The sequence below is a fragment of the Hylobates moloch genome, unplaced genomic scaffold (genome assembly GCF_009828535.3).
Source record: "Hylobates moloch isolate HMO894 unplaced genomic scaffold, HMol_V3 SCAFFOLD_5, whole genome shotgun sequence".
Classification (NCBI taxonomy): Eukaryota; Metazoa; Chordata; class Mammalia; order Primates; family Hylobatidae; genus Hylobates; species Hylobates moloch.
The window spans coordinates 130,209,816-130,498,173 of NW_026652280.1; the positions used below are offsets into that span (position 1 = coordinate 130,209,816).

At 37.3% G+C, this 288,358-nt stretch overlaps 3 long non-coding RNA genes, 1 other non-coding gene and 2 pseudogenes across 4 annotated transcripts in view; 1 reads left to right on the forward strand and 5 right to left on the reverse strand.

The window, feature by feature from the left end:
* Positions 1-105,029: 105,029 nt before the first annotated feature.
* Positions 105,030-105,404, reverse strand: LOC116810617 (ubiquitin-conjugating enzyme E2 W-like; annotated as a pseudogene).
* A 21,167-nt stretch (positions 105,405-126,571) lies between these two features.
* LOC116467963 (secretory carrier-associated membrane protein 1-like) lies at positions 126,572-145,091 on the reverse strand (annotated as a pseudogene).
* Positions 145,092-149,871: 4,780 nt separating this feature from the next.
* Positions 149,872-170,083, reverse strand: LOC131383643 (uncharacterized). Its single transcript, XR_009213809.1, has 3 exons — positions 169,959-170,083; positions 158,263-158,359; positions 149,872-149,950 (listed from the first exon to the last, which is right to left on the reverse strand). It is a non-coding gene; the product is annotated as an uncharacterized LOC131383643 (long non-coding RNA).
* LOC116468377 (uncharacterized) lies at positions 153,802-241,314 on the forward strand. The gene is made up of 5 exons (XR_004248037.2): positions 153,802-153,845; positions 155,840-155,918; positions 205,068-205,133; positions 205,849-205,926; positions 239,641-241,314. It is a non-coding gene; the product is annotated as an uncharacterized LOC116468377 (long non-coding RNA).
* A 21,529-nt stretch (positions 241,315-262,843) lies between these two features.
* LOC116470094 (U1 spliceosomal RNA) lies at positions 262,844-263,003 on the reverse strand. Its single transcript, XR_004248523.1, has one exon. It is a non-coding gene; the product is annotated as a U1 spliceosomal RNA (small nuclear RNA).
* A 3,588-nt stretch (positions 263,004-266,591) lies between these two features.
* The window catches only part of LOC131383523 (uncharacterized), a 43,702-nt gene continuing 21,935 nt past the window's right edge, over positions 266,592-288,358 (reverse strand). Inside the window, exon 3 of the long non-coding RNA XR_009213636.1 lies at positions 266,592-266,735. This is a non-coding gene — a long non-coding RNA (uncharacterized LOC131383523). The remainder of the gene's footprint in view (positions 266,736-288,358) is intronic.

Sequence of the window (288,358 nt, forward strand, 5' to 3'; positions counted from 1 at the left end):
TCATTTAATCAGAATGAACCCCTCTTGATGTATTACAGTTGCAGCAGGCATCTTCAGAATGGCTCCTGAAAAGAAGTCCTAAATAAAAACTGCAAAATAAGAAGCATTTTCCTCTTGCCTGAAAGGCTTTCCATGACACAATGAGGCTGCTGTCCTCCAGGAGTTTATAATCTCTTCAGATAAATAAAACAGATATAGAAATTATGACTAACAGTATGTGAAAGATATTCCAAACTAATGATACAGAAAGTAAGCTAGAGAAATTCAGAAATAATGATAACATTTCATTTGGTACCTGAAGCCTCACATTCACATTCATAATTATTTAGATACTGTATTCATCTGTTTTCATGCTGCTGAAAAACATGTACCTGAGACTGGGAAATTTACAAAAGGAAGAGGTTTAATTGGACTTACAGTTCCACATGGCTGGGGAGGCCTCACAATCATGGTGAAAGGCAAGGAGGAGCAAATCACATCTTACGTGGATGGCGGTAGGCAAAGAGAGAACTTGTGTAGGAAAACTCCCATTTAAAAAACCCTCATATCTCATGAGACTTATTCACTATCATGAGAACAGCACAGGCAATACCTGCCCCCATCATTCGACTACCTCACACCAGGTCCCTCCCACAACAGTGGGAGTTTGAGATGAGATCTGGGTGGGTTCACAGCCAAACAATGTCATTCCCCCCATTGCCCTTCCCGGATCTCACGTCCTTATATTTCAAAACACAATCATGCTTTCCCAACAGTCCCCCAAAGTCTTAACTAATTTCAGCATTAACTCAAAAGTCCACAGTCCAACGTCTCATCCGAGACAAGGAAATTCCCTTCTGCCTATGAGCCTGTAAAATCAAAAGCAGGTTAGTTACTTCCTAGATACAATGGGGGTACAGGCATTGGGTAAATACAGCCATTCCAAATGGGAGAAATTGGCCAAAACAAAGGGTCTACAGGCCCCATGCAAGTCCAAAATCCAGCAGGGCAGTTAAATCTTAGAGCCTCAAAATGATCTCCTTTGACTCCATGTCTCATATCCAGATAATGCTGATGCAAGAGGTGGGTTCCCATGGTCTTAGGCAGCTCCACCCCTGTGGCTTTGCAGGGTACAGCCTCACTTCTAGCTGGTTTCACAGGCTGGTGTTGAGCATCTGCAACTTTTCCAGGTGCACGGTGCAAGCTCTTGGTGGATATACCATTCTGGGGTCTGGAGGATGATGGTCCTCTTTTCACAGCTCCACAAGGGATCGCCCCAGTGGGGACTTTGTGTGGGAGCTTCAACCCCACATTTCCCTTCTGCACTTCCCTAGCAGAGGTTATCCATGAGTGCCCTACCCCTTCAGCAAACTTCTCCCTGGGCATCCAGGCATTCCCATACATCTTCTGAAATCCAGGTAGAGGTTCCCAAACCCCAATTCTTCAATTCTATGTACTCACAGGCTCAACACCATGTGGAAGCTGCCAAGGTTTGGGGCTTACACCCTCTGAAACCATGACCTGAGCTCTACACTGGCTCCTTTCAGCCAGAGCTGGAGCAGCTGAGATGCAAGGCACAAAGTCCCTAGGCTGCACACAGCATGGGGACCCTGGGCCTGACCCACAAAACCATTTTCTCCTAGGCCTCCAGGCCTTTGATGGGAGGGGCTTCCGTGAAGACCTCTGACATGTCCTGGAGACATTTTCCCCATTGTCTTCAGTATTAACATTTGGCTCCTCTTTATTTATGCAAATTTATGCAGCTGGCTTGAATTTCTCCTCAGAAAATGGGTTTTTATTTTCTATCACATTGTGAGGCTGCAAATGTTCTGAACTGCTATACTCTGCTTCCCTTATACAACTGAATGCCTTTAACAGCACCCAAGTTACCTCTTGAATGGTTTGCTGCTTAGAAATTTCTTCTGCCAGATACCCTAAATCATCTCTGTCAAGTTCAAATTTCCACAAATCTCTAGGGCAGGGGCAAAATGCTGCCAGTCTCTTTGCTTTAGCATAACAAGAGTCACTTTTGCTCCAATTCCCAACAAGTTCCTCATCTCTATCTGAGATCAACTCAGCCTGGATTTCATTGTCCATATCATCATCAGCATTTTGATCATAGCCATTCAACGAGTCTCTAGGGAGTTCCAAACTTTCCCACATTTTGCTATTTTATTTTGAGCCCTCCAAATTGTTCCAACCTCTGCCTGTTACCCAGTTCTAAAGTCGCTTCTGTATTTTCAGATATCTTTTCAGTAGCACCCCACTCCTGGTACCAATTTACTGTTCTAGCCTGTTTTCACACTACTGATAAAAACATACCCAAGACTAGACAATTAACAAAAGAAAGAGGTTTAACTGGACTTACAGTTCCACATGGCTGGGGAGGCCTCACAATCATCGTGAAAGGCAAGGAGGAGCAAGTCACATCTTATGTGGATGGCGTCAGGCAAAGAGCAAGCTTATGTAGGGAAACTCCTGTTTTAAAAACCATTAGATCTCATGAGACATATTCACTATCACGTGAACAGCATGGGAAAGACTCGCCCCCATGATTCAATTACCTTTCACCAGGTCCCTCCCACAACACGTGGAAATTCAAGATGAGATTTGGGTGGGGACACAGCCAAACCATATCAGATACTGAGGAACTTAAGCAACTGTGTAAAGATCCTAGGCCAAGAGAAAATGGATTTCTGTCTCTCTGCTTTAAAGTAAAAGCTTTGGGAAGAAAATGTGGGATTTTTTTTGCCCACTGTTAAATTCTTGGTTGTTGGTACAGTGCCTGGCACATAGTGGCAGTTTCTTAAATATTTATTCAATAAAAGAATAAATGAATACACTGCTATGCCACTCAAATCTTCTACCTAACCTTGAAACCCAAAGGAGGGAATTAATACATTTCAAGTGATAATCCACTCTTGATAGATAGAAAATATCAGGCAATATTCAATGATTGACATCTATAATCCAGGCATAAAGGAGGGAGTGTCTTAGAGTTAGAGTTAAATGGTGGGAGGGCTTGCTTATACAGGAAATATTTTAAACTACATTCAGTACTTATGCTTTTGGAATGCAGATTTTAATGCAGCCTGGTGTAGAAGTAGAGAAAAGATTATGGTGGCTCATAAAACTCTTCTCCACTTAATTCAGTCTTTACAAAACTCTTTGGACTCACAGAAACACAGGAATGAAAATTATGCTTATGAGCGTTTTTACCTAACTCAAGGGTGAGTTTCATTTGTGAGGTGGCCTTAATGAGGAATAAAGAACGGTCAAGAAGACAAGAATAATGAAAGGTGAGTGTGTGAGGGCCTGAGGTGAACACCTGGCTAAGTTTTATGATCTGCTATTATCTAGGGTGAATCTACAAATTTGCATATTGTGTTAATAATTACTGTTTCAGCCACACAGTTTATCAGTTACCAAGCTAACTGCCATTATGAGGAGCTCTTACCATACCAAAATATATTGAAACTGCAATAGTTAGCCTTAGAGATGAATGATTATACAGATGCATTAGTAAACATGAACATATATAATTAGTACACATGTGCATCACATAAGTATTTAAGCATTTCTTCTGCTTCAATAACTAGATCATTTATGCCTTGAGGTCAGTAAATTTTTCATTTATTTATTCAACAAATATTTCCTGAGTGTCTACCATGGGACAGCCAGGCACTGGTGTAAATGATGAATAAGTCAAATGTGGTCCGGCATTCTCGTGGAGATTTTAGCCTGGAGGAAAAGATGAATAAATGAGCTTTTGCATGAAGTGTCTCACTATGTAAAGTGATGTATTATGGGGAGTACAGGTTACTTTAGTGACATGTAGGAGGAACATCTAATCTGTACTTAGAGTTGGGAAGCTACCAAGAGAAAACTAGTCTATGTAAACTGAGGCTGGAGAGATGAGAAGGAGTTGGCCAGGCTGATATGTCCTTTACAAATCTTCACAGCACCCAGCATGGCATTGCACATAGACTGGATGCCAAATGATTTTATTTGATTTAAATTCTTTATTTTTGAGCGCTTGCCACAGATTCAGCTTTGCACTAGGAATTGGAAGAGATTCAAGGGAGTATAAGACTTCATCTCTGTAATTAAGCATTCTACAAATTAGTTAAGGAGAAAAAGTGCATACATTGTTCTCTAATTGTTTTATACACAAGAGGATGTAATTAATAACTACATGCATGGTATAGGCAATAAGTACCATTGTAACCGCCCAGTGGGTTCACCTTGCCCGCTGCCTAGACAGAGCCGATTTATCAAGACAGGGGAATTGCAATGGAGAAAGAGTAAATCACGCAGAGCCAGCTGTGCGGGAGACCAGAGTTTTATTATTACTCAAATCAGTCTCCCTGAGCCATTCAATAAGTGTTTTTAAAGATAATTTGGCGGGTAGGGGCTTGGGAAGTGGGGAGTGCTGATTGGTCAGGTTGGAGATGGAATAATGGGAGCAGTGGGGGTGGAAGTGAGTTTTTTTTTTTTTGTTTGTTTGTTTGTTTTTTGCTGTTTTCTGTTCTTGGGAGGGATGGCAGAACTGGTTGAGCCAGATTACCACTCTAGGTGGTGTCAGCTGATCCGTCTAGTGCAGGGTCTTAAGCACTGATCTTAGGTTTTACAATAGCGATATTATCCCCAGGAGCCATTTCGGGAGGTTCAGACTCTTGGAACCAGAGACTGCATGACCCCTAAACTGTAATTTCTAATGTTGTAGCTAAGTTGTTAGTCCTGCAAAGGCAGACTGGTCTCCAAGCAAGAAACGGGGTTTTTCAGGAAAGGGCTGGTTCCAATTTTGTTTCAGAGTCAAACCATGAACTGGATTCCTTCCCAAAGTTAGTCTGGCCTATGCCCAGGAGAGAACAAGGACAGCTTAAACGTTAGAAGCAAGATGGAATCAGTTAGGTCTGACTTCTTTCATTGTCATAGTTTCCTCAGTTATAATTTTGCAAAGTGGTTTCACTATGAAACATCAGGAAAATGAGAGATTAAAATAAGGGTGAAATTAAAAAGTGGGAAAGGGAGACAACACAGAAAAAAAGAAGCTTGAGATGAATCACGGGACAGGCAGAATTGATGGGGTACGACTTGGTAAGGGGGATGAATGTGGCAATAGGGGAGAATGGCTGCAGAGACTTCAGGTCCAATATAGCAGAGGGTATGTGTTTAGTTGCAGTTTTGACTGAATTTTATAGGTCATGGGATCTAGTTTCCTGAGTAGGAGCATGGCAAAGACATGACAATAAGTTGCCAGCAAGGCAAATCACCCCTCTCCTCAACTTTCTTCCTCCCGACGGGCCTACATTTTGCACAACAGATCTTGAGGGATGGGACAGGATGTTCTGATACAAAAATAAACTGTTAATAGCTTGAAAATAGAAAAAAGATCTTAGAAGATAAAGGCCTGGTTGTCTTTCCAGTGAAGGAAGTAGGAGGAAAGTCCCTTCTAATCCTTCAAGTCTTCTATAGCACAAATCACAAATACAAATCACAAATTAACATCTCAACAGATTATCCTATCTCATTATCGGGGTTGCTAAAAAAGACAGATATACCTTTGAAAGAATAAGGATAAGGCCAGAGAAAAGAGCTCAAAGATGTTGGTGAATAAATACAGGATTGAGAATACAGGATAAGTGGGAGTTGACAGGATTTATACAAATCCCTATTTATAATAAATGTAAAGGCTTTAGCTTTTAAGATAAAGAAGGTATTCATTGAATTCGAATTCCCTCAGTCATCTAAGGAAAACAGGTCATATCTTGGTGCTGTTTCCTTTTTCTAATCTGCCATGGGGTCTTGCATATGCTGTTCCCTCTGCCTAGAATGTTTCCCCACTCACACACCCTGTCTTTTGCCTGACCTTCTTCTAGGCAACCTTCACCTTTCAGCTTAAACATGACTTCCTCAGAGAGGCCTTTCATAACTCTTTTGCGTCCCTTTGTTATTCTCTTTCATATCACTGTACAACCTGTCTTTCATAGCACTTATTGAAATGTGTATTTCACATTGTGACTTTGTCTTCTGCTAGACTATGAGTTCCATGGAGACAGGGAGCATTTTTATTTTGTTCACCACTGTATCTTTGGAGCAGGCACCATTTCTAGAACAGAACATGCCCCCACTAAGTGTTATGAAATGTGTACATACATGCAGCTGCTGCAGGTAAAGACAGGTGGCAGCCTTGCCGGGGAGTCGGTGGAGTGTAATGGTGGGACATTGTCACAGCTGTGAGTCAGTCAATGGACAATGGCCAAAAGATTTTCTGCCATTGTCGGAAAGCATGGATTTGTATTGGGTTGACTTCTTGCATTCTGGGATCAGGGTTCAGGAAAGCCAACTGTGGGGAATGTCTTAGGGTTGTTGGTTTCCTGACACAAACCCTAAGATCCACATCTCCTAGATTTGAATAGTTTTAATGTTTCTAATAGTTCCTGTTCTTTTGCTATAACTGTTAATACTGTAACATATGACAGGATGAAAACTATTTGGAGTTAAACATTCAGATTAGAAAATTCCAAAATTACCCACCAATTAGTAAGTCAAAGAGGATTTTATTACCATTTAGTGAGTCTTTGTTCTTCTTGTCTCTTCCACCAGAAAAGTAAAAGTTATCCTGAGTGGGGTTTCTTCTGTAGATCAAGTCAAGATACCAGGATTATTAACTTGCTTGTTTGGAGCCGTAGAATTTGTGTTCAGAGGGTTCCTCTTCACACTGTTGTCAGAGCTTCCTGTTTTCAGCATGTTACACACCAGTCATCACTCACTCTCTGTGTCAGAACCTTATCAGCATCCTGAGCTGTGGCTGCCTCTAGTGGATGGAGAGTTTTCCAGCTTACCTAAAAGAACATCAATCATTCTTCATTTTCAGTGTTCAAACTTGCTCATCGGTTAGTAACAACACTTCCTGCAGCCTTGAAAATTATTTCTGAATAAACACAGGGCAGAGGACAGCTAAAGTGATTGACAGCTCATAACTTCTCCAGTGCTTGATGTTTCAAAACCAGTGCATATGCAGATGTCTCCTCATTACTAACGTTTGAATGTCACTTAGTATAGCTGCTTCTGAGAGAAAAATGGCATGGGTTAGATTGTCAAGCATCTTAATGGGGGTTTTGTGTCTGTAGCAGACACTCTAGCAAGCTCTGAACCAAAGTTGAGATTTGAGTAGGAGAAGAGCTATTGCTTGCAGATCAGGTAGCTCACAAAATTGTGATGTGGGGAAAAATTGTTTTCAGCATTTCTTTTCCTTTCTTTATGTTTTCTTTCCAGATCCCTACAACCAAAGCAAGCCTCCCCACTGAGACACCTATAAGCCTTCTGAACAAAACAGATGTTCTTCCCCAATAAGGGATTAATCACTGCCATCTCACTCCACTTCCCAGTCTTGGATTTACAGCTACTGGAGCAGAGACAGAGGTGGGAATGGGTGGGGATAAAGGCAGGGGTTAAGAGGAGAGAGGGGAGAGGGTAATGCATTAATTAAATACATTAATTCCCGATAATGAGTAAGATTTGATCACGGATTTTTTTTTTTTAAATTTCCAAGCATCTGATGACTTAATCTGGTGCAAATGGCTTTCTCAGAGGGCCATTAAGAATTTTGTAGTTGGCAGGGCATGGTGGCACTCGCCTTTAGACCCAGTTACGCAGGAGACTCAAGGGGGGATCACTTGACCCCAGGAGTTTGAGACCAGCCTGAGTAACATAGTGAGACTCCATCTCTAGTTTAAAAAATAAAAAAGGGAAAAGGAAAAAGAAAAAGAATTTTGTGGCTGGTTTGAGGGTATTTTCTAGGACAGGATGGGCTTCAGGCTCCTTCAGAGGTGTCAGGCCTTTCTGCCTATGCATGCCAACTGCTGTATTTCCATAATTTGGAAAGACAAGGATGGCTGCTTACTGTTTCTAGCTGGCCCCGTATTGGATTTCATTAGATTCTCCCACTTCCTAAGGAGTATATTTGGTATTCACTTGGGCAGTGGCAGCAAGCCTATTGGCATGGAAGAATGACCATAGAGCTCAACAATGCATAAACTAATAGCTCATAGCTCAAGTTCTGGGAGGTTTCATCCATTATCAGTTACCCTCCACACTAGAAGAGCCCGAGACCTAACAACCACTTACACAGTATGATTTTCGGGGCAGTGAAATCAGTAAGGCTATCAGGTTGATATACAACAGCCCCCAGTAGATTTGAGGTTCTTTGAGAAGAGGGACTATGTCCTGTTTACCATTATTTGGCAAGAACATAGCCCATTACTTGGCTTAGAGTAAGTAAATGATGAATCGTGATTGAATGAACAACAAGGCTTTTCCATCCTCTTTGCTTCCCTTCTTCTCACACTCCTCCTTTCCCTCATTTGCAACTCTTTGCTCCACCCCCACTCCCAATACATGCACTCACACTGCCAGTAAAAGTTCAGTGGCACAGAATTTCAGATTCAGTAGTTATTCATTTGAATGAAAGCCACAGATTCTCTTTACTGACAGCATAGTGATTTGAGTAGGTGTATTCTTATGGTTATTTGGATTAGGAGCAAGGATAATGACAAAATAGGAACAGCAAGAGACAGAGAGCACAGTGCTCATGGAAAATACCAGGGCCATTGCTCATGGTGTCTTATATTCTTAGTAAAAGGGTAAACTCAAAAGGTCAAACTGCTACAGGTTTAAAAATTTTAGCTTTTGCGTTTGAATCAGATGGTTCTGTAGCTCTAACATTGAAAAGGCTATTTGTTTATTCATTCATTTAAAATTATTGAAATCTCTCTACAGGCTAGGCACTGTCGCAGAGTTTGTGAATAAGACAAGATGCCTGTCTATGAGCTGCTCAGTCTAGGTGAGTCATATATGTAAATAGTTGCTGTGTATTAACAAAACAATGGCTCAGGGGGAATATCACAAAGCACAACCTATCATATAATTTATTTTTTTTTTAATCCCACAGTCTCCTGGGGCAAACACTGGGCCAAGACCAAGCCTCCTTACTCAGTCAGACCATCAGTCTGGGTGGTGTGTCCGTGAAATCTTACAGTTGTATGGTCAAGAATGTGTCTTTTTTTTTTTTGGCTTTCTTGAATCTCGCTCTGTTGCAGTAGTGCAATATTGGCTCATTGGCTCACTGCAACCTCTGCCTCCTGAGTTCAAGTGATTCTTGTGCCTCAGCCTCCTGAGTAGCTGGGATTACAGGCATGTACTCCATGCCTGGCTATTTTTTTTTTTTGTATTTTTAGTAGAGATGAGGTTTCACCATGTTGGCCAGGCTGGTCTCGAACTCCTGACCTCAAGTGATCCACCCGCCTCAGCCTCCCAAAGTGCTCGGATTATAGGTCATGAGCCACTGTGCCCAGCTAAGAGCATGAGTTTCAAAGATCTTATGTGAGCTGAGAACAAGAACCCATCCTATTAATGACTGGATAGCAATTGGAGCAACCTCTTTTCCCCAAACTTAGTTAAAACATGTGCAACCCCTAATTTGGGTCAGTTTTGGTGAATTCACGAGATTAGATAAATCACGAATGGAAGGCTCAGCAAGAGGTCCTAGGGACAAACAACAAAAGAACATATACACTAAGGCACACAGAAGAAAGAAGAACACAGCAAGTGAAATGAAACAAGTCTCTAGAAATAAAAAATGGGCCTCACCACGAACACTTGGGGCATCTGACAGAACCAAATCAACAAGCTCTGTTGCACTTTCTATTGGCTGTTCATTTTCTATTTTTCTCTCTAGACATCTTTCTTTAAAAAGAAAATCCAGATTTCCCGGGCTGGGCAAAGTGTTGGGATGAAATGACAGGAGGCAGGCGCTGTCAAGGAAAGACGTTCTCTCTGGAAGGAAGTGAGGGGACAGACGGGATGGCTGGCTCCTCTAGGCAGGTTTCCTTGCTGCCATCCCATGTGTCTTTTCCCTCCCACTCCTGTGGGCACTTTCTTGCTTGCTTGGCACAGTGAGAATTTAGGAAAGTCACGACAAAAATCCTGTCATGTGCTAGAAAGGAGAAAAAGTTTTAGATCTTTGCCTTTTCACGAATGAAGAGTTTCATGGAAATTAATGTGCAATTTTAGATAGAAGCTTTGCCTTGTTGAAGCTACTCTAACATTCTTTCTCCCCAAGTTCCTACAGTCTCTGCTTCTACACTTTAACAAACAAACAAAAAGAACAAACAACTGCTCCCCCTGCTGCACACACACACACACACACACACACACACGTACACACACAAAATCCGACTTGGTTGGCAGCCCACATCATCTACCCCAGGGCTTTCTCTAAGGACTGAAGATTTATCTTGGACTGACTTCAGACATTTCCCCTCTGATCTTCCTCTGGCTACGTTTTTCTCCAATGTTTCCTCACTGCCTCCCTTGGCTCTCATTAATTAACTGCTCCTCACTCTGTGACTAAATGCGAGCCATTGTGTTTGGCTGTAGAGAGGATTATGACATTTTGCAAACACACACACCACTGGGGAGAATATCTTGGGTATCACACAGGCAAAGGAGGTAAACTAAGAAAATCGACTTTTAAAAACCTGTTGAAGCAAGTAACCAAAAAAGAAAAGATAGCGAAACAGGTTGATTATTTGGTGACATTTACTTATTCCTGACATGATATTTTAGAAGGCAAATACAGAAACTGGAACTTGCTATTTAACCGAGGTTCAGGTATTTCAAAGCTTGCTTATCTCTCCAGCCCGTCTGGTGTTTCCATGGTGTTCCTTTTCCGCTTCTATTAGTCTGGAACGTGGGTAGCAAGTTGATGAACATTTTTAATGAGTAAGTCCTTTTCTCCACCAAATTTTATAGATAATTAGATCTGATTTATAGGGCAGGTTTCAGCGACAGTAAAAGAGGAAGGCAAGGAATGCAAAGGGGGAGGGGGGCAATGATTTGACTCTGGGCCTCTGTGAGTGGGCTCTGCTTTGTATAACCTTCCCAGCAGGCGCACTGCAGGGCTTCCAAGGTTTCTGAAGCAGAACAAGATCCAGTGAGGGCTTTGCAATAGTTTTTTTTTTTTTTTTAACTGTTCGGTTTTGGTTTTTAGGCAAGGACGTTCTCTTGTCCAAGAAACAGATCCTGATCTTTATTTTCTCCTCTCCACTTTTACTCAAAGTTATGCTAAAAGCAAAAGTCACACATATAAAACCTCAGAGCACACCACTAAGGAATTTGCCCTTTCAACAAATATTAAACATCTTCTATGTAGTAAACCTCATTCTAGTTGCTGGAGGTACAGCAGTCAACAATACAGGCAGTTGGCCGGGTGCGGTGGCTCACGCCTGTAATCCCAGCACTTTGGGAGGCTGAGGAGGGTGGATCATGAGGTCAGGAGATCGAGACCATCCTGGCTAACTGGTGAAACCCCGTTTCTACTAAAATTACAAAAAAAATTAGCTGGTCGTGATGGCGGGTGCCAAATAATCCCAGCTACTCGGGAGGCTGAAGCAGGAGAATGGTGTGAACCCGGGAGGCGGAGCTTGCAGTGAGCCGAGATCGCACCACTGCACTCCAGCCTGGGCGGCAGAGTGAGACTCCGTCTCAAAAAACAGCAACAACAACAAAAACCAATACAGGCAGTTCACACTTACTACCTGTAGTGTCAAATAGACTCAGTGGAAGAAAATGTAGACAAAAGGCAGTCTAATGAGAAATTGAAACCCAGAGAGTGTAAGTGGGTTGACCAGACTCATTCAGCATGTCTGTCAGAAGCACATTTGAGTCTAAGAGTTCAGGTCGCCTGACTGACTTCCATATTGGACTCTTGTTTTGTTTTTTCATTTTTGGATACAGGGTCTCCAGCCTGTTGCCCAAGCTGGAGTGCAGTGGCATTGATACAGGAGTTAAGAAGAAATTACTTAGGCAGATAGTGAGGGTATGGGAGTCCTGGGTAAGGTTTTCCTTTTAATGAAAAGCAGCCCCCAAATCATTTTCTTTTCTAACAAAGCGCAACCTGTAAAATTGAGCTGCAGACAAAGACAAGCAAGCTAGAAGTTTGCGCAGCGAATGCCGGCAGCTGTGCCAGTAGGAATAAGCTACCTGGGACTAGGCATGTTCAAAATGGCAGCTCCTTCTTCTCTTCTCCTTGACAGCCACGTGTACAGTAAGGAGCAGACAAGACTGCACTGACCAAGAGGAAAGTCTATTTGCATAATAAGATTAGGGTGGGGTGACCAGCCTTCCCCATGCGCTATGTAAACATCACAGCTGGTTGAACCTATCTGTGGGCCCTAGGTAAATCAGACACCACCTCCTCAAGCCTGCCTATAAAATCTATGGTCCACCATAGACGGACTTTCTCCTTTTGGAAGCCTCTCTGTCGCACTAGAGAGAGAGAGAGAGCTGCTCTCCTCTTCTCCTTTCTTCTAAACTTTTTGCTTCTTAACCCACCCATATATTTCTAGTGTCCCTGATCTTGGCATGAGAAAACAAACTCCGGGTGTTGACCCCAAACAATGATGCTGCTTCAATATCACGGCTCACTGCAATCTCAATGTCCCCAGGCTCAGGTGATCCTCCTACCTCAGCCTCCTGAGTAGGTGGGACTACAGGAGCATGCCACCAAGCCCTGCTAATTCTTTAAATATTTTTCTGTAGAGCCAGGGTCTCCCTGTGTTGCCCAGGCTGGTGTTGACTCCTGGGTTCAAGCGATCTGTCTGCCTTGGCCTCTGAAAGTGCTGGGATTATAGGTGTCAGCCACCATGCCTGGCCCAGGTTGGACTCTTCTGAATGCAATCTATTCTTTTCCATTTGTGGAATACATTAAAAACAACAAAAACTTATAACTTAGAGTGCCTAGGATAATGCCTACAATAAGGCAACAGAGATTAATTGACCTTGAAACACTATGTGAAGTGGTTAAGTATAATCTTATTTCACATCATCATAGAAGTTTCTAACAGCTCCTTTACCCCTTTGTTTGTATTCATTAATAAATAAAAAATTGTGTTAGTTGGAGTTATGAGTCATGAAATATTTGGTACTGCTGAAGACTAAACATAAACCAGATTTTATCAAAGTTTCCTATGCTGACTCCTCTTTGATGGAATGCGTTCAACATAAGTTATTAAAAGCCAAGCTCATTCCTCTCACTCATCATCATCATCATCATCATACTACTCTGAGTGATACATGTGTTAGACACCTTATAAAAATTAAAAACATAATTAGTTCTCTGAAATAAGACAAATGGCATCCTGCCAAACTGTGCCCTAATGCTTAACTTAAGACATTGAGCGGCCAGGCGTGGTGGCTCATGCCTGTAATCCCAGCACTTTGGGAGGCCTAGCTGGGTGGATCACTTGAGGTCGGGATGTCCGAGACCAGCCTGGCCAACATGGTGAAACCTAATCTCTCCTAAAAATACAAAAATTAGATGGGTGTGGTGGTGGGCTCCTGTAATCCCAGCTACTTGGGAGGTTGAGGCAGGTGAATTACTTAAACCCGGGAGGCAGAGGTTGCAGTGAACCAAGATTGCACCACTGCACTCTAGCCTGGGCAACAGAGCAAGACTCTGTCTCAAAAAAAAAAAAAAAAAGGCATTGAGAGAGGAGTGTACATGTCTATGGGCAGCTTACTTACATATTGTTTTCCCTTTAAATTTTTTAATGATTCTAATGGTAATATAAAGTTGCAACCAATTTGCATATAATGGAAAATATATAGAAAATGAAAGTCCCATCCCCAGGGAGAACTACTAAGAACAGTATGATGCATGAGCTTCTAGCTTTCTTCTCTATGTATACTGATAAAGGAACGTAGACATAGAACTGTGCTGCAATATGGTTGTCACTTACTGATAGATTTGGATTGTCTTTTTATGTCCATACATGTAAATTCACCTTTAATTTTTTTAACTGTATAGTATTTTGCTGTAAGTCTGAATAATAGTTTAACTAACCTATATTTCATTAATATTTGAGTTGTTAACAGTAACTCTTTTTCTTTTCCAAGATGGAGTCTCGTTCTGTTGCCAAGCTGGAGTGCAGTGGCACAATTTTGGCTCACTGCAACCTCCGCCTCCTGGGTTAAAGTGATTCTCGTGCCTCAGGCCCCTGAGTAGCTGGTACTACAGGTGCGCACCACCACACCCAGTTAATTTTTGTATTTTTAGTAGAGACGGGGTTTCACCATGTTGGCCAGGATGGTCTCCATCTCTTGACCTCGTGATCCGCCCACCTCGGCCTCTCAAAGTGCTGGGATTACAGGCATACAGGCGTGAGCCGCAGCGCCCGGCCTAGAGTAACTCTTTATTAAACTCAATGTTATAGAGTTCATTCTTGTACATATTTATTTATGAATTGTACCCCTGAACCCAGAATTCCCTGTTTCACTCTTAGGTTAAACATCAAAGCATTTAGGCTGATATATATACACACATATGTGAAATATAGTATATATATTATATACATATAAATATGGGGTCATACACAAACACACATATACACATACATATATATTTCTTTGCATAGGTAAAAGCACTATCCCACTTGATATTGAAGGCAGTTAGCATTACACTACTTACTGATCTGAAGAAACCCCGCATTACCTACCCATCTTCCTCACAATCATAAAATAAATAAAACCACTTTTTAAAAATCGCTTGGCTGGGTTATGTTATTTAAAGCTGGGCAAGTGGGGGTGGTAGCCATTAGCAAAACCGATTTAAAATATAGTGCCAATTAAAACAAATTCTTCATGAATCAAGCCGTTATTACTGTGAGTCAATTAAACCAATCTCCCTCAGGGAAAAATACCTAAGAACCCAAATTCCTTTCTTAGAAAGATGTTATTAAAATGTCTCTGTGGTTTATTGATTTCTTTACTTCTGCTTCTTTAAGAATATGGGATTTGCTAACAAAACTGATACCAATACTAAATGCTAGGAAATGCTTGTCAAAATAGTATTTAGAAACAATAAATTTAGTGTGTCACTATGAAGGGGTTGGTTAGAAACTTTTCTTTCAGAAGGCCTCTCATTCTAACCAGGCATACTCCTTCCTTTCACCTGCCAATCTTAGGTTAGCCCCTATTCAGAATTAGTTTTCAGTTTCTTGAGGAAGAAAGCCTGAGATTAAAACTTAATGGATTGTTCCATAGATTTTTTTTTACTGCTGGTGTCTTGTAGTGTTGTGCTATCTTTTGCTTGGATTTGCTTACTCTTTGCTTTGACCCTTTGGCCTGGAACAACGGGACTTTGACATTTTTTCCATGTTCTTTGTTGGAATGCAATCCTGAACTTCAGTATAGTCTTGCTCCCACTCTGTACTCTCTCCTACTTCCACTTTGTTGAACATGGACTTAAAAGTATAAAATGATCTGCAGGAAACCTTGGGGATAGTTAATATAAAATTCTTATTTAAGAGATCAGGAAATGAAACAGTGAGGTTAAGTGATCCATCTAGAATCTTACCACAAGGAAGAGTGAGAACTGGAATTAACAGCTCCTGATTCTCAATCCGGTGTCATTTCAGTACACCTGTCAGTTACACTCTTCTCCAGGCTGGGTTGGTCACTGTACCTGCTCCAACCTGTGTTCCCCACCTTGGACCCCACGTGTGGCCTTCATACCAAGAACTATTGCTGCCTGCATTCGCTGACTAAAACTTGGTGATTATTCCTCCTATGGGATGAAGTGAAGACAAGTGCTAGTTTTCTAAGACATCTTATGTAAATGTCAGCATTAATCTTGTGAGTTAAAAACTTCTGACACTCGGCTTGATGACCTCCTGTCTCTTTGGGGCTCTAAGGCTCTTGTGGCTAGATAAGCCACAGGTTGATTATTATCCTTTAAAATAACTGTGTGAATGCTCTGCATCTGTAATTCAGCTAATCAGGAAGCAGACTGCATATTTTTATAGGAGTTGGTCTACAATATACATTTCTAATGACAGGATTACACGTTTTCTCTCTGTGTTCAGTGTGTGGACACTCAATACTATGGGGGTGTTGATGGATGGATTTTATGGTCAGATGTGTCATGGTTCGAAAACTGGTTCTTATCACCTCCTGGCTGCATGACCCTGGATTACATCAGTAAAACTCAGTTTACTCATGAGTAAAATGGTGATAATGATGCTGGCTGTGAAAGAGTGGTATGGGAATTAAATGAGATAACACACAATTCAGTGCTCAGCGTGGGGCCTGGCACATTGTAAGTTCTCAGTAAATGCTACTTTGCTTTCTGTCTCTCTTTTTCCTGTCCACTTTACCACCCAAAAAACTCCCTCCAAGAGGAGAAGTGGGAGAGAATTGTAAAAGACGAAATACATCAATTTTAGTTTTTCTTCTTTTTTTAAATCAAGGATTTCTTGCTGAAAGTGCTGCATTATAAATGGACTTCTCAAAAGCCACTTGTATCTGTAGTCTGATCGTTTATTCCTTGATGAGAAATATTTTGGTCTATTAGTGAGAAAGAAGAAAGATGAACTGAACATTAATCAAAAACTTCAGGATGAGTAGAAATGTGCATATATCACAGAAACTGCCAGAGAGGAGCCACTGCCACAGACTGGGAATGTGTGTTTGGTGTATTGACTTTGGTCTCACACTGCTGATGGGGAGCCTGACTACTCTGTTAACTGGGCAACCTTAAAATGTTCTTAAAAATCCATATGTGCTATTATTTTTACGAGAAGTTTATCTGATTTTGTTTTACTTACATTTTCCCCCCTTCTCCTAGGCAATTAATTTCTTGCTGGTACTATGCCTGGAAACAGTAGGAGAAAATGAGTTGCTAGAAGTGTATTTCTAAATTAGCAATCATCTCAGTGACGTGTGCACTTAGTCAATGTGTTTATTTCTTGGTTATTGCCTGTTTTAAAAAAATACCTAGACCAAGGCTATGCATATCCTGGTAATTCCCTGGAAGCTGAATTAGAGCATGATAAAGTTGGCCAGAGTTTGCCATTTTGGGGTTCTCACCATTGTTTCTGGGATGAGGCAAGAGCAGGTATTACCAAAATAGGATGAGTCTGTCTCCACCTGGAAATCCTCTGGCTAACATAAGTATCTGGTGGAAAACTTGGTTAAAAAGTCAAGTTCAATTCAGGGTGTCGCTGCAGAAAAAAAAATCCTCTTTGAAAGCTTTGAAGGGAAAGCCCCATTTAAAGCTCAGTCGTCACAAAAATAAAGGAGGCTTCACAGGGTGTAAATTCCCTGTCAGGGGTGGAGAACTGTTATTTAGCTATTTGCTAGCATGCCATTATATCAGCACATAATGGGACAGAGTTGTCCAGGAAACAGTGATCAGTGGTGCAGGGCTGAAGATTGTGTGTGTGTGAGTGTGTGCATGCACATGTGGGTGTGTTTGTGTTTAATAAGGTCCACTAAGCTATCAACCATCCATCGTCAGAATTCTCTTCCCTATTTTTGCTTTTTCCCTGAGGCTCACTGCTATATGGAGTGTGTATAGCGTAGCTTTAGAGATGCAATACTGTATCAGGAAATGGGGAAGTATAAGTTGTGAGTCTCTAAGGAGAGTTGTATTGGGTTTATAACCCATTTGGAAATGTAACCACAATTTCATTTCATCCCAGAGACCCCCATGGAGCAGTAACAGGGGAGAGTAGGATGATTCACCTAATTTCTTTGATGTAAATTTAAAATTTCTCCTGACAGATTCTGCTGGAGAACTGGGGCTTGAATGCATCATCCTGAAGAATTTTTGCAGTTGCCCAGAAATGTGGGGCTAGAGAGAGCAGATGCTTGGAAATGCCGTTGACATTTCCAAGTTTTTATAGCCCTGGTACATAGCCCACTAACTCCAGCATGCTTCACACATGGAGAAGGATCATTTGTCATTTTGATGCCAAAATGATACTCACAACTCTAAATGAAATGGATTACTTCTTTCTACCTCCTGCTTGGACAGTCAAAGTCGAAGCATTTCAGGCATTTATTGGTCACCCTGTGTATGCATGAATGGCAGAGTGGTATCAGTATTTGCTCTGTGGCTGTGAAAATGAGGGCCTCCAAAATTGCTTATGACAGCAAAAAGGATAAATCTCTGCCACGCTCTATTAGGACATGATTTATTTGGCAAAAGCAGTTTCATTGCGAAGCGTACAAACAATAGTCATTAAAAATGCATTTAAATTCTGAAACAACTCACATTCAAATAGACGGTACACACCTATACACACCATTCTTTGTATTTAAACAAAAGTGTTTTTCTGGGTAACTCAGAAACTTGCCAGCATTGAAAATCTGGACAAATTCCCAGACAGTAGATATTTAGTGTTTTGAGTTGTAGACATTATAGTCAGGAAATCTCTAGAGCAGGTATCCCTGCTTTCAGGGAATTATTCCTTTACAGTATCACCCAACTCTTGAATATTACCAAATAATATATTGAGGTGAGGATTAATCATATTTTGGCTACTGGATGAAGGAGAGTGGCCAAGCATATGGTTGGAAGCAAGTTTCTACTTCTCTGGATACCTAAAGATAATGGCAAGATCAATTAATGTACAAGTGTTTATTGTGTGCCCACACTGACCAAAAGGCATTCTGGAAGTCATGTTGCTCTCTCTGCCCTGCACATCTAAAATATCCCATAATCTTAATTTGCGTTTTCTGTCAAATGCATGTGAGATGATCCTCTCAGGGCAAATTTTAGCCACCGGGATACTCTAAGATTTTTAGTTTTAGTTTGCTTCTTTCTAGGGCTTATAAAGAAGTTGTTATGCCTTGGACTTAAGGGTTTGTGAAGCAGGTACACCAGGGACACAGCCTATGGGCAGGCAGGTCTCCATTGCAAGGCCGGAATCTGTGTCAGACAAACCCTTACAAAGGATAAGGAGACAACCCAGTAGTCCCAGAAGTTGCCCAAGCTGCTGATCCTACACCCTTCATCACCTTTTTTTTTTTTTTTTTGAGACAGAGTTTTGCTCTTGTGGCCCAGGGTGGAGTGCAATGGCATGATCTCAGCTCACCGTAACCTCCACCTCCTGGGATCAAGTGATTCTCCTGCCTCAGCTTTCCGAATGGCTGGGACTACAGGCATGCACCACCACGCCTGGCTAATTTTTTGTATTTTTAGTAGAGACAGGGTTTCGCCATGTTGGCCAGGCTGGTCTTGAATTCCTGACCTCAAGTGATCCTCCCACCTCGGCCTCCCAAAGTGCTGGGATTACAGGTATAAGCCACTGAGCCCTGCACGCTTCATTACATTTTGACCACCTCTGGTTCACCTGGCAACCATCTGATGGACTTTTTTGCCTTGAATTATAGAGCTGGGCTGCTTGGCTTTCATTTGGAATTTTTTTCTTTTCTTGTTTTTTTTTTTTAAATTTATTTATTTATTTTATTTTATTTTTTTGAGACATGGTCTCACTCTGTCATCCAGGCTAGAGTGCAGTGATCATGGTTCACTGTAGCCTTGAGTTCTTGGGCTCACGTGATCTTTCCCATCTCAGCCTCCTGAGTAGCTGGGACTACAGATGTGTGCCACTACGCTTGGCTAATTTTTGTATATGTATATATTTTTAATAGAGATGAGGTTTGGCCATGTTGCTCAGGCTGGTCTCGAACTCCTGAGCTCAAGCGATCCTCCCAAAGTGCTGGGATTAGAGGCATGAGACACTGCACCCAGACTGGAAATTTAACTTTATTCTAAATCTACTGGTGGGTAGAATTAGAGTGGAAGGCAATGAGTCAGCAGCTCAGGCTCTGGTAAGTCTTTCTACCTTAGCTATCTTTCTAACTTTCTACCCTAGCTATCACCTTTCACTTTCTACCCTAGCTTTCTACCCTAGAGTTGTGAACAAAACTCTATCTTGAATCCCAATTCCAATAATTAGAAAAAAAATCCATGGTGCTGCTGCCTAGAATCCTATATCCTCCACTACCATGATCCTGTTTTGCCACCTGAGTTATTTTATAGACCTGAACTTTAGTGCCATGGTTGGCTTCCTTTACCTGTTGTCAGATTTCCCTGATATTGACTCTGTCTGCTGCCAACCTGGCTCCTGATGCTGTATTTGTTGTCTTCTCTGCCAGCACACCTGTTGCTCACTGCTGACTCTCCCCTGATGCAGATTTGCCATCTGCCTGGACTTTCTCCTATCTATTTCCGGCTGCTGGGAATGTGTCCTGTCCTCTGTGTCTGTAACTATGATTAGACCATACTTCGTTAACAACAAATAAGCAAACTTTCGAAAACCAGGATATGTTTACTTGCTCTATTCTCCATCAAACCTTGGCTATAAAATGTATTGTTTATGATGCATTGTAACACTAGAACATTTGTATGAAAGTTCAATTTTATGAGATAATTTCTCCATAGACTTGCTCGGGAACAAATGAACAAATGGAGTAGCATCCATATGTAAACAGTGAGTATGGATTAAAAGTTCTGGAAAAGTGAAGTCAATGTTATCAAATAGAAATGATTCTAATATTTCTAAGAATGTTTGCTGATGGACTTTACCAGAGCCAGATGATGGCTGCCTTTAAACATGCCCAGAGATATTTCAGGGATATTTATTAAGTGACAGGAAGCCCTGAAAGAGAGATGTGATCTCTCCTGCTGGGGCGAGAGTAGAGACAATGGAATGCTCTACCTGGTCAGTTGTCAAGAGGTTGCTGAAGCAGTTAGAAAGGGAAGAACATTTTTCAGTAAACCTGTGTGTTTACAGAAGGAAGTGAGAAGGAGTCTTAAAGGAGCCAGGAGGCATCGAGCCTGGGTTAAGGGCCTGAGAAAACAGCAATTTGAAAAGGATTAGGAAAACGAATAGGAGAGACAAAACAGAAAAGAAACCAGATTAGGTGGTGAGAGTGAAGACAACAGGGTGGGGTGTGGGAAAGAGAGAGAGACCTTTCAGGAAGAGTGGATTATATCGGAATTCAGTTTAAGGAGACTGAATAACAGGTGGGGCTTCAGAGTTAAGAAAACTATTTGACCGAGCCAAGGAGGTTTCCAGTCACATACATGAAGCAAACCACTAACATATGATCTCCTAAAGTGAAAAAAGTTAGGAGCCAGACAGGAACAGCTATCTTTCTCCATTGACCTAGGTATCTGGAGAAGAGGTCTTGACTCATGCCTGGCAATGATACCAGGGAAGACTTAGAAGAAAGCCAGGACCAGGTCTTAGGAGGGGCAGATGGATGAGACAGAGAGAACCAATATATGAACACATACCTTGCGCCTGCATAAGTGAGAAATGGAAGTGCATACTTGTTACTGGCTCTTAGTATCTACCGCTTTGTGCCTCAAGGGTTCCTTGAGTGGTAGGACACCTCCATCAACTGGCAGCAGAGCAGAGGAACTAAGAATGTGACCTCTGGCCCAAAGGCTTTAGTTTAAATCCCAGGCTCTACCATTTATAAGCTATGTAACCTTGGACAAGTTATTTAATCTCTACATAGCTCAATTTTTCGCCTATGAAATAGCAGTAATAATAGAATCTACTTCACTGAATTGATGTGAGAATTAAATGAGATAATGTTCTGAAGAGTATTAAAGGTGCCTATTAACACAAGAAAGGAAAGGAGAGTGTGGTCCCCCTCCTTTACTTTCTGGAAGGGTCAACAGACAACTGTCAGAACACCAACAACAGCTCATGGGAAATGTAACAGGGATAAGCCCTTTATTTGCATTCTTGGCAAAGGAGGAGCCTTATATTTGTCCTTACCTTAGGAGTAGTGTGTGTCTATGGCAGCCAGTTTCCTGGCAGCATTCAAGGGAATTACTCCTCTGCCCCAGTTCAGCGAAGGCTTTGAGCCTGGATTATCTTGATTTTTTGAGCACCCAAATAGTAGAATAAGTCAGTTCTCCACATATTCACCATTTGTTCAACTTGTTGAATACAACAAATTATTAGAAAGTTTAAAGTAGACATCACGTTTAATGCTACATCCAGCGAACACATTCCACTTGACAGTAAACTAGAATGTTCATGTGTTGAATTCTGCAAAGGTAATTTCATGCCAATGATAAGTAAAATAATAGATGGTGCTGAAAGAATTGTGAGGCTGTAATATACTTGAGGTGCTAAGGCAATTGACTAATGGGAGCTAGGCCATTTGAGATATTCAGCCTTGGATACATTTTAGAGTTATGGATGTATTTATAAGATTGCCATATATCACTTAGCTTGTTCCCTTCACAATTCTAAAATCTTTTACAGAGGATGAGGCCAGAGAATTGTTGAGCTCCAACAATTCAGCATTTTGGACAGCTGTTACACTGGTCCAAAATGGCTAGGCCAGCTTCTGTCAGGTAAGAAAATTACTTCCTCGGTGTGGATTAGGCATTTTGGGAAGGGATGTTAAATTTTTAAAGTCTTCAATATGTAATCTCTCCCCCCCTTTTTTTTGGCCGATATAGCCAAAAGCATTTATGCTTCCTTCAAAGAGTCTGTTTGTAATTGTCTTAAGAACCTCTTTTGGGATTATGTACTCAATTAGAAATATTTCCTTAGAGCCAAAATAATGTTTAAAGTGAGTGGTTTAAGATGGAACCCATGGTGAATATCTCAGAGTCTCTCTTGACTAATTCCTCTAGTTAGACTGTTCTTGTGGTACAAATGCTTTCAGCTTGTTGTGGCAAAGTCTAGTTCCTTATGAGAGGCTTCTAATGCCCCTTTCAGAGTTGGTGGAAGATTTCTCTCCAAAGGATATATGCAGCACATTCAGCATGTAGCTTCTGTGGATGCCATCTGTGTAATCATTATAATCTTGAGAAGTGCGTGGTGGCCGCCACACAGTGGCAAAAAGCCTCACTGTCGGTATCTTTACTGACTGACAGAGCAGAGCCAGTATTGACTCCCATCTGGCAATCTTAGCCATTTTCTAATTCTGTGCAAAAGGCTGCAGTATCCTCAAATACCTTCCCACGAACCCTCTGAACACAGCCCAGTTCCCAGGCTTGTTTGTCATGATTATAAGGTAAACTCTAATGCCAGGTGGTGATGTGATTTGCCATGCCCTTCTGTGAGATTTATGTTGAAGTTTTCTGAATACGCTGTTAAGATGGTGCCACTTTTCATATCCTAACAAGGTGATGTGTGTGAATGTAAGTGTAGATTTCATGGACATCAATTCTGTTAATAGCAAAATTCTTAGATTGTTGTCAAGAAATTTCAGACTTTTGCAATATAAACAGTTTATATTTGCTTCTCTGTACTCTGAGGCTCTACAGCAACTTGACCACCTGTATTAAACTTTCTTCCCTAGCTGCCCTCACAGTTCCACTTGAGAAGCCTGTTGAAATAATGTTGAAATGACCAAAAAATAAAATGCAATAAAATTTTTTTAAAAAGGACAATCTACATCAATACTGGAAACTAGAGAGTATTTGCCATTTCCCTGTCGGGTACTCTGAGTGAACTAGTGATAACGTAGATGGCACAAAACTGAAACGAGTCATTGTGGGTTGATATACAGCTCTCCTCTATAACAAAGCAGGAGAATGTTCCAGACAGAGTGAAGTACCTGGTAGAACCTAACTAACACCTATCAATGCAGTGGACCATGAAACAGATGGAAGCATTTTCCTTAGAATCTCTTTTTCTTTAAAAAGGCTTATACATTTAGATGTGGCTGCATTGGGAGGTCGTGAGGTTTATGCAAGTGGGCACAGCAAAGATGATACAGTACAGCAGTAAAACAAGGTTTCTAGCTGAATACCAGTGACTATTTTCCCTGATGTGGAAGGCAACACCAGCAAGAAGGCCTGAACATCTACACAAGGTAAATAGCATGGAGAATGGAACAAACAGAAAGCTGGATACAACAAAGCATGGCAGTTCTGCTACCCATCTGCTTAGAGACTGTGGCATGGACTTCCCAGGGCTCAGACAAACACTTTCTCAGAATTCCTCTGGCTGTTGGATCTTAATATGCAGTGCTTCCATCTGCACTGTAGCACAAGGTTTGGACAAAGGTTTCTGATCAGGAAGATATAATGGAGATTGGGAGAGCATCCACACTTCTGCTCTTAGGCAAATAAGAGGTTAGGAGAGTCAAATTGTCACCCAAAGATAAATAGTAAAGGGCAACAAAAAAGTTTTTCTTCCATAGAAGAATAAGTAAAAGATAGTACTTAAGAGCAGAGGAACTTTTTTAAAGACAATTTTTTTTTGAAATGAAGCAGAAGTAAATGTATAAAATCTACTTCATACATTCCATAAAATTCTAGAAACCATGATCTATAAGGAAAGAGGAAATGAAAGATAAGATGACAGACAAGAGATAGAGAGAATAGAAACTGTCTTATGTTCATAAATAACAAGACAAGAAAATAATATAGTAGCACTGTAATAGACAAATGGAAATGTGTACTAGAAGCAGGCAGAGCTAACACTGAAGAAAATCAAGTCAGATGTGGCAGTTAATTAAAGTGATTTTACAAAACTTAGAAAAAAGGAAAAAATAGAGGATTTAGAAAGTAAAGAAATCCAACATATAGATATTTTATTTTTTATTTTTTGAAACAGAGTCTCTTACAGTCTTCCAGGCCGGGGTACAGTGGTGCAATCATGGCTCAGTGCAGCTTCTACATCCCTGGCCCAAGCAATCTTTCCACCTCAACCTCCCAAGTAGCTGAGACCACAGGCACAGGCATTGCACCACCAGGTCCAGCTAATGTTTTTATTTTTGCAGAGACAGGGTCTTGCTATGTTGCTCAGGCTGGCCTTGAACTTCTGGGCTCAAGTGATCCTCTCACCTCAGCCTCCCACAGTGCTGGGATTACAGGTGTAAGCCAGCATGCCCCACCAATATTTCATATTCTTGAAGAAGAAGGAAACAGAAGAAAAAGAAGCAATGATTAGGGCTAAAAAGGAGGTAACTTTTTGAAATTAAAGAAGGAAATCAGTGGAATTAGAGACCTTAACATGTGTTTAGCAAAATTAATTAGAAGAGAAAAACAACAAGGTGTATTATTGGGAAACCTAGGAATTTCAAAATTCAAAATGATTTCCAGAGTCATCCTGTTAGATATTTAGAAATCAATAAAAGTCAAGCAGTTTTCTGAGTTTTCTTTGATAACTCTAAATACCAGAATAATGATGATATTGATGATGATGAATGATAATAAGAAATTAAACACTTCCTGGGCATATTTAATGCATCAGGTACTGTTCAATATGCTTTTTACATAATAGGTAATTAAAACCTCACAAGTTTATGACTTAAGTACATATAGTCTCATTTTATAAAATAATGTTTTAAATAAATCTAAAGAAAAAATAAAATGAAATTTAAAAATACCAGAAAACAAAGAGCAAAGGAATCATAAAAGATATAAAATGTGACTGTGAGATAATTCAGACTAGCCATATTAATTATGACAATAAATATAATTTTAATAACCCTATTTTTAAAAACATATAAAATTTTAAAAGTGTAGAACCAAAAAGTAAAACCAAATCTATGCTATCTATAAGAGTGATCTCCCCTGCACCCTAAGTAACTCAGAAAATTAAAAACAGAATTGGCAAAAATATTTAAAGTAAATGAAAACAAACAGAAACAAGGATAGAAATGCTATTATTAAAGTAGTTTTTAACGCAAAAGAGCCTTAAATGGAATAAAGAGAGTAATTTCATATTGAAAAATGGTAACAATGCCTTAAAGTTGATCATCATTATAGTCAACAGAAATACCTCACTATACTTGAAAAATTAACAGGCTAAAAACAAATAAGGATGTAAAGGATTTAAATGGCTTAAAAACAGATGGTTTAACAAATATAACTAATGTTCTGTTTTCTTAAGCATAGGTAATATCTTTTATTCAGGTGGGCAATGAATATTTTCAAACATTTCAAAGTATATAAGACCAAAAACTCCTTAAACATATGCAAAGTAGCAAAAAGTGCGCAGGGCTCATTGTCTGACCACAGTGCAAGCAGTGAATTATAAATGTATCAAGCTACTCCCTTGCTCCAACACTTTGGGAATTAACGAACCACCACAATTTTTCTAAATAACTGTGGGGTTAAAGCAAGAAATAAAGCTGCCTTTTCAATGATTAGAAAATAGATATTGTGTGAATAGCATATATCAAAATATGTGGGATCTATCTAGTTAGAGCTGCAATCACAGGCATCTCACTTATTTAAATTCATTCATTATTAAATAAGAATGAATGAAAATATTGGATCTAAACCTTTAACTCATGAAGGTGAAAAACAATAAAACGAACATAAGGAAATTAGAAAGAAAGTAATAAAATAAAAGCAGAAACTGATAAACAAAAAAATTGTAGATTTGAAAAATAAACACAAGGGCTAGTTGTTGAAAAGCAAACAATGATTTGTAAAGAAAACTCTCTGCAGCTTTTCAAATCAAGAAAACAGGAAAACAAGTACATAATTCTAGAAGAAGAGAAGGAAAAAATGAACCATCAGAGGCACTGGAAGATTTCACAAAACAAAATCCAGGCTATTATGTGCAATCCAGACTTTAAAATCTGGATTAAGTGCATAATTATTTAGTAAAATAAAGTAACAAATTGATTAAATAAATGGAAAGTCTCAATAGACTACAATTTTGAAAGTTGTCAAATAAATACTTGCAAAAATATGCCAAGTGCAAATGGCTTTATGAACAAAGTTTTTCAAAATTTCAAGATGTAGCTTTTTAATTCATTTTTGATATTTAAAATATTAAGATTAGTATCAAAATTTTAGAAAAATTCTGATTAAAATACATATTGTGAATTGAAATTATTTGTATAATAAAGTATATTAGCCCATGATTAAGTTAGATTTATTCCAGAAATGGAAGTTGTGCTCAATAATAGGAAATTTATTAGAATAGCAATTAGATTAATCAATGAGATGAAAAAGACTGTACCTTGATACATAAATGACAAAAATACATTTGAGATCATTCAAATTCTATTTATTATGCTATTTTTTGGTAAATTAATAATGGAAGATTATTTATTTAATATGGTAGAGAATGTCTATCATACTTAACGGAAAAATTTCTGAAGCATCCCTGGTAAATAAGAAAGAAGACAAGAATGTCTACTATCATTGCTATTATTCACTATTTTTCAGGAAGCTCTAGCCAATGCAACATGTCAAGAAAAAAAATTCAAATGAATAAGCATTATAAAAGAAGAGATTTTCATAAGATATGAATTCTCCATGTGGTAAATCCAATGAAATCAACTGAAAAACTATCAAAAACAGAATTCAATAACAAAGTCAGATACAGAACAAACACTGGAAAAAGTAAAAATGTTTATATACATTATTGATCCTTAGAATGCAATATAAATGAAGCCTTAGTTACTTTAGAAATGTAAAATCTAGGCTGAGCATGGTGGCTCATGTCTGTAATTCCGCACTCAGGGAGGCTGAGGTAGAAGGATGGTTTGAGCTCAAGAGTTTGAGACCAGCTTGGGCAACACAGTGAGACCTCATCTTTACAAAAAAATACAAAATTTAGCCAGCCTTGGTGGCATGCACCTGTAGTCCCAGCTGCTTGGGAGGCTGAGGTGGGAGAATTGCTTGAGCCTGGGAGGCTCAGGTTGCAGTGAGCTGAGTTTACACCACTACACTCCAGCCTGGGCGACAAAGTGACAGATCCTGTCTTGAAAAAAAAAGAAATGTAAAATGTATATAATTTCTTGAATAAACTTAGTAGTAGAAATTCATTAAACTTATTTTAAAATTCATATGGAAAAGTAAATAGAAGGAAAGTCTACTTGAAAAAGAAGCACAAAGAGATGAGACTTTAAAAAAATCAGATAGTATTATGTAATCAAGCTACAGTTATAGAATCGGTTGCAAAGGAAAGTAGACCAATGGAAGTCTGGAGAGTTGAGAAGCAGGGTCATATATATGTGGAACATTCATATACAATAGTAGGAGACCAAGGTATTTGTGGAAAAGGGATAGATTACAGATAGTGTTGGGAAAAATGTCTTACTGTATAAGGAAACATAGAACATGAGGTATGGAGAGGGACTCCAGATGGATTAATTATATAAATGTGAAAATCATAAAGCTAATAGAAAAGAATAGGGTAGACTATCTCAGTACTCTAACTGTGGAAAAGTCCACTACTCCAGAATCATGAGGTGGAAAATTGCTATATTTGATTACATCACATTAAAGATTTGTATTCAATGTTGAACACCATTGAGACTAATATCTAGAATATACATGAGCCTCATATGAATAAAGAAGTGGATATGAACCCCTATAGGAAAATGATCCAGGTATATATGTAATGGCAATTCATAGAAGAGCAAACCCAAAGGACCAATAAACTTATGAAGAGGTATTCAAAATCACTAGTAATTAGATGAATGCAAATTAAAATAACAATAACATATCCCTGAAGACCTGTCACATAGATAAAACAGTAGCTGATACTGCTAAGTGTTGGTGGGAGGAAAAAAATATAGGTATACTCAAACACTGCAGTTTGATACACACTGACTAAATTATTCTGTAATCCACTGCTGGTTGAATTACAGAATAATTTAGCTATATGTATCAAATTGGCAATACCTAACCAAATTAAATAAAGGTATCTCCTATGACCAATGGATTCTACTCTATACAGAACCATAAATGGAAACATCCTCATTTGTTTCCACTTGAAGCATTGTTTGTGATGTTGAGAAGCTGGAAGTAATCTAGTTATCCTTCAGTGGAGGAAAGGATACATAAATGTTGTGACTGCATCCATAGAAATCCATACAGGTTAGAATCAATGAATGATGTGGAGATGTGTATTCACAGTAATACGGACAAATTTTAAAAATCTTTCATGTGGTGAAACAAAAGCAAGAAAGAGAATGAAGTTTACATCTCACAATGTAATTTGTGTAAATTAACAATACATGGCTATAAATAAATACACATTTCATAGAGACACATATAAACGCTTGAAAAAGATACAAAAACAAATGACAATTATTGCCTTTGGGGAAAAGAAGGAAAATGGATATGAAGGGAATAAATTAAAAAATAAAGAAGAGGGAAAACCTGCAAGGTAATGTTAAAGAAAGAAGAAAAGAAGAAAAAAAGAGGGAGGGCGGGAAGGGAAAAAGGTGTCTCATAGTGATGTTCTTCGAGGATTTTCCTAGTCCACCTGGATTCACACAAGCTAACAGTAATCCAATCAGGGCTCTTTAGCATCAATTACCTCCCTTCCCATGAGAATGTTATCTCAGATGGTGAAAAGGAAAACTGTTTCAGTTTACCAAAAAGGCAACCCTCTCCTGTGGTTTGTAAACTTCTGTTTTTAGGAAATTTGGCCATAGGAATTTAGAAATTTGCCGTGCTATCCAGGCCCTGAACCCTCTACCTGTAGGTAACTTGGTTTCTTTGACTTTAGAATCCATCTCAGTTGGTAAAGGGGCATCTGATTTGGTCTCTGAGATCACACAACCCTGCCTCCTTCAAAGATCACTGTGGATTGAATAAACCCTTTATTGTCAGGATGGCTTCTCTACACAGCCCTTTTTGTACCTTCAGGCCTTGAGATGATAGTGGTGTCTGGTGGTAACTGACCCAAGATGATGCACTATTCATTGTTGCATAAGAACAATCATGAAAATTTTGGAAAAGATGAACAAGAAGTGACTTACACCATCATATACATTTTAGTGCATCCTAAAATCATAGTAATTAAAACCACGTGATGGCACAAATATAGACAAAGTATGAGAAAGCCCTGTATGTTTGTGCTTTTATTTGTGCATGTATGAATATAAATAAAGGTAACATTTTAAATCAGTGGTTTGAGAATATTTGTTTAATTTTTTGAAACTATAAAATTACATTCCCATGTCATGGCACACACTGAGATAAGTTCTAGGTGGATGAAATAATGAAATCTAAAATAAATACGTAAATAAATAAATGAAGAAAAGAAGAAATTCAGCAAAAATTAATTTGAAATCTGGTTGGCAAATTTATGCTTAAGCATAAGACAAATATAGAGACCATAAAGGCAAAGAGTGCTCTATTTGATTATATAAAAAGAATCAGCCGGGTGCGGTGGCTCACGCCTATAATCCCAGCACTTTGGGAGGCTGAGGCGGGCAGATCACCTGAGGTTGGGAGTTCGAGACCAGCCTGGCTGCATGGTGAAACCCCTTCTCTACTAAAAATGCAAAAATTAGCTGGGCATGGTGGCAGGTGCCTGTAATCCCAGCTACTCCCGAAGCTGAGGCAGGAGAATCGCTTGAACCCTGGAAGCGGAGGTTGCAGTGAGCCCAGGTCACACCACTGCACTCCAGCCTGGGCGACAGAGTGAGACTCTGCCTCAAAAAAAAAAAAAAAAGTATAAACACAAACTGTCCATACATTAAACGATATAAATAAATTTAAAAGGCAAATGTCAAATAAAAAAATTTGTAATGTATGACTGGTAAAAAATTAATTATTTTAAGATTCCCAGCTTCTTTAAAAATAACTTAAAACATGAACAACTCAATAGAAATGTAGAAATTCACTAAAAAATTGCAAATAACCAATCAATTTATGAAAATGCATTTAACCATGCTAATGCTAAAATGAATGTAAATTAAGATAATATGATACCACTGTCACTTGTTAATTTGATGAAAATATGAAACCTAGTGCTGGCAGGGTTTTGAAAAATGAAGTTAAATTATTAAAACTATTTTGGAGGTAATGCAGATGTGTGTACATACACATACATATATTTGAACTTTAATTCTATATACAGAATTTTAATCTTTGAATAAATAGTCGTAAACATAGGCAAAATATATGTAACAAGAAGTTTATGACTACATTACATGTGATACTGGAAGATTGGAAGTAATCTAAATATCTTAAATTCATGATTAGTTAAATAAAGTAGGGCATATCTATTGGATTACATAGTATAAAGGCATGTAAAATCTTTTCATGTAACATTTAAAGAAATGAGAAAAAAAATTTTTTTTTGGTTAAGGAAAAGAACAGTTTACAGAGCCTTAATATATTAAGTATGAGCTCAATTAAATATAAAGACATTGTATAGTTTCCATAATCATAGAAAATTAAAAATCAAGGTATTAAAAATTGTTATCTCTAGGTTATCATAAATATGATCTTTAATTTCTTCTTTGTATATTTCCTGTATTTTCCTAAAATTCATAATTTATATAAATTAATATATTTTACAATCAGAAAAAATTTTAATTTTAAAATGAGCTGTTCCCATTAATTTTGATTCATATAGTATGACAAAGTCTTGTTGGCTAATCAGTGGGCCATTTTAAATACCAGTTTTGCTTTAGTAAAGAAGCATTGCTGGAGGGCTTTACATGATTTACTTTGTGATTCCCAAATATGTCACCAAATAATTTCCTTAAACTGCAGTGTTGAGCCAAATGGTATATTTTGCTAAATAAGATAATTGTTTCATTAGGCTGATTAGTTTATTGATGATTTTATATATCTGAATGATAACAATATGAAAGGCTCCCTTTTAAAGCTTTCTATATAGATTACGAAGTGCTGTATTTTATAACAACCCAGTAATGCAGGTACTATTATTCCCATTATGCAGGTCAAAAACCAGATTCAATTTATGAATGAGGACCCAGATCACTAATTGATGAAAATACAAGAAATGGGTATTTTAATCCTAACCACTCATTGCTCTTCTGCTCCACAATACTGGCTTGTATAGACACAGAAAGAATAGATCACCTTTGGATATCAAAGTATTGCTATATTATGTATTATTTGCCAGATTAAAGCAAGGCCCTTTACCCTCCCCCTCAAATTCTCCAGTCTTCCTACTTTCCTCCCTTCCTCTTTTCCTTTCTTCCTTTTATTTTAATGCAGTCTACATCAATTTATTTATGTACCATGTATGGATACTTCTGCATAACAGTGGCTGAGTTGAACAGTTGTCAGAGGGATTGGATGGCCAACAAAATCCAAAATACTAAATCAGGCCCTTTACAGAAAAAGTTTGCTGACCCCTAACTGTATAGAAAAAGGGTTTTTAAAAATAGAAACAAGCAGTCTTTCAGAAAGTACCTTGGACCTCCCCGGCATATGTAATAGAGCTGTTCCTTAAAAGAGCTATTTCCCTAAAAAGCGGCAACACAGTTGTTAACTATCCTCTATAGATTTGTGCTGACAGAACAGAAATGAATTGCTCATTTCCCAGAGGACCTTAGAAGCTATTTGAGCAGGTAGTATATGCCTAAACCAAGAAAAACCATTGACAAGTTTAGCACAGACAGAACTGGTGTTTAGGCAGGTACCTGGGAATGAAGTAGCAGTCAATAAACTTTAACTTGGATATGAAGAGTTCCCGGATGAAATGAAGACATTACAACAATAAAGAAAAAAGGAAATAAGGATGGTAAAACCCCAGAGCAGTTTAAGGAGCCACTGGACAGGGCATTAAGCTTAGCAATTTTTATTACCTATAAGTAGGGCATCTCACTCCACCGCAATGTGAGATGTGGTTGTGGGAAAGAGTTGTGTGAGGTCTTATTGTTAGGGTACACCTGAGGAGTATGCAGGCTATTTTGGGTGACTATGGGGGCCAACAATAATACTACTGAAGGAACATGATATTATGTAAGCCCTTAAAACTCTAGATATCTGGATGGTTTCAAACCGCATAGAAAGACTCTGGGCGTAGAATCTGAAAAGGAGGATTCAAAACCATGGATGAGTATACTCCAAAGTGAGATAGTAGAGAACTGGTGGGAGATTAGAGGCCAGGGTGCAGGGAGAGGTGTTTTGGGGATCCATCTAAAGGCAGAGGGTTTCTACAAAGCAGACTATCCATGAGTGTGCCGAGCCAAGGAAGAGAGACAAAAGCATAGTCCACAGGGAAGGGAGAGTAGGAGACCAAGAAGGACTAGCAAGGTGAAAAAAGGATAGAAATGTGGAAGCTAGGGGGTATGGAGACTGGGATGAACAATGAGGAACAGATAAGATGATATCATTTCATGGCGGAGGAAGCTCCCTTCATTTTTGAAAACCTGATCTGCCAGGGTTATAATAGGACACGATGGATTAGAATACACAGTGCTTTCTTTCAAGGAACTTGCAATCTGGGGTTGGGGGCGGCTGGAGAGAAAACATGTACACATAAAAATCCATTAATAGTACAAAGCAGTAAAAGGAAAACAATCTACAGAATCATAGCAGGTGGTTTAAGCCACATAAATGTGAACCGTAAAACATATTTCTTTTTCATTCCTGAATTCCTTTTTGGGAAAATCTCAGATCAGTGATTTAGTTAAAAAATGGTACCTAGCACAGTAGTTTCCACTAAGGTTATCCTGAGGGTCATATTCAAGTGGCATAGATAATAAAAAAGGCCACGCATATTTTGCATTTAAAGTGGTATGATTTACATGTTTTTGCATATTCACATGTACTATGCATACGAGTATGTTGACTGTATGGTCTGCCTTTACACACAATATCAAAGTTTAATAGGCTGGTGGGAGTCTGTTCTTAATTTTTCTTGCCTTGATTTCTTCTAATCATTTGTCATTGAGCTAGCCATCTTGTGGGAAAGGCAAAGAAAATGTGCATAGGGACTGGGCTGGTAGAGTGTTGAGTGTTGACAGGGATTTAAACCAGATCCCAACGTGGAGAGTGCTGGACTCAGTTTATCAGGTTGCTATGTACCACAAAAATAAACTAAAGCTATATGTTCTGTGTTAGTGAGAGGTTCAGTCAATAATTATAAAAAATATGCTAATATTATTAATATCATTACCAATTATTCACATCTGTCCATTTTTTTTCTCTGCTCTGTATGAGTGACATAATCCCAAAGAGACAGGGATTAATGAAAGCAGTCACTGCTCATTGAAATCTTAGTATATACCTTGTACTACCTGTGCCAAACACTTTACATACAGCCTTTCACTCTATTTGTATAAATAATTAATTACCTAATAAAGTTGGTATTATTGTCTCTATGTTTGAAAAATAAGAGACTTAAAGAGGTTATGTGACTTACTCAAAGTCTCACAGCTAGTAAGTGTCAAGGCAGGGATTCAATTCCCTGATTTATTCATTTAATACATATTGAGTGCCTGTGTGCAAGATACTGGTGAGGTACTAGCTGTTGAACTCGAGTCATGCTAAGTAATTAAAAGAATTACATAATTACAATAATTATTTTCTGCCTTAAAACTGCTTATCCTTTTGGTGTCTCTTCATAACAGTCAAACCATTCACCCACTCACTGAAGTCATAAATCCACAAAGCCATCTTAGAGTATACCTACTCCTTCGACTCCATCATATCCAGATAATCATGCAGACCTGTCAATATCTCACTCTTCCAAGGCCTCCTTCAAATCTGCATTGCCACCAAGGCATCTTTTGCTCATATTACCATATAGCTTTCTCCTTGTTCTCCTTTTCTATAGAAAATGAGTAGCCAGAGATGGCAGGGATGACTTATTGGGGATCTTTCTTTCCCAATGCTCAACACAGAGGCCGTAACACAACTAGGACTTAATGTTTGTTGAAGAGATTCTTGAATAGAATTCTTACAAGTGAAATTTTGAAAAGTAGTCTGTCCATGAGACAAAGACTTACTCAAGTATATGCATACTTTTCTATGCCAGTAGAAAAATGTATATGGCCATATCTATACATGGTATTTGTAGATGACATTTTCAAATTAGGTACCATTTGGTCAGCAACAGAACTGTGCTGCAAAGAGCCAATGGGTTTAGGTCAGTCTGCTACATAATATAGTAATTTTATATGGAGGTAGGGGGAAGAATTGTCCTGATTGAAAATGATCCTAAAAAGCAGGTTAAGAGAGGCACCAGACTGAGAAAGAAACCTAGATCTTAGAAACCCCAACAAGCCAACTCCAGATACTTTCTGGCAATGATTTCTTACCATTCACGCCAACTTGCTTTCTCCCCCATTCTCCAATGTAAGATGGACCAGCCATAGTGAATTTAAGTAAATTAATAAACATTTACTATGGACTGATTGTGTGTCAGGAGAATGGAAAATAAATAATACATAAGCACTGGGGACTGAGAATTAGTGATGCATAAGTAGAATCTCTGCCCCTAAGACGGTAACTGAATACATCAGTCCTTTAATGCTTGTGATGTGCTTTCACATGAACTCTCTGTTGTAAACTCATTTTCCTAACTATTGTCCCCATTTTTTACTGGTGAGAAAATAGTCTTGAAACATTAAGTGAATTAGTCAATATCACACTACCAATGAGGGTTAAAATCCAGGACTCTGAGACCAAATCTTTGCTCTTATATTATGCTGTCAGGTTGCTGATGCATTTATTCAGTGACTTTCTAATCAAGCAAATACTTATTGGACATGTAGTGTTTTCTAAGCACTTGGGATATATCAGTGAACAAAAGAGATGGATATCTCTGCTCTCAAGGTGCTTATGTTCTTGGGAAGCCTTAATAAGCTGCAAATCTCCCTTTGTATGGGAAGGCTCTGGCTGCTACACACTGAGGCTTCAAGATTCTTTCTCTTTAAGGACAGTAGCTTACTCTGTGGAACAACTGTCTTCAGGCCCTAACCAGTGAGAATGGCTTTTGGGGACGCAAGCTTTTGGGTTAGCCATTTTTAACCACATTTCACTGATTTGACTGCACATATCAGTTACTACAAAATTACTTAGAGCACAAGGCTGTTTGCATTTAATTAATGTAAATATAAACACACAATCTTAGGAAAATTAAGTAGACAAAAACGTTTTCATGCATCATAGGCATTTTGCAAACATATACAGTGTAACCTGTTAATTACATTTCTCCCACAAACCATTTATCTTCTCAAAGCCTTGCCTAATAACTTGATGCTTCTCTCTTACATTTTTAACTCCTTATGATTTATTTTTCCATGCTGTTTCTAAAGCAATTGCCATGTCCCAAATGAGAGGGAATATTATAATAATGTGGTACAATAAAACAGCATACAGTGCTTAATTTTAGCTCAAAGACTATGAGAAATGATTCAAATAGTTACAATTTACGTGAACAAAATAATACAATGAATTCCTTCCTAACCAATATCCTCTCTTTAATTTGAAGGAAGCTCATCAGAAGACCAATAATAGAAATTTCCAAAATTGGATACATATCAATTGGCATCACCATTTATGCACTCCTAAACTGAATCCTGGAAGTCATCCTCATAGTGTCCTTCTGCCTCACTCCCAATGGACAGACTGTGACTAAAGTTGACTCAGCTCTAGTCACAGCCATCTAGTCCTCCTTGCCATCTCCTCTCCACTCCATTCTGACATTCATCATCTATTTCAACTACTGCAGTAGAACTCAATTTCATCTCCTTGTCTCCAAACAGCCACTACGGGAAATAGATGTGTAGCAAGGAGTACCACCTTAAGCTCCAGCCATACCAAATTATTTGTGTTTTCCTGAATAAACTCTATTCTTTCCAAGCCCTGTGCCTTTGTAAATCCTCCTTTTGTTTCCTTCTAAAAAAATTCTTTCCTTTTAGTCTGCTTAAAATTCTGCTCTCATTTTTCATACCCTGATCAGAGGTCACTTCTCTCCTAAAAGAAGCATTTCTTCTCCCTCTTCACTTGGTCTCAGTAAAAATGGCTCTTCTCCTTTGTTCCAACTCTACCCCCACACTACAATGCTTTACTAGTTACCTTTCTTTGCAAGTTTGTCTTTCTCTGCTACAAATGTTAGCTCCTTTGGTAGATGGCATGAGGCATTTATTTCCCCAGCATCTAACAGAGTGACAATCAATGATTCAGGGAAACCTACTGAATGAATAAACAGACAACTTCAATACGTAGGAATGTGCCCACTCTTCAGGTGCAGTATAACTCTGAAGTAGCACAAGAAGCTACAGAAGGCTGTTCCTAAAAAGTGGTGAGATAGGCTGGGTGTGGTGGCTCACGCCTGTAATCCCAGCACTTTGGGAGGCCCAGGTGGGCAAATCACTTGAGGTCAGGAGCTCGAGACCAGTCTGGCCAACATGGTGAAACCCCATCTTTTACTAAAACTACAAAAATTAGCCAGGTGTGGTGGCGGGCACCTGTAATCACAGCTACTCAGGAGGCTGAGGCATGAAAATCACTTGAACCTGGGAGGCAGAAGCTGCAATGAGCCGAGATCTCCCCACTGAACTCCAGCCTGGGTGACAGAGCGAGATTCCGTCCCCCCCAAAAAAAAAAAAGTAATGAGATAGCAAGATTTGCCAATCATTTTTTTGCTTCTTCTCTCTTTTGATTCTTTACTCTCCCTTCTTGCCAAACAGATATATATAACATTTCTATCCAAATGATATTTGCTATGTCTTAGGAAACTAAGAATTGTAGAGTTTTCAGCACTGGAAGTTTCTCTGCTGCCCCTGGATATTTTCTCAAAATGAGCTACACTGGTACAAGCTGGTGGAAAATGACTTTGTCACAATGTCTAAACCACAAGCCATATGCTATGCCTGCAATTCACATGGGGCTCCTTGACCAATCTCTCCTGCACATACTTGCAAAAATCAATTCCTCAACTTAAATTATTTTATTTTAGTTACTTATACTATTGTATGTCTTGAATTTGCTTGTATTACTGATGTGTAGGACAAGTCCACTTTCGCCATGAATGATTGCCTAAGATACGCACCCGACTTTTAAAACATAAAATATAAAGTTGATCAAAACATGTGACTTTAGTATTTCTTATCAGGCAAAATACACTTTGTGCACATTAAAGTTTGAGGGGCACTGATGAAGACTAGATTGTAGTTTCCTCATCTAAAACAATGAGAATGACCAAAGTACCTACCTCACAGGTTTATTGTGAGAATTAAATGTGTCAATGTCTGTAAGGCATGTTACACGGTGCCTAGCACACATAGCAAATGCCAAAGGCATCTATATACACATTATATACATATAATGTTGGGAAATGTGGAAGTGAGGATATTGTTCTCTTTTAAATTGGTCACAAAAAACATATGCCTGGTATTTTACTCCATTTGAGGTACCATAATTTATGTAGACATCGAAAAACCATAGCATATTCAAAAGACAGTGTGTTGAGGAAAACTAAACTATGTCAGAAGAATGGTTAAAGAAACTAGGAGTATGTATGCTAGAGAAGAATATACTTATGGAAGACGATAACTGCCTGCACATTTTTAAAGGTTCAGACTAATTCTTTATGACCTCAGACAATTAAATGAGGACAAATGAAGGGAAGTTATAGAAAGATAGATTTCATTCAAAATAAGGAACAGTTCTAATTTCCTTGCAGCTAGATCTGTTCAAAGCAGAATGGACTTTCTTGTCAGAATGTGAGTTTCCTGCCCTAAAATGTCTAAGTAGAGCTTGATGTTCACCTCTTGGGGACAGCAACAGGAATTCATTACCTGGATGATTCATTACCTGTCTAAGAGGAGCCTCGCAACTCTGAGATGCAATTCTATGAATGATATAACTGAAGGGTGCTTAACCTTCATCTAGATTCTGGAAACTTCAACTTCATCTTATAGATAAGGGAATTAAGACATAGAGCTGTTAATTGGCATGCCTATGGTTATAATTTGGTGGCTGGTTGGAGCAGGTCTTTGGCCAGAATGCTGATCTTGTGAAATCTGCTCTAGTACTTTAACTATGGGTCTTTTTGTTGGGCCCTTATAATCACTAAATTAGTACCAAGCACCAAATACACTAACAGTGACCTCTAGATTTTGATACTTTAGATTCCTTTTGTTGTTGTTGTTTGAGGTAGAGTCTCACTCTGTTGCCCAGGCTGGAGTGCAATGGCGCGATCTTGGCTCACTGCAACCTCACTTTCTGGGTTCAAGTGATTCTCCAGCCTCAACCTCCTGAGGGGATTACAGGAGCCCACCACCATACCAGGCTAATTTTTGTATTTTTAATAGAGATGGGATTTCACCATGTTGGCCAGGCTGGTCTCGAACTCCTGACCTCAGGTGACCCACCTGCCTCGGCCTCCCAAAGTGCTGGGATTACAGGCGTAAGCCACCGTGCCTGGCCTGGATTGTTTTTGTTTTTTGTTTTTTTGTTTGTTTGTTTTAGAGCTTACCTTGGCTTCTATCTTGGGGAAAACATATCCTGAATCTTATAAAGTGCGGTAATTTAAGCCAGTTTTGTGTAGGAAATCTTTCTCTCGGCCACCATTGATCGTACCTTCACATTATGGCAGAGTCTCTCAAAGCAGAAAGTATTCATTGAATGCTAGTCCTTTGATATGCTCTCTGAAAAACAGTTCTGAGGATAATTACATTTGTAAAACCAGAACACTTAGCTGAGTTCTTGATGTTCCACAACATACAATAGCATATTAAAGAATCTTCGAAGTCCTGTAATACAGCCACTTGTTTAATTTGATATCAGAATTTCTTAGGCATTTCACCATTCAGACACTGAGCACCCCACACATAATTCCCTAATCTCTTATATAATAAACATTAATACTTTATAAAATCCTTTTTTTTTTTTTTGAGACAGTCTCGCTCTGTCGCCCAAGGTGGAGTGCAGTGGCACGATCTTGGCTCACTGCAACCTCCACCTCCTGGGTTCAAGCAATTCTCCTGCCTCATCCTCCTGAATAAATGGGACTACAGGCATGCACCACCATGCCTGACTAATGTTTTTGTGCTTTTAGTAGAGACAGGGTTTCACTACGTTAGTCAGGGTGGTCTCGAACTCCAGACCTCAAATGATCCGCCTGCCTCGGCCTTCCAAAGTGCTGGGATTATAGGCGTGAGCCACCACTCCTGGCCTATAAATGACTTTTCATGAAACTTCAGCTTTTGTGCCTAGGAAAGTCACAGCAAGGAACTTTGACAATTGGTTACCTAATTTCTTATGGGTTCTCTGTCTCTCTTAATGGTTCCTTGTTTCTCTTTTCCACATTTCAAAAGCAAGAAGAAAGCAACAGCAAACTTAGCGCTTTGTACAATTGATATATGAATTGTCCTCTACTGATTTAGTCCTTTCAAACCAAAAGACAATTATCTACTTAACTGTCAAAAGGGAATGGAGCTGTCCCATCTCCTTGTAGCCTTCTAGGTATTTTCTTCTAGAAATTATGTTACATTAAATAGGTCTTCCTTTGCCAAAGGTATAGAATGCTTACATACATGGTTTATATATTTCTTCAGTAAGAATTCTATAGGATTGTTCTACATATATACTGGACCTACTTGGAGCAGTATATATATATATTTTTTTCTCTTTTCTTTTTCCTAAGAATTAGAACCTGCGAATGGAGCAGTATATTTTAAAACCAATGTAAATATATGTTAGAGCTGAAAGTTGCTTAATTAACTAAGTAAGAGGTTAAACATCCATCACGGTTCATTATCACTGAATCATTGCTTCCACTAACAGGAGTATATTCTAGGAGAATTCAGGCACCAAGACAAGGCCAGTAGGGGTAACACAAGTCAGACTAGCAGCATGATAAGATCAAACTCCTTAATCTGACCTACACTAAGGTGAAGAAATATGACAGAATGATTGCCTTGTCTTTCATGGGCAACAATTGGTCTAGTGAACCCGAGACAGCAAAGGGCAAAACTGAAAATGAAATAAAAACTAACTGACAATCCGCTGTTTGTCAGATACTTCCACATATATTTTCTCATTTAAAGCCTCAAAATAAGGCTATGAAGAAGGTTGAGTTCTCATTTTACAGATGAGGTAGCTGAGGCTCAGAGAAGTTGAGTGACTTACTCCTCACACAGTTAATTGATTGCTAAGCTGATATTCAAACTTGGATGTTGTGATTTTCAATGTCGGTTCGTTCCCATTACACTCAAAGTGCTGGAATTTGCAAATCCAGCAAATCTTATCCCTGGGACTAGACAACAAACAGAAAGGTAGAGTCTCTTCTAAACAAGTGCTCACTCTCAATTATTTCAATAACTTAGCAGACAATATTCCAGGTGGATAATGTCAGAAACCAAATTTTTGAATGGAAAAGAGGCAGCGTTTTAGATGCAAATGGATCCTAGAGCCCTGTGTGTGGTCAGACTTAGCACCACAGTTTCCGTCTCTGTAGAGAAGCAACACAGCAAGAGAAGGCAATGTAAGGATTCCAAATTGCTAAGAGAATGAACTAATCAGCATATACGTACTCCTTATTATGTTCGTGTGGCCAAGTGTGTGGGGTGGGGACTGAAGAGCGACTGCAGAGTTGGAAGAACTCAGAGACTACAATTTCATGTCAGCATGGGGGCAAAGAATGGAGGGATTGGCTGTGATCGAAGTGTCAATAGTTAGAGCTGTAATCACAACTTCAGGAGAGATCAACACCTACTGTATAAGAGGATTTAAAAATCCAATAAATGAAGCTAAATGGAGCTGCTATACTGAATGGTGGCATAAAGCCATGGTTTACTGGCAACATAGAACATCATTGCATAATGGCTGAACACAACCAGCATGCTGCGTCAGGCAGCATGAAGCCCAGCCTGCAAAAAGCCAGAGAGAAGTTTTGAAGTGATTGACCAAGTTATATGATTTGCAGGTGCTTTTGTGTACTGTTTCACTGGTTGGTAACTTATTTAGAAGGTAGGGAAGGTTTGAACCCAGGCTGGCAATTATGCGACTGATTTTGAGTTTGGAAAGAAGCCATGAAGGGGTCACAACGTGCTCTGGAATCTACCGGTGACTTCCAATTTCTCTTTAAAAAGGGAATTCAAGGGAAAACTCAGTAAGTATTTTAAATCACATGTGTGTAATCATATTTAATGAACAGGTGGCTTATTGTAGAATTTATTTAGAGTATCACAGCATGTGAGTGTGCATATATATGTGTGTGTGTTTCCTTAAAAACATACAGGAATTATTGAAATTAATAGCATGTAGTCCTGTTCTGGGCTATAGCTGGCATGCCAGAAACAACAGTGCCATAGCTGTTACCACATTCTTTTCCTCAAAAGGGGAACAAATGAGCTTCTGTTGTTAAAGCCACTCCTTCCTGAATCACCATTTCAGTCTCTATCTTTTCTGCTGCCTGTCATATAAAGCCGTTTTAATTTAAAAAGCAAAATAAAATAGACAGCTATTTTAAGGCAAAATATTAAATATGAGAGTGATTTGAGCTCTGAGTTTGTTTTTAAATATTAAAATAGAGAGCCAGCATGTGGGTATTGTAAACAGGCGAAGCTTTAGCTCTCCCTACAGGCTTTTGTTACAGTAGCTGTCTAAGAGGAAGAGAATATTGGAAGCTGAAATCATCCCGAAGTGTTCATCAAAGAGAGTGATTTCCTTTGTCCAAGACAAAGTCACAAGCTGTTACCTGGGTTGACAGTGAGACAGTGCAAGTGACATTTATCACATTACTGAGGCTACAGAGTCTTTTTTTTTTTATTTAGTGATTCTCAGCTTTTTATTGGAAAAAAAGGAGAATAATAATAAAAACAACAACTGCAACGGCAATGACACAATCCCAGAAATGCTGGTGCTGCTTTCCAGTTTGCCCATGGTCTTTCCATAGCTTGGCTTTTGAGACTAAGGGTTATACCGGGGCTTCTGATTTGGGGTTGGACTCAGTATGGATTCTAAGTGGAATTACTGCAGAATGATCATCTATTAGCATAAACCCTTGCTAAAAAACAGACCAACAGCAAAGATTCTCAGTGAGCCTCTTATCTTAATAGTCATACATCAGCAACATGGATACCATCTAAGAAATGTGTTGTTAGGCAGTTTTGTCATTGTGCAAACATCATGGAGTGCAGTAACAGAAACCTACATGGTATAGCCTACACACACCTCGGCTATATGGTACAGCCTATTTCTCCTAGGCTACAAACCTGTACAGTACAGCATGTTACTGTACTGAACACTGCAGGCAGTTGTAACAAAACAGTAAGTATTTGAGTATCCAAACACATAAAAACACAGAAAAAGTACAGTAAGAACAGCTGTAACCCCAGCTACTCTGGAGGCTGAAGCAGGAGAATTGCTTTGAACCCGAGAGGCGGAGGTTGCTCTGAGCTGAGATTGCGCCATTGCACTCCAGCCTGGGTGACAGAGGGAGACTCTGTCTCAAAAAAAAAAAAAAAAAAAAATGGCATGCTTGTATAGGGCATTTACCATGAATGGAGTTAGTAGGACTGGAAGTTACTCTGGATGAGTCAATGAGTGAGTGGTGAGTGAACGTGAAGGTCTAGGACATTTCTGCACACTACTATAGACTTTCTACACACTGTGTAGTTAGGCAGCACTAAATTTGTAAAACAATATTTTTATTTCTTTGATAATGAATTAACTTTAGCTTACTGTAACTTTTTTATTTTATAAACTTTTTACTTTTAAAAAACTTTTTACTCTTTCACAATAATACAGCTTAAAACACAAACACATTGCACAGTTTTTCAAAAATATTTTCTTTCTTTATATCTTTATTCTATAAGCTTTATTCTATTTTAAAAATTATGTATTTACTTTTTAAATTTTTTTGTTAAAAGCTAAGACACAAACACACACATTAGCCTGAGTACACAAAATCAGAATCATCAATATCACTGTCTTCCACCTCCGCATCTTGTCCCACTGGAAGGTTTTCAGGGGCAATAACACACATAGAGCTGTCCTCTCCTATAATAACAATGCCTTCCTTCTTCTAAAATGTCTCCTGAAGGACCTACCTGAGGCTCTTTTACACTTAATTTTTTTTAATCAGTAAAAGGAGTACACTCTAAAATAATGACAAAAGTATAGTACAATAAACACATACACCAGTAACATAGCTGTTTACTTTCATTATTAAGTATTATGTACTCTATGTAATTGTATGTGCTAGACTTTTATATGACTGGCAGCTCAGAAGGTTTGTTTACATCAGCATCACCGCAAACATGTGAGTAATGTGTTGCACTACGACATTACGATGACTATGACATCACCAAGCAATCAGACTTTTTCAGCTCCATTATAATCTTATGGGATCACTGTTTCATATGTGGCCCCTCATTGACTCAAACATAGTTAAGTGGTGCATGACTGACTATATAAAAAATGAAAACCAGTTTCATAAGCACACTTTGGCCCACACCTCAAACCCAAAGGGAAAACTGTCTCCATATACTATTCAGTGTAGCACCAGTGGTGCATTGAATCAATAATAACAATGGATAACAATAATCAGTAATCTATAATAATAACAGCCATCATTTATTAATTATTTGCCCTTGCTCTTGGCTACACATTCAACTGAATAATTTTGCTTAGTACTCAAAATAATGCAAACACGTAGATGTGATTATCCTCTTTCACAGAAGAACAACCCAGTTCAGAAATTAAGCAACTTGCCCAAGGTCAGTCACCCAATGAATTCGGGCTGGAAGCAGAACTCAAACCCTGGACTGTCTGACTGCAGAGACTAGTCCATTAACCAATCTGCTGTACTGTATTATCTTTGTTAACTATTATATTATGCTGCTTTTGTTTTGTTTTGTTAAGAAGGTACCTCTAGGTATCGATTTAACAGACACTGTTGCTTTTTAACAGGTACATTTAGTATTTGTGGAGTGCTAGAAATGAACAAAGTATTTAACAGACACAGAAAAAATTGCTAAGAGAAATCTGGCAGATGAGAAACATACAAAGTAGGACTACGGAATATGGATGAGTCAGATAAAAAAATAAGTCAAAAGAAGGTGAGGGGAAGTAAGCTATTGAATTGAATAGGACATCCTGGATAACACCACCAGTGAGAGGGGTGAGGGGCACAAAAGATGCTATGATGAGAGGAGTCAGTATGGGGATAGACTGAAATAATGAATAATAGTGAAAAGACAAAGAAGAATTGTTTGAATTTTTTAAGGTTAGAAATTAGGGAGAATACTCAATGTTCTAATATTCATTTATTCCACAAACATTCCTTAAGTGCCAATTATAAAAATAGTAATTGTTTCATGCCTTCTGGTGACAAAGATTGAGGAAGAAAAACAGACATATAAACAATAACATGTCATGAGTGCTATGATAGAACTTGTGCAAGGTACAGTGAGGCAAAGAGGAAAGACTCATTAAAATTCTAGAGAGAATGCCAGTTAACGTCTATGTTTCATGGAAAATGCAACAATTTAATAGATTCTTGAAAGATAAGGAAGCTTTTGCCAAATGAACTGGGGAAGTGATATGGGAAAAGAAAGATATTTCGGGGAGGAAACAGGATGTGCAATGGCATGGGGGCATGGGTCGTGCGGGATCTGTGAGTAGTTTTGAACGGCTGAATGAAGCATTAGGATTTAAGAAGACTGTGCAGAGATGTAAGCCTAGAGAAGTAAGCGGGGTCAAAGTCATGGGGACTTTAAATGGGGAGCTGGTGCTGAGAAGTCACTGAAGAGACTATGAAAGACATCCATCATTTAAAAATCACCCTGGTAGCAATGTGGCAAATGAGTAAGGGGGCTAAAACTGAAGACAGGAAGACAAGGTAGGAAGCTGTGCAATACATGGTTGAAATAGGAAGAGAAACAGGTAGATAAATTCAACAGATTGAGCAAGTAGAATTAATGACTGATTGTGTACTGGGAGTGATTCTGTACCATATTTTGTAATTAAGCAATGGATGTTAGAATTGTGAATAAAAGGATGACTCTGCCACTTCCATATGGAAAAAGAACAACTGGCTAATTTTACACAAATGCTATTTTTCAACTTCTGTACTGTTTAGTGGTTAATACAGCTCTTGGTTCAAAATAATCCTACTTCTTCAAATCTATCCACATCTCCTACAATCAGAATTTTTGATACTTAACAGGACCTCAGTAGTTCTCTAGTCCCAAGCTGCTTCTCTATTGTCCCATCACCTAGATAAATAATTTAAAGGTGAAACTACTTATCAAAGGCAACACAGTAAATTAGAGGCAGGATCATGAGTAGAACCAGGTGACCTTACGCCCAGGCCACACTGAGTGCCCCTTAAACATGGACCATATGCTACATTTCCGCTTGGGCTCAATTCCGGGAAAGATTATAGGTAATCAGATGATTTTTGGGTTTCCGTAGTTGTCAGAAAATTTACATTCAAATTTAATATTCAAGTGCTATAATTTGCTCAACATGAGTGACTGAAAGCATCTATCTCTCTTCTTCTGTTCTATTCTTTTTTTTTTTTTTTTGAGATGGAGTCTCACTCTGTCGCCCAGGCTGGAGTGCAGAGGCGCAATCTCCGCTCACTGCAAGCTCTGCCTCCCGGGTTCACGCCGTTCTCCTGCCTCAGCCTCCTGAGTAGCTGGGACTACAGGCGCCCGCCATCACGCCCGGCTAATTTTTTGTATTTTTAGTAGAGATGGGTTTCACCGTGTCAGCCAGGATGGTCTCGATATCCTGACCTCGTGATCCACCCGCCTCGGCCTCCCAAAGTGCTGGGATTACAAGCGTGAGCCACTGCGCCCAGCTATTCTTAAGTACCTTACCTTGCATTGCATTTTACACTGCTGGCCACCCTTATGTCCTTTAGGATGGTTGATGGGAGTAAATTTATTCACTGTAAGTAAATAAATTTCTCAGCAATTAGTTTTCTTCTCAGCAGGAATATAACTCTGTCTTTTATGTTTATGTCCAACAATCTCATCATGATACTTCTGTGAGGTGGGAATGTAAAAATTTCAGGGGAATTTTCAATGAGCAGGAGAAAAGTCTGTTTAGGATGAACAAGGAGAAGCATTCGTGGAGTTGTGGCTCTCTAAAAGCTCTTTCGAAGCTGTGTTTGTCTTTGTTGAAGTATCACCAGGCAAGCCTCTTTATCCTAATGGCACTTGCTGCATATTTTGCTCTCCCAGCTTCTGCAGTCTCCCGCGGAGTCTTTACTAGAAGATTATCTTGATAATTCAGTCGTGCATCCTTCTCCCCACTCCCAGTTCAAATGTTTTTACTTTGATTAAATTAAAACAATCAGAGGAAAGTGTATAAAAGCCTAGAAACCTAGTACTTAACCTATACAATTTTAAAAAGGTCTAATATTATAGCTGCAGGAAAAGCATAGCAGTTCAAGCTAGAATGAAAGCAAAGGAAGGCAGTCTTACCAAGAAGATGTGATACATGATGTGACTTTTCTGCTGGAAGCAAGTGGGAACTTTGCTTGTAATATGTGTTATAAGGCTAAGTCCTAGAATGGAGACTGGAAAGCCTTCTTTTGTGAGTGGGTGGAGACTGAGGGCGGGAAGGAGAGGAGCAACTTCTACTGTAGGTTCAGCAGGGTATGCATTAGCTGGTTCTGGCCATTCCAAGTGAAGGTCATTGAAAAGTTGTGTGGGAGAGACAGGCCTGTGATAGCCAGAGAAAATACAGAATAAACAAGTAGCTTTATAAATGACATCATGTGCTGAGTGTATTTTATAAACTCATAGTCAGGACTTAGGGACTTGGGGTTTAACGAGTCTGCATGTATTTATGATGGCAATAGAAATAAATATTTGAGATTAGAATTAATTCTTGGATATAAAGTCACTGTAACCATGGTAAATATTAGTTGATTTTACAAGTAGTATAAGGAAGAGTTGGATTGTTTTGGAAATTGCATTCGCTGTCTGCTATGGTTGTGGCTTGGTTGGTAGCCTGAACTTCAAATTAAGCAGAAAGCATATCTTCATATCTTTAGTGCTTTAAATTTTTTTTAAATTGTGGCTCAGTACCTTTAATTTCACAACCTATTAAAACTATACACATAACAAACACATAAAAGTAAAACAAAAGTTCAGGAAACAATACTGTTACTAAATGTAATATATTTGGATTTTTTTCTATTCTTTTATGACCTATTACTTTTATTAAAATCTTGGTGCAAACCTCTAAATGGATTTCAAGACTCACCAATGGGCTGCAACCAGCAGTTTGAAAATCACTGCTTAAGGCAACTGTTGTAAAATCAGTCAACTCGACTAAACCAGAGAATCTACTTGATCCGAAAGGTAGAAAACTAAACAGATGTAGAATGGTCCCTCTTGATCATATGAAAGCAGAAGCAAGAAGTGTTTGATGGTGGGAAACTACAGAGAGGAAATTCTTAGTGGGAGATTTATTAGCTTTGTGGTCCAGGAAACATCATTCTCAGAGTCAGTATTCTACTTGATGATAGAAAACCCAGAGAGAGGAGGGAAACAATATTATTTTTCTAATAAAATATTGAATTGCTATTAATATGATTTTCTATTGCAATTATAATCTGTTGTAAGCCTGCTCTGCAGGGACTGAGCCTAATTCTCTCTTGTGCAGAGCCTGGCATCCTGTTGGCAGCCAGCGAATGTTTATTATGGGTAATAACAATAATAATACTAATAATGATAACTTGGTGATTAGAATCATTTGCAGTAACATCCAAAGCTAGGATTATAAGAACTTATTTCCTATAGCTTCTACTTTTATTCTCCACGGTTTATATTTTTTCTAATCATAAAAAATACTTTCCTTATTTCCCTTCTGATTTAGTCTATTTGGCAAACATTAATGTTTTTGAGCATTTTTTTTTCCTTATGGACCTCAAAATTAAATGTCTTCCCATTTGACTCCTTGTTTGTCTTACCAGAATCACTGATGAGGTCAACACAGCTAGAACAGGGAGATTCATCTGTTAACTGTTGCTGCAGAAGCCACAAAGAGAGCACAAAAGCGCACAGAACATCATTTTGGTGTTCGTTCTATAATAACAGCGTAAGTTACTTAATTTTCCCAAATTTTCAGTGATTTACTTATTTTTAAAAATTAAGAAACAGGAAAATTAAAATAAAATAAGACAGTGTGTGCTTTTTTCTCAGACTTTACCAAATTTTAGTTTCAAATTAAGGCTCTAATTCAGCAGGGGTATAAACGGAGAGAGGGGATGACAGAAGTAACTACCTGCCAATGGGAGGATAGGGTTACTTGAGAAATAAATGTGACAGTAGGAAAGGGAAGAGAAAACCTGGTGTTAAGGTGAACAGAGTGGTGGGAGAAAGTATGAAGGAAGTATTAAATATGGCCACAGCAATAGATAGGTGACCTGAGTACAAATCCAGGGAAAAGAGATGGAATAGAAGTGGAAAGGAATGGATTGTTAGTAATGGGATAGGGAATTCCAAATAGGGAGAAAGGAAAGGAGATGTAGCGAGAGATGTGGCTTTCTGGCTGTGCCAGTATGGAGAAGAATTTCAAGTTGACACCATCCTTTATAACAAAGAGATTAAATTAGTAGCTATTTGCTTACCTTCAAAGTTTTTTCCCCCTTACATTAATTATATGTATAAAATAACTTTAGGCCAGGAACCGTGGCTCATATCTGTAATCCCAGCACTTTGGGAGGCTGAGACAAGTGGATCACCTGAGGTCAGGAGTTTGAGACCAACCTCATCAACATGGCGAAACCTCATCTCTACTAAAAATACAAAAATTAGCCAGGTGTGGTGATGTGCACCTGTAGTCCCAGCTACTTGGGAGGCTGAGACAGGAGAATTGCTTGAACCTGAGAGGTGGAGGTTGCAATGAGCCAAGATGGTGCCACTGCACTCCAGCCTGGGTGACAGAGGAAGACTCCATCTCAAAAAAAAAAGAAAAAAAAATTTAAATTAAATTAATTTCCTTGCCCGAGTAAGTATGTTGTGCTTCAAGAATTTTACACATTTTAATACTATGCCCAATGTTGTCAGTCACTCCTAAATAGTACTGTAAAACCAAATTTATTCTTTTTAAAAATCTATATAAATTTAAATTTATTCTTAATTAAGTCTATTAACTATGGCTTTCCCTCTTAGTTGATATCACATTCAATTAAAATTCAGGTTATTTAGTGGAAGAATCACAATCTTTCCTATTTATATTTTTATAGAATGGGAGATCTGATCCAAGCCATGGCATGGATTGAAGGTAGTGTAGGGTATAATGGTTAGGACAACTGGCTCCAATCTTGGCTTTATCCCTGTCTAGTTGTGGCACTTTTAATAGTTTCCTCATTTGTAAAATAGAGGTAATAATATCTAATTCAGAGGGTTATTGTGGAGATTAAAATAACAACGATGAAAGCAACATCTTTAGCATAACTTTGCACATCACAAGAGGCCAGTAAAACAGTACCTGTTATTATATATTCATTAGAAGACTTCGGGGGAGGGTATTTATTAAGATAGAAAAAACAGCTAGGAGATTACAGTTTATTTTACTTTTTAAATTAGGTACATCTGCGACATGTGTGCATTTTGGCACCTGTCTCACAGACCCAATAAGGAGGGTTGAGGGGGTTAAGGTAGAGTGGAGTAAGTAGTCACTATCACAGGCAACATCTACATCACTGCTTTCTCCTACCCATTGGATATGGAAAGCTGATTTAAACATCATGACATCTACTGCTCTTTATGTTAAATAAACCGAAGCCTTCCATAAATTAAAATGATTTTATTATGCAGTGTGACACAGGGTTATCCAATATGCCAGAGAGGTGCAACTGAGTCTGTTGTCAGGGGAAAGTGCAGGTAGGCTGTGTTCAAAGCTGCAAGTACCGTGTCAAAAAAGTAAAAGCCCTCTCTGTTTAGTAAATGCATTTGCTGAGCCCTAATAAACTAAGAATGGAAAAAGGTTAATTGACAAAATGATACTTGTCTAATGCTGTCCCAAGCACTGCACTCAGGCAGATGTGTGCGACAGGGATCCTGCTGTGATGACAAGGATGATTATTGTAACTGACGCTTTTTGCCCTCAAGGGTGTGTGACTTCTAGAAGCTTTTCACCCTGGAATCTCACTGTTGGCGCTAGAGCCAATCCAAGAAGGTTTACAAAACATGCAAATATATGTGGTAAGGCAAGGCCACAGATTGACATGAGTTTCAAATGCCAATGCTGTTGAAATTCCACTTTGCATTCACTACTTTCATTTACTGAATTACCCATGTACCAGACACTGTGTAAGAGCTCTCTCCCTATAGCTTATTTTATTCCCACAAAGATTCAGTGAGTTAGGTGTTAGTCTCCTACAGATACAAATAGTGAAACTGAGGCCATCACAATACTGTGATTACATTGTGCTTTCAGTTTCCCAAAGCAATTGATTATATCAATATATTAATCCAACTTTTTCTTTTTCATGGTTTGTTGACTAATTTACTGATACAGCTAGGGTCCTAGACATGGGTCTGATTCAGCTCAGCAAATAGAAAAGGATTCCCTTAAACCTGTTGCTATGATTTCCACTGGAACTATGAAGGGCAGCCACTTAACTTTCCAACTGAAGAGGATGGGGAAACCCACACCTTTGCTTTTCTAATTCTTGGGAGCAAGACTGAAATTCCCTGGGAAGAGCAACAGATTTATTATGGAGCTTAGAGGAGATGGTGTTGTAGGGGAGAAAAAATAATTTTCTCCTCTACCTTTCATGAGAGCATAGGTGGGACTCCCTGTAACAAGAAACAGATTTAAAAGAGAAAAACAAATAGAAGTTTAATAACATGTATATTTCCTTTATATGTCGAAGATAACTAAGAGAATTGAGTGCATCTCCAGATCTCAAATAATTGTCTTACACATCAGGCTTAAATGCCATGTTCCCTGAAACAAAGATAGAAGAAGGTAGGGAAAAGGTTTGTTAACCATAAAGCAATGGTAAGGTTTATTATGAAGACTGAAGTCCCCGACTTTATTTTCCATTGACTGAGACTCTCTAGTGATTTAGTCTTCCCTTACTTCCTGGTGCAGAGAGGGAGACACACTCACAAATGGAGATTTTCTTGATAGATGTAAATTTCACCTACGAAAGGGCAACTTCTCAAAGCTTCTCCTATGTCTGCAGTTTCTTAAAATAACCAGCTCAAAATAATCCATATGCCAAAAAAGTGTATTTTGTGTGGCATATTCTGGTTTTCTACAGTCGTATTTTGGGGGGAGTGTCCTGAACCTCATCAGTGCTGTGGCTCTGTGACTGTCTAATGGTTGAAATAAGAACAAATCAAATAGCAAACCTACATATGAATGCGTACATTAAAGTGACACATAGTACCTTCCATAAATAGTTACATGCCCATTGGGTCCTACTGGAAAGCAGAGAATAATCATGATTTTTTTCAGAACTACTAAGGTTGTTAGCTGTGATATAAACTAAACAGAATAACAAAAACCCTTTCCAAGTAGAAACTAGTTCTATTTTCATAGTCATCAGAGCAAGGCTCTTAAAACCTAAATGTCTCACAAGTACCTTCTAATGGGTTTATTGCTTTGTTTATTCTGCTTAGAGCAAGTCAGGGGGCAATTTGCAATTTGCATCATTAAAAATCTTTTTTGAAAGTGTGTTGACATTTCAGTTTCTGGTTTTGAAGTGCATTAAACAGCTCTCTTAATGTGTACAGTGGTCATCTGTCCAGACACTATGGACACATAGGCATTGTCACATTCCATGGATACATGGTAGATGTATGGATACATCTACCCACATTAATATGCCTGCCTTTCCAAATGTACATTAGCTGTGGTTATTTTGATCCCTTTTGCCTAACTATTTCTAGATGTTACTTTCAGATACCTCAGACATAATGGTTCACCTTAGGTCTTTCTAATCAGTAGATGGATATTTACTTTATTCTTAAACATTCTTCTTTTAAGTCAGACATCTTTTTTTATTCCCTTTCCTCCAACATACTAAAGACAAAATTCTCCACATTTATCCATACAATTGGACATATCTCCCAGAGTGTTCACTTTCCCCAAGCACTCTTCCAAGAATCATTTTCTGAGTTCCCTTTAGACAAACTAAAGGGCTCCTCCAGGTAATAAAGCGTGACTAGGAACACAGAAAAAAGCAAATGCACATTAAGATGTATAAAGTAGTCATTGGTAAAAAGAAAATTAAAGAAATTGTGTTGGTCATTTTATTGTCTCTTGATTTGAATACATATCCTATGTAGTATATATAGTTCAGATTTTAACATAAACTCCTTGAGTTACACTGTCTTTCTCTGTTTCCACTGAATAGTGAAGAGGCTTCGTTGTCAGGACACTTTGCCTCCAGTCTTGAGAACAGAATGGAGGGGAAAAGTACACATAATTAAAGATCTGTCACCAATGCCCTATGAACTGGAACAATTGGACAAGCCATTTGCCTTCTCTGAGGTTCCATTTCCCCAGAAAATACATACATACATACATACATACATACATACATAAACAAATAATAAATTTTGTGATTTGTGTGTTGTCAAAGCAAAATTGCGTGGAACAAAACAGGCAAGGAAGTTTAGTAAAGGCTATTGCAATAAGGGATAGAGACAAGAATAGTCTTCATGAACTCAACTCTTCCGAAAGAAAGCCTGGGAGAGTTTTTAGGAGCTGGCATGGGGGCATTCCTAGGCCATCTGTGTTTGCTAACTGGCCTTGGCCAAAGGAAAAGTAAACTTCCTCTCATATCTTCATGGCAAGGGGTAGTTTTATAACTGGGAGCAAGTACCCTAGGAAGTTGGGCTCCTATCCTCCCACAGAAACTGGGAGGGCGGGGCAAATATATTTCCCTTGATGTTTACACTTGAAAGAGATGGCTCCTGGGCCCTTGAGAAAGACACTCTTGGGTTGTAAAACTGGTAAGAGGAGTTTTAAAAGATTTACATCTCAAAGGGGTGGAAAAAGAATTTACAAGGTTTCTAAAGTAAATGCTCTAAGAAAGAGGTCGGGGGCCTTGAAGCAGACCGTCTAAAGCTTTGTTAGACACCCATTGACCACTAGGGCTTTAATGATTCCCTTTGATCAAGCTGAGGGGAACCATGAAGGCCCTCTGGGTCAGTGGGTGTGTTTGAGGGTGGGAAGGAACATTGTGGACAAGATCAATGTTCCCCTTTCTGGGCTTTGATTCCATTAAGTCTCCTGCAGGTTAGGGTAAAGTATGACCAAAACCAAGGAAGAAGTGTCCCTTTGTGAAACGTGTGGGCCAAGCCAAGCCCTGCAGGGCATGTTTCCTTCTTACTTTGGCCTTCCAGGTGCCCCCTAGCTATGTCTTTGAGTTGTCTCCACCACCCCACCACAGTACTGGCACGCCCAATCCCACATGTGGCCTAGCGTGGAGGAAGGCTGTAAGGGTGGGAGCAAGATAACCACTTGCTGCTTTAGCATCACCCGAGGAAATTTCTAGAAATGTAAAAACTCAGGCCTCACCCCAGACCCAGTAAATCAGAATCTACATCACAACAAAATCCCTGAGTGATTCGCAGGTACATTAAAACTTTGGAATAGAAGATCCTGTAAACAAAATCTGTCAGGAAGTGGCACACCCATGACACCTACCATTAAGCAAGAAAGACAGGGAATTCACTGAAATGCCCATACTTAAGGTGGCTACCACTATGCCAAGAAATGACTAACTCGAGAGGCAAGCCATCTTCCTCAGGTTAAGAGTTTTGAATCAGTTTGGGGGAACTTACTCTCCTTCTCACAAATAACCGCAATTTTACTTTTCCCTCTGGTTTCCTACCACCCTCATTAGAACCTCCCTCTTTCCACTCTGTTGCCGTTGACACCTAGAATCATCCTTTAGCTATGCCCAGATACCTCTGCAGCCTTTTTTCACCACCATTAGCCTCTGCTCTTTAGGGACAGACCCAGGTCCTGACATTTGGAATCTGGTATATGTTATTTGTTATTCAGATTCACCCGCTTCTTCCAGAGAGCAGCCTGAATTTTTAAAAGAGCATAAACTTGTAACACAATTCAGAAGAACTGGATGAGTTTAGTGCGATACTCTGAATAACGGTAGACAAATCCTGGGACGAGAAATGCTAATTTCAACTGGCGCTGTGAAAGCAGAGGATCGGCTTTAGCCCAGAGATATTTGCAATGAAGAACACACCGCTGAGCAGACAGCGCTCACTCCCTCCGCTCCCAGCACCCTGTGGCTTAGCCCTCCTTTTTATTTCTATTTTCTCCCTCCACTGAAAACACCTTCCCTGGTGCCCAGCTCCCGCTCAAGGCCAACACCCTGACAGACAAGCAATCTCACGGTACCTGGGGGGAAAAAAGCTGTTTTAACTAAAATAGATCAGCCAGGATATTTTCTTTGACAATGGTCTCTTCATGCAGTTATACCTCTCCTACACACTGCCCAAGGGGATGAAAATGGGAGTCAGCGGGGAATTCACATCTGAGTCATCTCTCACCGACTCACTCCCTGGGATCACTGAGGCTATGTCTAAATGCAAACGTGATTTTTCCTGAATTCATTGTGCATCAGAAAGCATTGTAATGGGAGTTAGGAGGTGTGTGGGGTTCTAATCCCAATTTTGCCAGGACCTCACTGCTTAGCCTTGGGCTTTAGCCTATTCTTTCTGGACCTCAGATTTTCCTCGGTTAAAAGAGAATTTGGACTAGACCAGTGGCTCTTAGCCTTGGCTACTCATTAGAATAATCTGAGGATCTTACAAAACAAAACAATATAATGACAACAAACTAATACTGGAACTCCACCTCCCCGTCAATTAAAACAGAGTCTCTGTGCATGGGGATGGACTTTGATAAGTATTTTCAAAGCTTCCAAGATGCTTTCTAATGTGCATGTAGGATTTAGAACCAATAGACTAGGATTCTCATCAAATGTCTGTCAGAGGACAAGAAGCATCAACATCACCAGGAAACTTGATAAGAAATGCAGAATCTAGGGCTCTACCTGACATTCTGGCCAGATCTCCATCACTTCTAGCACTGCCTAATAACATATGAATTGTCATTTCATTTTAGTCATATTTACAGATTTTAGAGGCTCTTTCTTTTATGTAATAAATATCCCTTGCGCATTTACTCTGTGGTAGGAACAGGTGAAAGGCTGGGGATGAAAAGTGAACCAGGAAAACATGGTTTCTACCATTGCAGAGTTTCAGTCACTGGGGGAAGACAGATCCTAATTACATCATCACACAGGATAATGTGCTTGAGGAGAGGGAAAATATGGGGAGTTCTGAAAGCACCTAGTAAGCAGGAAGGAGGTCAACTAGGTTAGGGAAGACTTTCCTGAAAAATAAACTTTAAGCTTTCTAACTAGTGCATCCTGTGAAGACGTAGAGCTAGTTTTATATCTGTATATACTCATGATTTCTGGAAAAACATAGACTGATGTTGAACCTTCTTTGCCTTTGTATATTTGGGTAACTGAGAATTGACTATGAATCCAGTGCAATTTAGCAATTACCCTTTGAAAGTGTTCTCATCAATTCTACCAATGATCTTCTCATTGTAAACTTGGTACAGTTTTCTAAATCACATCTTGTTGATGAGTAGCCTTTAATAATGAGAACTACTCTCATCTTGAGTAGTTCATTTCCTTTGGATTCTGTCTTAGCTTGGATTTCCCTCAAATAGCTTGAAATATGTGCATGCTTGTGGTAAGCTAGTTTTGAAAGTGATCCTAGATGTGGTAGATTGAATAATTGCCCCCCACCCCCAGCAACCCCTTCATCAAGCTATGCACAGAATCTCTTACCTTACATGGCAAAAGGGACTTTCCAGGTATGACTAAGTGGAAAGATTTTCCTGGGTTATCTAGGTGGGCTTTAAATGCAATCACAAGGGCCTTTAAAAGAGAGGGAGGCAAGAAGGACAAAGGAGGAAGTGTGAGATATGATAATTAAAGCAAGAGGTTGGAATTGTTCAGTAAAGATTATAGGTCATTGTTTTGGACTAAGTTCCTACTCTAAGCCCCAACAGACCAGACTAAAAGTCAAAATGAAATCACTCATACTGAGTCCCACCTCGTCAAACTAAATCCGAGTTGTCACCTGGCCTTCCCAGAAATCAGGGGTGAGAAATCTAACACCCTAATTTCCCAAACTGCTGGTTTTAGTCTACAAGATAATTAAGTTCCCTTGGTTTTAAACCTTGAGTTAAAGTAATCTGGTTAACCAATCGGTTAGCTTTCCATTCTCCCATTGTCCCTGCCTTATAAGGAAAGTTAAGTTTGACATGACCAATCCACTTTTTGCCCTTTATTTCTGCTTTCTTCAACCTTTTTTTTTTTTTTGTCTATAAAGCCAATCTCCTACGTTCTACTCATTTAGACACTTATTTTATTTCAAAGAATAAAATGTTGCCGAATTCTAGAATCTCAAAGAAAACTGACTGACATCTTTAAACTAAATTTGTTGTAATTTTGACAGAGTGATTTCAGGAACTGTCGTGTGCCAAGGAATGCAGATGGCCCCCAGAAGCTAGCAAAGGCAAGGAAACGGGTTCTCTCCTAGTGTTTCCTGAAGAAACCAGCCCTGCAGACACCTTGATGTTACATAGTGAAACTGATTGAGGACTTTTAACTTCCAGAATAGTAAGAGAGTCTGTCTGTGTTGTCTTAAGCCACTGAGTTTGTGGTAATTTGTTACAGCAGCAATACGAAACTGACTCACCAAGGAAAAAGGAATAAGGGATTGGGAAGAATAAAGACAGGAAAGAGAGAAAATCAAGGTTGAATTGATTTTTCCCATGGGCAACTGGGGCTTCATTCCACTGGGGACCTTCGGGGGTATCAGGTACAATGTCATGTCTGCCCAAGACATGGAAGAGCGAAGCATTTATCTACCAGCTCCTACTCCTTACTGGTTAAATCTTGAAACCAGTGTTTATTCCCATGACTTTCAAGGGCAAGGAAAAAAATACACCTGTAGCTTCCTTCAGAGGCTTGTAATTCAATGGGAGACGTAGTCAAGAAATGGGTTAAAGTCCAGCATAATATGTGATAGTGGTAAAGGTAAATTTATACTGTATGAAGAATAGAACAAAGTTTCCATAACAGCCTCTGGAAAATATCATGGGGAAATGGTTACTTGAATTCATAAGTGTGACTCCTCGAGATTGAAAAATAAGGGAGTTCATTCCAGGAAAAAAGGACAATATATACACAAGCAGGGAAGTAGAAAGGCCTATTGTCAACAGGTAGACGTTCTATGTAGATGGGGTGTGGCGTTATATGGGCCAGTAAGAAGGAGATGCTGAAAGAGCTGAGACTGAAGGCCAGATCCAGAAAGGCTTTGTGGCTGTGGCTGTTGGCTGTGTACCTGAAGATATGAGTACACAGCAGCAAACCCCTGACAAAACAAGAGTCTTTTGATGAAAACTTATTTGGTTCCACGTGGGGGTACCAGAACAAAACCCCAATTATATGATTCTTTGAACTTCCCTACAGCAAATTTATAGTAATAAAAATATCTTGAGTTATCAGCCTTGACTTACATTTTCTTTCAACGCTGTTTAGAGCAATTCTACAAAATAGAGAAAAAAGTTAATTAGAACATAAAGCAGGAAAAGTTTAATTCTTGTTTTCAATAAGAAGCTGGCTTCAGTTCATAGAGGCTTAACAATAATTCTATTTTGTGACTAACAATAATTACTCATGAATAATTATGGAATAGAAATGTGAAAAATATCTAATTAGAAAATAAACAACTTCCCCAAATTAGGTATTTATTATTGCAATTAGGTATTATTAGAACCAATAATGACACGATGGCAACACAAGATATTAATGAATACATTGTTAGCCATTGTATGTATTTTGTTATGTCAGAAATCAATTTGACATTTTCTGAAGACATTTAGTTGAAACTGTTATTGCCAATGTAAACAATCTAGGGTGATAATTCCACATTTTAGCTACTGTATTAATCATACATCCAATTAAAAGCAGACTTTCTTGCTGTGATGAAGATAGATCTGTCTCGGTTAATTGAAGGGGGAAATACCTTGAGAAATTGTGATGATGTGTAGGGTCACCCTGTTAGTTCAGGTTTTACAAGAAAAGTATCCTAAATATTGTATTAGCTCAGAGAAATAATACAGGTACCAGACTTCTCTAAGGAAAGGCTTAATTAAGAAGAGAGATTTAAAAAGCCTTTAAAGAGGCATTTTGAAACTTCGTGGTTGCCATGATAGTCTGGAATTGTCATATTTAACTTTATTCACTTAAGAGTTAGTGTATTACTTTAGAATAACTTTTTAGTGAGCCAGAAATATAGGAGGGAGGCTTGCACTGCCCATTGCCTTATAGGCTCTGTGAGTATTCCTTAGCTAATTTTTGGATTTCAGAGATATAGCGGCAGTTCAGCACTCACTCTGAAGTACACACGTAATATTTGGCTCTCTTGAGAGACCTGGCTCATGCAGTGAAGGAGGGGCACACAAGGCCTGCCCCAAGAGTCTTTGTAACAGCGAGGAAAGGATAAATTTCTGACCAGGTTTGGGGCCCTATTGGTTTCTAAGACACAACTTAAATGTCCACATTAGCTCATATTCTCTAAGGCTCCTGGACCAGGTCAACCCAGTGCTGGCTTGAGCCATGATGACCTGGGACACATTTTATTGACTGGTCCATGAAAGAACCAACCTCTAAGGCAGCTATGATATCTTGCTAAGGTGATTGGATTTTGCTCAATGTAGGATTTTGTTTATAAATTGGAAGAACTGAAATTCGCCAAAATGGAAAAAAGAGAATTGGTCACTTTATGGAATAGGTACATTGAGAAAGACACCATTGGGATTTATGCCTCCTGGTGAGATAGTTATTGTAAGAATGTTTTACTGTAAACAATACTGTAAGCTTAGGTGATGCCCTCCAGCTGGGCACATGATACCACTCGAGAGTGGAAGTCTACACATTGAACTTGGCTTTCAATCCTGTAGGAATTCTAAGACCACGGTGGAGATACGATTTTGGACTGAAAAATGCATATGAGACCCGCAGCTGTTTGGAGAATTTATAGGCTTGAGTATAGGGAGTGCAGGGTAGGAGAAGACATCCTCTGTGCTTGGACTTAGGTCAGCTTCTAGGTGGGTGATGAAAGAAAACGAATTAACAATTATTGAGTACCACTACGTACCAGGTTCTATGATTACCTCATTCATTTTTTTTTAGCTCTATGAGTTAGGTATTATCCCTGTTTTACAGATTAGGAATTTGGAGAAACTAAGACAGTTGTCCAAAGCCATACATTTAGTTCTCATCAAAGTTGAGATGTAAAGCAATTTTTGTCTGTGTCAGTAAATCCATGCTCTTTCCAATACTAGGCTACCTCCTAATAAAGGACGTAGGTTTTCTTGGGATCCACTTAGGACAGGTGTCCAAGGATACCTTGGTAGGATATCACTTTAACTGGAGAGAGTATTCTAGCTTTATTAATGTTTTCTCCTCCCTCTTCTCCCCTCTCCATACCCTCTTGAGACTAGGGAGACCCCCACATATATTTCATTCATTTTATAATTCTTTACAGAATGATGGAAATAGCCTAGGCTCAGACTAGTCATCAACTGAGTCTAGATGAGAAATTGCCATTTACTTCATCAACATCAGACATGTTTTAGATTTTGAATCTGCTGCTGCTTGATTAGACCTTATTTGTAAGTGCTCTGAAAGAAGAGCTAAGAGCATAGGCTCTGGAATCAAATAAATCTTGACTTGTATCTATTTTTATCTCCTCAACAAAGCTCTGTTACTCTGGGTAAATTATTTAACTTCTCTGAGTTTCAGCTTCCTAATCTGTAAAATGGGGATGAAACAAAATAACGAATGCATGCTCCACTTAGCAGGTGCTCAAGTACATGGAAATGAAAAACAGGAGAAAATGCCTTCACAACACTGTTTATCCAAACAACAAAAGAGAAAACGTGAGTCTTTTAAACCTCACAACTAGAATTTTCTGCCCTGTGTATTAACAGCCGAGAAACAACTCCAGCAGGTTACCTGCAGTGATCTGCGAAGCACAAAAGGTTTGCAGAGAAACTCAGATCATCCATCAGCAAAACAGAACAAATTGTTTCTTAAGGCAATCATATAATCTTGCTATCATTTCCTTAATTCTAACTCTTACTTTCAACTATGATTCACATCTGCAGTTGTACTTTGAGGTGCACAGTTGGAAAATGGCTTTTGTTGATAAAATAAAAATTGTGAATTTTCATTTTCTTTCTTATGCCTTATCAACAAGTCTCAATGCTACTCCTACATTACCACATCATCTAACTCAGCCTATTTACCTATGTACAAATCCTCAGTGGATGGGGAAGAAGAAGGAGAAATACTGGCCTTTTTAACTCATCTGAGCAGCATGGGAACACTTGTTTTCCATTTGGACCTCTGTTTCCTTCAATGACTGTCCATCTGCATAAAGAACCTTTTACTTCCCTGAGTGTTGACTTCTGAGAGAGCCCACCACATGAGATCCTTAAAAGTTAAAAGCAGGAAAAGCACGAAAAAGCACCCATGGGACTTCTTTCTAGTGCCTTTGCACCTAGCCTTGCTGTGGCAAGCTGTCTACCAGAGAACAAGTGACTTTTCATTGAGCCACATAGCCATTGTTTATGAGGCTATTTCTAACTCACTCTCTAGACTTTTGACACAGTGAAAAAGATAATCTTGTGAGTGAATGACTTTGAGGCTTGATGAACACTCACAACAATAGTTGAAGAGCTAATATGTGTGTGTTTGCAAGCACATGCACGAACTCACTGGGGCCTGTGTTGGACTGTGAGGTGGTCGCTTTCAATCTCATATTAAATTATTCTCTTTGAGATGAAAAATAAATCTACTTTTTTCTTCCAGGAAAATCTGTTCATTATTCCTTCTCAGTTTCTTTAGTTTTGAAACAAGTTAACTGTGTAGAGTGAAGGCCTGGAACTAGGGGCTATGTGTGATCCATTCGTCGAGCAGAAAGCACGAAATAGGCCATGAGGGATCTGGAGCTTAAGTGTAGTGAACTCCGGAGAGCAGTAGCAAAGAATCACAGTGCCCACAGCCAGCTACACCGAGAACCGAAAACAGGTCATTGGCTTCTGCCCTGCAATTCACGGTAACTGCCAGCGATATTTCTACATAGGGGAACACACGTTACACAACAGCTCTCTTTGCAGGAAACCTCCATCCTGGGGAGTTGAAATTGCATTAGGATTACTTCTCTGCAAGCACGCTGACACCAATATGCAATATGTGGTATGAGAAACCAAAAAGCCATTAATCTAAAGCAGGAACTTAAACAATTGCATCTAGCTCTGGAAGAATTCCATTGAATTAGAATGTCTTTCTAAACTGAAACTGCTTTGACTGAATTCAACATTGCAAATAAAGATTTAAATTTAGCAAAACAATCAGATTTAAATGTAAATGACCTACTCCCACCTTTATTCCAACTTTTTAATTGGAATCTTTGGAATTGAATAAATGTATTCATTCATTCATCCATCCATTCATTCAATATTTATTGAGTATGTATTCAGGGACGTACTTTGTGCTAGGGATTAGGATTACAAATATGAATAAATTATGATCCCTGACTTCAAGAAGTGTGCAGGACAATGGTGAAGACAGATGAGGAATCAGATAGGTGTAACACAGTTTGACAAGGGTTCATCAAAGACATTGGAAGTACAAAAGACACTACTTCACTTGGGTTCTCAGTTTATTGAATTTTGATGCTGCGCAGCCAGTGTCTTTAAACTAGGGTGCCTACCCCAGTTAATCTGCAATCTACATTCAGAAAGGACAGGAGAGTGCCAACCAGTATTGTGCCACCTTTCCTAGAAGGAAATATTTCAGGAATATTTCAACTGGACTTGACCTAGAAATCCTCATTATATTAATAACCGGCTCTGGAAGAGATGTCACACTTCAGCCCTTGCCCACCTTCCATGAGAAAGCGTCTTGCTCGTGACTTTACATTCATAAATACGCTCACAATGCCAAGGGATGTTTTTTTCTTCCATCAATTCATTAGATCTGCTCACATGAATTATTTATATGCAGTGCTAAAAATGATTCTGAAACATTACAAGAATTCAATATCAGTTTTCACAGTGGGATTTCATCATTTTAGCATTGCAGTATGGTAGCCTAATGCAATACTAATAAGATATGGTGCTAATAGGGTACAACGAGAATTCTCTCTAATATGCAAACATTTCCATGTTGTCTTATTATTTCTTTTAAGTTAATATGCTATGGTGATAATATGATGAAATGAATTAGCTTCATATCATTGTCTGCATGAGTTGTGCATATTAACGGCATCTTTCTTCCCCCACCCCTCCTTTGAATTTACTTGGAATGAGCTTGAAAACTTACCCTGTAGTTATGCTTATGTTAATGAGGCTGTTTAGTAGGAAACATCCCTGCCGTTGCTTAGCCAGCTGGAGAAACAATAGATGCGTATCCCCTCTCTTTGGAATGAAATGTTTCCTGGCCTCCCTTCAAAGGGTCTATCTCCATCAGGCTGCTTTAGTATTCTCCACTTGTTCACAATCTCAATCCACCCATGTGTTAGACATTTTACCAGCAACATTTAACCAGATTGTATATTTCTATTAGATATGAAGCAAATCTTTTCCAAGAGAAACTGAACGCATGGCCAACTGGCCCAAAGCTTCGGAATATTTAAACACATGCACACACACACACACACACACACAGACACACACACACAGACAAACCTACATGCATATATACATGAAATGCATAGAAACATACACATATTTGTGTGTGTGGATTATGTATAGACATGTTTACATATGTATACAGACATATACATATGTGCTGCTTTGTTTTTGTGTGTAAATTACTTAAAAGTTTATGGAATTCATGCCATAACCAACATTTCTTTTCTGGCTGTTAGATCCTGGGTGGATTAGGTCCAGTGAGTATGAATCTTCCAGATTTCAGTGTTTATTCATTTTCAAATACATAACCAAAAGCCAGATGCTTATCCAAATCTTAGCTGACATTTGCAAATCACGTATTTCTCACCCAAACCTGTGTGACCTTTCCTCTGGAGTTGCTATCAGGTTCGACGAATTCAGTTTCAGAAATCCCAGATGTCATTGCTCTCAGGAGACTTCTAAAGCTCCTTCTTAGCCTTTCAATCAAGTTTCTTCAAAAGGTACCTTAATAAGGATCGGGGCCATACGCCAGGCTATATGGTGTCTTAGTGCAAACCAGCAAAAGGTGCCTGTTTGGACCAGCACAGTTCCTCAGGAAGGAGTGTGGTGGGTGAAACTAGGCTGGACTTCTGTTTCTTCTCATCCACTCGGATAGTCTTTCTTGGGTTGCAACTCCAGTGTTTTGTCTCTCCCTTCTAGGAACACCTCTGAGTGGGAATGTTTCTATCTTAATGGTAGTTTGAGGTTGTACAACAAGCAATACAATTCTGATCCAACTACATTTAACCTACCTGTAGCTCATTTCTTCATTTGCAAAATGAATAAAGATATGATCTCTGGTGACCTCCAAATTTGAACACTATCATCTATGATTGAACATGATAAACCTCTTCATCATTTTAATGGGAGAAATAATGAGTTTCTGCATTTGGTGGGAGAAAGAGAATACTATGAAAAAAAAGTAGGTCTAAAAGAAAAGCAATGTGGGCAATTTCAAATATTACAGTTTGGATTCTGGGCTTTCAATAGGATTAAGTATAAGTAATATGCTTTCTTAATAAAGGAAGTTACTAAGAAGAATGCAGGTGTGTTGCACATCTGCAAGATGCAAATACTGGCAAATATCAGTGGGTTGATTATCAAGCTGAAGCCAAATATGTAACATTTGAAAGACATTAGTAAAATGTATATTTTAGGGCCTTGTAATATGACCTTGGTTATTGGAATAAAATATTGTGATTAGACTACGTGGAGGACCACCCCAAATGCCACCCCAAAATATTCCATTTGACCTAAGTATTATTTTGAGCTAGAGGCAAATGAGATCAACAGATTCAGAAAGAAGTGTTCTTGGAGCTTCTCTTCTCTGAAAGCAGAAACTGGCCAGGCACGGTGGCTCATGCCTGTAATCTTAGCACTTTGGGAGGGCAAGGTGAGAGATTGCTTGAGCTCAGGAGTTAGAGACCAGCCTGGACAACTGTCTGTACAAAACAATAGAAAAAGTAGCCAGGCATAGTGGCACAGGCCTGTAGTCCCAGCTGTTGGGGAGGCTGGGGTGAAAGAATCACCTGAGCCCAGGAGGTCGAGGATGCCGTGAGCTGAGATCGTGCCATTGCACTCCAGCCTGGGAGACAGAACGAGAACCTGTCTCAAAAAGCAAAAACAAAAATAAAACAAAACAATAACAACAAAAAGCAACTCCTAAGAAATAAGAACAATCTCCTCTCCTGTGGAAGTTTTACAGCTATGAAGAAGATGGAAAGTTGGCACCAAGATGGACCTGCACAACCTTACCTTACTCCCCCATATATTTACCTTCCTACAATATGCAGTTCCTACAAGCCTAAAACCTTTGTTTTGTTTTGTTTTGTTTATCTCTTCTCTGCAAATTTACTCTTCTTTGTTAAAATCCTATATATACCCCAAGTTTTAACTACCCCTTTGTGTTGCTCATCACTGAGTTTCTCAGCGTTTATGCTTGCTTGTCATGTTAATAAATTCTGCTTGCTTTCTTCTTGTTAATATCTCTTTTGTTTTAATTTTCAGGGGCCCAGCCAGCCATAGAACCCAGGAGGGAAGAGGAAAATAATTTTTCCCCTTTCGTATAACTTATAAGAGGACAAAGATGGATTTTTTAATGAAAGTACTCCCAACGGCTCTGATAATAGGAAAAATGGTGCCAAATCTCCTTTACTCTGCATCAGATGTGAATACATACTTGGATCGTTTTTGTCTACATTCACCTAAGAAAGAATCAGATTTATTCTGAGGTCTATGAATGACTTCCTCTTTGTATATGACATTGGACAATGGAGAATAAATGAATATTGGGAGAGAGTCCATCGATTCACCTTTGAATCAATTCAATTTCTTTAGCAGACCATTATTTCCCTGAAAGTTACAGTTATTTCATTATAATTTTATGCTTCTCTTCCTTTCTTTACTAAGACCTAGTCAGAGCAGATGGCCTTTTTGCAGCTCTGTAGCCAGTGTAGTTGGCTTTTCTGGTATAATTTTGCATCTTTTCCTTTCTTCACAGTTCCCTCTTAAGGTAGCTAGCTTAACTGGGGTTAGAAATGTACTCATCATGTGCAACATTACTTAAATATAAAATTTCACTGTAGCATTGATGAAAACTTTTTAGGCTCAAAAATGTCATCAACAAAGAGTCTGGTGCTTCTTTAATTATCCGATTTCCAAAGCTATAGTACATAATTCCTTGTTTAATCAGAGCTTAAATTCTGAAGAAACTCATATGGATGACATTTCCTCTCAATTTTGAATGGGGATTATTTTAAGAGGATACAGAACTTAGAAATATTTCAATGGAGCTGATATTTAAAGCATATTTAGTGGCATTTATGTTTTAATCTGCTTATTGACTAGGCATTAAAGGGAGCTGTTAGCATTTTAGCAGTGATTAAAAGAACCAGAAATTGTTTGATATAATGAGCAAGGCAGTATTTCCAGAATGTGGTGCTAATAATTTTTTTTTAACTTACAGAATGATGTAGCCTCTTCTCAGTGAGGCACTGCCATATGAAAAACTTTTATTTGGACTTTTTCTTTCTGCTACTGGTATAAGAAATTCCATTTACAGATACATTTTCCCCAATTGCATAAAACATAAAGATTTATTGAATTCCATTGTTAAGCCACTTTCTTATCTTATGTATTATCAGAATCAACTGCCACAAAAGTAATTATGAAAGCAAAAATAACAATTGTTACCCAGGGTCTATATGAGGCTCTGTACAAGATATCAGACATGCTAAGGTAGAAAAAAAACAATTCTTCTCTCAAGGAACTTCCATACCAAAAATTGTCATTCTGTAGTACAATACCTGGCATATCTAGAAAGTCAATAATACTTACTGAATAAATGAATGAGTGAATGATTTGGCCCTAATCACCAAGGCAATTTATTGAATGATTACTAACTTTGCAATCAGCTATTACAATCTACTCCATTTAGGCTTTGTTTGCATAATGGCAAAACACCCATCAGATCAGTAACTTTAGAGAAACAAATAGATTTTTTTTTTTTTTGAGACAGGGTCTCCCTCTGTAGCCTCTGTCATCCAGGCTGCAGGCTGCAGTGCAGGAGCTCCATATCAGCTCACTGCAGCACCGACCTCCCTATCTTAGGTGATCCTCCCACCTCAGCCTTCAGAATAGCTGGGACCACAAATGCATGCCCAGCTAATTTTTTTTTTTTTTTTTTTTTGGTAGAGGTGGGATTTTGCTTTGTTATTCAGGCTGGTCTTGAACTACTGGGCTCAAGCGATCCGCTTGCATCAGTCTCCCAAAGTGCTAGGATTACAGGGGTAAGCCAATGCTCCCAGTCTGTTTTTTGATCACTTATATAAAATAATAGATCATTTAATGCACTTCTTTATTTTTTCAAGTTGTCTTTGTTGCAACAATTGTTTGTTTGCTTGTTTTTTGAGACAGGATCGCGCTCGGTCTCCAGTATGGAGTGCAGTGGCACGACCTCAGCTCACTGCAACCTCTGCTTCCCGGGCTCAGATCCCCCCACCTCAGCCTCCCGAGTAGCTGAATAGACAGGCATGTGCCATCATGCCTGGCTAATTTTTGTATTTTTTTCTTTTTTTTTTTTGTAGAGACAGGGTTTTGCATGTAGCCCAAGGTGGTCTCAAAGCCCAGGTAGACTCGAGCAATCTGTCCAATCTCTTGCCTCCCAAAGTGCTAGGATAATAGGCATGAGCCACTGCAACCAGATGCAACATTTTTTTTTAAAATCCAGAAAAAAAATAAATGGAGGTTACCAAAATAGCAGAGATTTACCATTTAAAAAGCAATAGCTTTCTTGAGCTGTGACGTGTGTATGCTGATCACTGCCAGTAGATATATAATCAAAGCTCTTTTTCGTTGTTTTCTGTTAATATTGGTGACCCCAAACAATAAGGTGAGTTTCTGAAACATATATATTTAAATTGAGCCTTTTTTTCAGCCAAACCATTTAATTCAGTTTTACTTAAAATACTCAGTGGTACCAAAGTAGGTTTTATTTAATTTTCTTCATTACTTTTTTCAAATGTTGCATATTCTTTGAGACAATTTTTTCCTTTGTATAGGAATCAATTTTGTTTAAATACAGAAACCATCCCCTATTTCTTTCTCAAAGAACATCAGAAAAATCTAAAAGGAACATTAATAGGTAACTTGGATATGAATATAAAGTAACAATAGCTGTAATAGTCTTTCTGTAAATATTGCTGTAAAGTAAAATTAAAAGAATTGATCCAAGGAGTCAATGAGAGAACAAAAAGTAAGTTAAAAGAGCCTGGTATGCACCTCAATATCTCTATCTAGGGACTGCCTTTTTCATCTTGCTCAATTTCTACTTTAGACAAAATGAGAAAATACTACCTATGACCATATAAAATTGGCATTTCTTGGGCAATGGACATTATTCTAGGCATCAGGGGACCAGGACAAAAAGTTGAATTACAAGACTGTGAGTGGCTGGGACAGTAATGTCACACAAAGGAGGTTGGGTTAAGCTTAAAAGTAGTTTTCTTTTTTGTTCATTCTTTAATTCGATCTTTATTTGCACCATAAAAATTGTCAATGAATAATTAGGACTCATAAGCTTTCAAAATAGGGGAAGACAATAAAGATGAAAAACAGATATAACTGCATTTAATTTTCATAAAGTATGAAATTATTGAGGAATTCCCTTTCCATTTGGTTTAGGGTTGCTCATAGATGCAGTCCAGCAAACTCTAGTTTGAAGTAATACTTACCTTTTTTCTTCTTTGAATGATTAATTTTTTATCAATTTCTTGTACTTGTAGGACTCTTGAACTTGGTCTTGACTCTTCATATATAACTAATTTGCATATGGATAATCACAGGATATAAATATTTATTGACATTTTAGTTATCTGAGGATAAATTTTAAAAATGTCTCAAGTTCCTTTTACCCAGACCCAGTACATCATGTTTGACTATCAAGGAAAAAATATAAGACACACTAAATGACAAAAACCACGTTTGAGGAGATAGACCAAGCATCAAAGCCAGGATGCTTGGTATACTCAGGATGTTGGAATTGTCAGACTGGAAATTTAAATCAACTATGATTAATACGGCATTTGCTTTAATGGATAAAGTAAATATTATTCAAGAACAAATGGGTAATGTAAGCAGAGAGATGGAAACTCTAAGAAAGACTCAAAAAGAAATGCTAGAGATGAAAAACATTGTAACATAAATGAAGAGTACCTTTGATGTGCTTATGAGATTAGATACAGGTAAAAAAATTCTTTTTGAACTTGAGGATATTTCAGTAGAAACTTCCAAGACTGAAAAAGAGAAAAGAAATGACTGAAAAAAAATAGAACAGAATATCAAAGAACTGTGAAAATGAAAACACAACTTATCAAAATTTGTGATGCAGTAAAAATAGTGCTTAGTAAGAAATTTATAGCATTGAATGTATATATTATAAAACAGAAAGATCTAAAAAATCAATAATCTAAGCTTCCATTTTAGGAAACTAGAAAAAGAAGAGCAAATTAAGTCCAGAATAAGAAGAAGAAAAGAAATAATAAAAATTAGAAAAAATCAATAAAATTGAAATAGGAAATCAATGGAGAAAATCAACAAAACCAAAAACTGGTTCTTTGGAAAAAGTCAGTAAAATTGGTAAGCCTCTGACAAGCCTAATTAAGAAAAACAGGGAGATAACACGAATAACTAATATCAGAAATGAAGAAGAAGCATCATTACAGATCTCATGGACATTGAAAGAATAATAAAATAATACTTTGAAAAACTCTATGCCACAAATATTATAATCTAGATGAAAGTGATCAATTCCTTCAAAGAAACACTCTGCCAAAACTCACCCAAGGAAAAATAGGCACTTTCACAGGACCATATCTATTGAGGAAATGAAGTCAATAATTAAAAGACTTCTAAAACGGAAGACATCAGGTATTAACGGTTCACTGGTGAACCAAATGCCAAACATTTAAGGAAAAAAAAGTACCAATTCTCTATAATCTCTTCTGGAAGATAGAAGCAGAGGAATATACTTACAAACTCGTTCTATGAGGCAAGTATTACCCTAATACCAAAACTAGACAAAGTTATTATAAGAAAAGCAAACAACATACTAATATCCTTCATGAACATAGTTACAAAATTTCTTAATAAAATATTAGCAAATAAAATCCAACAATGTATAAAAAAAGTTATACACTATGACCAAATGAGTCTTATCATAAATCTGCAAATCTGGTTCAAAATTTCAAAATCTATCACATGCACAGGCTAAAGAAAAAGAATCACATAATTATCTCAATAAATGCAAAAACGCTTTTGAAAAAAATCCAACATGGATTCATGTTGGAAACTCTTAGTAAACTAGAAATAGAGGGGGATTTCCTCAATTGGGTAAGAAATATCTACAAAAAATCCACAGCTGAGAACTTATTTAATGCTGAGACATACAAAACTTTCTCACTAAGATCAGGAGCAAGGCAAAGATGTCCCCTCTCACCGCTATTTTTCAACATCATGCTAAAATTCTTAGCTGATGCCAAAAGAAAAGAAAATGATATAAAAGATATACTGATAGGAAAGGAAGAAATAAAACTGCCTTTGTTAGTAGTGACATGATAGTCTATATAGAAAACCCAAAATTAATTAAAAAATTCCTGGAATTAAAAACTAATATAGCAAAAGTTGCAGCATATAAGGTTAACATACAAGAATCAACCACTATAAATCTAATGAAAACATATTCATTATCTATATGAGGACCCCTGAAAACACTGATGAAGCCTGGGTGTGGTGGGTCTTGCCTGTAAACTCAGCACTTTGGGAGTTCAAGGCAGAGGATCACTTAAGGTTAGTAGTTCGAGGCCAGCCTGCCCAACATGGTGAAACCCTGTCTCTTCTAAAAATAGGAAAATTAGTGAGGCATGGTGGTGCACATGTGCCATCCCTGCTACTTGGGAGGCTGAGGCATGAGAATCACTTGAACCCAGCAGGCAGAGGTTGCAGTGAGTTGAGACCATGCCACTGCACACCAGCCTGGGCAACAGAACAAGATTCTATCTCAAAAACAAACAAACAAACAAAAACATGTTGATGCAAGAAATCAAATAACTAAATAGAGAGATATTCTATGTTCATGGAAAGGAAGAATCAATATAGTCAAGATGTCAGTTCTTCCCAAAATGACCTATAAATTTAATGCAATTCCAAACAAATTCCAGCAAATTGTTTTGCAGATACTGACAAATTTCAACTAAAGTTTATATGAAGAGGCAAAAGACTCAGACTAGCCATCACAATATTTAAGGAGAAGAACAAAGTTGGAAGACCGACATTATCCTTTATCAAGACTTAATATAAAGCTACAGTAATCAAGATTGTGTCATATTGGTGAGAGAATAAACGAATAGATCAATAAAACAGAATAGAGAGCCCAGAAATAGATCCACATAAATATAGTCAACTGATCTTTGAAAAAGGAGAAAAGGCAACTAATGGAACAAAGATAGTTGTTTCAACAAATAGTGCTGGAACAATGGAAAATTCACATGAAAAAAAACAAACCAGATACAGACCTGGCACCCTTCACAAAAATTAACTCTAAATGGATCATAGATCTAAATGTAAAATGCAAGATCATAAAACTCCTAAGAGATAACACAAGAGAAAATATACATAATGTTGGGCTTGGCAATGACTTTTTTGATATAAGACTGAAGGCAGAAACCACAAAAGAAATGAATAATGGCCGGGCATGGTGGCTCACACCTGTAATCCCAGCACTTTGGGAGGCCAAGGCAGGCAAATCACGAGGTCAGGAGTTTGAGACCTGCATGGTGAAACCCCATCTCTGCTAAAAATACAAAAAATTAGCTGGGCATGGTGGCAGACACTTGTAATCCCAGCTACTTGGGAGGCTGAGGCTGGAGAATCACTTGAACCCGGGAGGCAGAGGTTGCAGTGAGCCAAGATTGTGCCACTGCACCCCAGCCCAGGCAACAGTGTGAGACTCCATTTCAAGAAAAAAAAAAAAAAGAAAGAACGAAAGAAAGAAAAAGAAATGAATAATAAGCTGGACTTTATTAAATTTAGGACTCATGCTATGCAAAAATAAAAGACCCACTGCCAAAAGAACAAAGAGACAAGCCACTGATTGATAGAAATATTGAAAAAGTATATCTTATAAAAGACTGTTATTTAACATATACAGAGAACTCTTAAAACCCAACAACAAGATAATGAAAAACTCAATTAAAAATGGGCCAAAGGCTTTAACAGACAACTCACCAAAGAAAATATACAGATGCTAAATGAACATATGAAAAGATGCTCCACATCATATATCATTAGGAAAATGCAAATTAAAAAAACAATGAGATACCACTGATATACATTTTGGACAGGCCATAATCCAAAACACTGACCACACCAAATGCTAATGAGGATGTGGAGCAACAGGAACTTTCAATTGCTCGTGGGAATAGAAAATGGTATAGCCACTTTAGAAGACAGCTTGGCAGTTTCTTAAAAAACTAAATATGCTCTTAGCATGCAATCCAATAATTGTCGTCCTTGGTATTTACCTAAATGGTTGAAAACTTATGTCCACACAAAAACATGAACGTGGATATCTATAGCAGCTTTATGCATAATTTCCAAAACTTGGAAGCAACCAAGATATCCTTAAGCAGGTGGCACGTGCAGACAATGGATATTATTTAGTGCTAAATGTCAAGCCATAAATAGACATGAAAGAACTTTAAAAGCTTATTACCAAATGAAAAAAACAATCTGAAAACACTATATACTACATGATTTCCTACTATATGACATTGTAAAAAAGGCAAAACTATGGTAACAATTAAAAAAACCGTAAAAAATATCTGTTCTCAGGGGTTTGTCAGAGACACATAGGCAGAGCATAGAGGAATTTTGGGGCAGTGAAACTATTCTGTATGATACTATAATGGTGGCTACATGTCATTATACATTTGTCCAAAGCCACAGATTATATAACACAAATAGTAAACTCCAATGCAAATTATGGACTTTGTCTGATAATGACGTGCCAATGTAGGTCCATTAATTGTAACAAGTGTACCACTTTGAAGGGGGATGTTGATAGTGGGAGAGGCTATCCATATGTGGAAAATCTATGTACCTTCCCCTCAATTTACCTGTGAACCTAAAGCTTTTCTAAAAAATAGTTAATTTAAAAATACATCTAACAACAATTACAAGTCTTTTGAATAGCTTCCATTTATTTAGTACTTACTATATTACCAACACTCTACTAAAAGCTTTTTATACCTTATATTGTGAATTTCTCCTAAATGTTTAAGGTGGTTATTATTTCCATTTAACATTTGAAAAAAACCCTGAGGCTTTCAGGCATGAAAGAATTTGCCAAGGTCACATAACTAGAAGGCAATAGCTCTGAGAACTCAATTCAGACCTGTGTGACCTAAGAGTACATCCTTTAAAAAATTGTGCTCTTAAATACACTAGCGAATTATTACACAATTATGCATTGTTTATAAGCAACCATCAAACGTCCATTCATGGTAGCATGATTTAATTATGCCTATGTTTAAAGAAGAGGTTCTTTTCAGAATAGAATTAAACCCACTTTTTACCTATTGCAGTGGTTTGGTTTCAAAGTGTGAACTGAGTCCTTTTGAATAACACATACACAAATATATTTGTGTATCTACACAATATACTCAAATCTTAGGATAAAATTTTACTCTACCTCCCTCCACTTTAGAAAGAAATCTGGGTATTGAGAGAATGAAGTAGTTATACAAAGAGAGCACAATGCAAAGTAATTGTTGCCTAACATTTCTAGAACTTTCTCAAGAGGATATTGATGTCAGTAAATGTGTTTTAGCTTCTCAGGACACATGCTGGGCACTCCATATATATTTGTCAAAGAAACAAAGCTTAGGGATAAGCATCAGTGCATAAAGAACTTTGGCGATTTTGGGCTCATCTATAAGATTTTCATGGAACAAACTAACAGAAATGCTGTCATCTTAACTCTATTAGTAATGGGGAGATTTGCTCAGCTGATTATAAAGCTAGTTTATGACTTTACTCTTATGAAATAAGGAAATAGAGCTATAAAATGTTAGCTAAAGTTAACCAAGTTGACTGGCTCGTGTTGAACTGCAGTGCAGCCATACTTTTTATTCCTTCTTGAACACACGTAAAACAAGAATGGAAATGTAAGAGTTATTCCATTTACCAAAATTACAAAACATATTAGATACGTTTTTTATTTTCCTTAGAGACAGGTTCTTGCTCTCTCACCCAGGCTGGTGTGCAGGAGTGCAGTGGCCACTCACAGCTCACTATATCAGTCCAGCTCACTGCATCCTCCAGGCTCAAGGGATTCTTCCACCTCAGCCTCTTGAGCAGCTAGGACTACAGAAGTGCACCACTAAACCTGGCTAGTGTTGAATTTTTTTTTTTTTTTTTTTTTTTTTTGTAGATAGAGTATTTCACAATCTTGCCCAGGCTGGTTTTGAACTCCTGGGTGATTCTTCTGCCTCTGCCTCTCAAAGTGCTGGGGTTACAGGGTGAGCCAACACACCTGGCCTAGATACATTTTAATTAGATTTTTTTGGGACTGCGTCTATTTAAAAGAACAATGAACTATTGGGTTAATTTTATTGGTTAATTTCATTTACAAACTCTACAAAAAACAAAGAGAAGCCCTCTGCCCCAAATCCAAACCCCAAACACACTAAACAGTAACAAGAAACCTCTTTATCATGAACACTGTCACCCACTTTAGACTAGCAATCGGTAGTGTGAAGGTGAGACCATCTCATCCTAAATCTGGAACCCCTCAAAACTGATGCATATCCAGAGAGAGGCAATATCCTCCTCATTATCACAGACTGCCCTTAAAAAAACTCCCTTTTAACTTTTCAGCAATTGGCACTGTTAACTGTCCACTCATTTTTGAAATTCACTCATCTCTTGATTTTATCATAATATTTAAAATTGGCTCTTTTTTGGCTGAGACAATTCTTTATTTACATATTAATTGATTCATTTACCTATTCTGTTTAATAGATAAATTAATTACTCATCTATTCAAAAACATTTGCCCACAGTAAACTGAATAAATCATTGGCTTAGTGAATTGTCACAATATGAACACGTTTATTTAAAACTATCTAGATTATGAAATAATCTATGACCATCACAACAGAAGCACTCCTTACACACTTTCCCAGTCACTGCTCCAAAACCACTATTATACCGACTTTCATCAACATAGATTAGTTTTGCCAGTTTTTTGAACTTTATATAATTAAATAACACAATCCTCTTTTTGTTTTCTGACTTCTTTGCTCAATCTTACGTTTGTAAAACATAATATTATAATTAAAATTAATCATGTTAGTGCATGAGGCAATATTTCTTTTTTTAAAAAATTTATCTGGTTACTCATTTATTCAATAATAATTCATTGAGCACTGGCTAAGTTTGACTCTATAAATACAAAGTCGTATAAGATAAAGCTCTTGACCACAAAAAAAATTGTTTGCAGCTTATCCTAGAATATAGCTAGTGGACCAGTAACATACTAAAGTGTCTATTCTAACAGGTTCTATTATGGTAGCATACACAGGGTGATATACATAGGAGGAGACAAGAATCTAAATCAAATTCAGCCACTCAAGGAAAACTTGAGGCAATATTTCATATATTTTCATTGCTTTTTAGTACGATTGTGTGATTATACCACATTTTTTTTGAGACAGAGTCTAGCTCTGTTGCCCAGGCTGGAGTGCAGTGGCATGATCTCGGCTCACTGCAACCTCCACCTTCCAGATTCAAGTGATTCTCCTACTTCAGCCTCCTGAGTAGCTGGGATTACTTACTGGCATGAGCCACCATGCTCTGCTGATTTTTTGTATTTTTAGTAGAGACAGAGTTTCACAGTGTTGGCTGGGCTGGTCCCGAACTCTTGACCTCAGGTGATCTGCCCGCCTAGGTTACCCAAAGTGCTGAGATTACAAGTGTGAGCCACCATGCCCAGCCAATATCACAATTTATTTATCGATTCTACTGCCAACGAATACCCTAAATTTTTGCAAGTTTTGACTATTATGAATGGTGCTGCTAGGAACACTGTTATATATCTGTTCTGCACATATGCATCTATTTTTCAGAAGTAAATCCCTAAAACTAGAATTACTGAATTGCAAGCTATATATGTGATTGACTTTAGTTGACGGTGCCTGATTCCAAGGTGGTTCTGTCAATTAGCAAACCCACCAGCAGTTTATGGGAGTGCCAGTTCCTCCAAATTGTTGATAAATCAGTCCCTTTTATTTTAGTTATACTGGTGAGAATATAGAGGTACCTCATAGTGGTTTTAATTTTCATTTCCTTGATAACTGTCAAAGTGGAGTATCTTGTCATATACTTACTGCTATTTGCATATCATTTTTTGAAATGTTTTGCTTATTTTTATATTGGTTTGTCTGTATTTGCTTTATTGATAAGTAGCAGTTTTCAAAAAATATATTCCAGGTATGAGTTATTTGTTGGATATATGTTTTGGAAATACCTTCTACCATTCTATGACTTAAATTTTTCTTCTCTTTTAGTGCATTTAATAAATGGATGTTCTAAACTCAAATGTAATGTATCAGTCTTTTCCTTTTTGAGTAGCACTTTTTATGTTCTGTTTAAGAAACCTTTGCCTACCTCAACATCATAAAATATTCTCTTATATTATTTTTCAGAAGTGTTTGTATTTTAGCCTTCCATTTGTGTCTGCAATCATCTGCTACTGACTTTTGTGTTAGTATAAGCATGGGGTTAAGATAAATATTTTTATATGAATACCCAATCTCATATGACCTACCACAATTTATTATAAAGAGTATTTTTTTTTTTTTTTTTTAAGGTGGAGTCTCAATCTGTCGCCCAGGCTGGAGTGCAGTGGCATGACCTCGGCTCACTGCAACCTCTGCCTTCTGGGTTCAAGTGATTCTCCTGCCTCGGCTGGCTGAGTAGCTGGGATTACAGGCAGCGCCACCACGCCCAGCTAATTTTTGTATTTTTAGTAGGGACAGGGTTTCGACATGTTGGCCAGGCTGGTCTCAAACACCTGACTTCAGGTGATCCTCCTGCTTTGGCCTCTCAAAGTGCTGGGATTACAGACATAAGCCACCGTGCCTGGCAAGAGTGTTCCTTATTCACTGGGTTGCAGTATCAGCTTTGCCAGCTTTCAGTGAACTGCAAACATGTGATTCCTTTTGGGACTCAATACTGTTTCACTGGATTAATTGATTATCGTGTTTATACACCACATTATCTTAATTGTTATAACTTTATAATAAATCTTTTTTTGCTTCAAAATTGTCCTGGGGCTGGGCACTGTAGCTCATACCTGGCACTTTGGTAGACCAAGGCAGGCAGATTGCTTGAGCCCAAGAGTTGGAGACCAGCGTGGTCTCCAACATAGTAAAATTCTGTCTCTACAAAAAATACAAAAATTAACCAGGCACAGTAGCATGCCCCTGTAGTCCCAGCCACCTGGGAGACTTAGGTGAGAGGATCACCTGAGCATGGGAGGTCAGGGCTACGGTCAGCCGTGATCACACCACTGCACTCCAGACTTGGTGACAGAGTGAGACCCTGCCTCAAAAAAACAAAAAAAATTGTCTTGATTTTCTTAGTCCTTTGAAGTTTCATATATATTTAAGAATTAATATGTTGAATTTTCCTACAATCAAACACAAAAACATGCTGAAAATTTGATTAGGATTGAACTGAATCAATCTAGGAAGGACTAACATCTCTACAACACTGAAACTTCTAATCAATGACCATGGTATATCCCTTTATTTCGGGCTTTCAAAATTTCTCTCAACAATGCTTTGTAATTTTATGTGTAGAGGTCTTACATAATTTAGTTGAATTTATTTTTATAAATATTGTGTTTCTGATACTATTATTAATAGTACCATTAAAATTTATTTTCTTTTTTAGCTGGCATGCAGAAATACAGTGTTTATATATTTACTCTACTAATTTTACCTAATATGTCCAATAGTTTACTTATGAAGATTATTTTTGAATTTCTATGTTCAATATTATGTAACTTCTGAATGAAAGTTTTTTTACTTATCTTTAGGCTTTTATTTTTTTCGTGTCTCATTGCACTGACATTTAGACAATTGTATCCTTGACTCATTCAGTATCTCAAGGTAATTGCTTTCAGTCTTTTACCATTAAGTAGAATATTTGTTTAACTCTTTTTAGATATAGATTTTTGTCAGAGTAAGAAAGTTCTTTTGAATTTCTTATTTCCTAAAAGTTATTTTTTAAAACATAAATATGTGTTGCATTTCATCAAATGCTTTTCCTGAATCTAATGAAATTATCATGTAATTTTGTTCCTTTTTGTTTTATTATAGAAATTTAAATTAATTGATTTTTGAGTATTAAACAAACTTCATTTTTCAAATGAAACCACTTGGATATGATATATTATCTTTCTAGATCACTGGTTTTGCCTTGATAATTTTAAGATTGTGTATTTTTCTTTATGAGAGGTATTGGCCTGTGTCAGTTTCCTTTTTTGTCATATCTTTGTTCAGTTTTGTTATCAAAGCTATGAGGAACTTATAAAATAAGTTGGAAACTGTACCCTTCTTTTAAAAATATTTCTTGAGGAATTTGTGTAAAGTTAGTGTTATTTCTTCTTTAACTGTCTAGAAATATCCCCAGTAAATCTCTCTTGGCTTGGAGATTTCCCAAGCCAAGGAAGATTTTATACTGGAAGATTTTTCCAGTATAAAATACATTTCTTTAATAGAATTAGACAATTCAGGTGTTCTACTTATTTTTGTATCATTTTTATAAATTATATTTTCAAGTAACTTGTTCATTTCACATAAATTACATAATTTATTAGATACAATTTTTAATAATATTCTTTTTTTGATCTTTTTAATGCGTATAGAAAAATTTTATTTCTGTCCCTATTTTATCTTCTGTCCCCTTTTTCCAATTTCTACTTTCTTTTATTTCCCATTGTTCAGCCTTGTCGATTTTTACTAATTTATCTAGTCCTTCCAAAAAACTTGTTTTTGACTTTAACATGGTCTGGGCCTACATGTCTGTTTAATTAGATTTCTCATTGTTTTTGTGGTCCTAATATGCTCGTTTTTGAAACGAGCATATTAGGACCACAAATAATATATTTTCTTTCTTTCTTTTTTTTTTATTTTTTTAGAAGTGGAGTCTTGCTATGCTGCCCAGGCAGAACTTGAACTTCTGGCCTCAAGTGATCCTCCTGTCTCAGCTTCTTAAAGTGCTGAGATTACAGATTTCTTTTACATTCCAATTGTTTTATTTATTTATTTATTGTATTTATTTATTTTTTGAGACCAAGTTTCACTCTTGTTGCTCAGGCTGGAGTGCAATGGCGCGATCTTGGCTCACCGCAACCTCTGCCTCCCGGGTTCAAGTGATTCTCCTGCCTCAGCCTCCCGAGTAGCATGCTCCACCATGCTCGGCTAAGTTTTTTGTATTTTTAGTAGAGACGGGGTTTCTCTACGCTGGTCAGGCTGGTCTCGAACTCCCGACCTCAGGTGATCTGCCCGCCTTGGCCTCCCAAAGTGCTGGAATTATAGGCATGAGCCACCGCACCTGGCCTGGTTTTATTTTTTTTAATGCCTCCTTATCCTTGACACTGTTATTCTTTCTGTAATTCCTATCCTTTTCTTAATACACCTGATTGGATCCTTCCAGATTAGCCTTTCCCTCTCTGTCAAGCCATTAAGAATACTTTTACTACTCAAAGGAAAATACAATTTTCTCTTTTATACCCTATAACAATCTGTCTTCTCCACTGTGCTAAGGGATGCCTGAAGGTAGGAACCTAGGTACATAGCAAATTGTCCCATACCCTAGAGAGATAAAAAACGTGGTGTATTTAAGAGTTTAGTTATCCTTATTTCTATCCTATTTCTTTTTTCTTTGAACTTTCTTTCTAAGAGACTGTATCTGAAATATCAAGCAGAAGGAATATGGTGAGAATTTACAGAGTACTTAGATTCTTATGTTAATAGCACATAAAGCACAATTAGCAAAATTTACAGGAAAAAAACTCTGTCAGTATTTATAAAATTCCTGTGTTTGTTCAGTAGCATGATCTGGACAATTATATTTGGCTAAGGGTTTCACAAAAGCAGGGCTTCTAAGTCTGCACAGCGACACCCTAGTTCCTTGAATACTGTTGTTTAATTACTCATTGAGAGAATTCCCAAATTCCTTACAACTGAGAATCCTATCATTCCTGTACTCTTCTGGAACTTAAGGGTATGTGCATGGATAGAAGTACATGCTGTTACAAATTCATGCTGTGTCAACCTTACTAACTTGAATTCTAGCAAGGAATAGAGGTCAAATTATAACGAGGAGCGTTTAATAGGGACTATTTACAAAGTTTTGGTAAGGTGTAGTGCAACTACAAGAGTTCATGACATACCTTGGGAAAGTATAATGGCAGTATCTCTTACTAACCTTGGAGATAGGTGATAAGAGGAGACAGTGATTGCCTGAGTGACAGACAGGGGTGGCTATTTGGAGAAGGCTGTTTATAGGAGCTAAGACATTTGGCTTACGGATTGGACACAGCCTACCCATGATAACTCTGCATGGAAGGATCCGAGGAACTAATACTGAGATGTTACTTTTCTTCGTCTTGCCTTTCCATCTGTCACTCCTCTCCCCTTCCCTCCCTGCCTTCCTCCTTCCAGATCTCTTGCTGGCGTTCCCTATTGGGTAAACTCAATGGTAAGTCAAAGGATGTTGCCGTCTTCCAAACAGATCAGCCTCCCAGGGCACATAGCAGAGCCTGGGAGATTGGAGAGTGGATCACAATGAGAAAAGGCATCACTCCATTTTCTAAAAGTGAATGAAGAATTTTCACTTGACGGGATAAAGGAGCCCAGATGTCAGGAGCTGCAGTAGATGAGGTCAGAGGTTAGGGAGACTGTGTTCATCCTGAGGCAAAACAGAGAGTAGAAAGAGGGCCTGTGTCTCGTGCTTTTTGTTTGCTGTCTCAGGTGTGGTTTTGTGTCTCCTGCCTGTCCTGCAGTTTCTCTCCTATGACAATAAAAGGTGGGTGTTACTATTAGCATCGGCCCAATTACACAGAGAAAACATTCTAACACAAGGAAACAATTATAAACATAGCCCATAATTGGCTGCCATAATTAAGGCATAGTTCAATATTACTATCTGTGTAATTTAAAAAAAAATTGTGAATAGATTTAGTAGGTACTTGTCTGGTGAACAAATAATGAGATCAGTGTCGCAGAAAGAATCTGATTAAGAAAACTTATTCACCAATCACTTGTTTTCTGCTGCTTTAGAAACTCCTTCTCACTATGGCACGGATAGAGAAGAATATGAATTTACTCTCCAAAAAGCCTGAAGCCTAAATTACAGGAAACTAGGGGATGTTTAATTCATTAAGCAGGAAGGGCTGAGGAATGGAGGATGATCCCACAGGGACATATGTGTATTCTTTGTGCTTCTGGTGCCTTTTCTGACTGGTTTCTTCCCCAGAGAAGTTTCTAGATTTCACAGCTCCCAAGCAGATGTGAACCATGTGGCAACGTGAAAAGTGGGTATCCAAAACCTGTACTTTCTTTTTGTTCACATACAATAATAGAAGTGTACATAGTAGCCAAATACCTAGTTTTATAGACCCTTTAAATAGTTTGGAGATCTAGGATATAATAGTATAAAACTGGACTTTGGATTTTGGTGTCAGATAAAAGTACAGGCAAGTCCTGGCAAACAAATACTTTTTCTGTATGAGTTCAGGCAAGTAGCTAAATTCACTGGGTCTTTAGTTTCTTTTCTGTAAAACAGGAATTATAGTTGACTTTTGAACAAGGTAGGGGCTTGGGGTGCTGACTTCCTGCACAGTAGAACTTCATGTATAGCCTTTGGCACCCCCGAAAGTTAACTACTGATAGTCTACTGTTGACCAGAGGCCTTACCAATAATACAAACAATCAATTAACACATATTTTGTATGTTATATGTAGTATATATAAGCATATAGTATATTCTTAAAGTAAATTAAGCTAGAGAAAAAATATTATTAAGAAAATCATAAGAAAGAGAAAATGTATTTAATATTCATGAAGTAGAGGTCAATCATCATCAGCCAGGCACAGTGGCTCACGCCTGTAATCCCAGCACTTTGGCAGGGTGAGGCAGGCTGATCATTTGAGCTGAGGAGTTTGAGACCAGCCGGGCCAACATGGTGAAACCCCGTCTCTACCAAAAATACAAAAATTAGCTGGGCATGGTCGTGTGCACCTGTAATCCCAGCTACTCTGGAGGCTGAGGCAGGAGAATCCCTTGAACCTGGGAGGCGGAGGTTGCAGTGAGCTGAGATCACACCAGTGCACTCAAGCCTGGATGACAGAGCAAGATTCTGTCTCAAAAAAAAATAATAATAATCATAAATATCATTGTCTTCATGTTGAATAGACTGAGGAGGAGGAGGAGGAGGGTTTGGTCTTGACGTCTCAGAGGTGGCAGAAGTGGAAGATAATCTGCGTGTAAGTGGGTCCACACAGTTCAAACCTGTGTTGTACGAGTCAGCTGCCTATGTTCCTCATTGTACATGGTACATACATAAATCTTAGGGTTTCTTTTTAATTTGGTTTTCATTTTGAGAATTAAATGAGACAACACATGTGGAGAACGTTCCCATTGTCAGGCATTTGGTAGATGCATAGTCACTCATGCTTTTATACCTCTTTGGTTCTTTCTTCTCTAATAACCCATGTATCTTTTGTCGTCCTAATGTTCGCATTGCCTATGTAGGGTACCTTGTAAACGAGATTTTTTTTTTTTTTTTTTTTTGAGACGGAGTCTCGCTCTGTCGCCCAGGCTGGAGTGCAGTGGCGCAATCTCGGCTCACTGCAAGCTCTGCCTCCCGGGTTCACGCCATTCTCCCAGTAGCTGGGACTACAGGTGCCCGCCACCACGCCCAGCTAATTTTTTTTGTATTTTTAGTAGAGACGGGGTTTCACCATGGTCTTGATCTTCTGACCTCGTGATCCGCCTGCCTCGGCCTCCCAAAGTGCTGGGATTACAAGCATGAGCCACCGCGCCTGGCCGATTTTTTTTTTTTTAAAGACAGGAAAATGTTACTGAGCTGAGATGAGTGTGGAAAGAATGGGAATGCAAATTAAAATGTCCTATACTTAGAGTTTTCTTCATATTGTGTTCTCTTACAAAACATTTTGGTTAATTTTAATTTCCTATTTTTAAGCCGTTAAGCATGTTCTGTAAGTAAACAAATGAGTTGGCAATTATGCAGTAAGTATAGTTTATGCTAAATTTAGATAGTGACTAATTTAGTACTTGAGTTTTAATGTACAGATCCAATCTAGAGGAGATAAAGGGAAATAAAGGATATTTTAAAAATAAATTTAATTTACTCACAAAGGCAAATTAATCCAATTTATATCTTTTCCTATAGGCATTTTTAGCAAGATGCCCATCAAGTATCACCCTAATCAGTTTCTGATTCCTCTCAATTCTATCTGTATTTCTTATACCCAATTTTTGTTTTCTGTCCACTTGGCAGGATTGAAAGACAGCAGAATTTGTATTTTAGAGAGATCACTGTCTTATGGAGAGTGGATTCATGGAGGTGAGTTTGGAAGCACTGACTCTCCATAATAATTAACATTATGGTGCCCTACTCTATGGCCAGGCTGTCTTCAGGCCTCTCTCTACCCAATGTCCTTCACTGCTTATAACAGCCCATTTGGAAAGTACTATTAGTATTTACTATTTACTATTAGTACTATTAGTATTTACCATTACAAGTGGGAAGAAGTGAATTTAGACTAGTTATCCTCTACCAGATCACACAGCTAAGAATTAGTTGCAAGTCTGAGACTTGAATGAAGGTCTACCTAATTTCAAAATTTGTGTGACTAGCCACTGTGTTCTGGAGTGGCCTAAGTGAGAAATGATGAGTCTGAACTAGGACAATGTTATTTAGGGTAGGGATGACAGCATGGATCTATAAATTACTTAGGAGGTAAAGTTTTCCAGACTTGGTAAAGCACTGAATATAGAAAATGAGAAAAGAAGAGGAGTCTGGGATGATTTGCAGTGCTCTTTTCTGATAGAATGATGGTGCCAGTTACTGAGAATAAAGTAGGGAATGAATTGGGGTTACAGGAAGGATGGAAACAAATTACAGGCTAAAAATTAGGCAAGTGATAAATTTTGGAAGTGAACGATATGCTTTAAAGTTGTAATGGGATTGTGTTGGAGGAGCAATGCAGGCAGCAGACTAAGGATGGAGAATGCCAACGTTAAAAGAGAGGTAGAGAAAAAGGATTCAAGATAGAAGGTTGGTGTGGGGTAAGTGGTCAAAGAGGATAGAATCATTACAGGCAGTAGCAAATGTCAAGGAAGACAACAATGTAAAATGCAGCAGAGAGGTATTAATTACCATATTAATTAATACATATATTAATTAAGATAACATACAGTGCTGTAACAAATACCCAAAGTTTTGTAACATAACACCCTAAGTTATTAACCCTAATTATTCAAGTTGAATAATTCTGATTATCAGTCAGCTTTCCTCCTCCTGGTAATTCAAAGATGCAGACTCTATCCATTATATGGCTTGGCCATCTCCTAGCTTTTTGGAATTCTTGCTATCCGTCTAGCAGATGGGTAAAGCGAAGATGCTGCACACTTGCTTCTTAACTGCATTGGCCTGAGGTATCACACATAACTTCCACACAAATTCTACAGGAGAGGACTAACAAACATGTGGGTCCTCTAGATGCAATGGAGGCTGAGTATGTAGTCCTTGGCTGGCAGCCACTTCACAGAAACAATTCTAAATCTGGGAGATGGGACACACATTTTTGATGGATAGCCATCTCTGCTAGGGTAGGATTAAAACTGAAGTGTCTATTCGAATTGGAAATGTGGAAATTGTTGGTGATGTTTGCCAAGTGTTGGGAGTGGGAACCTCTTATGTAGATAGACCCATTCTTGAAATAATCCCTAACTAACCCTACCACTGGCCTGCCCAAATGTGGGTCCAGTTTGGTGGTGTCCAAACTAAGCCAACATGTTGCACATAACTCAGGAGTCCAACTCAGAGTCAGTATCCTAAACTCCAGGGCCTGGTTTCAGTACTAGCTGTTTGGTGTTAGAGAGCCCAAACGTGTTGGCATTATGGGAAGTGTAGTAGAAAACCGTTTTGGGGGAGTTTGTTTAAATAAGTTAGCAGAGGCACTGGTACCACATACACACTTTCATCTTTTTAGGTAGGTCTGTTAACCTATCTAGAAAAATTGAGCGATCTTTTGAACAAAGAGCAAAGAGAATGTTTGGCTTTGTAGGAAGTCTATTGAGGATTAAGATGGCAGATAGGAGGCAGGACTAGGTTGCAGCTCCCCTTGGACAGACAGAGCAGTGTGTGGAGACTCACATTGTGAACTTTTTCTCCAAGAACAACCGCAGGAACATACCAGGAGACTCTAGAGAATCCACAGACCCTTTGAAGGAAATGAATCACCCCTGCAGGCTCCCTGAGATGCTGAAAAACTGACCACAGCTGATGCACTCTTGAAAGCATCACCTCCTGGGTGGAGGCCAACCAACACGAAACCAGCACACTAAACAAAAACACAACCAAGGCCCCTCACAGAGTCCACCTCATTCCCCTGCTACCTCCACCAGAGCAGGTGCTGGTATCCATGGCTGCAAGACCTGAAGACAAATAATATCACAGGACTCTGCAGACACTCCCCAGTACCAGGCTGGAGCCCAGTAGCTCTGCTGGATGGCTAGACCCAGAAGAAAAAAACAATCACTATAGTTTCGCTCTCAGGAAGCCTCATTCCTAGGGGAGAAGAGAGAACACCACATCAATGGAACACCCCATGGGACAAAAGAACCTGAACAGCAGTGCTTGAGTCCCAGATCTTCCCTCTGGCATACTCTACCCAAATGAGAAAGAACCAGAAAAACAATTCTGGTAATATGACAAAACAAGTTTCCTTAACACCTCCAAAAGATCATACCAGCTCACCAGCAATGGATCCAAGCCAAGATGAAATTACTGAATTGCCAGAAAAAGAATTCAGGAGGTCAATTATTAAGCTAATCAAGGAGGCACCAGAGAAAGGTGAAATCCAACTTAAAGAAATCAAAAACATGATACAGGATATGAAAGAATAATTATTCAGTGAAATAGACAGCATAAATAAAAAACAATAACGACTTCTGGAAATTAAGAACACACTTAGAGAAATGCAAAATGCACTGGAAAGTCTCAGTAATAGAATCGAACAAGTAGAAGAAAGAACTTCAGTGTTGGAAAAAGATCCCAGATGGCCAAATAGGAACAGCTCCAGTCTGCAGCTCCCAGTGTGAGCGAGGCAGAAGATGGGTGATTTCTGCATTACCAACTGAGGTACAGGGTTCATCTCACTGGGGCTTATCAGACAGTTGGTGCAACCCACAGAGCAGGGTGGGGCATCGCCTCACCTGGGAAGTGCAAGGGGTCAGGGAATTCCCTTCCCTAGCCAAGCAAAGCTGTGACAGACGGCACCTGGAAAATCGGGACACTCCCACCCTAATACTGCACTTTTCCAACGGACTTAGCAAACGGCACACCAGGAGATTATATCCCGCACCTGGCTCGGAGGGTCCCATGCCCATGAAGCCTTGCTCTCTGCTAGCACAGCAGCCTGAGATCCAACTGCAAGGCGGCAGTGAGGCTCGGGGTTGGGGGATGGGGGAGGGCGTCCGCCATTGCTGAGGCTTGAGTAGGTAAACAAAGCAGCCGGCAAGGAAGCTAAAACTGCATGGAGCCCACCACAGCTCAAGAGAGTGTTGTTTGCAATCCTAGTCTCTGATAAAACAGACTTTAAACCAACAAAGATCAAAAGAGACAAAGAAGGCCATTACATAATGGTAAAGGGATCAATTCAACAAGAAGAGCTAACTATCTTAAATATATATGCACCCAATACAGGAGCACTCAGATTCATAAAGTAAGTCCTTAGAGACCTACAAAGAGACTTAGACTCCCACACAATAATAATGGGAGACTTTAACACCCCACTGTCAACATTAGACAGATCCAAGAGACAGAAAGTTAACAAGGATATCCAGGAATTGAACTCAGCTCTGCACCAAGTGGATCTAATAGACATCTACAGAACTCTCCACCCAAAATCAACAGAATATACATTCTTCTCAGCACAACGTTGCACTTATTCCAAAATTGACCACATAGTTGGAAGTAAAGCACTCCTCAGCAAATGTAAAAGAACAGAAATTATAACAAACTGTCTCTCAGACCACGGTGCAATCAAACTAGAACTCAGGATTAAGAAACTCACTCCAAACTGCTCAACTACATGGAAACTGAGCAACCTGCTCTGGAATGACTACTGGGTACATAATGAAATGAAGGCAGAAATAAAGATGTTCTTTGAAACCAGTGAGAACAAAGACACAACATACCAGAATCTCTGGGACACATTTAAAGCAGTGTGTAGAGGGAAATTTATAGCACTAAATGCCCACAAGAGAAAGCAAGAAAGGTCTAAAATTGACACCCTAACATCACAATTAAAAGAACTAGAGAAGCAAGAGCAAACACATTCAAAAGCTAGCAGAAGGCTAGAAATAAGTAAAATCAGAGTAGAACTGAAGGAGATAGAGACACAAAAAAACCTTCAAAAAAATCAGTGAATCCAGGAGCTGGTTTTTTGAAAAGATCAATAAAATTGATAGACTGCTAGCAAGACTAATAAAGAAGAAAAAAGAGAAGAATCAGACAGACGCAATAAAAAATGATAAAGGGATAGATATCACCACTGATCCCACAGAAATACAAACCACCATCAGAGAATATTATAAACACCTCTACGCAAATAAACTAGGAAATCTAGAAGAAATGGATAAATTCCTGGACACATACACCCTCCCAAGACTAAACCAGGAAGAAGTTGAATCCCTGAATAGACCAAAACAGACTCTGAAATTGAGGCAATAATTCATAGCCTACCGACCAAAAAATGTCCAGGACCAGAAGGATTCACAGCAGAATTCTACCAGAGGTACCAAGAGGAGCTGGTACCATTCCTTCTGAAACTATTCCAATCAATAGAAAAAGAGGGAATCCTCCCTAATTCATTTTATGATGCCAACATCATCCTGATACCAAAGACTGGCAGAGACACAACAAAAAAAGAGAATTTTAGACCAATATCCCTGGTGAACATTGATGCAAAAATCCTCAATAAAACACTGGCAAACTGAATCCAACAGCACATCAAGAGGCTTATCCAACATGATCAAGTTGGCTTCATCCCTGGGATGCAAGGCTGGTTCAACATATGCAAATCAATAAACATAATCCATCATATAAACAAAACCAAAGACAAAAACCACATGATTATCTCAATAGATGCAGAAAAGGCCTTCAACAAAATTCAACAACCTTCATGCTATAAAGCCTCAATAAACTAGGTATTAATGAGACGTATCTCAAAAGAATAAGAGCTATTTATGACAAACCCACAGCCAATATCATACTGAATGGGCAAAAACTGGAAGCATTTCCTTTGAAAACTGGCACAAGACAGGGATGCCCTCTCTCACCACACCTATTCAACATAGTGTTGGAAGTTCTGGCCAGGGGCAATCAGGCAAGAGAAAGAAATAAAGGGTATTCAATCAGGAAAAGAGGAAGTCAAATTTTTTTTGACTTCTGTTTTGACCCTGTTTGCAGATGACATGACTGTATATTTAGAAAACCCCATTGTCTTAGCCCCAAATCTTAAGCTGATAAGCAACTTCAGCAAAGTCTCAGGATACAAAATCAATGTGCAAAAATCACAAGCATTCCTATACACTAATAACGGACAAACAGAGAGCCAAATCATGAGTGAATTCCCATTCACAATTGCTTCAAAGACAATAAAATACCTAGGAATCCAATTTACAAGGGATGTGAAGGACCTCTTCAAGGAGAACTACAAACCACTGCTCAACGAAATAAAAGAGGACACAAACAAATGGAAGAACATTCCATGCTCATGGTTAAGAAGAATCAATACTGTGAAAATGGCCATACTGCCCAAGGTAATTTATAGATTCAATGCCATCCCCACCAAGCTACCAATGACCTTTTCCACAGAATTCGAAAAAACTACTTTAAAGTTCATATGGAACCAAAAAAGAGCCTGCATTGCCAAGACAATCCTAAGCAAAAAGAACAAAGCTGGAGGCATCATGCTACCTTACTTCAAACTATACTACAAAGCTACAGTAAGCAAAACTGGTACCAAAACAGAGCTATAGACCAAGGGAACAGAATAGAGCCCTCAAAAATAATACCACACATCTACAACCATCTGATCTTTGACAAACCTGACAAAAGCAAGAAATGGGGAAAGGATTCCCTATTTAATAAATGGTGCTGGGAAAACTGGCTAGCCATATGTAGAAAGCTGAAACTGGATACCTTCCTTATACCTAATTCAAGATGGATTAAAGACTTAAATGTTAGACCTAAAACCATAAAAACCCTAGAAGAAAACCTAGGCAATACCATTCAGGACATAGGCATGGGCAAGGGCTTCATGAGTAAAACACAAAAAGCAATGGCAATAAAAGTCAAAATTGGCAAAGGGATCTAATTAAATGAAAGAGCTTCTACACAGCAAAAGAAACTATCATCAGAGTGAACAGGCAACCTACAGAATGGGAGAAAATTTTTACAATCTACCCATCTGACAAAGGGCTAATATCCAGAATCTACAAAGAAGTTAAATAAATTTACAAGAAAAAATCAAACAAACCAATCAAAAAGTGGCCAAAGGATATGAACAGACGCTTCTCAAAATAAGACATTTATGCAGCCAACAGACACATGAAAAAATGCTCATCATCACTGGCCATCAGAGAAATGCAAATCAAAACCACAATGAGATACCATCTCACACCAGTTAGAATGGCAATCATTAAAAAGTCAGGAAACAACAGATGCTGGAGAGGATGTGGAGAAATAGGAATGCTTTTATACTGTTGGTGGGACTGTAAACTAGTTCAGCCATTGTGGAAGACAGTGTGGGGATTCCTCAAGGATCTTGAACTAGAAATACCATTTGACCCAGCCATCCCATTACTGGTTATATACCCAAAGGGTTATAAATCATGCTGCCATAAAGACACATGCACACGTATGTTTATTGCAGCACTATTCACAATAGCAAAGACTTGGAACCAACCCAAATGTCCATCAATGATAGACTGGATTAAGAAAATGTGGCACATATACACCATGGAATACTATGCAGCCATAAAAAAGAGTGAGTTCATGTCCTTTGTAGGGACATGGATGAAGCTGGAAACCATCATTCTGAGCAAACCATCGCAAGGGCAGAAAACCAAACACCACACGTTCTCACTCATAGGTGGGAATTGAACAATGAGAACACTTGGACACAGGGTGGGGAACATCACATCTGGGGCCTGTCGTGGGGTGGGGTGAGGGGGGAAGGATAGCAGTAGGAGATATACCTAATGTAAATGACGAGTTAATGGGTGCAGCACACCAACATGGCACATGTATACATATGTAACAAACCTGCACGTTGTGCATATGTACCCTAGAACTTAAAGTATAATAATAAAAAAAAAACTTCAGAGTTTGAAGACAAGGCTTTCAAATTAACCCAATCCATTAAAGACAAAGAAAAAAGAATGAAAAATAATGAACAAAGCCTCCAAGAAGTTTGGGACTATGTTAAACATCCAAACCTAAGAATAATTGGTGTTCCTGAGGAAGAACAGAAATCTAAATGTTTGGAAAACATATTTGAGGGAATAATTGAGGAAAACGTCCCAGCCTTGCTAGAGATCTAAACATCCAAATACAGGAAGCTCAAAGAACACCTGGGAAATTCATTACAAAAAGATCATTGCCTAGGCACATAATCATCAGATTATCTAAAGTCAAGATAAAGGAAAGAATCTTAAGAGCTGTGCGGCAAAAATATCAGGTAACCTATAAAGGAAAAACCTATCAGATTAACAGCAGATTTCTAAGCAGAAACCCTATAAGCTAGAAGGAATTGGGGTCCTATTTTTAGCCTTCTTCGACAAAACATTTATGAGCCAAGAATTTTGTATCCAGCCAAACTAAGCTTTATAAATGAAGGAAAGATACAGTCTTTTCCAGACAAACAAATGCTGAAAGAATTTGCCACTACAAAGCCATCACTACAAGAACTGCTAAAACGAGCTCTAAATCTTGAAGGAATTCCTCAAAATACATCAAAATAGAGCCTCCTTATAGCATAAATCTCACAGGACCTATATAGCAACACAATAAATAAAAAACCCCGCAAGGCATTCAGGCAACAAGTGGCACGATGAGGAGAATAATATCTCACATCACAATATTAACATTGAATGTACATGGCCTAAATGCTCCACTTAAAAGATAAAGAATGGCAGGCAGAATGGATAAGAACTCACCTACCAAGTTTCTGCTGTCTTCAGGAGATTCGCCTAACATTCCTAACACGTAAAGACTCACATAAACTTAACGTAAAGGGAGGGAAAAAGACATTCCATGAAAATGGACACCAAAAGTGCAGGAGTAGCTATTCTTATAAAAGACAAAACAAACTTTAAAGCAATAGCAGTTAAAAAAGACAAAGAGGGACACCATATAATGATAAAAGAACTAGTCCAACAGGAAAATATCACAATTCTAAATATATAAGCCCCTAACTTTGGAGCTCCCAAATTTATAAAACAATTACTACTAGACCTAAGAAATGAGATCGATGGCAACACAATAATAAGTGGGGGACTTTAATACTCCACTAACAGCACTAGACAGGTCATCAAGACAGAGTCAACAAAGAAACAATGGACTTAAACTATACCTTACAACAAATGACTTAACAGATACTTAACAGAACATCCTACTTAACAACTGCAGAATATACATTCTATTCATCAGCACATGGAACTTTCTCCAAGATAGACCATATAATAGGCCACAAAACAAGTCTCAGTAAATTCAAGAAAATCAAAATTATATCAAGTACCCTCTCCGATCATAGTAGAATAAAATTGGAAATCAACTCCAAAAGGAACCCTCAAAACCAGGCAAACACATAGAAATTAAATAACCTGCTCCTGAATGATAATTGCATCAACAATGAAATCAAGATGGAAATGAAAAGATTCTTCGAACTGAGCAATAATAATGACACAACCTATAAAATCTTCTGGGATACAGCAAAAGTCGTGCTAAGAGGAAAGCTCATAGGATTAAATGTCTACATGAAAAAGTCTGAAAGAGCACAAATGGACAATCTATAGTCACACCTCACAAAACTGGAGAAACAAGAACAATCCAAACCCAAACCCAAGAGAAGAAAAGAAATAACAAAGATCAGAGCAGAACCAAATGAAATTGAAACAAAAACAATACAACAGCTAGATGAAACAAAAAGCTGATTCTTTGAAAAGACATATAAAATTGATAGAACATTAGCGAGATTAACCAAGAAAAGAAGAGAGACGATCCAAATAAGCTCAATTAGAAACAAAATGGGGGATATTACAACTGATATCACAGAAATACAAAAGATTATTCAAGGCTACTATGAACATATTTATGCATATAAAATAGAAAACCTAGAGGAGATGGATATATTCCAGGAAATATACAACCCTCCTAGATTAAACCAAGAAGATATTTGAATCTCTGAACAGACCAATAACAAGCAGTGAGATTGAAGGGTAATAAAAAGTTACCAACAAAAAAAAAAGCCCAGGACCAGACAGATTCACAGCTAAATTCTATCAGACATTCAAAGAAAAATTGATACCAATCCTATTAACGCTGTTCCACAGGATAGAGAAAGAAGGAATCCTCCCTAAATCATTCTATGAAGTCAGTATCACCCTAATACCAAAACCAGGGAAGGACAAAACAAGAAAAGAAAACTACAGACCAATATCCCTGATGAACATACATGCAAAGCCCCTCAACAAAATACTAGCAAACTGAATCCAACAACATATCGAAAAAGACGATCAAGTGGGTTTCATACCAGGGACACAGGGATAGTTTAACATATGCAAGTCAATAAATGTGATACACACCATAAACAAAATTTTTTTAAACATCACATGATCATCTCAATAGACACAGAAAAAACATTTGACAAAATCCAGCATCCATTTATTATTAAAACCCTCAGCAAAATAAACATAGAAGGCACATACCTTAAGGTAATAAAAGCCATCTATGACAACCCACAGCCAACTTTATACTGAATGGGGAAAAGTTGAAAGCATCCCCTCCAAGAACTGGAACAAGACAAGGATGTCCACTTTCACCACTTCTATTCAACATAGTTCTGGAAATCCTAGCCAGAGCAATCAGACAAGAGAAAGAAATAAAAGGCATCCAAATCCATAAAGAGGAAGTCAAACTATCACTGTTTGCTGATGATATGATTGTATACCTACAAAACCCTAAAGACGCATCCAAAAAGCTCCTGGAACTGATAAATGAATTCAGCGAAGTTTCAGAATACAAAATTAATGTACACAGATCAGTAGCTCTGCTATACACCAACAGCGACCATGCTGAGAATCAAATCAAGAACTTGACCACTTTCACAATAGCTGCAAAAAAATAAAATACTTAGGAATATACCTAACCAAGGACATGAAAGACCTCTATAAGGAAAACTATAAAACACTGCTGAAGAAAATCATAGATGACACAAACAAATGGAAACACATCTTGTGCTCATGGGTGGGTAGAATCAATACTGTGAAAATGGCCATACTGCCAAAAGCAATCTACAAATTCAATGCAATTCCCATCAAAATACCACCATCGTTTGTCACAGAGCTATAAAAAAAATCCTAAAATTCATATGAAACCAAAAGAGAGCCCTAATAGCCAAAGCAAGACTAAGCAAAAGGAACAAATCTGGAGACATCACATTACCCGACTTTGAACTATACTATAAAGTTGTAGTCACCATAACAGCATGTAACTGATATAAAATATGCACATAGTCCAATGTAACAGAATACAGAATCCTGAAATAAAGCCAAATATTTACAGCCAACTGATCTTTGACAAAGCAAACAAAAACATAAAGTGGGGAAAGGACACCCTATTCAACCAATGGTGCAAGCCACATGTAGAGGAATGAAACTGGGTTCTCATCTCTCTCTCACCTTATACAAAAATCAACTCAATATGGATCAAAGGCTTAAATCTAAGACCTGAAACCATAAAGATTCTAGAAGATAACATAGGAAAAACACTTTCAGACATTGGCTTAGGCAAAGACTTCATGACCAAGAACCCAAAAGCAAATGCAACAAAAACCAAGATAAATAGATGGGACTTAATTAAACTAAAGAGCTTCTGCACAGCAAAATAAATAACTAGCAGAGTTAACAGACAACTCACAGGGTGAAAGAAAATCTTCACGATCTATGCATCTGACAGAGAACTAATATCCAGAATCTACAAAGAACTCAAACAAATCAGCAAGAAAAAACAAACAATCCCATGAAAAAGTGGGCTAAGGACACGAATAGACAATTCTCAAAATAAGATAAACAAATGGCAAACAAGCATATGGAAAAATGCTGAACATCACTAATTATCAGGGAAATGCAAATCAAAACCACAATGCAATACCACTTTACTCCTGCAAGAATGGCCATAATCAAAAAACCAAAACATAAGAGATGTTGGCATGGATGCACTGAAAAGGGAGCACTTTTACACTGTTGGTGGGAATGTAAACTTGTACCACCGCTATGGAAAACAGCGTGGCAATTCCTTAAAGAACTAAAGTAGATCCAGCAATCCCACTACTGGGTATCTACCAAGAGGAAAAGAAGTCATATGAAAAAGATACTTGCACATGCATGTTTATAGCAGCACAAATTGGAAGTGCAAAAATATGGAACCAGCCCAAATGCCCATCAGTCACTGAGTGGATAAAGAAAATGTGATATATATATATATATATACACATACATATATATATACCATAAAAGGCTACTTAGCCATTAAAAGGAATGAAATAATAGCATTTGCAGCAACCTGGATGGAATTGGAGACTATTATTGTAAGTGAGGTGACTCAGGAATGGAAAACTAAACATTGTATGTTCTCACTCATATGTGTGAGCTAAGCTATGAGGACACAAAGCCATAAGAATGATACATTGGAATTTGAGGACTTGGGGGAAAGGGTGGGGGGGTGGCGAGGGATAACAGACTACACATTGGGTACAGTGTTCACTGCTTGGGTGATGGGTGCACCAGAAACTCATTAATCACCACTAAAAAACATATTCATGTAACTAAACACCACGCGTTCCCTGAAAACCTATTGAAATAAAAAAATTAAAAACAAAAAAGTCTACTGAGAAGGCAGTAATTGTGCCACTATTGTTGGCTGCTCCATAGGTCATTAATAGTGCCCTATGCTGTTGATGTAATTGTTTGCAAATATATAGTTGCTGTTTTAATTTAGTGATAGTCAATTGTCTACAATTTATGATTATACAAGGGTATACCATATATTTTTAAACTTAATGTGGGCTATAATTGCAGGCATTAAATAATAGTAAAAACTATCCAGAGGAGGAGAAAAGGATGAGGAACCTTTTTTAGTTCCGTTCCACCAGTATTTATCAGCAAGCTGTACCAGATATTGTTGTGGGGATGAGTGGTGGGCAGGCCACAAAAGGATAATATGGGGCACTTGAATTCAAAGAAATTAGCTTGTTTTCAGGAAGAAAATACATAGTCACCTAAAATAAAGTGCTGCTGCTATCAGGCAGTGCCTGATTGTGTGCCAAAATGCAATGTGCAGAAAAGAAATTCTGCTAAGTACAAAGAAAGGAAAGACCCTTCGAAGTGGAGGAGCTGAAAAGGCTTTTGGAGAAGAGGGAAATAACATACATCAAGTGCCTACTTTGTGTCATAAAGTTAAGCTTTGGCTTGTTAGGTCATTAACAGCCTTTGAAGGTAGATACTGTTATGTCAAGCTTAGGAAAGTAAAGTTAAAAAGATTAAATATTCTATATTCCTTGAATACCAGAGCCAAGATTCGAACCGTCTCCTGGAACCACTCCAGTAAGGTTTTGGCCACATTGGGCTGGATTCTTTGGAAGACCTAGAGCTCATTATATTTTTGAGAGAATTTATGCTACCCATTTTCTACAGCTTCTCAGATCCAACTAGAGCATTTGTTTTTCAAAGTATCATTAGCCCTGCAGAACTTAGTCATCTGATGTCTTTCCTGGAGTGCAGTAGGAATTGGCAATGCTGAGAATCACAGTTTGGATTATACTTCTGGGAATAAGAAGCATTTATTATAAAGAATTTCAAATTGAATTCTCAGGGGCTTCTCCACTTTGCTATATCTTTTCAAAAATTTCTGCATTTTGAGTCCCTTAAGGTGGGAAATCAGGGTGGGCAGGGTACTTTACTAGATTTTCTTACTCTCAATACTCATATCTTCTCCAGACAGACTCACAGCCATAAAGATTAATTACTGAGTTTCTTATATTTGCCTGGATGGTATACAGGTCATACACTACGGTAAATAGCAGTTTGATGAAGAACAAAGACTCATCGGGGCCATTAAAATATGCTCACTAGCTTTCTGACATAGGAAAACAAATTACACAGCAGCAGTTACAAACATCAAGTTTGAAACATCAAGTTCTCACCATTGAGAACTGGTGGCTTTATCATACACATATCACAGTCCACAGGAAAGTTTCCCTGGGAATTAATTAGGCCCATTGGCATAATATAATGGCAATATTTTACAGTCATAAAACACTTGAGTTTGAAATGTTAAAGTGGCAGAAGAGATTTAAAATAAGACAAAAGAGAGATGGAAAGAAATGCATCAACTTCACGTTGAGCTGGGGCCTGCCTTATTGGAGATTTGATTTGAAACTCCAAAACAGTGACCAAAACCAAACCCAAGATATTTGTTGTTTAAATGAGCTATAGCATGTGTTTGCAGGTATTTCTGAAGGTAGTTTTATTGAAATATGGTTTTTAACACCTGCCTGGAAAGTTTTATGGTAAAAACAAACTTAAGACTGGTTAGAAACCTACATAAACACTCACGCACAATTTGGCAAATGCAGCTAAATCATTTGTGTTTGGAATAGTTCTTTTATAGTAAAGGATGATAAATGATTCACTTTTCCACTGTTATTTTGAGGAGTGTAGAAATAGCATTAGACTTAAGGAAAACCTAGTTATGAGTGCTGGAGTCACTTATTCACATTCAAGAAATTATTCTGATAAGCCTTCAAACCAGCCAAGAGAATTTATTCCCCCAATGACCAGGACTATTAAAGCTAGGTAGGAGTGGAACGCTTACACCTGTGAATGGTTAATCTAGCCACTAATTCAAAGAGTCCTGGGTTGCCACAAAACGGCATTAAAATGTTGATTATTTTATGGCTTGTCCAAATGCCCAATTCCCAAAGCAATTGTTATAATTTGCACAAAAAAGAAGAAAGCTCCGGGAAAAGACTATCCATCTTTTAACATTATCCACAAGGGTCTGGTTCTGACTGCAGACATAAAACAAACAGAAGTATCTAGCTCAGGCAATTAAAATGTCCTTGTTTTCCATTAAACAAAAATGTGTTCGTTTGTGAGTGACTCCAAAAGGAAGACTTAGAAGTAATTGTCATAGTTTGCTTTGGTAAGAGCTCTAGATTTAGTAATGATATTCCAATAACTCCAAGAATAAATCTTCTGCAACTGTCATTTTTCCAATCCATTTACTATCAAATATTCACGAAATGTAAGTAGTAAAAACGTATCAGTACCAGCAAGTAAAATTTGCTTTTTATTTGCTAACAGGTGAAATAGGTAAAATAGAACCACAGAAACTAGCAGAAATATTAGAACTGGGATAATCTCAGAGTCTCTCATTTTAAAGATGAGAAAACTGAGGCCCAAAGATGTTAAGTGATGTTGGTTACGTTATACTGCAAATTACAAACAGAACAAAAATTAGCACCCAAGATTTCTGACTTTCCATCTACTGTGCTTGTCCCTATGCTGGGCTGTTTTAGCATTAATAGTTCACGGCCAGAACTTGTTAGTTTTGGCTTTAGGAAGAAATTGGAAGTTCCTACAGGGACAGAAGGAGTACACTGGTGAAACCAAAGTGACTCAATGACTAGATTTGTACCTTGGTTAAGAATTTATATTCTGAATATTCCATGTCTAGTATCTGAACAAATTTGAAGTCTTAAAGCTTAACCCACATTTTTTCCACCTAATGAATAAATCAGTGAGAAAGATCAGTGGGTCCCCGGGCCCCACTGGAAATTCAGCTGCTGTCAGAAAACTGTATTGTGTGCTCACCTCACCTGCTATGTGCCCTCTGTAATCCCCGCTCTTTGCCCTGTCTCTCTGCCTGCCTTGTTTTATCTGCTTTCTAGTTTCAAAGCCTTACGTGCAGCCCAGCATGAGAGTTTTCACAATCCATTCTGCCTCAATCAGATTCTGTCCAGCAAGTCATTTATCTCCTGATGTGGCAACAAATCCTGCCACTGACCTATATTCAGTGTCATGTTCTCATAATGATCAATACCAACATTCACAGCTGGAAGGAACATCTGCCATGGAAGTAGTATTGAAAAGGTCAAGACTTATTCTTGGGAGACCTATTCCTTTTACTTTTTTATTTTTGTTTTTTAAACTAGTTCACTGTGGTTGTTTCTAAACAAGTGTGAGCTTCTTGAAGGCAGCACTCACAATTTTTGGTATTTTTTTTTTTTTTTTTTTAGTAGTTTAATAGCAAGCACTGAATGAGACATCTAATATCTTCTAAGAATTGTTTTCGAATAAATTTTCAAGAGATGTGAGTACTGAAATAATACAACCGCACAGAATCCTGGATGATGAGGAATACTTGGGCTGTTTGAGTGTAAATCTCGATTTTAGTGTCACACCAAATTTTTGGCATCTGTCTTAAGAAATCTCTGTGGTAAGTCTGAACATCTGCAGCACAACCTGGCCAACAACAGGAATTTTCAGAAATTTCTTACTGGGAGAAAAGCCACACTTATTTTAACCTACTGTTTGCTCTTTAAAGAGTTTCCATTTTTTCCCTTTGTTTAAATAGCAATAAGTCTCTACACAGCCATAAATTATTTGACCAAATCTGGTTATGAATTTTATGCTCACTTCTGATTTTGAAATGTATCAATTTAGGAAAGCTTTTTAAAAAACAAGTTACCCAATATATTGTAATAGGATATATGAGGAACAATAAAATCTGAGATCAGCCAGGTGTGCAATTTTTAAACATAAAATTGAAGAGATACTAAAAATAAAAAATAATTGTTATGGTTATTTAAAACTAATCAATCAAGATTTTTATTAGTTTCTTATTTTTTATTTTTATTTATTTAATTTTTTGAAATTTCATATTTCTTGACCTAAAATATTATAGTATTCTGTCTCTATTTGTTTGCATACAATGAAGATGCTTATGAAATACTGTCTAAAGATTTCCATTCACGGTAACAGTGGTCAGCTTCTGGATATGTGCAGAAACCAGTGTTAATGAGAGAAAAAAATAAGAAGGGTTTTTTTTTTTTTATATTAACAACAATACATTTAACCACTTGGTCTTTGGAAGATGTAGGATGGAGGAAGGCCATCTATTAGTATTCAGGGAAAAGGACAGGTATATTGCTTCTAATTTTTCCTTTGAGGTTGTTTGCCAGACTAATTAATGTTAGAGGCAGAAAGGGGTAATAGGCCTAATAGAAAACTCACCATAATGGATGGGGTGGTTTGTAGGCTTATCTGTAAATCATAGAACTCTGGAAGGGAATGTGGCTGGAACCCTCTACTAGCCAAGTCACCCTGTGAATTGAACTGAAAGTGCTTTATTTCTAAAGAATAACAATAACTAGGTTGCTATAAAAAACCTTTCTGAATGTGATTTTGAGAGAGGGCATATATTATCTCATCTCTAGAGAAATGACTAGAGGCCTAGGTCAAATGACTGAAGTCAGTAATGGCAGTAGCAAGAGACAAGAATAGGACCAGCCAAAGAAGGTGGCCAATTCAGTTTCCATTTTTGCACAGTGCAGAGAAATACTGATGATCTACCGCTGGCATGGAGGTAGTACTGCTAAAGACAACAGCCCCTGGCCAGAAGGCTTCAGAGTTACAATTTTTTAACTAAAGAAAATGTGAGCTTATTTTGTAGTGATAGTATAGAACCAAATATGTCCATGCACAATTCTCTAGTCACTCTTCTCCTGCCATAGTGACTGAGGAAACCATGTGTTCTAGAATATGCAACTAAAAGAGAAGGCGCTATCATCTTGAGTCCCCAAGGGACTGTGTAGAACAAAGACCATTGATAACCTGAAACATACATAGAGTATAAGTAAAAAATTAATCATTATGTTAGACCAATGGAATTTCTAGGCTAATTTACTATGCAATATAGCTGAATTTATCCTGATAGTAACAGATAAGTAGGTTCAAAACTGAATATACTCTTTGATTTGCTTCTTTTCATTTTCCAAAGTATTGTGAACATTGTTCAGTCTCTTGAAATATTGATATGAATTATTCTTAGATTCAGACAGCTACAGGACATTTTAGTATGGCATGGTAGAAAAATATAAGCCATTGAGTTAATGTATGTGTTTCTACTTATATTTTTGTTTCATGCTGCATTTCAATCTCCATCAAGCATGAGTTAGATAAATTTATCTCGAACATCAGCTTGGAAAAAGCCAGATTTTATAAGATGTTAAGTTCTATTTTATCTTGGGGAGAAATTTGTCAGTAATACTTAAAGTTTACAAATACATAGCCTATTATTCCACAAATCTTAACAGCACACGAATGGTCAAGGGAAAAAGTTCAAAAATGACCAGTGCAGTTTATGTTTTAGCCAAGAATGTTGGAGACCACCTAAATGCCTTTCAATAGAGAAGTAGCTTACTAAAGTATGTATATCCATTTAGCAGCCAATAAGAAGAACATGATTTATATAAATATATTGAAATGAAAGATTGTTCATGATATATGTTGTATAAATAAAGCAAGTTATAGGACAACATATGTTGTTCATCTCATTTTTTGCTAAGCATTATAAATCGTGTTTAGACATGCATAGAAGTGGTTGAAAGGATACACATCAACCTTAAAAGTGCTTACACTTGGTGAGTGGGTAGGAAGAGTTGATATAGACTGGCTTTTTACTTCACATACTTCTATGTCATTTGATTTCCTCTTTACAATGAGCATATATTCTTTATGTGAAACAACTAAAGCAATTTAAATAAAGACTGAAATTAATTCTTTTTTTGTGACACTGAATTCTTTATTTAAAAAATTTTTTGAATACACAGTACCTCCTCTTCTATTTTTAGGAAGAAGTTATAATGAGTTTTAAATATCTCAATTCTCAAAAACAATAGTCTTTTCAAAAATAAGACTTGATTACCAGAAACAAGTAATATGTAGTTACATAACCATTTTCATATCACTACTCATATCCATTATTTACCAATTCATCTTTGATGTGATTTGGAAATAATTAAGCAGTCACTAGACACCTGTTTTAGAATCTGAAGAAATTATTATCCACCACAGGAGTCTAACGATATATATATTTGCATATATTTAAAATTTCATAAGGGAAAAATTAATAAACTATTCTAGTTACTTTATACCAAATATTGATATTCCTAGTCTAAACAACAAGGATTAAGATCTTTCTCCAGGTGAACTGTTGACTATATAAAAGCTATTTCCAGCACTTTCTTCTGGGGATTAAAAATGCTTTATTTCCCTGCTGGCTAAAATGATAAGTTACATATTACATATTACAAGTAAGTCCTTCAGAAGTGAATATTAATTCCTTAAGAGAACAACCATAAAATGTATTTTCTAAAAATTATCTTAAAAACTGAAAACAATCCTTCTCTTTAAAACCTATAGCATTAATCCCTAGTTGACCAAAAAAAAAAAAAAAAAAAAATCGGAAGGGCACGATTTTCAATGATCTAAGCATGCATAAATAAGGAGGTGAATATATCACCATCTTAATAGAATTTGGCAAACCAGAAGAATGACCTAAAAATAAATAAATAAAAAAGAAGAGTATACATTATCTTCTAAGTATGAAAGTCTAATTCTGTAGGTCTATGTAGCAAACAGTGCCCCACGAGGGAAGGAGGAGGCAAGTAGCATATTCCTATATACATTTTCTTGATATTCTGGCTGACTTTCAACAATACTTTATACATTACAGATAAATATTCTTTTTTTTTTTTTTTTTTGAGACAGAGTTTCGCTCTTGTTGCCCAGGCTGGAGTGCAATAGCGCAATCTCAGCTCACTTCAACCTCTGCCTCCTGGGTTCAAGCGATTCTCCTGCCTCAGCCTCCTGAGTAGCTGGGGATACAGGCATGCACCATCATGCCTGGGTAATTTTGTATTTTTAGTAGAGATGGGGTTTCTCTATGTTGGTCAGGCTGGTCTTGAACTCCCGACCTCAAGTGATCCATCTGCCTCGGTGTGAGCCATGGTGCCCAGCCGAAATATTCTTTTTATTATTACAAGCCATTCATTAATTGCCCTCTGTAGAGCAATGACTCAGATAAATGCCTTATGACTTTTAATAATGTAACTTACATATAAATTAAATCTAAGTGCAAGGAGTTTTTAATAATTCCCAGATTCTAGAGAGTGTTGTTAATCTGATTATGAATTTTGAATGTTTGTGCTTCTGTATTTTAGGATATTTCATCGTATTTTCTTCTCTTTAAGCCATAAGATGTACCAAAATTATTTCATTTTCCCCTACTTTGCTTTGTTTCATTTAGTTTACTTTATGGTATTTGTATGTAGAGAGAGAGGTATGTTAAAATATTGTTATAAAAAACTCAATTACTCTATAGTATAGCATTGTTAATCTTTGACCCAGTATATTAATTCCTTTGGTGAATAAATGTCACCAGTCATTTCTTTATAAAAGCATTTTAGTAAGAGGACCAGCAATACGGAGAGAGATTTCTCTCTAACCCCCAGAAAAATATCAAGTCAAACAGTAGTGTAGAGCAGTTATGTAAAATATGAAAATACATAATTTGCAGCTGCAATTTTTCATATTAAAAGCAGTTTAAAACTATGAGTAATTCAAAGACTTTCTGTCTTGGTTAAACAGGCCAGCTAATAAAACTGACAGAGATCACTGTGAGAACTTATGTATATCTAGTCAAGATAGAGCAAAAATGCTTATAATTTTTTAAAAGTGGCAATTGTTAACTAGCAGTACATAAACAGTGACCACAATTTGGTGGCTGGCCATGGCTTTAGTTTTTTTCAAGTTATTTCTATAGCAGACATATTTTTGAAGTCTACCCATCCCTGAGTTCAGCCATTATACTTTTAGAGTGTAAAATTATATGCCCTTAATTAACAACACGTACAAAGCTACAAAATGTCATCTATACAGATTAAAAACAATTTTAAAGTATTATTTACCAATTATTGATTGAATGGTTTTACTGGGGTACATATTTCAAACGTTTCAGCCAACTGGCTTTTAGTTTTAAGCCCAAATTGATTCATAAATTCACTGCAGGGTATTTCAAAAAGAGTGCAACAATAAGGCATGAGTAAAAATAACATTGTAGTAGGAACAGATTTTGCATATGTGAAAAGGTAATTTACAAAAATACATTAATCTGTTTTTAAAAAGAACTTAGTTGTAGTATCATTAACTCACATGGCACTGAGAATTGGACCTTTCAACAATTTTTTTTCTATAGTAAATTTTATCTAGCTGTAAGCAAAGTCTTTTCAACAACAACAAAACAAAACTCTCCAGGAAAACCTATATGGCTGTGTGAGACAAATAAGCAAACACACCACTTGATAGCGATTTTTGCCAAAATTTTAAAATAAAAATGTCCACACTCTTTCCTTAAAACATTAAGCCTCTGTCAAAAATGTATTTCTTATTTTTGGGTACAGGATTAAAGGACAAGATGATACTTACGAGTAAAGAAAGTTTACAAGACAAAACTTAACAAAAGTTTTTCAATAAAAGTATTTTAACATTCAAACTTGACTTATAACAAAAGAAACAAGATTGCAAACAAAAATGTTTATGTGTTTTCCAAACATAAATAAATGAAATAGTGTTTAGGCAGTAGGGCTCATGCTGATGGCTAGCAGGAAGTTAACAAAGTGTAACCTACTTGGAAAAAAATCTTTAAGGTGCAAATAACAAGCCCAAATTATGGACTGCAGTAATTTAATCATCACTGCCATTTTTCTTACTTCCAAAATAAAGCCTTGATTAAACCATTCATACCCTATATTACTCATACCTTTACTTCAGAGATTGAAGAACTATATACGACAAATGAATTTATTTTCACCATAGGGATGACATACTGTACCTCTCTGCCAACATTACTTGAAAATCTCCCATGTCAAAACAACTTGACAGCAGATATAAACTATTAAATAAATACGCAATGAGCTTTCATTGCAGTCCTTTAAAGACGCATGATAATTCATGCTGTTAACCCTAGGATCACAGTGCATAGAATCCAAATACAAACAGTTGGGGAGACTTTTAAAGTAATGTTGGATCCCTCACTTTATTTATATTCCCACTGTAACTGATAAGTTCATTTCATAGGCCCTATCATGCATTAATCATTGAGTGGCAGGCGTTAATGAAAATTTTTCCTGTTACAACGTTCATTGCCGGCAATGAACATACCAAAACTGCCAAGGAAGTCATTGTTATTGCACAATACGTGAGGACCTGGAGCTTTTCCAAAAGCTTAAAAAAAAAACAAAAATGGAATTATGTTTGACATTCCCTGACACCTGCATTAATACTGTATGACTAATAAAAGCATGTCAGTTGCCCGGACTGAATCAGTGATCAACATGTGCCCAGAATGCACACGAGTAAAAATGCAGTAAAAGGAAGTAGTCTTCATTGCTTATAGGTAACTTCCAGTCAAAGACTGAATGATCAAAGTGCTCATTTTCTCAGTAGGACTATCTTCTGCTAGAAGGATCATAACAGTGGCATCAATAAGTATCATCATGATACCACCATTTTGTTTTCTTTGGATTCTTGTTACGTGTTCGCACATAAAAAGAATTATCTGGTGGTCGTCTCTTTTCTTTGCGGCTGGAAAGCATGCTAATAATGCTAAGAGAAACGGATTGGACTGAGAGCGCTGGGAACCAGTCTTCCGTTAGAATGGATAAACAGGTATGACCATTGCTATAGTCATGAGGATGAACAGGAATATTTTCACCAGTAAACATGACTGCGTAATCGAATTTTGAACACTCTTTTCATTTAAAGTTATCCCAGGAGGTGGGTCATTTTGCAAAGCCAACAGTTCTTTCTATAGTCGTTAAGACTGAAATAATTCTTAACCAACAACAGAAACGCAACACTTTGGCATAACGTACCTCAGTCTAGAAATAAAAGATATTGGTCTGAAAAGAAAATTATACTGCTTTTTTTTTTTTGAGACAGAGTCTCACCCTGTTGCCTAGGCTGCAGTTCAATGGCGTGGCTCACTGCAACCTCTGCCTCCCGGGTTCAAGCAATTCCCCTGCCTCAGCCTCCTGAGTAGCTGGGACTACAGGCACGCACCATCACGCCCAGCTAATTTTTTGTATCTTTAGTAGAGACAAGGTTTCACCATGTTGGCCAGGCTGGTCTCGAACTCCTAACCTCGTGATCCGCCCACCTCGGCCTCCCAAAGTGCTGGGATTACAGTGCCCGGCCTTAGATTTAAAATTTAATGCAGGAATAGAAAACCAAATACTGCATGTTCTCCCTTATAAGTGGGAGATCAACAGTGAATACACACGGTCATAAAGATGGAAACAACGCTGGAGCCTGCTAGAGGGGAAGGCAGAGAGAGGAGCAAGGATTGAAAAACCACCTATTGGGTACTATGCTCACTAGCTGGGTGACAGGATCATTTGTATTACAAACTTCAGGGACATGCAATTTATCCATGTAGAAAACATGTACATGTACCCTCTGAAATGAAAAAGTTGAGAAAAAATATTTATGATTTAAGTCCAAGTGGGGGACTAGTTGAGGGCGACTAGTAAATGTCTGCTAATTATGGCCTCTCTAAGCTTAACCATATATACAAATGACACTGTGCTGGTAAAGTATTGACTTGGAAAATAAAGTGAGTCATAGGTAAAATGAATTTAAAATGATAGCCCCAAATGAAATAATATTATGGAAAACAGTTCCATAAGTCTAGCTTGTTCAATACTTTATAATGTGAAATAGAATACTTAAAATAGCCACAATCTTTGACACAATCAAATAACCAACAAATTCTGCCAATTTGGGCTTCCTAAAATTCTCTTGGGGGCCAAAATCATCCATTTTGTATGGACATGTAGCTATACAGTTAATGCCAAAGATCCGGGGCTTTTTTCCTGCAAATTTTTACTTTTGGTGACTGAATGGAAATGTCATTTACTACTCTTTGAAAAGTAAGATTTTCATGGACATCTTGCTCTTTATGATTTCAAGAAGCAGATAAATATTCTTCATGAACTGTTTTAACGATATAGCAATCCAGAAAAAAGATTTGATATCACAAAGAAGTGATTCTATTCTAAAATTTCATTTTGAATTTTCTGGTCACAGTGTTGTAGGGAGACATGGTTAAGTATTAAAATGAAGCACTTGCTTAAACCAAAGGGGATTTCCCAATCAGAAGTGAAAGCCTCCTGATACTCTGCTGCAGGCGTGTGATACTGCAGCCCTTCTCTAAGTGCATATCTCACATTCAAAGTCATTTCTCCATGCCTGTCAAGTGAACTGAACCCCCTGATTGTCTGTCTAGGACAATGATCCATTTCTAATGTATGAGGCTACAGTTTTTGAACTCATAAACTGTAAACTGTATTAAATAAACTGTCTCCTGATTGATGAGTGCTGCTCTTATAGGCTAATTTCTCATCTAAACAGTGATATGAAAATTCTTGCTAAAGGGTTGGTGACAGGACTAAACGGGGGTAATAGCAGACTTAATCAAGAAAGACAAATGGGATTCATTAACAATTGGCACTCAGCAGACAGTCTTCAGAGAGTTCTCAGCAAATCTCATTGGTCCAATCGAAAATAATTGTGTGCTGCTTTTATCACTGAATGCAGAACAAGGCCAGTGAAAAATTCTATTGGCGATATTAAGTAGAATTCAAATTCAGATTGAATTTTGTGCCAGGCAGCCCATCTCTGGATGAGAGGAATGGAGGGGGAAAAATCGTGGCTTTCATGCTGGGATTTTTTTTCTCTGATTGATCAGTTTTCCCATATTGCTCATTCCACTCCGGTATCTTAATCAACTGGATCTTGCCCTAACTGGCAGGGATGTCTATGCCAGAGGCATCTGGTCTCTGGCTGGCTTAAGAATTGGCACATGGTTTATTTTGTCCAAGCTTGCTGAGCTCCACTTCCAGTAATGCCTGTCTTATTGAGCTGTTTAGATTTGGCTTGTGCGGTAGAGATGGCTAACTCTCTACAGAGCATGCTCCCCTTCCGCAGTATAGAGTTTCCTAGGAAGTTCCTTCTAAATCAGGAGCTATGTTTCCCAGTCCCCCTGCATTTACGTGAGGGAAGTGTGACTAAGTTGTTGCCAGTGGTTTCCAGGCCAAAGAAATGCATGCCATTTCCAGACCTGTCATGTAATACTTTCACACTTAGTCTTTCACCCTCTATTTTTCCGATCTGTCAGCCAGAATTAGAGGATCCAGCAGATCCAAGCCACTTGTAAATGATGAAGCCACAGACAGAAGGAACATGAGTCATGTGTGGGAAGAGTAGTGGATTTTACGTGAAGGAGAAATAGTTCTCACGTTACACCACTGAGAATTAGGGGTTTATTTGTTGTAGCATCTAACTTTACTTTGATTGAGGCAGCTAGTTTTAGGTCTGCCTTTAGACCTATTGGCTTTGGTGACCTTACTTCTTTTTTTTCGGAGTCTTGCTCTTATCACCCAGGCTAGAGTGCAATGGCAAGATCTCGGCTCACTGCAACCTCTGCCTCCCGGGTTCAAGCAACTCTCCTGCCTCAGCCTCCCGAGTAGCTGGGATTACAGGTGCCCACCACTACGCCCAGTTAATTTTTGTATTTTTAGTAGAGACAGGGTTTCACCATGTTGGTCAGGCTGGTCTTGAACTCCTGACCTCGTGACCCACCCACCCTGGCCTCCCAAAGTGCTGGGATTACAGGCGTAAGCCACCGTGCCTGGCCGTGACCTTACTTCTTCTTCTTCTTCTTTTTTTTTTTTTTTTTTTAGATAAGAGTCTCGCTCTGTTGCCCAGGCTGGAGTGCAGTGGTGCGATCTCGGCTCACTACGAGCTCTGCCTCCTGGGTTCAAGCCATTCTCCTGCCTCGGCCTCCAGAGTAGCTGGGACTACAGGCGCCCGCCACCACGCCTGGCTAATTTTTTGTATTTTTAGTAGAGACGGGGTTTCACTGTGTTAGCCAGGATGGTCTCGATCTCCTGACCTCGTGATCCACCCACCTCAGCCTCTCAAAGTGCTGGGATTACAGGCGTGAGCCACTGTGCCCGGCCATTACTTCTTCACTGACCTCCTTAGCTTTTCATTTTGTGTATAGTTGGGCTTTAAGGCATGTATACCCTTCTGGCTTGGGCTTGTGAATCTAAGCTCCATTTTTGGATGAGGATTTCCCATTGGCCTGCTTCTCCCCAGAGCCCATTCTCAGGTACCCAGGTACAATGTGTGCCCCACCCCACCCCAAACTGTCCGTGAGAAAAATGAGATTGGACACACACAGTTGAAGCCAATTAGCATCTTATTTTTAGTTTTTTTTTTTTTTTAAATCTGTAGCATCAATAGGTTATACAGGAATTTTGTGGAAATAGTTCCCTATCTGGTCAGATTAAGGGGAAGCAGCAACTGCGGCCCAGAAGTTTTAAATGCTTCTTAACCCGCTCTCCTCTAGGCTGCACTTCTGGGGTTATTGGGCTGACAACAGCTGGACTATTCTGAGACCCTTACTATGGCAGATGTTGTTGTGGCCTGCCCATATTCTTTCAACTCCCACTGTTCCATTACACATCAATGGTGTCTACTGCAAGATACTGCTATTCTCCTCCTCCGCGTTTTATCTTGACAAGTGTGAAGTGCCCCTGAGGGCAGGCTGTAGCCCATGACAGATGAGGGTTAGGGGATTAAAAACGCAGCCTCCTTGTCCCTCAGTAGGGGATAACTCTGAGGCATGCTCTACGTTGTCTCTCGCAGTGCCTAGTGGGGCTGAGCCTCAACTGCCAGCCAGCTATAATGCACATGTCATGGTCTCCCTTCCCTTCTACGTTTTAGTTCCCTATTTCTCTACTGGGGCTTCCTAAGATTACCACCCAAATGAACTACTTGTGCTCAAATCCTTGTTGCTAGATCTGCTTTTGGGGAATCCAGCCTAAGACACTGACAGGCTTCCTTTTCATTTTAGGGATTATGACGTCAGCTATTTTTGAACATGAGCCAATCAACTGATGGGAAGTAGCTGTTGATCTCTGATGTAGTGAATTATAATCTGCTAAATAGGAGAAGTAAAAATAGCTGATATATAAATTTGATATATAAATTAGTATGCTGCATTAAAGCTAATTAAAGCTGAGAAATATATAGAAATAATTTTTTGGTGTATGTGGACACCGTGAGAGCTGTAATCACAGATACATTTCATCTAGTTGAAGCAGCTTCAGAAAATGTGGTCACTCCATCTGTTTTTTTCTGCTCTCTTTGAGGGTTCAACTGTATTGTTCTAGATATGACATCAAGGGACATTATGGCCACTCTACACTTGAGGATAAAAATTTCCATTTGAAGAACAAGTTACCTGCACCTGGCAGGTGCAGTGACCTGGCAGCTGCCTCAGAAGTGGCAGCTCTTGCCGCCAGCTCTGTTCTGATCTATTTCTATTTGCATGCTTCTGCAAGTCATACTGCCTAGTGGATATGCCAGTGTGGCTGGGTAATGGCTTTTATCCTTCCTACAATCTCTCAGGTGCCTTATACCCCCAAATAAATACCCAATCTTAATAATAATTGTGTGCTTGCTAGGATAATATATCAAGTCATTTAACATACATACAAAAATAAATATAAAAACAAGTGAAAACATTAGGCTTGTTATCCATTGCGGTTTTAGCACTGGATCTCTCCAAGCTTTAGCAAGTCCATCTCTCCATGTACTTTCTGCAGCTAGCTGCCATGGAGCCCTTCCGAATAAGAAATTCTGGAGCTGTTTCAACTCTAGGTACAAATAGAGCCACAGCATGAGTGAGTGGCATGAACAAGTTTCACCCTAACTTCGTACCCTCTCCAAGATCTTTGTGCTTTCAACTGCCTCTTCCCACACATTTGGCGGCCTCCCTCCAAGGCTTTATGCGAGCCATATTTCCCATGCCTCTCCCACCACTAGATGATTGGGAGAGTGAAATATGAGTCTAGCCACAGAAGATAACATAATCTTTAAATTTTCAGCAAAAGCAGGTGATAGCATATCTTTGCCCTTCAGACACCTGAGGTGACTCTAGCCACACCCCCCTCAACCTCTCTAGGACCCATAATAATGAGTAAGTGGAGTGGAGATTGCAACTTTGAGGGTAAACAGCCAAACACCCCTCAGCACCTACTGATGCCTGTGTTATCGCCCTGAAGGATTTCTTCAGGTTTTGAAGAGAGACATAAGAGAGCTTTCTTGCACTGATTCTCGCCCCTGAGTTGTTGGAAGGGACACTTCTCAGTATGGCAAAGTATTTCATTCCCTGAAGCTAAGGCTTAGCAGATGTCTCCTGATGAAAGTCACTAAGCAAAGGCTTGAAAAATCACCTAAAACTATAGGAACACAGGGCAGGTGCTAATTGAAGCAGGAGAGCCTGGGCTTCTAGTGAAATTCTCAGAAATAAAAAACAAGAACTCAGAATGTGATGAGAGAAGTCTCACTGGATGCCATGGGATAAATAGTATGTATATAATATATGAGATGTATATATATTTATATATTTATACACATCATGCATAGTATATGTATCTATATCCTTTTATTTAAATAATGATGGTACACTATACACTGTTATGTACACTGTTTAGCCACTTAATGCTAAATCTGGGGGACTGTGTCATAGCTCTCCTTATAGAAGTCTTGTTATTTTCTACATATATAAATATAATGAATTTATGAATATAGTTATTAATGTTACAAAAAGGTTATATCATTACTAGATTTGATCTCTGACATGTAATCATTGTTCCTGCAGTTAATTATAATGCAACTTCAAGCCAGTTTAGTAACTTTCAAGTATTCATATTTTCTAAAGCACCCCAAAATTTAATTAAATATGAGTTTTAATGGTGAGACTAATGTGGAGACCGCTGATACCTCATGTGTCTTTTACAATAGATGTTTAGAACTCAAAATATTGTGACCATTAATAACGTGAATTAAAAAATATTTAGAATCAATCATTAGTAAGAAATCACATATAGTTAAAGTGAGATAATATGATTAAGTAGAACTCTATAATTTGTTAACAGGCTTTTGTGTTTGCCTAATATGACTAAGGAGTTTACATTAGAAATTTGATGTTATTTACTTGAAAAGGCAAATTCACACTGCAACGTTGAGTTTACTTTTCCTAACTTCTCTTTATACTTATACCTTGCTGTGGTAGAACCCATAATAATTAAAAAAATTTAAAGAAAGAATTAACCAATGTTCTGGAGAGTGTGTAACATGCACATTTTGCCATAGTTTTTTTCATATGTAAATTGATATTTTATCATGAAGCAAGCTACAACAGATGATTTCTGTTCATATGTTTGATGCATATTTTTTCCCATAGGTTCTCAGCTGGTGTGTGTTTTCTTCCTCTGTGGATTCTGCCCACCATCAAGTACCATGTCTTGCACATCATAGACACAAAGAAATAATAGTCGCTGAATTGTACCATGCTAAATCTGATATTAAAACTCATTCTTTATTTGTGAACAGAAATAGCTTCCTATCCTCTAGGTAACAACGACAACAAAAATTCAAAGAAGCTTCTTTCTTTGGGGTTTCAAGTAACAGGAACTGAGTGAAACATGGTACCAAAATAGAAAACTATCTAATAATGATCACTAAGTAGAAGTGACACTTTACATGATTTCTGGGTCTGACTCATTGCTTTTGGGAAACTGGAAACTTTATTGAAAAGTCTGATCTTTACAGCATGACAAAAACTCCTTGGGAAATATGTAACAAAAAGTCCCAGAGATAATTTTGGCACTGAATAGTGAAAAATTTACTGGAGTGGGAAACCAGGAGTGCAAAATTAGAGATGGTCGTTGGGCTGAAAAGGGACAAGCAAAGGTCCATGTGGAAAACATCTCTCTATCTTCTGTAATAGAAAGGATACTTTTAGAGAAGTATAACTGAGGCTGCAAAAGTAGATACAACTTATATGTGAGACCTATTATAATTCCCTTATCATGGGGAAATTATTTAACTGGTTAGTTTCTTTATAAATAAATTGGGGATAAATATCTACTTTTAATTGTGAGGATTAAATGAGAGAATTTGTGCAAACCATCTAGCTGTTCTAGCATACAGTAAGTGCTCATCAATGTTAGATACTGTTATTACCTATTCTATAAATGGGAATGGGGAAATTGTCCATTTGAGTAGGTTCCTGGCCAGACTGTGGAATGGTCTATTTCTAATCAGCATTCCAACTGTCAATAGGGAAGGCAGTTGGCCAAACACTGCCTTAGGACAGCAAATGATGAATGACTGCCTTTCTGAAGGGAAATCAGATCCTCCTCCTGTTGATGCCACTGAAACACAACAAAGCATGCCAAGAGGGCCTCCAATGCTGTCGTGAAAGCAGAGGTATATAGTGATAGGTTCGAGATGAGTGTGTTACAGCACCATGAGAAAGAGTCATTAGGACCTCTAAAATGAATCCTGAGGCTTCCCAGGATACTATGCAGACCTTCGCTAGGCTATCTAGTTCTCAAAAGGAAACACCAACATCTGTTCTACCTCTGTAGCATGGCAGTGAGCAATCATATAGAAGTGATAAAGAGCAGTTAAAGCTACAACTAGTTAATCCATTTCCATCTCTATTTATGCTAATATAGGTTGACAGACTGGAATGCCAACCAGTGTGTGGACAGTAAGGGACATGCTTTAAGGAGGGGGTTGGCTTGAGTCCACTGGGTTGTGCTATGCCCAGAAGGGATGCCCATAAGAATACATGAGAATAGAGGTTCCAAGGCTGCCAAATTAAGGTCATTCATTACTAAGGGTGGAACTTGGGAATTATCAACTGGGAATTAGAGCTGGATGGTGCTAAGCATAAGCAGAAATGGAGGAGGAGGAGGAGGAGAGTACGCCATAGAGACATCTGGTACTGAGAAGAGATAAGAGCTAAGGTCACAAATACTGATATTCCCCACCCAAGGTGAGGAGTTTGAAACCAGCCTGGCCAACTTGGCGAAACCCTATCTCTACTAAAAACACAAAAATTAGCTAGGTGTGGTTGTGTTTGCCTGTAATCCCAGCTATTCAGGAGGCTGAGGCACGAGAATCGCTTGAGCCTGGGAGGCGGAGGTTGCAGTGAGCTGAGATCGCGCCATTGCATATATTCATTACCCAGCCTGGGCGACAGAGCAAGACTCTGCCTCAAAAAAAAAAAAATAATAATAATAATTGATATTCCCACACCTACCTGAGAAAAGGCAGGTTCTAAAAGAAGAATGTCAAATTGGGCAGAGACGGACTGACTGTCAGAGATTTCCAAGCAGTGCCCCTCAAATTCTGGATACTCTACAAGAGGGCTAGAGGATAAGGGGACATTTCTTCTCCCCAGACACTCTGCTAAAATTTGCCCCCGCACTGAGCACTTGCTCATTCAGGCACTTCCCACTTGGTAAATGAATGGGAGGCATCAGACCCTTTCAGCTTCGCCTGGACTGATATCTGGCATGTATCATTTCCTTCTTCCCTCAATTTTCCATTGTCAAATCATCCATTAAATTGGATTGAGTCTGCCTAAGCCAGCCTGTCTTGGAGTGCTCAGGGGAGATTACTTTGAAAGGAACAAGACCTTGGCTGTCAGGCAGGTTAGCACAAGCTCTCACCACTTGGCTTCTCACCTCGCAGAGGTCCTGTGACATCTCAGAGGGCTCCAGCCACCTAGCATGCTTTCTCCTCTCAACGCCCTTTTTTCCCTGGCTCAAAAACTGTGATTACCCTCTATTCTAGCCTCAAGACCTTTTTGTTTTCTTTTTTAAAGGAGAGGTCGATAGGACAGAGGACAAGTAGAGAGCAGAAAATGTGAGGGATACTTTGACGTTTTATGTTCAAGTCTCACTATGTAAACTTCTGAGATAATCTTCCCAACAGGTGTTAGATAATTTGGGAAATAATTTTAACTATGACACTTCAACTAGTGTTTCTGTCAAAAGTCATTTGTTTAAAAATTGGAAAAGGAAAGTGGCATCAGAGCAAGATGAATTAGCTCCCTGCTTTTAGAGACAACTGAAACACATTTTTCTTTTACTGATCACTTTCCAGGGGAAGGTGTCTCCTCACCCAGGGCACGATGGCAACATTGTGGTCAGTAAGCATGAAAGGCATGCCAGCTTCAGTGAAATGGAAAGCTGGCAGCTTTCATGATCTGTCCTTGGTCACACTCCATGTGGGTGACAGAGCTGTTGCACTTCAAACAAGAGCCCATAACCATCAGGAACTGAGAGTTGGAAGGGATTGGTAGGAAGGCTTAGGGCAAACAGACAAAAACTAAATGCATGTATCCCAGTGTCGTAGCCCTGCTTTGGGTCTAGGAAAACTTTATTTGCAAATTCATCTAGAGTCTTTTTTTTTCGTTAAATATTGATATTGTAGTTTCACGAGGTTGAAGAGATGATGGTTTCTCCTGTCTCAAATCCAAACTTAAAATTCACAGGAGTCACAAATTACCCTATACTTTCATACATTTGTTATGCCTTTTAAAACTAGTTTCTGTAACTCCCTCTGCAAACTAAATCTTAATAATATTTTGAATATCTCTAATATGTGTTTGGTCATAGTTGCCCTAATCTGCTCCCCTTTCTCATCCTTACTGTCTTCATTCAGACTGTCATTATCACTCAGTTATTGACATGATCTCTTAATTGGCGTCCCTACCAACAATCTTGCCCCTGCAAACCACCTTCTATAATGCTGAAAAAAATGCAATTTTTCTCCAAAATGAAGTTGATCTGCATCTTTCTCTTAAATATCCTTCAATCCCTTCTCATTGCTTATTGTCTATTGTACTAGAGTTCCTTTGAATGAACACAAGCCAGTGCAAGCCAGCTCAGGGATCCCATGAAAAGTTACCATGAGCTGCTCTACTCCACCTCATGAATCCTTCCTTGGTGTTTCCTTACACCTGCTCTTTGGATTCCCTGCTTTGATTCCCTCCTTGGCCCTCCCTCAATCTTGTTGCTTGGATTGAAAACTCAGTTTTAGATATATTAACCTGGCTTCATAGTTGACCTTCTTCCAGACATAACTTCCCATACTGCAACTAGTTTCATGCACTACAAAGTTGCACATACATTCATTTGTTCATCCATCCACCTATTCATTCACTTAAAAAAATAGTGTCAAGCACTATATTAAACATCAAAAATGTTGAACGATATACCTTGCTCAACTTAAATTACTTACACTGTGGTAGAGGATGAAGACAAGTTTTATGGTATCAAAGGACATTCTCAGAGGAACTGATATCTAAGGTGACAACTCAATGATAAGCGGAAGGTAGGCAAGAGAAGAAAGAGGAAAGAGTGTTTCATAGTGTAGCAAGGTCTTGCAGAAGAACTCTCCGAGGGTAGAAACTGTATCAGAGAGAATAAATGGCAAGAGATGAGGCTGAATAGCTAAGCATCATTCACATCATGAAGGGCCTTACATACTGTGAAAGGATAGGACTTTATTCTGAGGCCAATGAGGAGTCATTGAGGCTTTCAAGAAGGGGAGACATTCATTCATTTGAATTGGAGGAGGATTACTCTAGCTTTGTATATAGATTGATTTGAGGATAACTGGTGAGTGTAAAGCACTGTGGTGAGCACTACCAGTAACCTAGGCTAGTATAGTAGCAATCTTGGTGGAAATGATTGCATGGATGTGACAGATATTTAGAAGACAAAATTAAAAGGATTTGGTGGCTGATAAGAAAAGGAGAATAAATGTGATAATAAAAAATTATAATGACTAGCATTTCTTGAGTACTTACATGCACAAAGAACTATTTACCTGCTTTACATACATGATCTTATTTCATTCTCGCACAATTTTTGGGGTAGATATTATTGTTATCCCCATTTTCAGCTGAATAATCTCAGGCACAGGAGAATTACATGACTTGACCAAGGTCATGCAGTCAAGAGGGAGAACTAGGATGCAAACTAAAGTAGTTTACTATCAGAGCCTGCATTATATTATTTTTATAGATTCAGAGGATACATATGAAGGTATGTTATATGGATATATTGCATAATGGTTTGGATTTCTAGTGTTTTCATTACCTGAATAGTGAATGTTGGACTCAATAGGTAAATTTTTTACCCTTACCTTCCTCTTATCCTCCCTGCTTTTGGAGTCCCCAGTGTCTATTATTTCCCTGTGTATGTCCATGTGTACCCATTGCTTAGCTCCCACTTACACGTGAGAACATGCGGTATTTGATTTTTTTGTTTCTGAGTTATTTCACTTGGGATAATGGCCTCCAGCTCCATTCACGTTGCTGCAAAAGATATTATTTTATTCTTTTTTATGTCTAAGTAGTATTCCATAGTGTATGTGTACCACATTTTCTTTAACCAGTCATCCATTGATGGACACAGGTTGATTCCAAGACCTTGCTATTGTGTATAGTGCTGCCATAAACATACAAGAGCAGTACAATTTCTTTTCCTTTGGGTAGATACTCAATAATGGGATTGCTGGGTCAAATGGTAGTTCTACTTTTAGTTCTTTGAAAAATTTCCATACTGTTTTTCATAGGGATTGTGCTAATTTACATTCTCACAAACAGTGTCTAAGCATTTCCCTTTCCTTTTTTTTTTTTTTTTTTTTTTTTGAGACGGAGTCTAGCTCTGTCGCCCAAGCTGGAGTGCAGTGGCGCGATCTCGGCTCACTGCAAGCTCCGCCTCCCGGGTTCACGCCATTCTCCTGCCTCAGCCTCTCCGAGTAGCTGGGACTACCATGCCCGGCTAATTTTTTGTATTTTTACTAGAGACAGGGTTTCACCGTGGTCTCGATCTCCTGACCTCGTGATCCACCCGCCTCGGCCTCCCAAAGTGCTGGGATTACAAGCGTGAGCCACCGCGCCCGGCCGCATTTCCCTTTCTTTGTATCCTCGCTAACATCTGTTTTTTAACTTTTTACTAATAGTCATACCGACTGGTATGAGATGACAACTCATTTGGCTTTAACTTGCATTTCTCTGATGTTTAGTAATGTTGAGCATTTTTTCCACATGTTTGTTGGCTGCTTGTGTGTCTTCTTTTGTGAAATGTCTGTTCATGTTCTTTGCCCACTTTTTAATAGGGTCACTTGTTTTTCTCTTGTTGAGTTGTTTGTGTTCCTTGTATAAAAATACGTAGAAATACATTTATCCAAGGGGGTGAAAGATCTCTACAAGAAGAACTACAAAACACTGATGAAAGAAGTTGTAGATGACACAAATAGGAAAACATCCCATGCTCATGGATTAGAAGAGTCAGTGTTGTTAAAATGATCATATTACCCAAAGCAATATACAGATTCAATGCAATTTCTATTAAATAACCAACACTATTTTACACAGAATTAGAAAAAATAATCTTAAAATTCATATGGAAAAAAAAAGAGCCCAAGTAGCCAAAGAAATCCTGAGCAAAAAGAACAAAGGTGGAGGCATCACATTACTTGACTTCAAATCTACAATAAGGTTATTGTAAGTAACCAAATCAGTATGGTACTGGTATAAAAATAGACACATAGATCAATGGAACATAATACAGAACCAAGAAATAAAAGCCACATACCTACAACCAACTGACCATTGACAAAAAGTCCACAAAAATACATAATGGAGAAAAAACACCCTATTCAATAAATAGTGCTGGAAAAATTGGACAGCCATATGCAGAAGAATGAATCTAGACCCCTATCACTCATCATGCAGAAAAATTAACTCATGATGGATTAAAGACTTAAATGTAAGAACTGAAATTATAAAAATCCTAGAAGAAAACCTAGGGAAAACTCTTCTGGACATTGGCCTAGGCAAAATATTTATGATTAAGACCTCAAAAGCAATTGTAAACAAACAAACAAAAACCACCATGAACAATAACAAAAAAACCCTGAAATAGAAAAATATAATCCAACTAAACTAAAGAGTTTCTGAGCAGCAAAATAAACTATTGATAAAGTAAACAGACAACCTGCAAAATGGAAGAAAATATTTGCAAACTATACATACACTGAAGCACTAATATCCAGAACCTGCATTCTTGGCCACTATACTAGATTGCCTTAGGAAGATTAGCGATACCCACTCTTAACTCTGGGGCAGGCTGGCCCATCTCTCTTTCATTACATACTAGGTGCCAAAGTACTGGATATTTATAAATTTGGCTGGAACATAGTTTCTCAGGGGGACCATGGTGAGTGCTTCTTGGCAAGGCTCTAGAAATACCAAGTTTTAAATTTTTCTTAGAAGAGGCCATCTGCTTCGCAATCTATCAGGTTGCGCTGGAATTAGTAATGGTTTGGTTTCAAGATACAGACATTAAGGGGATGGATACTCCATTTACCGTGAGGTGATTATTATACATTGCATTACTGTGTCAAAATATATCTCATGTACCATATTAATATATACACCTATGTACCCGCAGAAATAAAAAGTAAAAAATTAAGCAAAGTAAAACAATCAAACAAAAAGAAACAGATATTAATTCACACCACCTCAAGTAATGATGAGCCTAAATTCAAGGGACTCAATTACCAGGAACAGAGCTGAACCTAGACTAGGAACTGGAAAATCAGAAACAACTTTGGCTTCTCTCAGTCTCCATGGACCCTTGTCTCTTCTTGTAACATCAAGTTACTGGTTCTCATGCTTCTTTCCCTAAACCTATTATCTCTGCTTCTCTCAGTATATTCATGGATAAAAATGACTTCCAGCTTTAAATTTATATGACCAAGGATGACAGTCTCTACCTCCCTAACCTCTGTACTTCTTAGAACAAATTCTAAAGAAAAGAAGCCTATTGGTTCACCTTGAATCACGTATACAGCTCTCATCTCAGCTGTGATACAAGCAAGACCACACAGAATCACCATTTCAGAAGGCGATGAGGGTGAAGGTAGATTTGCTTAGAAGGAAGTGTGGGCAAGAAGGGAAAGATGGTGTTTGTTAGTTTAGTCTTAAATATTTCACTCTTTTTGCTTTGTAGGTGGGAGCATGTTGTTGGATGTGGTGATGTGGCCACATCTCTTCTTTATCTGTATTGTTCCTCATGCAAAGCTCCCACTTATGGTTCTAAAGAGTTCCAAGTCTGACTTCTGACACATACTGTAGTATGTCATTTGACATAGCCGCCCTCTCCTATCTCTATAGTCACTGATTTAATTCTATCCCTTGTTTCTAACTGTATTACCATGAGAGCTCCATGACTGATCTCCTTGCCTTCAATTTCCCTTTACTCTAGTTCTTTCTGTTCTTCCTTCATATTGCTACCAAAGTGATATTTCCAGGACACCAATCAAACTATGTCATTTTTTTCACTTTAAAAATAGTTTTTACAGAGGTCTAAGAGAATGTGGCAAAAGAGGCCAAGAGGCAATTACATGTGATTATTAAGCATTGCATGCCTGTATCCAAGTACCTCATGTACCCCATATATATACCTATGTATCCACAAAAATAAAAAGTAAACAATTAAACATAACTATTTATTCTCCTCTGCACTTTCCTAATGAGGCTACTTGCATTCCTTTTTGGGCATATTCTCTTACTACTCTGTACATATAAACAATGTGCACTTTTTCTTTTTTTGACTTGGGGTCTTGCTATGTCATCCAGACTGGAGTACAGTGACATGATCATGGCTCACTGCAGCATTGACCTCCCGGTGTCAAGCAGTCCTCCCACCCCAGCCTCTCACGTAGCTGAGATTACAGGTGCACACCACCATGCCTGGCTATTATTTTTTTGTAGAGACAGGATCTCACTATGTTGATGAGGCTGGTCTTAAACTCCTGGCCTCAAGTGATCCTCCCGCCTCAGCCTCACAGAGCACTGGGATTAAAGGTGTGAGCCACTGCACCCCACCCACGTATGAACTTTTAAACAGCAAAATTTCCCCCTTGTCTTCCTCTTCATCTGGACAACTGCTACTTAATCTCAAAATCTAATTTTTATTTGATTTTCTTAGAAAAAAATCCTTGCTAGTTTCTCCTTAATATTAATACCCCTCACCTTTGCCCCACCCTATCCTAAGTTCAGTCTAGAAAATTTTGATAAAGATGCTCCCACCCACACTGAATGGGATTTTCCATCTTGCTATGCCAGTGACAGCTTTGAACAATTAAAAAAAAATCTTCCTCTACTGGATGACCTAATGAATGTGTCACTGTTAATAGATACATTTGAAATGACCTTGGCATTATCTAGTTCAACTCTCTCAGTTTATAAGTTAGAAGGCCCAGAAAAGTTATACATTATTATGGCTACATGGAGAGCAATACCAGAACCAGAACTACTTTTTTTTTTCTTCCTAGCTCATCGTCATTTTCTTTCTCTCCTTCTTTCTTTCTTTCTTTCTTTCTTTCTTTCTTTCTTTCTTTCTTTCTTTCTTTCTTTCTTTCTTTCTTTCTCTCTCTTTCCTTCTTTTTTTTTGCTACAGAGTCTTGCTCTGTCACCCAGGCTGGAGTGCAGCAGCTCCCTGTCGGCTCACTGCAACTTCCACCTCCTGGGTTCAGGTGATTCTCATGCCTCAGCCTCCTGAGTAGCTGGGATTACAGGCGTCTGCCACCATGCTCAGCTAATTTTTTGTATTTTTTTGTATTTTTAAAAATTTTTAGTAGCGATGGGGTTCCACCAAGTTGTCCAGGCTGGTCTTGAACTCCTGACCTCAAGTGATTGGCCTGCCTCAGCCTCCTAAAGTGTTGGGATTACAGGCGTGAGACACTGCACCTGGCCCTCATCATCATTTTCACTACAACAATGCTGGCTCAAATGCCTCTTTTCATGTAAACTCTTCACTAGTCTCCACTCCACCAACCTCTGTCAGTGTTACTGTAGCTCTTCCTCTTATTACTGGCACTGGCATTGGACTTCAGAATGGCGAGGCTAGTGCTCTGGTTGAAACTTCTCTATGAGATTTCAAGCTTTAATGACAGACATCCTGTACTCAGTATCTTCTTATTTCCTTCAATGTCTAGCACAGTGACAAGTATATGGCAGGTCACCAAAAAACTCGGCTGAAAAGTCAAAGATCATTGACAATTGGGAGTATGTGTTGGTGTTAAACACATCTGTAGACATGTAATAAATCAGTGTGTATGCATGTGCGTGATCAGTGCAATTTCAATGACCTCCCTTGATTTGGAATTCAAGTGCCATGTGTTCTTTAGGCAGGCACTACTATCAATCCCTAAAACTCTGATTTTTGGAATCTTTGGAAAGCTAGCACTGCTTATTATTGTTAGTAACATTCTAATATATTTTTACTATTATGGTCTTTTGACATTTATAGGGTACTTTTTATAACATACCTGTATTATCTTGCTTATCTTTGATTCAGTCAACCACAGACTTAGTTTGGGAAAACCCCATTTCTAATATAAATCCTAGCACTAAATTATTGTATAGAGTACCATTAAGAATTAATTTGTCCGTATTTTCATTGTTTTCACAATGAAAGAAATGCTGGGAATGCTAAGCAAATATTTAGTTTTTATTTTACTGGTGAGTGGTTTAAAATGATTTGGTTTTGTTAATGTCAGAATTCAATAGCACATCTGTTAAGGGTGAATTTGGAGCTTCAGAAGTCGAGGAAAAAAAAGCACCACAAATTATGCAAAAAAACTTGAAAAAATTATTTTCTTAGTCATTTATAGATATTTCTTCATGCATTCCTTCCTTCTTTTAAAAGACGAAATTCAGTAAGAGAACACATCCAACAGCTAAATAATCCAGTGTGTGCACCTTCAGGGCCTTGTGCATGTAATAGGACATCTTGCCACGGTAAAGTGGCTCCTTCAGAACATACTGCAAAAACATTAAGCCTTTTTATTGCATTACGTAGATCCAGATTGTGTAGAAAGCTCAGCTTTAAAGTAGTTCTCTCCTTAAATCCCATTTTCCTCTCTTGGTAGTAGAAATTGTGTTCATAACCCTGGTTAAAATATCTGATATTCAGTGGGAAATCCTCCCCTCGTTTATGGTTTCTTGTCATCAAGATTGGCTCTGGTGAGGCCTGCATGTGTCTCTTTCAGCCTTAGGGCATTGGAAAGTTCTTAACCATACCTGAGCAAAACAGGCCAGAAATGTTCCAGGTCTGAACAATGACCCTTGTCCTGCCCTCAGTCACCAAGCCATACCCCACTCAGCCGGCCTTAGGGGGATGGGATTTCAAAGCTGCCATGGCCATGATAGAAAACAGGACCCCACATACCACGATTTGTGATCATTTTCTTCTCTACAAATGCCGGTTGACTCATCCATTTTTTTCCCAGTGACTTTAGAGTCACACAAAGCTTCCCAAATTCAGTCACTCTAGAATATTAATAGCTAATATTTATTGAGTGCTGACTATGTACTAGGCACTGTGTCCAACATTTTACATAGATTATCACCTTTGATCTTCACAACAAACCTTTTTTTAAGTAAGAACTTTAATGAGGTATAATTACATATCACAAGATTCACCATTTTAAAATGTAGAATTCAATGGCTTTTATTTACAGAATTCTGCAACCATCATCACCATGTAATTTTTTTTTTTAGTTTAATGATTATCTTGTTTTATTACTTAAATTGCAATATGCAAGTTGTAGCTTTTCCTTTTTAAAATTAATTAATTAATTAGTTTTCTATTGCTATTTAATAGCTGTACATATTTTGTGGTACATGTGATAATTTGATACAGTCATATAATCAAATTAGGGTAACTGGGATATCCATCACATTAAATATTTAGCTTTACTTTGTGCTAGAAACATTTAAATTTTTCTCTTCTAGCTATTTTGAAATGTATAATAGATTAGTGTTAACTACAGTCACCTTACTGATCTGTTGAACACCAAGTCTTATTTCTTCTATCTAACTGTGTATTTCTACCCAATTAATCAATCTCTCCTCTTCCACCCTTCCTGGCTTCTGGTAGCCACCAATCTACTTTCTATCTTCATGAGAATCTAAGATCCACCTTTTCAGTTCCCGCATGAGTGATTATATGCAATATTTGATTAAACGTGAAATTTTTTTTTCTGTGCTTGGCTTATTTCACTTAATATAATGGTCTCAAGTTTTGTTGTGAGTTATTTGAGAAATCTCCAAACTGCTTTCCACAGAGGCTGAACTAATTTACATTCCCACCAACAGTGTATAAGCCTTTCCTTTTCTCTACAGCCTTGCCAGCATCTGTTGCATTTTGACTTTTTGATAGTAGCCATTCAGATGGTTGTTAGATGATATCTCATTGCGGTTTTGATTTGCATTTCTCTGATGATTAACAGCATGATATTTGTACACAAACAGACACATAGACCAATGAAACCCATTAGAAAGCTCAGAAATAAAGCTACACACCTACAATCATCTGATCTTCAACAAGGCTGAAAAACATAAGCAACAAAGGACTCCCTATTCAACAAATGGTGCTTGGATAACTGGAAAGCCATGTGCAGAAGAATGAAACTAGACCCTTAGCTTTCACCACATACAAAAATTAACTCAAGATGAATTAAAGATTTAAATGTAAGACTCAAACTATAAAAATTTTAAAGGAAAACCTAGGAAATACCCTTCCCAACATCAGCCTTGGCAAAGAATTTATGACTAAGTCCCAAAAAGCAATTGCAACAAAGTGAAAAATTAATAAGTGGGACCTAATTAAACTAAAGAGCTTATGCACAGCAAAATAAACCATCAATAGAGTAAATAGACAACCTACAGAATGGGAGAAAATATTCACGAACTATCCATCTGAGAAGAACCTAATATCCAAAATATATAAGGAACTTAAATGAGCAAGCAAAAAACAAATAACCCCAGTAAGAAGTGGGCAAAGGCATAGAGACTTCCAAAAGAAGACATATAAGCAGCCAACAAAAATGTGAAAAAAATGCTCATCTATGTCTTTTAATTGGAGAATGTAGTTCATTTACATTCAGTGTCGTTATTGATAAGCAAGGACTTAGTACTGCCATTTTTTTTTTCTGGTTTTCTGGTTGTTTTATAACTCCTTTCTTCTTTTCTTTCTTTCTTATTGTCATCCCTGTGGCTATGTAATTTTCTTAGTTGTAGTATGTCTTAATTTGTTGCTTTTTATTTTTAGTGTGTCCATTACAGGTTTTTGCATTGTAGTTACCATAGGGTTACATAAAACGTCTTATAAATATAATAAATTATTTAAAGAGATAACAACTTAGATTACAAAAAATGAGTAAAGACAAACAAACAAAAAAGTAAAAAACCAAACCAAACAAAACAAAACAATCATACACTTTAACTCCATCTCCCCCACATTTTGACTTGTGGTTGTCTCAATTTGCAAAATTTTAGATTGCCTATCTCTAAACAGGTTGCAGTCTGGTGATAATCTCAGTGTTGTATATATACATATTTTGGTTTTCTGTGTTAGGGAATGAATCCAGCTGTGTCTACATTGCCATTTTGGAACCATAAATCTCCTAATTTAGAATGCTTTCATCACCCCTAAAAGAAACCCCAAGCCCATTACTTGTCACTCCCATTCTCCTTTTCCCCCAGCTGTGACAACCATTAACCTTTCTGTTCCTATACATTTTTTCATTCTGGCCATTTTATATAAAAAGAATCATATAATATATGACTTTTTGTGACTGGCTTCTCTCACTTAACATAGTGTTTTCAAGGTTTTTTTTTTTAATGTTGTAACATGAATCATACTTATTTTTCATCTGGCACCTCAGTAGTTTCTCAGAAAGCGCAATCCCATAGTCTAACGTACAGTATTACATCCAAGTTTAAGAGCAGAGAGCAATTCAATGAAGGCAGGTAGTCAACTAAGAGAGAGATACAAGGCAGTCAATAAAATCTGAGAAACCACACGAAGTTTGTGTCTAAACCATAGAGAGATTAAAGCTGCTTAATTAAAAGCTTATTTTTTTTAACTGAAGATGTATTACATGTTCAGTATGAAAAATATAGAATATATAAGGAAGCAAAAAGAAGAACATTTAAAAGACCTGTAATCTTTTCTCTTGTAACTCATTTCACCTTTTTGTTTACAGTTTACGGTAGTCCTCCATTATCCACAATTTTGCTTTCTAAGGTTTCAGTTACCTCTGGTCAACTGTGGCTTGAAAATAGGTGAGTACAGTGAGAGAGAGAGAGAGGGAGAGAGAGAGGGAGAGAGAGAACCTTCACATAACTCTTATTACAGTATATTTTATTGTGCCTAATTTATAAATTAAACTTTATAATGTGTAGGTATGTATAGAAAAAAACATTGTGTATATATATATAGGATTTGCTACTATTTAAGGTTTTGGACATTCATTGGGGGTCTTGGAGCATATTCCTAGTGGATAAGGGGGGACAACTGTATTTTCTTCTACATGTGTACATGTATCTTTTTACAGTATATACACATTTATTATTTATAATGGCATTATGCTATACCCAATTTTAATTGTTTCCCTTTTTTTTTACTAATTATATCATAAAGTTCTTAATTTTATTCAGTATTATTTTGCCACCTAATTTTTACTAGTAAGATGGTACTATAAGAATGTGCCATATTTTTTGATAAATCTGCCATTTTATGGTACATATATAGTAGTGTGGTGAACATTCTCATTCCTTTATTTATAAAGACTTCAGTAATCTAGGTTTTCAGCTGAATTTCCTGGAAGTGGGTTCGTGCTATATAGTATGACAACTTTTAATTCTTTTAATCCATGTTGCCAGATTATATTCTAGAAAAACGTTGCTAATTAATGCTCCAAATAACAATTAATAAGAGGGCCTATTTTTATGCACCAATCCTAAATGTTATTATTAGAAAGTCTTTTCTAAGTTGGTTGATGAAAAACAGTATTTTACTGTAATTTTAAAGTTGCACTTATTCATTACTAGTGAGGATGAGTATTTTATATACATTTCTAGACAATTTGTTATTCTTGTGTGAATTGCCTGTTTGTGTTCCTCATAATAATTTTAATGTATGAAGATTATCGGAGCTTTGAGGGCGGAAAGACATCTCATTTTTGCTGGAGCCCGTTTTCATCAGTGTTGCACCCTGGATCTAGCCCATGCTGGGACCTAGAAGTATTTGTAGAGTGAATGAATGAATGATAATCCACTATTATATTTTTACTGGTTATTAATAGAAGGGAATCAAATTAATTTTACATACATTTATTTAGTGAGCAATGAATGCCATTTTCTCCACAAAAAAAGTTTTTCTCTGAAGAAAATTTAACTTCTTTTCCACAATAATACCATTTATAGCTTGAATGGATAAATACAAGATTGGACAGATTTGGCTATTTTCATGTTTTTTTTCTTTTTCCTCAGCAACTGTCAGATTTTTCTATTCTTGCTAGCTATTTTGGAATACTAAGATGCAAATAGGGATTTGTTATCTCATTTCATTATAGAAAATGAAAGCACCAAAATAAAACATTTCAAATACTCATCATTTCTGGAATATTCTACAAATTTGTGCTTTCTCTGGATTGCATTCCACAACTGAGACAATACTCAAACTTTTTTGAGCTTAATTGTACTTAAACTAACCTGCTTTTTTTTTTCCAGAATAATTTTGTTTTCAGCAGAACTTGTATTTTCACTGAATTTAGGGATACAAAAGTGACATATTATAGATGTAGAGTCTTTCCCACCATTGCACTTGCATATATATGAGTAGGTGTATGTATACACACAAACATACACATATTTCTTTAGGGCAAATTATTTTTCTTGTTAACTTTTCTCAAAAATCCTGTTACGAGAGAAAGTAGAGGCCACAATTTTTTGAGGCAGCTCCTGGTGTCATGCATACAAACATACTCTCTGATCTGCATTGTATGAAAAACCCTTGTTTAGCCTGCATCCCACTTTAGTTTCTGCTCCAACTCCGCTCCTTTTAAAAGAAAACTGATCTCCATTTATCACCCTTACTTCCCATTTTCTCCCCAAACTATTCCAAGTGGGCTTTGGTTTTGGCATTGCTACAGAAGCAGTTTTTCTAGATCTCCTACTTCTTCCTTTCCAGAGCAAGCGTAGAGCTAGTAACACTTTTCCAGTGTTCCACAACCTCTCCTGGGACTCTCTAGGGCTGGGAGCAGGCAGAATTAGCAGGCCACGTCACACTGGTCAGGCACATTTGAACCCACTCACCAAAAATTCATCACCAGCTTGGCCAACATGGTGAAACCCCGTCTCTACTAAAAATACAAAAATTATCTGGGCATGGTGGCACGTGCCTGTTATCCCAGCTACTCAGGAGGTGGAGGCAGGAGAATCGCTTGAAACCATCCGGGAGGCGGAGGTTGCAGTGAGCCGAGATCGCGCCACTGCAGTCCAGCCTGGGCAACAGAGCAAGACTCTGTTTCAAAAAAAAAACCCCAACAACCACAACAACAACAATAAAATCATGATGTAGACATAGCTGTGGACTCTTGATTTCCATAGTGGAATTTGAGAAAGTGCACCTGGTATTTAGTGAGCAGGGGCCAGGGATGCTAAACCATTTGCAATATACAGGACAGCTCCACCAAAATAATAGATGAAAAGGAGTTATCCTGCACTGTTATCAGTTACACCCTCCTTGAAAAACAATTATCTATAGAAAGAAACTAATTCCCTAAGAACAAAAGTTGAGATTGCAGAAATCAGAAGACTGGACAGAGCTAAAGGGGAAAAGCAGATATTACGACCAGGAAAGACAACTGGGAAAATAATATATACCCAAATCGAACTCTGCTTAACAAAGGAATTAGAAAAGGAGAAGATGCTTTGTTGTTATTAGATCAGAAACTGTGGCAGAGGTCCAAAGAAATCTTGGGTAGAAAGAGAGGGGAAGATATGAGAGAGCAGACTGAATTGTCTGTAGACTCTGCTGAGAAGCAGGATCCAAAAAAACTGTTGAGAGGTAGCTCTTAAAGCCGAATGTGAAAAATTCATAATATAGACAATTGGGAACCCGCTATCTTAAGGACTGAGACTGCTATTTTGAGTAGTTACAAAGATTCTGGACAGATTATAGAGAAGAGTAGGAAGATCAGTAGAAAATACTGGAAGAATTACAAGGGAAGTATCAATATGACAGTTTTGGGTGAACTTCAAGCTGGATAAATAAATGGAATAGACTTCTAAGGGAAGACATAGCAATAATGAGGCATATTATGGGGAACCAGGCAGGAATAGAAGAGAATGAGTCCAGTTTGATGGGGGACAATCACTTGAGTGGGGTTGTTCTACTCAGAGAGGAGAATGTGAACAAACTATTTGAACCCTGCACTCAGATTGGCTCTCTGAAATCTAAAGCTATAGCCATGACCAGAGTCTATGCAAAATAACAAATCCAGAATTAACCTGAAGCCATGTGTTGGGAGTAATTCTTATGAGATTATGGATATCTGCTTCATGAGTCCAAGAGCCTATTCCCTCCACAGCACCAACCTTGGCCTTGAATGATGAACAAAATAAATAGAATTTTAGGCAGCTTATCCACATTGTCTCCTATGCCTGGCACACATATTTAAAGCTATAAGCTCGCATACACTAAAGCTCCCAAAGAACTTAGCATCAGTTTATAATCCTGGACTGCAAGCCTGACTTCAAAACACAGAAGAACTAAAAAATAAGTTTAAAGCCCTAACATCTAGAAGGCCTGTATAAAACGAGGCTATTGTGGCCAACTTCTGTACTTTGAATTTGCCCCTCTCCCCACCTTCCTCTCCCCGGCACATAGGCTGGTGCCTGGAGTCCCTGTCTGTGTAACAGCTTCTTACCTCTGCATAGTGCTAGCATAAGCAGACGTGAAATGAACAAGGTCAAAATCCCAAATGACCTACAGTTTAAGGTCATTCACTCAGACCACAGCAGGTAAAAACCAAACTCACATGGCATAAAACAGATCACTGCCAGTCTCTAAGTTTAAAACCAAAACCAAATTATACCACAAAATCTTAAATTCTTCACATGGCCTAAGCTTTTTCATGGGCAATTTACTCCCCAAATTTTATTTATCTTTGCAATGCTCCTAACCGATGCACCAGACATCTAGTATATACACGTGGTCCCAGGTATATATTTCCCTGCTTTAGTTTCCTTGGGTATCTGGTTTTCATCTATTCTTTTAAACATGGCTCTTCTGATCTCCATCTCAGGAATTATTTTTGATTCTTGAAAAAAAGAGTTGAAACATTGGGCTATTTTGACAACTTACATAGGATCCTCAAATTCTGGAACCACCATTGTTACAGTACTTTTCTAAATAAAGCCATGAATAATTAAAGCCAAATATTAAGTATATAATTTGAAAGAAAATCATATAGAAAGAATACCTGTAATTCTATCATATGGAGATAATAGTCAATAACCATTTATTTTCTTTAGAGATGTATAGACACATTGTGTATATGTCTGTATGTATATACATATATTTTATAAAACTATAATAGTTGACAATAGCATGTATTGACATTTTCTAGTTTTAAAATAAGAATATATTATTATGGTGTAAAGTTTGTTAACAACTAGATGTTATTTATATGATATTTTCCCTTATTTGATATTTAGGTTGTTTCCCTTTTTAAAACAATTATTATAAACAACTCTTTAACATTATTTTCAATTCAAGGGGACAGTTAGTTCCACCTGTAGATATTTATTTTTCTACCCCTAAATTGTTAATTGTATTGTATTGAATAACCAATCCATCATCTATGCACTGATTTGAAATATCTTTATCATGTACTAAATTCATATTTGTGTCTCGAATTTTTATCAGATTAGTGTTGCAATAAATCCATAGTCACTGACTTCAGCCAAGTCCTTATTACTTATTTGTATATCTTCATGCTTGGCTTCCACTTTTATTCTCCTCAGGTATTAGTTTGGAACTTCACTACAGTCAATGCTTGCTTTTAATCTTTGTGCTAGTCCCTTAACTTCATCATCAATAAGATAAAAGCCACAAGTGTGATCTCTGCAACACCTTTGTGTTCATTTCCTAAGGCTGCTATAACCAAGTACCACAACCTTGGTGGCTATGACAACAGAAATTTATGCTATCACAGTTCTAGGGGTTAGAAGCTTGAAATCAAGATATGAGCAGGGCCATGCTCCTTCTAAAACTTGTAGAGGAGAATTCTGTCTTGCCTCTTCCTAGCTTCTGGAAGCTCTTGGCAATCCATGGTCATTCTTTAGCTTGCAAATGCAGTATTCCAATCTCTGCCTCAGTTGTAATGGCCATCATCCCTCATGTGTCTTCACATTGTCTTCCTTCTGTGTGTGTGTGTGTGTGTGTCCAAATTTCCCTCTTTTATAAAGATTGCAGTTGTATGGGATTAGGGCCCCACCATACTCCAGCATATCATCTTCACTAATTACATCTGAAACAGCCTCGTTTCTGAATAGGTCACATTCTGAGGGAGTGGGGTTAGGACTTGAATATATATTTTGGGGGAACACAATTCAACCCATAGAAATCTCTCTTCCAACCACACACTACCCACATCCGCTCTCATTTCACTCTCCTTCTCTTGTGTTGAAGGATGATGGCTTCTTTCTGTTCAGGTTAATTTCATGTTTTTGTTCTTTATTCCAACACCTTCTATGTGTTCGGAGACTTTGCTCTATCAACCAACCACTCTTTTTGGTATTTTAATCTTCTGCCTTTCCATTAAAAACTCCCCTGCATTCTGACAACACGTCGCTCTCATGTCCCTTTCTTACTCCTCTCCTATTCAAGATACCAAAGTTATCCCTTCCTTGAACTTGAACCCCTGTTTAGTCATAATTACATCTTTCTCTTATTCTTTATATACTAGGTCTCTTCACTTCTATCAAGGGCATTAACTGCTTAGGGTTTTCATAAAGAATTGCCATTGTTGTCCTTTGACATGAATCATTGCGTGTAGAGGACAATTAAAGAAAATCAAGACTGAGTTAAGATGTAAATATTGATTCATTTTGATTTGATTTTTCTATATGGTGAGACATAGAGTCTAGTTTTATTCTTCTGCGTATGGTTATCCAGTTTTCTCAGCATCATTTATAGAAGAGGCTACTCTCTCCTTATTGTATTTTCTTGGTATTTTCATCCAAAATGGGTTGGCTGTAAGTGTGTGGATTGATATTTGAGCTCTCTATTCTGTTCCATTGTTTTTATGCAGTACCGGCTGATTTGTTGTCAGGTAGTGTGATGCTTCCAGTTTTGTTCTTTTCGTTCAAGATTTCTTTGCCTATTTGGGGTCTTTTGTGGTTTCATATTAATTTTAGTACTTTTTTTTCTATTTCTGTGAGGAATGTTATTGGCATTTTCATAGGGATTGCACTGAATCTGTAAATCACTTTGGGTAGTATGGTCATTTTAACAATATTGATTCTTCCAACTCATGGGCATAGAATATATTTTTATTTAAAAATAGAGCTACTACTAGACAAAAAAAGCTATGAAGCTACTAGAACAAAACACTGGAGAAATGCTCCAGAACATTGATCTGGGCAAAGATATTTTGAGTAAGCCTCAAAAGCACACAAAATAAAATCAAAACTAGATAAATGGGATTACATAAAGCTCAAAAGCTTCTGCACAACAAAGAAAACAATCAAAAATTGAAGAGATAACCTACATAATGAGAGAAAATATTTGCAAACTATCCATTTGACAAGAAATTAATAACCAGAATATATAAGAAGCTCAAACAACTCAATAGTAAAAACCCAAATAATTGAATAAAAAATGCGCAAAAGATCTGAACAGACATTTCTCAAAAGAAGACATACAAATGGCTAACAGATATATGAAAAAATGGTCACCACCACTAATTATCAGAGAATTGCAAATCAAAACCACAATGAGATATCATCTCACTCCAGTTAGAATGGCTTTTATAAAAAAGACAGGGAATAGCAGATGCTGGTGAGAATGTAGACAAAGGGGAACCCTTGTACACCATTAGTGGGAATGTTAATTAGTACCTTCTTTTTTCAAAAAGACACCTGCACTTGTATGTTTCTTGCAGCACTATTCACAATAGCAAAGTCATGGAATCAACCCAAATGTCCATCAGTGGTAGACTGGATAAAGAAAATGTGGTATGTATACACCATGGAATATTACACAGCCCCCAAAATGAAATTATGTTCTTTGTAGCCACACAGATGCAGCTGGAGGCCATCATCTTTTAAAAACATAACTAGTGAGATGGCTGCTGATGCTGCGAAAGTGCTGCTGTGATTATCATCCTGATTACAACAGGAATATTTTGGTTGAGAACAGTAAGGGTTGAAACTCAACCACAATTGCCCCAATTATGAAATCCTACAGTCTGGAATGCATGTACAGGAAACTAATGAATATAGATGAAGAAGAATACAAAGAATCTGAATGAACTGTCCCTCCTGAAAGCTCCATAAAGCAGTCTGCACCAACAGACAATTGAACAAGGAGTAAAAAGCAAGAACCTCAGGATACTCAAACCAAAATCAACCACTCTTGCAAAATCAACACAAAACCAAGACAAGCATCTGAAGATATTTAGAAACAGTTTTACAGCATGGAACATCCACAAGTAGTGTATAAGCTTTACTGTCTTTTGGAATTCTATAGGAATGTCAACAGAAAAATCCTGATAGAAACAAGGTTCTATAGGAAAACTGCTAAGAAGAAGTGGCCAATTATTTTTTCTACCATGTTGAGTGAGGTTTTGCATTTCTCATTCCCAATGATCTAATTCTGCATCTTTTCTTTCTACTTCTTCCTGGTGTTTAAGAAGTTCAGCTTGGGCCAACGCATGTTTTTTTTGCAATCGGTGTATAAACTGGATGTTTCTCTGTTGGTTTCATTATTGCCGGTTGTGTATTGGGTACGTTAGGCATCCTCACACTGCCTGGTGGAGGCTTGAAGGGATTGTTGAGATCCAGTCCAAAAGAAAGGAAATCAATATATCAAAGAGATGTCTGCACCCCCATGTTTACTACAGCACTATTCACAATACCCAAAATATAGAATCAACCTAAGTGCCAATCAATGGATAAACGAATAAGTAAAATGTGGTATATAAACAATATTATCCAGCCATAAAAAGAATAAAATCCTGTTATTTGCAGCAACATGAATGGAAGTGGAGGGCATTATGTTAAGTGAAATACACCAAGCACAGAAAGACAAATATAGCATGTTCTCACTCATATGTGTGAGCTAGAAAGGTGGAGCTTATGAAGATAGATAGATTTCCAGAGGCCAGGAAGGGTGGCAAAGGAGGGAATAAAGAGAGATTATTAATGAGTACAATTATACAATTACTAATAGATAGAAGAAATAAGACCTGGTGTTTGATAGATCAGAAGGGTGACTATAGTTAACATTAGTCTATTAAACATTTCAAAATAGCTAGAAGAGAATAATTTGAATGCTGCTAGCATAAAGAAAAGCTAAACATTTAATGTGATGGATATCCTAATTACCCTGATTTGACTACATGAATGTATCAGATTATCACATGTACCCTGAAAATACGTATATCAATTATGTCCCAACAAAAAATAATTTTTAAAAATATGTAAATGTTGGATAGCTGGCTCAAATCCTTCCTGAGTATCCAGTTTTTTCCCCATGAACCTGACAGTGTTAGGTTAATATTCATGAATCAGGAGAATCATGAGGGTGTGCCTTGTATGCTTGGAATGTCCTTAAATTGTGGTAACAGAGAATTTTAGATACATTACGTTATAAATAATTGCTTTGTTACACTAACCTTAAGCTAACAGATTTGAGAACTGGATTAAGTTATCTTTCTATCCCCAGGACCTAGCAAAGTTTGGAACCTATTAGGTGACCAGTAAATATTTTTTGATGAACGGGATCATGAATAAGCAAATGATGTCTATTCTGAGATAGCTGGTGTTACAAGATGATTTGTCCATATAAAGATCTGTTTTACACACTGATTTCATTAATGCAGTACTTTAACCAGGAAACAGGCCATTCAAGGTAAAAGTTATATAAAACAAAAGAAAATGGAATTTTCCAAACAGATATTCTGTGAAGCATTGTTCATATACTATAGGAGGTAAAAATAAATTACTTTTAAAAAAAGTGCTTGTGTGTAAATAAGTTTGGGAAGGACTGAGCTTTTTTGCCCCTTATTTATTTAGGTCTTTCACATCTTTACTATTTTATTAATATTATTTTTAAATTGATAGATAAAATTGTGTATATTTATGGTGTACAATATACATATGTTATGGGATGACTAAATCTAGCTAGGAAGGTTTTTCTTTCAGTGCAGAAATTCTTAGAACTCACAAATTATTTAGATTTGCATTTGGCTGCATGTGACAGAAATCTGATTGCAAAGATATAAACAAGTAGGAGTTTATTTTTCTTATGTAGAAAAATAAATGCAGACACAGGCATCCAGAGTGGAATGTCAGTTCCAGGATGCCTCCAGTGTGCAGTCTCCTTTCTGAATTCTCCTGCAGCCTCCCTGGCATAGTGTGGGGCTTTCTTTCTCATGCTCATACGGTGGCTGCTGCACTTCTAGGCAGGAAATACTGGAAAGAGTCCAGGGTAGAAGGTGGAAAACAGGAAATATGTCCCTTTATTTCTGGAAAGAAATATATTTTTCTTAGTTGTCCACTTAGTTAACTTGTGCTTATGTCTCACTGCCAGGAAATAATAGGTCATGCAGCTATCACTAGCTGTAAGTGAGTCTGGAATAAGGAGTATTTTTAATTGACGCATTGCTGTCCTAAAGCAAATCAAGGATCTGTTGGTTAAGAAAGGAAGAGGGAATGGGTATTGGTCTGGCAACCAACAGTGTATAAAACTAAGGTGAATTGTGACTTCCCAAAAGCGGGAATATAGTCACATGTGTTATTTCTTCACCCTGTTTTTCAAGATTTCCTTTGAGAAGGCTTTACAGGCATTCTGGCAAGAATATAATTGACATCATGACCGGAAGGTGGCCTGTCACTGAATTTAACATTCCCAGCATATAATTCTGTCCTCTCTTAGGTAAATAATCAGAGACATTAGCTTTTTTCAGACTGCATTTCTGAAGAATATGGGCCTTACATTTCTTAGGTTACAATACTCTAGGAAGGTGTAGGTCAACTGATAAGGATGCTGCCATATCAGGGAATGATCTCAAGCAGGAACACATAAGGATCTATTTAAAGCAAACAAACAAACAAACAAACCCTAAGTAGAGCTAATCCCTGCTCTGTCTGGCTTCTTAATTCTCACAGTGAACGAAGTAAACTGGAAAAAGTATCCACCAAGATAGTTTTTGTCTAACTGAGGTGGGATTAATGGTAGCAATGGTCTTGATTTGTTTACTTCTTCCATTAAAGACACTGAGTCTATACTAGCCTTGGCATAAATCATGTGTGGAACCAACAGTGTGCCAATTCTGAGCCCAGGTCTTTAGAGGCCCTGTGTGTTTCTTCTTGTTGCCTCTTGCTGCTCTCTCTTTGCCATGAGAATAAGGCTGGATGAGCCTGCTGGTGAGCAGTCATGTGGAATAGAGCAAGATGGCACAGGCTTGTGAGCAAGTTCATCCAGGGTTGACTGTTTAATTGCCCTACAGCTGGCAACAGACACATAACGAAGTCTTGATGAGCTCAGCTTCGATCAACAAAATGCTTAGTCAACCTAAAGACTTGTGAGTAAGAAGAGTTTATTGCCATATGCCGGGGAGTTTTGTGTTTTCTGTCATGGTTGTTACATGGCATTACTGTGGTAACAGATAACTGATACACTAACCCAGTTGAGAAGGGGTGTTGAACAAGTTGTGAATAAATTGGAGTGTCTGGAATACCATTACTTTCCTAAAAGCCCCTGCTATTGTGTCTCTTCTCTGCGTTTCTTGCCTCAACTTGTTTTGAAAATTGCATCCTGACTTGTATATGAATCTCCTGAATACTCTTTGCTCTTTATTTAGTATTATCTTTACCACATCTCTTGAATGTTGTAGGTAACATTAGTCTTTTAAAAATAATTTTTATTTTCAAAAATAAATATTTTAAAATCATATAATAGGCACTTCTGTCCTACTACACAGAATGAGTAGTTCTTAACATTTTGTTATATTTGCTTCAAGTCTCCTGTTTTATGATAGCATACTCCTACATGTAAAGTTGTGACCCTCTGATATCCCAATTCCCTAATCTCATAACCCTTCTCATTCCTGGAGTCAGCCATTTGACAGATGTAGTGTAAATCCTGCCAATGCTTTATAAAAATATGTTAACATACTATGTTTATAAATAATTATTTTAAAATGTAGGTTTTATTATTATTTGGGTATGGTGAGGCCAACAGATCAGGACCCAATTGCCATTGAAAAGATAGTTTATTACAGTTCCCAAGGGGACGGCTATACGTCACCATGCAGGGGCCACAAGGGGAAGCACCAAGTCAGTCAGAAGTCAGAGAGAGCTAGGGGAAAACCCGGGCAAAGTCTTTATTGTGGGTTCTGCAGAAAGAAACAGGTGAGGCAGGGTGAATAGGTTTAACATTGACTAATTTGAATAATTTCAGCTGGCTCAAGGGTATAGGGGTTGTCTGGAGGCCCTGGGGTGATTAGGGCAGGGGAATAGTGGCTCTGAGTGAAAGAGCCCTACGGGGGCCATATAAAGGAGGTGATGGTGGGGCGTCTGGGCTCCGGATTGGTTGGTTTGCATATGAAAAGTACACTCACAGGAAAGTCTTTTACTGTCTCTAGCAACTAGCTAGCCTTGGGAGGGCCAGTTTCTTCAGGGTCAGCAAAGCCCCCACCGTGTCACAGCATCAGAAATACCTTATTTATAGATATGCAATGTTGTAGTAATCCTGTTTTTTCATTTTCTATATTTCTGATGCCAAAGTGCTGATCTATTAAATCAGAATCTTTAGGTAGGGGGCTCATGAATCTTCACATTTAGTAAGTTTACTGAGTGATTCTTATGGACATAAAAGTTGAAGAATTGCTTATGCAACAGTGCTGGAAAAAAAAACCCTTTCTTGTGTATTTTTCACATTTGTTACACAGATGAGTAAAACAGTAAAACGGATGTACTTAGGTGGAAATAAAGAAAATACTTTATCTGTTCATTTATTTACTCACTTTTTTGTTCAAATGTTTATTTACTATTTATAGATGACAAAGGATAAAGTATAAAATGTAAAATGTAAAAATGCATGCCGGGCGTGGTGGCTCACACCTGTAATCCCAGCACTTTGGGAGGCCGAGGCGGGTCGATCACGAGGTCAGGAGATTGAGACCATCCTGGCTAACACGGTGAAACCTCGTCTCCACTAAAAATACAAAAAATTAGCCGGGCGTGGTGGCGGGCGCCTGTAGTCCCAGCTACTCAGGAGGCTGAGGCAGGAGAATGGCGTGAACCCTGGAGGCAGAGTTTGCAGTGAGCCAAGATGGCGCCACTGCACTCCAGCCCGGGTGACAGAGCAAGACTCCTTCTCAAAAAAGAAAAAAATGCCAAAAACACAACTTGAAGAATTCATGGAATCTATTTTCAAAGACAGGATATGTTTCTCAAGTATTATTTATGCCTGTCAGATGATGACTCAATGCTCCCTGCAATCAGGAAACAGAGGAACATTGCGCTGGAAGAACTGCCCACAGGCATCCCCACCCCCACGCTTTTTGCAGATTTCTTTTAAACAATCCCACACTAAAACAAAACTAACTTATCCTTAAACCGGTTTAGGATGGGAAATTCTGTAGCCTCCTTCAAACATTAGTTCTAGTGCGAATAATACCACTTCCTTCAATACAAGTTCCTGAGTTAAAACAGATACAGATTCTTTATCATGGAAAATGCAAGGAAGTGGGAGGTGGGGGTCCTGTACAGCCCATCCTGCCCTGAGAAATATGAGAACTATTAAGAGGCTGATCAAGCTGGTTCACCTTGTTTTTTCTTTGGTCTCCTTCAGTGGTATGTCCACATCAGTATCATGATGTTTTATTTGGTTCCCCATAACTCCCAATCTCTGCTAAGGAAATGTTCTCGAAAACTCATTCACATCAATGGCAAATGATAGATAAATGCACAATATCTCACACTGTAGAACTGAAGTGTGGTACTTCAGATACTGTTAGTGGCAGTGAATCTGCACAGGTCTGCAATCACCTCAATTCTTGCCTCCTCAGAAGAAAGAATTTGACCGAGGGCCATCAGACAGAATGAGAGATGGAGGCAAGTTTTAGAGCAGAAGTGAAGGTTTATTAAAAAGCTTTAGAACAGGAATGTGTGAAAGGAAAATAAATCTTGGGGCCCCCCAAATCACTAAGCTAAAGGGAAAAGTCAAGCTGGGAACTGCTTAGGGCCAACCTGCCTCCCATTCTATTCAAAGTCACCCCTCTACTCACTGAGATAAATGCATATCTGATTGCCTCCTTTGGAAAGGCTAATCAGAAACTCAAAAGAATGCAACAATTTTATCTACCTATGACCTGGAAGCCCCCTCCCGCTTCAAGTAGTCCCGCCTTTGCGTTGAGTTGTCCCGCCTTTTCTGGATAGAACCAATATTCATCTTATGTATGTGGATTGATGTCTCATGTCTCCCTAAAATGTATAAAAACCAAACAGTGCTCTGACCCCATTGGGCACATGTCATTAGGACCTCCTGAGGCTGTGTAATGGGTGCACACCCTCAACCTTGGCAAAATAAACTTTCTAAATTGACTGAGACCTGTCTCAGATACTTGGGGGTTCATAAATGAAAGGAAGTAAAGTGCACTTGGAAGAGGGCCAAGCAGGCAACTTGAAAGCTCAAGTGTACAGGTTGACTTTCCCTTAGGGTTTGGCATGCTTCCGGGGTCTTGTGTTACTTCTCCCGATTCTTCCCTTGGGATGGGCTGTCCTCATGCACAGTGGCCTGCTAGTGCTTGTTGCGGGGGCATATGCACAGGCATTTACTGGAGTTGTATGCATGTTCTCTTGAGGTTTTTTTTTTCCTCTTACCAGTCAAGTGTTCCTGTAAGGTTACATATGTCAGTTAAACTCTACCATTTTGCCTTAGTGCACATGCTTGAGCCCACTCACCCAGCTCCTGAGATCTTATTGGAAAGCTGATCAATGTTTCAGGTTTTTCTTTTTTCTTTTTCTTTTCTTCTCTTTTTTTTTTTTTTTTTTGAGATGGAGTTTCGCTCTTGTTGCACAGGCTACAGAGCAACGGCACAATCTTGGCTCACTGGAACCTCCACCTCCTGGGTTCAAGCGATTCTCCTGCCTCAGCCTCCCAAGTAGCTGGGATTACAGGCGTGCACCACCACCACCGGCTAATTTTGTATTTTTAGTAGAGATGGTGTTTCACCATGTTGGCCGGGCTGGTCTCAAACTCCTGACCTCAGGTGATCCACCTGCCTCAGTCTCCCAAAGTGCTGGGATTACAGGCGTAAGCCACCATGCCTGGCCTCAGGTTTTTCTATTGAGGGACTGCTTTTCCCTGGCACTGGCTGAGACTAATTCTTATTTTAGAGAGACAGTTTAACAACTGCCTGACCATCACCTGATGGTGATTGACATTCCTGGTGCAGGGCAGGTGGGCCCTCTCCTGCCCTGCTCATGTTTGATTAGCAAACTACTGTGACAATATCAGAGCCACGTAAGATAGGTACTTTGGTGGATCCTCTCCTATGTTTCTGAAATTAGTTGCAAAAAAGCATTTTGTTATTCTGCTTTCTCATTAGACAGCCTTGGAGACTGTATGATATAAACTCTCAAAAGGGCCGATAGTTAAGAGCAGTCACAAAAAATGACTCTGTATTAGAGAATAGACATCACATCTGTTAGGTTTGCAAGATAGAGGACTTAGAGATCAAGAGAAATTTTACTCTCAGAGAATAACTGAGCATGCTAAAAGTTGGGAGGGGCCTTAATATACAATCATGCAAAGAAATTATCTGAGAAATGCATTGTTAGACAATTTCATCATGAACATCATAGAGCGTACTAACACAAACCTAGATTGTATAGACTGCTTCTTACTGAGGCTGTATAACATATAGCCTATTGCTATTATGCTACAAGCCTGTATAGCACGTTACTGTACTGAATACTGTAGGCAATTGTAACACAATGGTAGGTATTTGTGTGCCTAAACACATATAAACACAGAAAAGGTCCAGTTAAAAGATGCTATATTGGCCAAGCATGGTGGCCCACACCTGCTATCCCAGAACTTTGGGAAGCCAAGGTGGGAAGATAGCTTGAGGCCAGGAGTTTGAAGCCAGCCTGGACAACATTGTGGGACTGTGTCTCTACAAAACATAATTAAAAAAAAAAAAAACACTTAGCTGGGCATGGTGGCATATACCTGTAGTCTTAGCTACTTGGAAGGATAATTGTGTCACTGCACTCCAGCTTGGGCAACAGAGATAGACTCTGTCTAAACAAAAACAAATGAAACAAACAACTAAAAGGCAATATGAAAAACAAAATATGATACATCTATATGGGGCATTTACCATGAATGGAGTTTGTGGGACTGGAAGTTGCTCTGGGTGAATCAGTGAGTGAGTGGTGAGTGAATGTGAAAGCCTAGGGCATTGCTAAACACTACTGTGGGCTTTATAAACACTGTACACTTAGGCGACACTAAATTTACAAAATTCTTTTTTAATAATACATGAACCTTTGCTTACTGTAACTTTTAAACTTTATCAACTTTTACTTTTTTAAAAACATTTTGACTCTGGTAATAACACTTAGTTTAAAACACAAACACATTATACAGCTGTACAAAAATATTTTCTGGCTTGGCAAGGTACCTCATGCCTGTAATCCCAGCACTTTGGGAGGCTGAGGTGAGCGGATCACTGGAGGCCAGGAGTTCCATACCAGCCTGGCAAACATAATGAAAGCCTGTCTTTATTAAAAATACAAAAAATTAGCTGGGCATGGTGGCACACGCCTGTAATCCCAGCTACTCGGGAGGCTGAGGCATGAGAATCACTTGAACCCGGGAGGTGGAGGTTGCAGTGAGCTGAGATTGCACCACTGCACTCTAGCCTGGGCAACAGAACCAGACTCTGTCTCACAAAAAAGGAAAAATTTCTTTATATCCTTATTTTTTAAGCTTTTTTTCTATTTTCAAAGGTTTTTTTGTTTACTTTTTTTGTTGTTGTTAAAAACTAAAACACAAGTACACACATCAACCTAGGAGTACACAGGGTCAGGATCATGACTATCACTATCTTTCGCCTCCATGTCTTATTCCACTGGAAGATCTTCAGGGGCAATAACATGCATGGAGCTGTCATCCCTTATTAAAAAAAGCCCTCTTCTGGAACAACTACTGAAGGACCTGCCTGAGGCTCTTTTACCGTTATCTTTTTAAAAAATAAGTAGTAGGAGTACACGCTAAAATAACGATGAAAAGTATAGTACAGTAAACACATAAACCAGTAACACAGTTGCTTATCATCATTATCAAGTATTATGTACTAACCTATATTTTTGGCTGGCAGCACAGTACATTTCTTTACACCAGCATCACCATGATGATAGAAATTTTTCAGCTCCATTATAATCTTACGGGATTACTATCATAAAAGTGGTCTGTTGTTGACCGAAATGTCATTATGGGGTGCATGACTGAACTGGCCTCATTATATAGATGAGAAAGCTGGGTTCCAGGGAGGTAAAGTGATGCGTGCTAAGTCACATAGATGACTAGGGACTATCTGTAATGTAGAAATCAGATACGGCAGCCTCTACATTACTTTGGTAACATAATTATCATGGGCTTACTAATAACCCAGAGCAAGTAAAGAGCATGCTAAATACCTTCTTGTTTCATAATCATGGCAAGAGCTCTGCAGTACAAATGCAAGATAATGTCCTCTGAGTCCAGTCCTTTGTGGGAAGAGGCAGAGTATAAATAAATAAGCAAGTAAGCAAGTAACCTCCAACTTACACTCCCAACAATGAAGAGTTTTAATTTTTTTTTTAATGAGTGCATCCGTAGGGGTATGTATGTATATTAACTTATATTGTGTACTGACTAGAAAATGATCCACGATCTCTCAGAAGACCCATTCCCTTGATTAGTGGTAAGTTAGGTTAGTTAATTAAGGTTACTTTAATACTAATTAGTCAGGGCTTTAATTATGCTTTCAGAACAGGAACACAGGACTCATATGGTTCTTAGTGACCCAGTTAACTAAAGTGATAGGATTTTTGTCTTTCATCTAATAATGATTCGTGATAAGGAACAGACGGAGAAAAGCTGATTCTAATGGGATTATAGAAGAATTCTTTAACCAGAGTCAACCAGAGAGCAACAGAAGGTCTGAGATAAAAAAGCATCCTCTGTAGCTTCTGGAATAGCTCTGCAGGGAGAACAGCCAAGGGGCTGAAGCATGGCTGACTTTGTCATGAAGAGCTCCCCAAAATTGGCCCCAGACTAGGAAGTCAATGGATTGTAGAGTATAAGCAATAAACGACGGCCTTAATTGCGGAAGGGGTGTCACGACAAACAAAAAACTAAGTGGAAAAAGCCTTTTTCCAATCATGGTAGTGGGCTTCACTTACTGAGTGCCCTTTGTATGCCAGACCATAAGACTTGCTGGAATTATGGAAATGAGTGTGTCAGGATTCCACTTCTCAAGGCAGAGATAGTCTGTGGGATGGACAGATTTGCAGACAGATAAACTATGCTGCAACATGCTAAATGTGCTATTGGCAAATCTGTCCCTCCCACCTAAACTGTAAACAGACTGGAATGCATCCAATTTTCCATCAAATTCAGCATGAAAATGTGGTTAACTTCTTGCCAGTCCCAGTGCTGTCTTTTGGTAGCTGTAGCCTCTTGTATTCTGGGATAACGTAGTGAGAACAATGTCCTCTAACTTGTTTAAGAAGACTTTTTGAATTCGCTGTCCTTTAGAAATGGGAATAAGCAATGTGACAACTCAAGACTGACTCGAAGAACTAAATTTGCAGCAAGTCATTGGATCTGTATGTGTTTGTGGTTTTAATGGATTATATCTATCTTCCATATTTGCAGAATACTTTGCAATCCCCATCCAGTAAAGCCATTTCCCTCTACCATAGAAATGGTAGCAGGATGATCTATAAAAATATTAATTTGTACTGTAACCTTCTTTCTTTTGCATGTAATTTCCTTCCTATATACCAAGTCTTTGTGATTCCCTGTCTGGGGGTCTTTTGCACTGTGGGCCAAAAAAAAACCAAACTAGTTTTGTTTCTAAAAGCCCAACCCCAATATTGTACTGGATCTTCGCTGGAAGGAGCCATAATGCAGGCGAAGTTAAGGCCAAAGCTTGGAGGTTGAAACATCATTATGAAGAGGGGTGGGGGCAAAGGGGAGGCCAGCCCTGGGCTTTACAGTTTCTAAAAGAATTGCACATTTTATCTGCTTGGGGTGGCTGTGGAATCTCTGATGAGACCTGTGATGCAAGTGGAAATTTTGGATACTTTGATCTTGACAAAGACATATTGGAGTCCCCATTCTTAAAGAGCACCTGCTGGCTTGAACAGTGAGCATACAGGCAATGAACTTCATGAACAGGAAGCCAGAAGGCCCTTCCCAGGCACTGGGCTTGGCTCTGCGGATCTCAGAGTCTGTGTAGCAGATCTTAGAGTCTGTGTAGCAAACTCAGTGATAACAAAGATTGAATTTCTTGCCAGCTTTTTGGAATAGGAACTCAAAACACATAGAATTTGTTTTAGGAAATTATAAGTAAAGTTGACATTAATCCTGTGTTGTGGCTTGCAAATTCTTACACATTACCCCACTCATATTCCATAATAAGCAAATGCATTCTTTGCTCCTGAATCAGGGACATATGTTCTCAGCAGTCTCATTTCTGTGTTCTTAGGACCCTTGATACCTAGTGCACAAAGCTCCACTCCATTACCACTGGAAGACCCCCCTTTAGAATCTACTTATCTGGCTAGAAAGAAGCTTAGACTAGTATTAGTTATAATGTGAACTCATTTCATACGTACTCAGAACATTCATGAATTCAATTCTACCTGCTAGTATTCTTTGGTACAACCACAGCTTTTATCTGGTACTCGACCACAGAAGTAGTTTGTATTAATGCTGGAGCAAAATCAGTCTTCTTTGGACTTCTTGAGAAATTTGTATCTGTATAGGGTTGATATACAAAGGATTCTGCTTTAGATGGACAATTTGGAAGATTTTCAAGGATAATTTTTGATTACTAAAACTTTGCCTTACCTTTTTTTTATTCTAGAAACTAGGTTGGTATAAAAGTAATTGCAGTTTTTGCCATTACTTTTAATTGCTTATTGTCCAATTCCACATTGAAAGTAATGGCAAAAACTGCAATTAGTTTTGCAGCAACCTAATAGCTCACTAATACGATACTTCGTCATTTTACATATATCTTTCTCAAATCACACAAATATTACTCATTAAATAAATAAATTCTAGTTTTTTCAACTCTATCCTGATGATATTACCGTAATCAAAAAAGGAGATGCCACAGAAGTCTGAAAGCGAAAGGGAATGCAGATGACAGCAGCATCTTCAAGGAAAGGCATGGAGGATATTCAGGAGCTATAAAATCACAGGTTAGAGAAGTTATAGGAAGAAAAAAGATAAGTGCAGATTTGACAAGTTTTTTTCTGGCTTTAGATCTCTGTTATTTAAGCTCGGTGCCTCATACAGTTCACGCCATTCTTGATAAGCATCCCCTTAAGTCTCTCTAAAAATCATTAATATTATCTTGCAAATAACACTCCGTGAGGTTGTGAAACCTTAGTTTGCTTCTCCAGGTCTCCCTCACTTATTTCTGGGACTGTTTCCATTACTGATATTCTGATGGCTTCTGAACTTAACTCTTCAGCCATGACTTCTCTCCCGACCTCCAGACTGTTTTTTAATCCAATTGCCTACCTGACATCTCCTCTGAATTTCTAAAAGGTCACAAAATAAATAGCCCTCTCCCTGAACCTATTCCCAGTTCTCTCCCCTTTTCAATAATTAGCCATTTCTCTAAGAGTTGCTTCAGCTAGAGACCATGCAGTGTTTTGTTTGTTCATTTGTTTTTTGTTTGTTTCTGTTTTGTTTTATTTTTTCTTTTGAGATGGAGTCTGTCATCCAAGCTGGAGTGCAATGGCACGATCTCGGCTCACTGCAACCTCCGCCTCCCAGGTTCAAGTGATTCTCCTGCCTCAACCTCCCGAGTAGCTGGGATTACAGGTGCCAGCCACCATACCTGGCTAATTTTTGTATTTTTGGTAGAGATGGGGTTTCACTATGTTAGCCAGGCTGATCTTAAACTCCTGATCTCAAGTGATCTGCCCACTTCAGCCTCCCAAAGTGCTGGGATTACAGGCGTGAGCCATTGTGCCCAGCCCCATGCAGTGTTTTAAATTCTGTTCTTTTCTCCAACCCAACATCCAACATGTCAGCAAATCCTGTCTACTGTTATTTGCAAAGTATGTCCCAAGTCAACTAAGTATTTTTCTGTTTCCATTGCTGCTATTTTCGTCTCAGCACCCACCATCATTTTCCTGAAATGCTGCCATAGTCTCTAGACTGACCTCTCCACTTCCCCTCCTGCTGCCACTTCCCTCCACATTCCAGGCTCCACAGAGCAAGTATGGTGAAGCTACAAAAACAAAATTCAGATCATGGCAATTCCTAGCTAAAGCCTTCTAGTAGTTTCCTATTGCACACAGAATAAAGTCCAAATGCCTGATGTGGTTTGACAGTTTCTCCATGACTCAATGCCTACTCATCTTCATGAATCACCTTCTACCACTCTTTCACTTGCTCACACACTATGGTTTCCCCTATGACCTTCTCTTGGGTTTTTGAAATGCCAAGCTTATTATGATCTTCAGCCTGTTCCCTTGCTGTTAATGCTACCTGGAATGTTCTTCCCTCAGGATCTTCACAAGGCTGATTCTTTTTTGCTTTTCCAATCTCAGCTCTAGTGGCGTCTTCTCAGTGAGACCTACACTGACTCCAGCTCTCAATCGCATCAACATCTTTAATTTTTTATTAAACTCATGGATACCCAAAACGCCCTTTTATTTGTGGGCTGGTTTGTGATCTACCTTCACCTTCCTAAGTCTGTCTTATTCTCTGCCATGTCCTTGGCACCTGGTAGGATGTAGTCACAGAGTAGAACCTCATGAACAGGTGGTAAATGAATGGATGAAAGTCTCTAAGGTGTATTTCATTTGGGTTCATTAATATTTTTTTTTTTTAACTAAAATGTGGCAATCTCCACATTTTTTATCTTGCTTTATTTCCCTTTTGGGATACCTGCTGCTAAAACCTCTTCTTGTCCCATAGCCACAGGGATGAGTTTCTGTAGCCTAACCCTTCTTCCCTCCTCACTTCCCCCACAGAGGGGCAGACAATGAACATTTCTAGCATGACCATTTCTAAAGCTGCATCAAGCTTTCTAGAGCTAGTTCAATGAATCCAAACAGTAATGGAACTACTTCTATATGAACCTAAGGAAAGTGCCTTTTGCTTTTCACGGCTGTGCCCAAACAATCTGTGCTCCTGTTTTTGGTGGCCCACTGAGCTCCCAATGAGATAGTTTTTTAGTATATATATTTTTTGCAGTCCTCATTCCCAAGGATTCAGATAGGAGTTTAGGGCTATTGTGGACCAGGGGAAATATTTGAGAAACAGACCCCATTTGTGCATAAATCTTCTCACAAAACTGGTTCTGGTCAGTGTCTGGGTCTGATACTTTCAAGGCCCCTGGTTCCTAGTGCAAATAGCTTCTACAGATCTTTCCACTCCAGGCTGTCAGCCTTGCCTGGATATAGCTGGATCCCACCATGAACACAGCTTAAGCTCCAGCTGCTATCCCCAGTCCAATGCCAAAGTGATATTATAATCCTGACACAGGACTGATTAACCATGCCTAAGTGGTTAGGAAAGGATTCATGGAGGAGAGAATATTTAAGCTCATTTCAAGGGGTAAGTTGAAGAATGTAAGGCAGAGAGGGAAGTGAAAGCAAAAAAAAAATGATGTATATATGCGAAGACATAGAAACTATACAATCAGGTCCTTAAGAGGAATTTAGTAGTGTTAGAGTAGAAGAGGAGGGAGAAAGGGCTGGTAAGGGAAGTTGGAATCAGGTCATTTAGGCCTTGTGAGCACTGACAAGGAACTGAGTTTTAATGAATAGGGGAATGTCACTGAATACATTTTTAAGCAAGAGACAGATATCATCAAAACTTCCTTTTATAAATATAACTCTGGTAGGAGCATATATAACAAATTAGTGTGGGAGAGATTACTGGTAGAGAGATCAGAGAGGGGTCTATTACCAGGGTCAGGCAGGAGAAAAATAGAAACATGGACTAAGGGGATAGCAATAATGGTAGACGGGAAAGAATAAGAAGGATCTGATTTCAGGTGCATTTCAGAGACAGCATAGACTTGATACTGGCTGATTGGCTCTGAGGGATTATGGAAAATAAGTTTCAAGGGTGATTAACCAAATTTTACTCTTGGAAAATTGTGAGACTTAATATGGCATCAGTTGAGATAATTAATCCAAGAAGAGAAAGAATAGAGAAGAAGAGAGAAAGATGTTTGCCATACTTCAATAACACAGCCCAGAAGAAAAGTCTTACGTCATAGATACAGTATTTAAGGATGGGGTTGTAGTGCTACCAGGACAGGAAGCTAGGCCACCCCATTGATATTGTTGATGGAATGGAGGGGTAATCTGACACATGTGGCATATTAGTAGTTTGTACTAAGGATTTTGATCTGTATTGAAAAGGTAAGTGATCCTCAAAGAGTCACTGATCCTTGTCTGACATTTACCCATTCTCTAACTTCCATTAGCAGTCTGTTGGCATTCTCGCACTGATATATACAGAGCTCTTTGCCTTTTCAGTCTCATTGCACGAACACTGAATCACTGTCTGTGCTGTAGGAAGGAGAAACCAATGTTTTGGTTTTTGCTTTTTAAAATTTGTGGTGCTTAAAGCAGAGAGGCATTAGAGTACAGAACTAGGAGTCAAAAGATTTTGGTTCTTTTCCTAGTTGCTCAAGTTAGGTAGCCTTTCCTTTTTTTTCTTTCTACTTCCTTCCTTCCTTTTTTCCTTTCCTTATTTTTTAAAACTTTGGTTTCATCATCTGTAAAATGGTGATGAATGGTGGTGGTGGTTGTAACATTTTGGCTACTTGGCAGGAATCAAATGTAAGGATCAAGTGGGATAATGTTTACAACGATTCAATGTGTTGCTATTTACTTCAACTATAGTAGCAGCAAATATTATCCAATGAAATTACCTGGTATGTTGTACAGAATGCTCCATGATGCCTGGAGAAGATGGCCACATTTCCATACCAGTCAGTTTTGTGTAATAATAGAATAGTGATTGAGAACAGAGGCTCCGGAGCACACTGCGGCTAGTGGAAGTGCCAGTCAGCCACTTTTCAGTGGAATGATCATACACAAGTTATTTGGACTCTTTAAACCTTTCTTTCACTATCAATAAAATAGAGACAGTAATTCTTATTTCACAAATTTTATATGATAAAGCAGATGATACAAGTATTGAGGATATTGATTTTATCCTATCACACTTGTGTGTAAGAAATGTCATATGATTCTTCTAAATAAAAACTAAATCTCACTATGAGCAGCCATTCACCAGGATAGTGAGACAGCTATTATCATTCATATTTGTTCTTTGCCTCTAGCCACAGAGAGTTGTTTCCAAAGAATCTGGGAGTCTTATATTGTGTCTTGAAGGAAAACCATTCTCAACTCTTCAACCCATGGTAGTTGCTATTAGATGCTTATAGTTCAACTCTAATAGAAGAGGCTCTGCTAGTTCTGTGTCAAGCTTGGGTGTAGGGGCCTTTGCTAAGACTGGGAGGTTCAGCTTTTAGTGCCCCTAGTACAGCACACAGCCATTCACTCCAAGGCCTTGTATCTTCTGAGAGAGCAGAAACTGAATTAGGTGTGGATCTCCACTACCTGCAAAACCAGTCAAAACCCCCACCCCTTCCCAGGTTTGGAGTATCTCCCGTCTTTCAGGTTCAGAGTATTTGGCCTCTCTGCTTACATACTTTCTCCACTCAGCCTTGGCATTTCCTACGCAATTTCTCCTCAAAGGATCTTTAAAAACAATGCTGCTATTTCTTTCCTGGGGGCATGGTGAATAGCATATTTACCCAGTTGAAGTGGTCATGTGAAATCCGTGTTTTATGCATATAGATCATTTATCATGCTTCCTAGCACAAGGTAAGTGCTCTATGAATGGCAACTGTGATGGAGAGCTGCTGTCTCTCCTGAACTATCTTCCAGCTTCCTCAAGCTTTACAATCCTGCTCTGCACCCAGGAGGCTGACAGACAGGATGCATCATTGAGTTTCCATGTTCTCTGGCTTCTGGTTAGGCTCTGTCTATAGGGGGGACGAGAGAAGGGGAGTACAGTTAGGTTGAGGAATTCATTCTCCTGGCTGCTCCCTGTGGAGTCACATGTGGCTGCCTCACTCTGTGGCAGGCTACAGCTTTTGCTGGATGGCCCATGCTTCATGGTCTTTTCTTTTCCTGCCTCTTCATGCCTTAGATGTGGTGACACCTCCTGTGGTTACCAGCTCTAGAGTATTACCCCATCCTTTGTTGCTTTTCCTCCTTTGGTAATAGCTCCCATTCTCATTATTCTTAATATATATATATTTTTTTTCCTGAGATGGAGTGTCACTCTGTCGCCCAGGCTGGAGTGCAGATCTTGGCTCATTGCAACTTCCGTCTCCCGAGTTCAAGCAATTCTCCTGCCTCAGCCTCTTGAGTAGAGGGGATTACAGGCACGTACCACCACGTCCAGCAAATTTTTGTATTTTTAGTAGAGACAGGGTCTCACCATATTGGCCAGGCTGGTCTCGAACTCCTGACTTGAGGTGATCTACCCACTTCGGCCTCGCAAAGTGCTGGGATTACAGACATGAGCCACCACGCCTGGCCTCTTAATAAAATCTTTATTTTATTCAAGTATTGGGTTCTTAAGTGCTTCCTGGATCACTTCTCAAAACTAGAGGGATAAATGTTGAGGCCAATCATAATCATTTTATTCCTGTGTCAGCAAAAGATGGTCATGTGCTGCACTGTGGTCAGTTAAATAAAAGAAAGAGGGTTCCTGGGAGTACCTCAGAAGATTTTCTTTACCCTTAAAAAGAGACACCTAATAAAAGCTTGTGCTTTTTATCTTTACATGTTGTTGTGTATGGAAGTGATAGTTGGAGCCATTGGAGCCATCTTGTGACCATGAGTGAAAGCCAAGAGAAAATCATAGAGAAATCTGACATTGTTAAGTTGCTGAATTAAGTCCAGAATTTCCTGCTGTCAAGCTTTTGTTATGGGATATGATTAATTTTCTGTCATTTAAATGACTTTAGTTGGAGTTTTATGTTACCTGTAGCTAAAAATAGCCTGGGGGATTAATCCCAATCTCTCTTTACACTTGTTTGTTTTTAGTGCAAAAACAATTCCTGATAGAAAAATAATTATTTTCAATGTTCGGTAGCTGCTATTTTTTTCTATTGCATTGTATTTTCAAGTTAAGACCATAAAATAATAAAGAACATTTGAATCTCTTTAAAGTGAAGACTTCTAGCAGTATAACATTTTTGTATCATCTGAGAATTGGCACACTTCTGAGATGAGTGGGATAGGAAGTGGGAAATCAACAATTTCAACATATGTCTAATAGGGGTTAAATTTTTCTTGAGAGAACAAACAAAAAAATAACATCTATAAGATTACAGAAAAAATGTTACCTTGCTTTTCTTAGAATTTCAGTTTTACTGTGGAAATTGTCGAGTCTGAAAAGGAAAAGCTATTTGCTTACAGGGTTAAAGGATAGATTATCTTGGAGACTGCGAAACTTTAGTATCAGCCATTCTACCAGTTACTGATTTACAATTTGCCAAATGCTTGGAACAGTTCCTGGCCTATTGTTACCATGATGTAATTATTTGTTTAACATATCTTCTAGCAAGAAAAGAGAGGTAGAAGCCAGAAGTGATGTTTTCAATTTCAGATACAGGTCAGAGGTAAAGGAGTCATATAGCTGGATTTTCCAGGAAAGACCCCATTTCTAATATGGATCAATTCATTCAATTCTACTTCAGTGACTCAAGTATCACAGAACGTAAAGACCATAAGTCATATGACTCATCTCTTTCATTTTTTTTTTTTTTTTTTACCAGAAACTCTATCAGTTGCCCAGAAATAATTACAATTTCATAAATCCCCTACCTTCCTTAGGGAAGGTACATTTCCTTCCTTCTAATGCCTTTGTCATACAGAGACAGAAAATAAGGAAAAGATATCTGGGGATGGGAAAATGCTACTGTCAACATTTATTCTGTTTCCTTCCTCTTTAATCCTTATTTTCAATTTTGTGTGCCAACTCAGGTAACCATCTTCCCACAAACCTAGACTGTGGTGGGGAACAAGGAGGGGGTGGATGTTGGCTCTGATAAATAGCTGCCCCTCTTTCTATGCCTCTGCTACAAGGTACTTATTGATACAAAAATAAAAAAGTACTAAACAGAGTATCCAGTTTTTCTGTGTAAATCCAAAAAAGACATTATTATTGACTGGGTTCTATATCAAGTCCGGGCAAGTTATCCACAAACAGGATAAAGATAATAAACTCTTTGGGGCATCAGTATACCATACAGCAATCTCACTGTTCCCTAGAGCTGTGGAAGAATTCATTTACCTCACATAGGTGAACTTTTCTCTTCCCCAGAGAGCATTTTGTTCATCTTAGCTCAATACAAGATCAGATCCATTGTCAGCAGTAACAATTTGTACCTTGTTTTTTTTTTTTTTTCCACTGGGTTGAAACTTAAAGCATCTCTGAGAGGAAAATAAATGGCAATAGCTGTATCTCAATTTTTACAAAGGGGTCGAGAAGGAGAGAGGGAGAACCTTAGATTAAGATGTTCTTCTGAAATCACAGGTCCATCCAATCAGTGATAAAGCAAGAAACCAAAGCCAGACATCAGAAAAACCAGTCCATTTATTCCCTAAAATCTTGTTTTCTTATTTGTTTCAGGTACATGGTAATTCTTGCCTCACTAGCACTCTTTCAAAGACAGTAAAGGGTCCCTTAGCATTTGGAAATAATTTCATTTTGCAGAATTTTGGAGCTGGCCTTGGCTGACTCTCTATTAATGTTAAAGAAAAAGCCAAATAACATGATTTTTCTATTAAAGCAAAGGTTTCTACATTAACTCTGAACTTCAGGACACCACACACAGCTGAAGATAGCAGTTGGAGTGACAGTGACACAGAAATGAAATGAATTAAAATTGCCACTGACAATAAAGCAGGAAGAGGTGGGAGGCAGTAAAGGCTTGTCCCTGAAAATTTTACAGCATGGCTGATGCTGGAAGGAACAGTAATTTAAGACAGTTATGGACCTTAAAAAAAAAAGCAATAATGTTGAAGTCAGACCCAGTCTGTATGGAATGGTTATTATTTGGTTTAAAACTGTGAAGAATGCATTTACTACTTTGGTAAAAAAGAGATCTGACCTTGATGCAGTGCAAATTTGATATGGGATTAGAGGTCCTTGTTCTTAGATTGCTGCTAAAGACAGGGGAGCGGCAGTAAAACAGCATCCTGGCACTGAATAGGCACATGTGGTCATGTGTGACTGAAGCCACACTTCAGTCAGGGCTTAGAATCAGCAGACACTTGCATTTTAGGGATATAGTCTCAAAGTTCTGAGAGGACTGAAGCGGTACTTTAGGAACACATATGCATATGCTCCCTCCGAGGGAGGTGCCTTGTTCTATTTGAGATCACTGTGCATTATGCAGGAAGTTGGTCACAGAATAAGGAATTGGGATTTCCAGACATCACATCTGCATACCGGTCAGATCATAGCTCTCCTTTTACTGCCTGTGTTATCCTGGGCAAGTTATATTCCTTCTCTGATTTTCAATTTTGCCATCATATGGGATTATAATTATATTTTGTTTATAATGTTAAGTAAATGAAGACACTTTTTCAATGTTTGAGCACTATATAAAAGCTGAAAATTGTTCCCACTAGATTGGACTGACAAGGGAATGTCGGTTTCCCTTTTATTAAATATATGTGCATATTTTTATTTACGCATTTAATATCAGTTGCTATCTGAGACTTGGACAAAATTCCAAAGAAGGCAGAATTTGAATATTTCTAATCTTCCTATGAGCAACTTATCTACCCATTTCTTTTTTTCCCCTTTCTCTCCGGAAAACTAAGTCAGAGCAGAAGGAGAATTGAAATGGTGGTGAGGTGAGTGGGCAAAGGTAATGGCATGTAGGCAAAGTGTCAAGGGCGTACAAGATTTCAAGAGCTACAATGAGGTGTGAGACTTCAAAAAATAATTTTGGCTTCACTGAAGCTTAGCCCAACTTATACAAAGTTACTATACTATGTATTTATTGTATGATGTGGGCAAATTTTAATATGTTTTATATTATGCCAATTATGTGCCTAGAATTTTAGAAGATCTTAAAAGAACTTAGTGGGGATGATAAGGAAAGACCTGTTTGCATGGTAAGACCAGCATCTTACCATGGGAGAAAATGTTCAGCTGGACCAATAATCGGTGTACGTGTGTGTATGTGTGTGTGTGTGTGTGTGTGTGTGTGTGTGGTGGGGGATGAGGTGAGCACGCATCACTCAGCAGTAGCTAGGGGGACATTTTAAAAATTCACACATTTCTGCCTCTCCATGCAAGACATAAGGTAAGATGTGGGAAGTGACATTCGAGGCTATGACAGTTTTTTCTCCTCAGTGTATTTCTAGCTCTGGCAAAGGTCTTAGCACACATTAGGCTCTCAATAAACACTGAGTGGATAAATGAATGGGTGGTCTAAGTCAGGGGGTACCTGGTGATGCCAGAGCAGGTAGGAGTAGAGGGAGGATGGTGTTAGGGTGTCATGAGTCAAGCACTATGAAGTGACTAGCCTGAGAGTTACCCTGAATGAGATGAGGCAGCATGGGAAATCGGGTTTTTGGAAGAGATACTAAATAATAATAATAATAATACATTAACAATGACATTTTGAGTTTACCATCTGCCAGGTGTTATAATAAAAAACTTACATTCAGCATCACATTTTCTTATCATATCAGCTCTATAATATAGGCAGTATTACCATAGCCATTTATGGATAAAGACCTACAGAAGTCAGGTTAGTTACCCAAGGTCACAGAACTAGTATGTGACAGAACTGGGAGTTAAACCCATGTTGGTCATACTTCAAATCTGAGCGCTCTTAATGACTACAATGTAGGAATCTGTAAAGCATACAACAAGCATACAAATAGAGCTCCAATCATAGAGGGTGCTGGAATAGTTATTATAACACAGGTTATTGAAGCAGAAAACTGTTTTGAAGGGAAGGTATCAGAAACTCATTTTATTAAATAGAAGATAAGGAAGAGGCTTAGTTATAGGAGTAAGAAAGGAACCTGATTTGGAACTGGGTTGGTTCCAAAGCTTAGACTGGAGGTCCTAGTTAGGAGATCAGAGTCACCAGTTGTAGAGAGTGCTGGATCTCACATTCAGGGCACTCATGCTGATGCTGAGTTGTAAAGTTCTGTGTCTTATTTGAACCTATCCTTTCTAAGTCTAATCACTCCTCTTTCCTTACAGAGGAGTCTCTCTAATGGTTCTAGACTATTTCTGGTTCTTAGCCAGAAATGCTTACAGAAGTACCTGAGTAGCTCATGAAAATACCTGTATTTGAGCTTCACCTCAGACTAGTAAAATAAGACCTCCTGTGGGTGAAATCCTGGCAATACGGTTTCTTAATAGTTCCTATAGTCAATTTGAATGTGCAGCCAAGGTTAAGAACCGTGGTTGTAGGTTAACATTTCTGATCAAATTAACCACTATTCATGTAAATTTGGTTCATAGTTCTTGGGTGGCATATATGTATGTATTTGTATAGTTATTTATGCTTTTAAATATTTTTTCTAATTATAAAATTAAGACAAATTTACAGAATACTAAATCTTTTCAAAAGAAGAGATATTTATTGTTTCCTGACAATGTGATAGAAATCCAAAAGACTCACATACAAGAGCTGAAATTGCTATCAAAAAGCCCTTTTGAATAAATGCAAGGAGGAATTTCTGAGAAATCAGCAGAAATTGTGAGAAATCAAACTGAAAAGAGAGCTGAAAGACACATTTCTAGGCTTATGTTAATGCTACGGATGCACTGGGGCGAGGGTTGGGTGATAATGGCCCAACGCCTAATGGAGAAAACGTCCTAGGACTGTGGAAGATGAAGGCTTGGAACTGAGACCCCCTGGAAAAGACAGGCACTTGAAAGTCTGTTCGCTCAATGAAAAGGTGAGCTAGGGGCCAGGGGGCTGGGTTGGGGAAGGTGAGTTGTCTATATTAGCCTGGGCTCCAGATAGAAGAAAATTTCCCTCTTGCAATTCATACCTTTGACACAATGCACTGGGCACAATTTATGTACGATCTCATATTTGGTTGATCTTTCTCACCTCTGGAGCCCGGTGGCTGCTTCCTCATGGAAGTCCTGGCTGCTGCCTCTGTACCAGACACAGCTGCCACCACCTTATCTGCCAGCCTCTGTTATGATTGCTACACTTTCCATGGGAGCTGTAGCAGCTCTGGAGACCAGGCCCAACCAATTGCACCCAGGGAGACTTGGCTCCCTTAACCACTTCTGGATTCAAATAAAACACTATGACAAATTGTTTGGGAAATTCAAGTTAAAATAATTAACATAATTTTGTTCATAACACTCTGGCAAGCCTGATGAAAGCAAAGAACAAATCTCTTTTAAGTGTACCCAGATAAACTCAAAACCCAAATCTTGCAAGAGTCTCATAAATAAATTATGCAAAACATAAATTCACAATTAAACAACAACAAAAGAAATACACACATACACACACACACACACACACACACACACACACACACACACACACACAGTACTAAGCCAACAAAAGCATGAATCAAGAGGGAAAAAAAACACAGCAAATGTACCATTCAGGAGCATCATGTAATGGGAATATCAAATGGTGAATGTAAAATAAAATTTTGGTTTCCCTCCAGAAGCTAACTGCAAGGGAAGGATTCAAATGCAAGTAGTTTATGTAGTAGATGGTCCCAGAATATATCAGTAAAGGATTGGGAAGATTAGATAGAAAAGAGAAAGAAGTCAGTAGATGATATATTATCAAATGAGTTTCCACTGTGGACAATTGAATCTCAGTATCACTGGGAATGTTGCTAGCAGAAGTGGAATATGCTTCAGAGTTATCCCAACTAAGATACAAGGAAGCTGGGGATGCTTATTTATCAACTTCTTATTCATCATTAAATAAAGGATGCTTCTGGAAACATTAGGTCATTCACCCTTTGAATTTTCTTTGTGCCGGGGCTGAGTGTGCCCTTAGGATCAAACAAAAAGTAATCAAGCAGAGAATAGCAAGATCCAGCTAACAGATTTTGGCATGTAGAGGTGAATGTCAAAGGGTTAGAAGCAAGAATATGAGGATTTGATAACTAAGAATGTTTAAAGAAATAAAGACTGCTATATATAATTAAAAGATATAAAATTATTAAAAGATAGAAAACTTCAGTGTCAAGAATCCTTCCCAAAATTCAAACAGGAATAACAAGAAATCTCCTTTTGAATACACAATCAGGCCTATCCCAGAGACTATAGAACATCAGAGACAAACAAGAGGTATTACAAGTGGTCAGAAAGAAAAGACAAATTACAGCAGATTTCTCACAGACAAAAGAAGGACAGAAGCATAGTGTCTTCAAAATACTTAAAGAACATGCTGACAACCTAAAATTGAATTCCTTAGCTAAACTTTATTCAAAGAAAGAATAAAATAGAAAAATTTTCAGACAAACAAAAATAGAGTTTACCACCAACAGAATGTGCCATATCTCACAAAGATATTTCCAAAATGCTTCAAAAAGATGAAAACCGACCTCAAAATGGAGATCTCTTAGATCAGAAGTCAAGAAACTATGGCTCAGAGGTTGAATCCAACCTACAGATGGATTTTGTAATTCCTGTGGGCTAAGAATATTGAAAAAAATAACTTTAATATTTTATAACAATATTAGATTTAGAGAAAAATTAAAGAGATAGTACAGTGGGTTCCTATATATACACTTCCCCACCTCTGCTTTAGTTTCTTCTATTATTAGTTCTTATATTCGTGTGGTACATTGGTTAAAACTGATGAAACAATATTGACAGACACATATATACACCTATACATACACATACTCATACACATTACTGTGTGTACATACAGACATACACACACATGTAGATACATACTTCTACCAATACACACACACACACATTATGGATTTTAATGTCTTCTTGGAGAATGACCCCTTTACCACTGTGTAATGTTCCTTTTTATTCCTGTTACAATAGTTTCCCTTGAGGCCAGGGCTTTGTTAAGAAAAATGAAATGCTCTGGGCATATTTCAAAATGTTTACTTTTTCTCTCCTCCTGCCAAAAAATGGGAGAGGATTTTCCTCCAGTCTGGGCTCCTGAAAATAAAACTCACAAAGGTATAGGGATCTCCCTAAGACTGGACCCCCAGGAATTTTTAACTCTCAAGCTAGTCCACACTCAGCCTCCAACAATTCGTCAATTACCATTTAAGTGTTCCTACCAGTTACCTGCTGCAGCTCCTGGTAAGTTGTGATTCTTATATTGTCCTCTCTCTCTAGTTTTCCAGGTGGTGGTATGTTCTGTGTCCTCAATTCTCTGATGGATCTAAAAGGAGTTGTTGATATTCAGTTTTTTAACTTGTTATGAGGATGGGAGTGATGACTTTAAAACTCTTGATATGTCTCATCCGAAATAAGAAGTCCTCTAAGAATGTTTTTTATGTTTTAAAATGGTTGAAATAAAACAAAAGATGAATAACATTTTGTGGTACATGAATAGTACATGAAATGTAAATTTCAGCATCCACAAATGCAGGTTTATTTGAGTTATGCTCATTCTCTTTTCTTTTTTTTGAGATGGAGTCTTGCTCTGTTGCCCAGGCTGGATCTCGGCTCACTGCATCCTCCGCCTCCTGGATTCAAGCAATTCTCTTGTCTCAGCTTCCATAATAGCTGGGACTACAGTCACATGTCACCATGCCTGGCTAATTTTTGTATTTTTAGTAGAGATGGGGTTTCACCATATTGGTGAGGCTGGTCTGGAACACCTGACCTCAGGTGATCCACTCATCTTGGCCTCCCAAAGTGCTGGTCTCATATCTATTGACTCTGGTGGCTTTTGTGTTACAAAGGCAGAGTACAGTAGATTGTGACAGAGACCATATGGTCTGCAAAGCTTGAATATTTACTCTCTGATCCTATACAGAAAAGTTTTGCCATGGGAAATCTCTGTGTAGTTAAACAAGGAACAGTGACATGTGGATAAATATAAACGACCATTGACAGCATAAAGCAGAGTCATGAGCGGCCTCCGGAGCCAGGTTGACTGGCTTTGAATCCTGGCTTCACCACTCAATTAAGTGGTCACAATTGGGTGACATAAGGCAAGTTCACTAACTGCTTTCTACTTCAACATTCTCATATCCAAAATATAAGGAGAACATAGTTCCTATTACATAAGTGCTAAAACTTCAGGGGGTGGCTATGAGGCTTAAATGACCTAATATTGATAAAATGCTATAAACAGGGTCTATTTGTATAAAACCAAATACACAATAATAATGAATGATTTGATAAAATTTAAAAAACTAAAATACTGAAAAAAGTGATAATTTGTAAAAATGGAGGCAATGACCAAAGTTAAAACATTCTGAAAACCTTATAATGTTTAGGTAGAGGTAGAGATTTGAAAACTTCAGATTTGGTTAAATATGCTGTTGTAGACATGGCTAGCTATCCACCAAGAATTTGTTCTCAGACATAGTATAGAGTTGATGCTGGGAGGGATGGCTGTCCACCAAAGACTATTATTCTATCCAGTAAAATATAAAAGGTAATGATGTTGGTCACCCAGTGGCCATGGCTCTTAAGAAGGGACTCAGTCTTCTTACTCTGTTAAATGAAAAGATTACCTACATCCTGGGGATGATGAAGGCACAAGAGCTAAAGGACCTGGATTCCTAATTTATCCAATAAAGGAAAGCCATTTGCTGATTAGCAACACTTGCATTGGGCTGATAGGTGTCTAAGGAACACATTTACATTGTATTAAGCAACTGAAACATGAAGACTAGTTACCAAAGCTAGTTTTATACTACCCAAATGCATGTATTATATAACTACCTGGCCATTGGTGGAGAGAAAATAGAATGTAAAATGCCTGATAAATTCAAAAGCAAGCAGGAGAGGAGAAAAGAAAAAGAAGCAGAGAAATAGCCAGATAAACATAAAGCACCAAGTAAGCGGTAGAAATAACTCAAAATATACTATTAAACACAATAAATGTTAATGGAGTAAACATGCAGGTCAAAATATAAATATTCTCAGTTTAGATAATTAGCAAAATCTAAGTATATGCTATTTTTAAAACATACCTGTGCATTAGACACATAAAAGTTCCAACTTAAAGTTTAAGTATGTTAGGCAAATACTAAACAAAATAACCTGGTATAGCTATGTACATATATAGATCTCTATTAGAGAAAATTATCTTCAAAGTAAAAACTTTCTTTTGGGAGGTAAAGAGTGCCAATATTTAATGATGAAAGGTACAATTCTCACAGAAAAATACAAAAAAAATCTAAAATTATAAGCTCCTAAAAACACAGCCTTTATATCTATAGATACAGTTCTCCTTCAGTATCCACAGGAAATTGGTTTGGTTCCAGGACCTTTGCAGATACCAAAATCTTTGCATACTCAAGTCCTGAAGTTGGCCCTGTACTACCTGCATAAAGGAAAAGTTGGGCCTTCCTATCCATGGGTTTCATAACCCACAAATATTGTATTTTTGATCACCATTTGGTTGCTGATTCAGAACCCACAGTTAAGGAAGTTCAACTGCATTTACTGAAAAAATATCTGTATATAAGTGGATCCATATAGTTTAAACCTGTTTTGTTGTAGGTGTAATATATTTTCTCTCTATATATATATAGAAAAAAGGGATGAAATTATGAGGAGAAATTAATGGATTAACATTCATAAGAAATCTTTAACTTATTCTTAATACATAATAGAGAAAGCAGACAAAAACATTAGTAAGGATATGGAGGATTTGAACAACACAATTAACAAGTCAGATCTAATGGGCACCTACAACTCTATGCCCAACAATTAGAGAATGTATATTCTTCACAATACACATGGACCATTTGTAAGAACTGAGTATATTCTAGAACATAAGTCAGGTATCAAAAAATATCAATTTTTTGTTAAGTATATTATCTTTTCTTTAAAAATGTATTTAGGCCAGGTGCAGTGGCTCATGCCTGTAATCCCAGCACTTTGAGAAGCTGAGGCTGGAGGATCGCTTGAGGCCAGGAGTTTGACACTGGCCTGTGCAACAAAGCGAGATCTTATCTTTGTGAAAAAGGTATTTAATTTAGAAATGTAAAATGACAAAATCTATTTAGAAATTCTTATAAAAATACACTTCCAAATCATTCCTGGTCCTAAGAAAAAACCATAATGGACATTAGAAAATATTTTAAACTGAAAATGCACAAAAACATTACATTCTAAACAGTAGGGGATATAAGTAAACCATTACTTAAAATAGTTTTAACACCCTGATTATTTGTATTATAAATAAAGTTTGAAATTTGGTAATCTAAGTACCAAAGTTAGAGGAGTTAGAAAAACAACAGAATAAACTCTAAGTAGAAAGAATGATATCATAATATAACAATAAGAAAATAAATTAATTAAATAGGAAAAAACAAGAAATAAAGAGAGTCCACAAAGCCAAACACTCACTTTTTGAAGAGTTTAATAAAATAGACGCCCTCTGGCAAGTCTGAGTAAGAACAACAAAGAAAAGGAGAATCCATTATAGAATACTAACAGTGAAAAGAGTAGTGTCATAACCCCAGAAACAGAAGAGCAGTTTTTTTTTTAAAGAAGCTATAACAATTTTAAGCCATTAAAATTGAAAACAAGCAAAATTTTCAATTTTTTGGAGACATATAGCTAGGTGACTCAAGAAGAAATTACAAACCTAATTCTTAGTGATGAAAAAAAAACAAAATGATGGTGAAAAATCTCACTCCCCGAACCCCCATTCAAAATTGGGTATCTAAGCCAGTAAAATAAGACAAAATAGGGCAAAATTTCAATCAGAATTCCAACTTTTTTTCCCTCCTTGTAACATGACAAGATGATTTTAAAATATATGAAAGTGCAAATGGTTAAGATAGTCAAGATAATTTTTAAAAACAAATACAATATAAGGAGGCTCCTCTAACTTATACGACTACTTATTATAAACTGTAAATGATATAAACCCATAAACAATAAAGACATTGTGCATTGTTCTAGGAAAGATAAGCTTATGGAACTGAACAGGGAGATGAAATACGGCAATGCACAGGTGGAAACTTGATATATGGCAAAGGAGACATTGCCCACCAGTGGAGAAGGATAGGCCATTGATCAAACAGTGTTTAGACCTTTGATTATCCATACGAAAGAAAAAATTGTGAATCCCTGTCCCCAACCAAGCACCATAATTAATTCTATGTAGATTAAATATTGAAATGTGATAGCAACAGTTTAAAATATTTTGAAGGAATTACAGGAAACTATGACATCAGAATAGAGAAAGTTAGATATTTTAGTCAATCATCTGTTTACTTTGTGATATGAATACAAATATTAGGATTGCCTAGTAATTTTTACCAGTGAAATAATTTTATACTATCATTATTATTTTCCTGCCCTGGTTGGTTCCATATTATATATACAGAGCATTGGTGGATCACATTTATTCTTCCCTTGAGTGGTTATTGTTTAGAAGAATCAGTAACATTTCATAGTTCAAGCCAAGTAACTTGACAGCAAAGTTTAAATAGTTATAATTCTTTAAACTTCACATATTCAAGTTTTCCTCTAAAGCAGGGTAAATATGAGTCAGAAATATACCTGAAACTAATAGGAGGAAATATTGTAGCATTTAATTTTGACTTTAGAAGAGTAACAAAATTTGTGCTTTTAATAAACCTATTTTTAAAAATACAATTTATTGACTAAATTATATGAATGATGAACCAGAATATATTTATAAAGTTTGCATGGCAGTGGTATAGTTATTTGGAGCAGAGTGTTACAGAATATTTATCGTGATGTACATTACTGTTAATCCTTTTTTTGATCTAGTATAGCACTTATAAATACAAATTTGAAATTTGGCATAGAGTGCTTTTTATATCATACTTTTGCCAATGAAACATGATGATTGTATATTTTTATAAAATTGTTAATGACAAATTTGACTATAACATGATTTAAAAGTAAGATCTATTTTTATATAGTCTGGTTTTACAGTTTTCTGTTCATCTGACTGCACAAAGGAAGCAAGTGTGAATGCCTTGTGCGTTTAAAGAGACAAAGCCAAGATAAGAGTGCAATTTGTAATAGTGCTCCTTTCACCCTTTTAAGAAACAAAGCAATTTCATTAATGCACTTATTTGGGAGTATTAGTAGTTTTAAATATTCTACTAGTTAAAAAATGTAAAAACTATATTTTTCATAGATGAGTGTGATAAATCAACATATTTTCACTAATATTTTTCTGTATCTGTTTTAGGAACGCTAATCCTTTAACACACCTGCAGGGTTTTGGCTGCAATAAAGAAGTCAAGTAACTTTAAATGCTGTTTAGTCATCCAGGAAAAGGGGCCATCTATAGCATGCTACACCATAGTTTTTTCTTTTTGATTAGCATGGGTGCTTCTGAGTGACCCTTGCTAAATATGCAAGGAATTTGAATGAAAGATGGGAATAGACAATATATTCAGTGCACTGACTTTGCATGCTAATTTTCATTACCACAATTTCAAGCCTTTACTTCATTGTGCAGTATAGGGAAATAAAAATATTCTATTGTTATTTTTTGTTAATTCAAAGATGAAAATAATATAAGGTAATCAATAAGACTTCTCATCTCTAGAGAGCAATTTTCATATCATATTATAGGATGGTGCCTGTAAATCATTTTGAAGGTTATTTTTTGTTGCCTTTCTGGCATGTATTCTCTCTTCCCCTTACTATTTTTTTTTAAGCCAAGAATATCTTTTATTATTATTATTATTATTATTTTATTTTATTTTACTTTAAGTTCCAGGATGCATGGGCAGAATGTGCAGGTTTATTACATAGGTATACATGTGCCATGGTGGTTTGCTGCACCTATCAAACTGTCATCTAGGATTTAAACACCTCATGCATTAGGTGTTTGTCCTAATACACTCCCTCCCCTTGCTCCCCCAACAACAGGCCTTGGTGTGTGTTGTTCCCCTTCCTGTATCCATGGGTTCTCATTGTTCAACTCTCACTTATGAGTGAGAACATGTGGTGTTTGGTTTTCTGTTCCTGTGTTAGTTTGCTGAGGCTGATGGCTTCCAGCTTCATCCATGTCCCTGCAAAGGACATGATCTCATTCTTTTTTATGGCTGCATAGTATTCCATGACACATAAGTACCACACTTTCTTTATCCAGTCTATCATTGATGGGCATTTGGGTTGGTTCCGTGTCTTTGCTATTGTAAATAATGTTTCAATTAACATATGTGTATATGTGTCTTTATAGTAGAAGGATGTATATTCCTTTGGGTATACACCTACTAATGGGATTGCTGGGACAAATGGTATTTCTGGTTCTAAGTCCTTGAGGAATTGCCACACTGTCTTCCACAATGGTTGAAAGAGCCTGTATAGACAAGGCAATCCTAAGCAAAAAGAACAAAGCTAGATGCATCATGCTACCTGACTGTAAACTATGCTATAAGGCTACAGTAACCAAAACGGCATGGTACTGGTACCAAAACAGACATATAGACCAACAGAACAGAACAGAGACCTCAGAAATAACACCACACATCTACAACCATCTGATCTTCAACAAACCTGACAAAAACAAGCAGTGGGGAAAGGATTCCCTATTTAATAAATGGTGCTGGGAAAACTGGCTAGCCATATGCAGAAAACTGAAACTAGATTCCTCCTTCCTTACCCCATATACAAAAATTAACTCAAGATGGATTAAAGACTTAAATGTAAAACCAAAAACCATAAAAACCCTAGAAGAAAACCTAGGCAATACCATTCAGGACATAGGCATGGGCAAAGACTTCATGATGGAAACACCAAAAGCAATTGCAACAAAAGCCAAAATTGACAAATGGGAACTAATTAAACTAAAGAGCTTCTGCACAGCAAAAGAAACTATCATAATAATGAACAGGCAACCTACAGTATGGGAGAAAATTTTTGCAATCTATCCATCTGACAAAGGTCTAATATCCAGAATCTACAAGGAACTTAAACAAATTTACAAGAAGAAAAGTAACCCCATCAAAAAGTGGGCAAAGGATATGAACAGACACTTCTCAAAAGAAGACATTTATGCAGCCAACAAACATATGAAAAAAAGCTCAACATCACTGATCATTAGAGAAATGCAAATCAAAACCACAGTGCAATAACATCTCACACCAGTCAGAATGGCGATTATTAAAAAAATCAAGAAACAATAGATGCTGGTGAGGCTGTGGAGAAATAGGAATGCTTTTATACTGTTGGTGGGAATGGAAATTAGCCAATAATATCTTTATATTTGAGGGAGAAATTTGCTCACTCCACTTTTGTAATCAAGCAATTTGGGAAAGAGTGAATATATTACTTGCTTTAGGGGTGGACATTTGTTGTCTAAAAGACAGTCCAGAGTATTGTAACTTTGTTGCCATAGTTACTGTTTCAAGCAAAGGCATGTGGTCCAATTCAGGCCAACGAGAGGAAGTGATTCCCAGGAGATATACAGCAGCCACTACTGTTAAGAGACTCTTCCCTCCCTGAGAGTTTTTCTGTGAGGGTCTGACATCTGGAGTTGCTACAAACATTTGCAAAAATTCAGGAATACTCTGGAACTCTCAGGGGACTACGAGGGCAGTATGGTAATACAGCTAACGGAGAAGCAGAGTAGAATGACCATGAGATAGAAGGTCCTGGGAAATCTTATTTGAGGTGGGAAATCAAGCCTCATTTTGACTTTTCAGTAACATAGGTTAATATTCCCTTTATTTTTTAAAAGTCATTTTGACTTTAGAATTTTTAACTTAATTTCATTTTTTGTCACTTGTTACTGAAACATTCCTATTACAAATGCTATATGAATATTTTGACTTTGAGGTACTAATGAGGGAAAGACATCTTGATTGTTATTCCGGGATTCTTTGGTTGCAAGTAATGGAAAGGTACAAACTGGAGAATAAGAATTATTGGAAAGATTTGTAGACATATGGAACCAAACTGCAAAAACCAACCAACCAACCGAACAAAAAACCTACCTTTTTGCCATATTTAATGGGATCTCAAGCTTCTCTCTCTCTCTCTCTCTCTCTCTATCACTATCCCTTTCTTTCTTCTTCTTCATGTGCACACACTCATCTCCTTTCTCTGGGCGTGTCTACTCCAACTTTGGTGCTCAAATTAAATAGGCCTACCTGAATATCCATGATCTTCTTTCTCTAAATCTTCCACCACAAACTACATCTCCAGTGTTCTCTTATCTGATGTTGGAGCAACCATACATCATTACACTAAACAGAAGATTTTCAGTTATTTTTATTTTACCTTTCTCTTAGCTTTAAGCACATTCAATACATTACCAAGCCCTGTGCTTTTTTACATCCAAAGTAATTTTCAAATTAATCTATTTCTATGCCACAACTGCTAATACCCCAGGATAATACTAATCATCTTGAGCCTTGTCTATTACAATAGCCTCTTTTGTATTCTAATTTCTACTCTTCGGTCCATTTTCCACATTGTAGCCAGGGCCAATTCAACCACCTTTAAATAAGCATCTATTATATTTAGAATATTGTTGAAACTTCTTGCCATGGCCTGACAGATTCTGAATTGTTTGGTCATTCTGAAACTATGCCAGATTCTTTCCCATCTTGGGACATTTACACATGCTGCTTCCATAACTTATTTATTATTTATTTTATTGAATTTTCCCTGAAATCTGCAAATTCCTAGAGAATCATTGCATTCCCTGAAATTTTGTCCAATATGTAAGAGCTTTGTTGAGATAAGATTCAAATGCAGTGACACTCTTTTCGTCTGTTTGTTACATGGCATAAAGAGCTCCAAAAGTTCAGAAGGTGATCTTAGCTTTAATTCAAAAAGGCTCTAACTCTGTTTTCTGGTGGAAGAATTCTTCTAGCTGGCTCTAATACCACCAGAACTACCGAATCTAAGTTTGAAGAAAGTGAGGAAAAGCTTTCTCTAATAGTTTATTTGGAGTAATAATGAGAGGAATCATTCTCAGCTCTGTAACTTGATTCCCAGACCTGCTAATTCTGGCTATAAGGTAATGGCACTAACTATCAACTGCTGATTTAGGAACATACTTTATCCCTTTAGTTAGATCCCTGGTTTCCCATGATGTTGTTTTCTACTCAGTGCCCAAATTGTGGCTTCAGCAGTACATCTCACCATTCTGTTTAGCCATCTGTTTTCAGGGTGATGATGGCATATGGCAAGGGCCAGTCAATTATGTGAACAGAAGTCTATTGTTACACATCCTTTTCTGTAATATATGTAGCCCATTATAAGGTTATTTCTGTGGTATACCATGGCTGAAGATGATAAGGTATTTGGAAGGGTGGTATTGGCAAAAGTGCTGTCAACAGTTAAGGTACTTATGCATCCAAACTGTGTGTCTATCTGTGAGAACAAATCACTGTCTCTTCCATGATAGAAAAGTTTGTTGTAATCAACCGTCACCAGGTAGCAGGCCAGTCTCTGCTGGAGAATGGTGTCATATCAGATTTCTTGTGGCAGGTTGGCCATTTGGCATGGTGGCAGCAAAATCAGTCTTTATGAGGGGAAATAGAAGGTGTTGAACATGTGAATAGCCTTCAACTTTACTCCCCACAAGTACTCTGTATGTAGGTCATTTTAGCAACCACTGGGGAAGCAGGAGAACGAAGCTAACTGAGATAGCCACAGGAAAGAACACCTCGACAACCTGATTATTGAAAGCATTCTTTATAGTGGATTTGTTCTGGTGGGCATTTATGTGGAAAAAATATTTTCACACTTTGTACTCTTTCCAGGAAGTTCTGTTGAAACTGTCTCAGAAGACACCACTCTTAAAATTTTATTTTTTCCATGTTCCCAATCATTTGGACAACCTGGTGGCCACTATTCATAAATCAGTATGGTCCTGAACCTGAGACTATCTTTCTTTCTGTGTAAAACAGGCAATCAGATGTGCTACCTCAATTTCTGACCACAGGAACTATTTCCTCATGCTATTTTATTTAAAGGCTTTCCATGAGTGGGACTACATTGCAGTGACTATCAACTTCAGATTTAAATGAGCATATTAAGCAGGTCTATCTATAAACCATAGTGCTGCTTTTCTTTCCCCATTTATTGGTCATAGGGAATTCCCATGAGGTCACATGTGTGGGTTGTGGGAGTGTCACAGTCTGTTTTCTGCTGCTTAAGACAGAATACCTGAAACTGGGTAATTTGTAAGAAACAAAATCTATTTCTTACAGTTCTGGAAAATGAGAAGTCCAAGGTCAAGGGGGCACATCTGGTGAGAGCCTTGTTGCAGTTGGGAACTTTCTGCAGCATCCTGAGGTGGCACAGGGAATCATGTGAGGGGTGAGGGGGATAAGCATGGTCACTCAGGTCTTTCTTCTTCTTCTAAAGTTCCCATGAACTACTTAATTCTTGAATTAATGGGTTATCATGAAAGTGGGACTGGGGACTTTATAAGAATGGGTTAGTGGATTAATAGACCTAATAGCCTTTTAAAGGCTCCACCTCTCAATACTGCCACATTAGAGATTCAATTTCAACATGAGCTTTGGAGGGGACTTATGTTCAGTCATAGCAGGAAGGGGTGGTGAATTTGTAAGCTTGCCCACAAAAAATCTAGAAATCTGTACAGGTTCACATATATGGTTTATGTTGTTTCCCAAACACAGAGAAACTTACCAAGAGTTGCACTTTTGTGTGTGTGTGTGTGTGTGTGCGTGTGTGTGTGCTCTCAGTACAATATATAGCAACTTGTCTTTTACTAAGAAGAGGATATACTGACAGTCCTTGGACTATTAGATCCTCAGAATATGACATTCTCCTGAATTTTTATAGGCCTTATTTTCTACTTTCTGGCACGCACATGTCTTACCAGGTCATCGAAAATGCTTGCCCTTCCTGTTCATTAGATCCAGTTAGCAAAATGTCACAAGTGTAATGGACCAGGGATATGTTCTGTAGGATATCAGGACGATCAAGGGGGCCTCAAGACTATATTATGACACCATGGGAGAGGTGCCATAGCTTTGAGGCAAGACCATAAATGTATGCTGTGGTATCTGTGAAGGCAAATTCTTGATTATCTTTGCTTAAAGGTATAGAAAAAGAATTCCAGGTTAATTAGGTCAATAGCTGCATGCTAGCTGCCCGGGATTGGGCTGATTTGCTTCATTAAAGACATCACATGCAGAAATTCACTTCTTATTGGTATCTCCCCCTAATTAAGTCTATAATAATCTACTTTCATTTTTCCATGACCCATTTGGTTTGTGAACCAGACATACAACTATGAGAAATTGGAATATTATAGATCTTATGTGAATGTTTAAAATATTTAAAGATTTTACAAAACTCTATAATTACTCCAGGAATGCAAAATTGCATTTGGCTTACTTTTCTTGACAGATGTAGATAGAGGAATGTGGAGAGTTTTATGGGTTTTCATGTAACATTTTCTACCTGCTATGTTCCCAAACCTTCCTTATCTGAATGTTCCCAAAAACTGTATGTTGAAACCTAACCCTCAAGGTGATAGAATTAAGAGATGGAACCTTTGGGAAGTAATTAGGTAATGAGAGCAGAGCCCTCGTGAATGGGATTATTGCCCTTATAAAAGAGGCCCGAGTAAGGGAGCACTTTTACCTTTTCACCATGCGAGGGCTAGCTAGAAAGTACCATCTTAGAAACAGAGTGAGCCCTCACCAAGTACTGAACCTGCTGGAGCCTGGATCTAGCACTTCTCAGCCTCCAGAACTTGGGTAATAGTTTTTAAATTACCCAGTATATTTTGTTATGGCCACCAGAATGGACTGAGACACTATCAAAATAGATTTCACTCAACGGTTCTCCTTCTTCCCACTACTAACCTGATTTTAGCACAGGGCATTTAAGCATCTAATCTGTATTGCCATCATATAACCCTTTAACAATCAAGTTTTGGGCTTGGTTGGCAGCCGTTATCTCCCCTGTGATGACAATAGATGAGAGGTCTCTCAGAGCTGCCATTAAGGCTTATGATTTTTAGCTCAGATCTTGAGTTAGAAATTCACAGCCTTCAATTTTTTCTTAGGTAATCTCTGTAGAATCATCTGAAACACTCAGCTGATGTCATAATCACTGTAATCATTATTGCTGTCACAGTGATCAATTAACATAGCCATTTGTTCTCCCAACATCGTGTTCTCCTGTGGTACTTCCTCTTATACTATCATTAAAGTCCCTCTGGACTAGTAAGTGTGGGGAGGCTGTTACTACTCCTCGGCCTAAAAGGGTAATAAGAGGGAATTTTTACTAGAATTAGAAAAAACAACTGTACAGGGAAAGGCAACTGACAGGAGTTATAGCCTTTAGTAGAAAGACACAAACCCATGCCTTAATAAAACAGAAAATAAATACCTAATTTATTTTTCTCCCATCCTATAACATCCTTTTTCCATTGGCCAAATTCAACCTGAAGTCAGAGGTAAAGCCAACCCATTAACAAAGTCCATGTGAGTCAGCTTTCTACTGCACAGAGCAGAGAGAAGGGTGAATTTGGTAAGACAAAGAGAAAATATCTACAACCCAAATCTTCAGTTGGCTAAGTCAACTCACCTTTTATTTCTTAGCTCACATGTTATTTCCTCATAGTTTTCCTAAAGCCCTAAATACAAAATTGTGCATCAGCTGTCTTTACTCTTAGGACATCATTGTTTATCTTTCTAGGTCATTATCTAACTATATATGATTTAGTTGAGTCTATAGGTTAATTTACATAATGACTCACTTCTTTCTCTCCTCTTTCAACTTTTATTTTAGGTTCAGGGGTACCTGTACAGGTTTGTTATATAGGTAAACTTGTGTCACAGCGGTTTGTTGTACAGATTATTTCATCATTCAGGTACTAAGCCTAGTACCCAACAGTTATTTTTTCAACTCCTCTCCCTCCTCTCACCCTCCATCCTCAAGTAGACCCTCTGTCTGTTGTTTCCTTCTTTATGTTGATGAGTTCTCATCATTTAGCTCCAACGTATAAGTGAGAACATGTTGTATTTGGTTTTCTGTTCCTGTGTTAGTTTACTATGGACAATGGCCTCAAGCTCCATCCATGTTCCCACAAAAGACATTATCTCATTTTTTATGGCTGCATAGTATTCTGTCTTGTATATGTACCACATTTTCTTCATCCGATCTGTCATTGATGGGCATTTAGATTGACTCCATGGGATATAATTTGGCTCTGTGTCCCCACCCAAATCTCATCTCAAATTGTAATTCCAACATGTTGAGGGAGGGACCTGGTGGGAGGTGATTGGATCATGAGGGCAGTTTCCCTGACACTGTTCTTATGATAGTGAGGGAGTTCTCATGAGATCTGATGATTTTAAAAGTGGCAGTTTTCCCTTCACCTTCTTTCTCTTCTGCCACCATGTAAGTAAGACATGCCTTGCTTCCCCTTCGCCTTCTGCCATAATTGTAAGTTTCCTGAGGCCTCCCCAGCCATGCAGAACTGTGAATCAATTAAACCTCTTTTGTTCATAAATTACCCAGTCTCAGATTGTATCTTTATAGCAGTGTAAAAACGGACTAATACACCATACCTTTGCTATTGTGAATAGTGCTGCAATGAACATTCACATACATGTGTCTTTATGGTAGAATGATTTATATTCCTCTGGGTATATAACCAGTAATGGAATTGGTGGGTCGAATGTTAGCTCTGTTTTTAGCTTTTTGGGGAATTGCCACATTGCTTTCCACAATGCTTGAACTAATTAACACTACCTCCAACAGTGTATACAAAGTGTTCCCTTTTCTCTGCAACCTTGCCAGCACCTGTTATTTTTTGTCGTTTTAATAATAACCACTGTGACTGGTGTAAGAGGGTATCACATTGTGGTTTCGATTCGCATTTCTGTAATGATCAGTGATATTGAGCTTTTATTCATATGCTTGTTTGCTGCATGTATATCTTCTTCTGAAAAGTGAATGACTCACTTTTTTATTTCACGTTTTTCTCAGTTGTATTGCAGGGACTACTTTGGTGTCTTACACACAGTAGATGCGTGTTAAATGTTTGTTGAAAAAAAGAATAAAATAATTAGACCCATGTGGATTGGTTTGTGGCCTCAACCTTCATAAGTAATATTATCTCTTCCAGAAAATAACTTCTCAAATGTAAATCATTGGGGATTTACATGAAATCCATAAAATTCATGTAAATTACAAATCCATGAAATTTTTTTAAATCCATGAAATTTGTAAAGTTTGAATCTTTCTAAATTATATCTAATCTGTGTGTATAGTTTATACCCAACCTCATACGGTTGATAAAAAATTTTGTAGCAATTTCTGTGTCCTCATTTACTTTTAAGTTCTTCCCAGAATTGTCATATATCTGACTTTCCATAGAGTCTAGACAAGTATTGATAAAGTGATTTTATTTTTGGCAAATTAATTAACACATCTAGAAATAAGTAAATGTTTCTGAAATGCTGAAAGACAACAATTTGACCCATCGTGCAAACCCAGAAAGAAATGTGGACTAAATGAAAAACTAACAATTAAACATTACAGTATTTGCCAGACAGGATGTGGAATACTTTGCATGGCTAAATTTAGGACCACAGCTAGCAAATAGATGATTTTATTCCCATTTTACAGATTGGAAAATAAAGGCTTAGAGGGGTAAATGGTGGAAGTCCTTCAGTGTATTGAAAAAAGGAATTTTCTTTAGGAACACATATCTTCCCCTCTTTTCTGGGTGGTCTCCCTGAAGCATATGCCAATTATCACTATACATTTGTATGCCAAGAGTAGATATATTTTTCTCAATATTTTTTAAAAAAAATTTTGTTGATTATTTAGCAACATGTGTAGAAAATTGAATCCCTCTCAGATGATGTCCTCTGTTTTATCAAATAGTAAAATACATTCTTTAAGAGGGAAACATGATTCACAAGAATCAGCTTAGGATCAAACCAAGAGCCAAATAATTTATCAGATGTAAAATATAAAGGTTTCCTGATTACATTCATTCAGATCTTAAAAATTGTTATTATTGTAACATTTCAATGTTATTTGATACCAACACCAAAAGCAGCTTCTCTAATGGCAGTTTTCTGGTCTGTGAGGCTCTATTATGCAATGATGTCAGTATCTTCTATGGTTTTAATTTCATGAGGACCTAACTTGAAGTAGTTTTCTTTTGTGGTTCTGACAGATTTCAAAACGATTAACATTATGTTATTCTCCATGCCACAGAGCCATGGTCAGCCTTTGGCAATGTTGAAACATTTTACTTGCATAATTTAATGGTGGCACAGTTCCACATATGTGATTAGTACCTGCAGACAATGTCCAGTATAGTATAATTCAATAAGAGAATAAGATGTAGCAATAAAAGGGCTTTGTGCAAAATACTCCAACTAAACATATTTTAAAGGTTCAAAACATTGACAAGTTGAGCTTTAGCTAAATGCATGTAAATTCTGTAGCACTAAAGCATTGTTCTAAACAAAGGTCAGAAAACTTTTTCTGTAAAGAGCTTTGTGGGTCATATGTTCTCTGTCACAACTAATCAACTATGCCATTGTAGCATGAAGATAGTCCTAGACAATATGTAAATGAGTGAGTGTGGCTGTATCTCTACAAAACTTTATTTGTAACCCCTGAAATTTGAACTTCATATAGTTTTAATGTGCCACAAAATCTTCTTCTTTTTCCCACCATTTATAAATGTAAAAAACATTTTTAGCTCATGGCATATGAAAAACAAACAACAGGCTGTATTTGGCTCATGCATAGTTTACTGATCCTCCAATCTGATTGGGACAGATTTTGCCTTCTTTTATGGTCAATTAACTTTTAGTTCTGATAAAAATAGCTAACTGTCCACCAATAATTTGTGCTGTTTCTTCTATATCATAGCTGGGCTTGGAAAGCAGCTGCCCGGCCAAGGTCTCACCATCCCCTCCCACTGGACCCACACCCCTGCTTCTATTTGGAGCAATGTGGTTGGTTCTCACCAAAGGGATGTAAGTGAAAGTGATGTGTGTCACTTCTAGACCAAAGCACTTAGTTGGTCATTGTGCCCTCTGTCTTCAATTTTCCTTCTGCACGGATCAGAGGACTATAAGATCTTAGGGAATGGCACAGTCACAGAAAAAAATGAATGGCACAGTCACTGAAGTCTTGAATCATAGTATGGGGGAAAGATGCCTGTAGCTCAGGACAGCTACACTGAAATGTTATGTGAGGGAAAAATAAACCTATTTTAGTCAAAACAATGAAAGAGGCTGGCTGTGGTGGTTTACACCTGTAATCTCAGCATTTTGGGAGGCTGAGTTGGGAGGATCTCTTGAGCCCAAGAGTTCCAGACCAGCCCGGGCAACATAGGAGAGAACCTATCTCTACAAACAAGCAAGCAAGCAAACAAACAAACCAACCAACTAAAAAAGTTAGCTGGGCATGGTGGCACGTGCCTGTAGTCCTAGCTACTCTAGAGGCTGAGGTGGGAGGATCTCTTGAGCTCAGGGAGGTTGAGGCTACAGTGAGCTGAGATCATGCCATTACACTCTAGCTGGGGTAACAGGGTGAGGCCCAGTCCAAAAAAAATATAAATAAATAAAACAATGAAATATTGAAGTTCAACAACAATAATTGTATTTAACACCTGCAGGGTACAAATATGTCCTAGAAGTGAAAGTTGATTTTTTTCTGTCTTTTATTACACAGTCACAGGTGGTAGGATGAATGCTGTGCTGGGAAAAGGCCAAGAGGACATACAAACATTTGGTTGTACTATGATCTTCTGTCCACTTTGACTATTTTATGTCAAACAAATATTTTCTGTGGGCTCATTTCTTAATATAGGCCGTCAGTTATGGCCCATCAATAGTTTTCCTCCAGAATTTCTCCAAAATTCAGCTAGAATGAACTTCAAAGAAAAAATTCGATCATGCCACTGGCCATCCTCCTTAAAATATCTAAGTGTCTATTTATTGATCTTTTAGATTAAATCCCAAACTGTTTTGGTTTTGCAGGTCTGGTTTTCATCCTATTCTCCAGGCTCATTTCTACATCGATACTCCTCATTTTCAATACTTCAGACTTACTTTTCTCTCATTAGTCACTGGATTTATATATCCTGTTTCATTGTTGAGGAAGTTCTACTCTTTCTTCAATTGACTTCTAATCCTCCTTTAGATCTTATTTCCATCAGCACCTCTCCAGAGAACATTTTGCATCTCCCTAAGTCAGATTCTACTATTGTTTATCATATCACCTTATACTGTTTCTTTGTAGCATTTATTAAAGATGAGACATTAAGCTTAACATGTAAATCTTTAAATATATGTTTTAAGTTTCATGAAGGTATGGCAATGCCTTTTTTTTGTTAAGTCTATAATCCAAGCACACAGTCTATCAGAGAAGAGGTGACAAAAAATTTGATGATTATTGATTATCAGGGAAATGCAAATTAAAACCATGATAATATATTACCTCACACCTGTTAGAATAGCTACTATCAAAAGATGAAGAATAACAAGTGTTGACAAGGATGTGGAGAAAAGGGAATCCTTGTTCCACATTGATGGGAATGTAAATTATTACTGGCATTATGAAAACAGTATGGAAATTCCTAAGAAAATTCAAAATAGACTACCAAATTTTTCTGAAATCCCACTTTTGGCTATATAGCTAAAGGAAATGAAATCAGCACATCAAAGAGATACCTGCATTTCCACATTCACTAAAGATTATTCACAATAGCCAAGATATAGAATCCACTTAGGTGTCCATCAATGGATGAACAGATTTTAAAAATGTGATATGTATATACAATACTATTCACCCTTAAAAAAGAAGTAAGTCCTGCCATTTGCAACAACATGGATGAACCTGGAGGACATCATGTTATGTGAAATAAACAAAGCACAGAAAGGCCAAAACCACATGATCTTACTCATATGTGGTAGCTAATAAAGTTGAACTCATAGAAATAGTAAAATTATGATTAGCAGAGGCTGGGAGGTAGAGGATTGAGGAGATGTTGGGCAAATGGTACAAAATTTCAGTTAGAAAGGAGGAATAAGTTCAAGAGATCCATTGTATATTGTGTTGACTATAGTTAATAACTATATATTGTATACTTAAAAATTGCTAAAAGTTGATTGAAAGTGTTCTCAACACAAAAAATAGGTATGAGGTAATGCATATGTTAAATAGCTTGATTTAGCCATTCCATAATGTATACATGTATCAAAACATTATGTTTTACACCATAAATATATACTATTTTTCTTTGTTGATTAAAAATAAGGAAAAGTTGTTGAATAAATGAAAGAATGAATACTAAGTTCCAGGTATTTTGTATTACAGGAGTCTTCCACTTGCAGATAAATTTGTGTTTTGTACAATGCTTGATATCTATTTTCTTACTTTACTTCACAATAGCCTTACAAATTAGGTGGAACTTATTTTTTACAACTGTGGAAGCTGATGCTCAAAGAAATTGAATGCTTTGCCCAAGGTCACTAGCTACCTAAGTTCAGAGCAGGACTCTTGGCTTCTGATTATTTTTCCCTTTAATTATTTCAAGTTTCATGCAGAGCCAGGTGTGTACGAGCCATAAAAACAAAATGAGCATGATCTGTGTTAATATAAAAAGTAAACCAAATGTCTTATGAAATTAATCTGACATGCTTAAAGATATGCATAAATGTTATTGTGTTGCATAGTGATTAGGTACAGATTCTAAGACATTTGGATAAATTACAATAATTAGTATTACTTTTCCTTAGACACAGCCACCAATTGGGACACTTGGGTACCCCAACAAATGCATAATCATATTCAAGTGACAAGACCTGCTGTCTAAGACTCCTCAGGAGACAAAGACTACAGATAGTTTCCCTTTGATAAGACAAGTGACGAGAGAAAAATACTTGTAGGAAGGGCTTTTAACCCAGAATCTCCTGGAACAGATACAAAAAGAGGAAAGAAAGGGATGAGCTGTGAGGGGAGGTGCAATAGAAGAGGGATAAAGGGGGCAGTGTTGCGTAGGGAAGTTTGAGTCTCCAATTAACTCTGTGTATGCTTAGGAATGATTAGCTTTCTCATTTTGAACATGTCATATCCATCATGTCTTTGGAGTCAAGACCGATTTTGAAATTCAATTGCAAGGACAGGCTATTCCCCATCAAATGAACCGAATTACATGACCTACAAATTTTTGTAGCTCTGAGGGTTAGTGAGAACTATGCTCATGGTTGCTTGCTCTTCATTGCTTTTTAACATCCATTATTCTGCCATTTGATTCACTTAATAAACAATTATAATATATCTTATTTCCCTTTGTATTTCCTTCTCCTTCTTTTTCTTTTTACTACCATAAAAATGGAACCCGATTACTACCTGTCATGTAGGTTCTATACTGTGACCTCCAGGAGTTCAAAGTGTAAAATAGGAACTATTGATGCAGTAAAAATAGATTAGGAGCATATGTTCATTCATTAACAACTAGCCCAAGAACGACAGAAAATGGAACCAAGGTACACATACTATATAGCTATACACATTGCGTAGAAACCTCTCTCTACTTTATTAGGAAATATATAACTTTTCTTTATAAAACACCAGCACCTGAATAATAAGGCACATTTTTTGTGAGAATATTTGTATAATAGATGGAATCTGTGGTATATATGTAGGAAATTAGACTCCTTTCATTTTTCTACTTACCTCTCAGTGATAATGCATGTATATGGCAATGTCCTCTTGCATTTTTAGCAGGTGCTTGGATGAACACAAATTCAGATGAATAAGTTTATAAGTTATTTTTAGATATTATTATTTTAACTATATTTACACATATTATTTTAACTATATTTACACATATTTACTATATTTACACATATATATTACACTATATTATTACACTATATTATTTTAACTATATTTACACATATTTATATACGTATATGTTTGTGTATGTATACACATATTTGTATATTGTACGTATTTGTAGATATGTGTAAATATACACATGTGTATATTCACACATATTTATATACGTATATGTTTGTGTATGTATATATGGATACATATGTCTTAGCTAACTCATAAGCTTTAAAAATTTGGTTATTAAATTTGTTACAAACTATTGCAAAATGTCAACAATAGCAAATAAAATAATAGTGAAATGAGTATAGACATTATCAAAATGAAATGAAATTCAGATGTGACTAAATCTTATTTCCAAAGTCTACTTTTATTTTATCCCAAGATTCAGCTGTACAGTTTTAATAGTTGTACATTTTATGAGCTCTAAGTGGTAGTGGTTAGACATGATGAAATAAAAATCGCATTCATATATAGTCCGGATAATTCTTTTACCTATCAGAGAATAATTCAGGTCTAATATATGCATGGCACCATATTAGATATTTACTCAAAGAGATAAAAGTTAAATTTACAGGTGACATAAGAAACATCTTATTCTTTGAAAAATTATGACAAATTCAACATTGATTAAATATCACGGACAATTAAATGCAAGGTAATCTGGGAAGTAATATACCATAGCCACACACACACACAAACAAGCCTGCTAACAAAAATAAGCATTGCATTGAGCCTTATTATGTCCTAGAAACTTTGCTAAATGTTTTACTGCATCATCTCATTTAATCCTCAGAGAGACTCTGTGAGGTTTTAGCTCCACTTTAGTGGTAGGGAAACGAAGGCACAAATAGGCGAAGTAACTAACCCAATGTTACACAGGTTTGTCGACCCAGGATTCAATCCCAAATCTTCCAGACTTCAAAGTCCACATAGGACTCAGTGGGTCATGCTGCCTTCTCAGTGCACTGCAGCTTACACAAGCGAAAACGACACATACAAGACTTGAGGAGAATGGATCACCTTCCAGGTAACAACCTAAGATTAGTTTGTTCCTTGTTTCTAAGAGAATGGAGCCTCTTATGGAAGTGGATTTGAACTGCGCTTTGAGAAAAGTCATAGATGTGGAATAGAATCAATGGTGAAGAAAAATTTCTAGGAAGATGGCCATGATGTGAGATAATGCATCAAGAAGTATGAGAAATGAGAAGTTACAGCCAGGACCTGGAGCTAGTGTCAGTAGCCAGATAGGTCAGAATTAGAGAAAATCATGGGGCAAGTGAGGGTAATGTGGTGGAAGAACTTCTGAAATGAGGTGTCCTGGAAATGAGGGACCGGGGAGAAGGGGGTCAGAGTGGATCATGTCTGCACAGGGAGTCTGTGAGGGTCAGGACCAGGAGCTGGAAATCAATAATATTGGAGGAATGTGCTGAGCCAGAGTCAGAGAAGAAAACCATTAATGCAAGTTACAGGGTTATCACAGCAAAGCAAGTGTTAAGTATAAAAAAACACACACACACACACAAAGGGAAAAAAAGAGAAAGAACTAATGTTTATTCAGTGCCATCAATCTTAGATTTTACACTAAAAGCTGCTAAGGCATTTTATCACAATTGTTATATTATTTACTCCTTACATCAAATTTTCAACATATATATTGTTATTTGGAAATGAAGGAAATCAACATCAGAATGCTGAAGTAACGTGGCAAACTCTTATATGTCTAGGGTTTAGTGATATCAGCATAGGCCCTCAAGCCTGTGTGCTTACAAAGCCCACATTTTCTCAAATAACAAACGTGTATTAGAATATTAGCAAGGGGCTTCCTAAACACTTTGGGGAATATAAGGATGAGAATGAGTCACTTCCCGCCCTCAGAAGATAAATGAACTAACTGCACAACTCAAGAAAAAATGTCAGAAGTTCAAATCTTTCTTCTTCCATGTACTGAGTCCTAGCATGGGAGGCCATTAACAAATATTTGCTCACATCATTCAGATATTTCTACATAAAATGTTTTCTTTTAAACATATGTTCCATGAAAGGTGGTAACATCCATTTTGGTAGATGGCTTCCTTTTTTAAATTTGCAATTTCTCCAGTGTATCTCATTTTGGATGGCAATCACCTTCTATTTTGTGAAGTTGTTCCAGAGGCTTCCCCACCCACTGTCTCCTGGCAACTTAGTAATAGGGTTGATATCTGCATCATTTTCAATGATTACCACAATCAAATGTATTAACATATCCATCACTTCACATAGTTATCATTTTTTTTTGTGCTTGGTGAGAACATTTAAGATTTAATTTCTTAGCATTTTCAAGTATACAATACATTATTGTTAACTATAACCACCCTACTGAGCAATAAAATACCAGAACTTATTCCTTCTATCTAACTGTCACTTGGTACCCATTGACTTATCTCTCTCAATCTTCCCATTCCCCCTCCCCTCCCCAGCCTCTGGTAACCACCATTTTACTCACTACTTCTATGAGATCAACATTTGTTAAAGATCCCATGTGTAAGTGAGACCATGTGGTATCTATCTGTCTTTTTGTGTCTGGCTTATTTTTGTGTCTGGCTTATTTCACTTAACATAATGTCTGCCAGGTTCATTCATGTCACACATGACAGGAGCTCCTCCTTTTTTATGGCTGAATAGTATTCCATTGTATATACATATTACATTTTCTTCATCTACCACTTAAGTATTTTAAAGAGATGAAATATTCCATCTCAGCATTGACTTATAGCCTCATTTTTTCACTCAAGGAGGTAAGTTTTATAAGCCCATTAAGCAAAGCCCTCAATATATTTACATCTCTGACTTCTTTGTGTGTCACAAACACATACACAGTTATACACAGGTACTGCATACTCATTTGGAAATAGTTCACTTCGAAAGAGCTAGTCAGAGAAAACTGAGGTCATTTAGCTAAAAGTCTATTATCTTTCTGCTCTTCCATCTGCAAGTGCATATATATTCGTATTATTTTTTTTCCTTCTTTTCTCCACTCAGTGAAAGATAAATTCTTTCTTCTTTACTCTGTGAATCACCCTCCTATTCCTACTTTGAAAAGATCTTACTTCATTAATTATTTCTTCCCTTTTCCCTCATCTCTCCTTCTCTCTACTGACATTTTCCGTCAGCATGTGACCTTCTGAAACCCCTTTCCCTCTAAATCTTTATGATAGTACTTTCTCAGAGTTTACTATTGCCTCTGGGTTCTTAGTCTTCTTTTAATTTTGACACTGATGACTTGTCCTATAAAATGTTGGAGCTCTGAAATGCTAGGTCCTCAGCCCTCAGCTATCCTCTACACATGATTCCTTAATCAGCACACTCACACGCAAGGATTCCATCACAATTTGTCAAAGACTGCAAATGAATATTCCTGTGACTGACCACCCTGCGGAGACCCAGAGCTACACGATGCAATTGATTACTAGGCATCTCTACTCAGTTGTTTCACAACCATTTCAAATCCACCATGACCTAACTCCCTCAGCATTTTTTATATAATATGTTCTCCATTATTGCTAATGTAGCAAATCTTAGCTTTGGTGGCAAACTAGATGAACTTGGGAAAGTTATTTCTCATCTTTAAACATCAGTTTTTTCATATGTCAAATGAAAATAATAGTAATCACAATCAGTTTTCCATAAGGATTTAAAATTGGCTATTATATAGTCCACGATCATGAATGCTAACTACGTAGAAGGCACAAGTGGATGAAGCAGGCACTAATACTGTCCTCATTTTATAGCTGAGGAACTGGAGACACAATGTGCTTAAGTAAATTGCTCCAGGTTACTTAGCTAATGTGTGATGAAGCAGCTTTTAAATGAAGTCTGGATTCAGAGCCTGGGCTGTTAATTGCTGCACTATCCTGCTTGTTACAGCAGTACAATATCATACACAAAGCACATGGCATGATCTTTAGTACTTATTAGATACATCAAAATCACAGCGATGGGGAGGGGCACTTTAAATGCTCTGGAAATATGTATTTTAAAAAGCTCCCTGGCACATCTAATATTCAACTTGGGTTAAGAACCAACATAGTAGACTCTCAAAAGTATTTGTTCCTTTTATCCAAATGAAAATAATTGAATCAATTTGACCCTGTGAACACTTTCACAAATGCTATAACCATTAAGCCAAAAGTATCCTTTAGAAGGGCTCTGTTAGAAATTCTTTTCTAAAATGACAATAGAAGAGCAATAATAAATACATATATAAAAGCCCTCAGTGTTAATACAACCAGAGGCATTTAATACATGCATTGTGTTTTCATTTGCATTGCATGATTTTATCCTTAGGAAAAAGAGCTCTAAAAATATTAGGCTTGTGTATAACCCAGAAAAATCACTTTCTCTTTTTTTTTCTTTTTTTAAATTAATGGAGTGTCTCACTTTGTTACCCAGCCTGGAATGCAGTGGTACAGTCTCAGCTCACTGCAGCCTCGACTTCCTGGACTCAAGTGATCCTCCTGCCTCAGCATCCCAAGTAACTGGGACTACAGGCAGGCACCACAACACCAGACTAATTTTATTTTTATTTTTATTATTTATTTATTTATTTATTTATTTTAGAGATGGGATTCTGCCATGTTGCCTAGGCTGGTCTTGAACTCCTGAGCTCAAGTGATCCACCTGCCTTGGCCTCCCAAAGTGCTAGGGTTGCAGGTGTGAGCCACTGTGCCTGGCTAAAAAATCACTTTACTAAGATCATTACGCTCCTGGGTAAAATATTCTATCTGGGCTGGGTTTGGCGGCTAACACTTGTATTCCTAACACTTTAGGTGGCGGAGGCAAGAAGATCGCTTCTCTTCTAGCTATCAACACTTCTTCCAGTTGTTTCTTATACAATTAAAGTAGGAATCTCATCTTCAGTGTATATATCCAGAAAAAACAGAAACCAAAAGGACATGAAAGAGAAAAAGCAATAAATTCTGTTCTCTTTTTCATAAGTTCTATCTGTGTGTGTGCATATATAGATATATTTGTGTGCATGTGTACATATATAATATACTCACCTCTAGTACAGAATTTCTTATTGGCATATAGCTACTTTTTTGTTTGTAAGTAACAGGATATAATGTTTTTTAACAGAAGCAGAAAGAGAATTAGCACTAAGTTGATTTGGGGTGGCTCACTTGAATAAAGAAATGAGTATATAGATGTAAAATCCAAATAGAAGGGGAACAAAGAAGCTATGGAGTCTACAGCTCACTAGCGGGCTATAGGAATAAACCACTCCAACCTTTCCTTTCAACTTGGTATCATTTGATTTGATTTCAAATTCTAGAGAGAATCTCATTTATTTAACCCAGTTCCCATGCCCAGCAATTAGGTAGAGCACCTATTGGTATTTCCACGAAGGCTACACACAGTGGAGTAGAAGTGAGTCTTCCAAAGGAAACTGAAGATGCTTCTAACCAGAAAAAGGAGAATGGATGGGGGATTCTCCAAAGCTACAGATGTCTCCTCTAGTTAAATATATCACAAATAGTGTTGGTGTAAAAAACATGTAAAAATATATTGATTTTATTTCACCACTGTCTTCTAATTAAGGTTTTTATGTTGTTACTGAATGTTTCCAAATAGCTTTGTTTTGTTTTTAACAAAAAGATTCTCTTCATATGTTTCTGACAAATAAAAATTGTGTATATTTATGGTATATAGCATGATATTTTGATATATTGTGAAATAATCACCACAATCAGGCTAAATAACATGTTTCTCACTTCACATTGTTATTTTTATGTGTGTGGGGAGAACATTTAAGCTCTGATCTCAGCATTTTCAAGTATACAATACATTATTGTTAACTATGATCACCAGGCTGTATAATAGATCTCTAGAATTTATTAATCCTAATTGAAACTTTGTACCTTTGACCAAAATCTTCCCATTTCTCCCCACACCAGCCACTGGCAATCACCATTCTAATCTCTGCTTCTGCGAGTTCAACTTTTTTAGAGTCTACAGATAAGTGAGATCCTGCAGTATCTCTTTCTGTACCTAGCTTATTTCACTTAATATTCTCCAGGTTTCTGCATGTTATCACAGATGACAGGATTTCCTTCATTCTTAAGTCTGGATAATATTTTATCATGTGTCTATACCACATTTTCTTTATCCATTATCTATTGATTGACACTTAGATTGATTCCATATCTTGGGTATTGTGAGGGATGCTGCAGTGAATATGAGAGTACAGATAGGCCACAGCTGATTTTATTTCCTTTGGATGTATACCTAGAAGTGAGATTCAGGATCATGTGGTAGTTCTATTTCTAATTTTAGGGGGAAGTTTTATACTATTTTCCATAATGGGTGTAATAATGTATATCTCTACCAACATTAAACAAGAGTTCTCTTTTCTTCATATTCTCACCAATACTTATCTCTTTTTTGATAATAGCTTTTCTAACAGGTGTGAGATGTTACCTTACTGTGGTTTTAATTTGCATGTCCCTGATGGTTAGTGGTGTTGAACATTTTTTCATATACTTGTTGGCCATTTGTATGTCTTCCTCTGAGAAATGTCTACTCAGATTCTTTACCTATTTTAAAATCAGATTATTTGTTTTCTCACTACTGAGTCATTTGCATTCCTTCTATATTTTGGATTCTTAACCCCATAACTTAGGTGCATGATTTAAAAATATTTTTTTCTCAAACCATGGGTAGTCTCTTCACTGTTGACTGTTTCCTTTGCTGTGCAGAAGCTTTCTAGAATTTTTTTTTTTTTTTTTTTTTTTTTTTGGTTACTGTGTTTTTGGGGTCATATCCAAGGAATCATTGCCTGGACCAATGTCATGGAACTTTCACCCTATGGTTTTTTTCTAGTATTTTTATAGCTTCAGGTCTTATGTTTAAATCTTTAATTCATTTTGAGTTGATTTTTGTATATGGTGTGAAATAAGGGTTCAATTTCATTCTTCTGCATGTGGATATACAGTTTTCCCACCATCATTTATGGAAGAGACCATCCTTTTCTCATTTTGTGTTCTTGGCACCTTTGTTGAAGATCAATTGACCATAAATGCATGGATTTATATCTGGGCTGTCAATCCTGTTCCATTGGTTGATGTGTCTGTTTTTATGCCCATACCATGCTATTTTTATTACTATCGTTTTGTAATATATTTTGAAATTTGGTAGTGCGATGCCTCCAACTTACTTTTGTTTTGATTTTTTGGTGTTTTTTTCTTTTTTTCCCTAAGATTCTTTTGGCTACTCAAAGTCGTTTGTGGTTCCATAAAAATTTTATGATTATTTTTCTATTTCTTTAAAAAATACCATTGGAACTTTAGGGATAGCATTGAATCTGTAGATCATTTTGGGTACTATGGATATACAAACAATATTAATTATTCCAGTCCATTAACACAGGACATTTTTTCATTTATTTGTGTTTCTTCAATTTCTTTCACTAATGTTTTAGAGTTTTCATTGTATAGGTCTTTTCTCCCCTTGGTTAAATTTATTCCTAAGTATTTTGTTTTTAAAATGCTATTTGCCTGATGGTTAGCAATACTGAACATTTTTTTCATATACTTGGCCATTTGTATGTCTTCCTCTGAGAAATGTCTACTCAGGTTCTTTGCCTATTTTTATTTTTTGAGACAGGGTCTCACTCTGTCATCCAGGCTGCAGTGCAATGGTGTGATCATGGCTCACTGCAGCCTCAACCTCCCAAGCTCAAGTGATCCTCCCACCTCAGTCTCTTGGGGAGCTGGGACTACAGGTGCATGCCACTATGCCTGCATAATTTTTATATTTTTTATAGAGATGGGGTTTCGCCATGTTGCTCAGGCTGGTCTTGAACTACTGAGCTCAAGAATCTGTCCACCTCAGCTTCCCAAAATTACAGGCATGAGCCACCATGCCCAGCCTCTCTGCCTATTTAAAAATCAGATTATTTGTTTGCATTCCTTATATATTTTGGATATTAATCCTTCATCAGGTTAAACGATGGGATTATTTTCTTGCTTTCTTTATCAGATAGGTTGTTGTTAGTGTATGGAAACATTGCTGATTCTATGTTGATTTTGCCACTTTACTAAATTTATTATTTCTAACAATTTTTGGTAGAGGCTTTATGATCATGTTGTCAAAAAGCAGATCCAATTTCATTTCTTTCTTTATTATTTGGATACATTTTATTTTATTTTCTTGTTTAATTGCTCTGGCTCAGACTTCCAGTACTATATTGAAAAGAAGTGGTAAGAGTGGGCACTTCTTGTTGTTTTCTTCCTGTTCACATGAGGATAGCTTTCAGCTTTTCACTGTTGAATATAATATTAGCGGTGGTTTGTCATATATCAGCTTTGGGCTTTATCATATTGAAGTACATTCCTTCTATACCTAATTCGTTGAGTTTTTTTTTAATCATGAAATCATGCTGGATTTTGTCAAATTCCTTTTCTGCATCTATTGTAATGATTGTATAATTTTATCCTTCCTTCTATTAGTATCATGTGTCACATTTATTGATTTGTGTATGTTGAACTATCCTTGCATCCCAAGGATAAATCCTACTTGATCAGGGTGTATGATACTTTGAGTGTGCTATTGAATTCCATTTGCTAGTATTTTCTTGAGAATTTTTGCATGTATGTTTATCAGCAATATTAACTTGTATTTTCTTAACTTGTAGAGTCCTTGTCTGGCTTTGATATCAGAGCAATTCTGGCCTCATAAAATAAACTTCTTCATTTTTTTTTTGGAAGAGTTTGAGAAGTAATCGTGTAATTATTTAAATATTTGGTAGAATTCACTTGTGAAGCCATCAGGTCCTGGGTTTTTCCTTGTTGGAAGGTTTGTAACTACTGATTCACTCTCCTTACTCCTCATTGGTCTGTTTATGTTTTCTATTTCTTCATGATTCTGTTTTGGTAGGTTGCATGTTTCCAGGAAGTTATCCATTTCTTCTTGGTTATCTAACTCACTGGCATGTAATTATTCATAGGAGTTTCTTATGATTCTTCATGATCTTTTGTATTTCCATGGTATCACTTGTAATGTCTTTACTTTTACTTACAATTTTGAGTCTTCCCTTTTTTCCTACTCTTGCTAAAGTTTGTCAATTTTGTTCATTTTTTCAAAAGAAATGATTAGTTTTGTTGGTCTTTTCTATTTGCTTTTTTATTCTCTATTTCATGTATTTCTTTTCTGACCTTTATTATTTTCTTCCTTCTAATAACTTTAGGCTTAATTTGTTCTTGTTCTAGTTTCTTGAGGTGTAAAGTTAAGTTGTTTATTTGAAATTTTTTTTTCTTACGGTAGGCATTCATTGCCATAAACTTCCCTTTTGAAACTATTTTTGCTGGATCCCATAATTTTTGGTATGTTGTATTTCCTTCTTTATTTGTATCAGATTTTTAAAATTTTTCTTTTGATTTCTTTTTTAGCTCATTGGTTCTTCATTGGTGTGTTGCTTAACCTCCACATATTTGTGAATTTCCCCTCTGTTACTGATTTCTAGTTTTACAGCACTGTGGTCTGAAAAGACACTTGATATGATTGCACTCATCTTAAATGCATAAAAACTTGTTTGGGGCTTAACATATCACATATCTTGGATAATATTTATGTGCACTTGAAAACAGTTATTCTGCTGCTGTTGGATAGGATCTATGCAATATGTCTGTTATGTTCATTTGGTCTATCATGTTGTTTAAACTGCTGTTTCCTTATTAACTGACTGACTGGATGATCTATGCATTATGGGTATTGAGGTATTAAAATTTCCTACTCTTATTATATTGTTCTCTATTTCTCTTTTCAGCTTTGTTACTATCTGTTTTATATTTTTAAGTGCTCTGAAACACATATTTCCAATTGTTATATCTTTTTGATAAATTGACCCTTTTATCATCATATGTTGACTTTCTTTGTCTCTCATGGCCATTTTTGGCATAAAATCTATTTCATCTGATAGAATTACAGCTACTCTTACTCTTTTTGTTTACATTTTTATGGAATATCTTTTTCCATCCCTTCACATTTAGCTTCTGTGTTCTTCAAGCTAAAGTGAACTTCTTATGTGCAGCATATAGTTGGATTCTTAAAATCCATTCTGCCACTATATGCTTTTTGATTGGGTGATTTAATCTATTTATATTCAAAGCCATTTTTCATAGATAAGGACTTACTACTGTCATGTTGTTAATTATTTTCTCTTTTTCATTTCCTTTACTCCATTCTTCTTCTCTTGCTCTCTTCCCTCATGATTTGACTATTTTTATAGTTATATGCTTTTATTTTTTTCTTTATCTTTATCCTTGTGGCCTTGTGTTACCTACTACAGGCCTTTTTTTAGGTTCATTTACCATGAGGCTTACCTAAAACGTTTTATTAATACAATTAATAGTCGATGTTAAGCTGATAACTACTTACTTTTGAATATAAAAACTCTATGCTTTAACTTCTCTTCCCTCCATATTTCATATTATTGATGTAGCAATTCATATCTTTTATATATCATGTATCCATTAAGAAATTACTGTAGCTATATTTATTTTAATACTTTTGTTCTTTAACTTTTATACTAGAGTTAAAAGCTATTTATGCACCACCATTACAGTATTAGAGTATTCTGAATTTGACTATATTTTTATCTTTACAATGAGTTTTATGTTTTATACTTTATTTTTTCATGTTTTTAATTAGTATCCTTTTATTTCAATGTAAAGAACTCTGTTTAGTATTTTTTTTTTGTAAAAAGGAGAAACAGTGGTGATAAACTCCCACAACTTTTGTTTGTCTGGAAAATCATTATCTTTCATTCATTTCTGAAGAACAGACTTGCCAGGTATAGTAATCTTTGTTGTCAGGTTTTTTTTCTTTCATCACTTTGAATGTATTATTTCACTCTCTCCTGGTCTGCAAGTTTTCCACTGTGACATCTGCTGATAGTCTTATGGGGGTTCTCTTACAGTTAATGAGTTGCTTTTCTCTTGCTGCTTTCAGAATTCTCTTTTATGTTTGATAATTTAATTATAATATGTTTCAGCAATAATTTTCTTATATTTAATCTATTTGGAGTTCTTTGGATTTCATAGATCTGGATCTTCATTTTTTTCTTCATATTTGACAAGTTTTCTGTCATTATTTCTTTAAAGAAGATTTCTCACCCTTTCTCTTTCTCTGCTCCTTCTGGAATTTTTTAATATATTGGTTTTCTTGATGCTGTCCCATAAGTCCCATAGGCTTTCTTTACTCTATTTCATTCAATTCACTTTTCTTTTTGTTCCTCAGACAGGATAATTTTAAAGAACCTATGGTCTTTTTTTTTTTTTTTTTTTTTTTTGAGCTGCTATAACAGAATACCTGAGCCTGGATAATTTAGAAAGAATAAAAATTTTTTCTTATAGTTCTGGAGGCTGGAAGGTCCAAAATCAAGATGGCAGCAGGTTTAGTGTCTGATAAAGATCTGATCTCTGTTTCCAAGATGGTACCTTAAACACTGAAATTTCCAGAGGGGAGAAACACTGTTCCTTACATGGCAAAAGATCAGAAGGACAAAGAGAGGGAACCCACCCCTAAAAACTCTTTTTTAAAAAAAGTATCCAGCCCACCCATAAGGGTGGATCTCTCATGATCTAATCACCTCTTAATGGACTTACCTCTTGATAATGTTTGCAATAGCAATTAAATTTCAACATGAGTTTTGGAGGAGACATTTAAACTATAGCAGCTGTCTTTTAGCTCGCAGGTTCTTTCTTCTGCTTGATTGAGTATGCTGTTGGAGCCCTCTGTGGAATTTTTCTGTTCAGTTCAGTTTATTGTGTTTCTTAGCTTCAGAATTTCTGTTTGTTTTTTTTAATTCTCTGATATCATTTTTGAACTTCTCATTTTGTTCATACATTGTTTCCTGACATCATTTTGTTGTCTGTTTGTGTTGTTTTGTAGATCACTGTTTTAAAAACAATTATTTTGAATTTTTTTTAGATTTGTAGATATTCTTTCCTTTGTGGTTGCTTACTGGTGCTTTATTTGTTCCTTTGGTTGTGTCATGTTTCCCTGATTATTCCTGATCCTTGTGGCCTTGTGTTAGTGTCTGTGAATTTTAAGATGTAGACACCTCTTTTAGTTTTATGAACTGGCTTCATTAGGAAAATCCCCTCAACAGTCAGCCAGCCCAGAGATTCTCAGCAGCCTGTCTGAAAGGGTTTGTTGATGGGATTGCTGCTGGAATCCTCAGGCAGGCTGATCTAGTGTCTAGGTCAGTGAGTGTGCCAGATTGGGGCCAGGGTCCATAGGGCCAAGCCTGGATCCTGAGTCCGTAAGTAAGGGTTCTGGCCTGCAGCCTGGAGATATAAGGGCTAACCTGGAGCCTGAGGCTGTGGGGACTAGCCTAGTGCTGAATTTTGCTGGTGTTCCACAGTGAAGTTAGATACTTACCTCATTCTTACTTCATTCTCTTTTTTCCAGGTGAAGAGTATCTTCCTTGTGCTACCTGGGTTCAGGGACTTGGTGATGTGATAATGTGAAACTGTTCTTACTTCCATCAATGCCACTTTTTTTTTTTTTATTTCTGTGCTCCACTGAAGCAATCTAACCTCTCACCTGGATTCTTTAGCTGCTATGAAAGCATTTTCATGCATGGATAGTTGTTTGAATTTATGTTTCTGCAAGGGGATGAGTGCTAGAAAGTCTTTCCTCTCCATCTTGCTGATGTCGCTCCATCCTAATAGCCTTTAATAAGATGTTTATTTATTCCATTTATTGTGTCAGAAGTACCTCTATGGTTTGCTCCTTTGTAGATAATTTATCTAGTTTTAAATGCCCCTAAATGGTCTTACAACGTTCTGGTCACTATAGGGAAAGATAATGTCATATTTCTTGATATCTATGTTTTCTTCAGTTGAACATATGATTTTCATGCCTATCAGGAAACTATATTTCTCAGTCTACCCCGTAGTTAGTTGTGATCTTGAGACTAAGTTCTGGCCAAGGGAATGTGGAAGACAACAATAGGTGCGGTTTCTGAACTTTCTTCTTAGTGAAAGTCACATGGTTCTCCTTCCACCATTTAACTTTTATGAGCTGGAGCCACATCTTGGACCATGAGGCTGAGGGGCCTATCCTAGAGATAGAAGAGCAGAAGCACAAATGTTGCCTGAGTCCAAGATGACTGTTGAGCTGCCATACCAATGGTGAAATATTTACATCAAGACTTTTAAGTGAGAAAGAAATAGATGTTTATCTTATTTAACCCATTTTATTTTGGGTATCTATTACATATGACTATGTATTATAACACAGTCACTTAGCATTATTAATTCCACTATAATGTAGTATATGTATATATACACATATTAGATACAACCCTGAACAAATGGTATTGATTCCAAAAACCATAAATAAAATTGAATCCAATTTATTCTTTCTCACAACATGTGTGGGACTCACTGTATGTGAGTATGTTACTGTATTTATATTTTCTAAGGCTGTACTCAAGACTGTTTTGAAATCATGGATAACAGAATACAGAAATTAGCATTAACATTTTTAAACTGCAGTGTTTTATTCCTTAAGAATTATATTTTAAAGCACATTACTCCTTTGATATGAAAGATCACCTTAACAGACTATTTCTGCAGAGAAAATTGCAATCCTAGGTTTTGTTACAGAGGTTTAACTCCATGGTGAAAAAACTGCTTTGCATGATAATACTGAAGTGGTCTTCAGTTTGAGTGAAATTGCATCCATGGAGATTATGTTTCACTAGAGAAATGGTTTCTAAACATAAATACATGTGTACCCGTGTTTAATCACTTACCATCTACAAACCTAGGCAGAAACCTGATGATGAAAAAAAACCCATGAATTTTAATATTTCTCTCATGGTGGCAGAGATTCTAAAGCGGATAAGAGTGACAGTGTTAGAGCTCAATTTGTACTATTCTGATAAACACATTCTTCAAGACCAGGAATCGGCAAACTATGTCTTGCTGGCCAAATCCAACCCAACACCTGTTTTTGTATTGCTCATGAGCTGTGAATAATTTTTAAATCTCTAAAGGATTGAGAAGAAGAAGAAACCCAGAGAGTACAAAAAATATTTGCAAACCATACATCTGTTAAGGAGCTAATATCCAAAATATATAAGGAATTTTAATAACTTAAGAACAAGAAAGCAACTTGATTAAAAAATGAGCAAAGGACCTGAACAGACATTTCTTAAAAGAAGACATACAGATGACCAATAGATTAATTAAAAAATGCTCAGTATTCCTAATTATTAGGAAAATGCAAATTAAAACCACAACAAATATCATCTGCACCTGTTAGAATGGATTTTATTTAAAAAAATAAAATATAACAAGTGTTGGCAAGGATGTAGAGAAAAGGGGATCCTTATACACTACTAGTGGAAATGTAAAGTAGTACAGCCATTATGGAAAACGATATGGGGGTAGAATTACCATATGATCCAGCAATCTCACTTCTGGGAATATATCCAAAGAATTGAAATAGATATGTTGAAGGGATGTGTAAATTTTCATGTACATTGCAACATTATTTACAACAGCCAAGATATGGAATTAACCTAAATGTCCATCTAACTGATGAATAAAGAAAATATTTTTAAAAAAAGTACACTATAGAATACTATTTAGCCTTTAAAAAAAGAACAAAATCATGTCATTTGGAACAAACTAGACACAGAAAGACAAATACGTACTTTCCACTTATCTCCAGTTTTGCTTTTCAAAATTTCAGTTATCTAGGCTCAACCATGGTCTAAAAATATTAATGAAAAATTTCAGAAATAAACAGTTGATAATTTGTAAATTGCATGCCATTCTGGGTAACATGATGAAATCTCTTGTCTTCCTGCTTCGTTCCACCTGGGATATCAACCATCCTTTTGTCCAGCAAATTCACTTTGTATACACTACTTGCCCATTAGTCACTTAGTAGCCATTTTGGTTACTAGACCTAAATAACTTAGTACACATAAGGTTCAGCACTATCTGCAGTTTCAGGCATCAACTGGGGGCCTTGAAACATATCTTTTATGCATAAGGGCGGACTGCTGTACTGGATGATCTCACTTACATGTAGACTATTAAAAAAGTTGAATTCACCGAAGTAGAGAGTAGAATGATGGTTACCAGAAGCCTGGTGTGGGGGTGGGGAGGTGGGTGGGAAGGCAAGGTGGTTTGAGGGCTGCTGGTCAAAGGGGACAACGTTTCAGCTAGACAAGAGGAATGTTTTAAGTTTTGGTCACACAGGGTGACCATAGTTAATAGTAATGTATTATATATTTCAAAATACATGAGTAAATATCAAATGTATCATCACAAAAAATGTTAAATAAGTAGGTGATGAATATATTAATTAGCTTGATTTACTCATTCCACATTACATATACATACCAAAATACCACATTGTACTCCATAAATGTAATATATTATGGTTTGGCAGTTAAAAATAATACAAATTTTAAAAAGCAGCAGCAAGAGAGACACATGTGGCCCCTAATGTCTAAAATATTTACTGCCTAGTCCTTTACAAATAAATCTGCTAATCCCTCAGACTCAATAACCCAACAATACGGAATACGCTGAAGTTAGTGTATATTATATAGATCGTCCTTGCATATAGTAGAATCGTAATAAATGAATTAATTAGTGGAGGGACACTATTTTTCAATGATGGTAAAGGCTATGGAATACATATCATTTATTCACCAGTGTACACCATGATTTGGTGTGTGTGTAGCAGGTAAAAGCAATGGAGGTTTAAGACATACTTGAAAATGGAGGCAGTTGTTTTGTTTACATTTAAAGCTATAGGATAGGGTTTATATAATTTCATCAAATAGCATTGTTTTATGGTTTATATTCTGATTGGTGGTTGACATTGTGTCTATAGCAAATTTGAGCCAAGTTTGTAAATTCACTTGGCATTTTGCAGTGTCTGTTATATAGCATATTTTAATGTTTGTTCAATAGGTAAGTGAATATTTAATACTGTTATCATACACATCATTCATTCAAAGATTACTGGTGTTTTTTCCAGTGAAATATTAACCTTGGAAGTCAGTCATTTTATGCCAGATAGTTGCTTTTTCTTGTCTTCATCTAACAAATATTTTTCTCATATATTTTCTTAATTTCAAAATTCCTTTAAAAAGATGACAACAACAATCAATTATAATTGACTTAATAATTTCTCTGTTGTGTGAGCCATAAGGCCTATGTGACTTAAGGGAGAAATGTCTAAAAATGATCAAGACCATAGGTGTTGGCATTTCTTAGGGTGATAATGAGACATGCCTTTTCTTTCCCTATGTTGGTGCAATTGTCTAGTGCATACTCTTTTTTCAGAGGGATTTCAAGAGATGATGTAACACAAAACTCAGCCTCATAGGCAAGCTTTGTTCACAGACTTCTCATTTATGATAAACTTTAAATATTCATGATCCTTTTCCCTTTCCCAGTGATATTTCCCACTTTAACCTATAAAGTAAAGGGAGGCTGCACCTGGAATGGAATTTAAATAAGTTTTTAAAAAAATTTGTTATGACCAAAGCATTCCCTAAGAGATACTTCAGTCAATTTCAGGAGTTTGAGCCTAAAGGAGTACTTTCTTCAGAGTAAGGTCAAGGCAGAGAAAAAAGAAACATCACAGCTGTGCACTGCTCTGCTGTCCAGATAGAGTCTTTGAACATTTTCTTCTCTTCATCAAAGAACAACTGGGAAGGCAACACATAGAAAATAAAATCCATTAGACCTTGGCAAATGTTACGAAAAATGAAGATTAGGATCAAAAGTTTAAAAGGACAATCCAGGCTTAAAAGAAAAATATAAAAAAACTTTCACTGCCTTCTGTAGCACATGAGAAGGTGTTTAAATTGTTTGGTCTATTGGTCTACAGACACCTGGATGATACTTGTATTATGAGTTCAGCATAGCAGAAACACACCTGACCGATACAGATCATTTATAATCTGCTTCTAAAATAAACTCAATGGCAAACACAGCTTACTGAAAAAGAGAAATACAAGTGGCTCTTAAAAAATTAGTGGATTTTTAAAAAATTTTTGAAGATTTGGTAAGTTGAAATCTGAATAAAGAAGTACTTGTGAAAAGACAACTATAGATAATCAATAGTAATAAAGAAGGTAAAAATGAATTATTTCTTTAGTCATTTAGCAAACATCGATTGTCTCTTATTAATCAAAAACTGAGCTAGGTGCTGACATACAGAGATGAACAAAACAAAAAATAACTGGTTTCAAAGGAGTTAAAAACATATTAACATGGATATGGAAAATCTACAGATTCAGGTCTCATTTGCAATAGCTAAACTTCTTCCCCCTGCCATGGGTCTTTAGAAATAAATTTTCATTTCATCTCATTGAATTAACAATTTTGGATGTATGCAATTAATTTTGCATTTATCCACCAATGCAATAGATACCCCGTGTGGGAATAGCTCAAGGCTGGGGACTAAAGATGAGGAAGACATTTCCGTCTATCAGGGAATCTAGTCAGGTACTTATGTGCTTAAATAACAAAGTTTTTAATAAAAAATGCCATCATATTACTAAAACTATTACCAAAAATATCTAACCCTTATGGAGTGCTTATGTGATTTATATCCATTATCTCATTTAATCCTTATATCAATACTGTGACATAAGTACAAATATTATCTCAATCTTATAAGAAAACTGAGGCAAAAGGAAGTTAGGTAACTTGTCTAAAGTCATGGTGAAGGTTGATTCTAAAAACGCCATATTCTGTGCTCTTAATCACTACATTCAGAAGAATTTAGTTGAGATAGTGATTTTTCCTGATGAAATAATAAGAAAAAAAGCTTTATGGAGGAGTTATTATTAACATAGGAATATAAAAAATATCTTGAACTTTATATTCCCAGCTAAAAAGAAATAGATCGTAGCAGACCACCTTCTCAATGATAGCAAAAATAAAAGCTAGATAAAAACTTAAACCTGTTTGAACCCACCAGAAAGTAATCAAGGCAACCAAACTTGGAGACCCAGGATTCCAGAGAGAAGGAAAATTTGCTAAGAGTATTTTTCTTGGCAGCTTTTCCCTTTGAGTCATTAGTTAGTGCATATACAATGTGGGTAGAAAGGCTCAGAAGCTAAAAGAAGGCAAATGCTAAGAGGCAGAGAATTTCAGTGCTGTTTGGAGATTTTTAAATGAAGTTCAAAACCCAGCAAGGGGGAAAATCACAATAAACTTTCTAGGTATTTCTCTAACTCTCCTGAAATAGCATATACTAGGAATAATAGCAAATTAGAAGACCAGGCCTAAAACCAGTTATAAATAGCTTAATATCTAATTGCATTAAAGTGACTGACTTTTATACTAACTGGCTATCAGAGAGTTGCAAGACAGAGGATTAGTGATTTTGAAAGATAAGTTAGTAAAAAAAATACAAAATAGGATGGCAAACACAAAAAGGATAATATGACTTGTATAATACATAGAAAATACGTATATATGTGACAGACTCTCAGGACTGCAAAACAGACTGAATAAGGGGCAAAAATTACCCAGAACTGATGAAAGACATTAAGCCACATATTCAAGAAACACTATAAAGCCCAATCAGAATGAGAACAAAGAAATCATTTTCAGGCACATTATGGTAAAGTTAATGAAAACTAATGACAAAGAGCAAAATCTTAGAAACATCTAATAAAAAGATAAATTACTTTCAAAGAAACAATTTTATAATTATTAACTTGCTTCTCAATGAAGACAATAGCAGTTAGAAAAGACTGACATGGCATCTTTAAAATGCTGAAAAAAAATAGTTGTTATAGTAGAATTCTCCTCAGAGTAAATATTCTCCAAAAATGAGAGTAGAGAGATTTCCTTATAAACAAAAACAAAATATATATGAAACAACAATAATAATAATGTATTGTGACATTTAATCAAAACACATGACAAAATAACAAATGGAAAAGGGGTAACTGAAGTGTTCTAACATCCTTGCCTTACCTAGGAATGCTAATTTATATGACATTTAGAAGTGAGAGATCTACAGAAGAGCCACCAAAAGGACAAACAAAATAGAATTTTAAAAGTGAATTAATATAACTTAAAAGTTAATAGAGGAGAAAATATGATAACAAAAAAATACTTGATAGGCCCAAAAAAAGAAAAGGAGAGAAAAGAAGTCTAGACCAAGTGGGAGAAATAAAATAAAGCATTAAGATGGTAGATTTAAATCCAAATGTATCAGTAATTACTTAAATTAATAATAGTTATTAAATGTCTATTAAATTATCCAATTAATAGTCAAGATTGTCAGAATAAAAACCACTGCCAATTATATACAGTGGTTTTTAAAAGAGATAAAAAATAACTACACAAAAATTGTAAAGTCAAATAAAAGAAAAAAGGTATAACATTCAAAGGATAATCAAAATAAACATGTAATTATGCTAAGATAAGAAATAGCAGACTTTAAGACAGGAAGTATATTGGAGGTAAAGAGGGGACATTTTGTAATGATAAAAAGATCAATTTAAAATTTAAAATTTGTATGCACCTAACTACATACCTTAGAAAGCAAAACTGAAAAAAATTAATGAATAAATAAGTACACAAATACGGTGAAAGATTTTTAACACAAAATTCACAAAAAGTCATAGGATAAGGCACATAAAAAAATCAGTAAAAATATAGAATACTCAAAAAGTAAGATTAATAAGCATTGGCCTAATCGATCATATAGAGCACTGCATTCAACTGCATAATATATAGGAGTACACATGCAATATTTCTCAAAATGTTTATATCCTGGACTATATGTACATGAGGCAAATCTCAACATATATCAAATAATTGAAATAATACAAAGTGTGTTTTTTTACTACTATGGAATTAAATTTGAAATTAGTGACTGTTAACCCCCTAAAGTTTGAAAATTAAATAATCCATAATTTTTTAAAGAATCAACAAAATAATAAAAATATTTTGAATCAAAATATAACCAAAAAAGAATATATAAAATTTGTGGTATGGAGTTACAGTCATTTTTAGAAAAAATTTTATAGCCTGCAAATTATATATTTAAAGATAAAAACCTGAAAATTGATTATCTGTATGTATCCATTTGAAGATGTTAGCAAAAGAGCATAAGTTTAAACCTAAATAAGGCAGAATGAAGAAAATAATAAGGAATCAAATTTAATAAAATAGAAAACAAGCACACAATAGATAAAATCAGCAAAATCAGAAGTTGTTCATTTCAAAAGCCAAAATTTGATAAATACATATGAAGACTAACCAAGAAAATGGAGCAAAAAGTTACAAATTACCAATACTAAGTAATAAAAGGAGGGGCATAACGATAGAGCCTACAAACATTAAAAGATATTCAATGACTATCATGAACACCTTTTTTCCTCAAAATTAAAAATTTAAATAAAATAAATGAGAATCATATCTGTAATTTGTTTTCAAAATGTGCAAAAGGAAAAACAATTTTCAACTAATCTTTAAGGCCAGCATAACCTGATACAAAACTTGATAAAAACATAAGTTACTGGTCAATCTTTGTTATGAACATTGATTAAATATCTTAAAGTGATATTAGCATTCCAAACTCAACAATGTATATAAAGGATAATATATTACCACCATGTTGAACATTTTGTAGAAATGCAAATTTCATTTAATATAAAAAAATCAAGAAATTGTAAGTCTACAGTGGAAAAGCTTGGGAGACCCCAGTTTAACCAAGTGATCAGAGTTAATGTTGCTATTATTGGGAAAGGATATACCATGTTCAGAGATTGAAAGATCCAATATTTTAAGATGTCAATTCTCTGTATATTGATATATAGACTAAAATTCCCCATTTGTGTAAAGTAAAATTATTATTCTAGAAATTATATGGAAAATTAAAGGACTCAAACTAGCCTCTCTAAGATGTAAAGTCGCAAAACATATTACCACATATGAACATTATAAGCTCATTGAGATTACACAAGTGTTATTGAAATTAAGGACTGAAAAACAGATTAGTGGATCAGAACAATTTAGAAACGAAACTACATAGTCACTTGATTTATTACACATAACCCTGCAGAACAGAATCTTTTCAATACATGGTGCTGGATAAATTTAGTGTCCATATTAAAAAAATAAAACTGCCAGCCACTTCACAATTATAAATAAATTCCTCATATAGATTTAAATTCAAAAGATAAAAAAATTAAAGTATCTATATAAAGCTGCACTAGTCAATAAGGTAGCCATTAGTCACATGGGTATTTAAATTTACATTTCAATTAATTAAAATTAAAAACAATTAAAAATTCAGTTCCTTAGTTGTATTAGTCACATTTCAAGTGTGCAATAGCTAGCTTTTGCCACAATCCTGTGGCTAGCAGCCACTGCATTGAGCAACAAAGATATGGAACATGTCCATCACTGTAGAAAGTTCTGTTGGGCAGTATCAGCAGAGGTTTACATAAGATACCATCTTTATGACTAGGGCTAGGAGAAAAGAAACTAACCATAAAGGAAGAACTGACAATATATATAGAACTCTTAAAAACTGACAACAACAACAACAAAAAAGAAAAATGGACAAAATCATGAAATGTTTATAATAAATGATAGACAAATGGCTTTTTAATATATAAAAGAAATGCTTAATGTTACTCATAATAAGAGAAAAAATGATAAAAGTACACTGATGTATTATTTTTAACTGTCAAATTACTGGCCAAAAGATTGGCCACAGGCTGTTCAACAGAGGTAGGGGAATGGGCACTCTCCTAGTGGGGGTGCAAAATGGTACAGCCACAGTAAAGGTAAACTTGGTAATATATATGGAAATTATATATTCATTGCCACATGACTCAGCAATCCCACTTCTAGGATTTTAGTCTGAAGATACAAAAAAAAAAAAAAAAAACCATAGGTACAAGATTACTCGCAAGTAAAAATTGGAAGCAACCTAAATACCATACAGAAAGTCAAATACGCTCTGGCACATTCACACATTGGAGTACTATGTAGCTGCCAAATATTAATTAGTAAAATAACTAATCAGTACAAGCAATGATAAAAAAATCTCTTTAATGTGACATTAAAGAGATTTTTAATGTCACATTAAAAATCTCTTTAATGTGAGTGATTTCTAGGATGCATTGTTATATGAAAAAAGCAAGATGCAAATGAAAAACCTATAATATGCTACCTTTCTTCTAAGAAGCGAGAGGAAATTAGAATATGTATGTCTATACTTGTTTAATTTCACTGAAACAAACACAGGAATAATGAACTAGAAAGTAATAAAATTGATTACCTACAGGGTTGTGAGTTAGGTGGAAGGGGTATAGATGTGAGTGTGATTTTTTTTTGCATATATATTTTATATAGTTTTCATTGTGAACTATGCTTTTTTTTAAACAAATTTTAGAAAATTAAATCAACAAAGATGAAGAAAAGAAACTTCAAACTGGAGATACGCAGAAACAAACTTAACTTTGTAGCTCACTAAAAAAAACTACAAAAAAGAAAAAAAAGAATTAATCCAGGTAATTTTGGAATGCTGTATTCTGATTATACAGCCTCAGAGGGATATATTCTAAGGACTAAAAAAATGCAAAGAAATTCCTTACTGTTATTAAAAGGTTTGTTTTGCTAGTAGTATGGATGTAGCAATTCTGAAATTATGTTTTACATATTATAGGATAGAGCAAATATGTTAATGTTGTGGGCGAGACAGGATGTACAAATGGTACAAGTCAGAAACACAGGGATGAAGTACAAAGTCATGAAGCAGATGAGATTGCCCAGGGTATAGTGAGAGGGAAAGACTGTTTTTAAGAGGTAGGAGAAATTCCTACATTTCAGCAGTGGACCGCTTTTGAGGAACTCATGGTGTGTTTTTTCTCTTCCCCTTTTTCTTGTCAGGTTGAATAAATGTGTTATAGACAACAAGATGACTCTTTAAAATGCAAAAAAGTCCAGGTGCAGTGGCTCACGCCTGTAATCCCAGCACTTTGGGAGGCTGAGGCAGGCGGATCACCTGAGGTCAGGAGTTTAAGACCAGCCTGGCCAACATGGCGAAACCCTGTCTCTACTAAAAATACAAAGAAATTAGCTGGCTGTAGTAGCGGGCGCCTGTAATCCCAGCTACTTAGGAGGCTGAGGCAGGAGAATTGCTTGAACCTGGGAGGCGGAGGCTGCAGTGAGCCGAGATCGTGCCACTGCACTCCAACCTGCGCAACAGTGTGAGACACCATCTCAAAAAAAAAAGAAATTGCAAAAAAAAAAAAAAAAAAGAAACCTCTCAATGATGGTCAGGCAACGTCTTTTAATATAATGTGTAAGATACAAAAAAAATCTCAGTTCAGGGTTTTATTATGAATATTTTTGGAGATACTGAGCAGTTTCCTGAGGCAAGATTTTTTTTTTAATTAGAGACTTCTGACAACTCACGTTTTAAAAATAAGCTGTACATTAAAAGATATGAATGAAGAATATTATTGATTTGAGTAAAAAAGTTCACTCAGGTTCATAAAATGGAACAAGATCATGTCCTTTGCAGGGACATGGATGGAGCTGGAAGCCATTATCCTCAGCAAACTAACAGAGGCACACAAAACCAAATACTACATGTTCTCACTTAAAAGTGGGAGCTGAACAATGAGAACACATGGACACAGGGAGGTGAACAACACACACTGGGGCCTGTCATGGGAGTTTGGGGGAGGGAGAGCATCAGGATAAAGAGCGAATACATGCATTAGCTATTGATAGGTGCAGCAAAACACCACGGCACATGTTTACCTCTGTAACAAACCTGCATATCCTGCACATGCAGCCCGGAACTTATAAAATAATAAAATAAAATAAAATATTTTAAAAAGTTCACTCAGGATCAAAACGTGCATACACATTGGCTTGATTGCAAATACAGAAAGCACATTTGCCTTTTCTGAAGTGCCCTGGGATCAGTGCATCATTCATTTTGTGGGGTTGTCAGGCTGCTTGGTGGGAAGTCAGTCACCACATCAACAGACACAAACATTTTGAAAAGAATTCTTGGGGTTTTAGAGAGTCAATGAATAACCATCTTCTCTCCTGTATTCTAGTTTTGAAAACAATGAGAAATAACTGACCAAAAATGAGATAAAATTTACACCATTATCACCGGTAAACATTTGATTGGCAGTAATGGCCCTGCGGTAGGTCAATGGTCCTGCAGCACTCTCAGTCCTTGGTGGTCTAGACACTCACCTAAAGGAACGTGTGGAATGGAAGAGGTGACACACTCATTGCTGAGTTACTTCGGTCAGGGTTGGAGATGGAAGAAAATATATAAATAAATCCTTGGTCATTTTTTAATAGATTTCCCAATCATTAAATGTGGACACAACAGTCAGTAATTTCACTTTAATTTCATAAGAAACAATGAGTAAGAAAATGAGACAAGATATGAGGAATGTTAATCTAGAAGCAGTCCCTCTCCTTGGAAACAGGAACTAGAATCATATTTTAAATTCTTGTGGTTGCCTTTGGACTGCAAATACCAAGAATTAACAAGTATCTGTTTAATGAATGTGACCTAGTTTCAAGTAAAACTGATTTGGTTAAAAACCAAAACTATTCATTAAAAAGCGATGATATTTGATAAATACAAATATATTTCTTAGAATTACTGCAAAGTTTTTGGCCTTAGAATTATTGTAAAGTTACTGTAAGCAACTTTTACATCTCATGGGCTTTTGAAAAATACATTTTTTTAACTATAAAACTGGTAAATTTGGCAGTATTAATGATGTAAAGAAGAGTCAGAATTGTGATATTCCAGGGCTAAATGTATCTTGCAAATTTTAAGAATGTTTGAGTAGTCATGTAGAATGACACCCTGCAATAATAAGCCTTGCCATAATATCAATTTGGAGATACAATAGCACAATTGGAGCTTGACTCCTATTCTTCACAGTAGGCTCACCTAGGCCATTTCATTAGCCTTGTAATTTCATGATCCCGAATTTTTTGTAATCAAAAATGGTTCTGGTAGAATTTTATTATATATATTTATCAAAATTATATAGTGACTAGCATAAGGCCTACAATTCTGCATCATTTATGGCTAAAATATATTTACTATTGTTTATTTGTTTTGTTTTTTGAGACAGAGTCTTGCTTTGTTGCCCAGGCTGGAGTGCAGTGGCATGATCTCAGCTCACTGCAACCTCCACCTCCTGGGTTCAAGAGATTCTCCTGCCTCAGCCTCCCGAGTAGCTGGGATTACAGGCACCTGACACCAAGCCCGGCTGATTTTTGTATTTTTAGTAGAGATAGGGCTTCACCATGTTGACCAGGCTGGTCTTGAACTCCCAACCTCAGGTGATCTACCTGCCTCGGCCTCCCAAAGTGCTGGGATTATAAGCATGAGCTACTGTGCCGGGGCATTATTAGATAGATTAACTAAGCTATATTTCTCTGTGATAGGTTTACATATTATACATTGTTTTCTGATAAAATAAATGATTAGTGAAAATATTTCAATGTCCCTAATCAAAATGGCAGTTGTTGATGATGACGTAGATTGAGCATTGTATCAGGATGTGTCTAATTATGCCTCATGTTAACAGAATAATAAGCCTACTTAAGGAAAAATATCTTAGTTTGGGATTTCTAGAAACAGTGCCTGAGATGGGGGTTCTTATGAAAGTGATTTACTAAGGAATACTGCCAGGGATTTATTGAAGGGAGTGAAGATAAAGAGGAAGAAACTAAGTAAAGATACGGTTTTAGGAGAAGTATAGACTCAATCAGATCACACTGCAAGTGCTGAAGAGTATATCACATTACAGAGTTTGGTCCACCCAGAGGCCAGGAACTGGGCTTTTAAAGACCCTGCCAAGCAGTGATCACGCGCCAGGGTAAATCCCAGGCTTCTTCCAGCAAGGCAGCGCCTATCAACTAAGGGCAATTTTCGGCAGAAGGTGCAAATGTGATGATCCTTCCCAGCCAATGCCTGCAGAAGTAGGGGTACAGACTTCACAGGCTGCTAAAGGGAATCTGGGTGAGTACCCAGGTAATTTTTAATTATTAATAATTATTAATTATCTTGACTGTATTATGTTATATAGCTAGAACTCAGCTCATCTCCCTTAGCCCCCAGTTGAATTTCTGAGCTTTGCTCTTGCTTAAGACTTATTTAGAAACACCTAGGCTTCCTTTTCTGTATCACATTCATTGGGCACAAAGTGCGATCTATTTTATCCACTAGTAAGGAGTTGCACAGCAACTATATTTTAAAGGTGCATGTCTCCTTTTGGATAATGTAAAGATAATACTTGAATATAAAAAGTTAAAGAGTTTTGAATCCACTTGGATAGTTTCTCCACTGATGGGAAACCTGCACCTCTTTTTACGGTTACTTTGGAAATCTGGAAGGTATGTGTTTAACAAAATGGATTTTTCACATAAGTGGAAATTTCATTATTTATTCAGGCTCACCACCTTCTCATTGGTTCATGGAATGTTAAAATTGTTCTCACACGTTTTTAGATGTTATCCATTCTGGATAGGAAATATAAGCTGAAATCTGGCGACGATGTATGCAGAATATGGCTGGTTATTTTCCAATTATCTACTCTTCCCTTTTTCTATTTTAATAGAGCTCCTGAATTTTAGCTGGATACATGACCACCCAGAATAAAGATTATATATTTCAAGTCTCTATTGCAGTTATGTGTGGCCACATGACTAAATTGTGGTGAAAAGGATTTGATTGGAAATGATAATTTCAACTTCTGGGTCCTGACCTTCAAAGGATGAATGTCTCTCCCCCACCCCTTCCCTTATCCTTTCTCCCTCCTGCCAACTGGAACACAGATACAGTGGTGATTCGTCTTGGATCAATGAATATAAAGCAAGTTTCTAAGTATGGCATGGTAACAAGATAGAAGAAATCTGGTCCTAGACACAGCAGAGCCTGCATACCAGCCTGAGATACTTCAAACTAGTTTGTTACATGTGACAGAAGTGAACTTGTATGACATTAAGTCACTTCATTTTGGGTTTCTGTTTCAGAAGAATGTATCCTCTATCCAGCAAGCCTTTTTCAATAAAATCATTATGTACTCCACCTACAACAAGGTAGGAATGAATCCCTCTGATATTTTAAAAGAATAACTACAAGCAACATTTTGACCTATTGCTTTTATTTAAATGCTTTTTTATTACTAGAAAATTGGAGATAAAGCAATGACCCACAAAAATATTTTATTAACAGATACTTAATCCACAGTTTGAATGAGAATCAACTATTGTTATACTGTGTTACAAAGGGATATATATTAGTTCAGGTTTATGAAAAGCTCTGAAAATGGTACACACATAAAAGCACAAGGTATGTATCTTAAAAAATGAATTATGCAGAGAAAGTTTATCTAGAAAGAAAGAAGAAAAACATATATATATATATATAAAGAAAATAGAAGTGAATGTTAAATGCTATTTCTACAAATTATCTCTACACACCTCAAAGTCACAAACTATTGTTAGGAAGCATTATGGTCTCATGCTTTATAAAATGAGTTGTTTGAATTTAGGATGTCTATTAGACATCAATTCTCAATAGCAACAAGATCTTTGAAAAAGTAGTATTTATTTATGTTTATTGTCCTAAAGCTAGGACATACACCAACACAGAGAAAGAAATTAACTTTCTCAGTAGAAACCTCAAGTTCGTTAAATTACAACATTTTAAAAGATGCTGTCAAGACTACAGGTTGCATTTTAAATAGGTTGAATTTAAAATATTTTTTGTTATACAACAACATAACCTCCTCTTTAATATACTTGGTTTCAGGAAAGAAAACAAAGTTCTGTGAATAACTAAATCATCATAATGAAACAAAATAAGTAGAAAGCAAGAGTGTTTTGAAAGGTGAGCTGAATTATTAACTTCAGACTATTTTTTTTTAACAGCATATAACATGAACTAGGTATTTGTTGTGTCAATAATTCACCCTAGAGCAATCCAACAGCAGAAAGAACGCAATAGTTTTAGTTATTTCCCTGTATTAGAATGTGAGCTAAAACAAAATGATTAAGTGTAAAAAAGAAACTGCTCATACTATGTTCTCATTTTATGAAAATTGTTACTTAGGTATCAGATCATTCAAATATTTAGAAATTACTTTTTTTTTGCATTTCTGTGGACTGAGTTTCTGCTAAAGTTTATGAATGTTTTGAGCCATGACTATGTTCCAGGAGCTGAGTAAATCGTAAGAGATAGAAAGATGAGTGGGACAAGATGCTTCCTTCAAATCTATTGGAGGGGTGAAGACACACAGTGGGGGTGTGTAGACTGGTACAGGTATTTGAGAGGGCACTATGTCAGTAGTCAGCCTAATTAAAAATGCAAGCATTATACAAACTAGGAATGTCTCTCCTCCTTACATGTTTCAGGGAAAATTTTATGTGCCCATTAGAAAACATGTAGTAGAGTATTCACTACAATATTTGTAGTAAAAGAAAGTTGGGGGCAATTTAAGTAACTGTCACTAATAGTGAGTGTTCACTATAAATGTTGTAAAGCAGTTGAAGGCAAAGGAACAGATGCGTATAGATATATAGACCAAAATGATAGACCACAGAAACATAACTTGGGTGAGAGAGTAAAAATCAAAAGTCTAAAGTATAGTAACATTAATGTCAGGTAGAACATATACATGCAAAATAATATTTCATGTTTTACAAGGAAACCTAAAAATGAAAGAAGAGACCTTAAACACTTTCAAATAAATGACCATTAGAAAAGAAGAAAAGTGAAGTGCAGAACGAGAATAAGAGGAGAGAAATAAATTAAACAAACAAAATAATTAATAAATGAAAAAGAATAAATAAGAAACTCAAAATGAGGGCCATTCATTGGAAAATGATGGTATTTGATCATGAGCTAGTTGAAGTGAATAAACTCTCCACCACTAATGTAAATATAACCCTGAAATTTAAACAACTATGAGCTGGGTTTCTGAAAATAAGTAGTCTAGATATTCGGAAAAAAATTTATTACCAAACAGTTGAAATTGCCAAACTTGAAAATCAAAACTCTAGATGAATTTGCAAGAAAAAGAAAAGTAGGAAAATACTTTTTATTTTATTTTATTACCAAACAGTTGAAATTGCCAAACTTGAAAATCAAAACCCTAGATGAATTTGCAAGAAAAAGTAGGAAAATATCAATGTGATAAACAGAAACTGATGTTGAACTTACTTTGAGAAGCAGAAACCTGTTTGTTTTTGTTTTTAACATAATAGCTATATGGGGAAGGAGGCAAGGCCTTGGACCCACCTGAGGTAGTGTTGGAACTGAGAATATAATTAAAAAGTCCATATCTTCTTTTTCTTTTTTAAATTTATTATTTTTTTAAATTATACTTTAAGTTCTGGGGTACATGTGCAGAATGTGCAGGTTTGTTACATAGGTATACATGTGCCATGGTGGTTTGCTGCACCAATCAACCCATCATCTACATTAGGTATTTCTCCTAATGCTATCACTCCCCTAGCACCCCCAGCCCCTGACAGGCCCCGGTGTGTGATGTTCCCCTTCCTGTGTCCATGTGTTCTCATTGTTCAGCTCCCACTTATGAGTGAGAACATGCAGTGTTTGGTTTTCTGTTCTTGTGTTAGTTTGCTGAGAAAGATGGTTTCTAGCTTCATCCATGTCCCTGCAAAGGACACAAACTCATCCTTTTTTATGGCTGCATGGCATTCCATGGTGTATATATGCCACATTTTCTTTATCCAGTCTATTATTGATGGGTATTTGCATTGGTTCTAAGTCTTTGCTATTGTGAACAATGCTGCAATAAACATAAGTGTGCATGTGTCTTTATAGTAGAATGATTTATAATCCTTTGGGTATATACATAGTAATGGGATTGCTGGATCAAATGGTATTTCTAGTTCTAGATCCTTGAAGAATCGCCATACTGTCTTCCACAATGGTTGAACTAATTTACACTCCCACCAACAGTGTAAAAGAGTTCCTATTTCTCCACATCCGTTCCAGCATCTGTTGTTTCCTGACTTTTTAGTGATCACCATTCTAACTGGTGTGAGATGGTATCGCATTGTGGTTTTGATTTGCATTTCTCTAATGACCAGTGATGATAAACATTTTTTCATATGTTTGTTGGCTGCATAAATGTCTTCTTTTGAGAAGTGTCTGTTCATATCCTTCGTCCACTTTTTGATGGTTTTTTTTTTCTTGTAAATTTATTTAAGTTATTTGTAGATTGAGGATATTAACCCTTTGTCAGAAGAATAGATTGCAAAAATTTTCTCCCATTCTGTAGGTTGCCTGTTCAACCCGATGATGATAGTTTCTTTTGCTGTGCAGAAGCTCTTTAGTTTAATTAGATCCCATTTGTCAATTCTGGCTTTTGTTTCCACTGGCCTTGGTGTTTTAGTCATGAAGTCTTCGCCCATGCCTATGTCCTGAATGGTATTGCCCAGGTTTTCTTCCAGGGTTTTTATGGTTTTAGGTCTTACGTTTAAGTCTTTAATCCATCTTGAGTTAATTTTTTAATAAGGTGTAAGGAAAGGATCCCGTTTTTGTTGTTGTTGTTGTTGTTTTGAGACAGCATCTCGTTCTGTCACCAGGCTGGAGTGTAGCGGCACAATCTCGGCTCACTGAAACCTCTGCCTCCCAGGTTCAAGCGATTCTCCTGCCTCAGCCTCTCAAGTAGCTGGGATTACAAGCGGGTGCCACCATGCCCAGATAATTTTTGTATTTTTAGTAGAAACGGGGCTTCACCATGTTGGCCAGGATGCTCTTGATCTCCTGACTTCGTGATCTGCCCACCTTGGCCTCCCAAAGTGCTGGGATTACAGGCGTGAGCCACTGCACCTGGCTGAAAGCCCATATCTTTAGGTAATAGAGAATTTGTAGCTATAGTGCTATCCTTATGTGGGTGTGCCTGAGTGACACAAAAATCTCAAGTGAAAACATTATTTTAAAGTAGAATTAGGTTTTTCATGCCCAGAGTGCCTGGCAGTAACAAGCACACACCCTCTCTAGAGCACTATACCTCAATTCACACCCCAAATATTTCACAGATTCAGTCACTTATACAAACCAAGATTAAAATCACATGAGGAAATAAGGTATGAGAAAGAATTGAAGAAAAAAATTATATAAAGAATAAACTCCTCCAAAAGTTTTATATTTTATAGAATAATTAAGCAAAGAATATAAAATGACTATATTAAAAATGATTAAAGAGACAAAACGTGGGTTCAAAGGATGAGTAATGAAAAAAGTCCATAAAAATGATCAGATAATACCTTCAGAAAAAGTACTCCATGTAGCTCCTAGAAATGGAAATATATATAGAATGATTGGAATGAATCTGAAACCAACGTTGTAGACGAAAGAATACACGTGATTGAAGAGTAAATTTGTTAAGTGGTAGATTAATCAAAAGAAATTGTCAAATGAAGTACAGAAATAAAGGAAATGGAAAATTAGAAAGATGTTAACAGGCATGAAGATAAGAATAGTTATTCAAAGATAAACCTAATTAAAATTTTAAAGGGAAAAAATAGGGAGAATGGAGGCAAGACAACAATGAGAATGAAGATTCCAGACTGATTAAGTGTAAGAATTATCAGATTCAAAAGGCAGAAATGAAACCCTAGTAGATGACTGAAAGAGACCAACCAGAAAATCTTAAATTTAGCCATAAACAATCAACTATACTAGAAGCTGACTTTCTCATAGTAATGATAAAAACCGCAAGAAAGAAAAATAATAGCTGATGGACAATGACTATCAACATAAAATTCTGTACCCTGTAAGATTATCAATCCGGGATATGGTTAAAATAAAGACATTTTCAGATGAGAATTTGTCAAGTATAGACTTAAGGAAATTCTCAAGGTGGTAGTTAAGGAAAAAAGGAAAATAATCAGGTTATAATGATGTGAGATATAAGAAAGCATGGTGAGTGAATAACTTTAAAAATCACATGTATCATTCTAAACAAATATTGGCTGTGTAAACAGTAATATTAATCTCTACGTAAAATGATAAAGATTAAAGATGATATTGACTACCCATGACAGACAATATGAAGTTGGAATTACTGGAGTTAAAAGAGTTCTGAAATATGTGTATTATACTGAAGTGTAGAAATGTTAACTGTAGATTTTAAGTATACTGTATTAAAGGTTTAGTAGTAAGAGAATATGAATACAGTATATCATTTTTAAAAATAAAGAATAAAAATAAAATGAAACATCAATTTAAAGAATGCAGGAAAATTAGATAAAAGAAGCATAGAAACACAAGGGAAATATAAAGCTGAAAAAAGATGGCAAACTTAATTCTAAAGATATTATTAATCACATAAATGTAAAATGACTAAATTCATAGGTAATTTACCTCAGATCTCAGATTTCAAATATTTGATGATTTGTTTTATGAAATCAAGTTAACCTTATTCTTTAGCCTGTCAGGGCATGTTCTGACTCCAAGACTGGCGGAGAAAAGATGAATTAACAGAGAAAAAGATTTTGGTTTGATTTACAACAAACAACAAACAATAATATTTTCACAATTGTAAGCATTCAAGAATGGAGTGGTCTTCCTTTTGAGACAGTGAATGCCTCCTCCCTGAAAGTCACTTGTCAAGTATGTTAGAGAAACTGAGGTTTGTTTGTTTGGGAAGAATAAAATACAAATGGCCTCTGCGGCCTCTATAATCGTAAAAGCACATATAAAATTCTAACTATGCATTTATTCCAGGGAGATTTATGTACTGTGTGGGTTTTCTCACATAAAAGACAAATCCCAGAGTATCTCTCTTCTTGCAGAGTTCTAATCTGTACTTTCTTTTCATAACTCAGCCCCTCGGTCATTTACCATTCATTATGTTGCTATTTGGGATCTCTGAGAATTCCAACAGTTCCCTGGCCTCAAGTAGCTCACACTTTTGATGAAAAACTGACATATGTAGACAGTTTTTCTATAGTGCTGTGAGTTCCAAGACAGAAGTAGGAAAAAAATTCTGAAAGAATACAGTGGAGAGCTCATTAGTATCTCCCAGTAAGTAGGCTACAAGGAGGACAAATATTCACAGAGGAGAGTTTGAATTTATTATGGAAGGGGAGTAAAAATTTGCCAAGTGGAAAAAGAGAAATAAGGAATATCAGCCACACTTTAGCTTCTGGATTTGAAAACTGCATAGATTTAACAAACCGCAAATGTTTTAGTATGACTGGAGGACAAAGACCTATGGAAACAGAGAGGTCACAGATCATAAGGGGCACATTAAGAATTATTGGACTTTATCCTATAGTTGATGGGAATAGTTGAAGAGTTTTTAAGGAGAGAAATTACTCAAAATTATGAAAGTACATACTCTGGAGACAAATCATAGAAGATATTTCTAAAGTCAAAAAATTATTATTTTATTACCATTCTCTCAATTTGGATTGTTTGCCCCATTGCTGTTCTCTGTTAGTGCATATAATTGAGAATCAACTTGAGTACATTTCTAGCTTCATGATCATCATTATTCTGAGGAACATCCATCATATGAGAAGTTTCAGAAAATTTCTTGTGACCCTACTTAATTTTGTTGCTAGTTATAGATGCTTATTGACAGCAAAGAAAGGAAAAAGGCAAAGTGTGTTTAACCAGGTTAAAATGTTAAACTTTGTAAATGTTATTATAGAAGCATGACTTCTTCAGAGGGGAAAAACCTTACAGACAACCTTTAGAGGTTTCAGTGTACATCATTTCCATAATAAGTCTCCATTGTCCTTGTTTGAAGTACTCATTCTGCCCACACTATAGCCTGCACACCAGGCAACCCAATAGGGCTTTGTTTTATCTGTGTTCTTGGCTCCCAGTTCCTAGGAGGCTCCTCAACCCATTGATCAGAGTGCTACCTATTTGTTTGCACTGCAGCACCACTAGGGAGTTTCCCAGTGACTTGCTGAGGATTGCACTGCAGTAAGCAGGGAAACTTTATGAGGCTGACCCTTCATGTAAACCTCTAACATAACATTAACCTGCCCACTGGCCCATATCACAGTGGTAAAAAAGAATAATATTCTTTTAGGCTTCTCAGAAGAAATTACTACTCATAATTTTCACAAAATGCACTCTGTCATCTAATCGTGCTCTTCTCCATGCTCCTGCCTTCCATGAGAAGTATCAGAAAAGGAGAGAGAGCAACATGGCCACTACATGCAGACAAATGGAACAGCTCCCACACAGGATTGAGACAACTGGTGTACTCTGAACAGATGTTCAGAGGGAAGGTTCCAAGAGTGGACAGAGGGAAGACACAGAAAGTGGGCTGAAGCAGGAGAAAGCTGGGAACTCTGCATGGACTACCACACACCGGGACCCATTTTTGAACCACAACAGCTCCAGGGTAATGGGTGAGTTGAACGGGCAAGGAGCAACCTGCTCTTGCTATAGGCCTCTGGAAACCCAGCAAGAGGGGAGCTCTTGACCACCATGGACAGTTTAGGTGGCAGGGAGAGCTGTTTAAAGAAATGGTAGCAACAGCAAGCCAGCTGATGTAGAGTCCAGAAGATTTGGTGCTGGAGCATCTACAGTAGAGACCAGCCAGGGAAGGCCATCCCCCTGGGCTCAACTTGCTCCTATAAGAGACTTCAGCCCTACGGGAATTGTTGGACCTGATTGCTGCAGAGCAGTCTTGCACATCAGATGGGGCTGGTCCAACCCATGTATCCTTTGGTCTGTTGACCTCTCCTGGGGCTCCAGCCTGGCCATGCCTGCTCACAGGGCAGTCTCAAGGGCCCTGGGGGCCCACATCATAGCTTCTGTGCTGGTGGACTGTGCCTGACCTGTGGGAGAGCTCCAGCAAGGTGGCTTCTATGGCCATGCACCAGATCTCACGCTCCCTTCACATACTACAGCTTCCCCTGGGCCCCTGGTAACTCCCCACATCACTCTGTGGGCACATGTCTGCATGAGTAGGTTTTTCTTTACCTACCAACATGAGGGAGTACAGTTTACCACCCATCACCCCCCCGCTGACTGCCATTGCAGAGAGAGCTTTGGTAGCCACAGACCCAGCAAGCCATGCCTCTACCAGTGCCCCACTCTGCACTAACAGTAGGCAGAGAACAGTGGATCCTCCCACACCCTAAGCAATCACTTCTGCTTGCAGGGCACAGAGAAGGCACCCAGACCTGCACCTACCAGTAATCTGTTCCCAAGCCAACACCACCTCCAGTGCAACTGCTCATGCAGTCTCCAACAGGGGCCCCCTACCGCCCCACTCTCACAGTTCTGTTGCCTCCACCGCTGTGGTGAAAGTCCACAGGGAGGCAGGCACCCCTGCATCCACTAGCACTCTGCTGCAGCTGCTGCACCTCAGCCCACCACAGCGCAGCAGACTCCAAACCTTGAGGAGCCAGAGAACAAAGTCAGGGCTCAATGCAAGTCCCCCCATGCCAGAGTTAGAGTATGCAGTACAGGAACTGGAAGCTGAGTATTGAACCCCTAAAAATCTTCCAGAAACAAAGCCAGTTGACTGAATACACATTGCACCACAATCAAACCCTCAAGGTCATCAAATAGGATAAAAGAAAAAAAAAATTATCCAAAGGTCAGCAATCTCAAAGATTGAAGGTAGGTAAGCCCACAAAGATGACAAAGAATCAGTGCAAGAATGCCAAAAGCTCAAAAAGCTGGAGTGTCTTCTATCATGCAAACCAGCAAATCACCTCTCCAGCAAGGGTTTGGAAACTGGGATGAACTGGATGAAATGAGAGCAATAGAATTCAGAATATGGATAGAAAGGAAGATCATTGAGCTACAAAGATATATTGAAACCCAATGCAAGGAAGCTAAAAATCATGATAAAACAGTGCAGAAACTGACAGACAAAATAACCGATATAGAAAAGAATATAAACAACCTGATAGAGCTGAAAAATACACTATAAGAATTTCATAATGCAGTTGCAAGTATTAATAGCAGGATAGACCACGTGGAGGAAACAATCTCAGAGTTTGAAGATTTCCTTCTGAAATAAGACAAATAAGAATAGAGAAAACAAAGGAACGAAAATCAACTAACATACCTCCGAGAAATATGGGATTATGTAAAGAGACCAAATCTATGACTGATTGGTATCTCTGAAAGAGAAGGGGAGAAGGGGATCAATTTGGAAAACGTATGTTAGGATATTATCCATGAGAACGTTCCCAACCTAGCTAGAGAGGCCAACATTCAAATGCAGGAAATGCAGAGAACTTCAGTAAGATAATTCACAAGCAAATCAGCCCCAAGACACATAATCATCAGAAATCCCGAGGTCAAAATGAAAGACAAAATGTTAAAGGTAGCAAGAGAGAAAGGTCAGGTGACCTACAAAGGGAAGCTCATCTGACTAACAATGGGCCACTCAGCAGAAATCCTATAAGTTAGAAGAGACTGGGGGCAAATATTCAACATTCTTAAAGAAAAGAAATTCCAACCAAGAATTTAATATCTGGCCAAACTAAGCTTTGTAAGCAAAAGCAAAATAAGATCCTTTCCAGACAAGCAAATGCTGAGGGAATTTGTTACCAACAGAGCTGTCTTACAAGAGTTCTTAAAGGAAGCACTAAATATGGAAAGGAAAGATGATTGCCAGCCACTACAAAAATACACTGAAGCAGAGAGACCAATAACACTATAAAGCAACCACACAAACGAGTCTGCGTAATAATCAGCTAACATCATGATGACAGGATCAAATCTACACATATCAATACTAACTTTAAATGTAAATGGGCTAAATGCCTCAATTAAAAGAGACGGGTGGCAATCTGGATAAAGAATCAAGACCCAATGTTAATGCTGTCTACAAGAGATCCATCTCTCATGCAATGACACCCATAGGCTCAAAATAAAAGAATGGGGAAAAAAAATCTACCAAGCAAATGGAAAACAGAAAAAAGCAGGGGTTGCAATCCTAATTTCAGACAAAACAGACTTCAAAGCAACAAAGATCAATGAAGACAAAGAAGGACTTTAAATAATGGCATAGGGTTCAATTCAACAAGAAGATCTAACTATCCTAAGTATATATGCACCCAACACAGAAGCACCCAGATTCATAAAGCAAGTTCTTAGAGATCTTCAAAGAGACTTAGACTCCCACACAATTACAGTGGGTGACCTTAACACCCCACTGACAATATTAGACAGATCATTGAGACAGAAAATTAACAAATATATTCAGGGCCTGATCTCAGCACTGGATCAAATGTACCCAATAGATATCTAAAGAACTCTGTACCCCAAAAATACAGAATATACATTCTCATTGCCACATGGCACTTACTCTAAAATCAACCATATGTTTGTACACACAACATTCCACAGCAAATGCAAAAGAACTAAAATTATAACAAACAATCTCTTGGCCCACAGATAAATTAAATTAGAAATCAAGACTAAGAAATTCGCTCAAAACCATACAATTACATGAAAATCAAATAACCTGCTCCTGAATGACTTTTGGGTAAAAAAAGAAATTAAGGCAGAAATTAAGAAGTTCTTTTAAACTAATGAGAACAAAGATACAACATACCAGAATCTCTAGGACACAGTTAAAGCAATTAAGAGGGAAATTTCCCATTAAGATGGAAATTTATAGCACTAAATGCTCGCATCAAAAAGCTAGAAAGATCTCAAGTTAACAACTTAACATTACAACTAAAAAAACTAGAGAACCAAGAGCAAATCAACCCCAAAGCTAGCAGAAGACAAGAAATAACCAAAATTGAAGCTGAGCTAAAGGAGACAGAGACAAAAAAACATTCAAAAGATCAACAAATCCAAGAGCTGGTTTTTTTGAAAAAATTAGTAAAATAGATAGACTGCTAGGTAGACTAATGAAGAAAAGAGAGAAGATCCAAACAAACACAATTAGAAATGACAAAGGAGATATATCACTGACCCCACAGAAATACAAAAAACCATCATAGAATATTATGACATGTCTATGCACATAAACTCAAAAATCTAGAAGAAATGGACAAATTTTTAGACTCATACACCCTCCCAAGACTGAACCAGTAAGACAGTCAATCCTTGAACAGACCAAAAATGGGCTCTGAAACTGAGGCAGCAATAAATGGCCTACCAACCAAAAAAATGCCCAGTACCAGATGGATTCACAGCTGAATTCTACCAGATGTACAAAGAAGAGCTGACACTATTCCTATGAAAATATTCCAAAAAATTGAGGAGGAGGGACTCCTCTCCAACTAATTCTGTGAGGCCAGCACCATCCTGATATCAAAACCTGGCAGAGACAAACACAAAAAGAAAATTTTAGGTTAATATCATTGATGAATATCGATGCAAAAATCCTCAACAAAATACTGGCAAACCAAATCCAGCAGTGCATCAAAAAGCTTATCCACCACAATCAAGTAGGCTTTATCCCTGGGATACAAAATTGGTTCAACCTATACAAATCAATAAATGTGATTTATCACATAAACAGAACTAAGAACAAAAATCACATGATCATCTCCATAGATACAGAAAAAAAGTTTTATATAAAATTTATGTTATAAACTCTCAATAAACTAGGTATTGAAGAAACATACCTCAAAACAATAAGAACTATATATGACAAACCCACAGCCAACATTATATTGAATGGGCAAAAGCTGGAAGCATTCTCCTTGAAGACTGGCACAAGACAAGGATGCCCTCTTCTGCCACTCCTATTCAACATAGTTTTGGAAGCCCTGGCCAGGGGAATCAGGCAAGAGAAAGAAATAAAGGGAATCCAAATAAGACAGAAAGTCAAATTATCCCTGTTTGCAGACAATATGCGCTTCTATCTAGAAAACCTCATAGTCTCAGCCCAAAAGCTCCTTAAGCTGATACACAACTTCAGCAAAGTCTTAGGATACAAACTCAATGTGCAGAAATCGGTAGCATTTCTATATACCAACAACCATCAAGCTGAGAGCTAAATCAGGAATGTAATTCCATTCACAATTGCCATAAAAAATACTTAGGAATACAGCTAGCTAGGGAGGTAAACAATCTCTACAATGAGAGCTACAAAACACTCAAAGAAATCAGAAACCAGAGATGACACAAACAAATGCAAAAACTTCCATGCTTATGGATAGGAAGAATCAATATTGTTAATATGGCCATAACACCCAAGTCAATGTATAAATTCATGCTATTCCCATTAAACTACCATTGAAATTCTTCACGGAACTAAAACCAACCAAGCAAACAAAAAGCAAAAAAAATCCCCTATTTTAAAATAGTTAAAATAGTTAAAAAAAAACTATTTTAAAATTCATATGAAACGAAAAAAGAGCCTGAATACCCAAGGCAATACTAAGCAAAAAGAACAAAGACTGGAAGCATCACACTAACCGACTTCAAATTATATTACAGGGCTACGGTAACGAAAACAGCATGGTACTGGCATAAAAACAGACACGTAATAGAGAATTGAACAGAATAGAGAACCCAGAAATAAGGCCACATGCTTAGAACTATCTGATCTTTGACATATCTGACAAAAAACAAGCAATGGGGAAAGAATCCCTATTCAATAAATGGAGCTGGGATAAAAGACTAGCCATAGGCAAATGATTGAAACTGGACCCCTTTCTTACACCATATACGAAAATTAACTCAAGATGGATCAAAGACTTGAATGTAAAACCCAAAACTAAAAAACAAACAAACAAACAAACAAAAACCCTGGAAGACAGCCTAAGCAATACTATTTAGGATATAGGCACAGGCAAGCATTTCATGATGAAGACACCAAAAGCAATTGCAACAAAAGCAAAAATTGATGAATGAGTCTAATTGAACTAAACAGCTTCTGCACAGCAAAAGAAACTATAAACAATAAAAAACAGCCTACAGAATGGGAAAAAATTTTTGCAAACTATGCATCTGACAAAAGTGTACTATCAAGCATCTATAAGGAATTGAAATCTACAAGAGAAAAACAAGTGAACCCATTAAAAAATGGGCAAAAGACATGAACAGACACTTTTCAAAAGAAGACATACATGTGGCCAAGAATCATGAAAAAAGCTCAATATCACTGATAACTAGAGAAATGCAAATCAAAACCACAATGAGATACCATCTCACACCAGTCGGAATGGCTACTATTAAAAAGTCAAAAAACAGCAGAGGCTGGAGAGGTTGTGGAGAAAAAGGAATGCTTATATACTTTTGGTGGGAGTGTAAATTAGTTCAACCATTGGAAGACAGTGTGATGATTCTTCAAAGACCTAGATAGAAATATATTTGACCCAACAATCCCATTACTGGGTATATACCTAAAGGAATGTAAATCATTCTATTATAAAGACACATGCATGCATATGTTCACTGCAGCACTATTCAGAATATCAAAGACATAGAATCAACCTAAATGCCCTTCAGTGATAGATTGGATAATGAAAATGTGACATATATACACCATGCATACTATGCAGCCATAAAAACAAATGAGACCATGTTCTTTGAGGAGACATGGATGGAGCCGGAGGCTGTTATTCTTAGCAAGCTAATGTAGGAACAGAAAACCAAATACCACACGTTCTCACTTATAAGTGGGAGCTAAATGATAAGAACACATGAACACATAGAGGGAAACAACACACTGGGGCCTAACAGAGGATGGAGGGTAAGAGGAGGGAGAGGACAGGAAAAATAACTAATGGGTGATAGGCTTAGTACCTAGGTGATGAAATAATCTGTACAACAAACCCACGAGTTTACCTATGTAGCAAACCTGCACACATACCCCTCAACTTAAAATAAAAGTTAAAAAAATCAGAAAAAAAAATCCATCCCTTTTGTTTTTTATTCCTAATTGACTTCCATATCATATAGTTCCAGCCCGCTTAGACTGGCTCCTATATTTACAACAAAAAATTCTGCCATCAATACTGCCCTTGCTCTCTTGATTAAAATCTTTCCATTGATGCTTGAAAACAACTCGGTCACAATGTAGATTTGATCCATATAACATTTCAACACCAGTGTTTCTGAATATAGAGTAGTTCTTTTGTTTGGATGCTTACCTGCCAAACCCACATTTACATGCTCGAGTTTGCTTTAAAATTTCCTACCATTTGTTTTACTTTTCTGCAAACTTCAGAACTATTCCTTAGCGACCACCAAACAACTATAATTAAAGAAAGGCTTTCAAATAAATACTTTTCCAGTTCATTATTGGAAATGTGTGTGACAAGTCTCTAGCATCAGCAATAGTGAAACCAACCTTAGAGATGAACTTGTCAGGCCACCAGTGGGGTGGGAAAAGGAAGACACCTTGGTTAGTGATATTTGTACTCAACATGGAAAACATTCAAGAACACTAACCAACATCATCTCTAATTACTGTTGTGATTAGTATCAAAGAACTGGGTCCCAGGAGGCTTGCTTTTCTGAAGAAAATACAGTGCCATATGTTGTGACTCTTTTTTTTTTTGTACAGTTCTCTTATGTTAGTAAGTATTTCTCTGTCCTGCAATTGTCCTTTCAAATTTTTCTTTATTTGAAACATATTCTAAAGAAGCAAATTTTTCCGGTTGCTTAGAGTTGATCTTTTTAAAAAATAAATTGTCATTTCATTTTTTAAAAAAAATCTCAATTTTATCCTGGAGGTGTATAAGCAAAATGTAGCTCATTTAAAGACCAAATAGAAGAAAAAAGAGAGTTTGATAGAAGCCTCAAGGCCTTTTCTCAACATGGAGTCTGCTTGTCAAACAGTGTTTCAGTAATTAATAAAGTTTAGTCCTGCTGACCAAAATATTTTCTGCTGAAAAAAATATTTGTTGTAAGTCTTTCTATTTAAATATGAGATAAAAGTTTCTGAAACATGAGGCAGCATGACTTAGTAAAAAGCATACAGTATTGGATACTAGGTCTTCTGACAACTATCTTATAGATATGCTTTATCTTTTAAGTAAGATACCGTATATTAATAGTACAGTGTCCAGTATATATTAAGTGTAAGGATTTATCATGTTATTTCTTCTAGAATGTTGCTTTTACAAATATTACCCTGTATAGACTCCTGAAATCAGATCCAGCATGAAAAAAAAGCTTGGAAAACATCACTACCATCCTTAAAATAAGAAGTTGATTATTCAATCCTCTATAATTTAAAGGAAAAAAAGTTGATCAAACTGAAAATTAATTACTTTCCTTAGACCCATCAGAGATGAAAGGTCACAGGGCACACTACTACCCTGAAATCTGGAGAGACATGTGAAATTAAGGTCACAAATGAAATTTGTTTACTGAGCAGAGAAACCATTGGAATCATATTTTGGTGAATTATTGGAGGCTGAGTGTGTTTAAGTATGACAGTGAGAAAGTGCTACAGGCCACAGTCTCAGGGGAGGCCTACATTTTTATAGGTTTACTCTGAAAACCCTGTCAGGTCCTCATATTGAAGTTCTGAAAAAGATCTCATGACTGGCAAAAGGAGAGTTAGAGAAACCATTGTGAAATATCCCCAGCATGTTCTCCATTACAAAGACATACTTTTTAGAGAAAAAGACTTTACAGGAGCCTTATCTTACTTGAGGAAAATGCATTTCTCTTGTTACAGCCGCCACACCCCCCCTCTTAACCTTCTTGTCTCATCTCATCAGTGAAAAGGGGTGTGGGGGGACAAAAAACCTAAGAAGCACTTGGAATAGTCGCAGACCAGGGACACAGGCTGAGATTTAATCATAAGATTATTGAATGCTTCTCCTCCCCCACACTTTACCATTACACCAATGTAACAATGGATTATAGACGGAAGAACTGCAAGACACAGATTATCCTGGAGAAGTACTTAGTGAAGACTGAGGTCAAGAGGGGAGACAAAAACAAAGGCATTAGATTAATTTAAAGCCTCTAGAACCTACAGCTGTAGCCAGATTAAGATAAAATCTCACACTAAAGACATATTTACCTTAATTCCTATTACTCTTATTTTTGCAATCATTTTTATTATTCATTTATCATGCTCAACTTTCAAGAAAAATTATAAGGCATGCTAAAAGGAAGACAATACAAGGTATGAAGAGAAAAAGCACACATTTGGTTCAGGCTCAAATATGACACACATGTTGGAATTATTAAATACGGAATTTAAAGTAATTATAATTAATACATTAAAGGCTTTAATAACAAATATACAATGTACAAAAACAAATGGGAATGAAAGCAGATAGATGAGAACTCTAAGAATGTTAAGAAAATGCTAGAACTAGAAAAATGCCTTTGCTGGACTAGTCAGTTAACCGAACATGGCTGAGAAATGAATTAGTGAGTTTGAATATCAGTAGAACTTTTCCAAACTAAAATACAAAGAAAAACAGAATAGTAATAATTGAACAGAAGAGAAAAATCCAAGAACTATAGGACAATTTCTAAAAGTATAACCTGTATATCATTGGATTATCAGAGAGAGAAGAGAGAAAGAATGAAGCAGAAAAATCTTTGAAGTATAATAGCACAGAACTTTCCAAAATTAGTGACAGACACCAAACTATAGCACTAGGAATCTCAGATAATGTGAAGCTTATAAATACCAAAAAAATGACACCTGGCCACATCATATTCAAATTGCAAAAACAAACAAAAAACAAAAAAACAAGAAACCATACCTATAGAAAAACAAATAACGATTAGACCAGAATTTCATTTAGAAATCATGCATCCAAGAAGAAAGTAGAATAAAGCAAAGTGTTGAAAGAAGAAAAACATCAACCTAGTATTTTATATTCAGCAAAATCATCATTCAAAAGTGAAGGAAAAATATCTTTCACAGACAAAAAAACCTGAGGGAATTTATCACCAGTAGACTATCTGGCAAGAAATTCTTCAGGTACAGAAAAAAGGATAGGTCAGAAACTCAGATCCACATAAAGAAAGGGGGTGTTGGAGGACTAAATGAGGGTAAAATATATATATTTTTTATTTTTTCTATTCTTAATTGATCTAAAAGATAACTGTTTATAATGATAATAGTAACAATGGATTGGGTGATGATAGCATATAAGTATATGAAACAAATGACGATATTATCGGAGATAAGAAGAATTGGGAATACTCTGTTATAAAGTACTTGCATTAGAATGAAATAGTATACTTTAAAAGTAGACTTAGGTTAGTTAAAAACATGTATTCCACAGAGTGAAATCAAGAAGATAGTAGAATAGAACTTTCCAGCTCTCTTTCCCTTGCAGGAGCATCAGTTTGAACAAATATCCATGCACAAAAATATTTCACAAGGGCTAAGGAATCCAGGTGAAAGATTACAGCACCTGGGTATAGCAAAGAAATAGAAAAAGTCACATGGAAGAGGATAGGGAGGAGAGTTTCACAAGACCCACATCCCCCCTCTTCTAAGCCCAGTCAGCACAGCACGGGGAGAGATAACCTTTAGGTTGTGGGGAGAAGACTAAAATGAGCACCTGATTTCACTGTGGACCTCAGGACTAGGCCCACTCCAGTTTATACCAGTGTGAAGTTGTCCCCTCTAGCACCCAGCCAGTCCTATAGTTGCAAGCTGTAGGCCCACTCCTGATGTCCCAGACTCCAAGCCTGCTCCATTACCAGGCCAACTCCTATGTTCTCAGGCTCAAGCCTGACTCTGTGGTTCTAGGCTTTAGACCTGCCTTAGCATCAGGCCAGACCAGCCCAGGTTCCAGACCAGCCCCCGAGTCCCCAGTTTCCAGCTTGACCCTCACAGCCCTGGACTCAGGTCTGCCCCTGGAGACTCAGACTCCAGTCCTGCCCTAGTCCCAGGTTAGCCCTCATAGTCCCAGGTTTCAGGATAGCCTTATAAGTCAAGAATCTATAAAACTCTGTGTTCTCAAGCTCCAGCCTGCCGTTTGCAGCTTCAGGCTCGACGAACATCCTAGTGCCAGGTTAACTCTTGCAGACACAGACTTCAGGATGGTCCTTGCATACATAGTGTCAGGCCTCTTCCTACTACCCTGCGGATCCAGACTTCAGGCCTGTCTGTGGGGATTAAGGTGACTGGCTCGCCAAGTGAACCTGGTACCAAGCAAGCTACCATGGCCTCAGGATTCAGGCCTACTTGGCTACCATGGCCTCAAGATCCAGACCCTGGTCCTAGGGCCACCCTTGTGGAACTAGGTACAGGCCCACCTTCCAACTGACCCAAGCACCAAGTCAGCTCATCCAAAGATTCCAGCAGCAAGCCAGCTCAAGGAACCTGCCAGGCAGCCTGCCCAGAATCTATAGATTGTCTGACTGGTTGAAGGGCTTTTCCTGCCAAAAGTAGTGTGTAAAGACTGGCAAAGTTGTTCATTTCTTCAAATGCGCAGACATCAATGCAAGGACACAAACATCATTAATAACCAGGGACACATAACACTACCAAAGGAACAAAGTACATACTGATAACTGGTTGTAAAGAAATAAAGATCTACAAAATGCTTGATATAGAATTCAAAATAATTATTTTAAAGAAGTTTAGTGAGCTACAAATGAATACAGATAGACATCAAATGACATCAGGAAAATAATATGTGAACAAAATGAGAAATTCAACGAAGAGATAAACTTACTAAGTACCAGACAGAAATTATGGAGGCAAAGAACACAATGATTGAACTGAATTCAACAGATAGCTTCCACAGCAGACTCAATCAAGCAGTGGAAAGAATCAGTGAGCCTGAGGACAGGTCATTTGAAAATACTCAGAGAAACAACAACAACAAAATGAATGAAAGAGTGAAGAAAGCCTATGGAACTTGTGGGACACCAGCAAATGAACTAATATATGCATTATAGGAGTTTCAGAAGAAGCAGAGGAAGAGAAATATGGAAAAGCAAATTTAAATAAATAAGAACAGAAAACTAAAGACTCCATTGAAAAACTATCAGAATTCATAAATGAATTCAGTAAAGCTGTAGGATAGAAAATCAACACACAGAATTTAGTAGCATTTCTATACACTAATATATTAGTCTGTTTCCATGCTGCTGATAAAGACATACCCAAGAATGGTCAATTTATTAAAGAAAGAGGTTTAATGGACTCACAGTTCCACATGGCTGGGGAGGTCTCACAATCATGGTGGAAGGTGAAAAGCAAGTCTCACATGGCAGCAGACAAGAGAAGAGAATGAGAGCCAAACAAAAGGGGTTTCCTCTTATAAGTCATCAGATCTCATGAGACTTATTGACTACCACAAAAACAATAGTGGGGAAAACAGAACCATAGGACTGATTCTCCCATTGGGTCCCTCCCAACATGAGGGAATTATGGGAACTACAATTCAAGATGAGATTTGGATGGGGACAGAGCCAAACCATATTATTCTGCTCCTGGCCATGCCCAAATCTTATATCCTCACATTTCAAAACCAATTATGCCTTACCAACAGTCCCTCAAAGTCTTAACTCATTTCAGCATTAACTCAAAAGTCCACAGTCCAAAATATCACACAAGAAAAGGCAAATCCTTTCTACCTATGAGCCTGTAAAATCAAAAGCAAGTTAGTCACTTCCTAGATACAATGGGGATACAGGCATTGGGTAAATACAGCTGTTCCCAATGGAAGAAACTGGCCAACACAAAGGGGCTACATGTCCCATGCAAGTCCAAAATCTAGCAGGGCAGTCAAATCTTAAAGCTCCAAAATGATCTAATTTGACTCCATGTCTCACATCTGGGTCATGCTGATGCAAGAGGTGGGTTCCCATGGTGTTGGGCAGCTCTGTTCCTGTGGCTTTGTGGGATACAGACTTCCTCCCAGCTGCTTTCATGGGCTGGCATTGAGTGTCTGCAGCTTTTCCAGGCACACAGTGCAAGTTGTCTGTGGACCTACCATTCTGGGGTCTGAAGGACAGTGGCCCTCTTCTCAGAGTGCCACTGGGTAGCACCCCAGTGGGGACTTCGTGTGTGGGCACCCATCCCACATCTCCCTTCAGCACTGCCCTGGCAGAGGTTCTCCATGAGAGCCACACCCCTGCAGCAAACTTCTGCCTGGACATCCAGGCATTTCCATACATCCTCTGAAATCTAGATGGAGTTTCCCAAACTTCAATTCTTGACTTCTGTGCCTCCGCAGGCTCAACACCACATGGAAGCTGCCAAGACTTGGGGCTTGCACCCTCTGAAGCCATGGCCCAAGCTTCACCTTGCCCATTTTAGTCACACCTGGAGCAGCTGGGATGCAGGGGACCAAGTTCCTAGACTGTACACAGCAGAGGGACCCTGGTTCTGGCCAGTTCCTCCTAGGCCTCCAGACCTGTGATGGGAGGGGCTGCTGCAAAGGTCCTGACATGCCCTGGAGACATTTTCCCCATCGTCTTGGTGATTAACATTCTGTTCCTCATTACTTATGCAAATTTCTACAGCTGGCTTGAATTTCTCCTCAGAAAATGGGATTTTCTTTTCTATCACATTGTCAGGCTGCAAATTTTCCAAACTTTTATGCTTTGTTTCCCTCTTAAAACTGAAACCATTTAACAGCACCTGAGTCATACCTTGAATGCTTTGCTGCTCAGAAATTTCTTCTGCCAGATACCCTAAAGCATCTCTCTGAAGTTCAAAGTTCCACAAATCTCTAGGGCAGGGGCAAAATGCTGCCAGTCTCTTTGCTAAAACATAACAAGAATCACCTTTACTCTAGTTCCCAAAAAGTTCCTCATTTCCATCTGAGACAACCTCAGCCTGGATTTAACTGTCTATATCATTATCAGCATTTTGGTCAAAGCCAATCAACAAGTCTCTAGGGAGTTCCAAACTTTCCCACATTTTCCTGTCTTCTTCTGAACCCTCTGAACTATTCCAGTCTTTGCCTGTTACAAAGTTCCAAAGCTGCTTCCACATTTTCGGGTATATTTTCAGCAGCACCCCATTCTACTGGCACCAATTTACTGTATTGGTTGTATTAGTCTGTTTTCATCCTGCTGATAAAGCCATACCTGAGACTGGGCAATTTACAAAAGAAAGAGGTTTAATGGACTCACAGTTCCATGTAGCTGGGGAGGCCTCACAATCATGGCAAAAGGTTAAAGGCACATCTCACATGGCAGCAGACAAAAGAATAGAATGAGAGCCAAGTGAAAGGGGCTTCCCCTTATAAAACCATCAGGTCTCATGAGACTTATTCACCGCCACAGGAAGAGTATGGGGGAAATTGGCCACATGATTCAATTATCTTAAAATAATTGGGACCCACTGGGTTCCTCCCACAACATGAGGGAATTATGGGAGCTATAATTCAAGATGAGATTTGGTTGGGGACACAGACAAACCATATCAACTAACAATAAACTATGTGAAAATAAAATCAAGAAAACAATTCCACCTACAATAGCAAGAAATAATATTTGAGAATAAGTTTAACCAAGAAGGTAAAAGATGTGTATATTGAAAACTATAAAACATATATGAGAGAAATTGAAGAAGACACAAATAAATGGAAAGATAGCTTGTGTTCATGGATTGGAAGTATTAATATTGTTCAAATGTTCATATTACCCAGATCAATGTATAGAGATTCAGTGCAATCCATATCAAAATTCCAATGTCATTTTTTCACAAAAATAGAAAAAGCAATGGTAAAATTAATATAGAACCACAAAAGACACTGAGTAGCCAAAGCAATCTTGAGCAAAAGGAACAAAGCTAGATGTATCATAATACTTACGGTATTTGTATTGTACTGTAGTATAGTATAACATTGTATTGCAATTTCAAATTATACTACAAAACTAAAGTAATCAAAACAGCATGGTACTGGCATAAAAATGGGCATATAGACAATGAAACAGAATAGAGCAGCTCAGAAATGAATTCACGCATTTAAGGCCAATTGATCTTTGACAGAGATGTCAAGAATATACAATGGAGAAAAGATGGTCTCTTTAATAAACAATGGGAAAATTTGTTTTCTACATGCAGAAGAATGAATTTGGACCCTTATCTCACACCATAAAAAAAATCCACTCAAAATGAATTAAAATCTTAAACATAAAAACTGAAACTCTATAACTACTAGGAAAAAAATTGAGAGGAAAACTACATAACATTGGTCTGGGCAATGATGTTTTGAATATGATCCTAAAAGCACAAATAGATAAATCTGATCATTTCAAACTAAAACCCTCTGTGCAGCAAAGGAAATAATCAACAGAATGAAGAGAAAATCTACAGAATAGGAGAAAATATTTGTAAGCCATACATCTTATAAGGGGATAATATTTAAAATACATAAGAAGCTAAACAACTCAATAGTGAAAAAACAAATAACCTGATTAAAAAGTGGATGAAGGATCTGAGTAGACGTTTCTCAAAAGAATACATACCAATGGCCAATAGGTGTATGATATGATTTGGATTCGTGTCTGCACCCAAAACTCATCTCATGTTCAATTGCAATCCCCAGTGTTGGAGGTGGGGCCTGGTGGGAGGATTGGATTGTGTGGGTGGTTTTTCATGAATGTTTTAGCACCATTCTCTCGGTGCTGTTCTCGTGATAGTGAGTGAGTGAGTTACTGTGAGATCTGGTTGCTTAAAAGTGTGTAGCACCTCCCTGCTGTGTGCTTTTTCTGAGGCCTCCCCAGAAGCTGATGCCAGCTTGCTTCCTGCAGAGCCTGCAGAACTGCAAGCCAATCAAACCACTTTTCTTTATAAATTACCCAGTCTCAGGTATTTCTTTATAGCAGTGCAAGAACAGACTAATACAGTATATGAAAACATGCTCAATATAACTATTCATTAGGGAAATGCAAATTAAAACCATAATAAGATACCACCTCACACAGGTTAGAATGGCTATTAATCAAAAGACAAAAGATGACAAATGTTGGTGAAGATGTGCAGAAAAGAAAACCCTTGCACACTATTAGTGGGAAGGTAAATTAGTACAGCCATTATGAAAACAGTGTGGAGGTGCCTCAAAAAATTATAAACAACAAAACTATCATATGATTCAGCAATCCCACTTCTGAGTATATATCCAAAGGAAATAAAATCAGTATGTTGAAGAGACGTCTCCACTACTGTGTTCACTGCATCATTATTCACAATAGCAAAGATATGGAATCAACTTAAGTGTCCATAGATAGATGAATGAATGAAGAAAATGGCATATATGTATATAAACATATACACATATACATATACATGTATATACACATATATATGTGTATATATATGTACACACATATATATGTGTATATATATGTACACACACACATATATATTCTACCACATGAAAAAATACTCACGTAAGAAGTATATCTTGTAACTGCAACAACCTGGATGAGCCCGGAGGATATTATGGTAAGTTAAATAAGCCAGGTATATAAAGGCAAATACTGCATGATCTCACTTAAATCTGAAACCTAAAACAGTTGAACTGAAAGAAGCAGAGTATAGAACGATAGTTGCCAGGGGCTGGGGAGTAGGGAAAATGGAGGATGCTGGTGAAAGGGTACAAAGTTTCAGATAGATAGGATGAATAAGTTCTTGAGAATGATTGTACATCATGGTGACTATAATGATACTGTACTCTACACTTAAAATTTGCTAAGAAAGTAGAAATATTCTCACCACAAAATAAAAAAGATAATTATGTGAACTGACGGATATGTTAATTAGCTTGATTGTGGTAATCATCTCACAATGTTATACATATATCTGAATATTTTGTTGTATGTCATTAGTACATAAAATTTTTATTTGTCAATATACATCAATACAGCTGGAAAAAATGCACATTGTAAACTCTAGGGCAATTACTATGTTTTTTAAGTGATAATTGATGTGCTAAGAGAGAAGATAAAATAGAATTATATAAAATTGTTAATTAAAACCAGTAAAGGCATTAAAAGATGATAAACAGAAACAAAGAATAAATGCAACCATTAGAAAACAATTACAAATAAGTTAAACATTAATCCAGCTCTACCAGTCATCACTTTAAATGTAAGTGGTCAAAATGCATTAATTAAAGATGCAGATTGTCTGAGTGGACGAAAAAATAATCCAACTATATTTTATCTGTAACTATATGTTGTCTACAAGAAATCCACTTTAATTATCAAGACACAGGTTCAATGTAAAGGGATGGAGAAAGATAAACCATGGTAACAATAATCAAATAAAAATTGGAGTATCTATATTAATTTCAGACAAGCAGACTTCAAAACAAAGGTAATTATTAGGAATAAAGAGTGGTATTACATAATGATAAAGTGATCAATTCTCTGAGAGACAAAGCAATCCTAAATAGGTAGACACCTAACAACAGAATGTTAAAATATGTGAGACAAAAATTAATCACCCTGATAGGAGAAATAGCCAAATTAATTGTTATTGCTGGAGACCTCAACACTACTCTATAAGTAATTGATAGGTCAAACATGCAGAAAGTCAGTAAGGGTGGATTTGACCAGAAGAGTACTATTGATCAATTTGATCTGATTGGTATTTATAGACAACTTTTTCCAACAACAATAGATTACACATTTTTCTCAAGCTCACATGACATTCACTAAGATAGACAACATTCTGTATCCTAAAACACACTTTCCCAAATTTAAAAGAATCGAAATCATACAACATATTTTCTCAGACCGCAATGGAATTAAACTAGAAATGAAAATAACAATACTAGTTAATGGTAAGAATGAAGCGCAACAGTAACTCTCATTCATTGTTGGTAGGAATGGAAAATGATACAGCCACTTCAAAGACAATTTGGCTGTTTTTTAAAAAACAACATACTCTAACCACATAACCCAGCAATCACACTCCAAGGTATTTACTTAATTAGTTAAAAAAATTATGTCTACATAAAAGTTTATAAAAACTTTATTTACAATCTCCCCAAACTGAAAACAACCAAGATATCTTTCAATAAGTGAATGGATAAACAAACTGTGATTCATGAATAAAATAAAATATTACTTACAAATAGAAAGAAGTGAGCTGTCAAGTCACAAATGACATATATAAATTTTTTAACTTTTATTTTAAGTTTATGTACATGTGCAGGTTTGTTACATAGGTAAATTTACGTGACAGGGGTTTGTCATATAGATTATTTCATTACCAAGGTACTAAACCTCATATCCATTAGTTATTTTTCCTGATCTTCTCCTTCCCAACCTCTACCCTCCCATAGGCCCCAGTGTGTGTTGTTCCCCTCTATGTGTTCATGTGTTCTCATCATGTATCTCTCACTTATAAGTGAGAACATGTGGTATCTGGTTTTTTGTTCCTGTGTTAGCTTGCTAAGGATAATAGCCTCCAGCTCCAACCACGTCCCTGCAAAGGACATGATCTTGTTCTTTTTTGACATATGTGAATCTTAAATGCATATTGTAAGTGAAAGAAGCCAGTATGAAAAGGCAACTTATTGTATGACTCCAATTAAGTCACATTCTGAAAAGAGCAAAACTATAGAGACAGTAAAAAATTAGTGGTTGCAAGTGATTATTTGGTGGGAGAGAAGGGAAGGATGAATAATTAAAGCACACAGGATTTTACAGCGGTGCAAATGCTTAGTGTGATGTATCCACCATTACAGTGTAGTATTCTATACTGTATTATCCAGTATTCTATACAGTATTATACTATACTGTAATTATACTGTACAATATTATACTATGCAGTATTATATCTGGTCAGAATATTATACAATACAGAAATTATATAATATTATACTATACAGTATTATATCTGGTATAGAATACTACACTGTAATGGTGGATACCATCACACAATGCATTTGTCAAAATCCAAAGTAGTTTACAGCACAAAGAGTGAACCCTGATGTATGCAAAGGTGAAAATGAATTTTGGAGGTTTGGGGAACCCAGGATAGAATGCAGAATGTGATAACCACCTAATTGTATTCTAAACATATGAAACAACCTTACTGAAGGGAGTGGGGGAAAGGGTGCCTACCTAAGTAGCTTTGGAAATGAGAAAAGTCAGTAGGGCTGAAGGCACAAGAAACTAAGGTACAGGTTAATAATTCTGATGCCACTGTTCACATATACTGAAAGTAAGCAACTAACCAAGTGGATGGTGTATGATGTGAGCCAGGTTACTCCACACCGTAATGGGAGTCTAAAGCTAAGCAAGGGTAGGAGGCTGCAGTGATGTGTGTTGCCAGAGTGGAGAACATCAGAATGAACTCATGTGTAGCTTAATATGGATACAGATAGTTACATACACAATATTTATAAATCTATATATGTTCATATACATGCCTTAGCTTATACACATGTAGTTCCTTGATCTGGTCAGTTGACAGGGCCTAAAATCAATGACACTCCAGTATCAACAAGCACATCAAGCTCTTGATCTTGGTTTCTAACATTCTCCAATAAAAGGGGAAAATGTCATTATGAAGAAATGATTTCAGACTACAACAAAAAATATATAAGATAATCCTGGAGCATCTTACAGTGCTAGAAAATAAGGAATTTTTTTTAAAGCCCCACAAACCCATAATTATGGGAGTATGTTAAAGTGAGACAGGACCAACTGAAAGAGCTCTCAATGACCAACGCTGGAACAATTTGAGCAACAAAATAAAGTTGTATTGGTTTATAACCTGGACTATAAAATAAATATTAATGGACTCACACAGACACGAATAAATAAATAAATTAGTGGATAGAAGAAGCAAATCTCTTACTTTGAAGAATTCCAAATTATTTATGTAGTTACTGTCCCTCAAGGAGGTGGAGCATAACGCCCCACTCATTAGGTGCACAGTGACTGAATTTTCTTCATTCCATTATGAAAAGGAGGAAAAAAGATTAAACTTTAAAACGGAAAAAGCTGTCAAGCTTACCTCAGCCAGGCGGTGAACATCAAGAGTGGTAAACCGGCCGGGCGCGGGTGGCTCACGCCTGTGATCCCAGCACTTCGGGAGGCTGAGACGGGCGGATGACGAGGTCAGGAGATCAAGAGTATCCTGGCTAACACGGTGAAACCCCGTTTCTACTAAAAAAATACAAAAAAATTGGCCAGGCGCGGTGGCGGGCGCCTGTACTCCCAGCTACTCGGCAGGCTGAGGCAGGAGAATGGCGGGAACCCGGGAGGCGGAGCTTGCAGTGAGCCGAGATCGCGCCACTGCACTCCAGCCTGGGCGACAGAGCGAGACTCCGTCTCAAAAAAAAAAAAAAAACAAACAAAAACAAAAAGAGTGGTAAATTATGTTGATAGCACATAACCACAATACGATGTGATGAGGATGGCATTCTATCTCTGGGTCATCCTCCAAAGAATCTGTAACTCCAGTGTAATTAGAAAAACATCAAAGAAGTCCAATGGAGTAACATGTGTAAAATGCCAAAAAACAAGGTAAATCCAAGAAACTGTCACAGCTAACACAAGCCTAAAGAGGTAGATGGTTGAATGCAAAGTAGCATCCTGGATGGGATCCTGAAACAGAACCAGGACATTTGGTAAAATCTAAGGCTATATAAAGTATGGACTTCGGTTAATAGTAATGTATCAGTATTGGTTCATTAATTGTAACAAAGGTACCATCTGTTCACTAATGTAAGGTGCTAATTTAACAATAGGGGAAACTTGCTTTGTGGGTATATGGGCACTCTATCTGCCAATTTTTCTATAAATATAAAACAAAACTAAATTAACTAAAATAAACAGTAAACCAAATAAAAATACACTAAAAATCTCATAAGGATAAATTTTAAAATAAACTCAAAAACCCTAGTGACTAAAATGGAGTTTAATTTGAAGTATTTTACCCTATGGAGAGCTCAATGTTTAATCCAAGGAAAAAATTTTTATTGTGCAGTTTCAAGCAGCAGTAGGCAATTTCATGTTTGTATGGTGATGATCATGTCATGTCATAGTCCTCAGCATTTGTCATTAACAAGCAATTCAGCAAGATACTCTGGGTAATGCCTTTTGCAATGTCAGAGCATATCAGTTGAAGTGTATCTCTTTGCCAATTAGCATTCTAGGGTTGCAATAACAGGATGAAAAAAAAATGTGCTAAAATTGATACCCACAATAACAGGATTAAATATCAACATTTATTTTTTCAATACATTTCACATATATTAGAAAAATTGTAAATATTTTATATTAAAAATACTTTTGTATTATATACTAGAAGGAAAACCAAAAAATATAAAATTGATATAAAATTTTGGATTCATTTTCTTCTGTGGGGTTAGAAATTGTAGTTTGTGTGTTGCCCATATTGAGCTGGCTCCAATGTCTAAGAACTACACTATCGCTAATTGTTGTAAATCATGTTTGCACAATTTAAGTAAAACATCTTTTAAAGGTAGAAAAATCAATTTATTGCCCTGCAAAGGGCAATAAATGACTTCTGCATTGAGGATAAAGTACTGAAATTGCTCATGCTACTCTGGTGACTCAAATTAAGCTGTTGGTCTTTGCTACACTGGCAGGTGTTACCCTGAGCTACTGCCATGAATGTATTTAAAAATCTACTAAAATAAAGCAACAGCTACTCTTATGTCCTAAACATGTTCTTTTGAAAAATAAGGGTGGGGGGAGGGGGAGGGATAGCATTAGGAGATATACCTAATGTTAAATGATGAGTTAATAGGTGCAGCACACCAACATGGCACATGTATACATATGTAACTAACCTGCACTTTGTGCACATGTACCCTAAAACTTCAAGTAAAATAAAAATAATAATAATAATAAAAAGAAAAAAATAAAAATACTTTCAGTCAAAAAAAAAGAAAAATAAAGACTTCTCTCTTTTTTCTTGCATTGTTTTTGATGAGACATATGCGATTATTCTGATCTTTATTCCTCTGTATATAAGGATTTTTTTCTCCAGTTGCTATTAAGATTTTTTTATCATAAGTTTTAAAAAATAATTTGATTATAAAGTACTTTGGTATGGTTTTCTTCAAATGTCTTGTGCTTGGAGTGCATTGAACTTCTTGAATCTAAGTGCTTATAGTTTTCTTAAAAAAATTTTTTTGAACATCTTTAAGCCATTAGTTCTTCAAATATTTTTACTGTGTTTTAGGGAACCTTAACATTGGGCTGCTTGAAATTGTACAAATCATTAATGTTCTTTTATATTTTTATTAGTTTCAGTTTGGATAGTTTCTATTACTATGCCTTCAAATTCATTAGTTTTCTCTGATATCTAATCTACCACTAATTCCGTCCAGAGCACTGTTTATTTCAGATTTTGTAGTTTTCACCCTTAGATGTCCAATTTGTGCCTTTTTAAAATCACCATCAATAATACTGTTATAATTACTGTTTTAATGTCATTGTTAGCTAGTTCTAATATTTGTGTCAGTTCTGGATTAGTTTTAATTGGCTTTTCTCCTCATTATGGATTATCTTTTCCTGCATCTTTGTATGCCTCTTACTCTTTGATTGGATGCAAGATATTGTGAATATTACTTTGTTCAATGCAAGATATTTTTGTATTCTTATAAACAATTGGTTACTAAGAAATAGTTTGGTACATCCAGGTCTTTCTTTTAAGAATTTTAAAAAGAAGATTTAGAGTCTACTAAATGTAGGAGCAGGTCAGCATTCAGCATAGGGATAATCATTTCCCATTACTGAAGCACCCGATGTGCCACGAATTATGTTTTTCCAGACTGGGTGACGGAAACAGGAACTGTTCTTGGTCTATGTGAACACTGAACATTGCTCTCTGCAATCCTCTGGGATGATTCTACCCATCCATGAGGAGTCTCCTCATACATGTGCACTGACTGGTACTCTGCTGAATATTTGAGGAGGACCCTTCAAGGTCTCTGGAGTTTTTTCTCTGTGTAGCTCTCTTTTTGCCAATATTCTCTCTGACAAAATCTAGCCACTTTGTTTTCCTCACATTTTTATCTCTGTCTTCTCAGAGAGTTGACAGGTTTTACCCAAGGTTACTCTCCATGCACCATGGTTTCCCCAAACAATTAAGGCACTACACTGGGGAAATCAGAGCACATCTCACTTGCTTCTCATCTCTCCGGGTTTATTGCCCTTAGTTACCAGATATCTAGTGTCTTAAAAATGGTTTTATCATATATTTTGTCTGTTTTAGTTGTTTCAGGCATGAATAGGTTCCATTTGTTCCCTCCTACTCTATCTCATTTGATAGCAAAACACTTATCCCCTTTTCAGGATACAAATTGATAACCTTATACCACTTTATACATCAATATGTCAACTTACAATGAGTCAATCCTAGGTTTTACGATATGTATACTTTGTGTGCACACCACGTAGACTGTGGATCTCCCCATTCGCTTTTCTGCTACCGGCTGGGTGTTTCCATCAAACAAATGAAAGGTAGCCCTTACTTGCAAAACTCTAAGAACTCTTATTTTAATAAGTATCAAGTGTTAACATATGGGAATTTAATGAAAGCTTAAAGGTTATATTGGATTGCAGTATGTTTTCCAATTTTATGATAGGAAAATTGACGTTTCTTCCATTAATTTTTGTGAAACAAATTCTATCAGGTAAATCAAACCTCAAAATTTAAAGAAAAAAATGGGGAATAAGAAATTAGGTCATGCCACGGTAGCTGTAAATTGTGGGAGAAAAATATCCTGATTGCTCAGCTCAAGTTTGAGCTTTAAATCTTTTACTAGCTTCTTAGCTTTGCCTGTGAAGTGCTGAGTCCTGGCAGGTGGCTCACCACAGGGACTAATCTGGGAACATTCAATTGCACAGAGAGCTACTAATCCCTGGAGGTTAATGGTGCAGACTGAACTGATTGTCTGGCATTACCCACAGCCCTAGGAAGCATTGTTGGGGACCCAGGACCAACTCAACAGGATGGAGATGGGATTGGAGGTATTGTCACCAGCCTGAAGCCCCAGAGGCATGCATAAAGTTAGAATGGGTTGCTAAACTTGTCTTTAAAAACTGGAAAACAACCTTACATGATCGATTATCTTTCAACTATTTCAATAATAAGATTAACTAAAAAGCAGGCTACATAAGTATGGAAGAAATAAATAATCTACTAGAGCAATTATACTGTAAAAATTTCTCCCAAAGTGAGGAGAGTAAACTAGCTTGAAACTGTTAAGTAGCCTTCTTTGTTTCTCTTGCTATGTGGGAAATTCCTTGCAACCAACAATGATGGAAATTTATTTGATGCCTCATATTTTTTCTCATGAAATTTCAGGAGCATTTTGTATTCTGCAGTATAATTTTTCTGTATGTGCTTTAATATAAAAAGTATGTCTTCAATTACTTACTATTAAATTACTTAACTTGCCCTACTTCCAAATCATTAGATAAAATTGTAACTCCAGGAAGATGTGGTGCATTTATCTCATGGCATCCTGCACCAGCACACAACCACATCCCCTTAGGTGCATGCATAATCTAATCTGAGAAGATCTTTATGAGAATAAAGTGCATCAGGTCTAGGAAATACTCTTCTTTGTGCTTTGTGAGGGCAGTCTTAAGCCTAATCTTTAATAAAGGTGCACAAAAAATATTTTTCAACTCTCTGACTGATTAAATTTTGTTCATTGATTTTTGAACTTTAAAGTTCTACTCACAAATCTCAATCTTATGTTTCAAAATAACAAGTAAAATACCAGCAGTATAATCTTTATTTATACTCTACTTAGACGTGTGTGTGTTTGTGCATAGTCAAAGAAACATATTCAATGTATGTGTATTTCCTTAAAGAAAATTGCCACAGATAAACTACAGGGGTATTTGCTTTGTTTCATTTTTATTTTTTGTTAAGTGTCTCTCTCTTTATCTTAGAAACTGTGAATATACATACAAGTTTCTGTAATATTTGTTGAAAGTCATTAAGGTTGCTTTAGTTAAGCAGATATCTATTTATTTTTCTGTGTAAGACAGAACCAAATGAGAACCCTAGTGTCTCTGCAGCTGGTTCACTAGTTGAAAAGCTTTTTTTCATCCTTATTGGAGAAGTCGGATGAGTTTTTTTTTTCTCTTGATAACTCTCCTGTCTAGACACACTGCTCTATTCTTTTTTTCCTCCCCTCAAGCAGGATGGGAATGATTTTGTTTTTGTCTCTGATCATATTCCCCATCCCACAGTCATGCACCTGTAATGCCCTGCTCTGAGTTCCCGCTTCCCTGATCCCTGCAAACTATTCCAAGCTCAGCCTTGCACCTCCTCTGGACTCTCCCGTCCACACATGTCAATGGCTGTTTCCCTTGTGTGAATCTCTATAGGAATTTTTGTTTGCAATTTTCATTTGACATTTTTACACTTATCAGATTGTATGTTGTATATTTAATAATTCTTTTGTGAATGTATATTCAATCTCTCCAACTAAGCTAATGAGTTCCTTGGGAGAAGTTGTCTATGTCTTGAATGGATTCCTTCGCTATCAGTTTTTAGTGACAATGCACAAAATAGGTATTGATAAATATTTGAATAATAAATTTTATAGTTTTACTATACATTTTCACTTTGACAGGGGCTATGATGGCTGAGATTCAGCATCTGCTTCTACGTGTTCATGCTAAATGGGAACTATTGACTAGAAAATATGTCATAAATTGCAGACACGAAATGAGTTCTTTAAAAAAATACTAGTTTTCAATTTTTTGTAGAGACAAGGTCTTGTCATGTTGCACAGGCTGGTCTCAAACTCCTAGACTCAAACAATCCTCCTGCCTTGGCCTCCCAAAGTGCTGGGATTATAGGCCTGAGCCACTGCTCCAGCCTATAATTTTTTTTTTAAATCAGTCGAAGCAATTTTATATGATTTAGGCAGCTGTTTTTAAAAGCCACACAAAACTTTTATTTTTTTCTGACCTTGAAAGAGCATGAATATATACAAAAATATAAGTAGGACATTTTATTGTTGAATTAAATTAATCTGTATACAGCCAAAAGTAAATTTAACTTTTAAATCTTTAATAATTCCTCAGTGAGTAGCCTGGGGAAAAGTCATTTAAAAGAAGTTATTTGATCCCATGTTATATTTTCTTACATTGATTTAGTATAAGAAGTTTAGCCAGACAAGGATTCCAATGTAAAGAAAGTTTGCAGGAGTACGGTTCTCCTGGATGTTTATATTATTTAAATGTTAATTTCTCTCCCAGTGCATGACTTGGCTGCTGACATCATTCAACTATGTCAACATGTGTAGATTTTTTTAGGAGGTTTTTGGAGGGGTTTTCTATAGGTCTTTATGCTTTCTCAGTACGAAACTCTAAGCATGCCATAAATTCAGGTTGCTGTGTCTTAGCACAGAGGGAGAACACCAGCATGAGTACTTAGAAGCATTTAAAAATATATCCCTTTCCCCTCTGTCTTTGTCACATATCTTCTCTTTAGCACTATCCCTTAGAAATCAAGTTTTTAAAATAAAACTATCCAGACAGTGTGGAAAAAAAGAGAAAGCAGGTTAAAAAAATACAAGGCCAAAGTATGATGAGAAAAAGAAGCAGGTTATTTGAGAAAATTATTGAGAGGAGTGATGGGAAAGGAAGAGGCAGAAACACAAAGAATTTTGTGGGAGTTAGGAGTCAAGGTCTGAATACTGAAATTACTTTGGAGAAAATGGATAGAAGACTGGGTCAAATAAATATAGAAATTAAATTTTTTTTGAAGAGAGGTTTACTACCAATTTTTTTTTTGAAGAGAAGATCACTTGGTATCTTTCAGACTTGATGAAATTTCCAAGCTAACATCTTTATGAGAACCACAAGACAGGAATAAGAGAGAGGCTATGTGGCAATTTGTTTGTTTTTGTTTCAACTGCTTCTATGAAACGTGGGATGAGAAAAACTCTCCTGTTTGGATGCCAGGATACGAGTAATATGTATTATCTTAACTTTTATAGCAGTAATTTCAAAGAAGATGAAGCCAAGGGATTAAGAAAAAAAAAATGAGACATACAATAGATACTTGGGAGAACGATTTTAAACTTGCAAAAACAGTAATGTCATCTTATTTTTCTGTTGCTGGTTAATTTTGTCTGTGAAGCTTATGAAAGACAAACTGTCCACAGAAAATTCAATCCCTGTTGGACAGTTCTGGTTTTGCAGGGAAACAGTAAAAAATTGAAGCAAAAGCAGAACAAAAAGAATAACCAAATCTAAAATGTCATTAACCTTCCTTCTTGGGTCTCATGAAGGAATTTTTCCTCCTTTTCTCAGCTTCTTATTAAAGGTCTGGGAGGTTGCAAAAGTTCCACCTTATGGTGGTTCTTGCAGTTTGTAATTTCTTTGTTGACAGTGAAATTTTATCTTATTTCTTATTTACAGAATAAAAGAAGTATTTGTCATGAGTTGGACTTGTCTTTATTTGCAGAGATTTTCTCCTAACCATATATTAGTCAAGACTCTGGCTGTAAATAAGAGAAACCAGTCTGAGCTATCTTAGGCAAAAAAGGAGAATTTATTGTATATAAATGCAGAGGTAACTCACATAACTCAAGAACAGAAATGCAAGTGGATCTCAATAGATGATTATAACTAGGAGCAGGAAAGGGATCAGGAATCTCTGTTTATTGCCTCTAGTTTCCTCTATATATCCTTTTATCTTCTTTCCATTTAAACATTCACCTTCTATCTGTATGCCCATGTTCATTGCAGCATTGATCACAATAGCCAAGAAATGAAGCAATCCAGTATCCATCGACAAATGGATGGATAAAGAAAATGTGGTACATACATACAATGGAATATTAAATGGTCTTAACAATGAAAGACACCCTGACACATGCTACAACATGAAGGGACTTTGAAGACATTATGTTAAAAGCAATAAGCAAATCACAATAGACAAATACTATGTGACATATAATTCCACTTATATCAGGTACTTAGAGTAGTCACATTCATAAAGACAGAAAGTAGAATGGTGGTTTCTCAGAGGAGGGGAAAGAGAGACTAGGGACCTATTGTTTAATTTGCAAAATCAAAAGAGTTTTGAAGATTGGTTGCATAACATTGTGAATATATGAACACTACTGAACTATATGCTTTAAAATGGTTAAATTAGTAATAAACTATATGCTTAAAAATGGTTAAGATAGTAAATTCTGTTATTTTACCGATGTTTTTTTCTCATTCAAGTTTTATTTTAGAATCAAGGGGAACATACACAGGTTTGTTATGAAAGTATATTGTTTGATGCTGAGGTTTGAGGTATGATTGAACCTGTCACCCCATTAGTCAGCATAATACTGAATAGGTAGTTCTTCAGCCTTCACCGCAGTTTTTTTAAAAGTACACAAACAATTGTAGGTATTTAATTTGTTACTGTGCACATGAATATACTAAACAGGAAAAGGTCACTAAGCTGTGGATATACACATTGTTTACAGTTCAATGAGAATTGGCCTCTGTTGGCTAGCAATAAATGTCAAACTGTTCAACATTGATTAATCATGAAGGAATATTGCTTAACAAAGAATAAAATATCTTTCTGAGGTTACAAGCAACAACTAGCTTTCTCTGACTTACTGGTTGACATGACGCAAAATGCTTTCCCATCCTCAGCATCTGACTTATATGATAGTCTAGTCACTTACAAAGATGACAACTGTAATAGTCCGCTTTCATGCTGCTGATGAAGACATACCTGAGACTGGCCTATTTACAAAAGAAAGAGGTTTATTGGACTTACAGTTCCATGTGGCTGGAGAAGCCTCACAATGGCAGAAGGACAAGATTTCAGGCACATCTCACATGGTGGAAGACAAGAGAAGAGAGCTTGTGTAGGGAAACTCCCGTTTTTAAAACCATCAGATCTCTTGAGACTTATTCACTATCATGAGAGCAGCATGGAAAAGACCTGCTCCCATGATTCAGTTACCTCCCACTGGGTCCCTCTCACAACACGTGGAAATTCAAGATGATATTTGAGTGGGGACGCAGCCAAACCATATCAACAACAGTCTTCCAAATACTAGGTAAAGAAAATCTGACCCAGTTTGTTAAGGTGTGTTTACTCCTTTATCTTACCTTATTGGAGGTAAGACAAAAGATAGGTAAGATCTTACCTTAAGATCAGGAAGGGTGGTTCATATAATACCAGTATAGCTTCCAGTTGGTTTACCCTTGTGGATCTGAGGGAAGAAATAAGAATGTCTGCCCCATAAGAAGCTAGGAGACAGATTTTGGAGTCCCTGAGTCCCTGACTTGATTACAAGACCCAGAGAGAACTGTGGGAATCCCTGAGATGGCAGCCTCATCATAAACGGTGACTGCTAGAGATAACAAGGGGGAGAAGCCTTGGTGAGCATCCTGGACCATTTTGGTTCCAAAGAAAGAAAAAGGACCTAATGAACAAAACGAATGATGAGAGCAGAAAGCTGAAAACCTGGTCTAGTTCTCACTAGATAGATGTAAATGAAAGCGGAGGCCAGCGATGAGAATTCCAACATCAGACACATGTCGGGGAGAATTCCAACATCAGACACATGTGGGGAGGTCAGAACTGAAAAGAAATTCTAGAACTAAAGAGCAAGAAGTTGAAGAGTTTGAGATAAATTGTGTCAATAAACCCAGATCAAATTCTGTCTGTTTAAAATAGCACCATGAATCACCCTAGCACATTTAAAGGGTATTGGCTCAAATCACTGCTTCTATTTGTTAGCTGCCAATTTGGTCAAAAACAATTTGCCTAAAACCAAACTAGTAAAAAATAATAAAACATGACTATTCTTCTGTAATTGGTTATTCTTGTATTATTAATGTGGAAATAATGTGGAAGGTGTTTAGAATTGTAATGGTTTGTTTTTACCTTTTTCACGATTTAGAAGATTTTTCTCCAGTTTTTTAAACTTCTGTTTTCAATTTATGATGCATTTTCATCCCATTATGTTTGCTTTTCTGATTTAGCAATACTTTTATGATTTTGTACCAAATTGCTCAAATCAACCTAGTCTAAATCTGTTTTAATTAGTCATTTGCTCTTTTGTAACAATTGTATGTTCCAAGGAATCTGCAGAATTAAAGACGTGATGTGGCAAAAGATGATTCTGAAGAATAAAGTTACTGGATATGGTTGAAGTTGTGTTCATCACCACATTGACTTAGAACATTCTGCATTTATCATTTCAATCATGAAGGCTTTCAACTATCAAGTTAATGTAGTGATTAACTGGATCAGAAAAGCTAGCATATATTTCTTTTCCCAGCTTTCTTCAGTGAAGGTACCAGGGGCCCAGAGCCAACTGCTATCAAGAGTTTTACCCACGAAACATTTATTCATTGTTAGGTCAACAAATTTTAGCCTAAGCTTATAGCTGTCTGAGAAGCTACACTGAGACTTTACATGTTTTTCATTACAGCTTCAATCTGACAGCAACCTTGAGTAGTAAAAATGCTGCTCTGTAAAATTTGCTGAAATACATAAGAAATGTGCAACCAAAATGGAACACAAAATAGGATTAAGTAAATGAAGTTAACATCACTGGCTGAAAATGAATCTAAACATTTTAAAAAGTGAAATTACATAGTAAGAAGTATAACTTATAAAAATATGGATAAAATTCTAAGAATTATAACAAATTTCAAAATTATAAGATAATGTTAACTGGCAGTTGGAAACATTGATTTTTAGAATAATTAACTTTAAGACAAATGAGCAGAACAGACATAATTGACTATATGAATTAGAAACGAGAAAGAAAAGGAACCTTTGTTCCCCTGAAAATTGTGGGGAATAAAATGATAAAAAAGCTTAATTACTCATGAAAGCTAACAAAACTTCTTCAAGTGCATCAAAATTACTAAAACGAAAAATCTGTATTAGATGATTTTTTTGACCAATTTATTCTTTGCAACAGTTAGACTTTGAGAAAATTGTTTTAGGTCAACTTGTTTTTGACAATTCACTTTAAGTTCTTGGTTATTCTCAGCAGCCCAGTTCCATCTGGCATTCTTTTTTGTTAAAAGCAAATTTTTGTCAACGCGGTAAGAAGACTCACCCTTTCCCATTAGCTGTTGGAATAAAATTGGGGAGAATATTCTTCTCGGGATTCATCAGTGGTTAGCAGTTAGGAGACACTTAAGATCATGAAGTCCAAACCTTGCTTTACAGTGAGGAAGCAGAAGCCTGCGCATATCAGGTATCTTGCCAGAAGTCATAGTAATGCACTGATACAAATAAAACTAGAGGTTAGAACTCTTGCCTCTCCTACAGTTTTAAATACTGGAAAGCAATGACGTGTTGTAACAATGGGTGCACTCTTTGGCTCAAATTTTAAGATATGACTTAAAAAATCATGATAATAACATTGTTCCCCACGCTAAGAAGGTGACAAATTGTTGTCCTGTCTGGGTCTATTAAGATATCAGGATAATAAAAACAAACAAACACTTACATAACACTGCACATCTGTCAGAAACTATGCTAAGGGGTTTGCATACATTAATATGTTTAATCTTCAAAATAACACTAGGTAGTAGGTACTATTATTATCTCCATTGTGATAAATTGAATGCAAAATACCCTTTCGCCCAGATAGTCCTATAACTGCCCATTTAGTATAACATTGTAGGTTCTTCTGTCAAGCAGTAAAGTCTGTTTTCCTAAACTCTGAATTTGAGTTGATCTTCTGATTTGCATTGGCCAATAGAATGCAGTGGAAGTGATGTTGTACCAGTTCTGAGCTCAGGCCACAACTTGCATATTTCTGCTGTCTCTCTCTCAGATGGCTCCTGCCATAAGCCTGAGCTAACCTCCTGGTAGTTGAGAGACCACATAAAGGAGATCTGTCGCAGTCAAACTATCCTAGATTAGCTTCCATCCAGTTAACCTCAAAATATGTAACAGAACCAAGCCAAGAGCAGCAGGTGATATAATTTATGCTTGTGAAGCCATATGGCATAGTGGTTTAAGAGCATGGATGCTGGACTCAGACTGTAGACCCATGGATAAGCCCAACTGAGACCAGAAGTATCCCTGAGTTGAGACCATAAAAAATATCTAAAGAAACCAGGTAACTGTGAACAAGAATAAATGCTCTTTGTTTTAGGGCAACAAGTTTTGGGTTGATTATATTACATAGCAATAGATAGCAGGTTGTCAGCTATTCTTCTTTTAGAAATTTACAAAGTATAAAATAACTAAACCATGGTTCCAAAGCTAACAAGTAGCAGATCTGGGATTTGAACCTAGGCAGTCTGACTGCAGTCTCCATGCTTTACAACCTGCTATCATCCATCCCATTAGTCTTGAATTGTTAACAGTAACAAACTGGAATAAGGAATTCCCGTGTCTTTCCACTTGCAAATTTAAGTCTGATATCTATCTTTTCCTTACAACGTTACATCACTCCCATTTCACTTCACTGTATGCCTTTTTCAATTATGATTCAAATTCTGCTTCTATTTATGCTGCTATTGGCTACAATGGTAAACATCTTACCCATTCTAACTCATTCTGAACCCAGGGGAGATTCCAGTGAACATAGATGACGAATCTGCTATTGACCAGTTCATAATCACATTTTCTAATGGCTCTGCCTGCTTAGAAAATCTGCCACTACATGACAAGTGTAGCATAAAAGGATGGTTACTCCATGTTTGGACCCTAACTTCCTAAACCATGTACCTCTTCAGTATCTCATCATTTGTTTCTGTTTCTCTAAACCTCTCAGCCTTTTTGTTTATCTTAACATTGCTTCCTCACTTTGCCACTAAGATCCACATACTTCCTCTTGGGTGAAATTCGTTTCACTGCAAGTGACTAAAATCCACTAGGTTGGCTTAAGCAGAAAAGGGTAATTCCCCTCAGAGTATTTCACAGAGCCCAGGGCAGAGATGCAGGTGGGCCTCCAAAAGGGACAGAGTCTGCTTCTTTCCAGGCTATATTTTTTTCTCTACAGACCAGATTTGATTGGATTGAATGATTGGAGCATATTGCAGAACACATGGAGCTGACATTTCCCAGTTTCCTAATAAAAACCCACCACTTCATCTGAGACTGAATTTCTTTCCCTTACTCTGTTTGGTTTAGGGACCAATCATCCCTGAAAAAAAACAATTAGGGTCAAAGAATGAAATAGGGAGAAAGGTCATCAATTTTCTCAACCATGTCATATACCACTTCTGGCCCAATCAACCTTGGTCATAAGGAAAGGATCACAGAATGGCTCTCAGGGGCACACCAATGTTACTATGTGGATTTGGAGGCTCTTCTGGCTATTCTTAGAGAATGTGAGGATGGTCAGGTGAGGCGGCTTGCTAGACATCTACTATCCTGTCTTCCCTAGACACGATCTTAGCTATTCCTGGTTATGGCAGGGAAACCAGAATAATGTGGAGAAAAACAGAACAAAAGAAAAATGGTTTTGGGATTCTGATGGTCTGTGTTTGAATTTCAGTTTGTTCATCTGTGCAACAAGTGACAGATTGCTTTATATCCTTGGGTCTCAGTTTTATCTATAAAATAAGATTTATCAACCTCTTTAGATAAGGCATACCATACTTATCTTACTCATCTGCTAGGATTCTCTTTTGGTATTCACTCTTATATTTACGCTCTCTCTCAGGTCTTCTTTGTGAAACAGGAGGAGGCTCTGGACGTTGACACAGAGTCAGTATTCCATACTTTAATATGGATGATTTGTAGTTAAATTTTTTTTTAACGAATTGAAGTTTCTCTACCTATATTGACAATACTTTGTTTACAGTTTTGTATTTGGTCTTTTAGCCCTTCCTTTGTTAATTATGCCAACATTACTGTGAACCACATTACTCTGCTTTCTCCTGAGATTCCATGTATATATCCTACAATATTTTACTGTCTCAAATGTGTTCCATGCTCTTAGAAGGGAGGGGCACTTTTTCTGAGGTCATTTTTGTTCTCTCTCGCACTTGACCCTGGGCTAGCACATAGTAGGAATTCATTAAGCCCCTGTTGAACCACGATTACATTGAAAATCAACTGTCGTATGTAAATGGATTGCTGATGGTCCACAAAGAAATCAATTGTGGTGTGTCACTGAAATAGGATTATCTTTTCATCAGAGCATAATGTTGGTTCTTTGATCCGGAGGAGTCTTTTTTCCTCTGACAAAGATTTAAGCACACTGGGTGCTTTCTTTCAATTAATGCTAATGGCAGGGTTTCCAATGAATACAGCAAATAAGAAGGATAAGAGACAAAGACAACTTCCAAAGCTACTTTTATTAAAAAGTAATCTGCAGCTTATCTTAGCTCTTTCAACATCTAATATCCAATGATGCTATTTGAATATTTTCCCCACCAGCATCCCTAAGGTTCTGAAGCCAGGACATCACTGAGCTTCACTCTCATTTCTGGCTCAGCAAAATGTGCTGCACGCACAACAGACTCACCTCCTCCTCCTCTTCTACTCCCTCTTCTGTTGCTCTTTGCCACTTCTCCATATTTATGAGAAGGGAAGGATGAGGGGTGGCTGTCACGGCCTTATTATCTGTTTCTACCAAGTATGCCTCTTTCTGCCTTTTACACTCTGTCATTGTTTCTTTTTCTGCCAGCCCAAACCCCAGTTTTGTGTGTACCAAGGTAACTCTGCCACACTTTGGGGTTGACGACCTTAAATTGGAAAAGAGAAATACAAGCACATGCCAATACCACACATATAACTGTGAAAATCTATCTTTCTGCACCTGAGACCAGTATCTAGGCTTGCATTTTCAAAAATATGGTAGTTGCTTACCAGCTGTGTGAATTTGACCAAGTTTCTTAACCTCTCTCAGCATCAGTTTTCTTGCCTATAAAATGGAGATAACAGTAACTACCACATAGGTATAATATTAAGAATAAAAGAAATAATTATATACATCTGTTATAGTTTCTGGCACATTACTAAGTGCTTAAAATTTTTAGTTATGTCATTGTTATTATTATTAATTATATTATTAGTCGTTAGCATAATGCTATTCCAAGAATGATCATTGAGTTTAATATAAATTAAAAATCCTGTACAAAACCCTGTAGAAGATATTAAGATCCAATGAGATGGTTCCAAGTTTAAAGGAGATTGTAACCTGGTAGGGATGAGATACATATATAAACTAATCATACTATTAGGCAGAAGATAGTAAATGCTAGAAATAAGTTAAAATTCAAAATTAATGGGACTGAGCAATTAATCACAAGCAGTTAAATCTGGTAAGGCTTTATTAAGGAGGTATTATTTTAGGTAAACTATGAAGAATAACATGGGATGAAGTAGATGAAGAGGGAGAAAAATCATTGCAGTTTGAGCAAACAGAAGGGAGTATAAAATGCGCAGCCTATGCAAGAAACGTTAGATAATAATTTCCCATTCATAAAATATTTTATTGCACTTTTATTTACTGATTTATTTTGGTAATAATTCACCTGCAAAGAGAAAGGAAAGTGCTGCAGGGAACATTCTGGAACAATGTTTTCAAAAGTATGTTGACTAACAGAGATTCCCGGAAAAATGATTTTGTGGTCATGTAAATTTTTATGTTTTAAAACATTTTGCTATTCTTTCGGGTTCTGTTAACAGTTTCTCAATATTTGCAACCTAATAATGTGTATTAGTCAGGGTTCTCTAAAGGGATAGAACTAATAGGATAGATGAATATATGAAAGGGAATTTATTAGGAGAATTGACTCACACGATATAAAGGTGAAGTCCCACAATAGGCCATGTGCAAGTGGAGGAGTCAGGAAGCCAGTCTGAGTCCCAAAACCTTAAAAGTAGGGAAGCCGATAGTACATCCTTCAGTCTGTGGCCAAAGGCCCAAGAGCCCCTGGCAAATCATTGGTGTAAGTTCAAGAGTCCAAAAGCTGAAGAACTTGAAGTCTGATGTTTGAGGGCAGGAAGCATCCAGTATGGGAGAAAGATGGAGGCCAGAAGACTTAGCCAGTCTAGTCCTTCCACGTTCCTCTGCCTGCTTTTATCCCAGCTACTCTGGCAGCTGATTAGATGGTGCCCACCAAGATTGAAGGTGGACCTGCCTCTCCCAGTCCACTGACTCAAATGTTAATCTCCTTTGGCAGCACCCTCACAGGCACACCCAGGAACAATACTTTGCATTCTTCGATCCAATCAAGTTGACACTCAATATTAACCAACATACCATGGAACTCGTGTTATGTATTTTAGGGTATTGTTATACCAGCACCTCACTTTTTTCTTTTCAAAATCCTGTGTGACACAAAATAAGCTAAGTTATGCTGTAGTAACAAACAGCCTCAAAATCTGGCATACAATAACACAATATTGATTTCCCAGTCATGAGTACCATATCAAAACAGATCAGTAGAGAGGAAACACTGCTCACTATTGTCAGTCAGCAACCCAGACTGATTGAAGATCCATCTAACTTATGCTTCTGCAATGTCCAAGACAGGAAAAGGGAAGTGGTTCTAGTGGTTCCACCAGGAAATGTCACATGTCACTTTATTCACCTTTTTTTCCCTAAAGCAAGTCATATGACCATATCTAATTTGAAAGAGTGCGGAGGTAAAACTTACCACCTCACGGAGGAAAGGAAAATTGAATATTTGTAAATAGGCCAAATGACTACCATAATTAGATTATTCAAAAGTAAATTAACCTGCAGAATTTCTGAGTCTTTAATATATTAAAGTAAAATGTGACTCTCCCAGAGGGTGTTACACTAGGCACATTGCCACTCTTATTTCAATCTGAGACCTTTTTTGTCTTCAATAATTTCATGGCACTAGTGTTTCATGAAATTCATATTACGAAATTGTATATACACTAAAGGCTATTTTTAATGACTATGTCTAGAAACAGAAAGTGAGATAATATTGAATTCACAGACCTGAATAGCTGGTAAAATAATATGAACGTTCTTCAGTACAATACATAGATAATCCACATTCTTTGCTACTTGTTGATCAGCTACTATATGCCAACTTTTGTACCGTATACTTTCGTGTGCATTTTCCTATTTAATTATCATAAAGAAAAATACCAGGAAGATAAGTAATATTACTCCCATTTTATAGTTGAGAAAATTGGGACTTAAAGAGATTAAATAACTTAAACAGGACCTCACTAATAAGCAGCAGTGCCTGGGTTTGAATCTTGGGCCACGTGGTACCTGAAGCCATCATGCCCTTTTAGTACAAGGCCGAGTGTAATCAGAACCTGTCTGGGATGACTGGTGTGTCATTCAAGATTCTCCAGAGAAACAGAAGCAATTATATGTATATACATATTGAATATTGTATGTGTATGTCTGTGTGTGTACAGAGAAAGAGATTTATTCTAAGGAATTTGCCCACTCAATTCTGGGACTGACAAACATGAAATTTGTAGAGTGGGCCCGTGGGCTGGAAATTCAGATAAGAGTTGATGCTTCAATCTTAAATGCAAAATCAGTAGGGCAGGCCAGCAGGATATAAACTCAGGCAAGACTTCTATATTATAGTATGAGGGAGAATTTCTTCTGGAAACCTCAGTTTTTTGCTCTTAAGGCTTTCAACAACTTGGATGAAGCCCACCTACATTATGGAGGGTAATATGCTTCACTTAATGTCAACCAGTAGTGAATGTTAATCCCATCTACAAAAATACCTTCAGAACAGCGTTAGACTAGTATTTGACCAAACAGCTGGGCATCATAGCCTAGCTACCTTGCCACATAAAATTAACCATAACCAATGGAATAAAGTAATTTCTCTACCAAAGAAAAAAATAATACATAAAATATATAATCCACATTTTAATCTTGCTATATCTAAGATTAAAAGTTCCATCAGGAGAGAGATTTTTGTCTTTGTTTCTCTACTCCTGTTCCTCATCATCTAAATTAATTTCATCCTACGGTGCAGCAAAGCTGCCAGGATGCGGCTTTCACACCCCTACCCTCACCTGTTCTCGAACAAGATGCCCAAAGGAGTCAGCATTAATCAACCCTCTAGTTTTAACTTGGTGTCATTCTTCCTTCATCTCCCTTTCTCCAGTTTCCCAACACTAACCCTTTCTATCAGAGCAATTTTTTTTTTAAAAAGTTGCTTTTTAAAAAAGTAGTGAGGCCCTTTCTTTAAATAGTCTTTCTCAGTAGCCCCATGTGTAAAACAGATGATCAGATCTGCTTTTAAAGTTGGAGTAGAGATCCTGGGACTCTCCCACTCCAATTTTACAATCCCATCAACTTCTCCAAGCTGCTATTCCACCCAGGGAAGGTAAGTGAGTATTATATTAATAATGCCTGGCTGTTCCCTAGGCTGATATGAGGGTCCCAGAATGCCTATGGGAGGTTGCCCCGCACAGCATCATATTAATCCCAAGTTGTCCCTGTGAATGGGGCTCTGACTTCTGCTGGGCCCTATACGAATGTTCCTGCTTTTGCCCTGTATATGTTTTCCAGTTACTACCAGCGACCGCTTCAGAGCTTGTTATAAACTACCCAACATGACTCTGTTACGGAAGAATTGACAAGAGCTGCCCTGAAAATGCTGTGCTTTGGATCAATGACTTTTCAAGTGGCTTAGTGCTACAATGGCTCCATAGCCATGTGTCAAACATGCGCAGGAAAAACTAATAGTTATTGTTTGTTTACAATAGTCATGATTTTCTTGTACTAATAACACATTTACTTCAAAAGCGCCTCACGAAAAGATGATGTCAAAAGGGCTTGTGGCCTGTTGTACAAAACCTGACAGCTGAAAATTTTTATTTCAGAAAACAAAGGCCTCCTTTTCCCTTGAATGAGTAGAAAATTAACAGTTCCAAAACAACAAAACTGACTTAATTGCTATATCATCGAAACACATTATTCATGCTTTAAGTTCTAAGTTAATTCCCTCCCCTATAAAAAGTTCTATCAATATTTTAGAAGTCCTCATTTTTCATAATCAATGTGCATTTTGTCAGCGACTGCATTCTGAGAATAAATCAGTAAAACGGAAGTTTTGTGTTGAGTGGCCTATGACATGGCATGAATACCCTTTATTCACCTTCTGAAAAGTGTGCCAAGGTCTCTGAAGAAGATGTAAACTGTAAGAGCAAAACTTTCACATTCTTCACTTCTCCTGTGTTAGTATTTGTTTCATTTAGACTGAAAGAGTCCTGGTCAGACACCTTACCTATATTACATACTCGCTCCGATAAAGCTGTTGCCACTGCTCCTAATATCACAGTTACAGTAAATAGCGATGCTCTTTTGATAAAGAGGTTCCTTGAGACCCTGTGGTTTGTCAGAGCCTGGTACTGTTAACTGGTTCCTTGCCTGTCGTCCTTTATGCACTCCTAATGACAGTCAGGGATACCTGGTAGCCATCTACCAGTGAGTACAGTAGCCACTGTAAATTGATGTCTGGGTGAGATGACATGAGGCCCTGCAGAAAGGCGATCACCCAGGAAGTCATGTGGTAGTACTGGGTCCCAGAAATGGTGTCTGAAAAAGCACTAAATAAAGCAAAAGACCTACTTTAAATGTGTAGCTGAGTCCCAATACCAGTTGTAGTAAGCCTTGGGCTAGGTAGGGACAGGGTGGAAGGGAAGGTTACAATGGGGGTTGGCTGGGGAATTACAATTGTAAAAAGGTCTTACCCTTTACACCTTCTCTATTTTTTTTTTTTTATGGTCTTGATTTCACACCACTCTGACTCATAATTTTTTATTGTACTTTTCACCATCAGGTCAGCATATTTATTTATAAAGTTGTTTAGTCTGCATTGTATCTCCCTGCTACCATATCTATAGGTACATTTCTCACACACCTGTAGAATAAACTAGACATAGCAAGGCTACAATGACAAGGCCACAAGGGATGTGCTGGTGATGATGATGACGATGATGAAGACGATGAAGATTTTTAGAGGGTTCACCTTCTTTGTGCCAGGCATTATTTTAAGTACTCTACATGCAGACCCTAGACATACAATTGCACAGAGTGACCCCTGCAACAGGATGGCCAGGAAAGGGGACAGGTGAGCTGAGATCTAGCAGAAGCTTTGCTTGCCATGTTCTGTCTCCTAGAGAAGGGATATGTGCACCCTGAGAGGCACCTTTGTCTAATTTCCACAATGTGCTTCTGGCCAGTAGCAGCTATGTTGATATGAATTCACTCATTTTATCACCACAACAGTAGTTTGAAGTATTGTTATCAAATATGTTAAGAGGCAGCTGGTGTTCAAAAAAATCCCTAAAAATATAAATGGATGTGTTGGGATTTGAAAACACCAATAAGAGGAGAGTTCATGCTTTGGCGAGCAGCAGCCCAGGATACAGGGCCACTGCATCCTGACACTGCCCTTTTTCTCTGTGATGGCACTTGAAATGTTTACCATAGCACCTGCATCTTTGTTCATGTACCCACCTTATAGCTAAAGTAAACTGCACCTCACAGAATTTCTGCAACATGCTCTAAAATATATTCTAAATGCTTTCTGTTCTTAATCTTTAGCAAATGGACATCAAATCTGGGGAGAACATAGGTTCTCACAGGTAGCTATGAGAAAACAAAATGTACTTTTCGCTTTTTATATTTGGCAGTGTCACCTTACTTAATCACACACTATCCATACCCAGATAGCTGTCTGAATGCACTGAAATGGTTTGTAAATCTTGGTGATAAGTGGTTTTTATTTAAATGTAGAAATGACACCTTTGTCCTCAGATAGTTGAATTAGAAGGTTTCTATGAGGAAACAGAGTAGTAAGAAGGACATCAATGTGATTTCGCCACCTTGTGGCAGCTGATTAATTTTCAGCTTCTTTAGATCTCTGTTGAATTTCAAGGACTTTCTTGCTGTTGATTATCTCCAGTTCATTTCTGAGGCAAAAATTCCTATGTGAATTTATCCCTAAGATTCAGCCTCTTTTCATTCTCAGGGACGTTCTCTATTCACAAGTTGTGCACGACACATTAAGCACATCATTGCTGATGGCCAGTACCCTCCCATTTCCTTGGTGGCTAAAAGCACAATGTAATGTATTAAAGCCAGAAGGAGTGCTATGCAAATATCAGCTAAAAGCAACCTACAACCTGTCTTAGGACACTGCATAGTTGTCACATACTCAAATATTGCTTATCACTAGAAAGTGGGTCATGGTCAAATCTCAATTAAGCATTTCTATTAAGACCTCCCACCTGCTACCTAGGCAGCATGCTGGATTCGGTGCCTTGCAGGTGCTCCAGTCGTGTCAAAGCATAGGGGTGACTCTCAGAATCAGAAAACAATAGTAGTAACATCTTCTGTGATTAAAAATTCATAACAACCTCAGAAGGAATGAGTCTGTGGGAGGAAAATGCTTCTAAAGAAAGGCAAACTTCTTCCATACAGGTCTTTGGCAAACACAATCATCTCAAGGAAAGAAAGGGGATTAGAGTTTAAATATATAATAAAAAAGAACCGAAAAGTAATAAAACTTCAAAAGCTGTAATACACTGTGTTAATGCCACAAATGTTTCTATGGTATTTCAAAGTAACTAGAATCAGTACTTTTAGTAATTTATTCGAGTCAAGGAGATAAGAGCCTTAAACATACTCATTCTTAGCAAAAACATGCTGTGGAAGGTATTGATCTTTCCGATCAGAAAGGAGTATATTTAAATGAAGAGAGTACATTCTTGAAGCCTCGCAGATTTACAATTTTGAAGCTTTTAATATAATGTGAGGATATAACTTCAACTTTACTGAAAGGAGATGACTCCAAGCAAAGAGATATCAAGGAAAAAGTCTGAAAAGAAAGCAGGTTATCTCAGGTGATTGTTCTGTGTCATCGAGAAAAAGAAGAAAATAAATCTGACCAACATCTGAAGACAAACTCAAACCACTTCAAGCCACGGGGCAAAGGAACAGGGAGGACCCTGGATACTTGAACAGACCCTCTGGACTGGGGCATCTGTGAGTAACTTATCAGAAGAAAAAAGGGTTTGCTATGACTTAGTGGTAAGTGTGTCACAATGAGGGGCTTTTGGAACACAACTTTCCTAAGGCCCACTTGCACAATTTGCGGGCCTGGGAGGGGTTTCCACAGGAGGCAAACTATTTCTTAAGGATGAGAGAAAACTAGAGAGGAAAAGAATAGAGGCTATCACATGAGATGAATTGAAATTTGGACTCACAGCCAGACACTGAAGACCATAGAAAAAAAGCCCCAAGGACGTGAAAACCTATTACTGTATAATAAAAGGCTTCTGGCCAGCGAGTCTTAGAATAGATAAAAATGAAGCAATAATTAGCAGGATTTTAAATATCTCTCTAAAATATAGTACAAAGATTTTCCTCCCTTAGGAGGTCTATAACTAAAGACGGACATAAAACTGGAGGAAAATTCTGTTTCCAAGTGTCTGAGTGGCAGTCTGAGTAATTTACCAGGTTTCTGGGAAGAAAAAGAGGAACTATCCAAAATTTCAGTCAATATTTATCTCTTAGGTTAATAAATCTTGCTCTTGACCTCAAAAGAAGTCAATATCTCCTGATTATTATATGCAAGTGCCTCCTGGGCCTTTCTATTTGTCCAGACTCATTATGGAATGAGTCACCAGTTTCCCAAGAGCCCCTTTCTGAGGCACGGGTGTAGACTGAAGAATTGCTCGCATTTCAAAGGTGTGGGGGGGCTGCCAACAATTGGTGCCATCACTCAACATTTACGTGAATCTCTAATTCTGACCTGTTTGCTTTTTCATTTTAGGCTTTGGGGCTGGTGCTCAGAGATGAAGTGGGGCTGAGATATATTTGTGAAGCATTCAAAGGCTGTAAAAGAGACAGTAGCATGAGAGGCAAATGCAGAGGAGAAGAAAGTATGTCGAATTTAGAGAAAGAGGACCTAACTTTGAATCTGGCTTATGCCACTGAGTGGCTATGAATTAATCACTCAGTTTCTTTGCACTTTAGCTGTTGCCTCCATTAAAGAGGGCCGATAACAAACTTAAAAGGTTTTGTGAGAATTAAACAGATCACAAATATGGAAATGATTTGTCAACTAAAGCATATCAGACATTGCCAATTGAATCCTAAGAAGAATATAAGTTTGAATTCGTCCCAGTGGTGAAAGCTTTAAATGGGAAAAATAAAGCAGATCTTTTTTCTGTCTCTTTAAAAAAAAAATGAATTAAAAAATTTCATTAAAGAAATTCTGAGACATCTTGGCTCAGAAATGATCAAGGTCAATGATTCTTTTCTTTCACCTTCCTCAAAACAGAATTTTCATTTAAAAGGTGCAGAGATGCTTATGTCTTTAAAGTTCTGTTTGGTGCATCAAGTTGACTTAAGGAATCTAATTTTGCCAGGGCAAAAAGAATATAGAAACATGAGATACCTAAACCCTGTCATGTGGTTTTCTAGGGAGTTCTGCAGTTTGCCAGTGGAAGTTCAGCAAAACTCTCGCTCATTAGCTCATTGTTAAAATGATGCTCACAAGATCTTTTGCACTTTGTCCCACCACAATTCAAAAAAAAAAAAAAAATACTGATATAAAGGGACTAGACAATGAAATTTGGTATGTATTTGTTCGTTTTATCTCAGATATGTATACAATATACAGACATTTCTTTCAGTTCTACCAGTCTGCATTTCAGAAATAAGATGTCAGCTGACCAGATCAGAACTGGAGAGCTGAGCCCTCTTCCCAGTTTAACCAGGAACTCGCTGGATAATTGCCTGAGTCTTTTTTACCTTTCTGTGACTGAAGTTCTCAGGGATAGCATTTGCCCATCTTTCCCATCAAGCCCTGCCCAAATATAAAGAATGCTTTAAATATTTATTATTTCGTAGACTAAAGATGCTCTGCACTCTGACGGAAAGCATGTGTTTGAGTTTCACATTTGAAACAGCCCTCTGAACAAACTTCATGATCAGATTGGTGAGTAAAGTCCTGTTGAGAACAATGGTTCCTTATCTATATCCTAAAGGTTCATTTATGGTTTACTTTCCATTTTCAAAAGTTAATTAAACATTTTTTAAACTGAAGTATCTAATTTATTTATGGCCATTGCAAAATTTAAAGAGATGTGGAAAGAACAAAATTAAAATTTTATTATCAAAATGTAATGTTTATCCTCCCCGCCACCTTTTTTTTTGAGACGGAGTCTGGCTCTGTCCCCCAGGCTGGAGTGCAGTGGCACGATCTTGGCTCACTGCAAGCTCCGCCTCCTGGGTTCACGCCATTCTCCTGCCTCAGCCTCCTGAGTAGCTGGGACTACAGGCGCCCACCACCACGCCCAGCTAATTTTTTGTATTTTTAGTAGAGATGGGGTTTCACCATGTTAGCCAGGATGGTCTCGATCTCCTGACCTCATGATCCACCTGCCTCGGCCTCCCAAAGTGCTGGGATTACAGGCGTGAGTCACTGCGTCTGGCCCCCACTTTTCTTTAGTTTACTATATTTTCTAAAATTGTAGAAGTAGCACATCTTCTTTATATGATGCAAATAGTACTAAGGTATTAGTTTTCTATTACTAGTACTAGGTACTGGTTGATGAGGAAAAGTTTACAATCTTTCCCACACTCCCGAGGTAACCAAAGTGACAGTCTGGTATGAATCATTTGGCACCTTCCTCCATACTCAAACATGTACAAACAAATGATAATTTTAGATTTTTTTAAACAAAAATTGAGTCATACTATATGCATTATTCTGAAATCTCACATATTTTATACTGTTAAACAGTTAAATTTACATATCCATTATAAATTTATATGAATATGTTTAAATAATTCTTTTTCCATAGCAGTGTATGCTTGATTGTATCAGTGTTGGGGCTTAAAATGACAAATATTTATATCTTATAGTTTCTGAGTATCAAGAATCTGGAAGAAGCTTAGCTGGGTGGTTCTAGCTTAGAGTCTCTCATCAGGCTGCAGTCAAGGTGTTGGCTGAGGATGCTGTCATGTGAAGGCTTGAATAAGGCTGGAGAATTTGCTCTCAAGATGGCTCTCTCACATGGCTGTTGGCTGGACCTCTTAGTTCTGCTGTTCAAGAAAAGAGGCCTTCATTTCTTGACACATTGGCCTCTGCATAGGACTGCTTAAATGTCCTTACCACATGGCAGTTGGCTTACCCTAGGGTGAGTAATTCCATGAGAACAAGGTAGAAGATTATCTTTTGTGACCTAGCTTTGGAAGGCTCACAGCATCATTTCTATAGTATAACTAAGGAACACCTAAGTTGTTTCTCCTTTTTACCAAGACAAAAAGAGCTGATAATTTTAGGGATGGATATTATCATTCTTTTCATATTTCCTTTTATAATAGTACAATTGGGCAGGGTCTAAAACTAAATAGGTCACACAATTTCGGGGTGCAATTGTGAAACTATAATTCCTCTAGGAATGAATATATAAAAGTTTCTATCAGAAGACAAGAGGAGCTTGTTGTTGATAAACAATACCTTTTATTACTCTTGATTATTGTGGTTTCTATATACCGGAAAACAAAGCTGTTTTATGCTCTCTATCCACTACCAGGTGCAAAACTTTTATTCACTAAATTTGTAATTATCATGTTTTGTTTCTAAGGGCATCTGTTTGAAAACCAGGATAAGAGTTGTTCCTGTAGAAGACTTCTCCTCTTAATAGTACTAATTCACATTTATTTAGCCTTTACTTTGCTGCCAGGTTATCTGCTAAATACTTTGTAGGCATTATTTCATTCAAACCTCTTAACAATTTATGTGTATAAACCATTTTTCAAACAAACAAAAAGAAAATGAATCTTAAAAAGTTGAGCACTTACCCAGAATCTCACAGCTAGTACGTGAAGCAGCTGGGGTACTGACCACGTAAATCTGACTCCAGGGCCCAAATTGGCAATTACTACCTGATACGGTTTGGCTGTGTCCTCACCCAATCCTCACCCTGAACTGTAATAGTCTCCACGTGTCAAGGGTGAGGCCAGGTGGAGATAATTGAATCACTGGGGCAGTTTCCCCGTACTGTTCTTGTTGTAGTGAATAAGTCTCACCAGATCTGATGGTTTTAAAAGTGGGAGTTCCCCTGCACAAGCTCTCCGGCCTCACGCCATGTAAGACGCAACTTTGCTTCTCCTTTGCCTTCCGCCATGATTGTGAGGCCTTCTCAGCCATGTGGAATTGTGAGTCCGTTAAATCTCTTTTCTTTTATAAATTACCCAGTGTCGGATATTTCTTCATGGCTTTATGAAAATGGATGAATATACTACCCCAATCTGCGCCTCAGTATTAGTACCATGAAACATGCCTAAAGTTGAGAGTATTTGAAGACATTTGTAATATGTAATAATTGTAGGAGGGGAGGTCTTTACTTTCACAATAATTTAAAGCTTCTTTATCATCTGTTTTGCTTTGGCAATGAAGTTTTTCAATGTCAATAATTTCAAGGATAGATTTCTGCATGCAGGAAAGATTATTCAGAGTTTTAGTTTAGCTAAAAATATGTTTGAATTATTAGACCTAAAATTTGAAAGCTTAGCTCTTCCATAATGTTGTATTTATACGTCTAGGAAATGTAGCAATCACTTTTATGAGGCCTTTGATTAATGTTTAGTTCCATTTACAAACTAGTTAATTAAACTCCTTTAAACATTTTACACCAAATTTATAAATTAAATGTATTTGATTTCTTATTTAGATACTTCAAATGTGTGATTTAAAAGTAAAAATTTCCAGAACATTTAAAATACCTCTAATGCTTCTAATAAATTAAACCTGGGAATATTATGAACCTTAAGTTCTCTTAAATGTTTTAATACTATATAAGCTACTGCAATGACTATATAAACTAAATAAAATTTCAACTTCAATTCACAGGCCTAAATCAATTACCTATTTACGCATTTTAAATTGAATCACACGTTTTACCTGTTCTCTAATAGACTAAAATATCTTAAACATTATAAATACCCCGAAGTCAAGCATGCTTCCTTAATATATACTCATATTAATACTGTGTTTGATTTTCTTAACTAGTTCTATAATTAAAACTTCCAAGCTAAGAAAATAATTATCTACTAGGGAAACAATTATAATATCCTAAGCAGTGTTGGGGCATGTTTTCCTAAGTAGTCAAGAGTGAATATCAAGAGATAGGGGCTAGGGTGGCGAATGAATTATTTCTAGTGACCCAGTGAGATGCGTAGAGCCCTATTCATAGTCACTATATCTCATGGTCACCTAAATTAAAAAAAAAAAAAGTTTGGTCTCATAATCTAAGTACCCTTAACCTTGAGCTGCTCAAGAAATTCTGTTGCTCCCACCTAAGTTGCAACTTCATTTGAGTGGCTTTGTATTTCTTTTGATCTTAAGTTATTAGGACATCTTTTCACCTAGCTCTGTAGACTTTTCAACTTGACAGAATTCTGAATTGCTTAGTGTTTTTTCTACTTGTTAACCATACAGATCAAAATAAGAGCTGATTCAATCCCTCATGCCTTTTCTTGACAATGGGCCACAGCCATCAAAACCATCCAGCCAACATGCTCCATTTAGGATAGTGGTTGTTAAGTTAAATAACTCACACAAAACTCATATCACAGTGTCTAGAATATAGTATGTGCTCAGTAAATACTAGTAACTATTACTAGTTCTGCTAGTACAACAGCTATTGTTACTGGGAGCTATTACAAAATGCTTAAAAATATTTAATTTTGGTTACAGGCCTATAGAAAAATTTCCTCCTAAGGTGTACTCATGTTTTATTTATGGAAACAAAACTGTGAGGAGGTGTGGCATGCACGTGTGTAGCTACACTCCCAAAACAGAAGTATCACTTTAACTGGTCATTGTTGATAGTGGTCAAGAAGTAGTAGCACAGGATGCCGGAAGGGAGAAGAAAAGTAGCTATCAGCTGCGAGTTGGAGACTTCCCAGAAAGGAAAAGCATAAAGCTAGAGATTTTATAATAGCCCAAGGAGCTCCTTTCACTAGGGAGGAGTCTGATAGCACTGTCCTTTTAGAACAGTTCTTGACCCAGTAGTCAGAATCCAGGATTCCAGTTATAAGAGGCCAGTATAGAGGGAAATGAGAAAATCAGGCATAGAAGACCTACCACTGCAAACTGGGACCAGAGTGAGGTGAGTGAGGTGTCGAAGTCACAAAATGTTATTCCACTCTTCCAATTAGGAAGAGTGATAAGAATAAGAAGAAAATTCAGCATGACTGATAAAACTTACAGGATCATGGGCTGACTCTTTACTAAGTCAGATGGCTCTCATGGCAATAACTTAATTTTTCACAATAGAGATATTTGTTATTATGTCCTATATAACAAATAAGTAGCTTGGATGCAAGAAGTTCCAACATTGGTTAATTCAGAGACATGACGTTATCTATAGCTCAAGTGTTTTCCAGCTTTTTCTTACTTGTTGTTGGCCTTTATGTTCAGACTTGTCCCTCATTGTCTCAAGAGTCACGGAATCATTAAGGGTCCCAGGCAAAATAGCTGACCTTTAAATTAGGAAAGCTCAAGATTATTTATTAAAAAGCATGGGCAGAGTGTAGGAAACCACAAGGGATAATGCTGTTCCCCAGGAGTCCAGTAACAACATCAGGACTGCCACCATTCCCAAGCGTGCTAAGGCAAGAGGAGGGAGCAGCTACAGCTACCAGAACCAGGAAAGAGGAGGCATGTAAAGCAACTGACTGAGAAGAACTGTGACCCTCAGTACAAGGTAATAGCCATCATCTGTGAAGACTGCAGGGAGACGGGTAGAGGAATCGCTGCTTCTCTCACTTTCTATTCTTCCAGTTACCTGCCAGAACTCCTCATGGGTTAAACTCAGTGGGAATTCAGAGAGGAAGGGAATCCTTTAACTTGTCCATGTAGGTCAGCCTTCTGTGAGAGCAGAATGCAGAAGGGAGGGGAGTGCATCTGGAGAGTGAAACAGAGGGTATCCAGCTTCACTGTCATGCTCTAGGCATCATATCCTCCCACAGCCACTTCTAGGGACAGGAAGGAGAGTCTCTCTCGGTGTGTCTTTATTAGTATTATTTTAGAGAGACTGAAACTTTCTCAGAAGCTTCACAGAAAATTCTCTCACAGATCTCATTTTCTGGTCTTGAATTATGTGTCAATTTTCTAGCTGCAAGGGAACCTAGGAAAATTATAATAATCAGTCACTGTAATGGGCGTAGGGGAACAGGAAATCATGGTTGTGTGGGCAATCAGTAGTTGTGCATGTTATAAGAAAAATGCATTTCTTTTCAAAACTTGGAAAATATCTAATAAATGACTATTATTAAAAAGACTGGCCGCACCAAGTGTTGCAAGTGTGTAGAGCAGCTAGAACTCTCACAATCTGGTAGGAATGTAAAATGATACAAGCACTCTAGAAAAAATATGAAAGTTTCTTAAAAAGCCAAATATACGCCTACCATACAATCTAGTCATTCTAGTTGTAGATATTTACCCAATAGAAGTTGAAGCATATGTTAGTAAAAAGACTTACCAACAAATGTTTATAGTATTCTTATTTCTAATAGCCCCCAAATGAAAACAACCCAAATGTTACTAAACAAGGGACAGGATAAACCAATTATGGTATATCCACACAATGAAGTATAATTCCACAATAAATAGAATGAACTATTGGTACCTGCACTAACATGGATGAATCTCAAAATAACTGTGCTGAATGAAAGAAGTCAGCAAGAGAATATATACTATCTGAATCTATTTAATAAAAAATACTATAGAAAGTAAATACAAAGTCATCTGTAGTGATGGAAAGCAGTGGTTTCTTGGATGGCAGGAATGAGGAGGGGATGAGTGAGGGAGTACAAAGGGGCACAGGGAAACTTGGATGGGTGAGGAATATGCTGATTATCTTGTGAAGGTTTCACAGTTCTATTCATATGTCAAAATGGATCAAATTGTACACTTTAAATATATAAAGTGTATACATTAAAATATATGCAGTTGATATGTCAATTATAATACAACAATGCTGTTTTTGAAAAAATTAATTTTAAAAACTAGTCAAATACTTATAGAAATTTTAAGATGAAAGTATGGTGTAAGTCAAGATATTTTGTGGCAGTCATGAATCTCAATTCGCACAGGTGTCTGAGCAGAGAAGGTCAGTTTCCCTGCTGAAGAATTCTCAGTAAAAGTCTATGAGGCCTGGCCAGCCAGAGCTCTGAGGACTAACCCCTTACACAGTCACAGGGACCGGCCAAGGTCTAGTATATGAAGGAAAAATTATATAAATTTTCTTTATTTTTTTCCTTGTAGATGATGTATACAAGTAGTTTCTGTACCACTTTTTATTTGAGCATTGAGCATCCTGGACTGGTGAATGATATTTATCTTTTTCTTTTATTCCCTCTCTTGTTTTCCTTTTTTCTATCTTCAGGAGATTTTCTCACCTTTCTTTCAACTCTTCTGTTGAATTTAAACATTTTTTCTATTATAATTTTACTTTCCAAGGCTCATGTTTCCTCTGTGTTCCTTAAAAACAAGTCTTCTGTTCTTGTTTCGTAGTAATAGTAGTTTCCTTAATTGCTAATGATTATGAATCATAGTAATGTCTTTTTCTTTTCAACTTCTCTCTTTTCATTATCTGTTCTCCAAGTAGTCTTCACTTTTGATTGTTCTGGACTTCATTTTGTAATTTTCCACTGTCTGATCCTTGATGGTTCATATTTAAGAACGATTTTTTTTTAAAGGCTGGTTGGAAGTTCATGGTGTGAGATTAGCTGACTGAAGTATTTACTGCAGGGGATCTGGCAAGGCCATTTATTTAAAGAACCTCAAATGTTGTATTCTTTGTCTCTTTGGGGGCAATCCGTTCCCCAGTCCTCTACTTAGGATGAAAGCCTGATTGCCTGTGTTCTGGGAATCACCAAAGTAATTGGATCCCCGATTTCAAGGATCATATGAAGACATTCACATAGGCTTCCTTTTTTCTTTTTTTTTTTAACCAGGGGAGAAGCAAACGCAGTCTCCCACTACCACAAATTATGCAGACAAATTTCCCAAATGTGGGTAAATCACAGGGCCAACATATCTTAAATGCAGCATTTAAGCCTCACCCTGGGAAAACCACCTTTGTGATAAGGGTGTCTCCCCTGCCAGGTAAATATGCACACATGCTTTCTAAGTTCAGTGTATAGAACCCCTGACCTTAACACTCACTCCATGTACAGAGACCCTCTGCTTTATTAACTCCAGGGAATATAACTTTATTCTTTCATTGTACTGAGAGAGGAGCAGATGCCCAGCTGTGTGAGGTTGGGAAGGGGCTCTGACTACTAGACTTTTTAAAATCAATCCTTTTCCTCAGAGTCTCCTTTGCCTCTTCCCTGTTTCTACAGAGATTGAGGCTTTTGGAGGATTCTGCAACACAAAACATGCTGGATTTTAGCTTTCTCTGTTGCTAGTTTATGATTCCATTCTTTTTTAGGTCTGCAAACTCCTTTACCAATTGTTCATTTGTTTTCCAACTTCGAAAATGTTGTTGCTGTTGTCCCCTCTGCAAGTCACCCCTTACTTGGGTGTATACCTTACGAAATGCCTTTTCTGATGAGTAGGTGTAGTTTCAGAATGGAGCAATGTTAGCTGTGGAGTGACGTTAGGTTTTTTTACATCTGTGGACATGGTCCTGGTCTGCCTCCTGTGGTTCTTAACCATGGTGGAAGTCCCATCAGTAGGCATCTGTGACAGACTGTGACCAGCTGAACTACGGAACAAGTAAGAAGGTTCGAGTGCAACCCTCCTATTACAAGAAGACAAAGGGTTTAGATTATATTCTTTACTTAAAGAATATGCATGAAATAAAAAGCAAGATTATATATCTTAGCAATAATTAAAAGTAGTAAAAAGTCAAAGTAAAATTTTTCAGTTTTTGTAGAAAATTTATCTAATCTATAAATAGATAAGATAGTTATATTTAATTTGTATAATGGGGTTGATAAGATTAAAAACATAATTTTTTTTCAGAGTGGTATCCCAGAGCTGCCCTCTAGCTGAATTCTTGCCTCATGTACTTTCCTGTGTTTATGATGAAAACACAGATGTTTTGGTGTATAAACCTGGATGCATATCTATAATAGTATCAATATTCTGTTGCATGATTAGATGGCTCTTCTGTACTGTTTGGGTGTGTTCCCATTATAGAACTATTTCCTTCTCACTAAAAACCACAGATTCTAAAACTTAATTGAACTGATCAGTGCCTCTGGCTAACCAACATTTGCCACATTTCCAGTGGCTTTGGAATTATTGCAAATTAATTACCGATTTGTCTTGAGCTATGATTCATTGTAAAGTACTTAAAACCAGTAAAGACAGAAAGACCTGCCATTTAGTACAGAGGTGTCTCTGGAGCTTCTTAGCACTATGAATTGTTGTGTGAATTTATATGGATGAACCAAATGAGGTTGTTTATGAGAAACTTATTCTCAAAGTTCATAAAGGCTGTGAGGCTGGAACTTGGCTGCTGATGGCAAATGCACAAGTAGATGTAAATGTAATTCAACCATTAAAATCTAAAGCCATAAAAAGCAAGGAAATTCACAGTTAAAGGAGGAAATGGGTTGTGCAGCACTTTCTCCAGCCGTGATGCACAATGGGGTGTATTAAGGAATTGGAGACACCCGATAGTGTGAGACGTTCAAGGCATCTCTCATGTTTCATCCCTAACAGATTTCTGAGCATTTATGGACTTGAATATTGCTTCTAAAGTACCCTCTTCTGGGAGGAGCCTAGAAAGGAAAGAAACTTCTGTGTTTTTCCTTCATTATTACCATGTAGCCAGGGATGGAGGTAGGAGGGTGGATTCATATGGCGTGAAAGAATTTTGGGCTGGTAATCTGAAACATCGATGCTCTGGCTGACTCTTTCTCTAGGATTTCATGTATTCATCATGCTGTGTGCAGACCTCAGTTAAGGCAAAACTACAGAACAGAGACTTAGTATAGCCCTGCATGCTCTGTTCAGCTTGGATGTACAGAATTTAATTTTTTATCAACATGAGAGCTATTTGGAACAAAGGGAAATTGTTTTCCATTTCTACTTCTCTCAACTACAGAAAAATAAAATGTCAATTTGGCTTTCTGTGAATGGCTGGTTAGTGATGAATAGAAAGTCTTATAAATGACCTAGCTTGCATTTATTTTGTGGTTTCAAAAAAACCCTCATTTAAAATATACATTTTTAAGAAGTCTTCATATTTATTTATTTATTTATTTTTGAGACAGAGTCTTGCTCTGTTGCCCAGGCTGGAGTGCAGTGGCACAATCTCGGCTCACTGCCAGCTCCACTTCCCAGGTTCATGCCATTCTCCTGCCTCAGTCTCCCGAGTAGCTGGGATTACAGGCGCCTGCCACCACTCCCGGCTAATTTTTTGTATTTTTAGTAGAGACGAGGTTTCACCGTATTAGCCAGGATGGTCTCGATCTCCTGACTTCGTGATCCCCCCACCTTGGCCTCCCAAAGTGCTGAGATTACAGGCCTGAGCCACCGTGCCCAGCCAAGTCTTAATCTTTAAAAGTTACATGCGTTTTAGATGACCTAGTAAATATAATAGCTCATCTGAAGGGAAAAGTCATCTTGCAATGTGCAGCCTAGGAGGAAGTCTTTCCATTGCCTGAAAATGTAAGGCTGTCGGGAAGATGTCAACTGCTTTCTAGAGAAACAAATGATGTGTGTTTTCTATTTTTTTAAACAAAATTTCATCATACAAGCTTGTGTATTCCACATTTGAATTTGAAATTAATCAGGATAAGAGGGCCTAAAGTGCAGGGAGAAAGATGGTTGAAACGGTGAATGATGAACCGGGTATGTGACTGATGTCATGTGAATAGCCACTGTTTTAATAAGCCAAGGAGCCTGTATTGGCCACCACCATGATATAAAAAACATATGGCCATGTGCATTTAAGGTCTTAAAAATGACGCCACCCCTATCATCTACACCAAAAGAAAAATGTTTATAATAATACATATATTGACTTCTGCTTTCTAGTCAATAACAAGATTTATTGTCCCACTCTTCAGTCAATTTTAACCTCTTTGGGTCAACAAATCTTGATATTGATCTCAACAGAAGTCAATACCTGCTTATTACTTACCTCCACATTTAGACGCCTACCAACAATTCTTATGGGCATTCCTTTGACACAGAAGAGTGAATACTGGCTGTCTACATTCTATACAAGGTGTATGTCTGTGGGCTTCATATATAATGTCACTTTTATAAGCCTTAATTCAGATCTAGTTATAAAACTAAATGAGGAAAAAAGATAGATGGTTTCCAATATCTGTAATTATGAACTAGACAGACGTTTAGTATTCCCTTATCATTTCCTAAATAATAAAATCATGATCTTTTATATTAATTATGCTCTAGTCATTTCCTACATCAAAGATAATTAGGCAACATGATATTTTTCATTCACCAAAGAGAGAACACAATATTTTTAACAACGAAACCTTAATGTGGTATAAGGTTAAAATTCTATAGTATCTCAAATGTTTTTAAAAACAAGAAAAGCAGACTAGTTATCCATTCCAGCAATTACCCAAATGTCTGCCAACCTCTAACCTCTAAATGTTGACTTTAGTCAAAGACATTCTAGGTTAGATAACTAAGTAACTATCAGGAAGGGAGTTTTGTTTGTTTGCTTGGCAACTGAAAAGAAATGAAGATCAAGGAAGCAGGCTTGCCTGGAGTTTTTAATGAATGTGAGACAAGCCCTACCAAAGGCAATTATTAAACCATCCCCCAAAGTTGTTTGTTCCGTGTACAAATGCAGTCCTGGTTCCATAAGACCTCTAGGTGTAAAACAGCATCATCAGCCTTCTTGCCAGCCTCACCTGTTGAAATATTAAAAAGGAAGAATAAAACACCAATATGTACAAACCCAGGGGCAGACAAAGCAAAATACACTCAAGGCTGTAAGAAATTAATTTTTCAAATTCAATAAATAAACCTTCATTGCATACCTATGTTAAACTGCTTAAAATTAAAATTCAAGAATACTTATATTTTGTACTGCTCTTGAAATACTTTACCCTCTCTAGACTGACTCACACACACCATAAAGTCCACATTTAAAACTTATGTTTTGCTGCAGGCCAAATGCCAATAAATAATAACAAAAAGGGAAGAAAAGAAAAGACTAATAGAGCCAGGTGACACAGATCACTTTATCACCAGCCCAGGTTTGCTTCTGCACAATCCTATTTTCCAGATAATATAATTGTGAACAAATTTGCAGAAACGGAAAATGGAACATTAGGAGAAAAAAAGAACACTTAAGTACATAAATGTGTGTTAATTCCAAATACGTATATACTTTCATAATAATTGAAAGTTGCTTTCTAAAAGATGTGAAAGCATGTCCTGTCAATAGCCACTACTAGCTTGTTAATCACTTTTTACAAGCTTTGTCTGAGAGTTAATTTTTCAAAACTGTGTCACTAATTTCACATTGTGCTTCCTGAATAAACTCATTAGCTTCCCCTGTAAGTCTTAGTTTCTATTCACCAAAATTACCTGCTCAAAAGTGAAAAATACAGTAGGGAGAAAAAATAAAGCCTGTTGTTTTACTGACTCTGAATTCCTTTTGAAAACTTAATCACTTAGTTTGTGAGTTTAGACCCCACTCTAAGGTCATCTTGCAGATTCAGTTCTCATTTTTTCCTCCCCTCTCCCCACAGAAATCAGGAGAACTAGGGTCATGTGCCCTCCATTCAACTTTGCAAGGATGGACATGTGAGAGGACTAAGTGAGCAGGACAGTGATGAAATGGCTATATTGTATGATGTTTTTAAGGCTAATTTGTTATGGGCTTGAGAAAGGTGAGGAAGGAAAATTGTTTTTCAAACTCAACGCTATTGATATCTTGAGCAGAGAATTCTTTGTTAGAAGAGCGAGGAATTGTCCTGTGCATTGAAGAATGTTTAACAGCATTCCAGATCTCTGACCACAAAATGCCAGTAATACCACCCCAGTAGATGTGACAACAAAAAGTGTCTCCCAACATTGCCCAGTGTTCCATTGGTGACAAAACTTCCATACCAAGATACATTCTTATACGTAGGTAAAGCATCAAAAATATTGCAAAATCATCAATTACTATAACCACGAGGGACTGGTTAAATTGAGGTAGCCATTGTGAATTACTGTAGACAAAACAAAACAAAACAAAAAACACAATTACTGAATCATCTCATCAAATGTGTTTATTCTTGTGAATTGAGTTCTAGTTCCATAAGACCTCTGGATGTCAGACAGAATCACTAGCCTTGTATTAAGTGAAAACACAGAACAGCATATTTGAAAGTCAAGTCTGCAAGTCCATACAGAGAGTAGAATCTGAGAATTTCAGAGCTGGAAGGAATCTTGGAGACCATCTGTACAAACATTGTCTTTTTACTGATGGACACTGAGTCTAGCCAACGTATCTGACTTATCCAACATTGCATAGCTAGTTAGTGGCAGTGGTGAGATAAGAATCCAAATCTTTGAAATCCAAATCCAGATTCTTTCTTCTATATCAAAGTATAGGTCTATTTAGTATGTTAGGTTACTGAAGTTTTTCATTGAATGTTTTTCTGCCCCATTCATATATGTAAATTTAAAGCATGGCAGTAGTCTAGTTAAAATTTGCTACAAATTTTTTAAGAATCAGATCTTATGGCTTTGATTATCATCTCAGATAATAATTTTCCAGACGTCAGCTTTTTAGTAGTAGGCAAGTTCATCTTGAGATCCATTTTAAGGCATCTCGGCACTTTCTTTTGGAAAATGTTATGTCATAATGATAAAATATTATTAGGTATTTCCACTTAAATATTTCTAAATCTCCTAAAACTCACTCTTCCTTCAAATCTCCCTCTAGTTTTCCCTATCTCTATTATTCTTCTAGTTTAAAAATTCACATTGCCTTTTACTAATTTTTTTTCTGAACACACAATAGCCAAACAATTTCTAAATCCCATTATTCCTTTTATTCATTGTCTTTTTGAAAAACAATTATTTCTTTTCAGCTCCATCACCATCAGACTGTAGAGATCCTTATCAGTATGTCTACAGACTAGTAAGCTGAGACAAATGTATTTTGCCGTATTTAGTCTTTTCTCCATCTACTACCCAACTCACTTTGCATATCACCATCTGAGGATTCTTACTAAAATATTTGTCATAAATCTACCAATAAGTAAATATTCATTGAACAATTCCTGGGTCCAGTTAATGTTTTAGACACAAAAGATGGGTAGAAGTGGTGGGGAGAGGAGGATTTGTAGCCAAAAAAATTTTAAACGAGCTTGCTGCTTCTGTGAGTTTATATTTCAGTTGAAATGCATATTGCAGTAAACTAAAAGGCTTAATGCAAGAGCACACATACATGCAAACAGGTAAATACAGAAACTTGCCATTTGCCATTTCACATTTCTGAGATGTTTATCCTGATTTCCAGTTCAAAGATGAATCTTAGTGATAGCTTGAAAAGTAATAACTATACACATGTATTAACCTTTATAATCCCATTTGTGATAATCTCAACACTTTGTTCTTTCCCCATGTGTGCTTGTTACAGCAACCAATTTTTCCAGTGGTAGCAACCAATGTGCAGTAGCAGCTGATGTCCCCATCTGTTTCTGCTTGCTTTCAATTAAGTAAATCATTGTATCACATGCTCAAGCTGACCAATGAACCCTTGGCTAAGGCAGTTTTGAGAGGAACCTTCCAGCAATGTAGAAACTATTGACCCAGACCAATATTTATTCAGGGATATTTACTCACAAGTCACCTCTCCATCAGGGTTCTATCTTCTAGGTTGCCATTTTCTGTCTTCCTGTTAAAGATGGAACCCAGACACTTACTTGTAAGATAGTAGAGCAGAAATATAGGAAACAATGAGGCTCTGAGACCCTATCCAAAAGCCTCAGTTTGGCCTAAGCTTTGGATGGTGATTTAGCATTCATGTGTAATAAGTGCCCTTCTAGTTAAAATTATATATTCCCTTATTAAAAGATGGTTGAGATGGTCACTTCTGTGTGCAAGACACATTTCTTCTCTGGTGGTCCATCCTCAACTTTTCTAGAAATATCTCCCCTTGGCATTCACATTTTAAACATAGGAGCAATGATTTTATACAATATGACTGCCCCACAGAGGGTCACAGTTGATTTCTAAGAAGTTAGAACCTGAATCAATCTGGGCCACTGAACCCCTTCTCTGAGATTGTGAATTTTAGAGTGAGAGCTCTGGCATTGTCTGCTGAAACTAAAGATGTTAATTGTAAATTAATCTGAGAGTTCCTCACATTAATTTTGTGCCATAGAATGTAAATCAACTGATTTACACAAGGAGAAAGAAAAATGGAGCAGATGAATAAAAAGGTACATTGACTAGAGATAAAGAGAATCCTGACATTCTTCTATTCCCGGATAGTTCCTGGGCCCAATTGTATCATTGACATTTCCATAGCTTAGATTGCCCCTGAATTCTATGGGATATCTCATTATTCTCCCAATAAATTTTCCTATTTTGGTAAAGCTTTTCAAGCTGGATTCCTGCCACCTGTAACTAAAATATGTATCATGAATACATTTTGCCTCCTGCAAGTCCATTAGAGGAAAATGTAGTTTTGAGTAGAAACCAGTCTAAAGGCCATGAATAAACAGTCACAAATACAAACACAGATGTACACACACACACATGCTAAAAGCTAGGCCTATATAAGTTTAGATTCTGTCTTACAAAAAATGAAGGCTACAGTAGCAGCATTATTAAGAAGAAGCAAATTAGAGTTCGCCATGTCATCTGGTTCAAAACATTTACTTGTATCCCGTTATCATTAGAGTGCAAACTCTTGAGTCTGGGGTTCAAAGTCTCTTAACAGAAGCCCCTAAGCCACCTGTGGCAGTACTTGCCATCATTTCTACACAATTCCTCCCTACCCATTCTCAGCTAAGTTCTTTTGCCATGCTACATGCCCGAGAGGCCTGCCCATGCCCAATAAAACTCTTACTTGTCATTCTTCTGGGCCACATTTAGTTTCTGCCTCTTGAGTTCTTGAGTCCACAGAAGGATCTCCATTCTCTGAAATCTTAGAACTCTTGTTATTTTAACCACTTCTTTAACATTTACTACTTGTACCATACATAGTCAACTATTTTAGTGGTCTTGGTTTTAATTCCTGCTGGGAGATTATACCTAAGCTCTTTGAGGGCAGAGACCATGCCTTTCTTTTTACAACACTTCCTCCCTTCCCCGAATCCACTGAAAGTGAGCATTTGGTAGAGTGTATTTTATTTGAATTAACACATACAAGAGTAAAATATAGCATATTCCCTAAGGGAACCAATTATAAATTTTGTTTAAAGGAGCATTAAAAAGTTAAATTAAAAAGCTCACATTGGCAGAAGATAAAAAAGTTTTAACCACCAGCTGCTGCTGATATAGGGACATTTGATAATGAAAAACAGAAATATATCTTAAAGGAAAAGAGCTTGTGAGTAAATTGGATGGGATGATGGTTAAAGAGAAGGAGAAAACCTACAAATCCTGTAATATACTTATTTTTCTAAAATCAAGTAAAGTCTGTGCAACCCCTCCCCTTGTAGACTGTCAACTCCATGAGGCCAATTATCCCATCTGCCTTGTTCATCATAGTAAAGCCAATACCCGACTTTCAGTTGAGAGGGATCCAGTAAGCACTTCTGGAATGATAAACCACTGTTGTACAACCAGAATGCATTTTAAAGTAAGTATGTCTATAAAGATGACAGGCACTTGATGGTGCAGTGCAGAATTTGCACCCAATTCCTGCAGTGGCAACTAGGGACTGACTGATACAAGCAAAGTATTAAAAACACTACTGATGAAATTTGTATAGTCAGGGAGAAAACCTCTGTACCATGGAGGCTAAAGACACGTTAGTTGCAGGCAGGAAGACTGAGAGCTGTCATTAACAGAGGGGCTCTGATAATAAAAGGAATGATCAAAGCAACATTGAACAACATAGAACTAGACCAATGCAGATGAGCAGAGGACATAGAAACTGATGTGAAGAGTGGACGTAGAAGAGACTCAAACTAGTACCAAAGAGGAGTATTCCCTAACTTCTCCAACTTATGGGCTTTAATAGAATCTTAATGACGAAAAATGATAGTTTTATCAGTAAGCTTTTTCTAGATTTTACTTCAGAAACAAAAGACCCTCAACTCTAAGTGGCTCGATCACATTTTAGGTTGGCTGTAGGTCTGCTGAAGCCCTGTTTACTTTCTCTTTATTCTAGAACACTGGCCAATATAGCAGCTATCATCTGGGATCCTGCCAAACTTGAATTGCCAAATTTAGCAAATGAAAATACAAAACATCCAATTAAATTTGGATTTGAGATAAATAGCGAATGATTTTTAGGTACAGAAATATGTCCCTTGCAATATTTGGGATAGACTTATGCCAAAAAATATTTGTTGTTTATCTGATTCTGATTTAATCATGTGCCCTGTATTTTTTTTTTCCTGGCAACCCTTTGCCAGATTCATGAAAGACGAAAAATGTGACCTCATGAAGGCTTTTACACCTTTTACTCAGAAGTGGCATTTGGTGGGTGCAGTGGCTCTTGCCTGTAATCCAAGCACTTTAGGAGGCCAAGGTGGGCAGGTCACTTGAGGTCAGAGTTTGAGACCAGCCTGGCCAACATGGTGAAATCCCATCTCTACAAAAAATTACAAAAATTAGCCGGGCATGGTGGCACGCCTGTAATCCCAGTTACTCGGGAGGCTGAGGCACAAGAATCGCTTAAACCTGGGAGGTGGAGGCTGCAGTGAGTCGAGATAGTGCCACTGCACTCCAGCCTGGGTGACAGAGTAAGATCCTATCTCAAAAAAAAAGTGGCATTTGACACTTCCACTCTTCTCACTCATTGGCCAAACAAGGCACATGATTAAACTAGTATTATTGGGGTAAGAGGCATCATCCTCCCTTGGAGGTAGGCCTGGAAAAGAGGAGCCATATCAAAGGATATCACTCATTTATACTATGTGTGTATAAGTGCGTGTGTGCGTGCACACATTGGGGTGGGGGTGCTTTCATCTCTATAAAGGAGCTACAATAACTCCTTCCACTAGCGTTAAGAAGTAGCGGGAGCAGGAAGGGCCGCTTGACATCTATACCCTCTCATTCTCTGAGCTGTCAAGGGAACAGCAGTTCCTGAAACTCTGTTCTAGTTGAGGGAACCACTTTAGTTTGACAGTGAGGGGTCATTTCTGTTAGAGTGATTGCCTTAGGTCTCATTATTTTAGGGCAAGGCCTTGATACTGGTGAGTGAGCAGTGACCGAGAAAGCAAATCTGAGTGGGAGAAGAAAATAGTTTGCTAGCAGAGGCTAACCCATCTCTGAAGGGTTCACGTTTGCCTGTGGCCCATGGCATCTTCCACACCTCCTCCTTGGGGGCCACCTTCCTTCTTCACACACCCATTAGCTGGCTCTTCTTTGTAACTATTTTTCCAATTAAAGGCACTCTTTGTTCATGTTTCACTGCACGTCAAAGGATATTTTTCTAGAGGAAAGGGCGATGGTAGATAGAGAGATGAGCTGGTGACACACAGGATTTTCCTGGTTCCCACAGCCTTCTTCGTTTGGCCCAAAGTCTTACATATATTCAAATTCTTTCATAAAAAACTAATTGCTAACTTTATTCTTTTGTGTCTGCAAGAATTCATTGTTTACTTAGTACAATGGGTGAAAATTGTTCGCATTTCCAAGGTCAGTCATAATAGAGTTAGATTCCTGAAATAGCCTGGAGTATGATAAATACATAGATCTACATGGACTTCTGTTCTGCTGGGTTTTTCTTTTCTGTTCAAGGCTGTTTCTAAATATTATTTTACTGCTTCATTATAATATGCTTCATATTCAGAGTTTGCCTAAACAGGACATTTGGCTAATGAAGTGAGATAATGGGGAATTAAATGGTTTTCAGTGTGAAGAGAACAACCTTATTTACAGGGTATATTGCTGATTAAGATTTCTTTTTCTTTTAAAAAGTGACAAATTGATAATTAAGCTCCTCAAATGCAAAGTCATTCCCAACTTGTGATACGGTGTGATCACATGGGATTTCCTAATTTAATACCAATCACACATTTGAATGGGCTGGTATAAAATGAACTTACACACTGGTTGTCAGAATTGCTGACGATAGGTGTGAATATATAGGCGAAAAGTATAAACATGAGTTTATCCAAAACTTCATAAATATCTTTATTTGAGTGGAATTACTTCATCGAAGTGCTATCAGCACATAGAAATAGAAATGAACTATGTGGCTTTTGATTTCCAGCACTAGGAATTGGCAAAATGTTTGTTTTAGATGATGGGGCAAAACTTGCAGATATTTAAAAAAACATAAAAATAAACTAGGTGCTACAGGCCACAGTAAACCTCACCTGATCCCATTATTATCTCATTTTACTTTGAATATATAAATAAATCTTGATAATGTTCAGCTTTCCTTAAAATATAAAGTATTGATAATTTTCAGTTTTGTGTGTGTGTTTATAATACATGCAAATTATTCTGTGGCTGAGAATTAAGATTCCAGAACTCAAAGGAGCATTTTAACATCATCTCATTCTAGGGTGGCAGAATCTGGTCCAGGTCCTGTTGGTCCAGGTCCTTGCCTCTGGCAGATGTTGCTGAATAATGGAACTTCTTTTCTGCAGAGCACAGGCTGAGAATCACAATCCATTTTAAAACAGCAGTGCAAACCTGGGCGACATAGTGAGACCCTGTCTCTACAAAAAAATTAAAAATTAGCTGGGTGTGGGGGATGTGCCTGTAGCTACTCAGGAAGGTGAGGTGGGAGGATGGCTAGAGCCCAGGAGTTCAAGGCTGCAGTGAGCATGATCACACCACTGAACTCCAGGCTGGGGGACAGAGCAAGATCCCATCACAAAAACAAAAACAAAGCAACCCAAAAAGACACAGGAGTTCAGATAGCACTAGCAATTGGTCTGAGTTGACCTGCAAGAGGGAATCAGTTTGTTGTTGCTGAGAGCTCAACCCGTTTATCTTACAGGAGAGGATGCTGCACTGGGTTGGATTTGATTTACAAGTCCATTGTACATCCACTTCACCAGGCTGTTTAGGCAATTTAATTTCACACGGATACTTTTGAATGACATTTTCTTTTTGCGTGGCATTATTGATACAGAATACTATACAATCATTATCTCTTCCAAAATATTAGAAAAGAAATAAAGGAGAAAATTGTCCTTTTATTTAGCATACGTAATTAGTGAAAAAAGGGAGTTGCATAAAAACAGAAAAACAACATAGAGACATTTTGTGGGTAATTGAAGTGAATTTCAGCATTGTTCCGAGTATTTTATATTGTCAGTTGTTTAAAATGATTTGGGGGTGGGGAGAGAAAGACATAGACTTTGAAATGGCAGATTCTGCATGTCGAGGGCCTGGTGTGGATATTCCTGAGTCTAAGACTGATCTAATCAGTAATCTGCCATCTGATGATGCATTGCTCTTCTGAAGAAAACAGGAGGTAAATAAGAACTAGCAGACAGAGGGAACCCAGCATTCCTGTTAAGCACCACAAGATGGGAAATCTGTATTTTCACTGTGTGACTCAATACCTTCTGTGCATATTGTCCCACGCTGGGAAAATAGCTCCTAGTGCTTTTTTTCGGTTTTGAATTTAGTGGAGTGTATACAAAGAAAGATTTATTTTACAAGTACCTGTGTTGTAGTCTCAACTTCTGGGGAGGCAGTGGCAAAAGCAGGGTAGCTCAGGGCGTAATTGGTAAGCAAAGAAGCAAATTTTCAGTTTATTCAGCTTCCTGTTATTATAACTCCCCTGCCTGGGCTTCCTACCCACCCTCCCCGATTAGTTGACACACTCTTCATTCTTCTGAGGTACCCTGTGTCATTGGGCTCTTAAACGTGGATTAAAATCTGTCTGGTGAGAATCTGATAATATCATTATTATTGAAGTGTAAATGACTAATAAACTGTTATCTTCCATAGAGACATTTGCATTTTAACAGGGACAAAGCCTTAAGCCAAAATAATCAGGGTCTTGTTTATTTTGTTCCCATTGTACTTTTATCACACTAATCTTCCTATGCTGAGAAAGATAGTTAAGTGTAATCTTCAAAGGTTGTCATTATGTAAGTCAAGCAGCTTTGATGGGTTTGGGGATCAACTACCCACAATAATGCATCTAGTTTTAAATGCAGAAATAAATTTTGTCCCGTGAAAAATACTTTTTTTTTTTCTGTTTGCCTACAGTATAAGGAACTCTCTATTTTTGTGATCTGCTTGAAATGGTTACAATTTTCCTCACTGGCCCCCAACCCAGAGGGGAAGTCTCTTTTTCGAGATCTCTTCCTTCTCATAATGTGATTCTCAACCCTTCACAAAGACCTCTCATCCTCCCTCTCCAAGCTGGGGCCCAGAGCATGGTCCCATTGGAAGTATCATGCATAAATGCTATTTGATAATCACTGCTTTTTCTCTCCTTCATCCCCAACCAAGACTCTTTCTCATATTCCCAAATGCATTTGGTAAACTATAAAGTGCTAAACAAAAGTGAATATACATTATCTCTGTGCTTATATTATCATTTCAAATTTTTATGGAGTCAGGAGAAACTGACATTGGGTAACCAGATATTCATAGATTGGATTATTAAAAGTGAGTCAAATAAAAGAGTTTGTTAGTATTTGCAGGGACATATTGTTAAACATATACTTTGATAGCTGTCATTAAATGTTTAGACTTCTAACTAACAAATTAAAATGACCCTAGAATAGGACAGGGATAAAACTTGAATATGCAGCTTAAGTTTTGATTATTATATGACTAAAACTTCAGCTGGGATAAACTCCAGCAATATTGCAAACTGTAGGCAGGCTAATGAAGAAAAAAGTACGCACTGACTCATGTACTCTGCATTTGGCTAAAAAGACTGTTGAAGTTAAAAAGAAAATAATGGAGTAGAATAAGACCTCTAGAAGAAATACTGGACTGAAATCTTATGTATTTCCTCAATTTGAAAGGGAAGGCAATTATTTCCTGTTTTAAGTGGACGCTACTGCTCTTGAGGCTGTCCATGGTCATTTCTTGCAACAAACGCGTTTACGAAGTGACCACTGGGTGTGTGTCAATGATCTAAGAACTGAGGGATATGGAAAATTGTGGATTGATCTTTACTCATGCTGAGCTTCCTATCCTTTCTCTGAAAATGTGTGTCCAGTGTTAGTAATGCAGATCAAATGACCTTCCACCAACAGCGAAGTTGGTCAAGGGCTTAAACAGGTTAAATAAATTTCGGTGTGTGTAGTTATTCCCCCTTTAAAAGCAACATTTGAAGGAAAGATGCAGAGCAAAATATCTAGAAAAACAAATTTAAAAATCAAAATAGGAAATGAATCACTACAATTACAAGAAAAGACATCGACAAATGAGATGCTGCAATGTATTGCCCCTCTGGACCAGCAGTCTGAGGAAAAAAAAAATATATCTAAGCTTAAGCCTTCATGGAACCAAATTGTTCGGGTGCCGGAAGCGTTATGCCTTGAGATATTTTGCCAAGTAAATGGTGTTTCACTGTGCACTAAAGAAAACCACATTCTTTCTCACACTCACCAAAAAATGAAAAAAATAAATCACACCTCTATTCAGAGCCCAAGTTGTCATCAGAAAGGAAAAGGTTGGAGTTCATTTATCATGTGCATTTCTACGGCTACAAAGATAATTGGGTTGATTCCATCTAGCCTTTGCTTCTCTCACATTTTAATTGAAAAGCCTCCAGAGTGTTGGAAGCACAGAGCTGGCCTGAGACTTGAGGAGACTTCAGTTAGGCAGAGATGGACTAAAATGACAACCAGAAGACAGACTAAGCGGTCTGTTGGACCAGGAGCCTGTTGTGTTAATGCTTGAAACTTACTGGGAAAGGGACTGACAGGGGAAGCCATACATTCTGTATGTTTTCTGCAAGGAAATCCAGGTTTCATTTCTGGCTACATTTAATTTAACATTTTTATCAAAGCATTTGTGTCAGAGTAAATACCTAACTTTGGGACAGTTTTTAGCCTGCAGAATTTAAGGAAAGCTTGGTTGATTAAAAGTAAAGGGCTAGAGAGCAAATGGCATTGGAGTCAGCAGAAAGTGAAACCAGTCTGAAACTTTTGGGCAGTGTTAAAATAAGCATACATTTAACATCATTTTCATTTTTCATCATCAAACTCGCCCCTATTAAAACTTTGCAGGTTCAGTTGGTCAAGTTTTTATGACTGAACATACACTCTAAGAATGCTCAAGTTGTGCTTAGGAGATTAATTTATAAGCTCCTCTGACTCTGAATCTCCAAGGTTTATTCTGTCTATGTGTTGTTTGCATAATGCACTTTTGTACAGCTAAAGCACTACCTATAAAGGGATTATTTTCATATTCAGCACATTAAAAATCCAGCTCAATTCACAGATCCCATTCTGTGTTTATGCCTGAGATAACAGGTGAAAAGTATCTCATTACAAATGTCCATGAAGCAAACATAAGAACGTGAATGTTTGGGGAGAGAATGTGCCCCTACTGAAATTAATTCCCCAATGGTTTTATTAAAGTCTGCAAATTGCATTATTTTCCCATCATATTTGAAATATTGCCCTCCTTTAATGCCTGCTCTAACCCATGCCATACCATCTTCCCTGGAGTGTCTAGACATGGTGTCTTAGATTTATGTGTATGATCTCAGTGTGTTACAACATCACTCCTGACTAATGCATTATTACAATACTTACAGATATTCCCAAGTGCCACTGTATTGATTAGAAAATCACCAATCTGCATATGCACACCATCTGTGCTGCAGAGAAGCAAAACATGCAGGATGACATTTGCCTTATTCGAAGGCAGATTCAGAAACCACTAATAGAACGAAGAGGGAATTCTCTTTCGCAGGGAAGGGATTTGGCTTTTTAGAATAGAAAAAAAAAAGTGGACAATATGAATTTTTATAGAACTGTACAGTATAAAGTATTTAAAACTAGTCACCTTTCTCTCTTTTCAGGTATATGGAAAGCCCAGGTCTTAGCATACAAACAGCATGCTTAACCATTTAGATCCTGAAAATGATACCATGTCAGGACCACTGGTGCCATGAAATTGATAAATCTCAGCTCAACTGCAGCAGCCCTTTGGTAGAAAAGCTGCCTGTAGTGAGCAGTCGGTTGTGTCTCAGTGGAAAGGCCGAAAGCATGCCTGCAAAAGATGAATGAGACACTCACCTACTGGGCTGAAATGCTTTTAAAGGACAGGAATCTGTTTATCTTTGATTGATTGTTCAGTCTGATACTTTCCTTTATAAAGTTTATTGACTACAAGCACATAAATCAAAGAAAAACAAATCACAGGTTCAATTTTGGGGGCATTGACATCCTGCCATCTCTGCAGCAACTGCTCATACAAGTCAAGGGGGCAGGAAGAAGGATGCAAGTAACTAGGGGAAAAAAAAATCACATGATGGAAATGGCCAACAAAGTCCTACCCTTATTATGCTCCTAATGGCTCTTTAGATGGCAAATGTCTTGATACATCCTGCAATGCCAGTAGTTTAGGCAGCTGTTGGAATGTGGATGATGACAAAAAAATGAAACAAAAACAACAAACTAATTTGAAAAGCAATTACAAGCAAATGACACTCAGATCTGCCATTTTTGCATGTCCCCTATTATGGATCACCCAATTTGTCCCCAGTCTTATTTATTAAAGTACATTTATTCAACTCCCTCAATGCTTAAGAAAAAATATAAAAATATTAAGGCAAAAATTATGACTTTTGAGTGCACAGAGAGAATAGCAGCAGGAGGCTGTAATCATATTCCTCCATTCCTGCCCCAAATGTAAGAAAATGTTGCCATGCCAGCCTGGCCTAATGAGGAGCTCTTTCCACCAGGACTGTGGGGGTTAATTCTAACAGTGGTATAACCCAGATGGATTTGTGTTAGGAGGCCTAATGATGCATCACATTGTGTCTCCTTTTAAACTAAGTGTACACAGACTAGAATATCTACAAAAAGTGCACTGTTAGTGTGGGTATGTGCCTTTCTCGCAATTTAGTTAGAACAACAACCAGTTTCTCACTGTGAAGAGTCAACAGCAGCCTTCTCAATTTGTTTTTTTGAAGTATCCTTGAAACATGTTTTAAAAATTAAAAATAACTGCATTCTTTATTTCTTGTGCATTTCTCAAGTTTATTACTTTCAATTTGTTGCCTTTTAGATGAAAATTACTGTGGGACACTGCAGAATTCAGGGTGATACTAACTTTCGGTGTCACAGGCCTGTCTCTGAAAACATTTTCTGTATTTCAAGTAAAATTAGAGAAAGGGGAGCGATGGGGCCAAAGTGGGAGACAGAAACGAGTCCTCTACATGTCGCTATCTGTAGGAATGTCCAAACGACCACCCCAGGTAGCAGGAGTCATGGTATAATAACTGAGCCATGGAAGGTAAAGCCAGCCCCAACTGACAGCAGCTGTAGAAAATTGAGAGAAGGAGCTGGCTGCTGGGCAGAGTGTAAAATGCAGCCTTATTTCTCCCCTGCAGGAGCTCAGAATACCTCACAAAGCCTTCCAAAGAGCAAATATCACTTTGCAGTGGTCACCACTGTCAGAGTCACTAATGAGGCCTAATTGGAGGACAGAGTCTGCCTGTGCACATTAGCATCTCTAAGTTGTCCCAATTAAGGAACAAGATACAACAGGGTGGGCATTGTTTGGATACTGGTGCCCCGCTTGGGTGTGCTGCGAGGAAGAAGGCCAAAGGCTGAGTGCCTGCAACCACCCAATGTGTGACCTAATTGCTAATTGATGCACAACCTTAGGTGGCCTGCTGCTTCTTAATGATGTTTGAGACAGTTTGGGGTCCTAGAACAACAAGCTTGTTTTGGAACAAAGCCAACAATTTATCTTCGTTTATCACTGCTTTACCTGTGTTATCAGGAAACACACACACACACACACATTGCAGGATGGGAATAAGAAATACAACTCAGTACTATACTGTAAGTAAGAGGCCCGTCATCATTAACAGGCAGAAAATCTAGTCTACTTTGGTGTGTAAAGCCACGTTAAAGAATATGCTTCTGGAGCATCAAGGAAAAATAGAGAAATGAGTAGCACATTATGGATTAAAGATGAGATCATAGCAAGAATCTTTTAAAATTTAAGGAATTGATCTCAGAACCCAATGCTTATGAGAATGTCTTCATTATCACATTTGTCTCAGTCCATTTCTGGTCTTCACATTTTCAAGCAACTGTGGAATGAGTAGAAAAGTTTTAGTTGACTTACATGGACTGAGGAAGGAAAGTTATTTTTGACAAGATAAAAACAAGAATAGACTGAAACTTTTTACTCATTACTTTATTCATTTAATAATGAATGTTCCAGGCACTCATAGGTGCTAGGGCTTACAGGATGGACAAAACTGACACATCTCTGACTTCACAGAATTTAGACATTTCCAAACGTCATTCAGTGTAACAAAAGTAGCAATAGTTGAATTTTATTATGTTTTTAAGAACATACTAGGCGAGGAGAGAATGTTAACTCAATCTAGGGGTCAGGGAATTTCCTGAAGAAACTCTAAGACATTGAGGAGACCATTCCTCTGCCATTGGAATACAACTGATTTGTACTTTCCCTTAGAGTCATTGCATTAGTCCGTTATCACACTGTTATAAGTACCTTCCAAGACTGGGTGATTTATAACAAAAAGAGGTTTAATTGACCCACGGTTCCATATGGCTGGGGAGGCCTCAGGAAACTTACAATGATGGTGGAAGGCGAAGTGGAGACAGGCACCCTCTTCACAAGGTGGGAGGAGAGAGAATGGCTGAAGGAGGAACTTGCCAAGAACTTATAAGCCAGTAGATCTCGTGAGAACTCACTATCGTGAGAACAGCATGGGGGAAACTACCCTCATAATTCAATTACCTCCACCTGGTCTCTCCGTTGACGCGTAAGGATTATCGGAATTACAATTCAGGATGAGATTTGGGTGAAGACACAAAGCCTAACCACATCAGTCATATGAAGTGATATTTGGACTGGTTTTAAAATTAACATTTTATTTGACAAACATAGCATAATGGTTTTTAAGTACACCTGATTTCAAATGACTGATTTAAATAGGAAAAGGTGTGGATATGGAAAAATGATGAAGTAGAAAAATAGTAAAGGAAAAGAGCCGGGGAAGGGGAAGAAATAGTGAAAGAAGAAATGTCCCTACAGCAATGAGGACACTCAATGAGAGATATAAAATGAAGGAGAAAGTAACTGGCAGTATAGATAGGAAAGGAGCAGAAATAGAAAGAAAGAGATATGGACATGGAAAAGGAAATGGGACACTGAAAAATATAAAGTAGCTCCAGGGGACAATTTCTAGTTTTATATGAACTGATCTGGTTAGAGCTTCTGTGTTCTGTACATTGTATTTCCAGAAGTAGTTAACTTTTCTCATTAACTGTCTTCTAAATACTAAATTGCTAGTCAAACCCTATTTACAGTTCTTCAATCGGGACAGAAAAATAATCTTTTTGAATGATGTCGAATCAAGGAACATAAACAACAGCCTGAGAATTATTACAGATATTTGTTGGCAACAAATATTAATTACTAACATGTGCATGGCTCAGTTCATTTATTCAACAAATATTCATTGTTCAACAAATATTTAATATAGTCAAAAATATTGTCCAAGGCATCACTGAAGAACAATCATTAAACTCCACGAATATTTTTAATGTGATTGTCCAGAGCATGATATTAAACACACACTAATTTTTGCTCACACTCCTCTCCTCCTCCTCCTATTTTTACCTGTATCCTACAATACTGTCCCTTCTGTCCTGGCCCAATCCAACATTCCCCAGTCACACAACTCAAGATTCATGTTCTGTGTGGAACTTTTTCCAACTGTCCTTTTTTTCCTCTCAAAACTCCTGTGATCAAAACACCTCAATAAGATCATGTTACTACTATCTCTGCCGATCTTTGATGCTTTCAATTCTCACAAAATCACTATAGTGCCAAAGTCAGTTTTAAAGAGGGGGAGGGGAGTGCTTTCTCTCTCTGTATAATGCTCAGAGGGAAGTCCCATAGTGTGATGTACCTGGAGCCCCCAAAATAGAGTATAGAGTAGATTGCAGTAGCTTTTTCTAGTCCCATTATTAACTATTTTTCTGACTTCAGTGGGGTGATTGGGCTGAATTGTGGCCCCTTCCACAATTCAAACGTGAAAGCCCTAACCCCTAACTACTTCAGAATGTGACGATATTTGGAGATAGGACCTTTGAAGAGGAGATTAAGCCATTATGGTGGGCCCTGATCCAATCTGACTGGTGCCCTTGTAAAACAAAGGAAATTTGGACACACACCTGTGGTACACACACACAGAGAAAACACCATGTGAGGACTCAGGAGGATGCCATCAGCAAGCCAAAGAGAGAGACCTCTGACGAAACCAAACCCGTTGACAATTTGATATTGGACCTCCGGCCCACAGAATTGTGAGAAATACATTTCTGTTGTTTAAGCCACCCAGTCTGTGACATTTTGTAATGGTAGCCAGAGCAGACTAATACAAGGGATATATCACAGCCAGGGAGTTAATATAGAACAGGTTTCTTTGAACCTACTATACTGGGCTTTACTCACTGCTTACAATCAGGACTGGATCTGCTCTGACTTTTCTTACTGAATTCCTTCTTTCTGGTACATTTTATGTTTGGGGCTCTGCTATTAAGTTTTTAAAAATTTGCTTAAAATTTTTATTTTCTATTTATTAGAGTTTGAAAATAAAAAAATTCATTTTTAACCTTTTTTCCTCTAGTTTCCTCAAGTACATGGTATTTTCGTAATAATATTTAAGTGTTACATACCTATAGAAAAGTATACAGATCATGAATATACCAGCTCAATGAAGTTGAATAGTCTACACGTCTAAATAACAAGTACCTGGATTCAGAAACAGAATAGCCTCAGGAACTCAGGAGCCTTCCTTGTGACCTCTTTTCCCCAAATAATCATTATCTGATTTCTAATACCGTAGGTTAGATTTGTCTACTTTTGAACTTTATACGAGTGGGACCACAGAGTGTGTACTCCTATGTTTAGATTTTTTGGTCAGCATTATATTGGTGAGATATGCATAATGTTGCATATGGCTCCATTTCATTTATTCTCATTGGAGTACAGTATTTCATTTTATTAATACTTCATAATCTATTCATTCTACAGTTGATAGGCTTTGGGATTACTTTCAATTTATAGAGATAGTCTGAATAGCACTGCCACAAAAATTACTGAGTCATTAGCTATGTATATTCAGTTTTAGTTATTCTAAACAGTTTTCCAAAGTGTTTTTACCAGTTTACAATTATACTAGCATTGTACGAAAGTTCTAGGTGATACCAACTCTCCAATACTTGGTACTGACAGTCGTTTTTATTTTAACCATTCTTAGTTTGTACAGCTGTATTAACTGTGGTTTGAATTTGCATTTGTCTGATGACTGTCACCAAAACACGTTTCAGTTTGTCACTTTATTTTGGGACATGAATGTTCAAGTTTTTCTACATTTAACAAAATGATTATTTCTATTGATTTGTAGAAGATCTTTATATGTTCTGAATAGGACTCCCTTGTTGGGTATATGTATTGAAAATAACTATTACCATTTTGTGGGTTGTTGTTTTATCTTCCTTAGGAGTATTTTTTGATCATTTAAAGTTCTCAGTTCTAATGTTGTCCACTTTGACTTCCTATTTTCGTATCCTGTATAAGAAAATTTTGCTAACCCAACTCATTATGATGTTCTCCTATATTTTCTTCTCAAAGCTTGTTTATTTTAAATTTATTTTTACCTGTCCTACTTATATCTATAATCATACTGGATTTGATTTTATGTATGGTGTGAGGAAGGGGCTGCAAATGATTATCCAATTGGCCCATCATTTATAAAAATATCAATATCTATCCCCACTGCAATGTAACATCATTTTTATTTCACTTTTATTACAATTCAGTGTAAATCTCTTTTTGGAATTTGTATCCTGTTATTTTTGTCTGCTTTTTTGTTTGTTTTTATGCCAAAACTTCATGGTTTTGATATCTTTATTTTTATTATTATTATTATTTTTGAGATGGAGTCTCACTCTGTCACCCAGGCTGGAGTGCAGTGGTGCGATCTTGGCTCACTACAAGCTCTGCCTCCCAGGTTCACGCCATTCTCCTGCCTCAGCCTCCTGAGTAGCTGGGACTACAGGCACCTGCCACCACGCCCGGCTAATTTTTTGTAGTTTTAGTAGAGACAGGGTTTCATCATGTTAGCCAGGATGGGCTCGATCTCCTGACCTCGTGACCCGCCCGCCTTGGCCTCCCAAAGTGCTGGGATTACAGGCATGAGCCACCGCGCCCAGCCAGTTTTGATATCTTACAGTGTAACACCTCCACCTTCATTTCTCTTCTTCAAGATGTCTTGGTTATTCTTAGACCTTTGTATGTCCATATAAATATTAGAATCATCTTGTCAACTTTCACCAACCAAACTTTTGAAATTTTAGTTGGGTTTGTGATGAATCTACTGACTAGATAGAGAACTCTTGTCTCTAAAATAGTTATCCAATTCATGAATATGCTTTATCTTTTATATGTTTAGGTCTTCTTTACTCTTCCTCAGTAATATTTTATGGTGCTATATGCAGAGGTCTGGTACATCAATTACTAGACTGATTTCTACATTTCTGACTTTCAATGCTTTTGAAAATTATATTATTTAATTTTTTTAATTTTATGATGGTTTGTTGCTAGTGGCTAGCATATAGATATACAAATTTTGTCTATTGGCCTTGTGCCCAGTGATATTGTTGAATTCATTTCTTACAGTTTGTAGACTCTTTTGGATCTTCTTAATACACAAGCATATCCTCCAATAGCAACAAAATTTTATTTTTTATTTTCTAAATTAAATGCCTTTTATTTAATTTTCTTGTCTTATTTCACTGGGACTAGGGTCTCCAGTGCGATATCGAAAAGGAATGATGATATTCAGCCTCCTTTCCTTATGACTGTTCTTAAGAGAAAAGTTTCCAATAATTCATTATTAAATATAATGGTTTATGTAGGATGTTTTTGTAGATACTATTTATTAGATTAAAAGAGGACCATTCCATTTTTTTATTTTAATATTATTGTACTATAAGTTTTAGGGTACATGTGCACAATGTGCAGGTTTGTTACCTATGTATCCATGTGCCATGTTGGTTTGCTGCACCCATTAACTCGTCATTTAGCATTAGGTATATCTCCTAATGCTGTCCCTCCCCATTCCCCCCACCCCACAACAGTCCCCAGAGTGTGATGTTCCCCTTTCTGTGTCCATGTGTTCTCATTGTTCAATTCCCACCTATGAGTGAGAACATGCAGTGTTTGATTTTTTTGTCCTTGCGATAGTTTACTGAGAATGATGATTTCCAGTTTCATCCATGTTCCTACAAAGGACATGAACTCATCATTTTTTATGGCTGCATAGTATTCCATGGTGTATATGTGCCACATTTTCTTAATCCAGTCTATCGTTGTTGGACATTTGGGTTGGTTCCAAGTCTTTGCTATTGTGAATAGTGCCGCAATAAACATACGTGTGCATGTGTCTTTATAGCAGCATGATTTATAGTCCTTTGGGTATATACCCAGTAATGGGATGGCTGGGTCAAATGGTATTTCTAGTTCTAGATCCCTGAGGAATCACCACACTGACTTCCACAATGGTTGAACTAGTTTACAGTCCCACCAACAGTGTAAAAGTGTTCCTATTTCTCCACATCCTCTCCAGCACCTGTTGTTTCCTGACGTTTTAATGATGGCCATTCTAACTGGTGTGAGATGGTATCTTATTGTGGTTTTGATTTGCATTTCTCTGATGGCCAGTGATGATGAGCATTTTTTCGTGTGTTTTTTGGCTGTGTAAATGTCTTCTTTTGAGAAGTGTCTGTTCATGTCCTTTGCCCACTTTTTGATGGGGTTGTTTTTTTCTTGTAAATTTGTTGGAGTTCATTGTAGATTCTTGATATTAGCCCTTTGTCAGATGAGTAGGATGTGAAAATTTTCTCCCATTCTGTAGGTTGCCTGTTCACTCTGATGGTAGTTTCTTTTGCTGTGCAGAAGCTCTTTAGTTTAATGAGATCCCATTTGTCAATTTTGGCTTTTGTTGCCATTGCTTTTGGTGTTTTAGACATGAAGTCCTTGCCCATGCCTATGTCCTGGATGGTAATGCCTAGGCTTTCTTCTAGGGTTTTTATGGTTTTAGGTCTAACATGTAAGTCTTTAATCTATCTTGAATTAATTTTTGTATAAGGTGTAAGGAAGCGATCCAGTTTCAGCTTTCTACATATGGCTAGCCAGTTTTCCCAGCACCATTGATTAAATAGGGAATCCTTTCCCCATTGCTTGTTTTTGTCAGGTTTGTCAAAGATCAGATAGTTGTAGATATGTGGCATCATTTCTGAGGGCTCTGTTCTGAGTTTGTAGTATATTTGAAGTCAGGTAGGTGATGCCTCCAGTTTTTTTTTGGTTAGTTGATTGGCAAGGGTTTTTTGTTCCATTTCCAATTCTGTGAAGAAAGTCACTGGTAGCTTGATGGGGATGGCATTGAATCTATAAATGACCTTGGGCAGTATGGCCATTTTCACCATATTGATTCTTCCAACCCATGAGCATGGAATGTTCTTCCATTTGTTTGTATCCTCTTTTATTTCATTGAGCAGTGGTTTGTAGTTCTCCTTAAAGAGGTCCTTCACGTCCTTTGTAAGTTGGATTCCTAGGTATTTTATTCTCTTTGAAGCAATTGTGAATGGGAGTTCACTCATGATTTGGCTCTCTGTTTGTCTGTTATTGGTGTATAAGAATGCTTGTGATTTTTGTACATTGATTTTGTATCCTGAGACTTTGCTGAAGTTGCTTATCAGCTTAAGGAGATTTTGGGCTGAGACAATGGGGTTTTCTAGATATACAATCATGTCATCTGCAAACAGGGACAATTTAACTTTCTCTTTTCCTAATTGAATACCCTTTATTTCCTTCTCTTGCCTAATTGTCCTGGCCAGAGCTTCCAATACTGTGTTGAATAGGAGAGAGGGCATCCCTGTCTTGTGCCAGTTTTCAAAGGGAATGCTTCCAGTTTTTGCCCATTCAGTATGATATTGGCTGTGGGTTTGTCATAGATAGCTCTTATTATTTTGAGATATGTCCCATCAATCCCTAATTTATTGAGAGTTTTTAGCATGAAGGGTTGTTGAATTTTGTCAAAGGCCTTTTCTGCATCTATTGAGATAATCATGTGGTTTTTGTCTTTGGTTCTGTTTATATGCTGGATTACATTTATTGATTTGCATATGTT